We start from the raw sequence: 288,358 nt of genomic DNA, 5'->3' as shown, positions 1-288,358 counted from the left end.
CCACACACAGTATAGTATATATACACGTATATAATATACACACACAGTTTATATATATATATAATATATATATATATATATATATATATATATATATATATTAAACCACACACTATACATATATATAATATACACACACACAGTTTATATGTATATATATATATATATATGTGTGTATATATATATATATATATTAACACACACACACACAGTATAAATACATATACAGTGTTTATGTTTATATACTGTATATACACAGTGTGTGTGTGTGTATGTATATATATATATATATATATATATATATGCGCACAGGGGGTCATTCAGACCCACTCGCGAGCGCAGTACGCTCGCAAGCGGGTCGATGTTGCCCCACTGCGCATGCGCACGTCGGAGGGAGCTCCGTCGTGCGCATGCGTGAGACCCGGATAGCGACGGGCTCTCAGTCGCTCCGGGTCTCGCACCAAAGGGGGCGTGCTGTCCATGTTGATTGACAGCACGCCCCCTTTGGTGGGCGTGCCGGGGCGTGGCTGCCAGACGGAGGCGTTCCCATGGGAACGCCTACCGTCTGAAGCCGGCCCCACTGACATCACTAGTGATGTCAGTGGGAGTGATTTTGGCTCTGATAGAGCCAAAATCACTCCAGGGCTTGCGGCAGCGAGACCCTACCGCAGGGTCTCCGTCGCAAGATTTGACCATCGCGACCATCTTCATGGACGCTCACATAAGCTGTGGGTGGTCACCCACAGCTATGCGAGCGTCCAAGAGGCTGCTCCATTTTCAGGCCCACAGTTTGTATACATGGTCTCACATTATATATATATATATATATATATATATATAATATATATATAAAGTTGTACACATGTATATTTTTTTATATTTATTATGTATATGATTGATATGCATACATATCAATACATATACTACTACACCAGCAGCAGCCTGGCCAGAAGAAATGAAAAGCAGGCAGCTCACCTTTTGGGGGACTCAAAAGATCACACTTAGTGCTGCTGCTGTCACGAACTCACCAGCCGCCCTAAACGGAGGAGCTGAGTGAGAGCATGTGACGGAGCTGGTGCCGGGGGTCAGTGCACAGCCTGGGACGGGAGCGTGAGGACGCGGTAGCTGTTACTAGCGCTGGGAGGGCATTAGAAGCACAGCCCTCCATAGCGCTCCATTATGGTTATTCACCGGCGGTCCGGTGTTACGGCGCTGGTGTAGGGGGAGAGGGGGGTGGCTTGCATTATGTGCGACCGAAGAGGGGGCGTGGTCGGCCCTCAGGCTGCTGCAGAAGGGAAGGAAAATTTCTTTCTGCAGCAGCGCACACAAACATCAGAATGCTGTGGGCCTATTCTGATGGTGGGCCTGGAGCTGGAGCTCCATCAGCCCCATTATTAATCCGGCCCTGCATAGGGGGGACCACTACATGGGGCACTGCATAAGGGGGACCACTACTGGGGGCACTGAATAAGGGGAACTAATGAGGGGCTGCATAAAGGGGACCACTACTGGGGGTACTGTATAAGGGGCATTACTATGGGCCTGCATAAGAGGGACCACAACTGGGGACATTGCATACTGAGGGTACTGTTTAAGGGGCACTACTGTGGTTAAGATGCATATGGAAAGGAATGTTCAGAGTGACGATAAAGGGGGTGTGTGTCATGTTGACATGCCCCATTTTTAAGTGACAATGCCCATATTTCGCCGCACATAGGTGTAGGGGAGGGCTCCACTTTTAAATTTGCCCTGGCCTCCAAATTCCCTAGTTACACCACTGCAGCTACGTACTTAGGACCTGGTTCTGACCCGCTCGCTAGATGTGTACGCTCGTACCCAGAGTTTGCAAATCCGGCACAAACCCAACAAGGCAGGCGATCGCATGGCAAGGCATAAGCACGCCCACTATGTCTTGGCGTGCGATCACCTTGTGTATACAGACGCCCACCAGCCTGTCTTAAGACGCCCACTTGCGAACGTAATCTCCAGGAAGTGTATGCAACCAACGGTACATCGGGTACCATCGGAAGCAAACGCAGCACTTGAGGTTGACTATACACTACCGCAAGCACTGCGACCACTTCAGCGTAAGATTCAACCAGGTAACGTGTACTAAGACGCTGCCTGCTAATTATGCACACCTCTGAAACGGCGTTAAGACACTCAGGCACGCCTGCTTTCGCACTTCCACTCCCCCGTTTATAATGTCCAGCCCCTGTCACCACCCACAAATGGCTTCTCCTGTCATTCACTCTGCTGGGCTGTCTTTGGGTGGCGAGCGAACGCTTTCCGATCTCTCACACTGAAATGCATGCACATGAGCAGAATGCGAAAATCGTCCGGCTACGAATGAACGCATCCTAGTGAGCTGGCCTGAATCAGGTCCTTATTTCCCAGATTTGGGCTTGTTGCATGCTGTTCTATGCAAGTTGAGTTTCTTGGTGTTCTTCTGATATAGTGAGACAGACACTGATAGTGTAACTTCTGTGTGGGAGTCGTGAAAAAGGCAGGCATTAAGGCAGTGTGCATTGTGCTGTGTATAAAAGAAAAACATGCCATGTGGGATAGTTTTATTGTGCATTGCAAAATATAAATATTCTAAAATATCGGTTCTTTTCACGCAATAATCGGTTGTCATGAATCTGCAGGTGCCGACAGGGCATTGATGCAGAATTTCGATCAGGGAGCTTCAATTGTTCATCCATAACTCAAGAACATACTGGGTGTAGCGTGTGCTCCGGGCGACGATGGCGACAGGGGGCTCCACCTAGGACAGACTGCCAGTGATTTTGTTCTCAAATGTAGTGATTGACTGCAGGGATTGTCCACCTGGTCCACGATAATGGAACAGCACTGAGATGACGGCAGTCGCCAACTAGAGAGCCTCCTGTGCACATGCACAACCATATCATATGCTTCCTATTGCCATAATGACCCCTGAATGCCCATGTGCCTCACATCTCACTGTTTAAGCATGCTTTTAGCTACATGCATTCCATACCCCTCCCCCCTTTCCCAAGTATGTCTCCTCATTGTTACTTGTGTACCTGTTTATTTTCCATTACCCCTTTTTCTTGTCTCACCACTTACCTCTTCACCTTTACCCTTACCAACTTTTCCTCAGTGCCCCTCATCACCCAACATTCCTCTTGTCATGCACCTTCCTCAGTCACACCCGTTCTCCTTCACTTCTGCCCTTTTATCACCCCAACTTTTCCCTTCACTGCTGCTGAAGTCACTAGAATCCTACTGTCTGCCAATGAGGAAACTGAGGATGGAGGGTAAGCAACATTTCCTGATTTCAGAAATTTTACCCTATTGAGTCTATGAATCCTAGAGCATATTATATGTATTTCAAAACACAAGCCCTCCATTCGTATCCATAAAGTATTCTATAATCAATCATCAGTATTCATATTTTGTTAGAACATACGCAGCTATGATCTGGCTATAGAGTTTACCAGGACTTTTCTCGGTAGGCCGGGCTTTTCTTTACTTCTTGGGCTGCACAAAGTAGCTGGGACATACTTACCTACATCTGAGATTCCCTTCCCGGGAGAAGCCCGGGGAGGAGAAGCAGGTGGTCGGTGTTGGGGGTGGGGCAGACCAGGTTGAGTCATTAAGCCCTGCTCTCTTGCGGGAAGCAGCAAATAGTGCATATGTAATTAGGCGGTGCGGCTAAACGACGCAAGTCTCATAGAATCGCGTCATAAGAACCCGCTGCCTTCGCATGGACCCACAGATCCCCATTCACTAGGTGGGCAGAATGTGGGAGGAGTGCCTACACTTCTGGGGATGTGGGGGTTACCCAAAAAATCGTTAGACTCCCGCAGGTCCTGGGTGGGTAGGCAAGTATGAGCTTGGACCCATTAGGACTAACCCCAACAATGCACAGTACACAAGCTTAGCTTGCAACAACTAACTCCACGGTGGATTTCTCTAGCGTTTGTATGTCGAGACTGATTGGTAAAGGGCAGGAAAAGCACTGGAGCCATAAGCTGGGTACACATTGGAGCAATGTCGGGCCGATTTGCCATATCATAAAGACAGGTTGCCTACATTGTTCAGTGTGTATCGGTGATTGTGCACCGCCATGGTCAATAGCGACGGTTGGATGGTCGCTAGGTTTGAGGTGCCGCCCTGTGGTGTGCTAATGAAGGATGGAACAGTGATTCTCCTGTATAAATAGGGGAGATAGTAATCAGTCATGGACAGAGCATCTTCAATGTAGCAGCAAAATTTGTAGGTAACCCAAGCGACTTAACGCGTTTCTCCGGGACTTTTCTCCCAGGACTTGAAGGCATCATGGACTCTAACTTGTTTTTTAGTAGAGAGGATCCAGAGAGAAAAAAGAACAGTAGTCAAATGGAATTGGAAGGTGAGGGAACCAGAGAGTGGGGCATTCATAGGTTGCATTTAGAAGTTTCAGAGAGAACGGGTAGGGGGGGAAGCAGGTTTGAGGTTAAAAAGACAAATGGGGAAGGGGTGGGTTCTGGGTTTTCCATTAGCAAAAGTGTGCCCAAAGTAAGTGGATGCTATATAGCTCACCACATACCCCCACCTCCCATGATGAACTATGTACCTGATTCAGCAAGTATCACTATTGCGATCGCAGCTGCTAATATGCACGCAGTTCAACTGCAAGGACGCCCACTTTACCTTACACACATCCGTAATACTTAGCAGAACAGCGAAACCATCGGTAGAAGTCGAGTACCATCGCAGCCTCATGCACAGTTGCACAAGCTCTGACCTTACTCAGAAATTTCAAACAACCACACACACTATGAGACTGGCGCGCTGGCATTTCCCCAACCAACTCCCTGTCACCACCCACAAAGCTTTTAAAAGTTCCATCAAGCAGGTAAAGTAAACTGGTCAAGGTATAGCAGTGAAAAAGAGTATTCCTGTGTCACTGGCATCCCAGTGCATACAGGTGTATAACCGACTAGTACCACTTATGTTCAATTAGTAACCCCCTTAGGTAGTATCATAAATCCTCAATAGTCACCCGTCAGCTGGTAGATATCGGGATTCCCCGCAGTGTGACGGTGCTATCAAATGTTCCCATGCCTGGTGGGGAGGTCATCGAAGAAATAAGAGGGCGTACCCGTGAGAGACCACTTCTCTTACCCAAGCATCCGTGGTGGTTTGACACCAGCACTGGGCGAACTGAAGAAGTCGGCCTCCCACTCCTGGATCCCCCAGAAGGAGGCCGTCCCATTAGGTGTTCCAGGTCTGCTTGGTACTGGGTTTGGCGGCCCTAGTGGAGGCCGACTGCCTAGGAAAAGACTGACCTTTAGGCTTCCGCTGAGGATGAAAGGACTTAAAGGACGTAGTCCGAGGCATTGTAGCAGTAGTTACTGAAGGCAGAAATGCAGTTTTTTATGCTCCCAACATGGTTACAATCTTGTCAAGGTTTGGGATAAACAAGATCTCCCCATTGTAGGGTAACCCTGCTAGGCCTTTCTTGGAATCCACATCTGCCTTCCATTAGCGTAGCCACAGGGTTACGATGCAGACACAGCCGAGGCTGAGACTCTGGAGGTTAGGAGGCTGGCATCCAATGTCGCTTCTCCAATATAGGTGTCAGGACTTGCTGAAGTTCCATTGTGGTCGTTGGAGGATCTATCCTGGTTGCTGGCGTTCATCACATGCAGTGTGTAGAGAGTTAAAGTGATCATCTGTTTCTTAGGTGTCGTCAAGTTGTTGTATTCCTTGATTGCTTATTATTCCAAACCTGATTCTATTTGGGTTACATGTTCTGAACTTCCTTTGGATCACAGACCTCTAGTATAAATCCTGTTACTAACTATGCCTCATTGTCTGTGCAACATTACTTTCAGGTCTTCCTTGGACTCTTGCCAGATCCCCGCTGTGCCTGGTGTATGCTATGGACCTCGCTACATTCCTGCTCATGTTCCAATTCAAGTTCTGATACAGGTTATCAGCTGCACTAAAGAGCTCAGCATTGCCATTGTCTTTCCGTTGTTATCCTGCTCTAGTACTGCTATTCCATTCTACGCTACACTATTTGGTTTACTTGTTATAATTGACTCATATGGACACTGGGGTTACTTCTTCTACAGTTGTCAACTGCACCATTACAGTTTATCCTCATCGGAACCCCATGACATCGCAGGGCTCAACCCTGTTCCGGACCTTCATCCTGCCACAGGGCTCAACCCTGTTCCTGACCTTCATTACGCCGCAGGGCTCAAACCTGCTCCAGACCTTCATTACATCACAGGGCTCAACCCTGCTGTGGACCTTCATCCTGCCGCAGGGCTCAACCCTGCTCCGGACCTTCATTATGCAGCAGGGATCAACCCTGCTCAGGACCTTCATTACGCCGCATGGCTCAACCCTGCTTCAGACCTTCATCACTTTGCAGGGCTTAACCCTGTTCTGGACCCTCATCACATTTCAGGTCTCAACCGTGTTCCGGACCCTCATCACGTCTCAGGACTCAACCCCATTCCGGACCCTCATCACGTCTCAGGGCTCAACCTAGTGCCGGACCATCATCACGTCTCAGGGCTCAACCCTGTTCCGGATCTTGTTACATCTCAGGGCTCAACCCTATTCCAGACCTCCGCCATGATACAGGGCTCAACCCTGTTATTGACCTCCATTCCATTCTGAGGCCCTAGCCTCATGTCAGACTCGGGGTTTCACCCCACACCAGTTCAGTGTGTACTTCGAACTTTGTTTCTCACAGGGGCATACCCCTGCACCTCTTAGTGCATGTCATGAACTTTGTGTAATTGAGATTTAATGTGGAACTTTGCCATACAGTTTTTGTTCTTGAATAAATTCTATTCACTTTTATTTCGTGCCAGTGAAATTTCATGAAAAGGTCATTCCTAAAACCACCTCAGTTTATATTTCCTAATAAGCTTTACTCTTCCTAGGAGTCTCAAGTGGCTGTAGCCGTGACAATAGGAAGCTGCCTCTCGAATGTGAGCAACAAAAGACATCTGATCCCTAGAAGCATCTGAGGGAAAAGAATCTCTCTGAAAGAGAGTATATTGATTTCAGGCAAGATTCCACCTTTCTATCCCTAGGATCCTTCAAAGAGGTTACTGTAGGGATAGGCAATGTACCGCTTTTAATTAAATGCGTAACATGTGAATCCACCGCAGGAAGGGAGGGTCCAATTTTGAACAATGAGCCACAGGAAATGGGTAACAGGAGGTCAGACATTTTTGTGGCTGAAACCTCTTACCAGGCATCTGTCAGGCTGCAGCAATGTGTTCAGCTAGTTGATCCGATAGTGGGAATTCTGCTGAAGCCACCTTCTGTTGTTTAAACAGAGGGGCTCATCATCTTCTATTAGTAAGATGGTTCTGATGGCTTGAACCAAGGCAGGAATATTAATTTTAGACCGACTCTCATCCTCCGCCAAAGGGGAGTCAGTGTTAGAGAGGTCAGCATCTTCTGCCTCCTCAGATGATACTTCAGAATCTGAGAGTTGCGTGGACTGTGATGATAACACAGGACACTTAAAAGGCTTACTGGGTAGGGGCTTCTCACCTTGCAACATGGTTTGAAAGGCAGTAGATGTAGCCACCAGACTCTGTACTGAGTTAGAGAGTACGTCTACCCATGGAGGGAGTGCAGGAGATACCTGCATCGCCTGAATCTGTTGTAGCAACCCCAGAGGGGGAATTATGGCCTGCTGTGGTAACCCCATAAGGGGAATCACAGCCAGAACCGCTAGGCGGTCCACAATAGTAGCCAGCACCTGAGAAAAAGAAGCCCAGGTGGCTCTTGTACAGGCACTGGGGTGTCTGATGGGCTTGGTGGAGTATAACACTTAATACTGTACATAAACCATCTTGAATCAAATCCTCTTACTGAAGCTTGCAGCACATAAATTGCATGATAGCAGTATGGGTGCAGATGCTTGCTTGCTACTCTTGCCTTTGCTAGACATAGCTGCAGAGTAGTATAGAACACAATATGACACTGAGTATAATGCAACCACTGTGTATGTAAGATACTAGTAGGAATGTAATATACTGGTCCTGTCTTATGCTTGGGCGGCTGCAGGAGCACACAGCACAAAAATGGCCACCGGAGACCTCTGAGGGGGCGTGGTCGGAGGAGGAAAGCAGTTCAGGGAGGCGAGACCTCAGAGGAATGGCGCCCTGAGCTGAGGGGCTGCTTTATTGGGGAAAGCTGACCTCCCCATGCTTATTATTTAACCACAAGGACACTGGATTCCCGCTCCATATGTACCCTGGTGGTCTAGTGGATCACAATGGACAGAGCCTGTGTTCACACATAGCGCCTCCGGTCTGTCCCCTGAGACTGGAGATATGGCTGCCAATGCGCGGGTCACCACTAGCAATGACCTGCCTTACCTGTTCCCTTTCGTCTGGGTTGCAGTCTGGGTCTGTCTGCGGGGGTGGTTAGCGTGGACCCCAGGATGCTGGACGAAATCCCCAGCCGAAACTGGCGTTGCGGCGCCCTGAGGGGTGATGGAGCGGCAGTGCAGAGCTGAAAGCTTTAACTGCGTGGTGCCCGGTCCTCAACCACCACCTACACCCCAAGGTCTCCCTCTCGAGCCATATGGACCCCGAAGAAAAAATTGGATTCTTCCTAAGATTTAGAGCTTCTGTCTAATTATGCAAGTGATGAACTACCAAGTCGTTCTGTCCGGACGCTACACACGGTGGTTGTTCTAAAGCAGCTAAGATTGAGGGTAATAAAACCTTATATTTACCACCATAATCCAGAATTAGGGGGTTCCTATAGCAGCAAGAATCCTGCAAGGTGATAGTCCCTTGGTAGAGGTGGATCTTGTGAATAATATTTACTGGAAGATGGTATTTGACAAGTTGCCGCAGTCAGTCCTATCGATACTGGATTTAAACCTCTATACGATCCTGCCTATACCTTCTAAATCCTGCCTATACCTTCTAAAATTGTCGCTATTTAGCGTAATGAGTCATATAGTAAATAAATGCCTTCAGACTTTGAATGTGTTTCCAACGCACAAAAGGTTATTATTCAACATAAAAACAGTAAGTTACATGCTGTGATCTAAAGACAATTTAGCGCAAATAAATCATACAGACCCAAGGTACAGTTGTTACATATGCACGCGCTCTGGGACCAGATACCGGCATTAGCAAGAAACCTCCATCAACAGCATCAGCAAGAAGACTCCCGGTTGGGGTCAGAGATCGCACATTTATACTTTTACAGGGATAGGCAATACAATAGGCAAGTTTGGCATGATTCCTTTTGTTCTCCGTCACGGTGCTTCTGTTACAGGACATTTAACAGGTCACTTCAAATGGACACAGGTCAGCCTCTGACAGCCTTTTGTCTCCTTTTTCCCGCTGCATGCAAATCTAAGCTGCTAACATTACATAGTACATTTTAGTGTTTTAACTCTCTACAGTCCATAAGTTGCGGACGCATGTTGCGATCTTCTCATCGATGACACCAGAAAGCTGTTGAGACAGAGTAGATCAGTACAACACCAAACATGGTCCGCTTATCATGTACTAAGCCTTTGATACCAAATAGTCTTTATTTCACAACATTACTAATAAATTAATAAACCTTGAATATTACACTTTGAAGCTGTGGAACCTTTTATGTAAGTGTGCAGTGTGTAAGTATTAAGGGTTTGGGAAAGGACGCTAGTTAGAGTTCACCATGGTAAGTGACTATCTGTATTTATGTAGTAAGAACTTTTAACTTGGGGAAGATGCGTACGCATGAAACTAATAAACAGCTTTCGTACGAGGGGTATTATGCATTCGCAAATGTGCGTATTTAACGTGTATATGAGATATGCGATCGCACGATGCTATTAATAGCATCGCCATATGTACTTAAGTGTGAGTTTCGCTAAAATGGCGCTGGGCGGCCATTCGCAAAATGGCGTTGTGCAGATCTCATTTTCAAAATGGAGTCTTGTCGCCATTCACAAGATGGCATCGCTCCGATCCAATTTTTAACTGATCCTGTCTCACCCAATTATCCGGCTTCGGCAGTCCAGGTAAGGATTTCCGGGGCTTGGTCCAGGTGTCATAGGGTGCCGTCAAAATCCCAGTATAAAAGGATCCAGTACAGAAATACTTCTGATGCGTTTCCCTGTGTGTCCCACAGCTTTATCATATATTATTCACAAGATCCACCTCTACCAAGGGACTACTGCTGGCCATACACTAGCGCGATTTCGGGCCGATTGCACGATTTCAGACGAATCGGATAGGATACAGTCCGATGCGCGCGCCTGCCGCTCTTAATACGTATCTTGTGCTCGGATGTGCAGCCGAGATTATCTATCGTAATCGTATGCAGATAGTGTGTGAAAAAAGCACAAAATCGTGCAGTCAGGACTGCCAGGGAGCTGCCGGGGAGTTCAAGGGAAAACGTACGATGAATTGCATCGTACTTGTGTATGGCCAGAATATCACCTTGCAGGATTCTTGCTGCTAAAGGAACCCCCTAATTCTGGATTATGGTGGTAAATATACAAGGCTGTTTGATGTGTACTTTTGCATAGACTCTGTGTGACATCAGCCATATTATTCAATTATTCCAGGAGGCTGCAATAGGAACAGGTGCCTCAATCTACATTTTTGCCCTTCATTGGTCTATCCCAGCTGTTAAGACAAGGGTGAAACCCAATTATTGCATACAGTGATCACTGTTTGAATTCTACTGCTTATTATATATGTTTTTATTTATATCAAATATCATATTATATCATTCATTCCATCTTTTAGAAATGTATTTAAATTGTTACAGTAGTAGCGCTGTTTATTTCTTTGTGTATACATTTCTGCCTAATTATCTCCACCTCCTGCTGTTGACTATAGCCAGAGGCAGATTTAAAAAAAATATGTTTTATCATGGACAACTGCAGTACAAATACTACCGCTGTCCTGTAACGCCATCTCAGGAAGGCAATAGCTGAGTTGCCTACAAGAACAAATGCGTTATTATTAAAACAAAACATTTAAGTTTTTGGGGTGTTCTTAAGTCTTTTTTTCACGCAGTTTACCTTTGGGGAAGTGTTTTAAGGCTGCACGGGGGTTCCCGCAAAGTTGCACATCAAAACCCCAATTCTGCACTTTTTTCCGCCTGCTATTTATAGGCGAAACTTTTCCGCCAGGTACATTACATTGACTTTCCTCCTAGGTGAAAAGTCTCTGAAAATGAATTCAGCGAAAAGTTTCCGCCTGGCAAAATTACGTCACCCGCGATACTTTTTCACCGAAACTGACTTTTCGCCTCAAATTGAATACGGACCAAAGTCGTGAAGCAAAATTTTGGAGAAGACAAGGGGATTCCTTAACACAGTGTAGGTAAAGTGTTGCGCCTGTTTTTTGTAGCATTTTCTGTTATGGAATAAATTATTAAAATTAAATAAAAGTGTGGAGAGAAAGTGATTTGAGAGACATCCCTTGCTTTGCAGAAGGGTGCAAGCTTTTGGGGGGCCACTGGTGGCTATCTATACCAATGTTGAATACCTTCAATATGATTATATTAAAGACTAGCTGGAGTACCCGGCGTTGCCCGGGATTTTAAGAATGTTTGTTTACACATCATCCTCCAGCAAACCTCTCCTTAGGCAGGCCTCACAAAAAGTGTGACAAACTTCCCCATCAACAGTCCTAAGGTCTTCGAAGGAAGTAGGACCTGTAATGATGTAAAGCAAACTTTGAGAGATAGAAGCATTCAAAATTTGTCAGATGTACAGTATTAACATGGCCAAGAGCTACCATGTGTAATATTTTGGCAGCTCAAAGTACAGCAGGGTCCTTGCAAAGTCATCATTTTGACACAGTTCAAAGAAAGAAGCGAATGTTGTTGAATAATTTGGTATAGTCAGACAGCAAAGAATGCTGTGAAAGCCTGCTAAAGCTCTCTCTGATAATAAACATTAAGATCATGACTAAACATGACAACACAAAATGCTCACTCCGAGGCCCTCCCCATATGCCGTGAGGCCCCACAATGAGCGTACAGCAAAAATTGTGGTTTTAAATTAATAAAAAAAAAACAGTAATTAATTTTGATATAAAATGTTTTTAGTTGCCTCCGCCGTGTTTTAATACGCTCGTATGTAAAATGTCACGATCTTTGCTTGTAAACTGTGGATTTGTATAGAAAGATAGAAGTACAGAAGGACTAATTTTCGCTTTGATATAGTAGAGAAGATAGAAAAGAAAAAATAGTAGATAAGCTAAATCCTTTTATAATTCCGTACCTGACCTGTAGAGGGCGAATGCTATGCAAAAATTGTGTTTTTTAATTAATTAAAAATTAACAATAATTTATTTCGATTTCAAATTTTTTTAGTTGCCTCCGTCGTATTTGAATACGCTTGTATGTAAAATTTCACGATCGTGGTTTGTAAACTGTGGATTTGCATAAAAAGACAAATTTTTCGCTTTTATATAGTAGATATGCTATATTTTTATTATGAACATACCATATGACTTAGTGGAAAATCAAATGCCCGCTGTGTCTATGTAGTTTCACAGACTAACTAGTTGACACCGCACAGAAACATGGTCTGTGCGGTGAGGTCAATGGCTGGGGAGTAACACATGAAGATGGGTCTGTGTGCTGGGAGCCTGTCTTATCCCCTTCTCACTGTAACTCATCCCTCACTACACACATACCGATTTTTTATACGATCTGGCCGATTCCGACGCATCGGAACGACAGATCGTGTAAAAAATGCCCATATCATGAGTCCCCACTCACGATCACAATGCGATGCGTGTCCCCGCAGGTCGCACATCGTATCATCAGATCTCCCATGCTGTACGGCAGATCTGACAATCTAGGAGGCGATGCACTGTAAAAGTCTGGATGCAAGAGAGATCTATGAAGATTGGACACCAAAATCGTATGCAAATCGTGTGCAGAGCTGCCGGGGAGAGTTTCAAGGGAAATCATACACATCGGCTAATCATGAGCACATCGCTATGTGTGTAGGCACCTTAAGCTTCAGTGTCCATTGATTCTCCTACCTGCATCTTCTCTTGCTGCTGTTGACTAAACTCCGATCTCTAAACACTGCAGTGCACTTCCTGGTCACATGACACATCCAAGGTGTCCATCAGTAGTCAAGGCATGTCCCCCCATACTTAGAGGCATGCCTCTGTTAGCTCTCTTTCTGTGCATCTTACTGCTCGTGGTGTGGCCCCACTCCGAGCTCTGCAAGCAGTGTCTGACTATACAGAAGCGAGGCTGCGCTGTTGCTGCCTCATCTCTTGTCTGGTGAGTGTTAACTTTAAAAAATTATTACAATAAACAAAGAAGATGTTTATAAGTTATACATATCTTCTTTGTATTATTCTAATCATTTTATATCAAATCTCAAGAGTATGACAGGGTAGGCTCTGCCTCCCCTGCCGCCCCTGATTGCGTGTCCCTGGTACCTACACTACAAGCAACCCAGATACTCTAAGAGACTGATCTGGAATTTGACACACAGACTCAGCGTCACAAATCCCCTAATTCTCAGGTCATATCATTAAAGCTCGGCTATGGATCACATTTAGGATTAAATTGACCAGAAGCTTCCAGCGGGAGCAATTACCCAATAAAACAATTGAAAACAAATTGACAAAGCAGTGGTATTATCTGCAGAGCGACTCTCATCCGTCACTCATTCTCCAGCACAAGTTCTTAATGGGAAAACCAATTTCTCCCAACTAATAGGTCTCCTTGGAATTAATCTGAGAGACAATAGCGTAAAGGAGTGGTTCTGCTATTAGCAAATGATGCAGAGCCAGGTTCTCATTATTACAGGAGCTGCAGTCCCTGTATTCCTCTATTATGCTCTGAACGCAAATTACAACCCTCATTTGAAGTGATTAAGTGGATATAATTATTTTTCAATTAAAAGTTAGGTATTCCACTCCAGATCCATCATTTAAACTTGCTTCCCTCTCTTTCTATCTCTGTGTTATTTGAAATATGCCCGTGTGTCTGCAGATTAAAATAAGTCACAGGATCATTAAGCCAAAAATAGAGCTTGTAATTTATATTTCAGAGCCTGTGAGCTAAAGATTCGAGGAGTAATCGTGCCGGGGAAAGTTGGGGGGATTAGGAGTATTTCCAAGCACTGGTGTCATTTAATAGTCTGGTCCCGGCAAGGTGACCAAATGACACATTAGGTGCTAAAATCTATGACATTACATATGTTTTGTTGCGCTGATGACACCATATTAAAAGATCAAGTTTGAGCTATTTAAAAAGACATTATACTAAAATATTATCACTGACTGCATTTTAAAACCAATGCATGATTGAAGAGCTGTTTGCCTAAAACAGAAGCCACATATGGACATGTCTGACATACAGTATTCTTTTTCTGTAAGTGACTGTATGTATTTATTTATTCTCTCGCAATATCCTGGAGACTACTGAATATGTTTAGAGAACTAGCAATACACGTTAGGCATCTAGAATGTGGCTAGTACATTGTTAAAGGTTACAGTTTTCCCTAAGGGATAACGTGGGCTTTAAAAGTGGCGTCACTCTTACACATACAGTACCTATGGACACACACGCTGAAATCATTAGTGCTGAATACTGGTGACATATGTTGGGCTGCTAAGTGTACATTCTGAGGGGATCACTATGATTTACCGCCGGACCTAAGATCGGCGGTTCCAGGACCGGTGCAAGGTTTCAGTGCCCTAGACAAAGGTTCACAATGCGCGCCCCTGTTTTCCTCCAAACCCTCTGCCCAGCTCACAGACACATACACAGTGCCCTAAGAATATTCACATGACCTGAATTAAAGGGATAATTCCTCCTGCAGTGCCTCCAGTAGTAAGGGCCCCTGTAGTGCCCCCAGTTGTAATGCCCTTGTAGTGCCCCCAGTAGTAATGCTCCCTGCAGTGCCCCAATAGTAATGCTCCCTGCAGTGCCCCAGATGTAATGCCCTTGTAATGCCCCCAGTAGTAATGCTCCCTGCAGTGCACCCAGTAGTAATGCTCCCTGCAGTGCCCCCAATAGTAATGTTCCCTGCAGTGCCCCCAGTAATAATGCCCTTGTAGTGACCCCAGTAGTAATGCTCCCTACAGTGCACCCTGTAGTAATGCCCTTGTAGTGCCCCCCATAGTAATGCTCCCTGCAGTGCCCCCAGTAATAATGCCCTTGTAGTGACCCCAGTAGTAATGCTCCCTACAGTGCCCCCTGTAGTAATGCCCTTGTAGTGCCCCCATAGTAATACTCCCTGCAGTGCCCCCAGTAGTAATGCCCTTGTAGTGCCCCCAGCAGTAATGTCCCATGCAGTGCCCCCAGTAGTTATGCCCTTGTAGTGCCCCCAGTAGTAATGTTCTGTGCAGTGCCCCCAGTAGTAATGACCCTTGAAGTGCCCCCAGTAGTAAGGAGCCCTGTAGTGCCCCCAGTTGTAGTGCTCCCAATAGTGCCCCCATATGATGCCCCCCGTAGTAATGTTCCCTGCAGTGCCCCCAGTAGTAATGCCCCTTGAAGTACCCCCAGTAGTAAGGGCCCCTGTTGTGCCCCCAGTTGCAGTGCTCCCAATAGTGCCCCATATGATGCACCCAGTAGTAAGGCCCTTGTAGTGCCCCCAATAGTAAGGCCCCTGTAGTATCCCCATATGATGCTCCCAGTAGTGTCCCCTGTAGTAAGCCCCCCACGCACACATACACAAATACTTACTTTAAAACCCGTTCAAGTGCCATCTGCCGTCCGTCCCTGACACCCTCTCCTCGGAACTATGGGAGTGACGTCATGATGTCACTCCCATAGTGCAATGTGGGACCCGGAAGCCGGAGCTCTGGAGTGAGCTCTGTCCTCCGGCTGCCACTGCCGTTGGTGCTGGGAGGGGGAGAGGAGCCGGGCACCTGTTGGTAACACAATCTCAGCGGGCGCCCGGCAAGTGGAGGGTGTAGGGGGTATGATCGCACCATAGCAATCACACCCCCTGCACCCTCCGCAGTTATGGTGGACTCAGAAGCACCCTCCAGTGCCCAGCGCCCCTTGGAAGCTGCCTAAGCTTGCCTAGTGGAAGCGCCGGCCCTGGGCGGTTCAAATCCCGACGCCGGAAGATCCCAACAAGGTAAGTAAATTAACTATTTCTAACCCTCTCCCCCCACTAACCCTCCTTTAGGGGTTCCTAACCCTAACCTCTCCCCCAGTGCCTAATCCTAATCCCCCCTCCCTGCGGCCTAAACCTAACACGGGGGGGTGCCTAACCCTAACCTCCCCCCAGGGGTGCCTAACCCTAACCCCCCTTCCACTAGCCTAACCCTAACCCTCCTGGGGGGGGTGCCTAACCCTAAGTCCCCCCCGGGAGCCCCTAACCTAACCCTCCCCCCGTGGCTGTCCGCACCCACCGCCCTGCTTACCTTCGTTCGGTATGCCGGGTTTAGGGCTCCCGGCGTAGGGATAATGATAGGCGTCGGGATTTCAACGCCTATCATTAGACCCCTGCCGGGATTTGACAGTCGGGCAGCCAGCGGTCGGCATTTCGACCGTCGGCTTCCTAACTACATCCCCATGCTGAGCTCTAACTAAAGGGATCCATACATCTAGCTGCTTAAGCAGCAATTTTTTCATTCTGCTGAAGGCGGGGTAGGGGAATCTGTGATATTCAACATGTTGAAAAATCTTGATTTCCCAATACCGACCCAAATATGGTTGGAATTTGCAACTCAGGGATTTTTAACATGTTAAATTTTCCCAATCCGCAGACGGATTGCTTATCATCGATGCCCGCAGATTCGTGAATCTGGTCGGATCAACAGAACGAGCAATTGGGCCTTAGATGTATGGGCTCCTTTACACTCTAAAGTTGAATAAGATGAGGTATCAAAATATATGTTTGACATCAATGAGGGAGGGCATGTGGTTTCTGAGTGACATGGTTGGATGTTTTGGTGTACATGTGAGATATGAGGGCATGCGGACGAACTTAGTGGCAAGTGTGGGTCTGAGAGCATATGCAAACATATTTGGTATGTGGGGACACTTTGTGCTCATATGAGCACATGTGGGGGTATGATTGGCAAGTGGAGAAATTTTGTGGTGAATAGGGTCTGAGGGGGAATCAGTATGTAATACCGCCGGCCGCATGGTTCAAATCCCAACAGCAGAAGCCCAGCAGGGGTGAAGATCCCGACAGCTAGAAAGGTAAGTACAACTAACCCTATTCTACCCACTAATCCTCCTTTAGGGGTACCTAACCCTAACCTCCCCACTAGTGCCTAACCATAACCCCCCTCTAAGTGCCTAAGCCTAACCCCCCCCCCCCCAGCCTAAATCTAACCCTCCCGGGGCCGGTGCTTAACCCTATGTTCCCCCAGGAGCCCTAAAATCTAACCCTTCCCCCCCCCCCGCCGCTGTCCGCGCCCGGCTTACCTTCGTTCGGTATGCCAGGCATTGGGCTCCCGGCGTAGGTCTAATGACAGGCATCGGGATTTCAACGCCTGTCATTAGTACCTTGCCGGGATTAGACAGTTGGGAAGCTGGTGGTCGGCATTGCGACCGTCGGCTTCCTGACTGCATCCCCTGAGGGCATGTGGGGCTATGAGAGTCATATATGAGTGGGTTTAATTTTATTTAATTTTAGGTAAACCTATTACTTCTGTTGGTTTATTCAAATATAGTAGGTACAGCCATACTTACTGTTACATGCACAGTGGTGATGGAGCGGAACTTGAGTGAAGAGGGGTTTTATACAGCTCACCAGCCATTGAGTGTATGCTGCAAACAGGTAGTTGTGCAGGATGCTGGAAGAGTTAAATGCAGGTATTAACAAGGTCTCCCATAGGAGCTAAGCAGAAGACTTCTGTCTCCCACAATGCCACACTTTACAGTAAGGGCAAGATGACCTCTGCACATGCTCAGTAGTGATTATGGTTGGCCTTCATGGGACAGGGATGAAGCCGAAAATGGACAGCATGAAGACTGGAGTCTGTGCAACAATTTTGACTATCAAAGTCTAAAATTGTAATTGCGTGTGAGCCACTATGAATACTGTCACTATATAAGGACCATCCTGTTGAAGACTTAGTAGATAATATATGCAACAACCTCTTTTTTAGATGTAGTTATTCTGTAGTGGCAATGGAGTGTTGTTTTATTTTCTCTTTATGGGCTCGGGGTCTCATTCAGACCCGCTCGCGAACGCAGGACGCTCGCAAGCGGGTCGATTGTACCCAAATGCGCATGCGCACGATGGACGCTGCTCCATCGTGCGTATGCGCGAGACCCGGCGAGCGACGGGGAAGCCGTCGCTCGGGGTCTCGCACCAGAGGGAGTGTGCTGTCGATGGTGAGTGACAGCACGCCCCCTTTGGTGGGCGTGCCGGGGCATGGCTGCCCAGACGGAGGCATTCCCATGGGAACGCCTAACGTCTGTGTCCGGCCCCACTGACATCATGTCAGTGGGAATGATTTTGGCTCACAGCTATGCGAGTGTCCAGGAGGACGCACCAAAAAAAAACGCCCTAATTCAGAGCGGGCGCTCGTTCAGAGCGTCCGGCTCTGAATCAGGCCCTCTATTTACTACAATCCACATTTTGAATGCAGATTGTAGTGTGATATTAATATCACAGGGATTTACTAAAAATCCCTTGCAGGGACAGAGCTTGCGATAAAGCTCTGTCCCTGCAAATCCCTTCCGCACACTAATCACGGTATTTTTGCAAAAAATACGTGACAAGTGCCCGCACATGCGACGACCAGCCACCATTAAGCCCCTCCCTTATCGCTAAGCCCTGCACCCCACAATTGCGACTCCCCACATGACCCCCCCCCCACCCACACTTAATTGCACTTACCTGCAGTGATCAGGGCTCCGGTGATGTCCTCCATGGCTCCGGTCAGCTGACATCCCATCCTGCAGTGGGACCCGGTCACCTGATGACCAGGTCCCAGTGAATGATGGGAGACCAGCTGACCGGAGGGGGGACATCACCAGAGCTCCGGTCCCTGTACTCAGGTCTCAGATAAGTTGTTTTTTTTCACTATATATTTTTTTTTTTAGCAGAGATCAGCATGTGGTCTATTTAGACCACACAGCTGATCACTGGGGCTGGCTCCGGGCCCTGCTCTGCCTGTCAGAGTGGAGCAGGAGTCCGGTAATTGGGGGAGAAAAATGCAGCAGCTAATTTATGGACGCCCAGAAGACAGAGGCCCTCATTCAGAGGCGGTTGCAAGAAGCGATCTCTCTCTCTGAATGAGGGCAGGCGCTTCTTTTTCTTAGTGCGGCCTCCTGGTCGCTAGCTAAGCTGTGGGTTACCACCCACAGCTTAGCGACCGACCAGGTTGATGATCGCAATGGTCAAGACCATTGTGACCATCAGGGCTTGCGACGAGACCCTAAGGTTGGGTCTCGGCAACCGCAAGCCCCAGGGAGCTTCCTGCTCTGATCGAGCAGGAAACTCTCCACTGACATCACTGCTGATGTCAGTGCGGCCGCCCACAAAATGGCAAGCGTTCCGTTAGGAACGCCTCCGTTTGTGTAACCACCCCTCCGCCCCACCTACAAAACGGGGCGAGCTGTCGATCAACATCGACAGCCGTCCCTTTTGTAGTGAGCTCCGGAGTGAGAGAGTTTCTCTCTCGCTCCAAGGCTTGCGCAAGCGCAGTGCGGCCGCTGCGTGTGTGCAGGACCAAAACATCGACCCAGTTGTGAGCGCTCAGCGCTTGCGACCGACTCTGAATGAGGTCCAGTGTTTAAACGGTCCGACAAGCCTGCGTTTTCAAACCACCTCCCATTACTTTCCCAAACGCTGCGAATTAATCCTGTGTGAGTGTAATCGCAATTCAATTGCTGTGCATGCGCAGTGTGACTTACATGCATGCGCAACAGCAAATAGTCGTTCAATCTGTGTAAATACCGGCATTGCGTGCATCTCTGAATCAGGCTCAGTACCATAAAGGGCATAATGGGGAAATTGCGAACACATGCAGACAGGAAAATATGATACATATATGCCTGGGAAAGCAAATGGCGAGGGGCAAGTGTTATGAACCCGGCGCTCTGGATGCCCATGCTCAGAATGCTGGCGCCGGAATCCCGACACCAGTCAGAATCCTGGTGCCAGCATCCCAACCGCTGACATCCTGATGGTATGTACTGGGGATAGGGAGAGGGCTAGGAGTTAGGGTTAGGCACTAAGGGGAGGGTTAGGATCAGGCTGAACGTGGGAGGTTAGGGTTAGGCTAAGGGGGGAAGGGGGGTCAGGTCATATTTGCCGACATTCAGCCCCCTATGAATGTCTGCATACAGTGGGGGGCATGGCTGGGCAAAGAAAAAGTATTGGGTGCGGGGGTGTGACCGTGCAATCATATCATCGTGGCCCTGTCCCCTCTTCACAATGCCGAAATTAACAGCATTGTGAAGCAGGAGGCAGGGCCACGTTGATGCGATTCAACCCCCCTCCACCTGCTGCATGGGTTTCTATCAGTACTGCGAGTGAAGCCTGCCTTTCCGGGGGGCCGGGAGCATTAGACAAGCCTGGGTTACATTAGGGGTATGGTTAGGGTACTTACCAGTAGCTGTTGGCAGTGGCGTAACTAGGGTATTTGGAGCCCAGGGCAAATGTAAAAATGGAGCCACCCCCCGGCGAAAAATGGCCGTGGTCAAAAGCGGCGTGGCCACTTAAAAATGGGGCGTGTCAACATGATACCCATACCCCTTTCTCGTCGTTCTGAACATTCCTTTCCATTCCATATGCACTTTAACCCCAGTAGTGCCCCTTATATAGTCCCCCCTATGCAGTGCCCCCAGTAGTGGTCCCTCTTATGCAGGCCCCCAGTAGTGCCCCTTATACAGTACCCCCAGTATGCAATGTCCCAAGTAGTGGTCCCTCCTATGTAGGCCCCCAGTAGTGCCCCTTGTACAGTACCCCCAGTAGTGGACCCCTTATGCAGGCCCCCAGTAGTGTCCCTTATACAGTGCCCTCAGTAGTAATCCCCCTTATGCAGTGCCCCATGTAGTGGTCCGCCCTATGCAGTGCCCTCAGTAGGGCCCCTTATACAGTGCCCCCAGTAGTGGCCCTTATGCAGGCCTCCAGTAGTGGCCCTTATGCAGGCCTCCAGTAGTGGTCCCCCCTATCCAGTAACCCCTGTAGTGGTCCTCCCTATTCAGTTCCCCCAATGCAGTGACCCTTGTGCCTCCAGTAGTAATCCCCTTATATAGTGCCCCCAGTAGTAGACCCCTCTATGCAGTGCCCCAGTAGAGGTCTCTCTTATGCAGGCCCCCCAGTAGTGCCTCTTATACAGTACCCCCAGTAGTGGACCCCTTATGCAGGCCCACAGTAGTGCCCCTTATACAGTGCCCCAGTAGTAATCCTCCTTATGCAGTGCCCCATGTAGTGGTCCGCCCTATGCAGTGCCCTCAGTAGGGCCCCTTATACAGTGCCCCCTGTAGTGGTCCTCCCTATTCAGTGCCCCCAGTACAGTGTCTCTTGTGCCTCCAGTAGTAAAACCCTTATATAGTGCTCCCAGTAGCAGTCCCCGCTATGCAGTGCCCCCCAGTAGTAGCCCCTCTATGCAGTGCCCCCAGTAGTGGTCCCCGATGGAGTGTCCCCAGTGGTGGTTGCCCCAATTAGTGCCCCCAGTAGAGGTCCTCCCCATTAGTGACCCCAGTAGAGGTCCCCTCCATTAGTGCCCCCAGTATAGGTCCCCTCCATTAGAGCCCCCAGTATAGGTCATTTCCATTAGTGCCCCCAGTATAGGTCCCCTCCATTAGTGGCAGCTGTATAGGTCCCCTCCATTAGTGCCCCCCATATAAGTGCCCCCAGTATAGGTCCCCTCCATTTGTGCCCCCAGTATAAGTCCCCTCCATTAGTCCCCTCCATTAGTCCCCAGTATAAGTGCCCCCAGAATAAGTGCCCCCAGTATAAGTGCCCCATTAGTGCCCCCAGTATATTTGTCCCCATTAGTGTCCAAAGAATAAGTGCCCCAGTATAAGTGCCCCCACTATAAGTTCCCGATTAGTGCCCCCAGAATAAGTGCCCCAGTATAAGTGCTCCCACTATAAGTGCCCCCAGTATAAGTTCCCCATTAGTGCCCCCATTAGTGCCCCCAGTATAAGTGCCCCAAGTATAAGAGCCCCCAGGATAAGTAGCCTCCAGTATAAGTTCCCCATTAGTGCCTCTAGTATAAGTGCTCCCAGTATAAGTGCCCCCAGTATATGTCCCCTCCATTAGTGCCCCCAGTATAGGTCCCCTCCATTAGTGCCACCAGTATAAGTTCTCTCAGTATAAGTTCTCCCAGTATAGGTCCCCTCCATTAGTGCTCCCAGTATGTGCCCCCAGTATAGGTCCCCTCCATTAGTGCCCCCAGTATAGGTCCCCTCCATTAGTGCCCCCAGTATAAGTGCCCCCAGTATAGGTACCCTCCATTAGTGCCCCTAGTATAAGTGCCCCCAGTATAAGTGCCCCATTAGTGCCCCCAGTATAAGTATCCATTAGTCCCCTCCATTAGTCCCCTCCATTAGTGCCCCCAGTATAAGTGCCCCCAGTATAAGTTCCCCATTAGTGCCCCCAGTATAAGTGTCCCCATTAGTGTCCCCAGAATAAGTGCCCCAGTATAAGTGCCCCCACTATAACTACCCCCAGTATAAGTGCCCCATTAGTGCCCCCAGTATAAGTGCCCCGAGAATAAGTAGCCTCCAGTATAAGTTCACCATTAGCGCCTCCTGTATAAGTGCCCTCAGTATAGAACCCCCCTCGACAAATACACACTGAAAATAAAACAATAGATAAAAGAAAAATACTTACCTGAATCCACGCTCTGGCTCCCGCAGCCGCCCGCACGTCAGTCCTCCAGGGCTAGCGCGCTCTGCATTGTGGGAGAGACGTCATGACGTCTCTCCCATTACCCACTGAAGGAGCCAGAAGGGAGCCGGCTCTTGCAGTGGGCACTGCAGCAGTCAATGAGAATTATATATCTAAAAAGAAAGCGCTGAATCAGTGACTGAGGAAGCCGCTGAAAATATAGGCGGAGAAACGCGTTTTGCATCTTCCAGAGAAGCCGGCAATACGGATCCACATTCGTTTACATGCTGAGTACAATCTGCAAGGTTACCCGCAGAGACTAATTACTCTTACCGAGGAAGCCGCAGGAAGCATAATACCCGGAGGATTCCGTGGGAATACAGCCGTGGCCACCCGGATAATACACAGGTGCAACAGCACAATCAATAGAGGTGTGTAGCGGCAGTAAGCTGTCTGATCTGAAGGTCTTCAGACACGGCAGACGTACATCCCGGTAACAAGAATATATTCTCTATATAGTTTCATGTTACATCTTTTTATTTTTATTTTTACATGGCCATGTTGGACTTAAGATCTAAACTGCATTAATTTGCTGAGAGGAACCTCATAGCTTGAAACTAAGCTAAAGCCTCTTAGGAATGTGAACTAAATGTACCTATAACAGCAGGGGATAATATCGTTTAAAGGAACAAACAAACTGCCCAAATATGATGTTTCTTTTTCTACTTCAGGGTCCATAGGGTATCCACAGGATACCTTGGGGTATAGGTGTGACGTCAGTCACAGGGCACCAAAGAGTTAAGCTTTCAGCCTCCCAGGATGCACTAGGTCCCCCTCCTATACCCCGCCCCCGGGCCAAGGCACCTCAGTTTAGTTTGGTGCCCGGCCGGAGTCGGGTGCACCTGTTGGAGTGGGGGCTAGAAGAGCCCCTGAAGCTTATTCTTCATGCAGCTGTGGCTGCACAACTGGATGAACAGCATGGACAGTCAGTCCTGACGTCCATGCTGTCTTCCCTACACCCCGCCGGTACCAGAACGCCGGTACTGATCCGGGGATGCTGGTGGGCGTCTGGGGTCACAGCTAGCGGTGACCCCAGATGCTCCGGACCATGGCCGGATTCAAGGGGGACAGAGGTAAGCAGCGGGGTCCCGCGGTGGGTCCCCGCTGATCACATGGTCCTAAGTCCCCAGGCAGGGGGCTCCCTGGGGACTGGCTGCAGCGTGGAGCCAGGCGACCAACCTGCGCTTCCACTACCCCCTGGGACAGCGGACCGCAGCAGAGCGGTAGCGCTGCGGCGTCCCAGGGGTTAAATGCATGCCAGGGGAGCGCGCCTTCCCTGTCTCACAGCCGGCGCCTCCCCCGCTGCACACAGCCCTCTCTGCATGCTGCCGACTGGTCCTGTGGCAGCGCTCCTCCCCCAGGCCAGCCTCCTCTCTGCTCCTCGGCGGCCATCTTCTCCAGAACGCATGGTGAACGCTGCTGGAAGCGCTGGACGGGAGCATCGTGGTCTGGGTCCCCCCGCATACCTCTCCTCCGCTGTGGTCAGGTCTGTGTATGCAGCGCTGTGTCCTACCAGGCCCTGTGTCTGTGTAGTTGAGTGATCAGCGCTGTTAGTGCAGGAATTGTTATTTTTCTGCATTGTATGTGACTGTGCTAGCGCTGCTGCCTGTAATCTTTTCTTCATCTAAACTGTCAGCTTTATTACTGTCCCTGTTCTTTCTGCTAAAGCCCTTGCGGTGCGGTGCTGCAGGGTGGTCTCTCGCCTATTTAATACTTAATTGGTGAGAGAGGTCACATACGTGGTGCCATCATGTCTGAAAGTGATTTTCCCCTCCGGCTACAGTGTACCACGTGCAAAGTACCGTTAGCGGAGGGGGAGGGTAGCGCGGAGGGCCTTTGCCGGCAGTGTTTGTCCATGGCGCGGCCTATTACGGTTACAGCACCGGTACAGGAGCCGCCCTGGGCTTGTTTCGCTCAGGCGTTAACAGCTTTAGTGGGCCAGTTAGCTCCGCAGCCCGCGTTTACTCCGATGGGTTTGTCCCAGCAGTCTGTGGTGTCGTCACCCATGCAGGGGTTCCCACGACAATTGGTGGTACCCCACAGTCTCCCTATTTCCCCGCTCCCGGGTTCTCAGGAGCCAGCGTGGGTTAACTCCCTGACGAGTTCTGTACAGCACTTGTCGGATGTGTTGCAAGGGGAGTCTGTGATGCGGCCTCATAAAAGGCCGGTGGCGTCTCTGTCCGCTCCTTATGAGGATGACGAAGGGACATCTGATGATGGGGAGATTCTAGATCCTTACGATCAGGAACCTCTCCATACTAAGGACGCTGATGCTAAGTCCAAAGTATATATTCCTGGACTTATTCGGGCGGTCCGCACAGCCTTGGTGATTGAGGACGAAGTTCCCCCAGCGGCTAAATCTAAGTATGCCTTTTTCAAAGATGTGAAGGGCGATGCCACAGTCTTTCCTCTTTCGGGTCAGTTGGTGGACCATTTAGAGGAGGCGTGGAAACAACCTGGCAAAAGATACCAGCCGCAGAGACGCCTGGCGGTGGCTTATCCGTTCGCGGATAATTATTTTGCGAAGTGGGAATCCCCTCCACAGGTGGATTCTCACGTGACCCGTCTTGTCCGTAGTGCCACATTGCCGATGCCATCCAGGTCCTCCCTTAAGGATGCTACGGACCGCAAGGTAGAAATCTGCCTGAAGTCCGCTTATTCCCTTGCAGGGGGGGCAGCACGGCCGGCTATGGCCATTTGCTGGGTTGCCAGAGCGATGGAGCGCTGGGCGGATTCATTAGAGGCTTCTTTTGAATCCGACTGTCCGGCCGATCAGGCGGAGTTGATTGGCAATCTCCGTGATTCGGCCACCTACATCAACGAGGCGGCTCTAGACATTAGTACTCTGGTGTCTAGAATTTCTTCAGCAGCGGTAGCTGCTCGTCGCACCTTGTGGCTGCGATCCTGGAAGGCGGACGCAGATTCCAAGAAAGGTCTGGAAGCGTTGCCGTTTACCGGAGAAGTTCTCTTCGGTCCGGATCTGGATAAGATTGTGGCCACGCTGGCGGCAGCCAAATCTGCCTGTCTCCCGTCGGCCGCTGCTCCTTCTGGTTCGGGACCATCGTCCTTTCGGTCATCTAGGGCCCAGGGCAGGCCCAAACCACAGTCGTTTCCTCGACAGGCTGGCCCTAAGAAATCGGTCAAGCCCCGGAAGCAGGCATGGAGTACCAGACGTCCGGCCCCCAAGCCAGATGACAAGCCTGCGGCCTGACGGTCCGGGCCTCCCTTTGGGGGATCCCAGGGTGGGAGGCCGCCTGCTACAGTTCGCCCAGTGTTGGTCGACCACTACGACAGACACTTGGGTTCTGGAGGTGGTTTCTCACGGATACGCCCTCTCCTTCCGGCACAGACCCCCGGCTCGCTTCTTCACCACGGGTCTCCCATCAGACCGGAACAAGGCTACGGAGCTGCGGAAGGTATTGCACACTATGCTCCAGGCTGGAGTTATAGTGGCGGTTCCATTCTCCCAGAGGGGCCAGGGTTTCTATTCAAATCTATTTTTGGTACAGAAACCCAATGGGTCATATCGTCCGATTCTCAACCTCAAAGCACTCAACAAGTCTTTGCGGGTCCCGAAGTTTCGGATGGAGACCCTACGGTCCATCATTCTGGCGCTGGAACCTGGGGACTACTTGGTGTCATTGGACATACAGGACGCTTACCTGCATGTCCCTATTCTTTGGCGCCATCAACAGTTCCTCAGGTTTGCAATCAGCAGCGACCACTTACAGTTTCGGGCGTTACCTTTTGGCCTGGTAACAGCACCACGTGTTTTCACCAAGGTGATGGCGGTCATGGCGGCTTCTCTGCGGCTGCAGGGAGTCCGCATGTTGCCGTATTTGGATGACCTGTTATTGGTGGCAGGTTCTCCAGAGCTCCTGTTACGCCACTTGGACCTGACCATTGCACTGCTGCAACGGCACGGCTGGCTAATCAACTGGCAGAAGTCCACTCTAATCCCGTCTCGGAGGATTCTGCATCTTGGAGCCTTATTGGACTCGGGACAGCAAAGGATCTTCGTGACGGAGGACAAGATCTCTGCTTTACAGTCAAGGGTGCGCAGTTGTCTGCACAGCCGCCGGGTGTCCTTACACTCGGCGATGAGGTTACTGGGCTCCATGGTGTCGGTGTTCGACATGGTGGAATACGCCCAGTTTCACTCCAGACCTCTGCAGCACCTGATCCTGTCCAAGTGGAACGGGCTGACTCAGTCTCTGAAGTCCCAGACGATTGTGCTCACCCAGGAGGTTCACCTGTCCCTTACGTGGTGGTTACAGACGACCCACCTCAACAAGGGACGTCCGTTCTGGGTTCCAAATTGGGTCCTGTTGACAACGGACGCCAGTCTTCGGGGCTGGGGAGCAGTTTCGGGTCCACACTTGTTCCAGGGCAGGTGGACGCCGACAGAAGCGGAGCTTCCAATAAATATCTTGGAACTCCGTGCGGTCTTCAATGCTCTCCAGCAGGCACAGCGGTTTCTCCAGGGTCGCCCGGTGCAGGTCCAGTCGGACAACGCTACCACCGTGGCCTACATAAACAGGCAAGGAGGAACTCGCAGTCGGGCGGCTCTCGTAGAGGTCTCTCGGATCCTGGTTTGGGCGGAGCGCAATCTTCCGGCCATATCAGCGGTCTTCATCCCGGGAGTGCTCAATTGGGAGGCGGACTTTCTAAGTCGCCAGGACGTTCATCCGGGGGAATGGTCCCTGCACCCGGACGTTTTTCAACTACTGGTGGACAGGTGGGGTCTTCCAGAAATCGACCTCATGGCGTCCCGGCACAACAACAAGTTGCCGGTGTACGGGTCTCGCACAAGAGACGAAGGGGCGTCTCTGGTGGATGCTCTGTCCGTCCGGTGGACGTTCCGGTTCGCATACCTGTTCCCTCCGGTCTCCCTTCTTCCACGGGTAATCCGGAAATTCAAACAGGAAGGAGGGACGCTCCTGTTGATAGCTCCCGCGTGGCCCAGACGGCACTGGTTCTCAGACCTTCAGGGTCTGTCCGTGGACATTCCTCTGCGGTTGCCGCTACGACCGGACCTTCTGTCTCAGGGTCCTTGCCTTCACCCGGACCTGACTCGGCTGTCTTTGACGGCGTGGCTGTTGAGACGGCCATGCTGAGGTCCCGGGGGTTTTCCAGCTCTGTGGTGCGTACCATGTTGCGAGCTCGGAAACCGTCTTCCTCGAGGATATACCATCGCGTGTGGCATACGTTCTTCCAGTGGTGTCGACCGAGAGGTTATGCACTGCGGGAGTTTCGTCTGTCTCGGATTCTCGCCTTCCTGCAAGCGGGACTAGATCATGGGCTTCGCCTTGCTTCTTTGAAGGTACAGGTTTCGGCCCTATCTGTCTGGTTTCACCGTAGGATTGCTACAATCCCGGATGTGCGCACCTTTATGCAGGGTGTTCTCCGCATTCAGCCGCCCTTTGTTCCACCTGTGGCACCTTGGGATTTGGCTGTGGTCCTGAGGGCTCTCCAAGGACCGCCGTTTGAACCACTGGACTCAGTGGATCTTAAATGGCTAACAGCTAAGACTGTTTTCCTTCTGGCCATTGCTTCGGCCAGACGTGTTTCTGAGTTAGGGGCTCTTTCTTGTAGACCCCCTTTCTTGGTTTTTTATGGGAACAGGGCAGTGCTCCGCACTCGGCCCGAGTTTCTTCCCAAAGTTGTTTCCCAGTTTCATATTAACGAGGAAATAGTTGTTCCGGCCTTTAACTCACCGGGTCTTTCCGTGGGTGAGGCCTCTTTGGATGTTGTGCGGGCCTTAAGGACTTATGTTGACCGCACTTCTTCGTTTAGGAAGTCGGACGCTTTGTTTGTCCTCTTTGGCTTCCGTAAAAAGGGTTGGCCTGCTTCAAAGCAAACTTTGGCAGCCTGGATCCGTATGGCTATTTCTGAAGCTTATCTTCATGAAGGCCTACCGGTCCCTCCTTCTCTGAAGGCTCATTCCACTAGGTCTGTGGGTCCTTCGTGGGCAGCTCGACGTGGTGCCTCGGCAGTTCAGATCTGCAAGGCTGCTACGTGGTCTTCTGTCCATACCTTCGTGAGGTATTGCAGGTTTGACACCTTCGCCTCTCAGGATGCTTCCTTCGGGTGGCGGATTCTCCTTTCTGCACAGGAGCGTCCCCACCCTTAAAGGATACTGCTTTGGGACATCCCCAAGGTATCCTGTGGATACCCTATGGACCCTGAAGTAGAAAATATGAGATATGGTAAGAACTTACCCTTGTTATCTCTATTTCTACGAAGTCCATAGGGTTCCACAGGACTCCCGCCCTGTCGCACCTGTGCTGCAGATGGGCTTTGCTCTGGTCACCGGTTTTCCGTCTCCCTCTGGTGAGAATGTGATTCTTGTATGTGTCCAGATCTTTGTTCTCTCTCTTCCTTCTCCTCCTCCGGCCTATGGCTTGGTAACTAACTGAGGTGCCTTGGCCCGGGGGCGGGGTATAGGAGGGGGACCTAGTGCATCCTGGGAGGCTGAAAGCTTAACTCTTTGGTGCCCTGCGACTGACGTCACACCTATACCCCAAGGTATCCTGTGGAACCCTATGGACTTCGTAGAAATAGAGATAACAAGGGTAAGTTCTTACCATATCTCATATTTTTACATCTAAGGAATATACCTGAAAGGACTGTTGGGAGTTTGAAATAGCACATTACCCAGAAATAGATCTTGCTAGCAAAGTTATATGCTGTGTATCAATTTGGATTCTAATGCATGATTGATACAGTTGTATCTGTATTACTACACAAAAGTGCATACCTCTGAAGTTATATGCTGTGTATCAATTTGGATTCTAATGCATGATTGATACAGTTGTATCTGTATTACTACACAAAAGTGCATACCTCTGAAGTTATATGCTGTGTATCAATTTGGATTCCAATGTATGATTGCTACAGCTATATCTGTATAACTACATAAAGCAGAGGTCTCTCTATTAAATGAATACTCACGGTTTTTATGCTAGATAGTTTTAAATGATATGTGCATATTGCCACGTAATACAGGTTAGACTAATATTTACTTATTTTAAAATATATGTGTTGTGGGCCCATTATTTGTGATGTATGTTGGAATAATTTATATATAATTGTCGGCTTATATCTGGTATATGGTTCTATGCCATTATATATTTTTATCTTATTAATAGGGATATATTAAAACATATTTAATCTACAGCTGATTCAGCGCTTTCTTTTTATATATATAATTCTTTTCTTATGTCTGAAGGGCAGTTTGAGTAGACTGTCTATATAGAGAGCTGCAGTTTCAGCATATATTGGTAATTAGATCAGCGCCAGGTTAAACTATTTAGCAGTCAATGAGAGTCTATCTGACTCTCATTGGCTGCTGGTCAACACACACATCACTGCCGCACTGGCGGCGATGTGTGTGTTAGAATGCACAGCATGAGCCCACCTGCCACCCTCCTCCTGGCGCTATTGGGCAAGGGGCTCGACTGTGCAGCACAGGACCGGCGCTGGGAAGCCTATCCTATGGGTCCTGTGTAAATATGTAGTGCTGACCACACTCACTGCAGTCGGCACTACACTGGCTAACTAGGACGGGCCGGTACCATGGTCGGCGGAGCCCCCCGCACTGCCGGTCCCACGGCGACCAGGGCATGTGCCCCGCTCACCCTGCCCTAGGTATGCCACTGGCTGTCAGCATTCTAACCCAGTCAGTATGCCAGTGTCGGGATTCTGAGTGCCAGGATCCAGAAAGCCGACGTCCCATACCCAACCCTTTACAACAAATTATGTAAGTGTCTGTGATCTTAAGGATGTAAGTGTACCTTAAGGTAAAATACATGCAATTTTATAAATTATAGAATGTTTATTAAATATAGTCATCTTATACTTGTTCTGTTATCTATCCAAATTATAGAGTCAAACCTATATATAACTAGACATGATTGCTTTCTTATCACTGGATATCATATCTTTTGTTATTGTTTACAGAATCTTTGTGTTATTATTGTATGTGTTTTAGTGGCCTATTTATCATTGCTGGCAGTGGGTAGCAGAGGGCAGCAGTATAAAGTAAATGATAACAGCTTTTGTTATTACTTTACTGCTGGGTTCAGACTTAGGTACTGAGCATGTACTCGTGAGCTAGACATCCGTCTCTAGCCAAAAGATGACCAGTCCAATATATGTCATGTTCTATGATTTTCTTTATGCTTTATGTTATTATGTTCAATTATTTGTCACATGTTCTAGTTTAAAGTATTGTACATGAAAGTGTAAAATTAACTTCTTATGGTAAAAACAAATCATTACCACCTTCAAATAATTAAGAAAGAAACTGAATTGAAAAATAAAATATTGTATAGCGGGTAAAGGGAGGATGTAATGTAGCTGTTTATATGTGTACATTGGTCAAAGCCAGGTTGTGTCTGTTCACATCCAGATATAACGCTGGCATGACAGATATGACAGATTGAGACTAATCATTCTGCTGCCTGAGATGGCAACTAAAGTAGGTAAAACTGTTATGTGCCCTGTCCTGGCTATGCCCAGTCCTGGTTCTTCTCTGTGTCCACAGCTCAACTTGCTTGATCATTGCACTGCTACATTGGCGCTTCCCCCCCCTGGTGCCTTCTCTCGGAGACAATCTCCCTGTTACTCATACGTTCCCCTGGTTCTCTAAGCCCACTTCTGTCTTTGCATGCTTCTGCACCAACTACTTGCCTCTTATTTTGGGCTCTCTATCACAGTACTTGACTTTTCATACACTCCTTTTCACCCTCCATGCCCACACATGGGCAATGCAGAGTTGAATGTAAGTACATTTGCAGCGGGTATCGTGCAACTTATCATACCTACAAAGAACTGGTAGGTGGGGAGTCAGGAGTTGTGCACCACTTCGTGGGCATGACGGCGTAGGATGCCCCCGTTGCTTGGCACGACAGGTGCCTTCCAGAGCTGCTGGGCTGCCCCCAGCCCTTTTCTACACTGTTTATTCAGAACAGCAGGTGAGAGAGACCTCCCAAACTTCCCATACAGCGCCAAAGTCAGGATGGTTGGGATCCATGATCATATGCTTTTCAGACATATCACCACTTACATTTTGTTTATATGCTGCCTGGGACAACTTTCCTGCTTGTAACTCTGATTCTGTAGTGAACACCGCCTGCCCTAACTTCTGCCTGGTGGCATCGACGCTGCATATACACTGCCTGGGCTGATCTTTGGTTTGAAACTCTGAACCTGTTTATTTCTCTACATGTTCTGTTTCAGTAGCCGACAGTACTCCGCTAGGACCCTGCTCTGCTTTTCCAGTTGTTTGCGTTAAATGGCAGTACTAACTGTTGTATACATCACATGTGTATTCTGAGCTCTACTGCAGAGCAATAATGCCGAATTCTACATGCAACTCATCCCTATAGTAAAGGAGTAGGATGGAATGGATGCGAGAGCAAGCACAGCAAAGAGCAGAGTGGATGGCCCAGTATTGCCGGGTCCCCCTTACGAACAGGTCCCATAGTAGCAACCCCAGACCAAACTGAGTTTGAGTACGTGAGAGACCTATTCATGAAAAGCAGCTGTCCCCAAAAGTAGTAGTGCTGCTACAGAAGTAGCTGTGTTACTTACCTGTCCCCACGTCCGGCTTCTACGCATATGTGACCTACATAAGGTTATACAAGTTTTCTTATATTGCCCAGTAAACATTTGAGAAAAGAGTTTAAGGGGCCCATTTATCAATAAATATCTGTGTTCTATCCCCTGAAAACAACCGTTTTTGTGGGGTTAACCGCAAATATTTAGTATCCCCTGCATGTTTAACAGTGGGACAATAGCAGATATCTCTGGTGCCTGCTGGAATCCCTCCATTCCCGTTGGCATCCACAACCCCCATATGTTTCTATGGGGGATGCGATGCTGCCATATTTACCAACTTCTGGAATGTGATGCATTCCGGAGATTGTCCCCCGCAGCTACCACCATCTGAAGATTGTGGTAGCCTGCTGTAGCCTATGGGTTACACATTGCATAACTATCCAGGACAGGGTTTCCAATCGAGCCCTCCCCCAGCAATGGCTACTGGGCATGCGTGGGAGAGGGGGTTAGGGGCAGGCAGTGCTGTGGGTAGGGAGGGGAAAGGTTAGGTAGCAGCTGGGGCAGTATTGGGGATAAGGTGGGGGCTTTGGTAGATAGAATCTTGGGCGGTACTGGGTGCAAAGAGCAGGCTAGGGGCCAGCAGTACTGGTCACAGTACTTACCTCTTTCTTCCTGCTGGCCATGTCTCTAGAGCTGTCTCATCCAGCATGAGCTGCAACCTCAGCTTGTTCCTCAGCACTTGGGTGTAGAGCTCCAACTACCTCCTGGCCCTTGGCTGAAGGAGTTGGGGATAAAATGCAGGCTGCTGGAGGGGCCCGGCACCACCAACATGATGGGAACAACAACTCTGCTGCTACAGCTGGGAAATTCACAGGGTGGCCTGTGGAGAAGGTGTGCAGAGCCCTAGGAGGAAGATGTAAAGGTGCCACTGGAGAGAGCTGGATTCAAATAGCAGAGCGCTGTGCTGGCAGGTAGGGTGGGAGGGCAACACTGCAGCTGGCATGGCGATTGGCTGGGGAGACACTGCAGGTGGCGATTGTCTGGGGAGTCCGGTCATCTGGGGTTGTTGAAGTAGCGTTTCTCCATCCCCACCTCACAAGTCCAGGCCCAGCTGCAGTCTCAGCTCAGGGGCCAGGGCTGCCGGAGACACCCAGTAAGTGCAAAAGCCTCTGAACAGAGACACCTGTCAGAGGAGTCTATTAGGGGTCTATTCATAAAGCAGTGAATAATCATGTTTAGCTGAAAACAGGGCTTTTCACTGCATTTGGCGATTCACAGAGGGTATCTCCGTCTCCAGCTGCATCCCCGCTTCGTGTATGAATCGCATCACCCTACTTTTGTATGGTGAGTGCAATTCATAAAGGAACGGAAAGCTGAGCTTTGTGTTCCTCTCCTGCGGTACAGATTCGCCATCTATGGATGGCATAGTCCATACCGCAAGCCAAACAGAGAAGGGAAGTTGCATACTTCGCCCCTTTTTCCCGGCGTCCATTGCAACAGGTCTGACATGACCTGCTGGTCTTGGACGTCGGCGCATGCGTAGTAAGTAGGGATATGCGCCGACCTCTGTGTTTTGGTTTTGGATCTGTATCTCCTTCAAGCTTTTGGATCTGGATTTGGTTTTGCAAACCACCCTCAAGTGTTTTGGTTTTGGATCTGGATTTTTTAAATAAAAAATAAATAAAAAGTTTTAAAAACAGCTAAAATCGTGTAATTTATGCAATCCAAAACCCGAAATTCGGATTTATAATCCAAATTCCGAACTGCAAAAAGATCAGAACCGCATCCCGGATTTACCCGAATCTCCTCAGGAGATTAGAACCGCGACTCGGATTTACCCGGATTCACGAAATTTGGGTGGATTTGGATTTCTGGAGAACCGAACCGCACCGCACATCTCTAGTAGTAAGAATACAGATATATCAGGCTCCCAATATGTCTGTATTCTCACTGCGTCCAGGGATGGCAGAGGGGCCGGACAGCGCCCGAAGACATCGGGCAGGTAAGTGTACATGAATGGCTACTAAACATCACTATATATCGCATCGATGTTATGTTATATATAGTGATGTTTATCGTGAGCCACTTCATGTTCTTTATGAATAGACCCCACACTTACCGACATTCTGGCGGCCCCTTCTGGGAGGGGGCTGCCAGCTAGGTGCAGCAGGAAGGGTCGGGGTGGATTAAGTGGGCGGAGCGGGGGTGTGCCAGTGAGATCGCATCATCGTGGTCACGCCCCCTGCTTTATAATGATCACGTGATTCATCACGAATCGCATACTTGCCCCCCCGAACCGCCCACTTTCAAGTGCGGGAGCAGGGGGGTCGCGGAGGGCCGGCGGAAAATCGGGGGGACTTCCCTAGTCTTGCAGTCCCGATCGCAGTGGGTAGTTTGCACACGCATACGCATGCGCAGAATGCAACAATCGGCCAATTGCATGTATAATCGCAGTTGCGATTGGTAGTGAATCAGGCCCCAAGTTAGTAACGGTGACTCATTGTCAGTGACAGCTAGTGGCACCCTGCCTGTTATTACCAGATATTTCCATTGATTGTGTCTATGTGTGAGTGATACTGTCAGCAGATACACTATATAGGAGGAGCAGGAAGTATAATAAAACAGGAACTCTTTATTTATATGTAAACAGGATCGAACACATACTGCAAGCTTTAACATACCGCTTGCAACATGGAGGAAGGTAATTAAGGAACACCTTCTTCTATAACAGTCTGGATAATCGCAACCCCGGCTACTTTCTTTTTTTATCTAGCTTTACCTACCAGCAGCTGAACACTGATGACATCTGCATGTATACTGAGTACAGTGGTTGTTGCAATATCAATGACACGTCTATCAAATACAAGTTGTATCTGTTAGACAACAGGGATGTGCGCCGACCCCCATGTTTTGGTTTTGGATCTGTATCTCCTTTGTGTTTTGGATCTGGATTTGGTTTTGCCAAAACCACCCTTGCATGTTTTGGTTTTGGATCTGTATTTTTTTTTAAAAATTGATAAAAACTGCTAAAATCACATAATTTGAACTTTTTGTTCCTACAGTATTAATAACATTAATTTCCATTTGTTTCCAGTCAATTTTGATCACCTCACACAATATTGTACGCCAACATAGACCAAACCAACTCACAAGTACAGTATGTTCAATAGAAAACACTACCACACAGAAATTTACTAAAAATCATACGTGGAATATCCTTGCTCAAAACAATTAGTGGTAATTAAGAAAAAGCAAACAAAAGAACCCTAAGCCATGGGTAAATAGTAACAGCAGACATGAATGCCCCCTACACAAGTGCCCATGCCCCCAGCACATACCTATTCTCAGTGCCCAATATGTATTTTCCTCTTGGGGGCGCTGGGCCACCGATGAACTGGCACATGTAAAGCCCCGATCAATCAGCCTTTTTGTTGAGCAGTTCCCCAAAATCTCCCCAACCATTAAAAACAGTGCTCCGTATATGTGAATCAGAAACAGTGCAGGTCGGATACAGTGCAGGGTACAGTGCAGGTCGGATACAGTGCAGGTCAGATACAGTGTGGGATACATAGTGGGTTGGATGCAGTGCAGGTCAGATACAGTGTTAGATACAGTGTGGGTTGGATACAGTGCAGGATACATAGTGGGTTGGATGGAGTGCAGGTCAGATATAGCTTTGGATGCAGTGTGGGTTGGATACAGTGTGAGTCGGTTACAGTGCAGATCGGATACAGTGTGGCATATAGGGCCTCATTCAGAGGCGGTCGGAGGATGCAAGCTGTCGCTCAGAAACTGGGCGGCCACTTGCATCCTGACCACCCGCCTCTGTTGCGGTCGTTAGGCTGTGGGTTAACACCCACAGCTCTAACGACCGCTGAGGTGATGGTCGCGATGATCAGAGACCATCGTGACCATCGGGGCTTACGACGAGACCCTAAGGTAGGGTCTCACTTGTCGTAAGCCCCGGAGAGCTTCTGGCTCTGTCAGAGCCGGAAGCTCTCCACTGACATCACTAGTGATGTCAGTGGGGCCTCCCCCAAATGGCAGGCATTTCCATGGGAACACCTCCGTTTGGGCTGCCATCCCCCCGGCCCGCCTTCCAAACGGGGCGAGCTGTCAATCAACATCGACAGCTCGCCCCCTTTGGAAAGAGACCCGCTACAACCGGCGCTGTTTGGTCGTAGCGGGTCTCACGCATACGCACGAGGGAGCTGGCTCCCTCGTGCGCATGCGCTATGGCAAAACATCGAGGCGGCCGTGCGGTTGTAGACCGTAAGGCCGCCTATGAATAAGGTCCATAGTGTGGGTCTGATATAGAGTAGATTGAATACAGTGCAGGGTACAGTGTGAGCCGGTTACAGTGCGGGTCGGATACAGTACGGGTCGGATACTGTGCAGTTTATAGTGCAGGTCAGATACAGTGTGGGTCTGATATAGCGTAGGTCCGATACAGTATGGGTTGAATACAGTGCGGGTCGGATACAGTGTGTAAAACAGTGAGGGTTGGATACATTAATAGTGCACTTACTGTGACAGCAGTGTTGGCAGTGCGGGGTGCTGGCGTTGACCTCAATGCGAGAGTGCCAGTGGAGTCCTCAATGCGGGGGTGCCGGTGGTGTTGGCAGTGTTGGCAGAGTGTCCTCAGTGCCGGGTGTCGGCAGAGCGGGGGTGCCAGTGGTGTCCTCAGTGTGTGAGTGCTGACGGTGTCCTCAGTTCGCGGGGACTGCGGGGGTGCTGGCAGTGTCCTCAGTGCAGGGTGCCAGCGGTGTTGGCAGAGCGGGGGGTGCCAGCGGTGTCCTCAGTACACGTGTGCTGAGAGTGTCGGCAGTGTGGGAGTGTCGGCAGTGTGGGTTTGCATCTTCCTACCTTCCGGTGCCCATTGAATTTAATGGGCTTAACGCTCTTTCAGCCACTCGAGTCAAAACCTCGATATCCGACAGCGGGATCGCAAGGTTTTGCCTCAATTAGGGATCCGGGGCCGGCAGTGTCTCGGATCTCCCTGCGGAGAACCGGACCCACTCATCTCTATTAGACAAGTATCTGGGAGAAACGGGTGTTGTTCCAATTGGTTTTTAGTTTAACACAGGCAGCTAAGATTGCGCACTAGACAAGTACCAATTTTTCATAGAAGTATCTGGGAGAAGTCCATAGAGGAGATGCAGCTGGCAAGTTTGGGGGGGGGGGGGGGGGGCGGCTCTAATGCAGCTCTCACTTCGGGGGGGGGGCTTAGTTTTAGCCCTGCCTCCTCCATATGGACCGTGATTCCTGTTTTTATCTCCCCCATTCTGCCCATTTCCCTATAAACGCTCTATGGTTCGATCACTCCGCGCACTCAAGCCACAGAAAACACACCATGCCTTATCTACAAAAGACAGAGACATAGCGTTGGGTGAAAATGGGTCAGCTTTTTATTAATATCAAAACTAGAAACCTATTTAATATTTTATGCACAATTTAACTATTTAGCATAATTTCTAACTTAAAAAATTTCTAAAGCAAAATGGAGGCGGGGACTTGAATGGCCTAACAGAAGCAACATGCTTATCAATATAATAAGAAAGATAACAAAAACTACGGGCCTGAACAGCCTACCACAAAATGGAACATCGGGACCAACTGCCCCCTTTCCCCCTGCAACTCGCAAGGTGTCTAGGCCTCCTGCCATACCTTACGGGGATTACAACTTGGGGAGCCCCCGTGCATCCAAGGGGGACCGTAGCCACCTGGACCTGTGGTGCCCACTGCGCCCTCAAGTCCGTCTCAGCCGCACAGGCAACCCCCCAGGAATCAATGAAAGACCAACACTGCTAAACTTAACGAAAAGGCCATACAAGACCGGCCAAACGAGGACAAGGTCCGCCGCCGCCACCATTACTAACTCTCAAACTCAAACTAACCCTAAGCATCCAAATACCTTAGGGCACTAAACAAGTTCCTAGAGAAAATCTCTAACCCGCCCCTAGACAGGTGCACGCCATCGGGCCTATAAAGGTGCCTGTCCACAACTGAGATGTTCAAGTGCCTCACTATGGCACTGCCACTACCTGTGATGGCTCTACCCACCACAGAGTTAATTCTCTATCTGGAGAGCTCGATAGCCCCCGGGCACTCAGCCCCTCTCCAAAAAAGTCTCGCGACTGTCTCCGACCAAATGACCCAACAGAAAGGCCACTCCCAGATCAGCACCAGCAACTCCCTCCGGATGGACATGTGCAAATCCAAGCATGTCCTGTCCGTCAGATCATTCCCTCCCAGATGGATGACCAGGAAACGGGGGTACCCGAACCTGGCCACTGCGTCCCTAAGGACCTCTTCTAGCTGTGCCCATCGCATGCCCCGGTGCCCCATCCACTGGACATGTGCTAACTCTTGGAGCTCCCCAGCAGACAGAACCGCCTCTGACCTAGAGAGCCAAAATATAAAGGAATGCCCTAGTATCCAAATAAAGGACTCATCTAGACGACATCCTGGCAGGGAAATAATTAAGGGAAAACAGATTAATATATCGTGTAAAATGCGGTTCATATGCAAAACTGGTAAAATTTAGTATATAAGGGATGTGTATCATGCTAAGACTAGGCCTAATTGCCCCTTTCCTAACACCTGGCATTTGGGATGTTTGGGCAGAGAAGGGATCCCAACTTGGCTTGAGGCAAAAACACAAACACTCCACCGGCTGGCAGAAGCCAAAGTTAAATCCAGTGGTCAAATAAAAATTCCTCAAGACCCCCACCTAGGGCAAGTAGCTAGTCCCCAAGTTGGGATGAGCAAAGGCCCGAAGCCATGCATAACATAAGGTAACAACACCCAGCTCCAAACCCCCACAGCGCCTGCCGTCGACCATGTCCCTCGTCATAACACTGGTTCTTCTGACATCCTTTCATGACTAGACTTTCCGACCATAACAGGCGACGACACATCAAGCAGGTGCAACACCTCATTACCCCCGCCAGTGGGCGAAGGAGGACGCCAAGGACCATCCCCAAGAGGCCACCGTAACTTGTCTGTGACCTCCCCCGGGTAGAACGCCCAGCGCACCCGCCCTGGGCAAAAAGGGGGGGGCTTTGCTGCATTGCACCTGCCCACAGCGTCCTAATACCAAAAGTCTAACAAGGCGGTGTAGGGCCGGCCTCCGACGGAAACCAAGCTCCCACCTTACCATCCTTTCCGTAATGGAAACAACGCAGGCCGAGCCTCATGGCCCATGTTGCCTGTTCCCGAGTAAGAATCATAAAACCAGATATTACTTCGAGAACTCTCCCTCAAAAGGAATTCGCTCCACGGCTCCCATGAAGCGAGGTACGCCCTGTAGGTCCCAGGGGTCAGGGACCGGTGTGCTAGTGCCTCCACGCTGGATGAATCACCTGCCACACATTATCGGGACATGAGTCACCGACATTGTTCGCCCAAGGGGCAAGTCTCTTAAACCTCGCCCACTCAAAGCGCGAAAGCGCATTGGCAACCTGATTATTAATCCCAGGAACATGCCTAGCGCTAAATCCAATATTAAATTGCAGGCACCGCGATATAATTTGTGCAATCACTCGAATGGCGGACAAACCAGCAGCTTTCTGTCGATTAAGCGCCTCCACCACACCCATGTTATTGCACCAGAATATGATCGCCCTATCCTGCAACTGCCCACCACAAAGTTCCAGCGCAGCCATGATAGGAAAGAGCTCTAATAAAAGCATGTTCATGGTCAGTCCCTCCTTCACCCAGCTGGAGGGACAATGAGCAGCGCACCAACACCTCCCGAGCAAGGCGCCAAAACCTACTGACCCTGCCGTGTCCGTGAATAGCTGTAAGGTCACGTTAGAGACCGGTGGGGCTGGCCAAATACGAACTCCATTGAAATTAATCAAAAAGGAATCCCAAATACCCAGGTCCCGCCGAATCTCCCCAGATAATCGCAAGAAATGCATCGGTTAATCTGCGTACCATCGGCCGGCTGGGGTGACCCATAGGGTCCCGCAGCAGGCCACCGCAGTTTACAGGAAGAGGCCAGTAAATCTCTGTCACCCAACGGAGATCCTGGCCTCTTCCCCCCCCCCCCTTCAATGGCAGCAACATGCCTCCGTTTCGGGTAACGGAGGCTGTCGCCGCACCCTCCCCATCCCCAAACAGCAGCAGACTGCCAATCACTGACAGTCGGCACATGCGTATAACGGGTCTGGCGCCTGTGCAGATTCCCAAACATCGGAATCTGCATTCAGCAGTGCACTAGCGTACACTGCTGAATCAGGCCCATAGTCTTACTACATGCAATCAACACGTTAGCCCAATCCCTGCCTAATTAATATTTAGCACCTTGGCTGCCAGAGAACTACAGCAACTAGGATAGCTTTGCTTATCAACGTAAATAGGTCAAGTAGCTACCCCAGTCCACTAACTGGACAATGAGTAATTTTTACTAGTCACTTGTTTTATGTGGAGAAACAACACTATCAAAATCAGTCTTCTATAAAAATGCACAAAAGTGATTACAGTGACACCTTAAGGCCAAATATTACATAACCAAGTAAAACTAGCCAATGTTTTTCAGGTTACTATCTATCATGAGGTTTCAGTTCAACTTTCTAAAAACACAGCATTTTTGAAGCACTAGTGCATGGGTTTTCAACCCATGGCCCGCAGTGATTAGTGTAGTGTGGACCGCAGTGAGTGTACACAGAAATTGATTTGCTCCATGCCTTCGACCAGTGGAAAACAAGACTACAGCAATGTATTAGTGCAAACTGGGAGTATATTGAAGGGGACAAACATTAAATTTGTAATACCAATAAATAAAGATGAGTTATTTAACCAGTCACGTTATGTAATAGACATACCTCATACACGGCGTCTCCACGCGCCTTTCTCCCTGGAATTTATGCCAACTAGAGGTGACTTCAAGTCTTTCCAATATACTAGCCGTACAGAGACTATACAAACACTGTAAGTACACTTTATCATCACCACTATTGTGTGTGGGCATATTGCTAACATCCGCCGGTGCATTTACCACTCAGGGCAGCCGGCGCACTACAAAGATCAACAATACCCTAAAGCTCCAGGTTGCTTCTGTATGCTACAGTTATACCTGTCATATCCCTGTGCACACCAAGTCTCATCACTGCTCTGCAGAGCAGCAGGTGAAGAGAAGCCGTGCCCTTTCCCTCCAGGACACACCCCATTTTTGGCTGTTGAGTCTGGAATTCAGGCTCTGGAATATTGGGAGGTAGGGATGAGTAGGGCCGTAGAGAGCCCGGCTAGGCCCGGGTAAAGGAGGGGGCGTGACCTAATCGTGGGAGGCTTGGCCACGCCCCCTTAAAAATATATAACCTTTACAGCGCCACTCTGGGAGGGGAGGGCGCGATCAGTGTCCCACAGCCATAGGAGACTGCTCCGGCTGCTGCAGCAGCCGCGAGCAGTCTCGCACTGTAGAACAGCACAAGCTCTCGCACTGTAGAACAGCACAAGCTGTGTGTGTGCTGAGCTGCTGTGAGGGAGGGGGGGGGCGACGCCGGACACGGGCCACACCAGGCCCCTCTAGCATGCCCGTGCCCGGGTAAACTGTACCCGCCCCCCCCTCTCCGCGCCCATGGGGATGATCATCAGTGGTGTTACCATCGATGGCAAAATAGCAAGTAGCCATCGATGGCTACAAACTATTCAATGGATGACTATTGATGGTTTCACCAACCGATGGTCAACCCTATTTTGTGATTGACTGGCCGTAGACCCATCAAAACCTGGGGGCGGGTCTTCTCGGGTGTCGGGGGTGGAGCTGTGCTCCGAGTCCTGGCACCTTTAAAAAAAAGAAAAGAAACATTCAGTTATGTTTAGACATCGATGGAGGGAAACCATCTGGTTCTCCCCCATCGTTGGCAAAAGCATTCGACATCGGCCATAAACCATCGATGATTATGATTATGGTTGATGGCCATCCCTATTGGCTGATATGTAATGCACCTATCTTGCTCTCACTTCTATTTGGCCCACAGTTTCTATGGGCTGGTTTAAGCATTCAGTTTGGTTGTGAGTTATTCTGCTGGTTGTTAGAAGCCACAAATGATCATCTGAATCCTTCCAGCATTATAGGCACATGGACTTCTTCACTATAACACTAATAGCTGCTCTGTACAGGTAACCTAACTATTAGCACTTTTGCTGCCAGTTACACCTCTTTAGCCTTTTTTGCCCTTCTTCCTTTCCATTGCTGACTTGTTTCTTTCTTTTGGATAAAATAGTCTTTTCATTACTAAGAACAACACAGAATAAACGTGGAGGCAGCGATATTGCTGACTCCATAACTCACCACAGATACACACAGTACACCCAAGTTCATAGGCTGGGAATGGGCTGATACAAGTTGCTTTATTTCATTGCAACATTTCTTCCAATGTATTTTATAAACAGGGGGAAAAAATCACAGAAAGTTACATGCAATGAATTGTACAGCTGGGCATGTTATTTATGGCCATGCTTTTTATTGGCCTAAAATGAATACTCAGTGATAAAGACAGTATAGAATATGCCCATAATGTGCATTGTACAAGTGTATTACTTTACACTATCACATTCCCTTATTATTTCCCTTACAGGATTCTATGGGGCTGATGCAGAGTTGAATGCATGATGATTGGAATAGACAAGCACTGCGCCGGCAGCAGAACTACACGTACACAAGTACTGCATACCTGCCGACATTGCTGCCCCCTATACAGTGCCTAGGAAAAAGCCATTGTAAAAAATTCCTCAAAATTGAGGAACGGCATTTTAACGCAACTGCAGGCTATGCAGAGTTGGGAATAACCTGTTTGCAGCCATATCTTTTGTACCTATAATAGGGAGGTGGAAGTACAAACAAAGCCGACAGTAATGCAAGATATGCGCAACTCCTCATTATCATATTTAAATATATAATTATTTCCCCTGCCTGTAGTTTGGCAACAAGAAACATCAGATTAATTTCTAACTCTGCATCATTTGGCTCCAATTTAAGACAGGGCCTGATTCAGAGATGGACGCAAAGGCGATTTACACACACAGATCGAGCGATTGTTTGCCATCACGCATTAATATAAGCCGCACTGTGCGTATGCAGCGATCGCATTGCGGCTATAGACGCACAGAGGAAACCATTGCAGTGTGAGTGACAGGTTGTCAGCGTTTGGGGGTTGTGAGGGAGGGTGGTCTGAGAAACACAGGCGTGTCTGTCCGTTGGAACGCCGTTTCATGGGCGTGCATAAAATAGCCATTGCGATTGCATACGCAGCTCTGCATGTCAGAAGAGCTCCCAAGGCTGTGGCAGGTCAGATCTTCCAGAAGGACAAGATGTCCGCACGATGTGCTGTGATGTTACCGATATTTACGCAGGTAAGTGACATCATACTCATGTACGAAGGCAGCATTGGGCGTCCTTATGCTTCCACAAGGGCAAGATGGCCGATCGATGTGCTTCGATGTTACCAATATTTACGCAGGTAAGTGACATCATACGCATGTACGAAGGCAGCAGTGGGCGTCCTTATGCTTGGGTGATCTTTAGAACCATTAGCATATTTATGCAGCTGCATTGCATATGGAATCGCAACTGCGATCGCATTAGCATACAGCTGTGAATCAGGCCCTTATTTGTGTGCGGATCTGCTTATATTTTAAAAAAACTTTGGCTTCAACAAAATGGCCCCCATTCTTTTTCTTATGTATTTTTGGCTCTAATGTAGGGTTCTTACATTTTGGGGTCAGTTAATCCTAACCTCCCTGGTGCCTAAACCTAACCCTCCTCCGCTTAGTGCCTAACCTTTACCCTCCCCCAAATGCTTAACCCTAACCCACCCCCTAACCCTGCTACTTACCTTCGGGATGCCGGCGGTCGGGATGACAGTTGTCGGGATTCCCGTGCTGGTATTCTAAGCACCGGTATACCCTTTTTTGGGATACTGAACGTATGCCGTTCCGTATATCTACATTTAATATGTTGACACTCACAAAGTCAACACTGACATAATCGACAATGGTATTTTAAGCTAAACTTTAGCCTACCTCTAACCCAACCCTAATTGAAGTTTAACCCTAACACTAAAATCATTTGTCAACATCATTTTGAATATCAACATTCAGACCATGGTGTTGCCATTCATAATGTTGACATAACGACTACATACCATGTATAAGTACCTGTAATACTAAGTGAATTTAATTAAATTTGTTATTTAATTGTATGTGAGGGAAGATTAGTATTCATTTCTGAGTTATTATATTACTTTGGCCAAAATGTATTTAATTAAAGGATGTTAACAGTAATGTGTGTTTTTAACATTTATATACAGTTTATCGTATGCCTCATATTTTATTTTTATTTATTATTAACATACATTATTATATTTATATACAATGGGCACAATTCTATTGTTTTGGCCCCTCCACACGCCAATGGAGCTTTTCAATTGCTGCTCCTGTCAGGCACGAACAGCTTCCAGTGACCAGTTTGGCATTTTTCGTAATCGTGCCCAGCACTTTGGCCATTTTACGTGGATAAACCAGACCTATTTGGGCGCGATCGATGCGAAGATCGAATAGTGCCCCGCGATCTCCCGTCACTTTAGACGGGAGATCGGGCGCATTAAAACAATTGAATTGTGCCCAATGTATTTTTCTAATACTATTATTACCGTTTCTGATTGCCAGGTTTGAGAATTAATATAGCTAAATAAACTCTGCTACATTGATTGTAATGATACCAATTACCACTAGATGGCAGCCATATGTCACATTTTGTTTCCTGGGAGACTATAATATTAGCTATTTCGCCCAAATAACAGAGAATTATATAAAGGGCCTGATTTAGTGGTGGCTGCAGGTCCATGTGCTCCAGCTGTTAAAAATGAGACTTGTGGAAGAATTTTCACACTACACATGCAGAAAACTTGTCCTGTAGACCTGGTGAACGTTTCTGAACTAATAATGACAGTCATAGCAGCACTAGCTTTAAATTCCATCGCAGAATACAGCCACAGAAACATTAAGTGTATGTACACATCTTTGTGTGTACATGTATGTCACAATTCTACTTTTAGCTGTGACTTAGACCCAGAAATATACAGCATTTATCCTAGGTACTAAAACAGCCGGAGTCAAGGGTGAAATTATTACATATATATTTTGTACTTACTTTGTGGAATTCATTTGTACTGTCTAACACAATTTATATAAACTACAGAATGTAATTTACAATATGGCAGAGATAACACAATAGGAAAGCATCCAATGTAAAAGTGTTTTCTATATTTTTATTAATTGTGCAATAAAAAAGGAATAAAGAAACATTTTGTATCCTTTTATACAAAATGCAGTTCACTTCGTAAAGGGTTAAAACTTCAAAACTGTTTTTACCCCAGAGATTTATTGTTGCCCCAGAAACATTATTTAAGAGTTTTGTGGTCTTGTTTATAAGCTTTACCGCTATACTGTTGTTAAATGATATTTTGTTGCACTATTCCTGTGTTAGCTGGAGAGAAAGTACATCGCACACACATTTCAGTTGAATAATCAAAACTAAGCTAAAGCTTTATTTTGCAAATGTAACCCCTACCCTGAATCTATTTATTTGCTGTTTATACTATCCAGCAGTCATCTATCTACAGCCAGGTGTACACAGCTGTGTCACAAATCCCATATTATCAGGCTCTAACTGAGCGGAGCAAATAGGTTCTGCAGTTACTCGTTCAAACTGCTGACATCGGCTCAGATAACAGGACAGTGGGGGCCGGGACAGAGGTCTGCATAGGCCTGGCCCCCTGAAGATTCAGTCTGCAGCAAAGACAAACAATATGAAGTAATAAGCCTAGAAAACAATTCTGATATATGTTATATTTGCAAATTAGACACTTAGGGGGTAATTTAATTTAACAGTTTTGCACATGATACTTTTTCACATGTGAGAAAGTAAATTTTTAGCGTCACAACATTCTATTATTCACACTTTGTGGCATTCTGAATAAAAAATCTCCAAATCCATCACTAGCACCAATACTATAATGCAGGGGTTCCCAAGGCACACTAACAGTAACAGGCTGGCACAGGGTGCTCAGACCCCTGGATCCGGCCTTGCCCTAAATCCGTCACTATCGGTTGATGCTAGAAAATACCACTTCCCACCCTCTGCTGGTGTTATTGGGTGTACGCTCAGGGGGAGGGAGCAGGTGATTAAAGGGGCACATCGGTATAGCACAGGGTGGCACTGAGCACAAAGAAGCCTAATGCTGGCCCTACTCACAGCATGGTGCCAACCAGGTGCGCCAAGAGCTGCACTGGGCCATGGTAAAAAGGGAGCGTGGCCTAATTGCGCCATGTGTGGCCATGTCCCCTTAGGGGGGAAAATAGTAGGTATTTAGTATCCGCTCTCCCAGGTATTTAGTATCCGCTCTCCCCCTCCCCCCCCCTCACGGCGTCCCTGGTGCCAACCTGTTATGGTGTAAAAGAGAATCAGGCTGGTCAGCACTGGAATGCGGTGGATGCGTCGGGCACGAAGGGGAGAGAGCTGCCGGTGCCAATCGAATACCGACCTGAGGGTCTATTTTGCCCATTCAATGATTGAAAATGGTCTGTAACTCTTCTATTTATAAATAAGCTGAATATATGAGCTTTATGTTATATTGTGGTGCATTTCATTACTATTATTGCTTATTTGTCTAGCTCCACTATACATATATTCCATAATATATATAATTCATATACATCTGTAGTGCCCCCCTTGGAGCTTACAGTCCCTAAACAACACACTTTTTTTTGTTTGAAACCAAATAACCTACCAGTATGTGTTGGTAGAAAACTATGGCACCTGGAGAAAACTCAGGCTAACTCAGGGTCAACATACAATCTGTGCACAGAAAAAGGGCCTTGGGCAGAAATCAAACCCAAACCCAAAGCCCCAGTGCTGTTAGTCAGCAATGCTACCCACTGTGCCACCATGTCACCCAATCTTTTCACATAGCAATTGGTGGTGGTAACTGCTCATCCCACTATTTAGCACTTATGCTGGACACATATTCTGCGATTTCGTGGGTGAAAGGGCATTGCTCCAATATTGCCTTGTGCATTGCCTCAGAATGTCAGAGATGCCAGATAATAACTCAGGACCCACTCTGCCCATATGTTCAACAGATGGATTTCATACAATCTGCATAGCCAAGTTGGACAACCATTGTCTTGCCTAACATCTGTTACGTATCTCCGCAATTCCCTGTTCTGTTGGCATCTTAGCTGGGGATTCGGGAATATTCAATATGTTGAAAAATCTCCATTCCCCAATCCTGACCCAAAAATGGTCTGAATAGGAAAGTTGACACCGACAGGTCGATGATCGTTGATGTCCGCAGATCTGCGGTTTTGGTCGCCAATCAGCAGATGGGGTCAGCGTTGGCAGAACAGTGAATCCTAGATCAGGTGTATGGGGCCCTTTACTCCTGGGATGAGAAGCAGGCTCACCGTGTGAGGAGCCATTTTAAGTATATCCTCTCTTTTTTGCCTCTATTTTTCTTCCTCATATCATGACCCTTTCCCTGTCATATACAGCCTTGTCCAGTGATCAGCGTACTAATATCCTGAAATGATCTGTGCTGCTGCAACATTCTGAGGATTGGCTTTGGGGCTATTTTACTTGTACTCAGCTTAAAGCTGGACACACATGAGGAGTAGTAGTTTTAGATGATACTTTTCCTATTCTCGCAGAAGCAGTCACCACGGAATCTCTGGAGAGCAGGTCACTCTCCCACATCCAGTCCATCCAGTGAAATGGGTGCGGTGAGGTGCGTGATGACACAATTATCAGTCCCCACACTGGCTACATGCATCTCCCTTTCGGGAACTCCTGGAGGACCCAAGCAATAGTGGATAAGTGTGATGCAGAATATTAACTGAAAAGTGATGCTTGTTTATCTCTGCATACCTGTATTCTTGGCCTTGACTTCTATATGACTTTGCCCTGACATTGGCCTGCCTCTCATAAGCTCTATTTTTGTCACTTACCACCCAGTTTTCTTGTGGGACTCAGTCTGAGAGGCAAAACTGTCCATGTGTTGCCGGCAAAAAATTCTCATTAAGATGGAAAGCTTGTCTCCAAATAAACAAAGAAAAGCATGTACATTCTCTACTGTTATTGTTTAAGCCTCCTGCTGAAATCGCTATACTGGAGTTTTAAAACCTTAAAGTCCGCTACATAAAACATTCTGCACCTTCACCGAATAGGGCACTGTGTTGCGATTATCTTATCTGGCGGTATTGTCAGGTTAAACTCTATGAACATCTAATAGGAATCTGGAGTTTATCTAATCCTAGGAACCATTGTTCCTCACTGAAAACTATGTTTCTTTATCCTCCTATGGAAGATAGCAGGATCCCAGGCAGCCAGTTAATTAACCTCAGCTAACCTTCGGTGCACTAAATCACACCTTGACCTCACTGTGTTCTAGGTGACCTAACAAGCTAAGCATCATGGGAAATAAAACAGACTGATTTAATAAAAGAAGCAACATTATTTTACTAATGAATGGTGAGCATCACAAAAGTTTGAAAAGAAAACAGATAATGTCATAAAGAAAAGAAATGCAAATATAAAAAGTATCTTGAGCTTAAGCGCAAAACGGTATTCATGTTATTATGATATGTAGGCATTTTAAGCATTCACTATAGACGTGATAAAGAATGTATTCTAGTATTTTTTATGCAGTAGTTGTTTAAAGATTAAGGGGCCTATTCATCAACACTAAAATAACGGTTTTAAGGACATTTTCCTTAATTACCATTTTTTTTGTATTCATTAACACACTTAACACAGGAGATATCACTGATATCTCCTGGCTAAGTGCGTCTGCGTTAATTTCCACACTTCCCATACATTAGTACATTAGTATGGGGATATGGAAATTAGGCTATTCATCAAATTCCGAAAATTATGTATTTTTGGAATTTGAAGGTGTTACTATACGCCACTCTCAGGTGACGTACAGCGGGTTATACTTACCTGCTTTCAGCGTGAGCAGGTCCTCCCAGGTAGGTGGGACAGGGGAGTGGAGGGGAGGTTGGGGATGGCAGACGAACACAGAATTACCGCAGCTGTTATCAGTGCTACGCATGCACCGCTTTTATGAATGTAACGACACATGCGCAGCACTGATTACAGCTGCGGTAAGTTAGAGCAGGCAGGGAAAAGTATCTATTTTCCAAAGAGCTGTCATCGCAAAAATGACAGCTTTTCGGAATAGATACTGATGGAGAAGAGGAATGATGAATTCCTCCGGTAATTAGGTAGAACTCCACGCGAGTTCTAAACCTAATTACCTCCATCGATTTTTAAGTAATGATGAATAGGCCCCTCATTCTTTATATCAAGGGATATTCACTGTAAGATGGGTTGATGCTTAGTTTTCCAATTTTAACTTCATATTGACTAAGTAGAAGAAAGTGAATTTGCAATGAAACATAAGGTAATGTTCTATTACTGTGTGGGCAACTTCAGTCAGTCTCGGATGGTAATATCAGTTGATCAGAAGATATGGTGCAGATTCTAAGCTACAGATAATGTTATTCACTAATTAGTTACAAAAAAGCTAATTCTTTTGAATTACAGTGAAAAATGATATGCCACTACGACTAAAGGCCCCCAAACATCTGCTGGCTGGTTTCCAGAGTCCTCAATCGGACCGGTACTGCCGATCCACCGGGAAATGCTGCCCATCGATGTTCACTAATCCGTCGGGGAAGTGGTGAAATTCTTCATGTTAAAAATCCCCAATTTGCTGATCCCGATCATATTTTAGTCGGGATCGGTAAATAAAGAAAATTCAGCATGTTAAATTTCACCGATGCCCCGACCCGAGAGCTTGGAGATTGGGTAATTGCTTCAATTCATGGCAATGCATGGGAACCTTTAGATAGAAGACCTACAGTGCTTCAGCACATGGTGACGATTATTCCTAAGGTAAAACAGTATAAAAAATGTAGACTTTGGTGCAAATTGTACCTGTAGAAAATACTTGATAACTGCGTCCTCTTTAAGTGATACCTTTTCTACTACAGCGGAGACCGATATAGACAGATAATTGTGTGTGCTATTAATGTAATCTGGTTTGGTGAGGGGGCTATTAATGTATTGTAAGGGCTATTCATATATGATGGGGTCTCTATCAAATGTGGTGTTTTGTTCATTTCGAAATGTCATTAATTTAATGTTTTGGCTGGTTGGGGGAAATTATTATATGTGAATACTATTATTTTAGTGTTGAGGCTAGTTGGGGGTAATTTTGTCTATTTATTTAAATGTAAATGCTTAGGGATAGGAGACCCATTTATTAAATGTGCATATTATTCCTATAGTCACAGCTGGTTGTGAGAAAGGAGGCCTAGAACATTAACTTGTTGCTCGGATGTCTATGTGAATAGTACCTATCTCTTTTCAAAACAGGACTCCAAAATTCCAGGATCCAGCCAAGCAGTAACTAAGCTTAATACACCAGCAACACGTAGTGAAAGTTAAAAGAACAGGTAGGAGAGAGACCGTCTGCTAACATGAGACTCTCCTAAGCTTTGTCCTAACTGCAGGGATAATAGGAAGTTATGTCTCCTTTCACTCTGGTTTGCTCACAAATAGTGAGCACTGGACACCTTACGGTAGTGTGCACAACATTGGCAATGTATTTAAAGTAAAAAAGGTTGGAGAGAAACGGGCCTAAAGCAGTAGACATATATACTCATTGCAAAATAGGCCTACTCTCCCGGGAGTCGCGGGAGGCTCTTGATTTTTCGGGTAACCCCCCGCAACCCTGAAAGAGTAGGCATATCTCCTGCATCCTGCCCACTTCCTAGTGAAGTGGGCAGGATGGGGGAGATTTTTGGACAAATTTGCGAATCGCGTCATGTAGCCCTGCACCCTCCTCGCGGACCCACGAATCACGGGCTTTCTAGCAAAGGGGGCGGGGCCTAATGACTGCTGAAGCCTGGCCCTGCCCCCCGAAACTGAGATGACTGGGCTGCTCCCGGAAAAGAAGTAAGAAAAGTCGGTAAGTATTCACCAACACTGACAGTGCCCATGCATCACTTATTGTGGGTACACACCTAGCAGATATATCTGTAGATGACGGTCATTCATATACACAGAACGACCATCATCTTCCGCCCCCCTACCCGCGGCTGCCGCTGCATGTGTGCTGGCGATCGGCTGATCGCCCACACATACTTGCCGATGGACAGATATGTCTGCAGATATATCTGTCCATTGACTGTGCAGCACAGCCAATGCGATATGTTTGTGAACGATGTCGTTCACAGACATATCGCTGGTGCACACTGATAGTTTGTGCCCCTGTAAAATATCAGGTCCATCTTCACAATTTCTAATCTGGGACAAATAGATAGATAGATAGATCGGTCTGAACAAAGCTGATCTCTCTCTCTATACAGTATAATATATACTTATATATATAGTTGAATGAGGCTAGATGGCATTGGTGAGTCACTGAATCTTTGCTGTGATGGTAATATGCATCCAAACAGGTTTAAGAAGGGGTGTGACCACAACTATTTGCTGCCCAGAGGATACAGCCCAAGTGGGGCTGTGTCAGCCAACCCAGGCCAGTGGAGGCCAGGCCAGTGGACCGTACCTGTAAGAAGCAGGCAGGACTCTGTGACTTTGCTTTAAGTTTTGTGCAGACTTGCTGCCCTTAATGGCTATGGCTGAAGAAGTGAGGTAGTGCCATGTATGTGGGCTAGGTTGCTTTATATTATCTGATGCTGTATGCTGACAACTTAAAGCACCATTTTTTTTAACCCAGGCAAGCTGTATAATGATCCTTATTTAAGCACCCAACAAAGTGTGAATTAGAGAGTGATTGTGCAACCAGGAAGCTCCATGAATGCTCTGGGGAAAAAGAGGAACATTTCCATATGCTGCAGAATCACACTCAGTGGAAAAGAGACAGGGATGCAAAAGACATGGAAACTGTTTGGCTTCAAGTAAGTTTTGAGGAGCAAACACAGACATTCCAGTAAAACTTGGCTACTTCATGTGCAATGTCAGAGTGTCTTGCTGAAAGAAATGTATTTCTAGAGGAAATTCTACATGAAACAACAAAACAAAGTGAAGTTTTGGAGAAAGAACTATACCATATACATACCGTGATTGAGGAGCTGCATGTAGAAAATTTGAAGCTTGAAAAATGTCTGTAAAGTGCCCAGAAACAGTGGCACAAGCTCCAGGGGGAAAAAACTGCCAGAGAACAAAAGCTTGAGAGTAAAATAAAAGTTGCAGAATCTGAAATAGCTGAACACAAGTTGGGGCTTATTAAACTTGAAGATATGGAGAGCAATCTTCTGCAGACTCAGAACAAGTTGGAATGAGCAATGGAAAAAATTACTTAGCTTGAAGAACAGATATCTGCAACTGAGGAAAAGTGCCATTTGCAAGTGGGAAAAACAGAAAAGGAAAATAAGTTGGACTACACTCTAGAATTTTGTTGATCTGCTTGATCCCTTTGTTATTAGTGAATCAAAGCTTAAAAACTCCCTCAAAGAACATGTTACAGAAATTGAAGTACTTTTCAGTGACCTTCAAGTCCTCGTTATATCCAAAGGTGTGCAGTCCTCAAAGAAGGTTACAGTTTCCAATGATAAAGCTGTATTTAAAGTTGGTGATATTGGGTTGACAAATACAAATGGTGATATTTTGGCCCTTGAAGCAATGGTACAAGACATACAGAATAAAGAGAAATAGTAAAGTCTTGACCTCCTGGGGGACATTTACGGTCTCGGATGTTGCTTTTTTGAATCCAGACACAGCAAAAAGTGTGCAGTCTGAAGACTCTAACCTCTTGCCTTCTAATATGGGGGATATTGTTGAAGTTTATTTTATTTATTTATTAACAGTTGCTTATATAGCGCAGCATATTCCGTTGTGCTTTACAATTGGAAACATTTATAGAACAAAACAGGGTAATAACAGACAGACATAGAGGTAAAAGGGCCCTGCTTGCAAGCTTACAATCTATAGGGAAATAGGCATTGATACACAAGGATAGGTGCTATATATATTGCAATTTGGTCTGGCCAGAATGCAGAGTTTCTTGGTGGGCTGCATGATCCAGTCCAGGGCCGGTTCCAGGGGTCAGAGCACCCTGTATCAGCCCATCATATGGCGCCCTCTCATCGCGTGCGGTGAAGCCGCGCCTGACTGAATTTGGGGGTGTGGCCTAATTACCATAGGCCACACCACCTATGTGATATTATTTGGAGGCGTGCCCGCATGGTACGCCTCCAAATAACGTCAGGCTGGGGGTAAAGCCCTGCAATCCGTCACTGGCTGGGCTTCCCCCAGCCCTCTTCCATCAGTTAATGGATGCCGCGCGCATGCACGCGGCATCCATTCACACTTCGGGGGTCCGGCACCGCCGCACAGCTGCGGCGGTGGGGGTCCCCAACCTCCCAATTAGACCACCCGCGGGCCTGAAGATGGAGCAGCGGGACAGTACTGTCCCGCTGAAATCGGGATGCTGGGGAAGGGTGCCGCCCTCTAGGGGTGGCGCCCTTGTGCGACCGCACTGGTCGAACACCCCTAGAGCCGGCCCTGATCCAGTCACACAGGAATGTTGGCCAAATGTCAGGAGTATGTGAAAGAAAGACAATATGTGAGGTTATGTGAGGTTATGTGTGGACTGTGAGAGGGGATGTAATAAGACATGGAAGCTATGAAGGCTATGAAGTTCTTAAGTACAGTCAAAAAGATATGGATGCGGCTATAGAGAATGTTCAGCTAGAGGATCAAGAAAAAGAATTGAAAGTTTTGAAATGGAGGAAGAATACAAAAGGCTTTATCTATGTGTTCAAATGTAGAAAATTGTTGCATAATTTTATAGCATTGTCAAACAACTGCTGTACGATTCACATAAGCATATAAAGTTCCATATGGTCAGGAAAAAAAAGAAGAGACACACAAACTTGGAAGATAAGACCACCAGATGACAGAGGTGTCGGGATGGTGTTCCTGAATGTGGTGAAAGACCCTTATGAGGAAAGCGAAGAGGGACTTTGCCATGCAAATACCTTGTCCCAAGTTGCTCACCCCAGGGGTTGTGAGCTGGGGAGGTGGACATGTAGCTGTGATGGTGGGATCTGCCCACACAGGTTTAAAAAAGGGTGTGACCATACATATCTGCTGCCCAGAGGATACAGCCCAGGTGGGGCTGTAGCAACCAAGCCAGGCCAGTGGGCCAGGAGGCCCTAGTGGAGGCCAGGATGCCTGTGGAAGCCAGGCCATACCTGCAAGAATCAGGCAGGACTTTGTGACTTTGCATGAGGTTGCCCTTGATAGTTATGGCTGAAGATGTAAGATAGAGCGCTGATTGGGGGCTAGGTTATTTCTTATATTATGTTGCTGTATGCTGAGCATATGAAAGCATAATTTTGTTTGTTTTACTTTTAACCTGGGCAAGCTATAAGGTGACCCTTATTTGAGCACCCTAATACTGCACCACTCTACCGAGCAAAATACACCAGAATTTATGTGTGTATATATATATATATATATATATATATACACAGTATATACACAAAAATATACACATTGTATCTGATATATATACAGACAGTAGACTAGTGACTGACATACAATACAAAGAGCAGAATAGTGACCACTATACAATACAGAGAGCAAACTAGTGACTGCCATTTAAATATCTGCAAATCAGAGTTTTAAGTTATATACTGTATTCTTGTAACTCCCATGTCAGGTTTCAAGGACATCAGTGCTTTTTGTTGATGATCTTATGAAATTATATGTCTGAAATTATATTTCATTTTTTATAATTTCATTTTTATTTTGTTCTGTGAAAATATTTGATAAACAATTGGTCACTGGAATTTTATTTGCAGGAGTCTTATTTGTCAGGAATATTCCTCACACATGTTGTCAGGTTACATACACAGATGTTCCTTACGGAAGATATACATAGTGCTATTTACTAATCATACTGTATGTAGCCTTTAGTGAATACTAATATATTCAAACAAATCAGTCAAAATAGTGTACATTATGAAAAAAAGAATCTGAAAAGATGGTTAAAATAGATAAAACACACCTATACATAAATGATTGTAAAATGCAGCTGCAAACATAAGACATGCCTTACTGTAGAGACAGAGAGAGAAGCACCTATTATTTATTCATATCTGTCTATCTATCGTATAACATAAACACACATGTGTAAATAAATTGTAGCCCACCACTTCCTGAATCTTGCGGGGTACTCAATGATTAGGATCAGCAATATTCAAATGTGATTTATAGCACTCTACATTATAATGCTAAGGAAAATGTATGTAGAAACTAAACAATGAAATAAACAGACCATATTTTCAACCTTACAGTATAATGTTTTACATAGTTTAATTATACATAAAAGGTCAATTATATTTGTACGTTACAGAATAGTGACAACCACACAATACAGATTGCAGACTAATAACAGCCATACAATACAGAGAGCAGAATAGTGACCACCATACAATACAGAGCAGAAAAGTGACCTCCATACAATACAGAGAGCAGACTAGTGAATGCTATAAAATACAGAGTGTGACTAGTGACCACCTTACAATACAGAGAGCAGACTAGTGACAACCTTACAATACAGAGAGCAGACTAGTGACAACCTTACAATACAGAGAGCAGACTAGTGACTGCTATACAATACAGAAAGCAGACTAGTGACCACTATAAATTGCAGAGAGCAGACTAATGACTGCCATACAATACAGAGAGTAGAATAGTGATTGCTATACAATACAGATAATAGACTAGTGACTGACATACAATACAGAAAGCAGACTAGCAACTTCTATACAATACAGAGAGCAGTATAGTGACTGCCATAAAATAGAGAGAGCAGACTAGTGACCACCTTATAATACAGAGAGCAGACTAGTGACCACCTTACAATATAGAGAGCAGACTAGTGACCGCTATACAATACAGAAAGCAGACTAGTGACCACTACAAAATGCAGAGAGCAGACTAATGAATGCCATACAATACAGAGAGCAGACTAGTGTCTGCTATATAATACATATAATAGACTACTTACTGCCATACAATACAGAGAGCAGTCTAGTGACCACAATACAATACAGAGAGCAGACTAGTGACTGCTATTCAATACAGATAATAGACTAGTGACTGCCATACAGTACATAGAGCAGTATAGTGACTGCCATAAAATACAGAGAGCAGACTAGTGACCACCGTACAATACAGAGAGCAGACTAGTGACCACTATACAATACAGAAATCAGACTAGTGACCACTACAAAATATAGAAAGCAGACTAATGAATGCCATACAATACAGAGAGCAGACTAGTGTCTGCTATATAATACATATAATAGACTACTTACTGCCATACAATACAGAGAGCGGCTCAGTGACCACAATACAATACAGAGAGCAGACTAATGACTGCCATACAATACAGAGAGCAGGCTAGTGACTACCATACAATACAGAGAGCAGACTAGGAACTGCTATACAATACAGAGAGTAGGCTAGTGAATGCTAGAAAATACAGTGTGACTAGTGACCACCTTACAATACAGAGAGCAGACTAGTGACTGCTATACAATATAGAAAGCAGACTAGTGACCACTGCAAAATGCAGAGAGCAGACTAATGACTGCCATACAATACAGAGAGCAGAATAGTGACTGCTCTACAATACAGATAATAGGCTAGTGACTGCCATACAATACAGAGAGCAGACTAGCAACTGCTATACAATACATAGAGCAGTATAGTGACTGTCATAAAATTCAGAGAGCAGAATAGTGACCACCTTATAATACAGAGAGAAGTCTAGTGACCGCCGTACAATACAGAGAGCAGACTAGTGACCACTTTACAATACAGAAAGCAGACTAGTGACCACTACAAAATACAGAGAGCAGACTAATGACTGCCATACAATACAGAGAGTAGTATAGTGACTGCTATACAATACAGATAATAGACTAGTAACTGCCATACAATACATAGAGCAGACTAGTGACCACAATACAATACAGAGAGCAGACTAGTGACTGCCATAAAATACAAAGATCAGACTAGTGACTGCTATAAAATACAGAGAGCAGACTAGTGACTGCCATACAATACAGAGAGCAGGCCAGTGACCACCATACATTTCAGAGAGTTGATTAGTGACTGCCATAAAATACAGGAGGCAGACTAGTGACCACCATAGAATTCAAAGAGCAGACTAGTGACTGCCATAAAATACAGAGAGCAGACTAGTGAATGCTATAAAATACAGAGTGTGACTAGTGACCACCTTACAATACAGAGAGCAGACTAGTGACAACGTTACAATACAGAGGGCAGACTGGAGAAAATCTACATAATAAAGGACTAAAAACTTTTTTTGTGACAGCCACCCAATATCATCCCCCTCTTCAAAATCAATAACTCCTTCAGCTTCATCAAGACAACCGAATCAGCAACATTAACCCCACTATAATTATAATTATAATGAACTAACCCCCGCATCATCAATTAATTCCATTCATATTTGTTAACCCTTATAGTATTTCCCTCTGTCTCATTAAAAGACTGTAAATGTGTGCCCACTGAATCTGTCCCTATAAAATGTGTGCCCACTTTAACTGTCAATATAAATGTGTGCCCACTGTATCTGTCCCTGTAAATGTGTGCCCAGTGTGTATGACCCTATAAATATGTGCCCACTTTATCTGTCCCTATAAATGTGTGCCCACTGTATCTGTCCCTATAAATGTGTGCCCACTGTATCTGTCCCTATAAATGTGTGCCCAGTGTGTATGGCCCTATAAATATGTGCCTAGTGAGTCTGTACCTGTAAATGTGTGCCTTGGGCATTTGTTCCTGTTACTGTGTGCCCAGTGTATCTTACCCTTTAAATGTGTGCCCAGTGAGTCTGTACTAGGGATGAGCGGGTTCGGTTCCCTGAGAACCGAACCCACCCGAACTTCGGGGATCCGGGGCGATCCGAGCCCAAGCTCGGATCTCCCTGTCTGCCCCGGATCCCTCTCCCGAGGCAAAACCTCGAGATCTGCTGTCGGATCTCGAGGTTTTGCCTCGAGCGGCCATTTAAAAAAAAATGCCTTTGCCTTTAATGGGCAAAGTGCTGATTGGCTGACAGAGCCGTCTGTCACGGCTCTCAGCCAATCAGCATTATGGTGCTCATTTGCATGTAGCACGGACTCGTGAGATCCGTGCTACATGCATCTGTGTGATTGACAGTGACACAGAGCACAGATGGGTCAGTGAGACCCGTCTGTGCTGCTGTGTATTTCAATGACACAGATGCACGCACGGACCAGGAGATCCGTGCTACTTGCATCTGTGTCATTGACACAGAGCACTAACGGGTCCGTGAGACCCGTCTGTGCTGCTGTGGTAAATAAAAAAAAAAAAACCTGTGTAAAAAGAGAAAAAAATGGCGTGCCCCCCCCCACCAAAAAAAGAGCAACCAGCCCCGGGCATTAGTGACCCAGTGCTGGGTGTGCTTAAATACAGGGGACAAACGACATAGGGGTCCCCTGTACTTAAACACAACCAGCACCGGGCTAGTCAGAACCAGAGCTGGTTGCCAAAATACGGGGGACAAACGACGTAGGGGTCCCCCGTATTCTGCGCAACCAGCTCTGGGCTCTGATCCGGTCCTGGTTCTGGAAATACAGGGGAAAAAAATGAGTAGGGTTCCCCTGTATGTTCCAGAACCAGCACTGGACTTTTTCTAGCGGGGGGCTGATGCCACAGCCAGGGGAGCCCTTTCACCGGGCCCCCCAGCCGCAGCATCAGCCCTGACCGCTAGTCAGCCCAGGCCGGGGATCCCTGGAGAGCTGGGGACCCCCCCAATAAAGGGGTCACCCTCTCCAGGGCACCCCAGGCCCAGGCTGATAGCCCGGGGCTATCCCCGCCACCCCTGGTGGCGGTGGGTGGCGGGTTGATTGTGTGGTGTGGTGTAAATAAAGAATATCAAACATTGTCTTTACAAGTAGAACTGCAAGTCCCAGCAAGCCTGCCCCGCATGCTGGTACTTGGAGAACCACAAGTACCAGCATGCAGGGCATTAAGGGCCCACTAGTACCTGTAGTTCACCTGTAAAAAAATGTTTAAAAAAAACACAGGACACACACACCGTGACAGTATAAGTTTATTAAACATACATACACACACACACACACATGTACACATACTCACCTATGTAACCCTGTAGCATCGGTCCACTTGTCCGGTAAAGTATCCATAGGGGACCTGTGAAAAAAAACATACTCACCATCTCCTATGCGAGGTTCTGTCCTCTTCGTTCCAAAGTAGGCATCCCCGGACTTGGCAAAAAAAAAAAAACGAAAACGCGATCCACGAACTTAGTACCGTTCTATAGAACGGTACTTCCCGAATGAGAGCTTAGCGGCGGGGTATCACCATGGAAACCCCGCTGCTAAGCGTTCATTGGCTGAGAGAGGCCATCTCCCGTCTCTCTCAGCCAATGAACGGCTCCCTCCATTGTAGTCAATGCTGGGAGCCGCAAGGTTATTAAAGTTTACCCTGCGGTTCCCACCATTGACTACAATGGAGGGAGCCGTTCATTGGCTGAGAGACGGGAGATGACCTCTCTCAGCCAATGAACGCTTAGCAGCGGGGTTTCCATGGTGATACCCCGCCGCTAAGCTCTCATTCGGGAAGTACCGTTCTATAGAACGGTACTAAGTTCGTGGATCGCGTTTTCGTTTTTTTTTTTTGCCAAGTCCGGGGATGCCTACTTTGGAACGAAGAGGACAGAACCTCGCATAGGAGATGGTGAGTATGTTTTTTTTCACAGGTCCCCTAGGGATACTTTACCGGACAAGTGGACCGATGCTACAGGTTACATAGGTGAGTATGTGTACATGTGTGTGTGTGTATGTATGTTTAATAAACTTATACTGTCACGGTGTGTGTGTCCTGTGTTTTTTTAAACATTTTTTTTACAGGTGAACTACAGGTACTAGTGGGCCCTTAATGCCCTGCATGCTGGTACTTGTGGTTCTCCAAGTACCAGCATGCGGGGCAGGCTAGCTGGGACTTGCAGTTCTACTTGTAAAGACAATGTTTGATATTCTTTATTTACACCACACCACACAATCAACCCGCCACCCACCGCCACCAGGGGTGGCGGGGATAGCCCCGGGCTATCAGCCTGGGCCTGGGGTGCCCTGGAGAGGGTGACCCCTTTATTGGGGGGGTCCCCAGCTCTCCAGGGATCCCCGGCCTGGGCTGACTAGCGGTCAGGGTTGATGCTGCGGCTGGGGGGCCCGGTGAAAGGGCTCCCCTGGCTGTGGCATCAGCCCCCCGCTAGAAAAAGTCCAGTGCTGGTTCTGGAACATACAGGGGAACCCTACTCATTTTTTGTCCCCTATATTTCCAGAACCAGGACCGGATCAGAGCCCAGAGCTGGTTGCGCAGAATACAGGGGACCCCTACGTCGTTTGTCCCCCGTATTTTGGCAACCAGCGCTGGTTCTGACTAGCCCGGTGCTGGTTGTGCTTAAGTACAGGGGACCCCTACGTCGTTTGTCCCCTGTATTTAAGCACACCCAGCACTGGGTTACTAATGCCCGGGGCTGGTTGCTCTTTTTTGGGGGGGTGCACGCCATTTTTTTCTTTTTTTACACAGGTTTTTTTTTTTTTTTTTTACCACAGCAGCACAGACGGGTCTCACGGACCTGTCATTGCTCTGTGCCAATCACACAGATGCATGTAGCACGGATCTCCCGGGTTCGTGCTACATGCAAATGGGCACCATAACGCTGATTGGCTTCCTGTCTGCCACTGCAGTGCCACTCCTAGATGGGCCACGTGTTTGTGCCGCCCCCTTGTGTCGCTTAGCATAGTCATCCAGCTTCCTCGGTACAACCTTTTGGCCTAAAAACAATATTGTGAGGTGTGAGGTGTTCAGAATAGAGTGGAAATGAGTGGAAATTAATGTTATTGGGGTTATTAATAGCGTAGGAACAAAAAAAGGCCCATTTATGTGATTTTAGCGGGTTTTTTTTATTTTTTAAGAAAAAATCCAGATCCAAAACACAAAACCCAGAACCCAAAACACGGAAGGGTGGTTTTGGCAAAACCAATCCAGATCCAAAACACGAAGAAAGATCCAGATCCAAAACCAAAACACAAAACACGAAAAGTGTCCGGTGCACACCCCTAGTCTGTACCTGTAAATATGTGCCCAGTGCATCTGTCCCTGTAAATGTGTGCCAAGTGCATCTGACACTGTAAATGTTTGCCCAGTGCATGTGTCCCTGTTTATGTTTGCCCCGTATATCTGTCCCTGTAAATGTATGCCCAGTATGTCTGTCCATGTCAATGTGTGCCCACTGTATCTATCTGTGTAACTGTGTGCCCAGTGCATCTGTCCCTATAAATGTGTGCCCAGTGCATATGTCCCTGTAAATGTGTGTCCAGTGTATGTGTCCCTGTAAATGTGTGTCCAGTGTATGTGTCCCTGTATGTTTGAACAATTTCTGACTGCAATAAAATGAATGGAATCGTCCAAGTCTGACTGCAAACACATCAGATGTCAGATATCGTTATCTGACCATCGAGAACGCGAATCGTTCATCGTTCAAACATGTCAGATTTTCCTTCAGATATGAACAATTGAACGATTTTTTAAATCGTTATCGTTCAGATCTGAAGAAAAATCTGACCGTGTGTATGCACCATAAGATTTAAATAATTTATCCTAAGCACATAAAAACAGAACAACAGCAATACAGAACAATTGTGGAAATATCAACAGATCAATTACATATTGAAATACTACAGAATAGTTACTTGCACCTTGCACCCCAGTCCTGGGATTGGCGAGTGCAGGTCTGCACCCCAGATCTAGAAGTGGCGAGTGCAGTGGATTTCTGACTTTGTTTATGCGGTTAATTTTTATTAACCTTTTGTGATCATAGCTTTCTCATGCACCCCATGTGCATACTCGTTTATATTAACCTGTGTCAGCTGTCTTTTTGGTAGTGTGATAGAAGCTATGTCAGGTGACTGCCTTACCTTTAAAAGCCATTAGCTGGCAGGTGAGCTTTAAACCAGGTAACATTTTTTCAGTCTAAACTATGTGATAGCAGCTACCAGGTTTCCATCAGTGTGACGGATAGTGTAGGACCTGCAGAAAGTGGGGTCCCGTGATGTGGGCTGCGGGCTTAAATGCATTGATCAATCCATGAACTAAATCCCCATTATTTATTTACTTATTTATACATCATTGTGAGTGTTTAAACATGGTGAGTGCTGAGTTGTCTGTTTTTATATATATATATATATATATATATATACATATATATACAGTACATACATTTTACTTATCCATTTTGATCATGGTAGTCTTGGCTGTTTCTGTAACATAATTTATTACAGTTGTTTATGAATATCTAGCCAGTGGTGCTGTATCTCTTGTTCTGTATGCTGGATTTATTTCAATTACTTCTGCTTGCTGTTTAGTAATGTATAGTAGGTTAGGACAACATAGTATATTGCTCAGATGCTGCTGTAAAAGTTCCTGTCCCAGCAGGCACTGCCAACCTACAATTATCAACATCAATGTTTTGTACAGCACCACAAAATGTAGCTGCAGCATAATCATACAAATACAATCAGACATAAAATGAAACAAGTACGGACATTATGTACAGACAAGGTGGACAAAAGGATCTGCAGACGTGAGACAAAGGGTAGAGACTAGAGTGCCCTGCTGGTGAGTGTTTACAGTCTATAGGGAGACGGCAATGCCGTGACCTTAGGAGCTACTGCAACTTCAATTGGACATGGGACTAGAGCTGGTAGAACATAAAGATAGAGTGGTATCACATGGGCAAAAGACAAACAATAATAAACAAGTGAATTTTGAAAGAGTGCTTGAAGGATTGAAAGTTGGTGGAGGTAGGGTATGGAGTTCCACTAGTGGACAGCAATACAGGAGAAATCTTGGAGACTGGGGTGAGATATGGTTACCAAAGAGGAGGCATAGGTTAGACATAAATGGCAGAGGGCGAGAGTGAGTGTCTACATTGAAATACAAGTGGACTCTCTGGCACTGGGAGGGTACAAACATAAAACGTGTCTATGACACAGAACTGTAACTAGGCATTACCTAAAGCTGGGTACACACTGACAGACACATTGGCCGATCAATTGATCGGCCAATGTATCTGCTGCCCGTCGCTCAGTGTGTACCAGCGATATGTCTGCAGATCGCCCGTACACACAGAGCTGCAGCCGCGAGGAGGGGGGCGGGACACGCCCGCCGGGACAAGCCCCCTGGTCGCCGGGACACGCAGATGATGGCCGTTCATGTGTACAAAAAACCATCATCTGCATATATATCTGTCAGGTGTGTACCCACCTTTACTGACCCATCTGGAGTGATCACATCCCCCTGGAGGAGCCACAACCATATCACAGATTAATAAAGTAGAACTGTTAACCTCAAAATTAATAACCAGCTGTTTATAACGTAGGAATAATCCAAACAGGTTTAAAAAGGAATTATTTAATTATCTGTAGATGGCAATTTTATAATACATTACTGTTCTGTCCTGGACAAACACGTTGATATGAATAAAACAGTTTTCACTAAAACAGTCAGTATGCAGTCTAAAATGTATAAAAAGAAAAAATCATTCCTCATCAAAATATAATATATAGGCATAAAATTGTATAGATCAATAAATAAAATCAAACATAAGAATAAGATTAAATATTTTTCACTGATAGGTAAAACTGGATGTATTTCACAGCTCCTGGCCACTTCCTCAAGCAGTAAAAGAGTGAAAAAAAAGATTTTATGTAGAGATGTGTGCCGACCCCCGTGTTTTGGTTTTGGTTCCAATTCATTGTCGTGTTTTTGTCTTAGTTTTGTCAAAACCACCCTCAGGTGTTTTAGTTATAGATTTATATTTATTTTAAAAAATTATAAAAACAGCTAAAATCACAACATTTGGGATACTATTTATCCCTACAATTTTATTAACCTCAATAATAATTCATTTCCAGTCAATTTTGACCATCTCACAGCTCACAATATTATTTTTGTCAATATAGGCCAAAGGCTGCAGCGAGCTGGCTTGCTGAACTAAGTCACAGAGCAGCAGCACAAACGAACGGCAGTTTAAAAGAATATAGGACATCTATGAAACATTGCCACACAGCAGTGACAGACAGGATGACAGTTTAATAAACTGTAAAACTGCTTGTTGTCTATGCAAAAAGACAGTAACCAATGCCTCAAATAGTGCATAATCCAAAGAAAAGAGGTGCAAGACGGAATTGTACTTTGGTCCTGCCACCCACTCTTATGTTGTATATTAAAAGAGACATGCACAGGTTAATATACCAAGCACTTCAGCGACAGGAACTTACTCTTTTAAGTGCTTGGTTTGTTAGGGCCCTCACAAAACAAGGTAAGAAATTTCAATCACATACACCTGGCATGTCAAACTCAAAATACCAACCGGGCCGAATATTCAAAGTCTAAGAGTGTGTGGGCCGCAACAAAAAAAAGTCTTATATTCAATTTTGAAAGGCTTATTATTAATAAAAACCAATGCAGTGACCCCTGTAGTAGTGCCCCTTATGCAATTTCCCTCTGTATTAGAGCCCCATTTGCAATGCCCTCTTAAATTGTGCCCATTATGCAATGCCCCTTATGCAGTGCCCTAGTAGTGCCCATTATGCAGTGCCCCAGTAATGCCCCTTATGTTGTGCCCCCAGTAATGCCCCTAGTAGTGCCTCTTATTCAGAGCCCCCAGTAATGCCCCTTATGCAGAGCCCCCTGTAATGCCCTTAGCAGTGCCCCTTATGTTGTGCCCCCAGTAATGCCCCTTATACAGAGCCCTCAGTAATGCCCCTTATGTTGTGCCCCCACTAATGCAACTTTATGCAGAGCCCCCAGTAATGTCCTTAGTAGTGCCCCTTATGCAGAGCCCCCAGTATTTGAGGTGATGTTTTTTCTTTAACAATGTAAAATATTGTTTTGATTTCAGATGACCTGACTTAAACCCTCTATGGTCCTGATTCAGAGGCGCTCTCTATTTGCGAGCACTCGCTCTGAATAAGGGCGGAATTATCTTTTTTTAAATTCCGCCTCCAGGCCACTCGCATAGCTGTAGGTGACCAACCACAGCTTGTGCGGGTGGCCTGGCGATGGTCGCGATAATCGCGACCATCAGGCTTGCGACGAGACCCTTGTGGTAGGGTCTCGTCCACCACAAGCCCCAGTGAACTTCCTGCTCTAATAGAGCAGGAAGTTCACTACTGACATCACGTGTTATGTCAGTAGGGCCGCCCACAAACGGCAGGCACCCCCCATGACCCGCCTACAAAACGAGGCGAGCTGTTGATCAGCATTGACAGCCACCCCAGTTTGCTGTGAGCCCTGAGCGAGTTAAGTTATCACTCGCTCCGGGGATCGCGCACGCGCAGTGCGCATGCCTTGCATGCGCACTGCCCGACCATCGACCCGCTTGCGAGCACTATGTGCTCACCAGAGGGTCTGAATCAGGCCCTATGCCCTTGAGCACCAGCTTTAGTAGATGTTGAAGGACTAGTATCGTCATGACTGGTGGCAGCAGCTGAAGCGTTAGTACTTGGCTGCTGCTTCTGCTCTTCTATTGACTGATTGTGGTCCATATCAAATCACAGAGATGATATTAATGGTGGTTTGCACCCACTATACATTATTTTATAATGTTTACAACACACTGCCCAGTGAATACATACATGTTTTATAAAAGAAAAAAAATCTATGGTTTCTTTAAAACTTTGGCAAGAATTGACAACTACACACAGTGCTGATATTAACAGTGGATTGCACACACTGGCCCTGATTCAGACTGGCTCACTGCCGCAGGCAGCTCGCAGGGTCTGCGGACGTTTTTTTTGTGCCTTCAGGCTGCTCTCAAAGCTTTGGGTGCACAGCTTGAGCGAGCGGGCTGGAGACCGTCGTGATTATCGCGACCATTGGGCTTGCGACGAGACCCTGGAGACTGTGTGAACCAATAATAAAATATATTGCTGGCTGCCCTGTATTATTTATTAGAAGGAGCTCTGGGATTCAGTATGAATTACCGCCGGCCGCATGGTTCAAATCCCGACAGCGACTGCCTGACAAGGATGAAAATCCCAATCGTCCCCAGGTAAGTACTTACCTATTCTATCCCTTAGGGGTGCCTAACCCTAACCTCCCCCCTAAGTGCCTAATCCTAATCCCCCCTCTAAGTGCCAAAACCTAACCCCCCCTTCCCCGCCGCCTAAACCTAAGTCCCCCGGGGGATGCCTATCCCTAACCTCCCCCCGGGGGTGCCTAACCCTAACCCCCCCTTCCCCTAGCCTAAACCTAACCTCCAGGGGGTGTACCTAACTCTAAGTCCCCCCCGGGAACCCTAAACATAACCCTCCCTCCCCCCGTGGCTGTCTGCACCCGTCACCCGGCTTACCTTCGATCGGTAAGCCGGATTTTGGTCTCCTGGTGTAGGGAAAATAACAGTCGTCGGGATTTTGATGCCTGTCATTTAACCCTTGCTGGGATTATACAGTCAGGAAGCCGGTGGTCGGGATTCCATCCAACGGCTTCCCGACTGTTTCCCAGAGCTCTGGGCGCTGTGCACCAATAAAAGAATATAATGCTGGCTGCCCTGTATGGAGGAGCTTTGTGCATACACTGTGCTCTCCCGCTGTAAAATGGTACCTGAAATCACTGTGGGAGGGACTTATATCAAATCCAAAACACGCGAGAAGATGATTTTTTGCCTCGTTTTGGAATCTGAGCCTGGTGGGGAAACCAGAGTCAAGGCTCGGATCCATTCATATTCCAGTGGATCCTAGTAAAACAGAACCCGCTCATCTCTAATTTTATATCTAGATTTTATATTAATTGTACCTTAAGGCTTGGGGAAACCCTCATACCATATCTGCTTAGGCTGCAGGTACAGGAACCTTTTGGTGCTGGCTGTATTCCCTGAATCTCACAAGATTGAGTATAAACCATACTATGTATGTAGATGTATGAAGGGGAGGAGTTGGTGAAGGCTATGAAGGTGAGGGTGAGCATCTTGACTTGAATTCTGGAGGACTTTGGGAGCCAGTGTAAGGATTTCCAAAGTGGTGCAGACAACAAGTCTTGTTGTAACATCGCAGCAAACTTGGGTAAGAGGAGAGAGTGAGGGTGTGAGGAGGGATAGGAACACAAGGAAATGACAAGAAAATTAGGTGTATTTTGGACAGGTTGGGTATGAAATCTAGGCTGTTGGGATGCCGCTGGCCAGAATACCAAAAGTGGCATCCCGACAGCCAGAATCCCGATACCCATAGTAACAAAGGGTAAGTATTTTCCCTGCCCCAACCCTAACCCCTACCCTAACACTCCCTCCCTGGTGCCTAACACTAACCTCCCCCCTGTAGTGCCTAAGCCGAACCTCCCCCTCCCTGCACCCTAAACCCAATATCCCCTCCACGGGGCCTAAACCTAACCTCCCCCTTAGTGCCTAAACCTAACTTCCCCCTCCCTGCACCCTAATCCTAACCCTCCCTCCCCGGTGCCTAACCCTAAATTCACCCTAACACCCTGATATCCCTTTGGCATACCGACGGTCGGGATACTGGTGCTGGTATTTAGACCGCCGGCATCCAATATGCCAGGATGCAGACTATATCCCATTTTGGACATATTAAGCTTCATGTAGCATTGGGACTTCCACATGAAGTCAGTGAAGCAGTTGAAGACCCTCTATAAAAAATAAGTAAAGCGGACCAAGGAATAGTGGTAGGTTTGTGTGTCATCGGTGTACAGATGGTAGAAAGAGCAAATTAGTTCATCAAGAGAAGAGAAAAGCAGAGAGTATCACTGTTCTGAGATGCATGGATGGGATCAGTAGTTAGAGGGTATGCTGATCCTTGTAGTGCCATACTGGAGGATCTTGGGGTGCCTCTTAATTTAGAATATATAAATGTATGACCCAATGTAGGTGCTATTATCATGTACAGTAGCGTGGAACCACCACAGCAGAAATCCCTTGCTGTAACTGATAGCTTTCCATAAGTTTGAGAATGTATGACAATAATGGAGATCTCTGCATTACAATTATCATGTAGGATGTATGTCTCTTTTGTTGGTCCATTATAGTGTGCTGGGGGAATTTGTTTGTTTTTTCTATTCTAGATGAACCCCTCCCTCAAGGTGGGTACACACCTAGCAGATATATTTACAGATCGGGTGATCTGAACAACTACCATCCTCCAAGCAGCTGCAGGCCAGGTCCGCCCCCTCCACACATCTTGAGATCGCCCCTTCCACACTTGCCGATGGACAGATATGTCTGCAGATATATCTGTCCATCAGCTGTGCAGCACAGCCAATGCGATATATCTGTGAACGACGTCATTCACAGACATATCACTGGTACACACTGGCCAATGGGCATCAGATACATTGGCCGATCAATAGCATTAAGGAACCCTAACAGATATTGGGGTCTATTTACTAAGCAGTGTTAGGAGACATAGTGAAATGAGATAAGGTACCAGCCAATCAGCTCCCAACTGTCATTTTAAAAACACAGCCCGTGACATGGCAGTTGGGAGCTGCTTGGCTGGTACCTTATCTCATTTCACTATGGCCCTGATTCAGAGCCGGACGCTCTGACCAGAGCGCTTGCTCTGAATCAGGGCCCACCTCCATTAATATGGAGCGTCCTCCTGGACGCTCGTATAGCTGTGGGTCACCACCCACAGCATATACGAGCGTGCAAAATGATGGTCGTGATGGTCTTGACCATCGCGACCATCGAAACTGCGAGCAAAAGCCTGCGGTTGGGTTTTTCAACCGCAAGGCCAGGAGTGATTTTGGCTCTATCAGAGCCAAAATCACTCCCACTGACATCACTAGTGATGTCAGTGGGGCCGGCTTCAGACGGTAGGCGTTCCCTTGGGAATGCCTCCGTCTGGCAGGCACGCCCCCGACATGCCCACCAAAGGGGGCGTGCTGTCAGTCACCATCGACAGCACGCCCCCTTTGATGAGACACTCTGAGCGAAGGAAAGTCCTTCGCTCGTCGGGTCTCGCGCATGCGCACGACGGAGCTCCCTCCGTCGTGCGCATGCGCAGTGGCGACCATCGACCCACTTGCGAGCGGACAGCCACTCGCGAGTGGGTCTGAATGACCCCCTATGTCTCCTAACACTGCTTAGTAAATAGACCCTATAGTGAGTGGAAGAGAGTATGTGTTGTAGAGACACTAAAGAAAAGTTCAGAAAGGTTGGAGGGGAACCAGGAGAGAACAGTGCTGCAAAATACAAGAGAATGAAGGTTGTTGAGAAGAGGAGGGTGGTCAACTATATTGAAAGTAGCAGACGAGTAGGTCAAACTGAGCCTTTGACATACAGTAGTCCTAAGTAGATCATTAGTCACTGCAATATTGCAGAGTGAAGATTACAGAAGCCCAATTGCAGAGGGTCAAGTGAGTTGAGAGAAAGTAGGTAAGGTGGTTGTACATAAGCTGTTCAAACAGTTTGAAAACAAAATGTCATAGATAAATAGGGTGATAGCTGGAGAGTGAGTAGTGTCAAAAGATAGTTCATGGAAGATAGCAGAGATGAGCACATGTGTGAAGAGAAAGGGGTTGATCTATCAAGCAGTGAAAAGTGGAGAAGTGGGCCAGTAGAGAAGATGCCTATAACAATCAATCAGCTTTGAAGTAGCATTTATCGAGTACAGTCTATATAATAATAGGTAGAAGCTGATTGGTTGCTGTGGACAACTTCTCCAGTTTTCCATTTCTCCATGCTTTTCACTGCTTGATACATAAACCACAAAGTGTCAGTAGAGATGGACAGGTTGAAGATGTGAGCATGGTGTAGGCAAGAATTATGATGGAGGTTGTTGAGGAAGTGGAAAGGAACATGATCAGGCAAATAATTTGAGGGGCAATGGAAGACATTGTAACAGGAAAGAAAGGATGGGAAAGTGAGTGTAGGAGAAGTTGGGTGTAGGTTGATGACTCTGCAAGAGGAGATTTCATGACACATGATTTGCCTTTGGAATAGGTGGCTCATAATGAGGAAAGCAGGGAGGGTGTTGGGGACACAGAGAGCAAAGTTCCCAGCGCAAAGAAATAATGAGAGATGGTGGACTAAGTGCATATACAGCATCAAAGGTAGGTTTTCTTGGCACGGTACTAGAGAGTATAGCAAGAGGAAAAGATAATTACGTAAAGAAGGAATTATTTGTCGGATCATTATTTTCTCCACTGAACCCCACAGGTGACAACATCAGGGAAATCTTACATTGTGTCATTTAAAAGTAGCCTGAGAGTCAAAGCTCACCCACTTGTGATGTATAGGATGAGGTTTTGTAGGGTAGAATATTTAAAATACAACAGAACTATTCAATGAACATTGAATTCAAATGGTGTCAACAGTAAATACAGTACACATAACAATATAACATTCAATATATTATAATGTCTATATATATATATATACAGTATATATATATATATTTATATATATATATATATATACTGTGTATATATATATATATATATATAAATATAATGTATTAGATTATTCCCATTAGATTAAAGACCCACTTTAAAAGTTTATTTCTCCAACAGAAGACCTACAGATGAGGCAGGCATTGACAGCAAGATGGAACGATACCTGCAGCCATTGTGGAACGGTTGCTTTTGTTACCATATAAGCATCTTTAATCTATAACTACAATGGATGTGTGGGCAAACATTGGTACAGGTAAAAATCCTTCACACCACTAGAATGACAATGAGCGAGATGTTTCTTTATGTGATGGCAAAGGCTTTGCATTGCGTGCTCACAATGCCTTTTGATTTCACCTTCCAACGAGCCCCAAGCCCCATGCTTTCATCCTTGTAGGGCAAACACTACACCTGCTTTTCAATGAAAATAGAAAGAGAACTAAATCTTCTGTCTATGCAGACCAATCCTTTGAACATTTCTGTTTTATCCCCTCTTTCTTTCTCTTTACTTTCTATTCTTATTTCAATAACATAACAAAGCATTGTTGTTGTGAAAAGATTCTCAGCTAAATAACCTTGATTCATGACAAGAAGTCAGCCTTCTGTGCGATTTTCTAGTGTTGACTCCCCGCATAAAAGGAGGCACTAAGAATTGTAAAGAAGAGAGAGGTAAGATTAATTCTCACTTATTCTCACTGTTCTGCATACAGTATTTGTCTTCGCTTTCAGGGAGGGTTATTGTTATTGAAGGTTGGCCATATGGACTATATACTTTTAAGTTAGGGCAAATCAAAACTGGTTTACGGTGGTATTAGGCTATTTTTTTTAAAGGATTAATGGCAAAATATGTACACTAGTTATGAAATGAATAATAGTGCAGGCAATCAGTCATTCACCATTTTTTTTGTTACACATAAGAAGGAAATGCTTGTCTTGCATTGCAAACTAAAACTCCAATGTATTGAAAACCTTTCTTCTGTTTCTTTTACACTGTATATTTGTTTCATTGTAACAAACTTGTACCCTAAACAGCTGCATTAGTAAAACCAATAAATACATCAAACTCTTTATATATAGAGAAAAACAACTGTACGCTTTTGTTACCAGTGATAAGGTCCTGGGTGTACTTTAGAAATAACCCAAAAAGAAAGAACACATTGACAAGAGATATTTATTGTACATATAAAATTTGTAGTTTAATGAATGTTTTGGAATTCTCATGACTCAAGGGCGTGCCTTCTGCAGTGCCCTACTCCTTCCTTATATACAGTAAGCTGTCATAAGCCTTTATATAGGAGTGATGTGCTTTTCAGGGGCAAATATTGTAATTGTCAAGCATTATTAGATATGCCATCAAGATATGTACTGTATCACAAATTTATACTTTTACATAAAAAAAGTTTTTTTAAAAATGGATTAATGTTTATTATGCCCATGCCTGGTCACAGGAGTAATTACTTCCACTCAATGCAATAGTCAAATATTTGTTATTTTCAATTTAATTTTGCAGATGCCCTTTTGTCTTAGTAAGTGCATAATGTGAAATTTGAAACAACTAGCTGGTTTCTACTGTGTCGATTAGAATCAGAGGGATAGAACTCGTATCTTCAACCATTATATACTGTTTATGGTTATTATACTTAAAATTGATTCCTAGTCAAGTCAGACGTAATAATGTTGTCTATCGTCTTCTCCCATATTCCTTTTCTCTCTTAAGTACTTCTAATTCCACCCCTCCCCCCTCAATCATATCATATTTTGTTTAATATAATTCTTCATTTTATTTTTAATTTTATAGATATTATCAATGTATATTGTATTGTACAATTGTATTGTTTATGATTTTTTGTATATAAAAAAGAAAATAATTTCTTGATCAGATTTGTAAATTGTCTTTCTGTTTTCCATTATTGTGTCATTATTGTATAATTTTGTACATTTATGATATCACTGCTGGTGATACTTCTTGTTTTTGTACTTTCTGTATTTGTGAAAAACTTCAATAAATTGTTTGAAAAAAAAAAAGTGCATAATGTGAAGGCAGTCTAAATGCTTGAAAAATGCTTCCAAAAAATAATCCAATGTGGTCAGTAACAAATGACTTGAACTATTTTTATATTTATATATTTTAGACTTTCCCATCATTTTACAATTTCCCAGGTTTTACTTCAATGTTTCCTGGTCCCTTAACAAAAAATATAATTGGTTGTTTTACTGTGCAGATCACAGGTTTAAAGGGAATCATAGAGATCACATCTGCTCATCCTCCTGTGTGTGAATATGATTCATAGTCCCAAGGTCATTTTGGTGGCAGAAGAGGCTGGTAGGAGGACTGTGTGATGACTTGTGCGTGTCGTTTCTGGTACGGGCCTGATCTGATGTAGTATTATTGGGTGCGATATCGGTATAGGAGTATCTGTTGCACTAAGGGGGTCCGACCTTCCTGTGTTACCACGCCATGGAACCACGCAGTTCAACCTTTCACATGTAGAATGACTTGAAGACAGGACATACAGTATTTCCTAACTGTCCTTCTAGTCGGACCAAAGTCCTGACTAAGCAGGGAAGTCATCTAAATTTTGGACTGCAATAGGAATAGTTAGCAGAATGTTCTGCTTCCTCCTACCTGATCTTGAAGCTTTATTACTGTACCGGCTGCTCCTCTTATCCAATATTCAGTTGGCAATTGTCTGGGTCCAGGTATATTGGAGTCCTGTTTTGAAAACACGGATATGTACGTGAAACATGAACAACCTAATAATGAGTGAATATTCTTGACCTCAACAATCCCTGACTGTTAATAATTTAATAATTAGGTCTCACTACCTGCAACGAGCCCTAGGGTTTATAATTAATGAACAGAATTATCCCCCCCATATAAAGAAAACCCTGACATTACATAACTAGTACTTAAAGCTAACGCAGAAAGCTATTTCCAACCAAACAGCCTGGACATAAGGAGTATTTACATACCTTCCTTCTCCCCAAATTCAGTCTTTTATGAATTAATTCCTCCCAAAGCAACCACAAATAAATAGAAAGTCCCATCCACCCCACCTTAATTTAACAGCCCCCCATGACCTTGCTATTAAAGTACTATATCTTCCTGTCCCTCCTCAGCAATTCCTCATACGCCCTCCATCCCACATATATCTTCTTTCTTTGGTACTCTGCCACTCTTCCAGCTGCCTCTCTTGCTCCCAGGAGTCTCAGCGTGTACCACCTGACCTGCAGGTGCTGCCCCATCATGCTGATGGGGCAGCACCTGCAGGTTAGGTGGTACACGCCACCCCACAGATGTTCTGTCCAGCGTATTGGCGGAGAGAAGGGCGGGCACATTCAGACTGAGGGCAGAGGTGATGAGGGACGCAGTGAAGCAATTTTTTTTGTCTGCACACAGAAATGTTGCATCTCATGGAAGTGTTGCAGGAGTATCACTGATGGTGGTTTGCATTCATAGATGCAGAGCCCTTCACATAGGAGACGTATAATTTGGACCTGCCATAGGGCTGGTGCAAGTTTCCATGGTGCACCCGATGGTGCATCTAAAGTAGAGATGTGTGGTTCAGTTCTCCAAAAATCTGAATCCACCTGAATAAATCTGAGTTACGATTCTGATCTCCTGAGAAGAACCGGAAGAACCAGATAAATCTAATTCGTGGTTCTGATCTTTTCACGGTTCGGAATTCGGATTTTAAATCTAAATTTCGGGTTTTGGATTGCATAAATCACATGACTTTAGCTGTTTTTATTATTTATTTATTTTTATTTTTTTTAAAACCCACATCCAAAACCAAAACACTTGAGGGTGGTTTTGCAAAACCAAACCACGAAGATTAATCCAGATCCAAAACCAAAACCCAGGGATCAGCGCACATCTCTAGTCTAAAGACATACCAAACAGTATACCAGCATCTAGGGACGTTGAAAGTGAACATCTCAATCCTTTGCATAATCGGACGCACAGATGTACACTAGAGAAGGGCTTTGTAGCGGCATTTACATAAAGTTGCAGATGCAACTGCGTCCATCTTAGATTCAGGCGGAGTCTGTAATTTATGTTAGGGCCAGGAAAGGAACTGAAAGATCTGTTCCTCGCCTTGCATTTGGCATCCGGCAATATAAGTGGCTGGCCCCAAATGGAGGTCCTTCTGGATGCCAGCTGAAACAGCCAGGGCTATTATTCTGGAAAAATAGGTCCAGGAACTGTGGGTGGAGCTACTGGGGGGTGGAGCTAAAGAAAACACATATATATATTAGGGGTGTGCACCGGCCACTTTTCGTGTTTTGTGTTTTGGTTTTGGATCTGGATCTTTCTTCGTGTTTTGGATCTGAATTGGTTTTGCCAAAACCACCCTTCCGTGTTTTGGGTTCTGGGTTTTGTGTTTTGGATCTGTATTTTTTTTTTAAAAAGCATAAAAACAGCTAAAATCACAGAATTTGTGGGTTTTTCTGCTCCTATGCTATTATTAACCTCAATAACCTTAATTTCCACAAATTTCCAGTCTATTCTGAACACCTCACACCTACCAATAGTGTTTTTATGTCCAAAAGGTTGCACCGAGGTAGCTGGATGACTATGCTAAGCGACACGAGTGGGCGGCACAAACGCGTGGCCCATCTAGTGGCAGACAGGATGGCAGTTTGAAAAACTAGGCCCCAAACAGTACATAATGCAAAGAAAAAAAAGAGGTGCAAGATGGAATTGTCCTTGGGCCCTCCCACCCACCATTATGTTGTATAAACAGGACATGCACACTTTAACAAACCAATCATTTCAGCGCCAGGGTCTGCCACACGACTGTGGCTGAAATGATTGGTTCGTTTGGGCCCCCACAAAACAAGCTGGCAATTAATCTGTCCCTGCACAAACTGGCTCTACGGAGGCAAGATGTCGTCCTCATCCTCCTCATTCACCGATTCCTCACCCTCTTCAGTGTTGTGTACATCCTCATCCTCACAGAGTATTAATTTGTCCCCGCTGGAATCCACCACCACAGGTCCCTCTGTATGTTATGGAGGCTGGTCTCCCTGGAAGAGTTGATAATTCATTTTTATGAAAATCATCTTCTCCACATTTTGTGGAAGCAACCTCCTACGCTTTTCGCTGACAAGATTCCCGGCTGCACTAAACATTCTTTCGGAGTACACACTGGAGGGGGGGCAACTCAGGTAAAATAGAGCCAGTTTGTACAGGGGCCTCCAAACTGCCTCTTTTTCCTGCCAGTACATGTACGGACTGTCTGACATGCCTACTTGGATGCTGTCACCGATGTAATCCTTTAACAGACAAACGCACGCTTGTCGCTGCTGCTTTGAGGATGCAGGTGCGGCTACAGCCCACACAATTCACAAAGACAGAAAAAAAAGAAGAATTTTTTTATTGTTTGTGGAGCGCACTTTGAGGGTTACACCACCCTTTAACAGACAGACGCACGCTTGTCGCTGCTGCTTTGAGGATGCAGGTGCGGCTACAGCCCACACATTTCACAAAGACAGAAATAAAAGAAGAATTTTTTTACTGTTTGTGGAGCGCACTTTGAGGGTTACACCACCCTTTAACAGACAGACGCACGCTTGTCGCTGCTGCTTTGAGGACAGTATCATATGCAGTGACAGTAGTCTTGTCAGAAATTGTTGGCACGTCCTTCAGTCCGGACCAGACTTCCAAACCGGCCCTTGACTTATGACACAGGAGCACGCTTGGCGCTGCTACTGTGTTGATGCACGTGCGGCTACATCGCACACAAGTCACAAACACAGAAAAAATTTTTGGAGCACTTTGGGGGTTACACCACCCTTTAACAGACTTATGGGACACAGGCGCACGGTTGGCGCTGCTCCTTTGTTGATGCACGTGCAGCTACAGTGCACACAATTCACAAAGAATTTTTTTGTTTGTGGAGCGCACTTTGAGGGTTACACCACCCTTTAACAGACAGACGCACGCTTGTTGCTTCTGCTTTGAGGATGCAGGTGTGGCTACAGCCCACACAATTCCCAAAGACAGAAAAAAAGAAGAATTTTTTTATTGTTTGTGGAGCGCACTTTGAGGGTTACACCACCCTTTAACAGACAGACGCACGCTTGTCGCTGCTGCTTTGAGGATGCAGGTGAAATCTAGACGGGATTTGGAACTGGGGACACACTACCTCCATCAATTGTCTAAATCCCACTGCACTAATGGTGGATACCGGATGCACGTCTAACAACAACATAGCAGTTAAGGCCTCAGTTATACATTTTGCTTCAGGATGACTGCTGTCGTACTTCGTCCTCCTCGCTAAGGACTGTTGGAGGATCAATTGTTTAGTAAAAGTAGTGGTGTTCCTACTTCCTCTCTGGGATGATGATCAACTCCCAGCAGCAACAGCACTAGGAGGAAGTGGTTCTTGATCTTTCCCTATTTTATTTTTATCGGAGAAAGTTTGGTCCTCCATTTATGTTATATTGATATATACATGCGGCTAAGGCGCACACAAACACAGAAAATAATTTTTTATTTTTGTTGGAGACTAGTGCACTTTGTGGGTTACACCACCCTTTAAGAACTGAGCCAGGCATTCCTTTACTTGTGGGACACAGGCGCACGCTTGGCGCTGCTCCTTTGTTGATGCACGTGCAGCCACAGTGCACACAATTCACAAACACAGAAAATATTTTTTTATTTTGTTTGGAGTGCCCTTTGGGGTTTACAGCACCCTTTAATGGTCAAGCCAGACGGCCCTTTACTTATGACACAGGCGCACGCTTGGCACTACTTTGTTGATGCACGTGCTGCTACAGTGCACACAATTCACAAACACAGAAAATATATATTTTTTTTGTTTGGAATGTACTTTGGGGGTTACAGCACCCTTTAACGGACAAGCCAGCCGGCCCTTTACTAATGGGACACAGGCACACGCTTGGCGCTGCTCCTTTGTTGATGCACGTGTAGCCACAGTGCACACAATTCACAAACACAGAAAATATTTTTTATTTTGTTTGGAGTGCACTTTGGGGTTTACAGCACCCTTTAATGGTCAAGCCAGACGGCCCTTTACTTATGACACAGGCGCACGCTTGGCACTACTTTGTTGATGCACGTGCGGCTACAGTGCACACAATTCACAAACACAGAAAATATATATATTTTTTGTTTGGAATGTACTTTGGGGGTTACAGCACCCTTTAACGGACAAGCCAGCCGGCCCTTTACTAATGGGACACAGGCGCACACTTGGCGCTGCTCCTTTGTTGATGCACATGCAGCCACAGTGCACACAATTCACAAACACAGAAAATATTTTTTTATTTAGTTTGGAGTATACTTTGGGGGTTACAGCACCCTTTAACGGACAAGCCAGCCGGCCCTTTACTTATGGGACACAGGCGCATGCTTGGCGCTGCTCCTTTGTTGATGCATGTGCAGCTACAGTGCACACAATTCACAAACACAGAAAATATTTTTTTATTTTGTTTGGAGTGTACTTTGGGGGTTACAGCACCCTTTATCGGTCGAGCCAGCCTGCCCTTTACTTATGACACAGGCGCACGCTTGGCACTACTTTGTTGATGCACGTGCGGCTACTGTGCACACAATTCACAAACACAGAAAAAATATATTTTTTTTTTGCACTTGGGGGGAGCACCCCTGATGGACAGAGCACCCCCTGGACAACACTACAGCACCCCTTTAGGACTGGGACACTGCACAGGACTTTGGAGTGGATACAGCCCCTATGGACAACTGACTGCACAACACAGTCCAGTCAGCCCCTATGGACTTTGGAGGAGTGGACACAGCCCCTATGGACAACAGCAGCACAGCGCAGCACAGCACAACACTACACTGCACTACACTACACTACACAGCCCAGCCAGCTCTAACTCCCACCCTCCCTCTCCACTGTCCACAGCCGAGTGAGAAAATGGCGCCGACGCGGGTACCTTATATAGGATCCAAAACCCGCAAGACCTGGAAGGCGGGATGATGAAGTTTTGCCTCGATTTCAGATCCGAGTCAGGCGGGAAAAGTCAAGCCTGACTCGGATCGGCCTCGGATCGGGAGGGCTCGGGGGGGCGGATTTCAGAAATCTGAACCCGCTCACCCCTAATGTATATATATATATATATATATATATATATATATACATATATATACTTTAAACAAGATAAGCATTCGGCACTTTGCTATTTATTTGCACACCTTGCACTAGAAATGTCTATTATGTTTACTATGAGATCCCTCTTTTAAACATTGATTTCTTGTTATATGTGTTTTCATGTTCTCTCCCTTTATAAATAATTTTTTTTATTAGTTTAAAAAATATTGGTAATATTTTTAATTTGTATATATAAAGCACTTGTCTCTCTAAATAAGACATCATCAGGTTTATTACATACATAGAGGTGTATGCTTTATAGTATTACTTTGCACATTTGCACGGACACTTTATTAATATTGGTTATATTTTCTAAGTTCATATATTTATCCATTAGGGATACATTTTTAAAGGTAAAACACACTCACAGTTGCATCATTTATTTTGGAATATTTAGAATTTTACATAATCTACTAATTGCACTGACATTATTAATATTAATATTTCTTAACTCTATTATATTAGGACACTGTATATTTACTAATTTATTTAATATTGTCATACAAAAAAACCCACTAATCTGTCATATTATTTACATTCAAGCACTGCTGTCGCTATATACCAAGTTCACTTAAAAAAATAATATATATATATGTGTGTGTGTGTATATATATAGTATTTAGAAAAGAAGGCTCTCAAAAAGGACTTTAAAATTAATCTTATGTTATGGAAAATACAGTTTGGCCCAGGACATTACATCACACTTAATAAGAGGTTCAGGAACTGAGTTTCTGTTTGTTCATGCTGAAACATAGCACTGGAAACAGCCTAGTGTGCCACCACATTGCACGCGTGGGAGAGGTTGCCTACCCCTGCCATAGCACATCATGTACAGACCGCTCCAGACAAAACCGCCATGGGACATACAAACATCTACTTACTGTATGACCCTGGTATTGGGGCATCACAACTGAACAAATGCAGCCAGAGACTGACAGCAGAGCCTTTTCAGGACCAGTTCATTTGTGCTAATGAATGGTTACTCGAGCATTGCATCCGAGAAAGTTTGAAACCCCAAACACACAGGAGTCATAAACAGAAAGCTGGAGTATGCATAAAAGCTGAAAGAGAATGAAGACTGAAATATGTGTTAGCTCATTACGTGAGCAGGGGCTGAAGAGGACTAATTTATTGGAAGAAAACACTTCACATTTAATGGCACTGTAATCTGTGAGCAATAATTTAGCAAGAAAATATATGAACCCACCAATTATGGCAGCCTATCTCATGAGAGATTTTAATACCTAAACCCCCTTCAAGCCAAGCCACAGATAACAAGATATATTTCGTGCATGAGAAACGTTTAACGACCAATCCATCTCTCATTATTACACTCAGAGAGATTAAACTTCCCATGGACACCACGCTATGTTTTGTTGATGAGCACATAGCTACAGACTTGTTAATGGTGTAATCATACTTAACAATGTATACAGGTGGCAGGGGGAGGAAACAATGGCTGATGCTCAGCCATAAAGTGCTCGGGTCAGGAGGGAACCAGCAATGTTATCATAGGTGCTACAACAGTTAGAACCTTTACAGAAAGAGAGTTGATACGAATAACAGGAAATTATTTGTAAATGTTAAATATAAAGTATATGTTTATTTTATTTCTGCTCTTGGTTTGTCTATGTATGTGCACAGAAAAAAAGGTGATAGCTAGCCCATATGCAATATGTATACATGGGTCTGATCCCTAGTAGATTACAGGCTTGCCTACCCACCCGATTTGGTCGGGAGCCTCCCGAATATCAGGTGCCGCTCCCGACCCCCAGAAAGGTAGGCAAGCCTCCCAGCGGGGGGGGCAGATGATGCGATTCGCGCTAAAACGAGTCATCGTGGCTCCGCCCCCTGCTTCACAATCCCTTTTTTCCGGCATTGTGAAGAGGGGGCGGGGCCACGATGATGTGATCGCATGGTCATGCCCCTGGCCCCACCCCCATGTGGAGTCAGTGCCCGGCCACGCCCCCCGCTGTGTGCAGGCATTCAGCTCCCTCCCGGAAGGAGGGAGCTGAATGTCGGCAACTATCAGGGGTATTCAATATAAAAACGTAAACTTCACCGTTTTGACGGGTGAAGTTAACGCCGCACGTTGCAGTTTTAAATTGCGTTAAAGTTACGCGCGCACCGTCGCTTATCCCCGTATTCAATTTGAAAAAGTCGAAATGCCCAAAGATGCGGAAACTAGCCAATGCGGTGAATCGGGAGGTGGAGACTTTTCGACGGGGACTTGTACGTCAGGCGGGATTTGCAAGTGGGTGGGTAACTGAGGGCTGGCCTGGCGCCCTTTTCCCCAGGGACTATATAAGGCTCTGATTGGCTGTTGGTGAGCCACCATTTTGATCAGCCTGCAGTGTGGAGAGTGCAGTGTACCTGATCAATTTGGCTTGCTGACAAGGGCACCTGTTGGTGAACAAAGTTGGCAAGAGAGACAGCAGCAGCAGTGACCAGCAATCCAGGACCCAGAGGAGAGAAGACAGCGACTCGGAGCAGAGGAGCCAGCCCGTGGAGGAAGAGATCTGTCCTATTTCTGTTTGTTTTAGGTAAGTGCAATCTGTCCCTATACCCTATACTGCTTTCCTTAGCCACACCTTGCCCCTTTTTTTAATATTTTTCAGTTTTAGACAATCGCCCCCTCTCTTCTCCCTCCCCCCCCTCCAGCCAGCACCCCCCCCCTTCCCCCACACGCGCTAGATGGCAGGGATCTTTAAGCTATGGCCCTCCAGTTTTTGTAGGACTCCTGATCCCAGGATGTCCTGCCATAATGTTAGCATGGTGTTATGTTAAAAATGTTTGCAGGGCATGCTGTGATGTGTAGTTCTACAGTAGCTGGAGGGCCATAAGTGTTTTGTATTGTAAAGCCATGCACACTAAAAGCACCCTGACCCTGGCACTGTTATAATAAACGTTAATAAATACTAACATGTTGCCTGTAAGTCCATCCTGACCCATTAACTGTAATATTTTATATTGAACAGCAGTGCCCTAGTCACTTTTAAGCACATGTACACTTACATCAACTTTGGGCCTGATTCAGACCCACTCGCGAGCGGCTGTCCGCTCGCAAGTGGGTCGATGGTCTGCACTGAGCATGCGCACGACGGAGGGAGCTCCGTCGTGCGCATGCGCCAGACACGACGAGCGAAGGACTTTCCTTCGCTCGTTGTGTCCGATCAAAGGGGGCGTGCTGTCAATGTTGATTGACAGCACGCCCCCTTTGGTGGGCGTGCCGGGGGCTTGCCTCCCTGACGGGGGCGTTCCCACGGGAACGCCTCCCGTCAGAAGCCGGCCCACTGACATCACTAGTGATGTCAGTGGGAGTGATTTTGGCTCTGATAGAGCCAAAATCACTCCGGAGCTTGCGGTTGAAAACCTCAACCGCAGGCTCCGGCTCGCAATTTCGATGGTCGCGATGGTCACGACCATCGCGGCCATCAAAATGCACGCTCGTATAGCCTGTGGGTGGTGACCCACAGCTATACGAGCGTCCAGGAGGACGCTCCATGAAAATGGAGCCCGGCCCTCATGCAGAGCGTGCGCTCTGCTCAGAGCGTACGGCTCTGAATGAGGGCCTTTGATCCATGTACTCAAGCCATATTATTAAGCGTATAGTGCCTTGTCCCCTGTAAGCACATGTACTGCAATACCAAACTGTCACCTGGCCCATGCACTCATCCAGTGATGTACATCTATAATGCCCTTTTCCCTCCAAACATATGTACACTTTCAGTATTTAAAATGTTTATAATGCTTTGTAAATTTTTTTTTAAATGGTATTAAATGTTATAATGTTTTTTTTGTGCTTGTAAATGTGGCCTGCCATTCATGTACTTACTGCGGTTTGTTACTGTCAGGGCTGTAGCTAGGGTAGTGCGGCCGGTGCCATCGAACAGGGCACCACAGGTAAGGGGGTGCTGTTTGGGCCTGTCAAATTTCTGATTATTATCATTCTCTCTTATAGCTTTCACTTATTTGAGCTTCTGCATCTCTTGGCCTCCTATATGTCTTCCCTGACCCTTCCCCATGAGGCCATTCTCCTTTGTACTTTGTGCATTAAGTCCATTTAAAAATTGTGGGGTGCGTCTATGTTTTTATCTGGCACAGGCTAAGAGAGAATGATAATAATCAGACATTTCACAGGCCCAAACAGCACCCCCTTACCTGTGGTGCCCTGTCCCATGGCACCGGCCGCACTACCCTAGCAACAGCCCTGATGGTAACAAACCGCAGTAAGTACATGAATGGCAGGGCCGCATTTACCACAACAAATAAATTTGCCTAATTTAACTATACATGATAACATTTAATACCATTTAAAAAATTGGAGGGGTGTATTTTTAGCCTCTATTTTTTAATGTCTTACATTTGTGTCCATAGTTCACTGACTTATTATTTGACAAATTTCGGTGTACACCCTTATAGTTTTTTTAAATAGTTTTTTATGCGTTAGGCTAAGAGCAACAGTTGCAAATGTATTTGCATATAATATCCTTGACCACCATAAATATATTAATAATTGTTTTTCATTTCAGGTACCGAAAAGAAGAAATGTCAAGGGAGAAGAGAGGCCGAGTACCCCTCTCGTCCTCATCCTCTGATCAGACTCCGGACACCGGTGACGAGTGGCAGGCGTCACAGGAAGACAGAGGGAGAGTGGTACGGTGGAGATCAGCCTTCGGAGGTAATTTTTCTTTTTTCACACATGTAGGGGTATTCAATATGAAACGTAAACTTCGGTGTCGAAGTTTACATTCTATTTTGGGGTTTTTTCTGGGATAAAGTATCGGGCGCGTGCCCGCTGTATCCCAGTATTCAGATTTCAAATGTAGGAAAAGGGGAAGGTGCGTATTGGGATTTGTGTTAAAAATTAAAATGTTTTCCTTGTCAAAATGGTAGGTCCCCCCTAATGTTGTAATAACATGGGGGATCACTATGGGTACCCCCTGTTTTAGCCTGCAAATGAAATTTGGGAATTTAAAAAACCACAGCAGGTTTTTTTTCCCCCGACATTGATGAAGTGTTGCAGAAGAGCACTTTGTTTTTTTTCCCCCTTTTTGTAAGTGCTCCCATCAAATTTGGGGTACATGAAAATGGGTACTAGCATATTTTTATGTCCCAAAGTACTTTATTAATAATTTTGCATCTATGCACCTTGCGCAAATATGCGACAGATTAGACAAGGAAGACTGGAGAAAAAACAGTGAAAAGAAGAAAAATCTGATTCAGTGAGGTGGAAAAGAACACCCTCATTGAAGGCGTGCACCATAACTACACGAAGATCTTCGGCGACCGAGCCGAGTGAACCACTGGAAGGGCGAAGAAGGCAATCTGGGATGAGATTGCCTCCAGGGTAACAGCAACATCTGGCCGTACACGTGATGGAGCCGTGTGCAAGAAGAGGTAAACTTAAAACATAATTATTTTTTATAATTTATTGTCCGATTGTAGCATTGGACAAAATGTGATGTACACACATCACTGGTCTTTCTCTGATTCTAAAGTATTATGTGTAATACATTTGTTAACAATGTTAAATGTTTTTTTTACACTATTTTTTACATGATGCATGGGAATTTTTTTGAGGTTACAGTTTTTGGTCTAAAATGTTTTACAACAAATTTTTTTATTTTATAGATATGGAGACTGCAAATGCCAAACAAAGGAGAAGATGAAGAAGCAGAGACAGCACCAGAGAGGAACCGGCGGTGGACCAGAACTCACCATGCATTGGCTGCCATGGGAGGAAGAGATCCGGGAACAGATGAATCCGATAATGGTTTCTGGAGTTGGAGGCTTAATAGATAGCCGTGACTGCGCTACTCCTCGTGTGGACGGTAATTTTTCTGTTAATATTTTTAATGAATTACAGTATACATTTATAGTATTTTCAAGATTATTTAAACTCCCAAAAAAATAGAGACAAGACCTCAAAGAAGACAAGAGAACGCTGGAGGTAGAACAGAAGACACAGAAGCAGGAACCACAGTTCGGAGGCCAAGTATGATTGCTCCAGATGTGCCCAGAGGGACAACAGTTGAAAAAAGTAATGTTTAATGGTGGTTTTTTTTTTCTCAAATTAAAATGTTTTGGGTTATAATGTAAATTTTTATACTAAACTACAGCTCAAAAACCATCAAAGAAGATTCATCGCACCGCAGCAGACAAGACCGCCAGGATCAGAGGTCCAGAAGAAGAAAGAACAGACGTCAGCATCACACAATCTGTGGAGCAAAGACCCCAAAGTGTCACAAGGATTGAGGGTAACATTTTAACATTATCAAAAAAAAGTTGATTGCTTACTAATAGTGAGTAGTTTGTTTAGGTTTAGAAATATAAATTTTTTTTTGTAGTCTTTGGCCCTCATTCAGAGCCGTACGCTCTGAGCAGAGCGCACGCTCTGAATGAGGGCCGCCCTCCATAATTATGGAACGTCCTCCTGGACGCTCGTATAGCTGTGGGTCACCACCCACAGCCTATACAAGCGTGCAGTTTGATGGCCGCGATGGTCGTGACCATTGCGACCATCGAAACTGCGAGCCGGAGCCTGCGGTTGAGGTTTTCAACCGCAAGGCCCGGAGTGATTTTGGCTCTATCAGAGCCAAAATCACTCCCACTGACATCACTAGTGATGTCAGTGGGCCGGCTTCTGACGGTACGCCCCCTTTGATCAGACACAACGAGCGAAGGAAAGTCCTTCGCTCGTCGCGTCTGGCACATGCGCACGACGGAGCTCCCGCCATCGTGCGCATGCTCAGTGCAGACCATCGACCCACTTGCGAGCGGACAGCCGCTCGCGAGTGGGTCTGAATCAGGGCCTTTATTTTTTGTATGCATGAGCAAATGTATGATTAATAAATAAAATGTGCGATCTGCTCAAGGTTTACGGTCTCCCTGGAGGATCCTGCAAAGTTAATCGTAAACCATATTATAAATACTGATTTGTGTTGAATGTTTATCTGTATTTTATTATATACCCTTACAACCCCAAGTTATGTTTAATTGTAACCCTTGTTGAAATTAGCAGAGTCGACTATTGAAGAAAATACAAGAGGACCTGGATTGGAAGATACCCCGGAAGATCGTGAACAACAAGAAGATTTGGGCATAGGTGTGAAAGACTCCTCGGAACCATTAGGTAAGATGTTTTTTGTGTAAAATGTATGTAATTGTAAATATTTTTCAATTTTATAACTAGTAGGTGAATTTTTTTTTTTGAGATTTTTTTTTAAATCATTGTGCATAATTTTTATTTTAATCAATCTTCTAAATATTTGTGTTTAAAAAAAAGTAAGTGCAAACTCTTTTCTACAGAAGACGTTGGACCATCAACAAGTGGAGGACTAGCATCAAATATTGGAGCATACTTCAGACCGGATCTACTGGAACCACAGGATGAAGAGCATGTGGATGTTGAACAAATTACGCCTTTGAGACCTACAGCAGTTGGTAAGTTCCAAACATATCTTGAATTGTAAATTAGTTTGTTCTTTTTGTTTTGATTTTTTTAATATGGGTGTTAAAAATTCAAGACTATAGTTTTTTGGGTTACAAATCAAGCACACAAAATACCTATGTCAGGGTCATTGAATTTTTTTTTTGATTAAGTTAAAATTGCCTTAAAAAATTGCACAGGATGGACCTTATTGTCACCCGCTTGCGACCGCATAGCACTCACAAGCGGTTCCAAAGATGGTCACTGAGCATGTCTAGCCTCCTGATTGTGTGTGGAAGCAGTTTAGCTAATGGTTTTAAAACTTTCAGTGGGACTAACTGCAAGATGGGGGACATGTTTGCCTTTGAGTGTTCACCACCTGCTTTTAAGTCGTCTAGGGAGGTGGCTGTTGTTTCTTTAGAAAGTCCTGTTTTTTGGGTGTCCCTACTGACATCACCAGAGATGTCAGGAGTGAAGTCCCAGCTCTATTACAACAGGAAGTTCACTCGGTGTTGCGGGCAACAATTCCCTACCACAAGGGTTTTTTTTGTTTGCAAAATCTTTTTGATAGTGATAAACGTGACTATGAACAAGCTGGCCGCTAATGTTCTGGGATGTAACCAACATGTTTCCGTACAGGGCTCATGGCCATAGGCATATCAGATTGATCCACCTTCACTTACAGTGACCGTTTGCATATTGTATTTTTTTATAAAAACAGGTGATAATTATGGGGTTTTTTTTATTGTTGTTGTAATGTTTTTTTTCTGCCTTTTTCTAACAATTTTTCTATTTTATTTTTTATTCCTGGTTCAACAATTTCAAGTAGTGGCTGAGGTTCAACAGACCCTTCCACCCGCACAAGTGGACAAGATTGTTGAACTGGCTCAAGACATGGAAGATTGCCAGAACTGCTTCAGGGATGTCGTGGACCGAAGACTGGAACAAATGGATGCAAGCATTCAAAGACTTTTGGAAGCATATCAAGAAGATCAAAGACAGCGAAGACAGGAACATCTGGAAAGCCTGGAGCGATTTCGCGGAATTGAACATCAGCTGTCTGTCATGACCACCGCACTCAATAGGATGACTGAAAACGCAGAATGCCAAGCAACATCACAGAGAGACATTACCACCAGCAACAGCCTCATCGCCACATCTCTTCAGGAAATCACACAGAACATGATGATGTACCTTGGAACACACAGGACAACAACGTTTCATGGATCTCCACGAGCCTATGCCCTTTCAACGCAACAGCCATGGCATGGTCAGGAGGCCCAGCAGTTTCATCCACCAGCATATCTCTACCAACGGGTAGCACCGACACGGTCGTCACGACCACGTCGTCCACCAACGCCAGACCCCCCAGGAGCTATTGTCCGAAGAGCAGAAGAGGAGGATGAAGGACCCTCATGAAGATATTACATTTCCTAACAAATATCAGGTTGTATCAATCTTTTTTTTTGAATGTATAATTATTTTAATTAACATGTAATTTCCTTCCATACCCCCCTCAAAACAGGATAAGTAATGGGAGTTTTGGGCATTTCGAATACATACATGGGATTGTATGTGAAGTGGGTAAATGATGACAGCTCCCAAAATATTGACTTATTTTCAATATGGTCATATACTTGCTTTCTGAGCCCACTTTTTTATTTTTTTTTATTTATTTTTTTATCCTATGATTGTATGTTAATAATGTTTGTGTGTATTTTTGTAAACAAATCATTTAAGGTTTTTTTTCTTTTTCTTGTCTTTTTTTTTCCCTCGGGAGCCATATTATGTGAACCATCTTTCAAGTACGTTATTTGGTGAGAACTTCATGATAACACCCATTTAGAATATTTATACATTGGTGAGTATTAATGTACATATTCATTATATTTTAGTCGTTCATCCAGATGTTTATTTGTAAAATAATGTTTTAAAAGTTAATCTTCTGATCTAATATTTGTGGGGTTTTTTTTTTTAGAGATTACTGGCTGTTCAGGAAAAAAACAGACCCCCAAGAAAGAAAACATCTTCAATAAAGTCTTTAGAAATAAAATTAATAAATATGATCTTTAAACGTCTCTAAAATTAATTTCATATTGCTCAATTAACAATCTTTTTAGAAATAAAAATCTTTTTTTTCATTACTGTTTCTGTTTCATTTTATTCCAATAGATTTCTAGAATTAATTTATGGGTTTTTTGTAAGTATTGATATATTACATTAGGTTACTGTACTCTGTGGTTGATTTGGGCTTGTGTGCCTCCAAACGTTAAAGGGATGTATGCAAAATCAGCCACAAACTACAGTGTTGTATTAAGGTGCTTTAGTTGTGGTAGACAAGACATAGGGGCCCACTTATTAACATATCTTTAATGTAATGTTCCCGAAAGCACCTGTTGTCCAGTGTTTAGGTAAATTTCTAAGTATCCCCCCGCATGTATGAAAGAGGGACCGCAGCAGGTATCTCCGAAACCTACTATGATCCCTCCATTGCTGTCCGCAGCCGCATCCCCCATAGGTTTCTATGGGGGATGCGATGCTGGAAAATGTATCAATATTGGGAATGCAAAGCATTCCCGATATTGTCCCCAGCATCTAACGCCATCTGAAGATAGCATTAGCCGCTGTAGTCCATGGGTACCTACCGCATTTTTGTCGGCAATGGGGGCCGCTCATGTGCAGCCCGCAGGACTGCACATGCCCAGCAGTCCCGCATGCACACCGGACACATCGCAGGGATGGGCTCCGTTCGGAGCCCGTATCCCTGAATGTGCCGGAAAGTACATTCAGCCTGTATGATCACATTTGGCAATGCGAACATGGGCGGTACTGGATGCCCTGATCCCATTGCAAAATGAAATCATTATTAAATGTTGGTTTTTTAGTCCGTTAACTATATTAAAAAATGTGAAATTTGGTAATAACCAGAGTGTACATGGTGCTAATGTGTGTGTGTGTGTGTGTGTGTGTGTGTGTGTGTGTGTGTGTGTGTGTGTGTATAATATATATATATATACACACACACAGCTTTGTAAGAAACGTAATATTTTTTGAGGCCTATTAGGGAAAAAGTGGATTTGATAGAAAATAAATTTGAAAAAAAGCCTGACCGTACTTGCTTTTAACGTGTGATTATTTTTATATCTATATATATATATATACATATATATATATATATATTATATATATATATATATATATATATATTGGCATCGGCTCGGCACTCATTAGTAAACAACTAATAGCAAATGAACTAGGCGGCACTAGAGGACTTTATCCTTGTTTAATCGTAATCGGTTACGATTAAACATGGATAAAGTCCTCTAGTGCCACCTCGTTCATTTGCTATATATATGTATATATATATATATATATATATACATACATAAAGATATATATATATATTTATATATATCTCTATCTATCACAGGTTAATAGCAAGTATGCTCAGGATAATGTCAACATTATTTTTAACTCAAAATGTACACATTCCCTAAATTTTTGTTAAAAATGTGGGTTTATTACAAAACTGTTATTGGGTGTGTGTATATATATATATATGTATATATATATATATATATATGTAGAAATAACGCCGGCACTCCACAGTATAGTCAGTACCTGCCTGGGTGCCTTCTAATGGTGTATGAACCAAGTATATAGGGAAAAACAGCGGCACTCTCAGGACTTTGAAAAATAAATGAGACTCACGACTCCAGGGAATTAGCGTCCAACGTTTCAGTCGGTGTGACTTTTATCAAGAACAGCCAATATATATATATCACGTGTTAAAAGCAAATACGCTAAGTTTTTTTTTCAAAATTCTTTTCCTTTAAAAATCTATCGTTTCCTAATAGACCTCAACAAATATTAATTTTCTTACAGAGCTGTTAGATAGTGTCTGTGTGTATATATGTGTGTGTGTGTATATATGTATATGTATATATATATATATATATATATATATATTAGTGTAAATACTTGGCACTAACACCTATATATTAGTAATTGGAGCTGCCTTCCCACTATTCAATAAACAGACAAGCAGCAAGAGCGGGTGGCACTCAAATCAGTGCCTGAAGTGTGCTGGTATGCAACGGAATAACATACCACCACTTCCAGCACTAGTTTTTTTTTTTTTCAAATGTCAGTATTGCACAGCTGAGTGCCGAGGCGTGCCTTGAGTGCAGAGTGACAGACTCAGTTTCACTCAGGCATGCTCCGGAGCCCTGCTGTGCCGGCCCTCCCCGCCACCCTGACAGCATCTGTTAGTGGCCGCTGCGGCATAGTCTGGATACGGCTACCTTTGCCGTTATTCACTAACTCTTACCATGTTGCAGGGCCTGTAGCATACTGCTGCTGGCCTTTGTGTGTGTGTATCCAGCAGTGTTCCGTGGTCCGCCTGTTTGCGCATCTTCCCCTGCCGGACGGGTGTGCCTCACTCAACCACGCTGCAAATCCCTCCAGAGTGCCGCCTCTGTTGCCTTTCCACAGCTGGTGACAGGAGAGCTGGTCAATACAGGTCCGCCGTTTAGCCTGTTGGTGCGGATGGATGAGACCTGGAGTTATTCCTGATGCAGCAGCCTCTAAGTATAGTATTTGCTGCCACCCACTGTCACCTGCACTGCTCCCTGCTTCCCTCCAAATCCTGCACAATCTTCCGGATGGATACCTCTCCACTCCACACCATTACAGGCCTCAATCATAGTCAGACAGTCTCCTCCTTAGCTCACACAGTATCCTCCATAGGTCTGTACCAAATTAACTGCTGGCTAATCCCACAATCCACACTTGTGTAGAGTGTACCCTACTATCCCATGTGTACCCTGCCACCCATGTCCCAGGCCTCCTCTGAGTCCCTTGCCACCCCTGTGTATCCCATTACTCCTGTGTGCCTTATTACCTCTGTCTACCCCCACTACATTTTCCTATCCATCAGTGGTGGTGTATGTATTTTTATATTTTCCTATCAGTGCCAATGTGTACATTTCTTTTATGGAAAGTCTGTAGGGGGAAATTCACTTCTTCTGGGTGTGTAAAGTACCAGGCGACCAAGAGATCAATTCAACATTTTGGTGACCCATTATTTTTGAAGCACACAGAAGCAAAATATGCACGACTAAACTTATCTAAAGTAATTGTTTCAACACCCAAACTATCGTTTTGCCAAATAAACCACACAGTTTTCTTCTTGCTACGTCAGGATACTGCGAGAACAAATGTGTCTTCGAGAGCTAATGGGAGCCCGACAGAGCAGCAATTGAATTGCTCCATTGGACAACCATTAGCATAGACGCCACCCTGAACAATTGAATTCACCCCATTTGTGTTTTATTTGTGGTTGTTTTATTTCCTATGGGTGCAAAGGGTAAGAGATGGATGCTGATACCCCCATTTTCAGTAGCCACTCTCCACAAAACACCCAAACTCATTTTTGGCGTATGCCTTCCCGGCGCACATGCAGACTACCTCCATACCCCCACTTCATAATTCCCACTTTGACCACTGACTCAAATGGTTAATGAAAAACCACATGGACACACCGTTAGTCTAGTGTAGACTCACGGTGTGTCCGTGTTGGTGTTCATTGGAGTGGCACCCACTACTGCTGCCTTTAAACATTGTTGGCGTATTCCACTGCAAAACATAATTGTGAAAAACACATAGATAAATGCTAAAACATTCCTTTAAAGCAGTTATTCAACATTTAAGTAATAGATGCATACAATAACTGATAAATTGCAACCCTACATATGTTTTTCATATAATAAAACACCAACAAAATTTTCCCCAAAAAAACTGAAGGTTTATTTTCACAAAGTTACACACAGCGGAAAATGAGCTAAACTTGTAGTTTCGTATGTAAATTACAAAAAAAAGTTCACTTTATTGAAGAGGAAATTTGTTTTATACTTTTTAAAATAACACCTGTACAGATGTGACTTCATCCAATTCTTCAATACAGTTGTTTAAGGTGGTCTAGGGAACATTTTTTTTTTGAAATTCTACATCGTTGGCATGGTGAATAGGCAACAATTTTACAAGCATTAATTCAACTTCAGCTATGTATATTGAAATTACTATAAATGTAGTAAACAATATAATATGTAAGCAAAATCAATTATTTTACATATCTTAAGTAGATGAAAACATAGACCACATTGTTTATTTTGATAAAAATATGATATCGATGCCATTTACTGCATAGGTTTAAAAATTTACAAACCAAAAAAAAATCCCCATATTTAAATTAATAACCTGTTTATGCTGCTAAACTTTATTATAAAATAAAACCTGACATACTTTGTTGGATGTCAAAAATTACAGCTTTCTGCACATGTAGACGGCCAGGAACGTAAGATGGAAAAAAACCTTAGAACACAAATTTCGGGATAAACCTACGTTGGTGTGATAAAAATGGAAATATCCAATGTCTACAGTGGGTAACATTACGTTCAAAAGCTGCAAACTACAGTGGCCAAAATGGACATTACTTAGATCATATGTACATACTACTTAGCCATTTAGTACAATGTACAGACACAATTATCCATGTTTGCTGCTAATATCAGCCATACATGTTGTGCCTTGAAAAATCTATTATTATTTGGAAAATAATAACGCCACTACTACCAACAGTGACGACTATCTACTTTACATAAAAATTATTCTATTTGTTTTTTCTAAAAAAAAATTGTTTAACATTTCTCCAAAAAAAAAACCCCAAAGACAGCTATATTGGCGCGTGCACTATGTTAACACATAAGATTTCCACAAAAAATGTTACAAAAATACCTTTAGTTGCATCTAAGAAATCCTATTTTCCAAGGGTCACAACCAGGCAGTGTCTCTTCCTTGAGGATGACACATGAAATGGATTTGTTTTTGAAAGTAGTAATTTGATGGTCAATATGTTCACAAGGTATTTGTTCCATTCTGAGTTTAAAAAATTAAAAAATAAACAACAAAATTATTAACACTGTAATGATAGTGTAAAATACCATAATAAGATTAATTGACAATTCCTTCAATTTAGACCAAAAACAAATGGTGCATACAAATATTGAAGGTCCACATTTACATACTGAGAGGAGAATTCATCATAGAAGCGATATGGCATAGATATTTTTACGGTACTACACAAGAATGAGGATACTTACTGGCAATAATTGAAAAGGCAAATTTATAATTCAAGAAATCCAATAACTTTCTTTGTCCAAAGGGCGATGGCCAGGAAAACAGCAAGCACAAAGGAAAAAAATCCCATAGGACATCAGGCAAAACTCCACCATAAGAAACAAAAAAACACATACATCAAATTAGAGTTTAAAATTGGTCATTTACTGAAAACCAACAGTTCCATGCCTCTATTTCACTTCAGCTCCCCAACATTATTCTGCAGCGACTTACGTCCTATCAGCGTCGAGCCTGGAAACATAGAAGCAGGGTGCAAGCTCTTATTTGATTGGTGTAGCAAGAAATACTTACGGTATCAGAGTTAGTAAAGTGGATTTTCCAACTGCATAGGCTTAAACATGCATTCACCAAATGCAACAACGGCTGCCATGAGAATCTTCAAAAGTCCTGAGTGTGACTTTCACAGGGTGGGTTTTCAAAGGAAGAGGTGTATTCTGGAATACATTTGTATAGGTTAAAAATAAAGGGCAAAGATTAAACAAATTAAGATTAAACATATCACAAATTGCTTTACAACATCTAACCTATTTGACACTATAGCATATCTGTATAAGACTGCTGCCTCTTAGTTCTTCTTAGAACCGAGCCTTGGAAACAAGCGTGCAGGCTGAAGACCTTCATTTGGGAGGATCAGACCAGAGGATGTCACGGAAGCCGAGTGGATAATGGTTAGCTTGGGGGACTGCAGAGGGCTCAGGATACTTTCTCCAAACGCACTCAAGCCAGGCAGGGCATTGTTGGACTCAGGTCCCATGCACTTTCCATGGATAGGTCCTCGAATGACAGCACGATTAACTGAAATAGATGAACATAGGAGTAGCAGGGAAAACAAAAACACAACATAACAAAGGCTGATAAATGTAAAAAAGAAAAACAAACATTTACATTTGCGCAAACTGAAATAAAAAAAACAAATTCAAAACACTGCAACTCACCATGTTGAAAGTGCTGCGTCTTTGTTCTACTTAGCACCGAGCCTTGGAAACAATCGTGCAGGCTGAAGACCTTCATTTGGGAGGATCAGACCAGAGGATGTCACGGAAGCCGAGTGGATAATGGTTAGCTTGGGGGACTGCAGAGGGCTCAGGATACTTTCTCCAAACCAGGGCCGCAACTAGGGGGGGGCTAGAGGTGCACGTGCACCTGGTGCCGGAATGCAGGGGGTGAAAAAAAGCATACTCACGTGGCTTGGGGGCTGCAGATTCAGAAAATGGCCATCCAAAAATGGTCGCTGCCAAGGAAGAGACAGATGCTAGAGATCCTTACTGGTCCTCTAGTGTCTGTCTCCTCCTTGGCGGCGGCCATTTTTGGATGGCCATTTTCAGCAGTCCATGCTGGACCTCTAGTGTCTGTTAGGCCAGCACAAGTGTCGGGAGAAGATGCTGAAAGCTGCATCTTCTCCCGTGAAACACCCTGGCAATGAGCATAAACCCCACGGCAACAAGCATGTAACCCCTGGCAATGAGCATGTAACCCCTGGCAATGAGCATGTAACCCCTGGCAACAAGCATAAACCCCATGGCAACGAGCATAAACCCCATGGCAACGAGCATGTAACCCCTGGCAACGAGCATAAACCCCGTGGCAATGAGCATGTAACCCCTGGCAACGAGCATGTAGCCCCTGGCAATGAGCATGTAACCCCTGGCAACGAGCATGTAACCCCTGGCAATGAGCATAAACCCCAGAGCAACAAGCGTGAAACCCCCTGGTAATGAGCATGAAACCCCCTGGCAACGAGCATGAAACCCCTTGGCAACGAGCATGGAACCAATGGGCAATGAGTATAAAACCCCTGACAACGAGCAGGTAATTTTAAAGTAATTAGAAGCCTTACTGTGGGGCACAAAATGGTGCCGGGCAAATATGTAAGTGGCACTTTGGTAATAGGCATTACAGTGTGTGGCATGTGTAATGGGCATTATGGTATGTGGAATAATGTAAGTCGCTATACCAAAGACGTTTGACTAGTGTACTGCCTTATGGAGGAGCAAGGACAAAATCCAGGTACAGGAAGGGAGGGGGCGCAAAATTGCTGTCTTGCACCGGGTGACAGATATCCTAGTTTCGGCCCTGTCCAAACGCACTCAAGCCAGGCAGGGCATTGTTGGACTCAGGTGCCATGCACTCTCCATGGGTAGGTCCTCGAACGACAGCACGATTAACTGAAATAGATGAACATAGGAGTAGCAGAGAAAAACAAAATGCCAAATAACAAAGGCTGATAAATGTAAAAAACAAAAGCAAACATTTACATTTGCGCAAACTGAAAACAAAAAAACAAATTCAAAACACTGCAACTCACCATGTTGAAAGTGCTGCGTCTTTGTTCTACTTAGCACCGAGCCTTGGAAACAACCGTGCAGGCTGAAGACCTTCATTTGGGATGGTCAGACAAGAGGATGTCACGGAAGCCAAGTGGATAATGGTTAGCTTGGGGGACTGCAGAGGCCTCAGGATACTTTCTCCAAACGCACTCAAGCCAGGCAGGGCATTGTTGGACTCAGGTGCCATGCACTCTCCATGGGTAGGTCCTCGAACGACAGCACGATTAACTGAAATAGATGAACATAGGAGTAGCAGGGAAAAACAAACCACAAAATAAAAAGGCAGGAAAACTTTATTAGCCAACAAATTTACATTTGCACCAAGTAAAAAATAAAAAAAATGCAACTCACCATGTTCAAAGTGCTGTGTGTTTGTTCTTCTTAGCAACGAGCCACGGAAACACACATGCAGCATGAAGACCCACATTTTGGAGGCATTCACAAGTAGTCATGGAAGCCGAGTGGATAAGGTTGCTTGGGGGACTGTAGAGGCCTCTGGATACTTTCTCCAATCGCACAAAGACATCAACCAACCATCCCATAATAAAAATTTGAAACAGGAATAGAACTACAAAATAGAAAAAATTTGAAAAATTTGAAAATAAGACACATTGTACATGACATTTCATATTTTGTTAGTTTTTCAACATCAAAACGTACCTTAAAAAAACAGAACTTCCACAACAGGCGGAAAAAAACCAACTCTTCCACATGAACAAAAAAATGAGCGGCAACAAATCAAAACGAAAAAAACCCAAAGGACCATCTAGCTAAACAGCAAGCAAAACAAAATTTAAACAACAATATTAGTTTTTGAAATTAACCCTTTTTGGAAAATAGACTTAATTTAAAAATAAATTCATACTTACAATTAAAATAATCCTCGATCAGGCCCTGGCACGAAAAGACTCCGTCGTCCATACCTTCCGGTGGTGCTGAGGAAATGTCAGCATCCTGGCAAACCTCAGGATCAATATGCACCGGAAAATGGTTTGCAACACAAATGTTGTGTAAAATGCAACATGCATTAACAATGCTGCAAACCTTTTCCGGTGAATAAAGCAACACACCGCCACTGCGGTCTAAGCACCGAAAGCGGCTTTTAAGTACACCGAAGGTCCTTTCTATTACACCCCTCGATACTATGTGTGCTGCCTGATACCTTTTCTCAGCATCACTTTGGGGATTGGATAATGGGGTCAACAACCAGCTTTAATTGGGGTAACCCGCATCACCTAAAAAAAAAAAAAGAATTCAGAGTAATCAATGACATAACATGATTAGAAAATTAAACCGAAAAAAAAAAAACAACATCAAATTATTTGGTGCCAAATTCACATCAGAAACATCAGTTTTTTATTATTTTCTGACACAATGAAAGAAATTTTTCAAAAAAAATTAAATAAATGCTACTCACCCAACAGCCAGCCGTTCTGGAATTTGCCGCTCTCAAAGTCCCGAACTAATGTCGACTGGCTTAAGACGAAGGAGTCGTGGGCCGACCCAGGAAAGCCCACCAAAAGATCGGTTATTCTTAAGTTGGCATCGCATACCATTTGGACATTGAGGGAATGGAAATGTTTTCGGTTTCGAAAACATTCCTCCGAATGTCTGCGTGGTTGGACAGCCACATGGGTGCAGTCTATCGTGCCCAGAATGTTGGGGAACTGAGCAATTTGAAAAAAACCAAATTTGGTCTCCCTCCATTCACTATTGAGATCAGGAAATTTAATGTACTGGGTCGCCAATTTGAGGAATGCCTTGAGGGCCTGCGTTAAAATTCGCAAATATGTTGGTTGGGAAAAACCGGCGACTTGGGACAGGGTCGGCTGGAAAGTGCCTGACGCAAAAAAATGCAAGGCAGCCAGGAGCTTTGACATGCCACTGACTGCCTTGTTTGAGCGCTTCCGTGGTTGCAGGTCCGGCTCCATTTGATCATACAGTGCATAGATTAATGAGCTAGATAAGCGATAAATCCTTATCACTTCTACCTCGGGGAGACTGTCCAGCTCACGTCTAGTGCGAAACTGACACGGGCGTGGAATTGACTCACGGACCAACTCACCCGATGGAGCTGCCTCCTGATCACCACCTTTGTCCATGGCCAGACGAGACCCCACTGATGCACGGACCATGAACATCCAGGTGGTATCAGTATACTGCTCCATCTTTGTAGTTGGTGTAAAAAAATTTACTTTTCGTAAGTAAAATACCTCAAAAGTGTTGGAAAACACAAAGTTGATACAGCTGATTACACAGATGCTGCTTCTCCCTGAATGTTCCTACCCAGGAGTGATTGACTTCCTGTCAGTGACAGGAAATACTCCTGAGGTAAAACCAGGAAGTGTGGTGAGGTAATATTAAAAACGCAGAGTCCCAAAAACTCGTTTTGTAAAAAAAAAAATACACCCATTACTGAAATCCCTCTACCACCTCAATACCACAGGTGAAAATCACCCCAAAAATTTTTTTCACATTTCTCACCACCCTCCGATTGACGTAAAAAAAAGGCGATGAGTCACTTCAAAACTCAGATACTTTTACGCATTTTTCATATTGAATATGGAAACGGCGTTAAGCAATTAATTTCAATACTAGATGTATCGGCCGCCGAAAAGCCAAAGCACCGAAAAGTTTATGCATTTTTTGTTTGCGTAAACTCGAAATTGAATATGGTGTAAAAGTCACATTGCCGAAAATGACGTCATTTCTGCGTTAACCTGAGAAACTGACTTATCGCTCCCATATTGAATACCCCTGTATGTAGTAGAATGGATGAGAAACAATGGGGATACTAGTGGGAGCGACCCCAATTGTGATGGGGAGGCGATGGGGATGCTAGCGGCCGGATCACCCCCTATTAGCAGAACTGTGCATTAGTTTAATAGATAGAGTACTTGCTTTAGCATAAAGTAGTAAAGCATACTTCCGCGGCTGCCCGCAACTACAGCCACTTTATGTGTGACTCAGAATCGACTCTCGAAGATGTGGCAAGCGCCATGCATGCCCCTACTTACAACCACCTGTACACCCCCCTTTGCCAATACATAGCTGACTGTGTGCTGCCTATTGTCCTATAGAGGCATGCAGCCTCTACCTATTTCATGGAGGGTGCAGCCTGTACAAAGGCTGCACCCTCCTTACCTCTGCTCCTAACCCCAGTGACTGATCACTTATACTTCCTGCTCCTACTCCCCAAGTGGGTGCTCCGTGCTGCTCAGTACTGACACTTCTGCTCCTCCCCCTGCTTCCACCATTCATTAACTCAGCCCATTCATTAACTGGGTGCATTCTCCCACCCCCTCCCCGTGTGTATGTGTCACCCCACTGTGTTGCTTTCTTATCATTGTGTCTTATCCTTTCTTTGTCCCCACTCTATGAGTACCCATTTACTCCTCTTTTTATATCAATATATCCCCCCACCAAAATGACTCCCCAGCATTATTCATCATGGAAGAAAACAAAACATGTGTAACTGGTTTAAACAAGTTGTATTTATATAAAATGGTTACAATGAATGATCCACAAAAACCTTGGCATGAATCTCCTGTCCTAACATTGGGTAGTCCTCAGGGGACCCCTTATTTTACAGGTGGCTCCTCTCTTCTTGAATAAGGGGGGTATGAGGCTGTTTCCCCTCCTCTAAATATCCCTTTGGTTCATTGTTTATAGACACTCACCCCCTCCCAGGACACCAGGATACTGTGGGCACTTCTCGCTCCCATCCCACGGCCCCCGCATAAAATGGCCTACCACCACTGATGTGGGAAACTTGAGTTTATATAGACTCGGGTCCACACGTCATTGGCTGTAGATGCAATTGCGTCCACCACCAGGCCATGCCTCCTTGCAGAGATGCGGCCACTCCAGGATAGGGCAGGCAGGTTGGCATGATACGGCATAGGTGGGTGGCGCAAGGGGCATGATGACTAGGGCCAGATTAAGGGCCACAAGGGCCTGGGGCTGAAAATGTTCAAGTGCCTAGACTAAGAAGCGGAAGAGGTGTAACCACTGTTGTGTGGTTGGGGGTCAATGTTACGTGGGCGTGTACAACCCCTACACTGTCTCCCTAAATGTATAAAAACAGAAATTCCAGAATTTTGTGAAAAAATCTATAAATACATTTTAATACTTATGATTTACAGCTGGGCAGCTCTTCATCATCATGCTGCCAGTGTGATTGACCTATTTTTATGTGGTGGCCTGGAGCTGCAGCTCATTCTGCCCAGTTGTTAATCTGGCCATGATGATGATGCTTTGTAAAGTGATTGACGTGGCTTTGAGCTGAATCGCGTCATCGGTCACTCAGACTGTCCACATCGGGGTGGATGGTGGGCAGCTGCGGGAGACTTGAATGCTCTTCCGGGTGGCAGGGAGCGCCACCTGAGATTCTGGAGCCATCCGGCCATTCCAGTAGAGTAGGCAAGTAGGTTCTAACATATCTATTGGAGGTCCAAGTGCAGATACATATAATTATTATCGGTAGTTGTATTGGCTTCCAGAGCCTATTAACTTAAGACTGCTGGACCCATACCTATGAGCAGAGTATTGGTAGGTGTATGGTGGATCCAGAGCCTATTAACTTGAGACTGCTGGGCCCATAACCTATTAGCAGAACTGTGCATTAGTTTAATAGATACAGTACTTGCTTTAGCATAAAGTAGTAAATCATGCTTCCACAGCTACAGCCACTTTATGTGGGAATCAGAATTAGCCCCAAGATGTGGCCAGTGGCATGCATGCCCCTACTTGCAACCACATGTGCACGCCATATTTTGTGATTCCGACGCATGCGCAATTGGCTAGAAAATGGGAGATGCGTCCGTCTCAGAATCTGGCCCAGTATGAGCATTTATGAGTGTGAGGCTCTATATCTCACTTGCTTCTGAGCTATCATGTCCACCAAGACTATTTCCTAGTCCTTCGTTTTGGCAGCTTTATTACAGTTACTTATTAGAATCTTTGGGGGAGATGTACTATAGCGGCAGTTATCGTGCCATTATAGCCCTTATCAAGGCAAAGCAGGAAGCAATAACGGCACGATATATTAACATCTCAGCCGCTGGGATGAGGGAGAGAAAACTGCCCCCCTCCTGAGATCCCTGCAAGACTTGCAGCACATGAGCCTAGTGTTGACGCGCTGTGTCTTAGCTCCTATGCATGCGCGAGATCTCGCAAACATTGCAAGATCTGATGCACAGCCTTAGACCTTTGAGGATGCTGCCCAGCCGCCACAGGTACGTACATATAGTATAGCGATAGTTATTCCTGTTGATACGTGAAAAAACGATAAGCCACAAAAGTGCGCTTATCAGGTAATCATGTTGATATGTAAAAATCGATAAGCCACAAAAGTACACTTTTTGTTGTTTTTCAAATAACTTTGGGTTGATTTTCTAAAATCATTACAGGTTTGCAGATAACGTAGAGAAAAGTGATTTTTCTCTACGTTATCTGCTTTTATACATACTGTACCAAGGTTTGTTGTAACTGAGGGGCCTATTCATCAACACTAAAATAACGTTTTTAAGGACATTTTCCTTAAATAACGTTATTTTGGTATTCATGAACAGACTTAGCACAGGAGATATCACAGATATCCCCTTGCTAAGTTCCCCTGCGTTAATTTCCACACTCCCCATACATTAGTATGGGGATGTGGAAATTTTGGTATTCATCAAATTCTGAAAATTATGAATTTTCGGAATTGGATGCAGTTACTATTCGCCACTGTGAGGTGGCGAATAGCAGAATCGACTTACCTGTATCCGCATGTGCAGGTCCCCCGACGAGTCCCTCCGGCGCTCTGCTCCGTCCTCAGGCTCCGGAGGCTGGTCTGTCATGTGTGCTCCCCAGCAGAGCACAAGAAAGTTTACAAAAGAAAAAACATTTTTTTTTTCTAATCTGTCATGTGGTCTGCTGGGAAACCACATGACAGACCAGCAGGACGGAGCCGGAGGCTGCTGCGCGGACAGGTAAGTCTGGGGGGGGGGTGAGCAGAGGGGGGTGGGGATGGATCAGGGGGGGGTACAAAACTTAACGCATCTGTAGGCAGTGCTGCGCATGCGCTGGTTTTACAGATGTAACAGCGCATGCGCAGCACTGTTTCCAGATGCGATAAGGTAGTGTAGGCAGGGAAAAGTATCTATTTCCCGAAAAGCTGTCATCGCAAAAATTACAGCTTTTAGGAATAGATACTTATGGAGAGGTGGAATGATGAATTCCACCTATAATTAGCTAGAACTCCATGAGAGTTCTAGCTAATTATCTCCAGAGAATTTTAATGTTTAATGAATAGGCCCCTGAGTGTCAAAAAGCGTTGGCTATAGTGCATATGACATGTACTACCTCTTCTTACATATCCCCCTTTGTTACAGTCATTTTGTGGCTGATGCTGCTATTTAGATAGTATTCTGCATTCATTTATACTACATCCAGTAACTTCACTTTCGTTAGAGATTCTAGTTTCAAATTCAATCAATATAAGTTTTTTTTTTTGTAATCTGTCATGTGGTCTGCTGGGAAACCACATGACAGACCAGCAGGACGGAGCCGGAGGCTGCTGCGCGGACAGGTAAGTCGGGGGGGGAGGTGAGAAGAGAGGGGAGGGAGGTGGGGGGGTCGGGGGGTACACAAACTTAACGCATCTGTAGGCAGTGCTACGCATGCGCTGGTTTTACAGATGTAACAGCGCATGCGCAGCACTGATTCCAGATGCGATAAGGTAGTGTAGGCAGGGAAAAGTATCTATTTCCCGAAAAGCTGTCATCGCAAAAATGACAGCTTTTCGGAATAGATACTTATGGAGAGGTGGAATGATGAATTCCACCTATAATTAGGTAGAACTCCATGCGAGTTCTAAACCTAATTATCTCTAGAAAATGTTTAGGTTTAATTAATAGGCCCCATAGACTGGCATGTTAAGCATACTAAATCATTCTTATCTGGTTTTTGGATCAGGACTCTCTCTCAGATGTTGGCACACCATGCTTTATAAATGAGTTATCAAATAAAGAGAAGAGTTTACAGGAAAGACAATTTTAGGCTAAGCATGGCATGATGAGATAATAAAATATTATTTTTACATTATTTTTAACACATTACCCAACAAGGACTGCCCAGGGTGTTCTGCAGAGCCCAGTACTTTTCAGCATGGGATTTTTTTGGGGGGGGGCATACCTAAATTCCCAAATGGATTTAATCCCAATGCTGAAAAGGCTTGGGCAGAGGGAATGGGTATGTAATACCGCCGGACGTAAGCCCGGCAGATGAAATCCCGATGACGGACGGCCGACAGATGAAGATCCCGACTAGAGTAGGCAAGTACCCTAACCCTCCTCTCTCTCAACCTAACCCTAACCTCCCCCACTAGTGCCTAACCCTAACGTCCCACCAGGGGTTCCTAAACCTAATCCCCCCTCCCTGCACCCTAAACCTAACCGTCCCGGGGGGGTGCCTATCCCTAACCTCACCCCGTGGATGCCTAACCCTAACCCCCCTTCCCCTAGCCTAACCCTCCCGGGGGGCTGCCTAACCCTAAGTCCCCCCGGGAGTCCATTAACCTAACCCCCCTCCCCCCCGCGCGGCTAAGATTCTCCTGACGCCCGGATGAGCTCCTGACGCCCGGATTACCTACGTTCGGTATGCCGGGCATCGGGATTTCAGCGTGGGGATAATGATAGGTGTTGGTATTTAGACGCCTATCTTTAGTCCAATGCTGGGCTTTCAGTGTTGGGATGTCAGCGGTCAACATGACTACATCCGGGGCAGGGTTCCACTGAGTTGGTTGACCCCACGCTGTGGATTTCCCAGTCATAGGGTGGCAAACACAAGCCTATCATAGTCTGTGCTGTTTTTTTATTTATTTACTTTCTGTTTAATGCACATTTAAAATGGCAGCCAATATCATCAAGTTTGCGTAGTGTGTATCCAGATGTTCTTTAAGATTATATTTATGCATCACATTTTACCATCCTATTTTCAGTTGCATGTTTCTATTTAGTTCATCTGTAAATGCGGCCCTATGTCTCATACTGCCCAATGTGTTTGCAAAATATGTCAGAATTCACGTCACCACTTTCTAAAGAACATATAATGTGGCCATAATTAAAGTTTCCCTATTCAGAGATGTCTGCAGCTCTAACTAATCAGTGAAATGCCACTAAATATAGTAAGTTTGCTAATCAAGGCATTTGGAGGAGGATACAGTGAAACAAGAATTAGTTGTAAAAGCTGCTGATAGGAGAAAATATGGCACTGTACAAGATAAAACTTCATACTTCAGCAATCAGGCAGAGTGAGACCCATTTTTAGTACTAAACTTACAGACTATGTAAGCAATGTGTGCACTGTGCTTTTTGCTGGTGGGGAAAATATGAAATGTAGACTTTTTTAGCTCTCTTAAGAGCAGTGAATATGTTTTTCGATTTTGGGACTAAAATTTCAGGTCAGTTTCCGTTTCATTTTCAGCTTTTACAAAGAGGAAACAATTTTTTTTTATTTTCATTTTTAGGCTTCGCTTAGTTATTCATTTGTTGTTACCTTTTCATGTATTTTACTTTGTACGCAGACATATTTTTCCATATCGGCAGATTTTAGGATTTCATTTTTGTTCAGTGAATCTTTCTCTCCATGCTTTCATTAGTATACTTACTAAATGTGGTGGCATTAATCCTAGTTTTAGCTTTAGAGGTCTGAAGAATAGGGAAAAGTTATGGCCACGTACTTTGGCAGATTTAGCTATAGGTTATTGTGCACCTATATAACCAATTCCGATTTTTTTATTTTGTTTTAATCAGGTTTGTTTATATTTTGGTGTACTGTGAAAAATGAGTTATAAAATGATGTCTGTCTGTATTCATAGATAATGTCTGAACCATTACAGTCATCTTCCCATTTGAATACAGAATAATGAGTGGGAGGAATATAGATACACGTATGAGTGCACATGTTTGCAGTGCAGGAGAAGGAAGCTTTTGATCTCTAAGAAAAGTACAGTTAAAGTGTTTAACACTCTTCCTTTGAATGTATCCACCGTGGTCTTTCAAAAGATCTTTTTGAATTCTGGCACTGGTCCCATCATTTTAATTTGCTGGCTAATTAATTTACAGACCCCTCTTTGGAGTGAGATGAATTGACATAAATTAGGTCCCTTTTCAACCGCAGCTCGCACCTTTAATCTGTAATATGCCCTTTGCCTATAAAGACGTCACTTACATGGCTTTCTCTCTCTTGTGGGTATCTAACTTTGAGAACAGAATAATGAATTTAATAGGTGAATAAAAGGTTTTGCAAGTTTTCCATGTGCACACAAAAAGGGATAATGAGAAACCATTTTAGCATGCTACCTTTAATCTAGTCCATTCTACTGCTAATAAGTATAAATTATCTTGTCCTATCTTCTAGGCCCTTTAGACTGCATAATGTCCCTGCTTTAATCTGCCTGTACCTGCTGCTTTGACTTTTTAGCGGGTGCTGGTGAAACCGACAGAGAACTTAATTTTTACACCAATCTGTAGTAATATATAGGATGCAGGTTTGTTTTGCTTAGATTTTCTCTTTAGTATACACGTACAGTACACAATTAATAAAACTATTACAGTAAACAAACTAAACGCTGTGTACAGTACTTCCTCTAGCCAGATCAATAAAATATAGTGTTCCCTCTTTATAGTTATACCACCGCTCCTTACCTTTTTATAATGCTACACAAAAGTGGATTCAAAAGTAATTCAACTGAAAATTATTATTAGGTAAAATATCCTAATTTAAACCCAGACGGCATCCGGAAAAACAGCCAAACCTCCCCTGCTCCAGTGCACTGGGTGACATTATGGGACTGATTTTGAGTTGCATGTAATGTGATTGCACCTCCTCTAGCCCTCCAGCCACGAGAGCAGCTGTCATCACCATTAACAGCATCTACACCTACCTGATGCTAGGTGCAAGAGATGTGACTGAACTTGGCGTGCTCTGTACATACATATGACTCAGAACAGGAAGTAGCTCTGACTCACAACATGACCACTGAACATTTCTCTTACATGTGTATTCATTTTATAGAGGCCCCCAGAGCAAGGTTGACATTTAAAAGTAGTCACTAGTATACTTGGTTTTCGTGACTAGTGGTCATGAGAATGATCTCTGTATTGTATAGAAATCATTAAAATATTCTCTGTATTTATATTGTTTAAGATGCTATCTGTATTATATATCAGCTATAAGGACGTTACCTGTATTGTATAGAGATCACTAGAACAATCTCTATATTGCATATTGTTTATTAATATGTTCTTTGTATGGTATATTGGCCATGAAGATGCTTTTAAAATTGTATTCACTTGAAGGTATCAAGTGACAAGGATGTGCTCTGTGTTGTATATACTGTAGATCACATGTCATCATGTTTGTGACCCGACAAGGCTGGGTCGCCGAAAAATTTTCTACATATACTTTCGAGTAAAGATAGGATTTTATAAGCAAAGAAAACCTTTATGTCATTTAGAGTTGTATGCATTTGCTCACTAATCATAAGTTGAAAAATATATGTGCATGTCGAATCATATGTATCCTCGACAGGGGCAATTTAAGAGAGGAGGGGGCACATGTGCAGTCAGACAGAGTCTACTGCGCATAAGCTAATCTTCAGGAAAATGGCCGCCACTCCATTTTCTCAGTGATTTCTGCAGCACCAAACCAGGATTTCGGATAGTTGAGTATAAAATATGGGTGCTGGTTGTGAACTCAGGGGCCATGTGCACAGCACACCCTGACCCCATTATAGATATGCTACTGATCCTCAATAGTATTATATGCCCGTCAGACATACTTATTTCTAACGATAAAATAGAGAAGTGGCATTATATTACATTACCCTATTTGTACACAATCTAATAATGTTATGAGGTGTCGTATACACAAGAGAGAATAATTTCTTGGCTGTTAATAATAAATGCAAAAGTTAAATCTCCAAATAAAATTTAATAAAATCCAAACACAGCCTCATCCATTGTTTACCCCATTATATACTCAATGGGGAATTTCTTTCCTTTAGTAGTCATGGATATGACAAGTAATATGAAATATCAGACATAATATAGCCTCAACCCTAATGAATAAAAATCATATGATAATTAAATACATCATCAACCAATTAGAAGTGATTAGATAGTCATTATCCTCATTGACTATCTCTGTATCTGCCCTCCATTGCCAGAAAAAGGAATTCTGTTTTCTTGTGATCTCTCCATATATGTCTTTGTCTTCCTGAGGTTTATCTCTCTCTCTGGAAACGTAATTACATTTTGAAGAATAGGTTACTAAGGGAACACTTGCTGAGTTTTTATCTACCTCTCCCCAGGAAATGCTGAAGGGGTGACCCAGTTGGGAGGTGTGGGAGACTGCGCTGTAAATGACATCATCACGGCCCCACAACCTGCTCTATGATTCATATTCTGCAGCGAGCGGCTAGGCCACGATGAGGCGATTCAATGTGAGTAATGTCATCTTTTCTGGTGAAGTTGGCAACTCTGGAGAGTAGACAAGTATGACTAAAGCTGAGTACACACTGGAAAGATATATCTGCAGATCGACTGATCTGCAGATTTCTCTGTAGATGATGGTTGTTCATACACACTGAACAGCTACCATCTGTCATCTGGCCACGACTCCCGCTGGCCGGGGAACGCGTCGCACCCCCCTTCCCCTGGCCTCTGCAGCAAGTGTATGGGTGGTCAGCTAATCGCCCGTAAACACAGCACAATAAGCAGATATAGCTGCAGTTATATCTGCCATCGGCTGTGCTGTACAGCTGATGCAATATGTCTGTGAACGACGTTGTTCACAGACATATCGCTGGCACACACCGGCCGACACACACACGATATATTGGCCAATAAAATGATCAGTCAATATATCTGCCTGTGTGTCCCCAACATAAGGGTTAATCATTTTAAATAATAAAAAAAAAAACATCACAATACCTGGTTGTCATGTGCTATGTGGTACTTTGCAACCCTGACCAGACAATCGAGACACATATGACAATAAAGAGATAGAACAAATTATCTATGTTTAAATCTGCAGAAAGCATAACAAAAACAAGGGGCCAGAAATATTTGGAATGCACGATAACCTCTACTGCACCTCGGAAAGGTAATGACAATACCTAGGAAAAATGTGTCTTCATTGCTTTTCTATGTGGCTACATCTGCAGATCAAGGACATATTGACAGGTTACAAACTCCTCCTGCTTTGTAGCCATTTGCTTCAAAATAAAAATGTGCAAAAAAAATTTGACGATAGGAAATTAAAATGAATGTGAGGGTACTAGGGCATATTTTAGTGTGCAAGGAACATACAAAAAACCAGTTGCTGTATGCCAACACGATGGCTTGTTTAAATGATGCAAAGTGAATCTTACATTTAAAAAATATTCAGGATGAGTCAATGGAATGTTAGTATGATGAAATATAAAATAACAGATCACTTTCAGGGAAGCTCAGGTATGATAGAAGAGGTGGCTGTTCATTGATTACACCATTTGTGTCATCATGTGGGTGTGTATGATAATACTAATTTCATCACCACACTGCTATGCGGCTAAGATGTGATTAGTGACATAATTGTCTTGTCCTCACAACACTTCCTGTCCACCTTCAGGACTCTTCCATGCTCACTAATCTCCCAGACATTCCAGAAGGGTAAAAATTAGGAAAGTGTGCCGATCCCTGTGTTTTGGTTTTGGATTTGTATCTCCTTCAAGGTTTTGGATCTGTATTTGGTATTACAAAACCACCCTTGCGTGTTTTGGTTTTCGATCTGTATTTTTTGTTAAAAATCATAAAAACAGCTGAAATCCCATCATTTGAGCCTGTCTTTGTTCCTATGGTATTATTAACCTCAATAACATTTATTTCCAGTAATTTCCAGTCAATTTTGACCACCTGACAGCTCAAAATATTGATTCCATCCAGTTTAGGCCAAAAGGTTCCATCGAGCTAGCTGGCTGACTAAGCTAAGCAACAGCAGTGGGAGGCACTAACATGTGGCAGTTCATCTTCCAACATGGCGCAGAGTGGCACAGCAGTGGTAGACAGGATGGCAGTTTAATAAACTATAGAATTAAAAATGTCAGCAGCAATGCCCCAAACAGTACATAATTCAAAGAAAAGAGGTGCAAGATGGAATTATCCTTGGGCCGTTCCACCCACCCTTATGTTATATATTATAAACAGGACATGCACAGTTTAACACACCACTCACTTCAGGGACTGCCATTTCTGGATGATGCGATTGGTTTGTTTGGGCCCCCACAAAACAAACTACAAACAGGCAGCTTACATTGCTGGCAATGATCTCTCCGTACACAGGCCCTGATTCAGAGCTGGACGCTCTGACAGAGCGCTCGCTCTGAATCAGGGCGTCTTTTTTTTTTATGGTGCAGCCTCCTGGCCACTCACATTGCTGTGGGTTGCCATCCACAGCTAATGCGAGTGGCCAGGATGATGGTCAAGACGGGCTTGCAATGAGACCCTTGTGGCAGGGTCTCGTGGCCGCAAGCCCCAGAGAGCTTTCGGCTCTAACAGAGCTGAAAGCTCTCCCACTGACATCACTTGTGATGTCAGTGGGGCCGCCCCCAGATGGTAGGTGTTCTCATGGGAACGGGTCCATCTGGGCAGCCACCCCCCCGGCCCGCCCACCAAAGGGGGTGTGCTGTCACTCAACATCGACAACACGCCCCCTTTGGTGTGAGACCCGGAGCAACGGATTGCCCGTCGCTATCCGGGTATCGCGCATGCGCATGACGGAGCCGGCTCCATCGTGCGCATGCGCTCTGGGCCACCATCGACCCGGTTGCAAGCGCTCAGCGCCGATCGCTGACAAGGTTCCCAGCTGTGCTAAATACTCTTTCTTAGTACACACTGGAGGGTGGGCAGCTCAAGTAAAGCAAAGCCAGTTTGTGCAAATGCCTCCAAATTGCCTTTTTTTCCTGCCTGTAGCCAAAGGGACTGTCTGACATGCCTATTTGGATGCTATCATTAAAATAGTCCTCAACCATTCTTTGAATGGTTACCGTATCAGATGGAGTCACGGTAGAGGTCTCATTAACTGTAGGCAATTCTTTTAGACCCAACCAGATGTCAAAACTTGGTTGTGTTGACTCACCTGCATCACCAGTGGGTCTTTTTTTTTGGGAAAGATTATTTTTTTCTTGGCAGCCGCACTTCAGAAATTGAAAGAGAAGCCATCGCTGCATCACGTGCTGCTGGAGCTGACAATTTTCTTACCAACAGCTCTTTGCATCTCTCCAGATCAGTGTCCGTTGAGAAGAAAGACACAACATATGACTTAAACCTAGGATCCAGCATGGTCACCAAAATGTATTGATCAGATTGGAAGAGCATGACAACCCTTGGATCCTGGTGAAGCGAATAAAGGACTGATCTACAAGTCTGACATACTTAGCGGAATTGCTTCGTTTCAGCTCCTCCTTTCAGTTTCTCAAGCTGCTTTTCAAACAGTCTAATTAGGGGAATTACCTGACTCAAGCTGGCAGTGTCTGAACTGACTTCACAGGGTTTCAGCACCTTGCACAACAGGGAAAGTATTTTCCACTGGGGCCCTGGACAGAGACTGCACATGGGACCCCTCCTCTCTTGAAATGCCCCTGTCAGCACAGCACACCCCTGGATTAGCAATGATCATAACACTGGACAGAGCACAGCACACCCTGCCCGAATTGGACAGCACAGCCCAGTACAGCAAACCCCTTGTTGGGCAACACAGAACACCCCTTGCCACCCCTGTATTGGACAACACAGCCCTCCCTAAATGGAGCACAGCACCACACAGCCCTGGATTCAGCAAGCAAATGGCGCCGATCACTGCTGGGAGGGACTTATATACAATCCAAAGTCAGATCCGAGCCAGGTGGGAAAACCCAAGCTGGACTCGGACACCGGCCCAGAACGTGAATTTCGGGCGGGTCCGGATCTCTGAGAACTGGACCCGCTCATTTATAGTAAAAATAACATTAAATAGAAGGGTTCAAGAAGGGTAATCAGTAGATACTGTATGTAAAATGTTCGTATTGAACTTTTGGACCAAAGCAGCTTTTTCAGTGATGTCTTGCTAAAAGCTAAAAACAAATCATCTACTAGTCCAAACTCAATGGCCCAATGTAGACTTGGTCAGAAATTGGGAGTAGTTTACTCTCAGAAGAAGTAAACGCAGATATGGGATATAGTTTCAAAGTCGTTGGCACAGATTTGGGAGTGGGCCTCACTGCCAATGGACTTCATTTACCATCTGCAAGAGATAACAATTGCTTGAAGACATACCTGGGGGCTAGCCGCTGTACATGGCTAGCTATTGAGCACACTCTGATAGGAAGAAACGCAAACCATGCTAAAGACACCATCATAAGAATTAGCAGTATCCATCATTATACTCTGGTGCTTGTCTTTATTGAATGTAAGTGCAATTTAAGAATAAAAAATATACTTTTTTTAAGGGCTAAGTCCAAGGTTGTTTCTTGCTCCTTGTTTTCCCTTTACATGTACATTTGACGTGATAGTCATCTGCAAATCCGAATAATAGAAATTTCCTTAAGATGATTCAGACAATGCCATGTCTTTTACTAGGAAGCAATCTTCCTCATGTATTTGGGAGTAAGCGCAAAAGTCACAAATGCATGAATGGTGGATGGTGTTAGAAAAATCTATTCACACTATATTAATTAGATAATTGGAATGAGGAATATTTATTTGCAATAGGGGTGAGCGGGTTCGGATTTCTGTAATCCAAACCCCCCGAGCCCTCCCGATCCGAGGCCGATCCGAGTCAGGCTCGACTTTTCCCGCCTGACTCGGATCTGAAATCGAGGCAAAACGTCATCATCCCGCCTTCCGGGTCTCGCGGGTTTTGGATCCTATATAAGGTGCACACGTCTGCGCCATTTTCTCAATCGGCTGTGGACAGTGAAGAGGGAGGGTGGAAGTTAGGGCTGGCTGGGCTGTGTAGTGTAGTGTAGTGCAGTGTAGCGCTGTGCTGTGCTGTGCTGCGCTGTGCTGCTGTTGTCCATAGGGGCTGTGTCCACTACTTCAAAGTCCATAGGGGCTGGCTGTGTTGTGCTGTGCTGCTGTTGTTAATAGGGGCTGTGTCTACTACTTCAAAGACCATAGGGGCTGGCTGGACTGTGTTGTGCAGTCAGTTGTCCATAGGGGCTGTGTCCACTCCAAAGTCCTGTGCAGTGTCCCAGTCCTAAAGGGGTGCAGTAGTGTTGTCCATGGGGTGCTCTGTCCGTCAGGGGTGCTCCCCCCAAGTGCTAAAAAAAAAATATTTTTTCTGTGTTTGTGAATTTTGTGCGCAGTAGCCGCACGTGCATCAACAAAGTAGTGCCAAGCGTGCGCCTGTGTCATAAGTAAAGGGCCGGCTGGCTTGACCGTTAAAGGGTGCTGTAACCCCCAAAGTACACTCCAAACCAAATAAAAATTTTTTTTCTGTGTTTGTGAATTGTGTGCGCAGTAGCCACACGTGCATCAACAAAGGAGCAGCGCCAAGCGTGCGCCTGTGTCCCATAAGTAAAGAGCCGGCTGGCTCATTTCTTAAAGGGTGGTGTAACCCACAAAGTGCACTACTCTCCAGCAAAAATAAAAAAATATTTTCTGTGTTTGTGTGCGCCTTAGCCGCACGTATATATCAAATCGATATAACATAAATGGAGGACCAAACTTTCTCCGATAAAAATAAAATAGAGAAAGATCAAGAACCACTTCCTCCTAGTGCTGAAGCTGCTGCCACTAGTCATGACATAGACGATAACATGCCATCAACGTCGTCTGCCAAGGCCGATGCCCAATGTCAAAGTAGAGGGCACATACAATCCCAAATGGCACAGTTCAGGAAAATGACCTTGAAAAAAACATTTAAATCATCTGAAGAGAAACGTAAACTTGCCAATATGCCATTTACGACACGGAGTAGCAAGGAATGGCTAAGGTCTTTCCCTATGTTCATGACTAGTGGTTCAGCTTCACATGACGATGGAAGCCCTCCTCCCACTAAAAAAATCAAAAGAGTTAAGCTGGCAAAAGCACAGCGAAGAACTGTGCGTTCTAAGAAGATATCACAAATCCCCAAGGAGAGTCCAAGTGTGGTGGCGGTTGCGATGCCTGACCTTCCCAGCACTGGACGGGAAGAGGTGGCTCTTTCCACCATTTGCATGCCCCCTGCAAGTGCTGAAAGGAGCACCCACAGTCCACTTGCTGATATGCAAATTGAAGATGTCACTGTTGAAGTACAACAGAATGAGGATACTGGTGTAGCTGGCGCTGAGGAGGAAGTTGGCGAGGAGGATTCTGATGGTGATGTGGTTTGTTTAAATCAGGCTCCGGGGGAGACAGTTGTTGTCCGTGGGATGAAAAAGCCCATCACGGTCATGCCTGGGCAGAAGACCAAACATTCCACCTCTTTGGTCTGGCAATATTTCTATCCAAATCCGGACAACAACTGTCTTGCCATATGTACCATATGTAAAGGTGAAATAAGTAGGGGTAGGGATGTTAACCACCTAGGAACATCCTCCCTTATACGGCACCTGCAGCGCGTTCATAAAAAGTTACTGTCAAGTTCAGAAACTTTGGCTAAGACCGTAAGCAGTCCAGGGACACCTAAATCCCGTTGTCCTGTTGTATCCAAGCGCCTGCAAACCACACCGTCAACTCCCTCCTCGTCAATTTCCTCCTTAGTCAGGATCGGAAGTAGTCCTGCAGGCCATGTCACTGGCATGACTGACTCTCCTATCCGGGATTCCTCCGGAGGATCCTGCATTGCTACGCCTACTGCTGCCGCTGCTGCTGTTGCTGGGAGTCGTTCATCATCCCAGAGAGGAAGTAGGAACACCACTACTTTTACTAAACAATTGACCCTCCAACAGTCCTTAGCGAGTAGGATGAAGTACGACAGCAGTCATCCTGAATCAAAACGTATAACTGAAGCCTTGACTGCTATGTTGGTGTTAGACGTGCGTCCGGTATCCGCCATTAGTGCAGTGGGATTTAGACAATTGATGGAGGTAGTGTGTCCCCGGTTCCAAATCCCGTCTAGATTCCACTTCACTAGGCAGGTGATACCGAGACTGTACAGAAACGTCAGAAAAAGTGTCCTCAGTGTCCTGAAAAATGCCGTTGTACCCAATGTCCACTTAACCACGGACATGTGGACAAGTGGAACAGGGCAGACTAAGGACTATATGACTGTGACAGCCCACTGGGTAGATGTATCACCTTACGCAGCAACAGCAGCAGCGTCACCAGTAGCAGCATCTCAGAAACGCCAGCTCGTTCCAAGGCAGGCTACGCTGTGTATCACCGGTTTCAGTAAGAGGCACATCGCCGACAACCTCTTAGAGAAACTGAGGGAAATCATCGCCCAGTGGCTTACCCCACTTAGACTCTCCTGGGGATTTGTGATATCTGACAACGCCACCAATATTGTGCGGGCATTACATCTGGGCAAATTCCAGCACGTCCCATGTTTTGCTCACACAATAAACTTGGTGGTGCAGAATTTTCTGAAAAGCGACAGGGGCGTGCAGGAGACGCTTTGGGTGGCCCGAAAAATTTCTGGCCACTTTCGCCATTCAGCGACTGCATGCCGAAGACTGGAGCACCAGCAAACACTCTTGAACCTGCCCCACCATCACCTGTAGCAAGAGGTTGTGACGCGGTGGAACTCAACCCTCTATATGCTTCAGAGGATGGAGGAGCAGCAAAAGGCCATACAAGCCTATACATCCACCTATGACATAGGCAAAGGAGGGGGTATGCACCTGACTCAAGTGCAGTGGAAAATGATTTCCGTGTTGTGCAAGGTTCTACAGCCCTTCGAACTTGCCACACGTGAAGTCAGTTCAGACACTGCCAGCTTGAGTCAGGTCATTCCCCTCATCAGGCATTTGCAGAAGCAGCTGGAGAAAGTGAAGGAGGAGCTAAGACGGAGCGATTCCGCTCGGCATGTGGGACTTGTGGATGAAGCCCTTCATTCGCTTTGCCAGGATTCCAGGGTGGTCAATCTGTTGAAATCAGACCACTCCTTTTTAACCACCGTGCTCGATCCTAGGTTTAAAGCCTATGTGGTGTCTCTCTTTCCGGCCGACACAAGCCTGCAGAGGTGCAAAGACCTGCTGGTGAACACACTGTCATTTTCTCCCGCAACTGGGGCTGCCAGGAAAAAACTTAGCTATCCTAAGCAACCCGCTGGCGGTGATGCAGGGCAGGCAGGACCAAGTTTGGAAATCTGGTCCGGACTGAAGGACCTGGCAACAATTTCTGACATGTCTACTGTCACTACATATGATACTGTCACCATTGACAGAATGGTGGAGGATTACATCGGTGACAGCATCCAAGTAGGCATGTCAGACAGTCCATACCTGTACTGGCAGGAAAAAGAGGCAATTTGGAGGCCCCTGTACAAACTGGCTCTATTTTACCTGAGTTGCCCTCCCTCCAGTGTGTACTCCGAAAGAGTGTTTAGTGCAGCCGGGAACCTTGTCAGCGAAAGGCGTAGGAGGTTGCTTCCACAAAATGTGGAGAAGATGATGTTCATCAAAATTAATTATCAACTCTTCCAGGGAGACCAGCCTCCAGAACGTACAGAGGGACCTGTGGTGGTGGATTCCAGTGGGGACGAGTTAATACTCTGTGAGGATGAGGATGTACACAACACTGAAGAGGGTGAGGAATCGGTGGATGAGGAGGATGAGGACGACATCTTGCCTCCGTAGAGCCAGTTTGTGCAGGGACAGATTAATTGCCAGCTTGTTTTGTGGGGGCCCAAACGAACCAATCATTTCAGCCACAGTCGTGTGGCAGACCCTGGCGCTGAAATGATTGCTTTGTTAAAGTGTGCATGTCCTGTTTATACAACATAAGGGTGGGTGGGAGGGCCCAAGGACAATTCCATCTTGCACCTCTTTTTTTTCTTTGTATTATGTACAGTTTGGGGCCTAGTTTTTCAAACTGCCATCCTGTCTGCCACTGCAGTGTCACTCCTAGATGGGTCACGTGTTTGTGCCGCCCACTCGTGTCGCTTAGCATAGTCATCCAGCTACCTCGGTGCAACCTTTTGGACATAAAAACACTATTGTGAGGTGTGAGGTGTGAGGTGTTCAGAATAGACTGGAAATTTGTGGAAATTAAGGTTATTAAGGTTAATAATAGCATAGGAGGAGAATAACCAACACATTCTGTGATTTTAGCTGTTTTTATGCTTTTTTTTAAAAAAATACAGATCCAAAACACAAAACCCAGAACCCAAAACACGGAAGGGTGGTTTTGGCAAAACCAATCCAGATCCAAAACACGAAGAAAGATCCAGATCCAAAACCAAAACACAAAACACGAAAAGGGGCCGGTGCACACCCCTAATTTGCAACACAAAATATTCACATTTTGATTGTTGCAAGTAGGTGTTTACCATTGTTATAAAATATTAGACTATATATGGTTTATTTTTTATGCACTGACTGGGAAACACAACACAAGAAAATGTATGTCACAAAGGAAAATAAAAAGATTGCTAATGGGTTTAAGCCACTGGGCTCTATTTATTAACATTATTTTTACTAAAATAAAGTGAAAAAGGGTGTTTTCACACCCTTTTCACAATATTTTCGTTTCACCTGTAGTTATTACAGGGCAATTGGAGTAGAATTAGTAAAATTCTACTCCAACCCCTAGTATCACTTATTTTTAGTAAAGCAGATCGCATTTCCCATAATTGCAATGGGAAATGTGATCCGACCAGAGTTACTAAAAATAAATTGTAAAAAAATACCGGGGGAAGCCCTGTGATAATAACGCCACCTGGAGGTGGCATTATCCAGGGTCTCCCCGGTTACCGGGCTCCCACTCTGCTCTAACGGGGAGAGCAGAGGCGGGAGCCGGTACCAGTAATCAGCTATGTGGTCTAAGCAGACAGCAAGCTGATTGCTGTAAAAAAAAGAAGAAAAAAAAATTGAAAATTTTTTTTTTTACTTACCTGAATCCTCCGGTGATGGCTCCTCTCCGGTCAGCTGGTCTCCCATAGTGCCCTGCTGCCCGGTCATCAGGTGATCGGGTCCCAGTGCAGTATGGGAGATCACCTGATCGGGAAGCCCGGAGAAGATCACGGGAGGCCAGGAGGATGCAGGTAAGTGTAATGAAGGGAGGGGGGGTCGCGGGGGTCCGCGATCACGGGGGGCGGGGCTTAGCGTCGGTGAGGGGTAGCAGCGACGGTGGGTCGGCGCATGCACGGGCTCTTAGTCGTGGTAATTTTTCTGAAAATACCGCGACTAGAGTGCGGATGGGATCCGCAGAGACAGAGCTTTATCACAAGCTCTGTCCCTGCAAGGGATTTATAGTAAATCCCTGTGATATTGCCTGAATTCGCAATGCAAATTCACTCGGTAATATCATACTACAATCCGCATTCAATATGCGGATTGTAGTAAATAGAGCCCATAGTGTGATAACTTGTAATAGTGCCTGGTATTCACTGCTTATTATTGTTGTTCTAGTCATTTTGGGTTAAAACTGTAACATCACCAGTGTATAACCATCAGTTATAGAAGCACTTTATTGATTCAAATTGTTTTCTGTCATACATACTACAGAATGTTATTGTTCCCAACTCAGCTCAACTAACAAACCTACTACAGAGTGTTATTGTTCCCAACTCACCTCAGCTAACAAACCTACTACAGAGTGTTATTGTTCCCAACTCAGCTGAGCTAACAAACCTACTACAGAGTGTTATTGTTTCCAACTCAGCTCAGCTAACACACCTACTACAGAGTGTTATTGTTCCCAACTCAGCTCATCTAACAAACTTACCACAGAGTGTTATTGTTCCCAACTCAGCTCAGCTAACAAACCTACTACAGAGTGTTATTGTTCACAACTCAGCTCAGCTAACAAACCTACTACAGAGTGTTATTGTTTCCAACTCAGCTCAGCTAACAAATTTACTACAGAGTGTTATTGTTTCCAACTCAGCTCAGCTAACAAACCTATTACAGAGTGTTATTGTTCCCAACTCAGCTCAGCTAACAAACCTACTACAGAGTGTTATTGTTCCCAACTCAGCTCAGCTAACAAACCTACTACAGAGTGTTATTGTTTCCAACTCAGCTCAGCTAACAAATTTACTACAGAGTGTTATTGTTTCCAAAAACAGCTCAGCTAACAAACCTACTACAGAGTGTTATTGTTCCCAACTCAGCTCAGCTAACAAACCTATTTGTTCCGACATGGCGGAGTCTGACACCATCCAATGGCTGGTCCAGTACCCGGGTGCTGCAAACCATTGCATGGTTCCTCGCATTCCCCACTAATCCTAATCCTGCCACCATCTCATCTTCAATACTCTCTACCTGCTGCCCATATGGTAACAAAGACCAAATACAAATGCTTTATGTTGCTCGCCTTTTTCAACCAGATCTATCTGATTTACTCCTGGCCAATGCTCACCTACTGTACAGTATGTTGTCAATAACCTTTATTCAGATTTATCATTACTAAGCTCAAGCATGTGAACTTGTCTGGCTAACCTGGGCTCATAGTCATGCCATGTGATGCAGCACTAACATATACACTGATTTACTATCTTAGTAGGATTCCTACATAATGTTGGCACACACTGTATAAAGCAAGTCTCTTCCCGTGGGCTGGGGGCGACATAAAAGTACTACTGGATCCAGTAGTGCTGCCTTCTGGTGTTTTGGTAATGAATTGACAAGTACAAATCTAATGCAAAGACTTTGGGGCTGACGCATAATTGAACGTACCCCCGTTTGCACAGAGTAATTTGCGTGAATTTGCACTTCACATGCTCAGATAAAGATCCCACACAAACACTGCCATGCAGAGTCGTACACGTCGGATGCACCGACATGTATGACCAAAGAGGCAGAACAAGGGGTGAGAAGAGGTGTTCTCACCTAGGTCATTGAGGGTGTATTCATACAAATGTCGATGATAACTAGTAGTAACCATATATTAGCTACACAGTGTCAGCTGCATCTTGAGAAGCATACAGCTCTGTATATGTGCAGTAATGTACAGACAATATACTTCCAATTCTGTATCAGCCCCTTTGGGCCTGATTCAGAGCCGCATGCAATCTGCGAGCAATGCTAATGTTTAAATAGTTAAGCGAATATTTGCAACTGCATATGCATGAAAAATTCTGACATCTCCTACAGTGCATGCAGTATATTGAGAAACAGAAAGGTGCTGTTGTGGTTTCATAAGTGTGGCAGAAAAGTGATGGGCGTTCCTGGGCGGTGACAGGGAGGTGCCTAGAAATGCATGCAAAAGTGGTCCGTTCTGTGAGCGTATTATGGGAATGTCGCAGGGGTGTCATTGCAAGAGCCACACTGTCACAGGCATAGGAGGCCATGGTCAAATGGAGACACTGCCATAGGGCTGGTACGACTGAAGGTGACATTTAAGGATGCACCGATCTGTGTCACAGTATGCAAAGGCACTAAAAGATGAGGTCTCAGTCCTTGCACATTCCGCCGCACCAATGTACATAAGGGAATGGGTATGTATGCCATTTGTATAGACTTTCTTACGGGCGACCACCAATAGACACTGCTATATTCGCTTTTGCTTGCAATTCAGAATCAGGCCCTTTATCTCTACACATAACATTTAGCTCAGTGGCCTCCAACCTGTAGCTCGCAGTCTTACATTTGGTAGCTCACCTAGCTGCAATACTGCAGAGTCAACTAGGGGGAAGTGACCTCTGACACGTGCTCCCCCGTAGTGTCAATGCCATGGGTTGAGCTACAGGGAAGCACGTTAGGAGATTGCCACAGCCTCCTCGTGGTTCTATTCATGGCATCTGCACTACAGCAAAGTGAATGACTCCCGCTCAGCCATGCCGGAAAATCACACAGCAGCCCTGCCTATACAGTATCTTTTGCTCCTCTACTGCACATACTTCCTTGGATCCGGTAATTAACAGTGAAATGTGCCTGTGCTTAAATTTTATTTACAAACAACAACAATATCACTGCATTAATTAAATGCATTGTTATTTTCTATAAAACATTTTTTTTTATTTTGATTAAAAGACCTTCAATTGTTTGGTTATTAGCCAGATTTTTTTTTTCTACAATTTTAGTAGCTCTTCAGGAGGTTTCATTTTACTAAAGTAGCTCACACCTCAATTAAAGTTGGCAACCACTGATTTAGCTGCTAAAGCAAAAAGCCTCTACATGACACATGTGCTGGTTACTGGAAAAGAGGTAGGGTCTCATGCCGTTTTTTTCCCCTGATTGTCCTATACCAGACTAAGCTCAGAGATCTGGGGCTGGTTATTTATGCTTCTGGGGGGAAGGGGAACCCTACGCAATTTTTATTTACACTTTTAGAGGTCTATTCAGTATGTTAATTATCTGGTCTGAACTCAACAAGATCAATGGATCAATTAATCATTGCTCCGGCGCGGAGACAGCTGATCCGAAAATCAGCTCTCTCGCCGAAGCGCTGCACTGCTTCTTTCAGACCTACAGGTCATGCATGCACACAAATGCCCTGGCATTTGGCGGAAGGAGCCGGAATGTGGCGGCGTGATCCAAAAGAACTCCTCTTCGCAACCTGGGATTGTGGGAGCAAATGCCAACTGAATATTGTATTTTCGGAGCTTGATGAATTCTAGTCCCCATACTAGTGTATGGGGAGAGCTGGCCATTCCAGGAGGCAGGCCCGGCGACAGGGAGGTACTAAGGGTACACCCGTCCCAGGCCTTGATGTTCAGAAGGGCTGAGGTTCAGGGGCACAAACTGGGCCCCTGGCACTAAATGTTTTGGCTGCCCGTCCAGCGCATTCCGCAAATGGGCAAAAAATAAATTGATTAACCAGTCCCTACACCTCCCCCTTACCAGCGCTGTCACATGGTCCGGTCCTCTGGACATATGAATGACATTGCTGCGTGCGATGTCATCGCACATGATGCTGTCTAGGCGCCGGCTCTTCCATATCACTACGTGACTGCGGCACCTCATTGTAAATGTAGAGTGTAGACCTAACCGTAACTACAGCTGGGGAGCGGGCAGTAACACACTCTCCCTGGATGTCAGTCTCCCCCAGAAGCCTTCACCATGTATATATACTGTATGCACAAAAGATATTATATATATAAATATATACTGTATAGATGTAAAAAAAAAAAATATATATATATATATATATATATATAAAATGTGTGCATGTATATATATATATATATGTGTGTGTATATATATAATATATATATATACACACATACAGTATAAATATGTATATACACACATTATATATATATATATATATATATATATATACATATATATGTCACCCTCTGGGATGGGGTTGAGGTATGGGAGAAGGGGGGCCCAGAGATATTCAATGTACCAGGCCCCAAGATTTCTGTTGCCGGCCCTGCCAGGAGGGAAAGGTAAGCAGGAGATATCTGTGATGTCTTCTGCATTACCTTTTGAATGAATGGCCCGGATACTTCATTTCTACAATTGCAGGTGAAAATGTTAATTTTCACCTGCTTTTATAGAAATGAAGTGATGATGAATGAACCCCTTACACACCAGAGCCTTCAGTCAGACACACTGCTCACAGGCAGGTCTATTTATTTTGTGCATCTTGCTGCGATTTTGATCGTGCTTCACAACATGATTCTTAGTAAATCCATGATGTGATCTGTATTTGAGTCAGTGTTAATGATACCATGTTTGGTTCATATTAGACTAGTATGGCTAAAACATGCATTTTACCTCTGAGCAATGCACGACCCACATTTTATGTTTTCTTTCTTACAAGTTGCAAGGTTTTACCATGAAAAATCCATCTGATTTATTGTGGGCCAAATGTAATAGGGTGAGATGTTAGAAAATGTTAGAGTTTAGCAGTAACTCTCAAAACTTTTTAAAACTCAGCCAATGTAACAGAATCCGAGAACATGCAAACTCGCATTGTATTTAGACTCAAAAAACTCTCATGATTTAAACTCTCACGAGTTTGCTGCTAAACTCATCATTTTCTAAACTCTTAAGCTGTGTACACACGTAAAGATTTTCTGTCCAACCATCCAGCTAGTTGATTGGTTGGAATGAAAATCTGGTAACGTATGGGAGTAACTGATGATCAGCAATTTGCTCCTAAATGCCAGAAAACAGATGAAAATGGTCGTCAGACAAGTTTGTTAAATGTTTGATGATGATCTAAACAATTTGTTCTCACAAGTTTTTGTCCATTTTCCGGCGTTTTGGAGCAAATTACTGATTGTCATTTGCTTTCATACCTTACCAGGTTTTCATTCCAACCAATCAATTAGTTGGCTGGTTGGACAGAAAATCTTTACGTGTGTATGCAGCTTTACCCTATTACATTTAGCCCTATATGTTTATTCTGTCTCTGAGTCCTTGTCTCTCTCTCTGTCTGTCTCTCTGTCTCTTTATCTCCATATATATTCAACCTTTCCAAAAATATTTTGAGCATGACACCTAGGGGATTAAAAATCGTAGCCTACGACTTCACAAGTGAGTGCAATGTATTTATTTTTTTATTTGAAAATGTTTTTGTTTGCAGACACATCAGTTGTATAGTGTTTTGTATTTCTGTAGTTATTTTAGTGCACATGGTCCTCTCATTCTCTTTTAGCTCTTATTAAAGAGCGCTGTACTCATGAGTCCAATGACATCTATTCGTTGCTGTTCATGTTCATGTTGCTGTTCATGCTGTTCATAAACTGTTTCCATAGTATATTTACAGAAATGTTATAGTCAAAATTCTTCCTTTTGGCACGTAAGTTGACATCCGCTTTGAACAGTAGCATCAGGTCCATCCATGAGAGGTGCTGATGAAACACTGTACAGTAAATGCCAGTATGTGTGCCAGAGAAACTGCTGTAACCTGAGCTACCCAATGCCAGCTTCTACCATCCTTATCCACAACCAGCTCCATTAATAAACATCATCATAGTCATCTGACAAGAGAACGTAATGCACAGCATAAAATAAAAACACTCCCTTTCTGTCTAACAACATGCACCTAACCATTCAAGAGATGTCATCATAAAACATGTCCATTTAAAAACCAACCTGATCCTCATTGGATTGACATTTAAAGCCTTTGGGCCAATAGTCTTAATAGTTCAACATAACAAAGCATTGGGAGTTCACCAATTCCTCCTCGCTACTATCTCATTCAGTTAACCTGAAAAACAGTTGTTCTGCTGCTCTCCCCACAGAAGCTGCCATGGTTTGACACAACTCCCAGAAGATTTGAGTCCTCAGCAAATGAGCCTGAGGGAGAGCAAACAGTTCAGGGAAACAGAGCCGAGCATAAGGCAGTTTGCAGAATTTGTTTGAACACTGCAAGGATATGTTTACCCTCTAACCACATCACTTCAAACTGCTAACTCTCCAGACAACACATCGGCCTTTATGCCATTCATTAGAGCCTTTCATTAGTTTAACCTCTATTTATAATTCATTTGCACTTCATTGTGTGGTGAATATTGTACTGAACAAAAGGTTATTGCAGAATTAGAATGACTAGCAGCTGATTTCAGGGAACATCTCATTGTGTCCTTGTTGCCTTAGCACACTCATTATCAACCCTGCTGTTATGTCTCTAAATGTTTTCATTCACCCACTTTAGTCTGCAAATGTTTACTATGGTTTTTGTACATAATGTGTTTTATAATGTAATAATAAAATAAATTGTTACTGGAGTTACAATTAATAGGTCCCTTCGACAAGGACAAAACTAGAACTTACTAGGCCAGTTAGTAAAAAAAAAGTTAAACCCTCCCTGATTCCAAATATCAAAATAAAGACACTTTAAGCCACACTTCCTGATCTGCCCAAGCCACGTCCACAAACCACCCAGTCATACTTATTAAAGAGTGATAGAAAATCTTCAGACCACATAAAAATATAGTATAACACCCCCTTACCCCAGGGGTCTGGCAGCAGACTTTAAACATGAAGAGTTGGCTGCAACTTAGCAAGAGTAGGGGGGTATAGGCAGCAAGCCTCCTGATGATCCACTGCTAGCGGTTAAAGTGAAACTTCTGAATCATCTACCTGCTGACTCAACAGCAAAGAATCTGAGCTTGACAGGGCCATGCAGTCATGGGAGGTCATACTCCTAAGATTTGATATAAAAATGATTAGAATAATACAAAGAAGATATTTATAACTTATAAACATCTTCTTTGTTTATTGTAATAATTTTTATAGTTAACACTCACCAGCTTTGTGGAGCTCCCTGAGACTGCAGGGAGATGAAAGATGAGGCAGCAACAGCTCAGCCTCGCTTCTGTATAGTCATACACTGCTTGCAGAGCTGGGGGTGAGGCCACACCACTGGCAGTAAGCTGCACACAAAGAGAGCTAATAGAGGCATGCCTCTGCATATGGGGGGCATGCTTTTAGCACTGATGAACAACTGCACTGCAGTGTTTAGAGATCGGTGGTCATTCTGCAGCAGCAAGTGAAGACACAGTGATACAGGTAGGAGAATCAATGGACACTTAAGCTTAGTGTAGTGAGGAGAGAGTTACAGTGAGTAGCGGGTGAGACAGGCTCCCAGCACTGAGACCCATCTCCATGTGTGCCTCCCCAGCCATTGACCTCACCACACATCACTGGAGCTTCAGTGTGTATGTGACCGCTGTGCACACTCAAGCTCAGATGCTTTGCTGAGCAGATTTCTTTTCAGTGCAAACGAGATGGAGGACACTGTGTTAGTTGCTGTGACCGACTCTCCTATTAAAGTGACAATGGACACTTAATCCTTCCTGAAAAGTACAGTGGAAGTATCCTCTTCTTCTTCCTCAGAGTAGTTGATTATTAAAACGAAAAAATCATCTAAAATGTCTGCGGCTCAGCGGCAGATTTTTACCTCAGGTTATGAGGTGGAACGTGATTTAGATAACTGTGACTCAGTGTCTCAGGTAGGGAGATCAATATTTGGGATTTCTTCTGGTGAGAATAAATCCCAAAATAAAAAATTTCTTTAGAGTCATGCTGTCTCTCACAGGGAAGCCTGTTCAGGCTATTGGTATAGACTATTGGTGTAACCTGCATGGTCACAATAGGTGCCAGCAGAATGTACTTAACCAGGATGTTGGGTTTATTATAGGGGTGTGCACCGGCCACTTTTCGTGTTTTGTGTTTTGGTTTTGGATCTGGATCTTTCTTCGTGTTTTGGATCTGGATTGGTTTTGCCAAAATCACCCTTCCGTGGTTTGGGTTCTGGGTTTTGTGTTTTGGATCTGTATTTTTTTTTAAAAAAGCATAAAAACAGCTAAAATCACAGAATTTGTAGGTTTTTCTGCTCCTATGCTATTATTAACCTCAATAACCTTAATTTCCACTCATTTCCAGTCTATTCTGAACACCTCACACCTCACAATAGTGTTTTTATGTCCAAAAGGTTGCACCGAGGTAGCTGGATGACTATGCTAAGCGACACGAGTGAGCGGCACAAACACGTGACCCATCTAGGCGTGATACTGCAGTGGCAGACAGGATGGCAGTTTGAAAAACTAGGCCCCAAACTGTACATAATGCAAAGAAAAAAAAGAGGTGCAAGATGGAATTGTCCTTGGGCCCTCCCACCCACCCTTATGTTGTATAAACAGGACATGCACACTTTAACAAAGCAATCATTTCAGCGCCAGGGTCTGCCACACAACTGTGGCTGAAATGATTGGTTCGTTTGGGCCCCCACAAAACAAGCTGGCAATTAATCTGTCCCTGCACAAACTGGCTCTACGGAGGCAAGATGTCATCCTCATCCTCCTCATCCACCGATTTCTCACCCTCTTCAGTGTGTACATCCTCATCCTCACAAAGTATTAACTCGTCCCCACTTGAATCCACCACCACAGGTCCCTCTGTACGTTCTGGAGGCTGGTCTCCCTGGAAGAGCTGATAATTCATTTTGATGAACATCATCTTCTCCACATTCTGTGGAAGCAACCTACTACGCCTTTCGCTGACAAGGTTCCCGGCTGCACTAAACACTCTTTCGGAGTACACACTGGAGGGGGGGGCAACTCAGGTAAAATAGAGCCAGTTTGTACAGGGGCCTCCAAATCGCCTCTTTTTCCTGCCAGTACAGGTATGGACTGTCGGACATGCCTACTTGGATGCTGTCACCGATATAATCCTCCACCATTCTGTCAATGGTGACAGTATCATATGCAGTGACAGTAGACATGTCAGAAATTGTTGCCAAGTCCTTCAGTCCGGACCAGATGTCCAAACTTGGTCCTGCCTGCCCTGCATCACCGCCAGCGGGTTGCTTAGGATACCTAAGTTTTTTCCTGGCAGCCCCAGTTGCGGGAGAAAATGAAGAAGGAGCTGTTGACGTGTCACGTTCCGCTTCAGCTGACAGTGTGTTCACCAGCAGGTCTTTGCACCTCTGCAGGCTTGTGTCGGCCAGAAAGAGAGACACCACATAGGCTTTAAACCTAGGATCGAGCACTGTGGCCAAAATGTAGTGGTCTGATTTCAACAGATTGACCACCCTGGAATCCTGGCAAAGCGAATGAAGGGCTTCATCCACAAGTCCCACATGCCGAGCTCCGTCTTAGCTCCTCCTTCACTTTCTCCAGCTGCTTCTGCAAAAGCCTGATGAGGGGAATGACCTGACTCAAGCTGGCAGTGTCTGAACTGACTTCACGTGTGGCAAGTTCGAAGGGCTGGAGAACCTTGCACAACACGGAAATCATTCTCCACTGCGCTTGAGTCAGGTGCATACCCCCTCCTTTGCCTATGTCATAGGTGGATGTATAGGCTTGAATGGCCTTTTGCTGCTCCTCCATCCTCTGAAGCATATAGAGGGTTGAGTTCCACCGCGTTACAACCTCTTGCTTCAGGTGATGGTGGGGCAAGTTCAAGAGTGTTTGCTGGCGCTCCAGTCTTCGGCACGCAGTCGCTGAATGGCGAAAGTGGCCAGAAATTTTTCGGGCCACCCAAAGCGTCTCCTGCACGCCCCTGTCGCTTTTCAGAAAATTCTGCACCACCAAGTTTATTGTGTGAGCAAAACATGGGACGTGCTGGAATTTGCCCAGATGTAATGCCCGCACAATATTGGTGGCGTTGTCAGATATCACAAATCCCCAGGAGAGTCTAAGTGGGGTAAGCCACTGGGCGATGATTTCCCTCAGTTTCTCTAAGAGGTTGTCGGCGGTGTGCCTCTTACTGAAACCGGTGATACACAGCGTAGCCTGCCTTGGAACGAGCTGGCGTTTCTGAGATGCTGCTACTGGTGACGCTGCTGCTGTTGCTGCGTAAGGTGATACATCTACCCAGTGGGCTGTCACAGTCATATAGTCCTTAGTCTGCCCTGTTCCACTTGTCCACATGTCCGTGGTTAAGTGGACATTGTGTACAACAGTATTTTTCAGGACACTGAGGACACTTTTTCTGACGTTTCTGTACAGTCCCGGTATCGCCTGCCTCGTGAAGTGGAATCTAGACGGGATTTGGAACCGGGGACACACTACCTCCATCAATTGTCTAAATCCCACTGCACTAATGGCGGATACCGGACGCACATCTAACACCAACATAGCAGTCAAGGCCTCAGTTATACGATTTGCTTCAGGATGACTGCTGTCGTACTTCATCCTCCTCGCTAAGGACTGTTGGAGGGTCAATTGTTTAGTAAAAGTAGTGGTGTTCCTACTTCCTCTCTGGGATGATGAACGACTGCCAGCAGCAGCAACAGCAGCAGCGGCAGCAGTAGGCGTAGCAATGCAGGATCCTCCGGAGGAATCCCGGATAGGAGAGTCAGTCATGCCAGTGACATGGCCTGCAGGACTACTTCCGATCCTGACTAAGGAGGAAATTGACGAGGAGGGAGTTGACGGTGTGGTTTGCAGGCGCTTGGATACAACAGGACAACGGGATTTAGGTGTCCCTGGAATGCTTACGGTCTTAGCCAAAGTTTCTGAACTTGACAGTAACTTTTTATGAACGCGCTGCAGGTGCCGTATAAGGGAGGATGTTCCTAGGTGGTTGACGTCCCTACCCCTACTTATTTCACCTTTACATATGGTACATATGGCAAGACAGTTGTTGTCCGGATTTGGATAGAAATATTGCCAGACCAAAGAGGTGGAATGTTTGGTCTTCTGCCCAGGCATGACCGTGATGGGCTTTTTCATCCCACGGACAACAACTGTCTCCCCCGGAGCCTGATTTAAACAAACCACATCATCATCAGAATCCTCCTCGCCAACTTCCTCCTCAGCGCCAGCTACACCAGTATCCTCATCCTGTTGTACTTCAACAGTGACATCTTCAATTGGCATATCAGCAAGTGGACTGTGGGTGCTCCTTTCAGCACTTGCAGGGGGCGTGCAAATGGTGGAAAGAGCCACCTCTTCCCGTCCAGTGCTGGGAAGGTCAGGCATCGCAACCACCACCACACTTGGACTCTCCTTGGGGATTTGTGATATCTTCTTAGAATGCACAGTTCTTCGCTGTGCTTTTGCCAGCTTAACTCTTTTGATTTTTTTAGTGGGAGGAGGGCTTCCATCGTCATGTGAAGCTGAACCACTAGTCATGAACATACTAGGGATCGACCTTAAGCGTTCCTTGCCACTCCGTGTCATAAATGGCATATTGGCAAGTTTACGTTTCTCTTCAGCTGATTTAAATGTTTTTTTTCAAGGTCATTTTCATGAACTTTGTCATTTGGGATTGTATGTGCCCTCTATTATGACATTGGGCATCGGCCTTGGCAGACGACGTTGATGGCATGTTATCGTCTATGTCATGACTAGTGGCAGCAGCTTCAGCACTAGGAGGAAGTGGTTCTTGATCTTTCTCTATTTTATTTTTATCGGAGAAAGTTTGGTCCTCCATTTATGTTATATCGATTTGATATATACGTGCGGCTAAACATAGAAAATATTTTTTTATTTTTGCTGGAGAGTAGTGCACTTTGTGGGTTACACCAGCCTTTAAGAAATGAGCCAGCCAGCTCTTTACTTATGGGACACAGGCGCACGCTTGGCGCTGCTCCTTTGTTGATGCACGTGCGGCTACTGCGCACACAATTCACAAACACAGAAATTTATTTTTTTTTTGGTTTGGACTGTAGTGTACTTTGGGGGTTACAGCACCCTTTAACGGTCAAGCCAGCCGGCCCTTTACTTATGACACAGGTGCACGCTTGGCACTACTTTGTTGATGCACGTGCGGCTACTGCGCACACAATTCACAAACACAGAAAATAATTTTTTTTTGGTTTGGACTGGAGTGTACTTTGGGGGTTACAGCACCCTTTAATGGTCAAGCCAGCTGGCCCTTTACTTATGACACAGGCGCACGCTTGGCACTACTTTGTTGATGCACGTGCGGCTACTGCGCACACAATTCACAAACACAGAAAATAATTTTTTTTTTGGTTTGGACTGGAGTGTACTTTGGGGGTTACAGCACCCTTTAATGGTCAAGCCAGCCGGCCCTTTACTTATGACACAGGCGCACGCTTGGCACTACTTTGTTGATGCACGTGCGGCTACTGCGCACACAATTCACAAACACAGAAAATAATTTTTTTTTTGGTTTGGACTGGAGTGTACTTTGGGGGTTACAGCACCCTTTAACGGTCAAGCCAGCCGGCCCTTTACTTATGACACAGGCGCACGCTTGGCACTACTTTGTTGATGCACGTGTGGCTACTGCGCACACAATTCACAAACACAGAAAATAATTTTTTTTTGGTTTGGACTGGAGTGTACTTTGGGGGTTTCAGCACCCTTTAACGGTCAAGCCAGCCGGCCCTTTACTTATGACACAGGCGCACGCTTGGCACTATTTTGTTGATGCACGTGCGGCTACTGCGCACACAATTCACAAACACAGAAAATAATTTTTTTTTGGTTTGGACTGGAGTGTACTTTGGGGGTTACAGCACCCTTTAACGGTCAAGCCAGCCGGCCCTTTACTTATGACACAGGCGCACGCTTGGCACTACTTTGTTGATGCACGTGCGGCTACTGCGCACACAATTAACAAACACAGAAATAATTTTTTTTTTGGTTTGGACTGGAGTGTACTTTGGGGGTTACAGCACCCTTTAACGGTCAAGCCAGCCGGCCTTTTACTTATGACACAGGCGCACGCTTGGCACTACTTTGTTGATGCACGTGCGGCTACTGCGCACACAATTCACAAACACAGAAAATATATATTTTTTTTGGTTTGGACTGGAGTGTACTTTGGGGGTTACAGCACCCTTTAACGGTCAAGCCAGTCGGCCCTTTACTTATGACACAGGCGCACGCTTGGCACTACTTTGTTGATGCACGTGCGGCTACTGCGCACACAATTCACAAACACAGAAAATAATTTTTTTTTTGGTTTGGACTGGAGTGTACTTTGGGGGTTACAGCACCCTTTAACGGTCAAGCCAGTCGGCCCTTTACTTATGACACAGGCGCACGCTTGGCACTACTTTGTTGATGCACGTGCGGCTACTGCGCACACAATTCACAAACACAGAAAATAATTTTTTTTTTGGTTTGGACTGGAGTGTACTTTGGGGGTTACAGCACCCTTTAACGGTCAAGCCAGCCGGCCCTTTACTTATGACACAGGCGCACGCTTGGCACTACTTTGTTGATGCATGTGCGGCTACTGCGCACACAATTCACAAACACAGAAAATAATTTTTTTTTTGGTTTGGACTGGAGTGTACTTTGGGGGTTACAGCACCCTTTAACGGTCAAGCCTGCCGGCCCTTTACTTATGACACAGGCGCACGCTTGGCACTACTTTGTTGATGCACGTGCGGCTACTGCGCACACAATTCACAAACACAAAAAAAATATTATTTTTTTAGCACTTGGGGGGAGCACCCCTGATGGACAGAGCACCCCCTGGACAACACTACAGCACCCCTTTAGGACTGGGACACTGCACAGGACTTTGGAGTGGACACAGCCCCTATGGACAACTGACTGCACAACACAGTCCAGCCAGCCCCTATGGACTTTGAAGTAGTGGACACAGCCCCTATTAACAACAGCAGCACAGCACAACACAGCCAGCCCCTATGGACTTTGAAGTAGTGGACACAGCCCCTATGGACAACAGCAGCACAGCACAGCGCAGCACAGCACAGCACAGCACAGCACAGCGCTACACTGCACTACACTACACTACACAGCCAAGCCAGCCCTAACTCCCACCCTCCCTCTTCACTGTCCACAGCCGAGTGAGAAAATGGCACCGACGCGGGTACCTTATATAGGATCCAAAACCCGCGAGACTCGGAAGGCGGGAAGATGACGTTTTGCCTCGATTTCAGAATCCGAGTCAGGCGGGAAAAGTCGAGCCTGACTCGGATCGGACTTGGATCGGGGGGCTCGGGGGGGTTCGGATTTCAGAAATCCGAACCCGCTCAGCCCTAGTTTATTATGGTAACAGTGGTGTACACAGAGTTAAACAGCGGTGTGCACAGTAACATAATGCACAGGGTTAATAGGGGTAGCAGCAATGGATATTACAGCGGTAATCACAGATCTCACTAGAGGAGCTAAGTGTTGCTCGTCCATGGAGTACTGCAGCACTCTACACAGTGGTTTGAACAGGGTTTGCGCATGTTCACAAGTCCAGCAGTGATGTCATCCTGCCATTGCATCACTACAGATAGGAGACTGTTGATATGTGTGTGCTATGGGTGGTAGAATGCATAACACACATATCAAAACTTCAAATATATTCCAGTCCACGCTTTTTCAGGAACACATTTAGCAAATGTGACATCAGTCACTTTGTTAGCAAATCAGCAGCATTATCTTCACTTGCTACATAGGTTACGCTTATAGATTTTCAATCCACTAATTCATGGATAAAGTGATGTCCAATAGCAATGTCCTTAGATCATTCATAGTGCTTTGTGCTATATGACAAGTAAATTGCACCCTTGTTGTTACACTCAATGCTGATAATCTCATCTTCACTAAGAAAACTTAGGGCCTGATTCAGAGCCGTTCGCTATTTGTGGTCGTTCGTTCAAAAACAAGGGGTGGCTATTCAAATGATCCGTTCGCAAATTGCAGTCTGTTCCCACCTCTAAGTCTGAACGAGCGAGCAAAACATACGCTCGTTTTTTGATAAAAACGCCCCCTGGCCGCACGCACCATACGTCATGTCCGCTATTTATTAGATTAATCGAGTACATCGTACAGCGTATGAACTGCTCGCTATTCTTGTGGTTGGTGTTTTCAACCGCTATTTTGCGAGCAGTTCTGAGGTAAAAAAAACCAAGTGACGTGGTCAATGACGCTGCTGTATTAATTATGCACTCCCTTAAAACGCCCGTTTTGACCTTTAAGCACGCCTGCGTTCTGATCTCCACTCCCCGTTTTCAAGCACCTTCCCCTGTTACCACCCACATACGCCTCATTCTGTCACTCAAAATAGCAGGCCCTCGCTATATTGCGTACCAACGATTTTCGGCCGCACTGACTGGTTCGCGCATGCGTACTAAAAACCGTACGCATGCGCAGATGTGCGAACATCGCTCGGAACGAGCGTACTGCCGCTAGCGAGTGGCTCTGAATGAGGGCCTTAATTCTCACAGTCTCTTTTAAGAATAAGGCTTTCTTGCAAGTTTCTTTAAGTGCCATGTACTCCTCCTCAGTGGTGGATAGGGCATTAGTGAGTTGCTTTCTGCTTTCCCAGCTGATGGCAGAGCCTGCTAGTGCAAACAGGTATCCCGTGTATGAATGATGGTCATCTTCATCTGATCCCCGTTGACATCACAGAAAAATGTCAATATAGAATTGAACAATTTTTACTCTATTGTCTTGTAGTGTAGACAGTTATTAGTCTCTGAACACACAAAGTCCATCTCTGATAGTACAGCATAGTAATAGTACCACCTTGTTTTAGAACATACAATGCTGTTTTCAACAGACAAACTTTTCCTTCTAGGAGCATGTTCTCATTGTAATGCTAAGGAGGTTTCATATAAATTAAGTCTAATTGGTGCAGCTGTAAATCATACATGGCAGATATGGCAAGAACTAAACATAATGTACTCAACAAATGAGAAGATTTTCCTGTAGTCACATTTTTGTGTATATCCTTTAGCAACAAGACAGGCTTTGTAATGTGCAATAGTTCTGTATGTATTTAGCTTTTTACAAAAAAAGTCACTTGGTCTTGTGGTGACTCTGCCTAGTTGTTGCTTGACATTGTGAGGTAAAGTTACTACAGGTCGATTTGGCATTTTGAGTGATTTGAAGTGCGATTTTCATTCGATTTGTATTCGATTTTGCTTTTGGGTATTTACTAAAGGCCAAAACGAATGTAAAATTTAATTTCAAATTGAATTTACAGTATATCAAATCGAACATCGAAAAAACATTGGTACTTTTACATAGTCCAACACACAAAACCCTTATTTACTATCATTTGATTTGAAATCAGCCTCAAAATTGGACTTCAAATCGAACTTCAAATCACCAAATGAATAGACCTGCTTCATGCTTTTGATTTGAGCATGAGAAGGTTGGATTGACACAGATACATGCAGACATCAGTGAGATGTCTACATGTATCTAACTAAAAAACAAATAAAGAGTTAAAAGTAAAAAAAAAATGACGTGAGGTCCCCCCCCCCCAAAACAGAACTAGCCCCGGACTGTTCAAACCCAGTTCTGGTTACCTAAGTACAGGGAAAAAATTGTGTAGGGCCTCACTGTACTCAGGGCCGGATTAACAATGTGGCGGGTGGAGCTCCGGCTCCAGGCCCTCCCATGAAAATAGGCCCACACCACCAAGGAGGATCCGGTGGAGACAGGAACAATTTTTTTTTTCCTGTTGGAACAAGCTGCCGTCCGATGTCCTGCCCTTTCAAACCCCACCCCCAACAGTGCTGGAATAAGGAGGAGATGGACCTGACACCGACAGCACCTGACTTTTCTGTCAGTGCAGTGCCAGTGGGTAGAAGACCCGTGGAGGCCGATGGTGCAAGATTGGTAGAGGGGCCAAGGCAGAGGAACAGACAAGAGAGAAGGTAAGTGAACTTGGGGGGGGGGGTTGCAGAGAGAGAGGAGAGGGGAGAGAGGGGAGGAAGCAGAGGGGTGCAAAGAGAGTAAGAGAGGGGAGGGGAAGAAGCAGAGGGGTGCAGAGAGGTGGAGGGAATAAACACCATAATGGACGCAAAGAGGGGTTCATACTAATGGATACAGAAGGACGAAGGACATAGTGCAGACAGATGGGGGAGACAACATAATGATAAACACAGAAGGGGGCATAATAATGGAAACGGGGACGCACACGAAAATGAACACAGGGGGGTGGCACATGCTAAAGGACAGAGGTGGGGCTTGGTAAAGAACGAAGAGGGGGAACATAATAATGGACATGGGGAATAGTAGTTGACACAGAGGGGGATGGCACATGCTAATGGACACAGAGGGGGGGAATAACAAAACAGAGGGGGAACATAATAATGAACACGGGGGTATAATAATAAAGACAGAGGTGGGTATGGCACACACTTATGGACACATAAACGGACACAGGGGGGTGGTGGCAAATATTAGTGGACAGAGAGGGGGCCATAATAATGGACAAAGGATGGGGGACACAGTAATGGACACAGAGGGGGCATAATAATAGACATAGAGGGTGGACATAATAATGTACACATAGAGGGCGGGCAAATAATGGACACAGAGGAGAGGGATATAATACTGGACACAGAGGAGTGGGGAGAACATAATAATGGACAGAGGAGGGGAAAGGGGATGCAACAAACAACATAAGGATGAGGGGGTAGCACAACACAGAAAATACAGATGAGGGGGTAGTACAACACAGGACATACAGATGAAGGGGTAGCACAACACAGGACATAGAGATGAGGGGGTAACACAACACAGAACATACAGATGAGGGGGTAACACAACACAGAACATACAGATGAAGGGGTAGCACAACACAGGACATACAGATGAGGGGGTAGCACAACACGGACATATTCAGTAGATGAGGGGTAGCACAACACAGAAAAAACAGATGAGGGGGTAGTACAACACAGGACATATATATGAGGGGGTAGCACAACACAGGACATAGAGATGAGGGGGTAACACAACACAGAACATACAGATGAGGGGGTAACACAACACAGAACATATAGATGATGGGGTAGCACAACACAGGACATACAGATGAAAGGGGTAGCACAACACAGGACATACAGATGAAAGGGGTAGCACAACACAGGACATACAGATAAGGAGGTAGCATAACACAGAACATACAGATGAGGGGGTAGCACAACAACATGAACATCTTCAGTAGAAGAGGGGGTAGCACATTACACAACATATAGATGAGGGGGTAGCACAACACAGGACATAAAGATGAGGAGGTAGCGCAACACAAACATATTCAGTAGATGACGGAGTAGCACATTACAGAACATATATAGAAGAGGGGGTAGCACAACACAGGACATACATATGAGGAGGTAGCACAACACAGAACATTCAGATGAGGAGATAGCACAACACAGAACGTATAGATGAGGGGGTAGCACAACAAAGAACATACAGATGAGGTGGTAGCACAACACAGAACATACAGATGAGGTGGTAGCAAAACACAGAACATACAGATGAGGGGGTAGCACAACACAGAACATACAGATGTGGGGGTAGTACAACACAGAACATACAGATGAGGTGGTAGCACAACACAGAACATACAGATGAGGTGGTAGCACAACACAGAACATACAGATGAGGAGGTAGCACAACACAGGACATACAGATGAGGGGGTAGCACAACAAAGAACATACAGATGAGGGGGTAGCACAACACAGAACATATAGATGATGGGGTAGCACAACACAGGACATACAGATGAAAGGGGTAGCACAACACAGGACATACAGATGAAAGGGGTAGCACAACACAGGACATAGAGATAAGGAGGTAGCATAACACAGAACATACAGATGAGGGGGTAGCACAACAACATGAACATATTCAGTAGAAGAGGGGGTAGCACATTACACAACATATAGATGAGGGGGTAGCACAACACAGGACATAAAGATGAGGAGGTAGCGCAACACGAACATATTCAGTAGATGACGGAGTAGCACATTACAGAACATATAGATGAGGGGGTAGCACAACAGAGGACATACATATGAGGAGGTAGCACAACACAGAACATTCAGATGAGGAGATAGAACAACACAGAACATACAGATGAGGGGGTAGCACAACAAAGAACATACAGATGAGGTGGTAGCACAACACAGAACATACAGATGAGGTGGTAGCAAAACACAGAACATACAGATGAGGGGGTAGCACAACACAGAACATACAGATGTGGGGGTAGCACAACACAGAACATACAGATGAGGTGGTAGAACAACACAGAACATACAGATGAGGAGGTAGCACAACACAGGACATACAGATGAGGGGGTAGCACAACAAAGAACTTACAGATGAGGGGGTAGCACAACAACATGAACATATTCAGTAGATGAGGGGGTAGCACATTACACAACATATAGATGAGGGGGTAGCACAACACAGAACATATAGATGAGGAGGTAGTACAACACAAAAATATTCAGCAGATTAGAGGGGGTAGCACATTACAGAACATATAGATGAGGGGGCAGCACAACATAGCATATACAGATGAAGGGGTAGCACAATACGGAACATACAGATGAGGGGGTAGCACAACACAGAACATACAGATGAGGAGGTAGCACAACACGGAACATACAGATGAGGGGGTAGCACAACATTGACTTATTCAGTAGATGAGGGGGTAGCACAACACAGGACATAGAGATGAGGGGGTAACACAACACAGAACATACAGATGAGGGGGTAACACAACACAGAACATATAGATGATGGGGTAGCACAACACAGGACATACAGATGAAAGGGGTAGCACAACACAGGACATACAGATGAAAGGGGTAGCACAACACAGGACATACAGATAAGGAGGTAGCATAACACAGAACATACAGATGAGGGGGTAGCACAACAACATGAACATATTCAGTAGAAGAGGGGGGTAGCACATTACACAACATATAGATGAGGGGGTAGCACAACACAGGACATAAAGATGAGGAGGTAGCGCAACACGAACATATTCAGTAGATGACGGAGTAGCACATTACAGAACATATAGATGAGGGGGTAGCACAACAGAGGACATACATATGAGGAGGTAGCACAACACAGAACATTCAGATGAGGAGATAGAACAACACAGAACATACAGATGAGGGGGTAGCACAACAAAGAACATACAGATGAGGTGGTAGCACAACACAGAACATACAGATGAGGTGGTAGCAAAACACAGAACATACAGATGAGGGGGTAGCACAACACAGAACATACAGATGTGGGGGTAGCACAACACAGAACATACAGATGAGGTGGTAGAACAACACAGAACATACAGATGAGGAGGTAGCACAACACAGGACATACAGATGAGGGGGTAGCACAACAAAGAACATACAGATGAGGGGGTAGCACAACAACATGAACATATTCAGTAGATGAGGGGGTAGCACATTACACAACATATAGATGAGGGGGTAGCACAACACAGAACATGTAGATGAGGGGGTAGCACAACACAGGACATACATATGAGGAGGTAGCACAACACAGAACATTCAGATGAGGAGATAGCACAACACAGAACATACAGATGAGGGGGTAGCACAACACAGAACATAATGATGAGGTGGTAGCACAACACAGAACATAATGATGAGGTGGTAGCACAACACAGAACATACAGATGAGGGGGTAGCACAACACAGAACATACAGATGTGGGGGTAGCACAACACAGAACAAACAGAGGAGGTGGTAGCACAACACAGAACATACAGATGAGGAGGTAGCACAACACAGGACATACAGATGAGGGGGTAGCACAACACAGAACATACAGATGAGGTGGTAGCACAACGCAGGACATACAGATGAGGGGATAGCACAACGCAGAACATACAGATGAGGGGGTAGCACAACACAGAACATATAGATGAGGGGGTAGCACAACACAGATCACATAGCTGAGGGGGTAGCACAACACAGAACATACAGATGAGGGGGTAGCACAACACAGGACATAGAGATGAGGGGGTAGCACAACACGGACATTTTCAGTAGATGAGGAGGTAGTACAACACAACATACAGATGAGGAGGTAGCACAACACAGAACATACAGATGAGGGGGTAGCACAACACGGACTTATTCAGTAAATGAGGGGGTAGCACAACACAAACATATTCAGTAGATGAGGGGGTAGCACATTACAGAACATATAGATGAAGGGGTAGCACAACACAGAACATATAGATGAAGGGGTAGCACAACACAGAACATACAGATGAGGGGATAGCACAACGCAGGACATATAGATGAGGGGGTAGCACAACACAGAACATACAGATGAGGGGGTAGCACAACACAGAACATATAGATGAGGGGGTAGTACAACACAGAACACATAGCTGAGGGGGTAGCACAACACAGAACATACAGATGAGGGGGTAGCACAACACAGGACACAGAGATGAGGGGGTAGTACAACACAGAACATATAGATGAGGGGGTAGCACAACAGAGAACATACAGATGAGGGGGCACCCAACACAGGACATACAGATGAGGAGGTAGCACAACACAGAACATATAGATGAGGAGGTAGTACAACACAAAAATATTCAGCAGATTAGAGGGGGTAGCACATTACAGAACATATAGATGAGGGGGCAGCACAACATAGCATATACAGATGAAGGGGTAGCACAATACGGAACATACAGATGAGGGGGTAGCACAACACAGAACATACAGATGAGGGGGTAGCACAACACAGGACATAGAGATGAGGGGGTAGCACAACACGGACATATTCAGTAGATGAGGAGGTAGTACAACACAACATACAGATGAGGAGGTAGCACAACACAGAACATACAGATGAGGGGGTAGCACAACACGGACTTATTCAGTAGATGAGGTGGTAGCACAACACAACATACAGATGAGGAGGTAGCACAACACAGAACATACAGATGAGAGGAGAGCACAACACAGAACATATAGATGAGGGGTAGCACAACACAGAACATACAGATGAGGGGAGAGCACAACACAGAACATACAGATGAGGGGGTAGCACAATACGAACATATTCAGTAGATGAGGGGGTAGCAGATTATAGAACATATAGATGAGGGGGTAGCACAACACAGAACATATAGATGAGGGGGTAGCACAACACAGAACATACAGATGAGGAGCACAGCACAGGACATATAGATGAGGGGGTAGCACAACAAAGGACATACAGATGAGTGGTAACACAACACAGAACATACAGATGAGGGGGTAGCACAACACAGGACATACAGATGAGGGGGTACCACAACACAGGACATACAGATGAGGGGGTAGCACAACACAGAACATATAGATGAGGGGGTAGCACAACACAGGACATACAGATGAGGGGGTAGCATAACACAGAACATACAGATGAGGGGGTAACACAACACAGGACATACAGATGAGGGGGTAGCACAACAGAGAACATATAGATGAGGGGGTAGAACAACACAGGACATACAGATGAGGAGGTAGCACAACACAAATATATTCAGTAGATGAGGGGGTAGCACATTATAGAAAATATAGATGAGGGGGTAGCACAACAGAGAACATACAGATGAGGGGGTAGCACAACACAGAACATATAGATGAGGAGGTAGCACAACACGAACATATTCAGTAGATGAGGCGGGTAGCACATTACAGAACATATAGATGAGGGGGTAGCACAACACAGAACATACAGATGAGGAGGTAGCACAACACAGAACATACAGATGAGGGGGTAGCACAACACAGAACATATAGATGAGGGGGTAGCTCAACACAGAACATACAAATGAGCGGTAAGACAACACAGGACATACAGATGAGGGGGTAGCACAACACAGAACAAACAGGTGAGGAGGTAGCACAACACATAACATAGAGATGAGGGGGTAGCACAACACAGGACATACAGATGAGGGGATAGCACAACACAAAAATATTCAGTAGATGAGGGGGTAGCACATTACAGAACATATAGTTGATGGGCTAGCACAACACAGAACATACAGATGAGGGGATAGCACAACACAGGACATACAGATGAGGGGGTAGCAAAACACAGGACATACAGATGAGGGGGTAGCACAACACAGGACATACAGATGAGGCGGTAGCACAACAAGAACATATTCAGTAGATGAGGGGGTAGCACAACACAGAACATACAGATGAGGTGGTGGCACAACACAGGACATACAGATGAGGAGGTAGCACAACACAGAACATACAGATGAGGGGATAGCACAACACAGGACATACAGATGAGGGGGTAGCAAAACACAGGACATACAGATGAGGGGGTAGCACAACACAGGACATACAGGTGAGGGGGTAGCACAATACAGAACAAACAGATGAGGGGGTAGCACAACACAGAACATACAGATGAGGGGGTAGCACAACACAGGACATACAGATGAGGGGTAGCACAACACAGGACATACAGATGAGGCGGTAGCACAACAAGAACATATTCAGTAGATGAGGGGGTAGCACAACACAGAACATACAGATGAGGTGGTGGCACAACACAGGACATACAGATGAGGAGGTAGCACAACACAGAACATACAAGTGAGTAGGTAGCACAACATAGAACATACAGATGAGGGGGTAGCACAACACAGAACATACAGATGAGGCGGTAGTACAACACAGAACGTATAGATGAGCGGTAACACAACACAGGACATACAGATGAGGGGGTAGCACAACACAGAACATACAGGTGAGGAGGTAGCACAACAAAGAACATACAGATGAGGGGGTAGCACAACACAGGACATACAGATGAGGGGGTAGCACAACACAAACAAATTCAGTAGATGAGGGGGTAGCACATTACAGAACATATAGATGATGGGGTAGCACAACACAGAACATACAGATGAGGGGGTAGCACAACAAAGGACATACAGATGAGGGGGTAGCACAACACAGGACATACAGATGAGGGGGTAGCACAACACAGGACATACAGATGAGGGGGTAGCACAACACAGAACTTACAGATGAGAGGGTAGTACAACACAGGACATACAGATGAGGGGTAGCACAACACAGGACATACAGATGAGGCGGTAGCACAACACAGGACATACAGACGAGGGGGTAGCACAACACAGGACATACAGATGAGGGGGTAGCACAACACAGGACATACAGATGAGTGGGAAGAAAAACACAGAACATACAGATGAGGGGGTAGCACAACACAGGACATACAGATGAGGGGGTAGCACAACACAGTACATACAGATGAGGGGGTAGCACAACACAGGACATACAGATGAGGGGGTAGCACAACACAGAACATACAGATGAGGGGGTAGCACAACACAGAACATACAGATGAGGGGGTAGCACAACACAGGACATACAGATGAGGGGGTAGCACAACACAGGACATACAGATGAGGGGGTAGCACAGCACAGAACATAAAGATGAGGCGTAGCACAACACAGAACATACAGATGAGGGGGTAGCACAACACAGGACATACAGACGAGGGGGTAGCACAACACAGGACATACAGATGAGGAGGTAGCACAACACAGAATATACAGAGGAGGCGGTAGCAAAACACAGGACATACCGACGAGGGGGGTAGCACAACACAGGACATACAGACGAGGGGGTAGCACAACACAGGACATACAGATGAGGGGGTAGAACAACACAGGACATACAGACAATGGGGTAGCACAACACAGAACATACAGATGAGGGGGTAGCACAACACAGGACATACAGACGAGGGGGTAGCACAACACAGGACATACAGACGAGCCGGTAGCACAACACGGAACATACAGGTGAGGTGGTAGCACAACACAGAACATACAGATGAGGGGGTAGCACAACACAGGACATACAGATGAGGGGGTAGTACAACACAGGACATACAGATGAGGGGGTAGCACAACACAGGACATACAGAAGAGGCGGTAGCACAACACAGGACATACAGACGAGGGGGTAGCACAACACAGGACATACAGATGAGGGCGTAGCACAACACAGGACATACAGATAAGCGGGTAGCACAACACAGAACATACAGATGAGGGGGTAGCACAACACAGGACATACAGACGAGGGGGTAGCACAACACAGGACATACAGATGAGGGGGTAGCACAAAACAGGACATACAGATGAGGGGGTAGCACAACACAGAACTTACAGATGAGGGTTTAGCACAATACAGAACATACAGATGAGGGGGGTAGCACAACACAGAACATACAGATGAGCGGTAACACAACACAGAACATACAGATGAGGGGGTCACACAACACAGAATATACAGATTAGGGTGTAGCACAACACAGAACATAAAGATGAGGGGTAGCACAACACAGGACATACAGATGAGGGGTAGCACAACACAGAACATACAGATGAGGGGGTAGCACAACACGAACATATTCAATAGATGAGGGGATAGCACATTACAGAATATATAGATGAGGTGGTATCACAACACAGGACATACAGATGAGGGGGTAGCACAACACAAGACATACTAATGAGGGGGTATCACAACACAGGACATACAGATGAGGGGGTAGAACAACACAGAACTTACAGATGATAGGGTAGTACAACACAGGACATACAGATGAGGGGGTTGCCCAACACAGGACATACAGATGAGGGGGTAGCACAACACAGGTCATACAGATGAGCGGATAGCACAACACTGAACATACAGACGAGGGGGTAGCACAACACAGAACATACAGATGAGGGGGTAGCACAAAACTGGACATACAGATGAGGGGGTAGCACAACACAGAACTTACAGATGAGAGAGTAGCACAACACAGGACATACAGATGAGGGGGTAGAACAACACAGGACATACAGACGAGGGGGTAGCACAACACAGGACATACAGATGAGGGGGTAGAACAACACAGGACATACAGATGAGGGGGTAGCACAAAACTGGACATTCAGATGAGGGGGTAGCACAACACGGAACTTACAGATGAGAAGGTAGCACAACACAGGACATACAGATGAGGGGGTAGAACAACACAGGACATACAGACGAGGGGGTAGCACAACACAGGACATACAGATGAGGGGGTAGAACAACACAGGACATACAGATGAGGGGGTAGCACAAAACTGGACATACAGATTAGGGGGTAGCACAACACAGAACTTACAGATGAGAGGGTAGCACAACACAGGACATGCAGATGAGGGGGTAGCACAACACAGGACATACAGATGAGGGGGTAGCAAAACACAGAACATACAAATGAGGGGGTAGCACAACACAGAACATACAGATGTGGGGGTAGCACAACACAGAACATACAGATGAGGTGGTAGCACAACACAGAACATACAGATGAGGAGGTAGCACAACACAGGACATACAGATGAGGGGGTAGCACAACAAAGAACATACAGATGAGGGGGTAGCACAACAACATGAACATATTCAGTAGATGAGGGGGTAGCACATTACACAACATATAGATGAGGGGGTAGCACAACACAGAACATGTAGATGAGGGGGTAGCACAACACAGAACATACAGATGAGGGGGTAGCACAACACGAACATATTCAATAGATGAGGGGATAGCACATTACAGAATATATAGATGAGGTGGTATCACAACACAGGACATACAGATGAGGGGGTAGCACAACACAGGACATACTGATGAGGGGGTATTACAACACAGGACATACAGATGAGGGGGTAGAACAACACAGAACTTACAGATGATAAGGTAGTACAGCACAGGACATACAGATGAGGGGGTAGCACAACACAGGACATACAGATGAGGGGGTAGCACATCACAGGACATACAGATGAGCGGATAGCACAACACTGAACATACAGACGAGGGGGTAGCACAACACAGGACATACAGATGAGGGGGTAGCACAAAACTGGACATACAGATGAGGGGGTAGCACAACACAGAACTTACAGATGAGAGGGTAGCACAACACAGGACATACAGATGAGGGGGTAGAACAACACAGGACATACAGACGAGGGGGTAGCACAACACAGGACATACAGATGAGGGGGTAGAACAATACAGGACATACAGATGAGGGGGTAGCACAAAACTGGACATACAGATGAGGGGGTAGCACAACACAGAACTTACAGATGAGAGGGTAGCACAACACAGGACATGCAGATGAGGGGGTAGCACAACACAGGACATACAGATGAGGGGGTAGCACAACACAGGACATACAGATGAGGGGGCAGCACAACACAGGACATACAGACGAGGGGGTAGCACAACACAGGACATACAGATGAGGGGGTAGCACAACACAAGACATACAGATGAGGGGGTAGCACAACACAGGACATACAGATGAGCGGGTAGCACAACACAGAACATACAGATGAGGGGGTAGCACAACACAGGACATACAGATGAGGGGGTAGCACAACACAGGACATACAGATGAGGGGGTAGCACAACACAGGACATACAGATGAGGGGGTAGCACAACACAGGACATACAGATGAGGCGGTAGCACAACACAGGACATACAGACGAGGGGGGTAGCACAACACAGGACATACAGATGAGGGGGTAGCACAACACAGGACATACAGATGAGGGTCTAGCACAACACAGGACTTACAGATGAGGGGGTAGCACAACACAGGACATACAGATGAGGGGGTAGCACAACACAGAACATAAAGATGAGGGGGTAACACAACACAGAATATACAGATGAGGCGGTAGCACAACACAGGACATACAGACGAGGGGGTCGCTCAACACAGGACATACAGAAGAGGGGGTAGCACAACACAGAACATATAGATGAGTAGTAACACAACACAGGACATACAGATGAGGGGGTAGCACAACACAGAACATACAGGTGAGGAGGTAGCACAACACAGAACGTACAGATGAGGGGGTAGCACAACGCAGAACATATTCAGTAGATGAGGGGATAGCACATTACAGAACATATAGATGATGGGATAACACAACACAGAATATACAGATTAGGGTGTAGCTCAACACAGAACATAAAGATGAGGGGGTAGCACAACACAGGACATACAGATGAGGGGGTAGCACAACACAGGACATACAGATGAGGGGTAGCACAACACAGAACATACAGATGAGGGGGTAGCACAACACGAACATATTCAGTAGATGAGGGGATAGCACATTACAGAATATATAGATGAGGGGGTATCACAACACAGAACATAACGATGAGGGGGTAGCACAACACAGGACATACAGATGAGGGGGTAGAACAACACAGAACTTACAGATGATAGGGTAGTACAACACAGGACATACAGATGAGGGGGTAGCACAACACAGGACATACAGATGAGGGGGTAGCACAACACAGGACATACAGATGAGCGGGTAGCACAACACAGAACATACAGACGAGGGGGTAGCACAACACAGGACATACAGATGAGGGGGTAGCACAAAACTGGACATACAGATGAGGGGGTAGCACAACACAGAACTTACAGATGAGAGGGTAGCACAACACAGGACATACAAATGAGGGGGTAGAACAACAGAGGACATACAGACAAGGGGGTAGCACAACACAGGACATACAGATGAGGGGGTAGAACAACACAGGACATACAGACGAGGGGGTAGCACAACACAGGACATACAGATGAGGAGTTGGACAACACAGAACATACAGATGAGGAGGTAGCACAACACAGAACATACAGATGAGGGGGTAGCACAACACAGAACATATAGATGAGGGGGTAGCACAACACAGAACGTATAGATGAGCGGTAACACAACACAGGACATAGAGATGAGGGGGTAGCACAACACGGAACATACAGGTGAGGAGGTAGCACAACATAGAACATACAGATGAGGGGGTAGCACAACACAGGACATACAGATGAGGTGGTAGCACAACACAAACAAATTCAGTAGATGAGGGGGTAGCACATTACAAAACATATAGATGATGGGGTAGCACAACACAGAACATACAGATGAGCGGGTAGCACAACACAGAACATACAGATGAGGGGGTAGCACAACACAGGACATACAGATGAGGGTGTAGCACAACACAGAACTTACAGATGAAAGGGTAGTACAGCACAGGACATACAGATGAGGGGGTAGCACAACACTGGACATACAGATGAGGCGGTAGCACAACACAGGACATACAAACGAGGGGGTAGTACTACACAGGACATACAGATGTGGGCGTAGCACAACACAGGACATACAGATGAGCGGGTAGCACAACACAGAACATACAGATGAGGGGGTAGCACAACACAGGACATACAGACGAGGGGGTAGCACAACACAGGACATACAGATGAGGGGGTAGCACAACACAGAACATATAGATGAGCGGTAACACAACACAGGACATACAGATGAGGGGGTAGCACAACACAGAACATACAGGTGAGGAGGTAGCACAACACAGAACATACAGATGAGGGGGTAGCACAACACAGAACATACAGATGAGGGGGTAGCACAACACAGGACATACAGATGAGGGGGTAGCACAACACAAACAAATTTAGTAGATGAGGGGGTAGCACATTACAGAACATATAGATGATGGGATAGCACAACACAGAATATACAGATTAGGGTGTAGCTCAACACAGAACATAAAGATGAGGGGGTAGCACAACACAGGACATACAGATGAGGGGTAGCACAACACAGAACATACAGATGAGGGGGTAGCACAACACGAACATATTCAGTAGATGAGGGGATAGCACATTACAGAATATATAGATGAGGGGGTATCACAACACAGAACATAGCGATGAGGGGGTAGCACAACACAGGACATACAGATGAGGGGGTAGCACAACACAGGACATACAGATGAGGGGGTAGCACAACACAGGACATACAGATGAGGGGGTAGAACAACACAGAACTTACAGATGATAGGGTAGTACAACACAGGACATACAGATGAGGGGGTAGCACAACACAGGACATACAGATGAGGGGGTAGCACAACACAGGACATACAGATGAGCGGGTAGCACAACACAGAACATACAGACGAGGGGGTAGCACAACACAGGACATACAGATGAGGGGGTAGCACAAAATTGGACATACAGATGAGGGGGTAGCACAACACAGAACTTACAGATGAGAGGGTAGCACAACACAGGACATACAGATGAGGGGGTAGAACAACAGAGGACATACAGACGAGGGGGTAGCACAACACAGGACATACAGATGAGGGGGTAGAACAACACAGGACATACAGACGAGGGGGTAGCACAACACAGGACATACAGATGAGGAGGTAGGACAACACAGGACATACAGATGAGGGGGTAGCACAGCACAGAACATAAAGATGAGGCGTAGCACAACACAGAACATACAGATGAGGGGGTAGCACAACACAGGACATACAGACGAGGGGGTAGCACAACACAGGACATACAGATGAGGAGGTAGCACAACACAGAATATACAGAGGAGGCGGTAGCACAACACAGGACATACCGACGAGGGGGGTAGCACAACACAGGACATACAGACGAGGGGGTAGCACAACACAGGACATACAGATGAGGGGGTAGAACAACACAGGACATACAGACAATGGGGTAGCACAACACAGAACATACAGATGAGGGGGTAGCACAACACAGGACATACAGACGAGGGGGTAGCACAACACAGGACATACAGACGAGCGGGTAGCACAACACGGAACATACAGGTGAGGTGGTAGCACAACACAGAACATACAGATGAGGGGGTAGCACAACACAGGACATACAGATGAGGGGGTAGTACAACACAGGACATACAGATGAGGGGGTAGCACAACACAGGACATACAGAAGAGGCGGTAGCACAACACAGGACATACAGACGAGGGGGTAGCACAACACAGGACATACAGATGAGGGCGTAGCACAACACAGGACATACAGATAAGCGGGTAGCACAACACAGAACATACAGATGAGGGGGTAGCACAACACAGGACATACAGACGAGGGGGTAGCACAACACAGGACATACAGATGAGGGGGTAGCACAACACAGAACTTACAGATGAGGGTTTAGCACAATACAGAACATACAGATGAGGGGGGTAGCACAACACAGAACATACAGATGAGCGGTAACACAACACAGAACATACAGATGAGGGGGTCACACAACACAGAATATACAGATTAGGGTGTAGCACAACACAGAACATAAAGATGAGGGGTAGCACAACACAGGACATACAGATGAGGGGTAGCACAACACAGAACATACAGATGAGGGGGTAGCACAACACGAACATATTCAATAGATGAGGGGATAGCACATTACAGAATATATAGATGAGGTGGTATCACAACACAGGACATACAGATGAGGGGGTAGCACAACACAGGACATACTGATGAGGGGGTATCACAACACAGGACATACAGATGAGGGGGTAGAACAACACAGAACTTACAGATGATAGGGTAGTACAACACAGGACATACAGATGAGCGGGTAGCCCAACACAGGACATACAGATGAGGGGGTAGCACAACACAGGACATACAGATGAGCGGATAGCACAACACTGAACATACAGACGAGGGGGTAGCACAACACAGAACATACAGATGAGGGGGTAGCACAAAACTGGACATACAGATGAGGGGGTAGCACAACACAGAACTTACAGATGAGAGGGTAGCACAACACAGGACATACAGATGAGGGGGTAGAACAACACAGGACATACAGACGAGGGGGTAGCACAACACAGGACATACAGATGAGGGGGTAGAACAACACAGGACATACAGATGAGGGGGTAGCACAAAACTGGACATTCAGATGAGGGGGTAGCACAACACGGAACTTACAGATGAGAAGGTAGCACAACACAGGACATACAGATGAGGGGGTAGAACAACACAGGACATACAGACGAGGGGGTAGCACAACACAGGACATACAGATGAGGGGGTAGAACAACACAGGACATACAGATGAGGGGGTAGCACAAAACTGGACATACAGATTAGGGGGTAGCACAACACAGAACTTACAGATGAGAGGGTAGCACAACACAGGACATGCAGATGAGGGGGTAGCACAACACAGGACATACAGATGAGGGGGTAGCAAAACACAGAACATACAAATGAGGGGGTAGCACAACACAGAACATACAGATGTGGGGGTAGCACAACACAGAACATACAGATGAGGTGGTAGCACAACACAGAACATACAGATGAGGAGGTAGCACAACACAGGACATACAGATGAGGGGGTAGCACAACAAAGAACATACAGATGAGGGGGTAGCACAACAACATGAACATATTCAGTAGATGAGGGGGTAGCACATTACACAACATATAGATGAGGGGGTAGCACAACACAGAACATGTAGATGAGGGGGTAGCACAACACAGAACATACAGATGAGGGGGTAGCACAACACGAACATATTCAATAGATGAGGGGATAGCACATTACAGAATATATAGATGAGGTGGTATCACAACACAGGACATACAGATGAGGGGGTAGCACAACACAGGACATACTGATGAGGGGGTATCACAACACAGGACATACAGATGAGGGGGTAGAACAACACAGAACTTACAGATGATAAGGTAGTACAGCACAGGACATACAGATGAGGGGGTAGCACAACACAGGACATACAGATGAGGGGGTAGCACATCACAGGACATACAGATGAGCGGATAGCACAACACTGAACATACAGACGAGGGGGTAGCACAACACAGGACATACAGATGAGGGGGTAGCACAAAACTGGACATACAGATGAGGGGGTAGCACAACACAGAACTTACAGATGAGAGGGTAGCACAACACAGGACATACAGATGAGGGGGTAGAACAACACAGGACATACAGACGAGGGGGTAGCACAACACAGGACATACAGATGAGGGGGTAGAACAATACAGGACATACAGATGAGGGGGTAGCACAAAACTGGACATACAGATGAGGGGGTAGCACAACACAGAACTTACAGATGAGAGGGTAGCACAACACAGGACTTGCAGATGAGGGGGTAGCACAACACAGGACATACAGATGAGGGGGTAGCACAACACAGGACATACAGATGAGGGGGCAGCACAACACAGGACATACAGACGAGGGGGTAGCACAACACAGGACATACAGATGAGGGGGTAGCACAACACAGGACATACAGATGAGGGGGTAGCACAACACAGGACATACAGATGAGCGGCTAGCACAACACAGAACATACAGATGAGGGGGTAGCACAACACAGGACATACAGATGAGGGGGTAGCACAACACAGGACATACAGATGAGGGGGTAGCACAACACAGGACATACAGATGAGGGGGTAGCACAACACAGGACATACAGATGAGGCGGTAGCACAACACAGGACATACAGACGAGGGGGTAGCACAACACAGGACATACAGATGAGGGGGTAGCACAACACAGGACATACAGATGAGGGTCTAGCACAACACAGGACTTACAGATGAGGGGGTAGCACAACACAGGACATACAGATGAGGGGGTAGCACAACACAGAACATAAAGATGAGGGGGTAACACAACACAGAATATACAGATGAGGCGGTAGCACAACACAGGACATACAGACGAGGGGGTAGCTCAACACAGGACATACAGAAGAGGGGGTAGCACAACACAGAACATATAGATGAGCGGTAACACAACACAGGACATACAGATGAGGGGGTAGCACAACACAGAACATACAGGTGAGGAGGTAGCACAACACAGAACGTACAGATGAGGGGGTAGCACAACGCAGAACATATTCAGTAGATGAGGGGATAGCACATTACAGAACATATAGATGATGGGATAACACAACACAGAATATATAGATTAGGGTGTAGCTCAACACAGAACATAAAGATGAGGGGGTAGCACAACACAGGACATACAGATGAGGGGGTAGCACAACACAGGACATACAGATGAGGGGTAGCACAACACAGAACATACAGATGAGGGGGTAGCACAACACGAACATATTCAGTAGATGAGGGGATAGCACATTACAGAATATATAGATGAGGGGGTATCACAACACAGAACATAGCGATGAGGGGATAGCACAACACAGGACATACAGATGAGGGGGTAGCACAACACAGGACATACAGATGAGGGGGTAGCACAACACAGGACATACAGATGAGGGGGTAGAACAACACAGAACTTACAGATGATAGGGTAGTACAACACAGGACATACAGATGAGGGGGTAGCACAACACAGGACATACAGATGAGGGGGTAGCACAACACAGGACATACAGATGAGCGGGTAGCACAACACAGAACATACAGACGAGGGGGTAGCACAACACAGGACATACAGATGAGGGGGTAGCACAAAACTGGACATACAGATGAGGGGGTAGCACAACACAGAACTTACAGATGAGAGGGTAGCACAACACAGGACATACAGATGAGGGGGTAGAACAACAGAGGACATACAGACGAGGGGGTAGCACAACACAGGACATACAGATGAGGGGGTAGAACAACACAGGACATACAGACGAGGGGGTAGCACAACACAGGACATACAGATGAGGAGGTAGGACAACACAGAACATACAGATGAGGAGGTAGCACAATACATAACATACAGATGAGGGGGTAGCACAACACAGAACATATAGATGAGGAGGTAGCACAACACAGAACGTATAGAAGAGCGGTAACACAACACAGGACATAGAGATGAGAGGGTAGCACAACACGGAACATACAGGTGAGGAGGTAGCACAACATAGAACATACAGATGAGGGGGTAGCACAACACAGAACATACAGATGAGGGGGTAGCACAACACAAACAAATTCAGTAGATGAGGGGGTAGCACATTACAAAACATATAGATGATGGGGTAGCACAACACAGAACATACAGATGAGGGGGTAGCACAACACAGGACATACAGACGAGGGGGTAGCACAACACAGGACATACAGATGAGCGGGTAGCACAACACAGAACATACAGATGAGGGGGTAGCACAACACAGGACATACAGATGAGGGTGTAGCACAACACAGAACTTACAGATGAGAGGGTAGTACAGCACAGGACATACAGATGAGGGGGCAGCCCAACACAGGACATACAGATGAGGCGGTAGCACAACACAGGACATACAAACGAGGGGGTAGTACAACACAGGACATACAGATGAGGGCGTAGCACAACACAGGACATACATATGAGGGGGTAGCACAAAACAGGACATACAGACGAGGGGGTAGCACAACACAGAACTTACAGATGAGGGGGTGGCACAACACAGAACATACAGATGAGGGGGTCACACAACACAGAATATACAGATTAGGGTGTAGCACAACACAGAACATACAGATGAGGGGGTAGCACAACACGAACATATTCAGTAGATGAGGGGATAGCACATTACAGAATATATAGATGAGGGGGTATCACAACACAGAACATAACGATGAGGGGGTAGCACAGCACAGGACATACAGATGAGGGGGTAGCACAACACAGGACATACAGATGAGGGGGTAGCACAACACAAGGAACATACAGATGAGGGGGTAGAACACAGAATTTACAGATGATAGGGTAGTACAACACAGGACATACAGATGAGGGGGTAGCACAACACAGGACATACAGATGAGGGGGTAGCACAACACAGGACATACAGATGAGCGGATAGCACAACACTGAACATACAGACGAGGGGGTAGCACAACACAGGACATACAGATGAGGGGGTAGCACAAAACTGGACATACAGATGAGGGGGTAGCACAACACAGAACTTACAGATGAGAGTGTAGCACAACACAGGACATACAGACGAGGGGGTAGAACTACACTGGACATACAGATGAGGGGGTAGCACAACACAGGACATACAGATGAGGGGGTAGAACAACACAGGACATACAGATGACGGGGTAGCACAAAACTGGACATACAGATGAGGGGGTAGCACAACACAGAACTTACAGATGAGAGGGTAGCACAACACAGGACATACAGACGAGGGGGTAGAACAACACAGGACATACAGACGAGGGGGTAGCACAACACAGGACATACAGATGAGGGGGTAGAACAACACAGGACATACAGATGAGGGGGTAGCACAAAACTGGACATACAGATGAGGGGGTAGCACAACACAGAACTTACAGATGAGAGGGTAGCACAACACAGGACATACAGATGAGGGGGTAGAAAAACACAGGACATACAGACGAGGGGGTAGCACAACACAGGAAATACAGTTGAGGGAGTAGCACAACACAGGACATACAGAAGAGGGGGTAGCACAACACAGGACATACAGACGAGGGGGTAGCACAACACAGGACATACAGACGAGGGGGTAGCACAACACAGGACATACAGACGAGGGGGTAGCACAACACAGGACATACAGATGAGGGGGTAGCACAACACAGGACATACAGATGAGGGGGTAGCACAACACAGGACATACAGATGAGCGGGTGGCACAACACAGAACATACAGATGAGGGTGTAGCACAACACAGGACATACAGATGAGGGGGTAGCACAACACAGGACATACAGATGAGGGGGTAGCACAACACAGGACATACAGATGAGGGGGTAGCACAACACAGGACATACAGATGAGGCGGTAGCACAACACAGGACATACAGATGAGGGGGTAGCACAACACAGGACATACAGATGAGGGGGTAGCACAACACAGGACATACAGATGAGGGGGTAGAACAACACAGGACATACAGAAGAGGGGGTAGCACAAAACTGGACATACAGATGAGGGGGTAGCACAACACAGGACATACAGATGAGGGGGTAGCACAACACAGAACTTAAAGATGAGGCGTAGCACAACACAGAACGTACAGATGAGAGGGTAACACAACACAGAATATACAGATGAGGCGGTAGCACAACACAGGACATACAGACGAGGGGGTAGCACAACACAGGACATACAGATGAGGGGGTAGCACAACACAGGACATACAGATGAGGGGGTAGCACAACACAGAACATATAGATGAGGGTGTAGCACAACACAGGACATACAGATGAGGGGTAGCACAACACGAACATATTCAGTAGATGAGGGGATAGCACATTACAGAATATATAGATGAGGGGGTAGCACAACACAGAACATAACAATGAGGGGGTAGCACAACACAGGACATACAGATGAGGGGATAGCAGAACACAGGACATACAGATGAGGGGGTAGCACAACACAGGACATACAGATGTTGGGGTTACACAACACAGAACATATAGATGAGGGGGTAGCACAACACAGAACATACAGAGGAGGGGGTTACAGAACACAGAACATCAACAACAGAGCAACAGCAACAGAGAAGCTTCTGCGTCAGGCAGCCAGCTGGAGGTGAAGCGAATAACAACGTGCCCACTGAGAGGTTGGACAATTTCATTTAAGAAATTAAAATGTTATAAAAATTTTTATGTCAGATTTTGAAAACATTGTGTGTCTGTGGTGAGGGAATGATGTGAGTGAGGGGTATTTGTGTAACTGTTATGTGGTGAGGGAATGATGTGAGTGAGGGGTATTTGTGTGTCTGTTATGCGGTGAGGGAATGATGTGAGTGAGGGGTATTTGTGTAACTGTTATGTGGACATGGAATGATGTGAGTGATGGGTATTTGTGTGTCTGTTATGCGGTGAGGGAATGATGTGAGTGAGGGATATTTGTGTGTCTGTTATGCGGTGAGGGAATGATGTGAGTGAGGGGTATTTGTGTGTCTGTTATGTGGTGAGGGAATGATGTGAGTGAGGCGTATTTGTGTGTCTGTTATGCGGTGAGGGAATGATGTGAGTGAGGGGTATTTGTGTGTCTGTTATGCGGTGAGGGAATGATGTGAATGAGGGGTATTTGTGTGTCTGTTATGTGGTGAGGGAATGATGAGAGTGGAGGGGTATTTGTGTGTCTGTTATGTGGTGAGGGAATGATGTGAGTGAGGGGTATTTGTGTGTCTGTTATGTGGTGAGGGAATGATGTGAGTGAGGGGTATTTGAGTGTCTGTTATGTGGTGAGGGAATGATGTGAGTGAGGGGTATTTGTGTGTCTGTTATGCGGTGAGGGAATGATGTGAGTGAGGGGTATTTGTGTGTCTGTTATGTGGTGAGGGAATGATGTGAGTGGAGGGGTATTTGTGTGTCTGTTATGTGGTGAGGGAATGATGTGAGTGAGAGGTATTTGTGTGTCTGTTATGTGGTGAGGGAATGATGTGAGTGAGGGGTATTTGTGTGTCTGTTATGTGGTGAGGGAATGATGTGAGTGAGGGGTATTTGTGTGTCTGTTATGCGGTGAGGGAATGATGTGAGTGAGGGGTATTTGTGTGTCTGTTATTTGGTGAGGGATTTATGTGAGTGGAGGGGTATTTGTGTGTCTGTTATGTGGTGAGGGAATGATGTGAGTGAGGGGTATTTGTGTCTGTTATGTGGTGAGGGAATGAAGTGAGTGAGGTGTATTTGTGTCTGTTATGTGGTGAGGGAATGATTTAAGTGGAGGGGTATTAATGTGTCTGTTATGTGGTGAGGGAATGATGTGAGTGGAGGGGTGTTTGTGTGTCTATTATGTGGTGAGGACATTTTGTGAGTGAGGGGCATTTGTGTCTCTGTTATGTGGTGAGGGAATAATGTGATTGAGGGGTATTTGTGTGTCTAATATTTGGTGAGGGAATGATGTGAGTGAGGGGCATTTGTGTGTCTGTTAAGTGGTGAGGGAATGATGTGAGTGATGGGTATTTGTGTCTGTTATGTGGTGAGGGAATGATGTGAGTGAGGGGTATGTGTGTCTGTTGTGTGGTGAGGGAATGATGTGAGTGAGGGGTATTTGTGTGTCTATTATGTGGTGAGGGAATGATGTGAATGAGGGGTATTTGTGTGTCTGTTAAGTGGTGAGGGAATGATGTGAGTGAGGGGTAATTGTGTGTCTGTTATGTGGTGAGGGAATGATGTGAGTGAGGGGTATTTGTGTGTCTGTTATGTGGTGAGGGAATGATGTGAGTGGAGGGGTATTTGTGTGTCTGTTATGTGGTGAGGGAATGATGTGAGTGAGGGGTATTTGTGTGTCTGTTATGTGGTGAGGTAATGATGTGAGTGAGGTGTATTTGTGTCTGTTATGTGGTGAGGGAATGATGTGAGTGAGGGGTATTTGTGTGTCTGTTATGTGGTCATGGAATGATGTGAGTGAGGGGTATTAATGTGTCTGTTATGTGGTGAGGGAATGATTTAAGTGGAGGGGTATTAATGTGTCTGTTTTGTGGTGAGGGAATGATGTGAGTGGAGGGGCGTTTGTGTGTCTATTATGTGTGAGGACATTTTGTGGGTGAGGGGCATTTGTGTGTCTGTTATGTGGTGAGGGAATAATGTGATTGAGGGGTATTTGTGTGTCTATTATTTGGTGTGGGAATGATGTGAGTGTGGGGCATTTGTGTGTCTGTTATGTGGTGAGGGAATGATGTGAGTGATGGGTATTTGTGTCTGTTATGTGGTGAGGGAATGATGTGAGTGAAGGGTATGTGTGTCTGTTGTGTGGTGAGGGAGTGATGTGAGTGAGGGGTATTTGTGTGTCTATTATGTGGTCAGGGCATGATGAGGGGTATTTGTGAGTCTGTTATGTGGTGAGGGAGTGATGTGAGTGAGGGGCATTTGTGTGTCTGTTATGTGGTGAGGGAATGATGTGAGTGAGGGGTATTAATGTGTCTGTTATGTGGTGAGGGAATGATGTGAGTGAGGGGTATTTGTGTGTCTGTTATGTGGTGAGGGAATGATGTGAGTGAGGTGTATTAATGTATCTGTTATGCGGTGAGGGAATGTGAGTGAGGGGTATTTGTGTGTCTGTTATGTGGTGAGGGATTGATGTGAGTGAGGTGTATTTGTGTGTCTGTTATGTTGTCAGGGAATGATGTGAGTGAGGGGTATTAATGTGTCTGTTATGTGGTGAGGGAATGTGAGTGAGGGGTATTTGTGTGTCTGTTATGTGGTGATGGAATTATGTGAGTGATGGGTATTAATGTGTCTGTTATGTGGTGAGGGAATGTGAGTGAGGGGTAGTAATGTGTCTGTTATGTGGTGAGGGAATGATGTGAGTGAGAGGTATGTGTGTCTGTTATGTGGTGAGGGAATGATGTGAGTGAGGGGTATTTGTGTGTCGGTTATGTGGTGAGGGAATGATGTGAATGAGGGTTATTTGTGTGTCTATTATGTGGTCAGGGCATGATGAGGGGTATTTGTGTGTCTGCTATGTAGTCAGGGAATGATGTGAGTGAGGGGTATTTGTGTGTCTGTTATGTGGTGAGGGAATGATGTGAGTGGAGGGGTATTTGTGTTTCTGTTATGTGGTGAGGGAATGATGTGAGTGAGGGGTATTTGTGTGTCTGTTATGTGGTGAGGGAATGATGTGAGTGAGGGGTATTTGTGTGTCTGTTATGTGGTGAGGGAATGATGTGAGTGAGGGGTATTTGTGTGTCTGTTATGCGGTGAGGGAATGATGTGAGTGAGGGGTATTTGTGTGTCTGTTATTTGGTGAGGGAATGATGTGAGTGGAGGGGTATTTGTGTGTCTGTTATGTGGTGAGGGAATGATGTGAGTGAGGGGTATTTGTGTGTCTGTTATGTGGTGAGGGCATGAAGTGAGTGAGGTGTATTTGTGTCTGTTTTGTGGTGAGGGAATGATTTAAGTGGAGGGGTATTAATGTGTCTGTTATGTGGTGAGGGAATGATGTGAGTGGAGGGGTGTTTGTGTGTCTATTATGTGGTGAGGACATTTTGTGAGTGAGGGGCATTTGTGTCTCTGTTATGTGGTGAGGGAATAATGTGATTGAGGGGTATTTGTGTGTCTAATATTTGGTGAGGGAATGATGTGAGTGAGGGGCATTTGTGTGTCTGTTAAGTGGTGAGGGAATGATGTGAGTGATGGGTATTTGTGTCTGTTATGTGGTGAGGGAATGATGTGAGTGAGGGGTATGTGTGTCTGTTGTGTGGTGAGGGAATGATGTGAGTGAGGGGTATTTGTGTGTCTATTATGTGGTCAGGGAATGATGTGAATGAGGGGTATTTGTGTGTCTGTTAAGTGGTGAGGGAATGATGTAAGTGAGGGGTATTTGTGTGTCTGCTATGTGGTGAGGGAATGATGTGAGTGAGGGGTATTTGTGTGTCTGTTATGTGGTGAGGGAAAGATGTGAGTGGAGGGGTATTTGTGTGTCTGTTATGTGGTGAGGGAATGATGTTAGTGAGGGGTATTTGTGTGTCTGTTATGTGGTGAGGTAATGATGTGAGTGAGGTGTATTTGTGTCTGTTATGTGGTGAGGGAATGATGTGAGTGAGGGGTATTTGTGTGTCTGTTATGTGGTCATGGAATGATGTGAGTAAGGGTTATTAATGTGTCTGTTATGTGGTGAGGGAATGATTTAAGTGGAGGGGTATTAATGTGTCTGTTTTGTGGTGAGGGAATGATGTAAGTGGAGGGGCGTTTGTGTGTCTATTATGTGGTGAGGACATTTTGTGAGTGAGGGGCATTTGTGTGTCTGTTATGTGGTGAGGGAATAATGTGATTGAGGGGTATTTGTGTGTCTATTATTTGGTGAGGGAATGATGTGAGTGTGGGGCATTTGTGTGTCTGTTATGTGGTGAGGGAATGATGTGAGTGATGGGTATTTGTGTCTGTTATGTGGTGAGGGAATGATGTGAGTGAGGGGTATGTGTGTCTGTTGTGTGGTGAGGGAGTGATGTGAGTGAGGAGTATTTGTGTGTCTATTATGTGGTCAGGGCATGATGAGGGGTATTTGTGTGTCTGTTATGTGGTGAGGGAGTGATGTGAGTGAGGGGCATTTGTGTGTCTGTTATGTGGTGAGGGAATGATGTGAGTGAGGGGTATTAATGTGTCTGTTATGTGGTGAGGGAATGATGTGAGTGAGGGGTATTTGTGTGTCTGTTATGTGGTGAGGGAATGATGTGAGTGAGGTGTATTAATGTATCTGTTATGCGGTGAGGGAATGTGAGTGAGGGGTATTTGTGTGTCTGTTATGTGGTGAGGGAATGATGTGAGTGAGGTGTATTTGTGTGTCTGTTATGTTGTCAGGGAATGATGTGAGTGAGGGGTATTAATGTGTCTGTTATGTGGTGAGGGAATGTGAGTGAGGGGTATTTGTGTGTCTGTTATGTGGTGATGGAATTATGTGAGTGATGGGTATTAATGTGTCTGTTATGTGGTGAGGGAATGTGAGTGAGGGGTATTAATGTGTCTGTTATGTGGTGAGGGAATGATGTGAGTGAGGGGTATGTGTGTCTGTTATGTGGTGAGGGAATGATGTGAGTGAGGGGTATTTGTGTGTCTGTTATGTGGTAAGGGAATGATGTGAATGAGGGTTATTTGTGTGTCTATTATGTGTTCAGGGCATGATGAGGGGTATTTGTGTGTCTGCTATGTAGTCAGGGAATGATGTGAGTGGAGGGGTATTTGTGTGTCTGTTATGTGGTGAGGGAATGATGTGAGTGAGGGGTATTTGTGTGTCTGTTATGTGGTGAGGGAATGATGTGAGTGAGGGGTATTTGTGTTTCTGTTATGTGGTGAGGGAATGATGTGAGTGAGGGGTATTTGTGTGTCTGTTATGTGGTGAGGGAATGATGTGAGTGAGGGGTATTTGTGTGTCTGTTATGCGGTGAGGGAATGATGTGAGTGAGGGGTATTTGTGTGTCTGTTATTTGGTGAGGGAATGATGTGAGTGGAGGGGTATTTGTGTGTCTGTTATGTGGTGAGGGAATGATGTGAGTGAGGGGTATTTGTGTGTCTGTTATGTGGTGAGGGAATGAAGTGAGTGAGGTGTATTTGTGTCTGTTATGTGGTGAGGGAATGATTTAAGTGGAGGGGTATTAATGTGTCTGTTATGTGGTGAGGGAATGATGTGAGTGGAGGGGTGTTTCTGTGTCTATTATGTGGTGAGGACATTTTGTGAGTGAGGGGCATTTGTGTCTCTGTTATGTGGTGAGGGAATAATGTGATTGAGGGGTATTTGTGTGTCTAATATTTGGTGAGGGAATGATGTGAGTGAGGGGCATTTGTGTGTCTGTTAAGTGGTGAGGGAATGATGTGAGTGATGGGTATTTGTGTCTGTTATGTGGTGAGGGAATGATGTGAGTGAGGGGTATGTGTGTCTGTTGTGTGGTGAGGGAATGATGTGAGTGAGGGGTATTTGTGTGTCTATTATGTGGTCAGGGAATGATGTGAATGAGGGGTATTTGTGTCTCTGTTAAGTGGTGAGGGAATGATGTGAGTGAGGGGTATTTGTGTGTCTGTTATGTGGTGAGGGAATGATGTGAGTGAGGGGTATTTGTGTGTCTGTTATGTGGTGAGGGAATGATGTGAGTGGAGGGGTATTTGTGTGTCTGTTATGTGGTGAGGGAATGATGTGAGTGAGGGGTATTTGTGTGTCTGTTATGTGGTGAGGTAATGATGTGAGTGAGGTGTATTTGTGTCTGTTATGTGGTGAGGGAATGATGTGAGTGAGGGGTATTTGTGTGTCTGTTATGTGGTCAGGGAATGATGTGAGTGAGGGGTATTAATATGTCTGTTATGTGGTGAGGGAATGATTTAAGTGGAGGGGTATTAATGTGTCTGTTTTGTGGAGAGGGAATGATGTGAGTGGAGGGGCGTTTGTGTGTCTATTATGTGGTGAGGACATTTTGTGAGTGAGGGGCATTTGTGTGTCTGTTATGTGGTGAGGGAATAATGTGATTGAGGGTTATTTGTGTGTCTATTATTTGGTGAGGGAATGATGTGAGTGTGGGGCATTTGTGTGTCTGTTATGTGGTGAGGGAATGATGTGAGTGATGGGTATTTGTGTCTGTTATGTGGTGAGGGAATGATGTGAGTGAGGGGTATGTGTGTCTGTTGTGTGGTGAGGGAGTGATGTGAGTGAGGGGTCTTTGTGTGTCTATTATGTGGTCAGGGCATGATGAGGGGTATTTGTGTGTCTGTTATGTGGTGAGGGAGTGATGTGAGTGAGGGGCATTTGTGTGTCTGTTATGTGGTGAGGGAATGATGTGAGTGAGGGGTATTAATGTGTCTGTTATGTGGTGAGGGAATGATGTGAGTGAGGGGTATTTGTGTGTCTGTTATGTGGTGAGGGAATGATGTGAGTGAGGTGTATTAATGTATCTGTTATGTGGTGAGGGAATGTGAGTGAGGGGTATTTGTGTGTCTGTTATGTGGTGAGGGAATGATGTGAGTGAGGTGTATTTGTGTGTCTGTTATGTTGTCAGGGAATGATGTGAGTGAGGGGTATTAATGTGTCTGTTATGTGGTGAGGGAATGTGAGTGAGGGGTATTTGTGTGTCTGTTATGTGGTGAGGGAATTATGTGAGTGATGGGTATTAATGTGTCTGTTATGTGGTGAGGGAATGTGAGTGAGGGGTATTAATGTGTCTGTTATGTGGTGAGGGAATGATGTGAGTGAGGGGTATGTGTGTCTGTTATGTGGTGAGGGAATGATGTGAGTGAGGGGTATTTGTGTGTCTGTTATGTGGTGAGGGAATGATGTGAATGAGGGTTATTTGTGTGTCTATTATGTGGTCAGGGCATGATGAGGGGTATTTGTGTGTCTGCTATGTAGTCAGGGAATGATGTGAGTGAGGGGTATTTGTGTGTCTGTTATGTGGTGAGGGAATGATGTGAGTGAGTGGTATTTGTGTCTGTTATGTAGTCAGGGAATGATGTGAGTGAGGGGTATTTGTGTGTCTGTTATGTGGTTAGGGAATGATGTGAGTGAGTGGTATTTGTGTGTCTATTATGTGGTGAGGGAATGATGTGAGTGAGTGGTATTTGTGTGTCTGTTATGTGGTGAGGGAATGATGTGAGTGAGGGGTATTAATGTGTCTGTTATGTGGTGAGGGAATGTGAGTGAGGGGTATTTGTGTGTCTGTTATGTGGTGAGGGAATGATGTGAGTGAGGGGTATTTGTGTGTCTGTTATGTGGTGAGGGAATGATGTGAGTGAGTGGTATTTGTGTGTCTGTTATGTAATCAGGGAATGATGTGAGTGAGGAGTATTTGTGTGTCTGTTATGTGGTGAGGGAATGAGGTGAGTGATGGGTATTTGTGTCTGTTATGTAGTGAGGGAATGATGTGAGTGAGGGGTATTTGTGTGTCTGTTATGTGGTGAGGGAGTGATGTGAGTGAGGGGTATTGATGTGTCTGTTATGTGGTGAGGGAATGATGTGAGTGAGGGGTATTTGCGTTTCAGTTATGTTGTCTGGGAATGATGTGAGTGATGGGTATTTGTGTCTGTTATGTGGTGAGGGAATGATGTGAGTGAAGGGTATGTGTGTCTGTTATGTGGTGAGGGAGTGATGTGAGTGAGGGTTATTTGTGTGTCTGTTATGTGGTGAGGGAGTGATGTGAGTGAGGGGTATTTGTGTGTCTGTTATGTGGTCATGGAATGATGTGAGTGAGGGGTATTAATGTGTCTGTTATGTGGTGAGGGAATGATGTGAGTGAGGTGTATTAGTGTGTCTGTTATGTGGTGAGGGAATGATGTGAGTGAGGGGTATTTGTGTGACTATTATGTGGTCAGGGAATGTTGTGAATGTGGGGTATTTGTGTGTCTGTTATGTGGTCATGGAATGATGTGAGTGAGGGGTATTAATGTGTCTTATGTGGTGAGGGAATGATGTGAGTGAGGGGTATTTGTGTGTCTGTTATGTGGTGAGGGAATGATGTGAGTGAGGGGTATTAATGTGTCTGTTATGTGGTGAGGGAATGATGTGAGTGAGGGATATGTGTGTCTGTTATGTGGTGAGGGATTGATGTGAGTGGAGGGGCGTTTGTGTGTCTATTATGTGGTGAGGACATGATGTGAGTGCGGCGCATTTGTGTGTCTGTTATGTGGTGAGGGAATGATGTGAGTGAGGGGTATTTGTATGCCTGTTATGTGGTGAGGGAATGATGTGAGTGAGGGGTATTTGTTTCTGTTATGTAGTGAGGGAATGATGTGAGTGAGGGGTATTAATGTGTCTGTTATGTTGTGATTGAATGATGTGAGTGAGGGGTATTTGTGTGTCAGTTATGTTGTCAGGGAATGATGTGAGTGATGGGTATTTGTGTCTGTTATGTGGTGAGGGAATGATGTGAGTGAGGGGTATGTGTGTCTGTTATGTGGTGAGGGAGTGATGTGAGTGAGGGCTATTTGTGTGTCTGTTATGTGGTGAGGGAGTGATGTGAGTGAGGGGTATTTGTATGTCTGTTATGTGGTCATGGAATGATTTGAGTAAGGGGTATTAATGTGTCTGTTATGTGGTGAGGGAATGATGTGAGTGAGGTGTATTAATGTGTCTGTTATGTGGTGAGGGAATGATGTAAGTGAGGGGTATTAATGTGTCTGTTATGTGGTGAGGGAATGATGTGAGTGAGGGGTATTTGTGTGACTATTATGTGGTCAGGGAATGATGTGAGTGAGGGGTATTTGTGTGTCTGTTATGTGGTCATGGAATGATGTGAGTGAGGGGTATTAATGTGTCTGTTATGTGGTGAGGGAATTATGTGAGTGAGGGGTATTTGTGTGTCTATTATGTGGTCAGGGAATGATGTGAATGAGGGGTATTTGTATCTGTTATGTGGTCATGGAATGATGTGAGTGAGGGGTATTAATGTGTCTGTTATGTGGTGAGGGAATTATGTGAGTGAGGTGTATTAATGTGTCTGTTATGTGGTGAGGGAATGATGTAAGTGAGGGGTATTAATGTGTCTGTTATGTGGTGAGGGAATGATGTGAGTGAGGGGTATTTGTGTGTCTGTTATGTGGTCATGGAATGATGTGAGTGAGGGGTATTAATGTGTCTTATGTGGTGAGGGAATGATGTGAGTGAGGGGTATTTGTGCATCTGTTATGAAGGGTATATCTGTGTGTCACCATGAGGGTCAGGGAGTGGTGGTGAGTGGTATCACAGGTGGTGAAATATGGGGTCGGTGAGCGATAGTGAATGATGGGTACTTCAGTGTTTGCACGATGGTCTCCATGAGTGGTAGTGGGTAAGAGGTTCGGTATATAGCATTGATTGATGGGTCAAAGGTATTTCAGTGGGTGGTGGGTAAGGTTGTGTAGTACAGGTAGCAATACTTACACCTGTGCCTACACAAAGGTAGTGTGATAGGTGACTACTATTGGCCTACCAAAATGTATGTTGGGGGGTGGCACAAATATATACATGCGAAGTGGGGAGGGTCATTGCAGTGGTTGAAGGTACGTGCTAGACCACGCCCCAACATACTGGCCACGCCCCCACATCGTTAATCACACTCCTGTTACACTGCTTACACCTCTGATGCAGCATACAATAGGCCCTTCAAAAATTTCAGCTGCAGGCCCATTTGGACCTTAATCTGGCACTGCCTGTACTTAGTACAACCAGCACTGGGATATCGGTATCAGTGCTGGTTCTAGAATTACAGGGAAAAATTTGCATAAGGACTCCCTGTATTTCACAGAACCAGAAAGGTGCAGAATCTGGTTCAGAAGGACAAGTAGAGTTAATTCATATCCATTGTTGAAAGTCCTGCCATAATACAGAATGGATTTCAGGTACAAACTTCTACTGTTACAATTAACAGTTCTTATACATTTAATTTTCTGGGTTTATACCATCAATGGTTTATAGTATCTTCCCAGTTTATTTTCTAAGCGTTATATAGTTAATGCTTTATCATATCATAAATGTCAACATCTGCAAAATGTCGACTTTCTAATATCTACACTGTCAAAGTGTCACCATTAGCATTAGGGTTAGGCTTAGGTGTAGGAGTTAGATTATTGTTAACTTTAGGGGTTAGATTAGCATTAATGTTAGGTTTAGAGGTTAGGTTAACGTAAAGGTTAAGGGTTAGGATTAGGGATAGATTTACCTGAAAACCACATTGTCAACATTCTGACCATGTCAACATTTCATCAGTCTCGATGATGAATGTCAACTTGATGAACATGTTCACTGTCTACATTAATATACCAACCCAATAATGATCTACACTACAGTATAGATTAATAAAACAATTCCCATGGCATGGTTTGTTGGTAGAAGGAGATACAGTACTGTGTATCAATGCCAGTCTTACAGCATTGGCTGGACCAAGAGTACTAATATAGTATTACACACATCAACCTAGGCCAGTGCTCAGGTGAGGGACTGTTATCACTTACTGTACATCATCTCCACATAAAGCAGATTAGCAAAAGTGATCAACACTATTCATTTCCATATGCTGTTTAAAAAGAAAGACTGTGTATTGGGGAAAATTTGGTTTTGTACAATATACAGCACTTGAGTAAAAAGACATCTAAACTGTCCAGAGGAAAATTATTCACATTTCCATTCATAACCTTGCAAGCAAAGCGATCGGTAAATAACTCTTATTTACTAAACATTCTAATGCAGATTTGCAGTTGCATCGAATAGCAGTTTGGAGGATTTTTCACGCATTTAACCAGCACATTGTGAGCAAGTTCTTCCTTCTAGGACCTAAAGAATTTCAGAGGTAATGTAGGGTTAATTTAAAAGTGGTTTGTAATTCACATAAACAGGCAAACTTGCTGATCCCTGAAACACCAAAGCTTTAAGTACTTTCAATTATTCATAAAGACTCTCACATTCCACTTGGAAAGTTCAGGAGGTCACAACTATTAGAATATTCCACAATTCTCTTCTCCATAGGTCAGAAATTGGACGTTACATGCTTGAATGGTTTCCATTCATACTTTTTGATTTGCCATTAATATTGATTTATTATTATATATCTTTTTCACTTGTAAATTGAAATATTTTTGTGTTCTTTGCTGTCGATTTTATTTTTCCATAATTTGTTTTTTTATGTACAGTTAAATCATGGCCATGACTGATGCTGAACTGCAAATTCATATTTTCAGAGTAATGAAGCTGGTTTGAGGCATTTAGGAATTTCTATATAATATTTTTATAAACAAATAAAATCTTAATCTGTAACTAGAATGAAAACTGTTATGACAGAGCGGTTATGCATAGTTGTAGTTTTTGTACAAACTGACAACATACCAAGTTACATTATTTTAATGCATTTTTCCAGTGTTTGAAATCACAGTAGAACACTATGGGGTATATTTACTAAAGGTTGATTTTGGCATTTTGGACGTTTTCCCATCAGATTTGCAAACCGATGACAAAACAACCAAAATACAAAGGGCCTGATTCAGACCCACTCGCGAGCGGCTGTCCGCTCGCAAGTGGGTCGATGGTGTGCACTGCGCATGCGCACGACGGAGGGAGCTCTGTCGTGCGCATGCGTGAGACGCGACGAGCGAAGGACTTTCCTTCGCTCGTTGTGTCTGATCAAAGGGGGCGTGCTGTCGATGTTGATTGACAGCATGCCCCCTTTGGTGGGCGTGCCGGGGGCGTGCCTGCCAGACGGAGGCGTTCCCAAGGGAACGCCTACCGTCAGAAGCCGGACCCACTGACATCACTAGTGATGTCAGTGGGAGTGATTTTGGCTCTGATAGAGCCAAAATCACTCCTGGCCTTGCGGTTGAAAAACTCAACCGCAGGCTTCTATTCGCACTGGCGATGGTCGCGATGGTCAAGACCATTGCGACCATCATCCTGCACGCTCGTATAGGCTGTGGGTGGTGACCCACAGCTATACGAGCGTACAGGAGGACGCTCCATAGTTATGGAGGTGGGCCCTGATTCAGAGCGAGCGCTCTGGTCAGAGCGTCCGGCTCTGAATCAGGGCCAAAGTTTGGAACACTTTAGAACATCGGAGCAACTATCAGTTATTTTACATAGACCGGTATACAGGGGCGTATCTATAATGGGTGCAAGGTGTGTGGGGCATACTTACCTCTCCGGAGTCCCACGTCGAAGTGGGGGTCCGGCACTCTAAAAAGACTGGAAATTGGCCGCCACGGCCATTTTCCCATCGTTTGCGCATGCACAGTACAGGGAAAATGCCCGCCGCAGCCATTTTCCCGGTAATCTGTGCATACTCTATAGACTCTTTGGCGCACTCTAGTGCCCAGAGTCTATAACTCTGGAGCTGGCTGCGCACAGCTCAGTGCGCTGCCAGCCACCAGACAGCGAGGAGGGGGCACATGTCGGAGACTGCACACGTGTCCCCTCCTCTCTAGAAACGCCCCTGCCGGTATAGAAACCGGAGATTTACTAAGCATTGTTTTTCTTAGTACTGACCATAAAGTGATAGCAAGAACTTGCACAAACAATACACTTGCCTGTGACAGGCAAATTTGGGTGAAGCCCTGCATAGATTACTATGACATGTGCAGGTTTTGTTAGCTTAAATTGTGCAAAAAGGGTTAAAATTGGAAAACAACTAGCATAGCATCATAACCAACCCCAGACATGTGAGCCTATGCTGGTGTTGGATGACGCTATTTTGCATACGCAGTCATACAGTAAATAAAGACTCCAGACCTAGAACCTGTGGCTCCAAAGCACAAAGTATTATTCAAGTAAAAAGTACAGCAGTTACATGCTATGATCCTCATATAATCTTAGCGCAAAGAAATTATACAGACATTGTACAGTTATACATATGCAGCGCTCTCTGGTCCAGATGTAGGCATCAGCAAGTAACCCCTCGTCAATCAGCATTCAGCACGAAGACCAGGAACCCCAGGGTCAGAGCACACATATTTATACCCCCCAGAAATAAATAACACAATAGAGAAGTTTGTTGCTAATACCATTGGTCCTAAAGGAGAGGGCATATGTTACAGGTTGGTTCAAATAGACACAATCCAGCCTCTAACAACTGGTGGTCTCTGGTTTCCCGCCTCATGCAAATCCTAACAGTTGTTCATATAATGTACATTTTGTTGCTTGAAGTCTCTGCGGTCCATAAGTTGAGAATGCATGTTGCGATCTTTCCATCGATATTACCGGAATACTGTTGAGAGAGTACGCATCAGTACAATACCAAACATGGCTTACTTATCACGTATAAAACCTTAGTTACGAAATAATCTTTATTTCCTAACAATTATAATAAATGTGCATACTTGAATCTTATACCTTAAAGCTTATGGAACCTTGTATGTGAATATGTAATGTGTGAGTATGTGGGGTTTGATGTAAAGACGCTAGTTGGGGCAGATGCGTGTGCATGAAGCTAATATTTGGCGTTTTCATACAGAATCTTATATGCGACTAGTTAACAGTGCTATTGTGCATATTAATGTGTGTATGAGAAATGGTGTAAGATGCAATCGCATGATGCTAATAGTAATATCGCCACATGCAGGGCTGCCGTCAGAAATTGTGGGGCCCGGGACTGTCATTATAAGCAGGGCCCCTCAACCTTCACAAACCCCCACCACTTCCCACAACCCCCCTTCCCCCGCTACCATATCTATACACAATAATATATATATATATATATATATATATACTGTGCATGTTTTAGTTAAGTCAGAGTCCACACACACTTTACCTTACCTTGCTCGCTCCATACTTCCTCTGCCAGTATCAAGCTCCGGGCGGCTCCTCAGTCCTCGCATCACTCGCTCTCTGCAGCTCCTCTGTCATTAGCGTTGCGCAGCGTGATGTCACGCACGCCGACTTCAGGGAAATTTTAAAAACTTTATTGACTGCTGTTTGGGCAATCAAGTAAGGTGGGAGGCGGAGCGAGAGGACGGCTGCTGGGCCCGGCTGGTTGAGGTGACTGACAAGTCACTTAACTCTGACTAATGTGCTGCGGCGGGGCCAGGTGTATTGTAGAGGATGCCCCCAGGCCTGTCACTGTGCCACTTGCGGCCAGGGGGTTAGTAGCGGTGGGCAGTATGTAGCAGGTGCTGGGCGGGCCCCCCGAGTGTCTGGGCCCGGTACTCCAGTACCGGCAGTCCCCCCCTGATGGTGGCCCTGGCCACATGTACTAAAGTGTGTGAGTTTATCTAAAATGGCACTTAGGCGGCCATTCGCAAAATGGCATCTTGCGATCTCATTTCCAAGATGGCGTCTTGCGGCCAGTCGCAAGATGGCATCGCTGCGATCCAATTTTAAACTGATCTTGTCTCAGCCAATTATCCAGCTTCGACAGGGGTCCACCTATTTTCCAATAATCAGTGCCAGGTTGTACCAGCCAGGGGGATGATGCTAAAGCATGGGGTCCCCCTGCCATAAAGTCAACCAGACCCAAACTAGTCAGCCTAGGGCTGTAATCTTTAGGGAAGTGGGGACCTCCAATAAATGCAGTCTCCCCTCCCCAAGGACAACGCTAAGCTTTCAGCCAATGGCTCTTCTCCACACCCCTGGTGGCAGTGGGTGCATAAGTAATAGGTAATGTAATAGTTATATAATATTGTTTTTTATAGGTGACCTACAAGTCCCAGCAAGCCTACCCTGGCACAGTGGCACCACAAGTGTCCTCTTCGTTCTATGTGAAAGGTCACTAACAGTCACCTTAGAAATTAATGGGGACATACTGATTGGTCAGAGAGTGACAATTCCCATGCATTATTTTCAACTGTTCCTCTGGGTTTGCTCCAGATTTGCAGCTATAGTCAGTTGGCTTATAACTAAATTAGAAATAGTGTGGAGGTGCGTAAATATATTTGACTATGTACAGTAGGACTGATGCAGCTTTGGGTTCTCCGTATCTTTAGATCATTTTCTATAATGTTTCAGTAGAAGCTTTCCTTGGACCTCTCCCTTTCTCAATCTACATTGCTTCTCTTGAAAACCCATATACCCCTTTGAGTTTTTCGGTATAACCTATATTCTTATTATGACAACCAAATTTACTTTCCATGACATGATCTCTCTCAATCTGTCTAGATGAAAATAAAAGATGTTTTATTTATTATTATTTATTGTATAAAACCATAAAATCAGTTATTATTTCGTATTATAAAATCAGTAGCTGTTTTCCTTCTAATGTAATTAGGCCAATCCCCTCCCTTTCCACCACTTTCCTTCAATGCCTTAGTGCCATCCTTTGATTCTGCTTTATCTTTCAATACTCAATTTCTGTTACTTGCACAATCCTGCCAAGCGGGTGTTTAAAATATTTCACACATACGTCCATTTCTCACCTATGAGGTCACTAAAAATGTTAATTTACTCAATTATAATTGTCTTAATTGTCTGCATGGGCCAATGCAATATTTTTCCAAATGACTGTCCAATTCTCTGTAATCAATTCAAATGGTCCTTTCAGATTTATGCACTTTATCCTACCTGACATTCCCCTCCTTGTCTTTATAAGATCCTATCCTGGCTCTCAATTTATTCTAACATATATTTAAAACTTCTAGCACTAACCTACAAAGAGCTCCTCCTTTATCTCAGATACTCTCCAAACTTCCCCCTCATCCTTCCATTAACCTCCACACTGGTAATTTCATCCCGTTCATGCCTCCACGCCTCACAGGTCACCTGGTTAGAATTCCAAACCACATGATGACAGACTTTTTCCTATCCTATCCAAATCCCAGCAAATTATACTATCAAGCTCTTTAAAGCTTAACCTTGCTGTGTCAGCTGTATTCCATTGTGCTCTCTTAAAGTAAAAGCTCTTACTGGCAGTGTCACATCTGGCTGTGTTTCCACAAAGGCATCACTGCCATCACTCTCCAATGGGCAAGGCAGCATAAAAAATCCTGTGACAAAGAGCTTACCTCTGTGCTCCCACAGTTTGGCTACACATTGATTTAGTTAATGAGTTTTTGAATATAAAGGGGCTAATGCAAACCTCCACCTGTTTTCGAGCTGCACATGCTCTGGAACTGTGCATTCGCAAGTACAGGCGATGCAGAGTGTGTGCATTCCAGTGGCATCTACACTTACCATTAAAGAGGCATAACAGGGCACTCCCATGTAAGCTCAGTGAGGGCATGACGACGAGTTAGATGTAAGCGTAAATACGCCAACTTACAGGTGTATGTCTGTGATCTAATATAGGGATGATGCAAGTGTGCTCTGTTAATGATGTGTAGTACCAAAGATAGGTGGTAGGTGTAGTGCAGAAGCATACCACTCTGTATACAGGCAAACAGAAACATTTTTATTTTCAGTGCAGGAGCAAGTACATCCAATTTCCATCTATCTCTGCATTGTGCCCAAAGTGATTGTAAACAGATGTGTCCACATACAGTACATCTTACCTCCGTGCGCTACAAGTCATGTTAAACATAACGTGGGTGCTCCATCTGACTAGGTAGCACCTAGTGTCTTTCATGTGACTTTATACCTTTATATGCATCTTATTGCAAAGCGCATCAAGTCACACCATAGCGCGACTAGAAGGGCTGTTTAACACGCAAGGAAGTAAGATATATGTGGACACATCTGTATGAGTTCAGACACCTGGGTGTTATTCACCCTGAACCCCAACAGTTCAGTTTTACACAGAACAATCTCAATTTCCAGTCACCAAAAAAGCATGCCTGATGAGTATGAAGGCATGGTAACATTGCCTGTAGTTTAGGCTGATATTGGTAAGGCTTGCTTGGTGTAGATTGGGCTGATCTTGGTAGGGCTCCCATGGTGTAGTTTGGGCTGATCTTGGTAGGGCTTTCAAGGTGTAGTTTGGGCTGATCTTGGTAGGGCTTTCATGGTGTAGTTTGGGCTGATCTTGGTAGGGCTTTCAAGGTGTAGTTTGGGCTGATCTTGGTAGGGCTTTCAAGGTGTAGTTTGGGCTGATCTTGGTAGGGCTCCCATGGTGTAGTTTAGGCTGATATTGGTAAGGCTTGCTTGGTGTAGATTGGGCTGATCTTGGTAGGGCTTTCAAGGTGTAGTTTAGGCTGATTTCGGTAGGGTTTTCATGGTGTAGTTTGGGCTGATCTTGGTAGGGCTTTCAAGGTGTAGTTTGGGCTGATCTTGGTAGGGCTTTCATGGTGTAGTTTGGGCTGGTCTTGGTAGGGCTTTCAAGGTGTAGTTTGGGCTGATCTTGGTAGGGCTTTCATGGTGTAGTTTGGGCTGAGCTTGGTAGGGCTTTCAATGTATAGTTTGGGCTGATCTTGGTAGGGCTCCCATGGTGTAGTTTAGGCTGATCTTGGTAAGGCTTGCTTGGTGAAGATTGCGCTGATCTTGGTAGGGCTCCCATGGTGTAGTTTGGGCTGATCTTGGTAGGGCTTTCAAGGTGTAGTTTGGGCTGATCTTGGTAGGGCTTTCATGGTGTAGTTTGGGCTGATCTTGGTAGGGCTTTCATTGTGTAGTTTGGGCTGATCTTGGTAGGGCTTTCATGGTGTAGGTTGGGCTTATTTTGGTAGGGCTTTCATGGTGTAGTTTGGGCTGAATTTGATAGGGCTTTCATGGTGTAGTTTGGGCTGATCTTGGTAGGGCTTGCATGGTGTAGTTTGGGCTGATCATGGTAGGGCTTGCATGTAGTGTTCACTCTAGGTCTGGCGACCAAAAAAGGGTGTGTGGCCAAGTAAAAAGGGGTGTGTCTTTAAGATGTGCCCCCTTTTCGTCACTTTTGGGGAAGTGCCCGGCACTTACGGAAATGCCGGACTGCCCCCAAGCACTGCTATCAGTGTGAATGGATGCTAAGCGCATGTGCCCGTCATCCATTCACCGGCGGTGTCCGGTGAATGGTGTCCCAAATCCTGGGGTTTAAATACCTTAGACTGTATGTTCAGTAGGTCCGTGTCCCGTTACGTCCGGGTTCGCGATCCTGATCAATCGCTAGAGTGTGCTCCGTCTTTCTGTTATGTTACTGTCGTGCACATGCTCCATGTGCTTAGCGCGGACATCCTTGTCCATTATACCATATCAATTTTGTTTACTTCCGGTGATGGTTTGTTCAATGCTATAAGAGATGTTTCTCTGTGGATGTAGTCTCAGCTCTGTGGGCGGCCATTTTGGGTGTGATTTTCTGCAGCGCTTGTGATCCTCTGGGTTGCGATATGTTGCAGCTTTGTTTACATAATAGGAGATAGTGTTTTCTCTAATATTATTTAATAGGTCTCCTCACTTATGTGGTCTAACATAATTAGGGGTAATTATATGCTGATACTGATGATTTTGCTTGAGGGATCATATCCAGTTCCTGAATAGTGATGTATCCCCTATATGTATATATTAGTGCCAAAGTGGTTTTTGTTATCACATTGGACTTATAAGGGGGTAAGTGAGAGTGAAAAATGCATTTATATACATCTATAGAGAACTATGTATACATGTAAACAAAAGCTTGAAACAAAGGAGCAATGCAGAATTCATTGTTATATGGTATATAATATATGATAAGGTATAGTCTAATATAAGTAATCGCCTTTTAGGTGGTTCACACCAAAATTAGATTGACACAACAGATATATCTTAACGACACGTATATTACATATATTGCCTACTACCAGTTTAAGGACATTTTTTGAGTAATAGAATAGAACCTTAGAGCGCTGACACTATATTCTATCCTTTGTAATATTCATCTTTTTATACTACCTATACCGCTGTAGCGTGAGCATTAAACGTAAAACTATGTGTAGTAGTGTACAGTTCAGTGTCACATACAGGTTATCGTGACACAATATTACTGGCTCTGAGTGGCGAGCAATGCTGATATTCACGCAAATGGTGAATGTGTTTTAACTGCATTCGTCTAAGTCACACAGAGCATCCAGTTCATTGTGTGAGCATACACAGTCTCAGGACCGATTGAGACACACAGGTTTGAAAATGCCTTGGAAACGTATTGGGCATTTCAGGGTAGTAACTGAGGGGTGGCTATTCAGATGCCCGGAAATGTACTGTCTTTTGGGCGTGTTATGGGATAGTTGTGGGTGTGTCGCAGAACTGGCTGCGACACAGGCGCTTAATCGCCTACATTGGAAGCCATTCTCTAACTGAGAATCTGAACCTCGCATGTGGCTGATGCAAGTTTCAATGGTTCGTCTGATGGTTTTGGCAAAAGACGCACCAAGCAGGCCTCTTAGTCCTTGCAAATTCTGGCGCAAGGATGTTCAACAGGGAAGGGCTTATACTAGTATTTAGCATAAAGTCGCAGACAAGACTGCGACAAAAGATGCACATATGGACGCCACTGCATCCGATTGATTATCAACCCGTATCTATGCTTCATTGTCACTGAATTGCATCAACTGTATACTCCATTGGAAAGCAAGGTGTTGCCTTATTACGTTATTTGGAACACAGCAGTTGTTAGTGGGGTAGGTGTGACTTCAATATAGACGTTAAAGGGGACCCTTCAAATTTTTCACATGGGACGTAATCATTTAAAAGGACACTTACTTTTACAAGTCTTCCAGTTTTATGCCACCTTATGATATATGGGTCATGATTTGATTAACAAAATAGTTTCTGCTTACCTTTCTTTATCCAGCAACTTGCAGTGCTAATGTATATGGGTTTCTATTTCTGAAACAAAGGCGCTCACATTTCAAGTTGCCATGTGGTGTCATGAAATTTATTACTTGCAGACAACAGTCAATAAGGCACTGCTGTATGCAAACTAACATCAACATGAGTTATCAGTCTGTAGCTTATGGCCCAAGGCTGTTCTTACATGTCACTAGAAGTGTAATGAATTTCAGTTGAATCTCATTTAAGAATAACAATATATTTGAATGTTGTTTCAGTTAAAGGTTGTTTTTGTACTTGTTACAACACAAAAAGGAGACTTTGGCCCTCATTCAGAGCCGCTCGTTAGCGGCAGTACGCTCGTAGCGTTCCGATGTTGTGCAACCACGCATGCGCCGGTGTTACACAGCGCATGTGCGTATGGCTGATTACGATCTTTTTTTAAGTCGTTCGTCAAATAGCGAACAGGAAGTGACATGTCAAATGTGATTGACAGAACAGGCCGTTTTTGGGCGGTGACGGGAGTGGAGATGGGAAAACGCAGGCGTGTCGAGGCATTTTGTGGGCGTCCCTAAATTATCTCATGCGAATGGCAAATGTGATCGGAACAAGTCATACGTCACTGTCTGATCCACTTTCCGTTCAAACGGCTCGCACAGCTTGGGGTCTGGTATACTCTACCACAATGTCGATGGTCTCGTCCCCCTCCGCGTGCCTCTTCGATGGATCATCGATGTTTCATTTTTAACCAGAAAAGCAATCAACTTTGATTACAAAACTTGCTTGTAATGTGTTTAACAACTAGTTTTTTTTTGGAAGCACAAAACCGTACGCAGGTGAAATACTCAGCTGCTAATTTCAGGATTACACAATCAATTAGCGTACCATTTTTGGACCCAAATTTTTTTTCTGTTTTCTGGTTTTGGGTTTATGTTATTGCAACAATATTGTCATCATGTTTGTGTTTTATCTCCATTTTTAATGTTCCCGGAAATTTCACAAACATTTTTTTAATGGAAAAGTGTTCCTTTAAACTCCGAAATAGTTTTTAACCCTTTAGAATCTTTTTTTTTTTTTTTTTGTGCCGGGATTACCTAAAAACCATTTTTAGAATAATGTCACAATACAATGTTGAAGATTTAGAATGTTTTTATTTTTTGAAACACATTTTTGTTTTTCAAGGCCATTTGCCAGTTTGCAGGTCTGGATAACGTCACAAAAAATGACATAATGAAATAAAAAACAAGAATGGCATTTGGCCAAAATAAAATAACACACATTAAAAACAATTCACAAGAAAGGAGAGGGAAGTTTTGGCCCTTAAGGAATATGGGTCAAGCACAGAAGGATTGTGGGAAAATTAGCCAGTGCTGTCATCGCTTTCTGCCCCGTTTGGCTGGGGTAGGGTGGGAGCCTGACCGTGTCCGGGATGTCTTTTGGCTGGCCTCTCCAGAGGCAGATGTTGTGGCCTCTGGACTAGGCAGAGGGCTAGGCACATTTTGAGGGATGGCTGTTGTTGTGCCAGAGGTGGAGGATCCTGATGTTCCGGCAGGAAGGGAGGCCGGCTCCACCATGTGCTGGCGAACGAGCTGCTCCAGGGCATTGGCAATTCGGATGTTGGCCCTGGTATTTTCTGCCAGGGCCTGACCAATGGTCACGTTGGCCGCAGCATTTTGCTCCATGGCCTCCGCCACCCGTAGCAGACTGGCGTCCATCCTCAGCAGAATCTCCATGTGGTGATCCGATTTAAAATTGAGATCCGTGAGGAGGGCCACTGCCTGCGAGGGGGATTGCCCTGGACTGGCTTCTGCAGGGTCCCCAGCTGGATCTACTGCTTCCTCCCCTGCAGAGCCAGCAGAAATTCTGCGGCCAAGGCTCCCTTCTGGAGCAGACTCATCCGTCTGTGTCTCTGTGAGAAAAATGAGAAAAGAGGAACATTACAATCTACATATTGTCACAAACACATTTCTGAGTTGGTAACATAACAACATTTACCTGGGACAACATGAGGAGCTGCAAAGTCTGGCATGTCCGTATCCATGTTGGACACGCCAAACACCTCCTCATACTGCACACACCCCTGTGCCAGCTCTTCCAAGTCATTCAGCTCCAATGACACAGGAGTGGGACCCCCACCTGTCCCCCTTGCATGCCTAGCCCTCTCTGCCAGTTTTTGTTTTAGCCGATATTTATAATTGGTCCATCTGTGGGTGATAAAAAATGCATTATTCCTGCAGTATTTGGGCCTGTAACCACTTATATTAAAAATTTAGTTTTTACGTACCGGCGTTTGACATCCTGGGCTAGACGTTCAAACTCACCCACCCTATTGACAGCACTGGCTATCTCCTCCCACATTTTCCACTTCTGGCTTGAACCCATATTCCGATCTGTCTGTGGCAGGGTGTCAACACACATTTGTACCAAAACCTCCATCTTCTTTCTTGAATTGTGGCTGCCTTTTTTTTCTGTTTCTTTGGTTGGCATACTCGGCCCAGCAGCCTCTTCCATGGCATCCTCCACACCTTTTATACCAAAAATTAGAGTCATTTACATGTCCAACTGTCTCTAAATTCGGGGGCTAATTAATCCTTTAATCAGAAAGAGAGAAGTTTTTTTCTCTCATCAGTCTGCTTCCAACCCTCTGCTTCTTTCCCCCACCTCTCCTATACCTCCACTCTCAACCACCTCCCTCCATGGTCTTGTTACCCCACTACTAAGCCCCATTCCCTCCTCATTCTGTCTGTCACCTCCAAGGCTGCCAAGAGAAATTCTGGGTCCGGGTACTGCAACATCCTGTGGGACCACATCATGTATGGCTGCACCCATTTGTGAGTGGGTCTAGCATGTGAGATGCACCCACTCACAGGAGCATGGCATAGCACCCAGCAGCTGGGACTAAAGTAGTCACTACTGTATTAGGATGGCGGGACAGTCCCATAATAGCTGCATTTCTTGTCAGGCTGTATATAGATGCTAAAATGTAACACACAACAATTAAAGTGCTTCTACTTTACTTTGTACATCTCTCATGTAAATAACACAAACAATCTATTTTCTGTCATAGAGATAGATGTATGAAGGACTTCATTTTTACATAACATCAGGTCTCTTATACACACACATTCTGCAGCACATATCCTAACCCACTGCTCCATGCTCCTTCCTCACTATCTACCCCTCTGTGTCGCCCCTGTCTGTCTGCCCTTCCCCTTTAGAATGTAAGCTCTCACGAGCAGGGCCCTCATCCTCACGTGCTTTTCCTCCCCCTACTTATAGTATAATTTACTCCTAACTCCCCACAATGGCACCTAACACCTGGTTGCTCATGTCCTGCTGCTTGTGTTTTGCAGCTGAGTTTATAACCTTGTCCTTGTCCTGCATTGTTTTGTATTACTATTAACTGTTTTCTTGTGTGCTCATTTATGTACTGTGTAAGGCGCTGCGGAACCTTTGTGGCACCATATAAATAAAGGATAATAATAATAATAATAAGTACTTACCGGGTGCCTCTTGGCCATCGTTTTGCTGGTCTGTAGCCATTTTGATCCAAACAACTTGAACTACACCAGACCGTTTTTGCTTTTCCGTGACGTATTTATACATGCGTCCTTATTTTTGGTACGCATCATTGATTGTGCGCTCCTATGTTCCGTCCTTAATTTGAACGGGAAAATAAAGACTATTTATGGCTATGGGCGACTCGAGTCGAGGTGGCGTGTGTTGATTGTTGGAGGTATCGTGTGTAGTCGTGGATTGTTGGCGGGATTAGTGGTTGTGAGGTGGATTTTTGGAGGTGGAGTTTTTTTATTCTTTTTTCGGCTATTTTCCTTTTTTTTTATTTCGAAAGGATATTTTGATTTGTTTATTTTTTTGGAGTAAGTATTTTTTTCATGTCCTTTTAAAAACAAGGTATATACAAACTGAATTTGTTCATGTTTATATTTTTTTAAATTAATTTCAGTTATTTTGGCTGGGCCCCAGAGAAGTTTTTGGACTGTGACTTATTGTTCGACTTTTGGTAAGATTGTATTTTAACATTATTTAAAGAATTTGATGTGTTGGTTTCGCATATATTTGGCACATTAATTTTTTTTTTTTTAAATCATGTTTTAACACTAAATATAGCATCAGTTATTGGCAAATATATTTCCTTGGTTTTTCAATGGTAAAATGCAAACTATTTAGCGCACTAATGTTTCTTTATTCTCCTTCGCCAAATGCGAACTATTTAACGCACTAATGTTTCCTTATTCTCCTTCGCCAAATGTGAACTATTTAGCGCACTAATGTTTCCTTATTCTCCTTCGCCAAATGCGAACTATTTAGCGCACTAATGTTTCCTTATTCTCCTTCACCAAATGCGAACTATTTAGCGCAATAATGTTTCCTTATTCTCCTTCACCAAATGCAAACTATTTAGCGCACTAATGTTTCCTTATTCTCCTTCGCCAAATGCGAACTATTTAGCGCAATAATGTTTGTTTGGGTATAAATTTGCCCATTCTTTTTTGTCCTCTCAATGTAGGGTTAATTTTCTAAATAATGTGTGCTCCCCCCTATCTTTTAACGCATTTTTGTTGTTTGTAAAGAATCAAATATGGCCCACAAAAAATCTAACCTGAATTTAAATTTTGGAAATGTAGGTTGTTGCACTCATGACAATACCCCGGCATGTAAGCATCTTTGGATTTTTAAAGATAAGAATATTTTTGGCTTTACATTTTATTAAAAAAATAACTACCTGGCTTCCCATTTCAGGTTGATGTTGGTCGTATTGTTATAGCCATGCTTCCAGAACCCGACCAACCTCAATCTCGTCCCAGGCATAGGCATCGTAGGTGTGCAAGGCCCAAGATATTTCAAACACATGTCACCCTTTTTGGAATGCCCGATGATGAGGTTTTACGACGATACTGTCTTCCTCCACAAATCATCATAGACACTCTCTCATTAATAGAGAGTGATCTTGAGCGGCAAATTGACAATCCTACAGCAATACCACCACTTACGCAATTAATAGCGGTGTTACTTTTCTGTGCCTCAGGATCCTTTCAAACCACGGTGGGAATAGTGGCCGGAATCTCACAATCCTCATTTTCAAGGATCCTGAGGGCATTGATGGAGGCCCTTTTCAAGCACCTCCATCATTTTATTAACATGCCATTGGATATGGGTTCCCTTAGTGTGGCGAAGGCCAATTTTTACCAAATAGCTGGCTTCCCACACATCATAGGGGTTGTGGATGGTACTCACATACCACTTCAGCCTCCAGCACGGCTGGAGGCAATTTTTAGGAACCGAAAGCACTATCACTCACTTAATGTAATGGTGGTATGTGATGCCTCCCTCCAGATCCTGTCCCTGAATGCAAAATTACCCGGGAGTGCACATGACTCATTCGTCATCCGGCAATCAGGGATTTGGCATAAATTAAACAACCTACAAGCTGGTGATGCATGGCTTCTGGGTAAGTGGAGACCTTTAGTTGTAACCAATGCAAAGCTTGATACACAGTGATCCTGATTGTTTGTTTTGTTTTTTCACAGGAGACAGTGGCTACCCTTGCACGCCCTGGCTGCTCACTCCTTATTTGGCTCCCACACCAGGGCCACAAAGTGAGTATAATTCCACACTTACAGCCACCAGGCAGGTGGTGGAGCACTGTATCGGCCTTTTAAAAGGCAGATTCAGATGCCTCCACCGCTCTGGTGGCGAACTCATGTATTTGCCGGCTATGGTTTCGAAAATTGTGGTCCTGTGTGGGATCTTTCACAACATCGCCATAAGGAGTGGTGTCCCAATGCAGCCAGAGGATGCCTTACCTGAGGATGGCCCCCATGAGGTTGGTCAGAGGTCAGTATGTGGGGGGGCCATGCGCGATGATGTGGTGGCCCGATTTTTCAGGTAATTATTGACAAACATTTACTTAATTGTCCCAATGTCTACATGTACGATTGTAATGTGCCTTTTTAATCTTGTTTTTCATTTATTTTTCTTGTCTTCCTTTTCAAACCATGTAAAAACGATGCCTACTACCTGATCCACTAAATTGTCTACATGTGGCCACATTGGAACTAACTTGTTGAAAAATTATTTCATCGCCTCATTTGTGGATTCATGTTGGCCTGCTTCTTATTTCAACAGTTCTTGAGTGTTGTTTGTTTTTTTTGCGTTTGGTGTAAGTTGTTTTATGTAGTGTGTTTTCACTGTGTGAATTGCTTGTCACAATTCACTTTCTGTTTGTGTTTGCTGTGTATTAAAGTTTTCTTTTCCGTTAAAAAGACTGTTTATTTACACATTACAAGCACGTGTAACCTGTCTCAAAAAATGCCACCTTTCATAATGCCGAATCCTGTAATGTGTGAAATTGTTAAGTCTTTGAACATGCTTTGTGGCTTAGAAAACACAACAAAGGTATTAGGGTGAATCAGTAGTTTGTTAAAAAAGAGGCCTAAGCAGGTTTCAGTTTCTATTTACATTACCCACCACAAGAAAAACAACAAACTGTTGGTTTAGCCACAAACCTATTGGTATGGTGAGGTGTTTAATGTGGCAGCTTACATACTTTTAGCGCTTTGTACAATCTAATTTACCTTACTTTAAAGAACATGACCAAATAGTGGACTTATGGAAGGTTAAACAATGTAATATTTTCAGTCAAGAAATGAGACTCGTTAACATACAACGCTATTTTATTTTGACAAAAAAACATAACTAAATTACAAACAAACAAAAAATCAGCTCCGAAGGAGCACCGCCATGTGGTCGAGGACCACGAGCATTGAAATGATGTGGCCACGCAAGGCGGCCAAGCCCTCCTGCATACCATGCATCCGCCTCTGGTCCGCTGTTGGTATAAATAAAAAAGGGATCCTTAATGAAATGACACCTTACATTATAAGTTGAATAAACAAACTAAACAAATAAATCTAGTTGCAAACAAGATCCAGTTTTGTGTTAAAAAAACTGGCAAATGCTAAGGTGGTATCAATACTAAATTATAAATGAACACACAAAAAGGCGACCCAAAAAGGACAAAGTACCCTTGTTAGGGTAAAGCACAAAACCCCAAGAATGAGTGTTTTCACATGTGTGATATGTATCAGTGAAAAATATCCAAGACATTGTATATCCAATTCAAAATGAATTTTTACAACAAAAGAAAGGTAAACATACCGGTCATTGGGCTGGATGGTCTGGGAGGACCTCCATCCTCCTCCTCCTCAGAGATGGGCCAGTGCTGGTGGGTTGAGGGAGGGGAGAGGTTGGAAATTGTTGACGGGCCGGAAAATCTAGGTGGTGGTGGAGGGGAGGGTGAAGAAAAGAGAGGGGGGGTTGGAGGGGAGGGTGAATTTTGGGAGTGGGGCAAATTGGGAGAGGGAGGGGCCTCAGCTATTGACCGGGCAGGGGTGGAGGGGGAATTGGGGGAAGTTTGGGGAGATGGGCTCGGACTGGTCATCGGCGGCAGGGGCCGAGCCCGGCGCCGAACTCTGCGGAGAGTCCGCATTCTGCGTTCAGCCCCTAAATGATTAAGGAAAAATGTTTTAATTTTTTTAGGGAAGGGGGGGTGTGGAAGCCAAATTTACAACCCCAAAAAAATAACAAACATTCTAAAAAAGGCAAACATGCACACACAGACATGTGTTAAAAAAAAAAACAGGGCTACACTGAAAACAAACATGCACACACAGACATGTCAAAAAACAAAAAACAGGGCTAGACTGAAAACAAACATGCACACACAGACATGTCAAAAAACAAAAAACAGGGCTAGACTGAAAACAAACATGCACACACAGACATGTCAAAAATCAACAAACAGGGCTATACTGAAAACAAACAAGCACACACAGACATGTCAAAAAACAACAAACAGGGCTATACTAAACACAAACATGCACACGCAGATAGGGCCGCAACAAACAGGGCTATACTGAAAATAAACATGCACACGCAGATAGGGCCGCAACAAACAGGGCGATACTGAAAACAAACATGCACACGCAGATAGGGCCGCAAAAAACAAACAGGGCTATACTTGAAACAAGCACACACAGATAGGGCCGAAAACAAATCCTACAAACAAAAAAAAACACTTACTTGCAGCGATCCGCTGCCGAAAACATGCCAGCAAGCAGGGGGATACGGCACCGCAGATCCGACCATCTGCGCTCTAATTGGCCTATATTACGGCGTGAGCCCAAGGAGCGCAGGTGGTGTCGAACGTCCGCATAGGCCGATCGCTTGGCCCGGTTGGTGATGGGGGGAGGCAGGCTGGTGATCCTCCGGTCCATGACCTCTGTGAGGACCAACAGCTCACGTGTTGTAAATGCGGAGGCTCTCATGATGGCAATGATTTTTTTAACAACAAACAGTTTTAATAAAGGCCAGAGAAAACATTTGATTGGCTAATGTACTTTGTAAATTAACAGGAACCATTGTATTGGTTATTGTATGAGTCATGTGTCCTACAGGCTCAAAAATATAATTTGAAAAAAGCTAATTTAAATAAAGAAATTTAAATCTGAAACTCGGAAGATCCTAAACACAGGAAAACAATAGGATAATTGGTTAAAACATGTTTTTTTGCTAAAGTAAACCATTGTTGAAACCGTACGTATTCTGCGGGAAAAATGACACACGGACAACAATAAAGTTTATTGAAAAAGGAAAAAAAAATGGATGGCAAACATGTGAAGAGCAATTAAGCTAATTAATATATTGATTGGCATGATACGATTAAAGTATGTATGCAGAATGAACGAGCAGGTAATCGAAATCTGACAGGCCAACTTCCGGTTTGGACTTGTGCGAGCATTCCCTGCAACCAAATTGGGAGATGGCTGGTCGCAATTTTGCTCACTCGTTAGCTAGAGGAGGGGTTGGGAGACTTTTGGGCGGAAGAATAGCTACGAGCGAACTTTCGAGCGAGCGCTGGAATTTACATTTTCTCGCTCGTTCGGTGAACGAGCGTACTGCCGCTAACGAGCGGCTCTGAATCAGGCCCTTTGTTATCACATGTAACTTCAGGAAGAAACTGCATATAGAGAGATGGGGTACACAAAAGAAAGTATGGCTTTTAGCAATGGGATTTCATAAAAAAAAAAGATTACAGACGGTATGTGGTCATTTGCAAATGGAGAAGTGAGCAAGTGTCCCACAAGTTGCAGCATAAAGTTATGAATCAGAACAAAAGGTTGTTCGCACCGAGGTCTTCACCAGGAAAGATGGATAAAGTTATGAGTCTTTCAACTGGACTCCTCAAAGTCAATGTGAACTAGAAAAAGGTATATCTTCTCACATATACCTGATTTCCTCAATCCATACACCCTATAAGGACATTTACTATCAGATGATTTTAGTAATACCGGAACCAACTTTTTCTATTTCATAAAGTTATGAATATCTGTTTGCTTTTATGCTGTGGAAAGAATGCAGTGCTATTTTTTGTTTTGCTTTTATTATCAGTTATTATATAGAGCCAGCATATTCCTTTGCACTTTACAATTGGGAACAAAGTAATATAACAAAACTGGGTAATAACAGAAAGACATAGAGGCATGAGGGCCCTGCTTCCAAACCTACAATCTATAGGGAATAGGCATTGATACACAAGGATAGTTGCCACCTATTGTATCCTTGCCCAGCCAGATTGCAGAGGTTCTTGTTGGGCTGTATGATCCAGACACACAGGAATGTTGGCCTTGAGTCACTAAGATGTGAAAGAGAAGAAAGAGACAATATGTAGAGTTACTTATGTGTGGACTGTATGGAGGGAATGTAATTGGGTAGGATAGCTTATGGAGGTTATGTGGGTGGTTCTGGTATCTGAGAAGCTTGTCTAAAGAGGTGAGTTTTCATGGAATTCTTGAAGGTTTGGAGACTAGAGGAAAGTATTATTGTGTGTGAGAGGGCATTCCACAGAGAGGGTGCAGCCCAAAAAAATCCCTGTAACCATGAATGGGAGCAGGTGATGCGGGAGATATTTTGAGATAAGTAAAGAAATGTACAATATGTCAGTGTAGTTTGGTTTATAGCCTTATGTGTACGTAAAAGTATTTTAGATTGAATTCGTTAGAATACAGGTAACCAATGGAGGGACTGACAGAGCAGTGTAGCAAACAAACATTTAGCAAGGAAGATTAGTCTTGTAGCTGCATTCAAAATGGATTGTAGTGGTGAGAGTCTGTTTGAGGAAGACCAGTAAGGAGACAATTGTCCAAGCTACAGTAGCTGGCTGACTAAGCTAAGCAGCAGCAGTGGGTAGCACAAACATGTGGCAGTTCAACCCCCAACATGGTACATAAGGAAACATGTTTTCATTAATCAAAAAGCCTGAGGGAGATGGAGTATGTATGTAGTTAAAGGCAGGGAAAGGAAGGGTTGATTCACAGTAAATGTAATAAATTTTTTTTATTCCAAAGCAAATTTATGAGGGAGGAGGGGAGAGCATGGGTGAACAATATGTCCCATGTTTTGCCCACAAAATCAACTTGGTGGTTCAGAATATATTTTAAACTTAAAGGGGCATACAGAAAATGCTGTCTGTGGCCATAAACATTTCTGGACATTTTTGGCATTCAGCAACTGCATGTCAAAGATTGCAGCACCTGTGGCAGTTCAACTTCCAACATGGCATATCAAGAAACAAACATTTTTATCATTCAAGAGACCTGAGGGAGGTGGAGTATGTATGTAGTTGAAGGCAGAAAAAGGAGGGGTTGATTAGTAGTAAATTTAATAAAAATTTTTTATTCCAAAGCAAATATATGAGGGAGAAAGAGAGGCATTTCCAAAAAATATTTTACTCATTCACATCAGTCCTTGCCCCAGTGGAGCTTCTCGGTGGTTCCAAATTGTTTTAAAAGAATCAAAGAGGCATGCAGGATATGATGACTGTGGCAGCACACAAAACAGAAGTTCTGAACAGGAAGGGGGCAGAGAGATTTTAAAGTCTGGTACTAAACATCTCTTATCATTGTGCTTCTGGGATTATGTATGGGAAGGCTGGGAGGGGAGGAGGGAGAACATCTCCAGATACCATCACAAAATAGCCTCTCCATTTGGTGTTTGAGTTGCATCTGACCAAACATGGCTGTTATGAGCAAGGAAAGCCAAGCCCACCAGGTTTGTATTAGAAAATCAAGGTTGAAAAATGGCATGAGTATTTTGCAAGTATACCTCTTTGTGATTTTAGTTGAAATAAATATAATATGAAACAAAAAAAAAGTAAGCATCAGAGCAGCGTCACAAAAGCACTATAATTTAAAAAATATAGAACATCTATGAAACATTTGCCACACAGCAGTGGCAGACTGGATGGCAGTATAATAGACAATAAAATAAAAAATGTCAGGCAGCAATACCCCAAACAGCACAAAATGCAAAGAAAAGAGGTGCAAGATGTAATTGTCCTTGGGCCTTTCCACCCACCCTTATGTTGTATATATTAAACAGGACATGCACAGTTTAACAAACCAATCACTTCAATGGCAGGGACTGCCAATTGTGGCTGAAGCGATTGGTTTATTTGGGCCCCCAAAAAACATGCTACCAACAAGCAGTTGACATTGCTGGCAATGATCTCTCCATGCACAAACTGGCTTTACAGAGGCAAGATTTTGTTGCCATCATCATCTGATTCCTCACTATCATCAGTGTGTACATCATCTTCACACAGTATTAATATGTCCCCGCTGGATCCCACCATTACAGGCTCAGGTGCCTCTGTAATTTTTGGATATAATTGGTGCTAAAGGTCTTCCTCGTGAAATATGTAGTTAATTCCACATTTTTGAGGATGTAGCCTCCTATGACAAGGTTCCCGGCTGTGCTAAAAACTCTTTCTGAGTACACACTGGAGGGTGGGCAGCTCAAGTAAAGCAAAGCAAGTTTGTGCAAGGGCCTCAAAATTGCCTTTTTTTTCCTGAAATGGACATGCCTATTTGGACGCTATATTAAAATAGTCCTCAACCATTCATGGAATGGTGACCATATCAGATGGAGTCACGGTAGAGGTCTCATTAATTGTAGGCAATTCTTTTAGACCCAACCAGATATCAAAACTTGGTTGTGTTGACTCATCTGCATCACCAGTGGATTTTTTGGGGGAAAGTTTTGTTTTTTCCTGGCAGCTACACTTGCTGGAGAAACTGAAGGAGGAGCCATCGCTGCATCAAGTGTCGCTTGAGCTGACAATTTCTTTACCAACAGCTCTTTGCATCTCTGTGTCCACTGGGAAGAAAGACACAATGTATGACTTAACATTAGGATCCAGCACAGTCACCAAAATGTATTGATCCAATTGTAAGATCCTGACAACCCTTGGATCCTGGCAAAGCGAATTAAGGACTTGATCTACAAGTCTGACATGCTTAGCAGAATTGCTTCGTTTCAGCTCCTCCTTCAGTTTCTCAAGCTGCTTTTCCAACAGTCTAATTAGGGGAATTACCTGACTCCAGCTGGCAGTGTCTGCACTCACTTCACAGGTGACTACTTCAAAGGGTTTCATCACTTTGCACAACACGGAAAGTATTTTCCACTGAGCTTGAGTAAGGTACATAACCCTCCTCTCCCTAAGTCATAGTTTGTTGTGTAGCTTTGGATGGCTTTTTGCTGTTCCTCCATCCGCTGAAGCATATAAAGGGTGGAGTTCCACATTGTAACTACCTCTTGCCTCAGCTGGTGATAGGGCAAATTAACATTTCTTGCAGGTACTGCAGTCTTCTACATGCATCTGCTGAATGGCGAAAATGTCCAGAGACTTTGTGGGTCACAGAGAGCGTCTCCTGCATGGCCCTGTTATTTTTTAAAAAAAATTGCCCCACCAAGTTGATTGTGTGAGCAAAACATGGGACATGTTGGAATTCACCCTGCTGTAATGCTCTAACAATTTTGGTGGTGTTGTAAAAAAAATCACATTTCCCGAGGAGAGTCCAAGCTGGGTAAACCATTTTGCAATGACTTCCCTGAGATTTTCTAAAAGGTTGTCAGCGGTATGCCTCCTAGTGAAATCAGTGAAACCTTTGCATGAGCTGCTGCATGAGCCTTTGCATGAGCTGCTGTTTCTTAGATTCTGCTGCTGCTGTTGGTGGCGCTGACGGCAATACACCCATTGAGCGGGATGTTACAGTCATGTAATCTTGTGCTTGTCCTGTTCCACTTGTCCACATATCTGTGGTTAAATGGATAGTGGGTACAACGGTATTTTGGAGGACACTAATTAAGTTCTTTTTAACGTCCCTGTGCAGGCATGGAATTGCTTTTCTAGCGAAGTGGAACCTAGATGGAATTTGGTAGCAGGGACACAGGACCTCAATTAACTGTCTAAAACCCACTGCACTAATGGCGGATATTGGACGCACATCTTATACCAGCATAGATGTTATATCGTCAGTGATCCACTGTACAACTGGGTGACTGCTGTCATACTTGCTCCCCCTTGCAAAAGATTGTTTAACAGTCATTTGTTTTTAGAACTACTACTAGTAGTCTTCTTGGTCCCCTTCTGGGATGAAGATTCATTCCCAGCATCAGCAGGCATAGCGCTCAATAATTATTCTGAGGAATCCAGGATAGGGGAGGACTGAGTGCCTGATTCAGCAAGCAACGCACAGGAGAGAATACACACATCTGGCCACTGCAAGGATATGCTAATCAATGCATATGCACGGAGACCGCAGTACAACATGCAGACGCCCAGCCCTATATGTAGCCACCCATCTCCCTTTACTCAAAGCCTGATCAGTATGCAAGCTAGCATAAATATCGGTAACATCAAGAACCATTGACCACATTTGCATAATAGTGGTTGACCAGACCTTGCACAGGATCTTGGCAACTTCCTGTGTGCACGTGGTCTCATCACTGCATCCATCGCTGCACTGGTTTAATTATGGATGCCCCTAAATGGCATCCCAATGCACAGGCACTCCTGCGTTTGCCCGACCCCCCATTATCACTCACAAACAGCACTTCCTGTCAATCATTATCTGGTGCACTCTGCATGTAGTCTGCATACAGTTACCCCATTGCACTGGCTAGTTTGCTCATGCACAGTGCAATGCATACGCATGCGCAGTGCAAAAACATCAGCCAAGTGCATGCGTTCTCTCCTTTGTGTTGCTCAATCAGGCCCTAAGTTAGCCTTATCAAATTGAATGCAGGACTACTTCCAATCATGATTGAGGATATTGCTGATGAAGGTGTTGGTGGTGATGATTTCAGGTGCTTGGATCTAGCAGAGAGAAGGGAGCTAGCTGATGCTGGACTGCTTGTTGTTACTTTTTTAGCCAAAGTTTCTGAATTTTGCAAACACGTTGGATGGATGCACTGTAGATGATGTAACAAGGAGGAAATTCCTACATGGTTAGGATCCCTACTTCTACTTACTCTGGCATGACAATATGCACAGATGGCTTAACAATTGTTGTCTGGATTTGGGAAGAAATTATTCCACGCATAAGAAGAAGATTTTTATGTGCAATGACCTTTTCCTTATCATGGGCAACAACTGTTTTCACTGGGGCCTGATTTATACCAACAACATCCTCATCATCAGCATCCTCATCATCAACATCCTTATTAGCGTCAGCTACAAATATCCTCCTCATCTTGGTGCATTTCCACAGAAGCACCCTCAATTTCTATGTCAGGATGTTGACTTGTGCTGCTCATTCTCACATTTGCAGAGGATGCACAAGTGGTGGAAGGAGGCTCCTTCTCTTCAAATATAGTATTGGAAAGGTCAGGCTCACACATGGCACCTGCCAACACACTTAGACTCTCCTCAGGGATTTGTGACATTTCTGAGAACACAGTTGGTTCCTGTGCCTTAATGATTTTCATTTTTTTGAAGAGTCTACAGGGAGAAGGGCTTACATCATCATAAGAGGCAGAACCACCAGTCATAAATAAAGACCAAGGCCTTTGCCTTTCCTTGCCACTTCGTGTGGTGAAATGCATATTGCCAATTTTATGTCTTTCTGCAGCTAACTTTCCCTTTGATGTTTTTTCCTTTACCAGTGATGCCCTGATTTAATCCCTGTATGCCCTTGGGCATCGGCTTTAGTAGATGATGTAGACAGACTAGTATTGTTATGACTTGTGGCACTGGCAGCAGCTCCAGCACTAGTATGTGGTTCCTGCTCTCCTCTCAACTGATCGTTCTACATATCAACAAACACAAATGAAGTGGGGTACAGCACACACGTCAATTTGTACCAATTTTAAATATTATACTGTGGTATCAATGACCTACAGTGTCACAATATCTTTTATGAATAATAAAAGGATAGCAAACTGCGCTACCACTTACAGTGTCACAATATTTTTTATTAATAAGAAAATAATAACACACTGCGCTACCACTTAGCGTCACAAGATTTTTTAAGAGTATAACACTGCGCTACCACTTACAGTGTCACAATATTTTTTATTAATAAGAAAATAATAACACTGCGCTACCACTTAGCATCACAAGATTTTTTAAGAGTATAACACTGCACTACCACTTACAGTGTCACAATATTTTTTATTAATAAGAAAATAATAACACACTGCGCTACCACTTACAGTGTCACAAGATATTTTATGAATAAGAAAAGAATAATACACTGTGCTACCACTTACAGTGTCACAATATTTTTTTATGAGTAAAACACTGCGCTACCACTTAGCGTCACAAGATTTTTTAAGAGTATAACACTGCGCTACCACTTACAGTGTCGCAAGATTTTTTATGAATAACAAAATAATAAAACACTGTGCTACCACTTAGTGTCACAAGATTTTTTATGAGTAAAACACTGCGCTACCAGTTACAGTGTCATAAGATTTTTTTATGCGTAAAACACTGCGCTACCACTTACAGTGTCACAAGATTTTTTATGAGTAAAACACTGCGATACCACTTACAGTGTCACAAGATTTTTTATGCGTATAACACTGCACTACCACTTACAGTCACAAGATTTTTTATGCGTAAAACACTGCGCTACCACTTACAGTGTCACAAGATTTTTTTATGAGTAAAACACTGCGCTACCACTTACAGTGTCACAAAAATTTTTATGAATACATTGTGCTACCACTTACAGTGTCACAACATGATTTAAATATTACACTACATTTCCACTTAGTGTCAAAATATATTTTTTATTAATATACTGCTCTACCACTTACAGTGTCAAAATACGTGTTGAACATTACACTGCATTTCCACTAACAGTGTCTCAATAATTTTTATGAATATACTGCGCTACCCCTTACAGTGTCACAATACGTGTTGAATATTACACTGCATTTCCACTCAGTGTCACAATACTGTATGTGTATTTTACACTTCTGTTACACTTACAGTGTCATAATATGTGTATGAATATCACAATGTGCTACAACTTATAGTGTCACAATACTTGTATGATTATTACACTGAGATCTGAATGGCAGCGACACAGTAAAAAAATAAAATAATATAGTACACTGGGGTACAGCACAAAAAAAATTATATTGTTTAGCTTTTATTAGCTTTTATTTATTTTTTGACACTGGGCACCCTTGGATGACAGAGGAGCCCTGGATGGATACAGCAGGCACAGGATGGACACAGCAACCACTGCCCATGGATGGACACAGCAGGGATTGACACAGCACCCACTGCCCCTGGATGGACACAGCAGCCCCTGGATGGACACAGCAGCCCCTGCCCTGGATGGACACAGCTGCCCCTGGATGTGCACAGCAGCCACTGCCCCTGTATGGACACAGAAACCCCTGGATGGACACAGCAGCCCCTGCCCTGTATGGACACAGCAGTCCCTGGATGGTCACAGCGGCCCCTGTCCTGGATGGACACAGCAGCCACTGACCCTGGAAGGATGCAGCAGCCCCTGGATGAACAGAGCAGACACTGCCCCAGCATGGACACAGCAACCCTTGCCCTGACAGACACAGCATCCCTGGACAGACACAGCACCCCTGGACAGACAAAGCACGTCTGCTCACTTCACTCTCCACAGCCACAGTGAAATGGCACTGATGACTGGGTACCTTTTTAGTATCCAAAAACCGCAAGACTCCGACATCAGGATGATGACGTTTTGCCTCGTTTTGGGATCCAAGTCTGGCGGGAAAACTTGAGCCAGACTCAGATCCCGGTCCGGATTGCAAAGTTTGGGTGGGTCCAGTTCTCTGAAAACTGAACCTGCTTATCTCTAATTTAAATATATAAAAAAATTGCTTGGGGTTAGAAGCTTGAATAGAGATGAGAGGTGACAGGTTGAGGTTGCAATAGTCAATGTATGAAGGAAAGAATAAAGCTCACGTGTTAATATCAGGGCTGCCGACAGCTCTGCCAGGCCCAGGTACAGGGAGGGGGTGTGGCCAACCGGAGAGGTGTGACTGGACCCCGTCCTTCCAGAAAAAAAAAATGACTGTGCTCTGCATAGGGGGTGCAGGTGTCAGGGGGTGGAGACGCAATCGCTCTCCCCACCCGCATATAACGCAGGGAGAGAGGTCTAACTACTGCTGCTGCAGCAGCCGCTCTCCCTAGCCTGGCACACAGCGTGACAGCAGTGAGTGTGCTGAACTGGGGAGAGAGGCTGCCTCTGCAGCAGTCAGTCCTCTCTCCCTGCTGCTCGAACTTGACGGCGGCGGCTGGGACGGTGTGGTGGTGGGCTGCAGGACCTGGGCCCCCACCGGGCCCCTTCAACAGGCCCGGGTAAATAGTACCCTCTACCCCTCCCTCTCAACGCCCCTGGTTGATATGAGGGGAGTGGATCAATGAGGCTGCAATGAGCAGAGAGGGGTGATGCAGGGAGAGTGAAGAATGCTATTGTCATAGAGAAAATACAAAGCAGTGTTATCAAGAAAATAAATTTGTGGTACATAATGAGTTATAAAAGGCAATGATAATGGGTTGTGCTTTTGTGCTGGGCGGATCATGAAAGTTCCTTACTTCTGTTGAGAGAGGCACAATCACATCCACAAGATCCACAAAAATTATATTTTAATCTTAAAATCTTTTACTGAAGGATGGAAGGTAATCTGTATATATATGAGGGTGCTCTTGCTTTTACATATTTCGTTAGGGCTCTTAAACCACATAAAATGACCACAAGCTTGCACTCTCTCAGATATTTTGTTTCCTCTACTGTAACTGAGTCACCTACAAGATTAAAGCAACATAAAATCTAACATTTAGATAGAACAATCATTATGATCGACTTGAAAACTGTGACACATCACATGTAGGCAATGGTTTGGCAATGCAAATCCACTTAAGGTCGACTCAACTCCTAATATGGAATCCCGACAGCGGCTGCCCGACATGGGTGAAAATCCCGATCGTCCCCAGGTAAGTATTTACTAACCTAACCTCCCCCCTAACCCTAACCCTCCTTAGGGGTGCCCACCCCTAACCTTCCCCCCAGTGTCTAACCCTAATCGCCCCTCTAAGTGCCTAAACCTAACCCCCCCTTCCCCGTCGCCTAAACCTAAGTCCCTCGGGGGGTGCCTAACACAAAGTCCCCCCCGGGGTGCCTAACTCTCCCTCCCCCTAGCCTAACCCTAACCTCCCGGGGAGATGCCTAACCCTAATTCCCCCACGGGAGCCAAAAACCTAACCCTCCCCTCCCCCGCGGCTATCCACAGAGGCGCCCGGCATCACTTCGATCGGGATGCCGGACGCCGGTCTCCCAGCATCGGTAAAATGACAGGTGTCTAGATTTAGACACCTGTCATTTAACCCTTGCTGGCATAAAGCAGTCGGGAAGCCGGCTGTCGGGATTACGTCCGCCGGCTTCCCGACTGCATACCCCTAATACCACCCTATTTGTATAGATACAGTATGGAGACATACACCAATGTATTTCAGTATCTGTTGCTTGGAATTAAGGTAGTTCTGAACACGTATAATGTTTCTATAGCATAATTTTTCTATCAAACAAGGTCACAGCCATTTAGATATAACTACATATGACAAACGCCAGTAGAACGCTTGTACAGCATTGAGCTAGATTGTCATTGGACAAAAGGGGTCAGATTAAAGTAAATGAGTGAAATTAATTAGGTGTTTATGCCATATGACATATGTGTATGGGATACTGGTAACAGGATATCAGAATCTGACTTTTACATAAGTTACTCATACAGTAGTCCTTAGCCGGAAATAATATCCAATTATAAGCATTTAAATGAACCAGCTACACGCAGTCTGAGCATTGTACTTCCTTAATTAGTTTTCTTCTTATAGATAGGCTGTATTCTGGTCTCAAATACTAGTAGTATCACCGATCTAAAACAAATTAAGTGAGGGAAGCCATCCTTACACAATGTTTTAAATAGAAACATATGATAATTACTTGGATCATTTCACAGTTACATAGTTTAGGCATTACATAAGCTTACTTGACTTGACTTCATAAAAGAAATATAGTATCACATATTCCATAAGACATTTTGTGCAAATATTATAATGCAAAATAAACATGCCAAGATATAATCTAGAAGAAACATAAAAGTTGCCCATGTTTTTATAAAACAAATAATAACATCTGTTAGTTTATTCTAGTAAAGGTGATTTTGTACGAACGTCTGTAATATTGATCCCAGTAAGTAAGGTACAGTATGTTGAGTATTGCCTGTGATAAGACACTTGGGTGTACAGGACATAAATGCATTTCCATTATACAGTAGCACATGAAATATTTGCATTTATGAGTCCTACAAGTGAAAATCTGATATAGAATTTTATTTTATTTTTAAACCATAGTGTCTGATACAAAAGCCACAATAAGGACTGAAGATTAAACAGGGTCCATCCATCAACAGGAATATTTACATACATTCTCAAATTGTCTGTTTTATACAGGGGTGTTTTAAACACCCCAGTCATCTTTTATCAGTCTGACAGTTACCTCAGGCCACATGCTACTGGAGCATACTGCTCATTCCCCTACCTCCAAGTCTGTGACTTGCAGCTTGTTTACATACCTCCTTGCCCCTATTACATGCAGCCACACCTACTTTTTGGACCTGGGGGTGGGCAAGACTCAGAAGCGTGATGAAACACTTCACGTCATAATGGCCTGTAAGGTTGCCAGGGTAATGTCTAGCTATTCTTCTATTGCCAGCTGACTGATCTACCCGTAGGTAAGACCTTAGGCTTTTTCTCTGATTTTCCTGATTCTTCCATGTGGGTTAAATAAATCACCTAGGCAATTATAAAGTTAAAGGTGCACCCTTTTATGATATATAAAAACACCACAAAATAAGACCTTGAAAATACCAAGGTGGGTTCATCATGCTACAAATACAAACATTACTATCTCACTGGTATCCTTTCTAAGATACCACAATTTGATATCCTGGCTGCTGAACCACTCTCTGCAGTCCCCTACCCATGATATCTTGCCATCCTACAACTGACTGGAGTAATGACTCTGCGTCAGCGCTGACAAAGTTTCATCCAAGAACGAACACCCTCCTGCACGGCGAATGCATGCAGTTCTCATGGTTACTCACTTCCCATGGGCTCCTCCTGAGTCCTCAACTAACCTTTATGTCAGCATGGTTCCCACATGTGACCGGAGGGTTCGGGTTAGGTTGCGGGAAAGGTGGGTTAGTGGTAGAAATAATAAACACACATCACATTGTTTTATAAGTTGCTCCAATTTTATTTATCTATATAATAAGTGAGAAAGTGTCTGTCTGTCTGTCTGTCTGTCTGTCTGTCTGCTTCTCCTTCATGATGACACATTATGCCACGAAGTAGTAATGCCCCTTATACATTATGCCTTCCCCCAACAACTCACCTCCTCGTGTCCCTCCAGCAGCCTCTCGCCCCACCGTGTGTGTCATCAGTAGCCAGCAAGTGTGGATTTGGGGCTGGGCCACCAGCTAATTACAGCTAGTACAACGGCAGGCAGTGGCAGACATGGACAGACAGCGCCAGCGCAATTTTAATCTGGTGCCGGTCACGAGCCAAATGGAGCTTGAGGAACGGAAGCCAATCAGGAGCCACCACTGCAGATTGGCTGCCAGTCCATGAGCCCTGATTGCCTCGCGACCGGCAGCACTGTCTCTCCATGTCTGCCTGCTGGTGCCCCAGCTGTAATCAGCCAGAGGACCGGCACCAAATCAACACCACTGCCACCCGAGCCCTCCTTGGCGGCCCTGACTGGCCTGGCCCACCTAGTGTGCGTGACTGGGTGCAGGGGGAGCAGCGCGCCACAGAGGCAGCTCGGGCACCATAGCAGCTGCACGCCTTGCACCAACTGTAGTTACGCCAGTGTTTGCATGCATGTTAGCAAACTGTGGGGTCCTTTTCAGGATCAATGGAATCGGCATATAGGAGATGACAATGTAAACAAATAAAGGCTGCAGGTGTACTTCAGGGTCCAGTCTTCAACCTGGGAAATGCCCGATATCCCAGATAGTGTAAAATAAAAGTTATAATTTAAATAGATATATTACTTATTTAATTCAAATGTGCCTCATAATAGAACTTTTTTCTCTTGACTACTGTGATAATGCATTTTCTTGGGAGCAATACCCAGTACAATAATGGAAAGAGGGTAAGCACCCAAGATACTGAACACTATCTGGATTCGTAGTGATATGAATGAATTTCAAATTTGATTATGTGCGGAGATTTTATTTCACAAAACATTTCAGAATAATAAACTAAATTGTAATCTACAATACAAATACATAAATATCAGCATAACAGCAAGTAGGTACATATAATAATATCTGTGCAAGAAGGGGATGTTCAGCAGGCTAAACCTTTATTCACAATATCTGACACCCCTGATTTCCCCATATGTCCCTGCTGCTCAGTACCAGGGGCGTATCTACCCATTGGCCAGGATGGCACTCACCAGGGGCGCCGACCAAAGGGGGGGCGCCATCCGGCAGTGCCACCAGTAGCCAAGGGGTGGACAAGTCCCCCAGCCGCACAAGTGTAGGGCAGACCGCAGTGATAGCAGTCTGCCCTACACCGTTTACAAACACACAGCCGCTAGCGGCGGCTGTGTGTTTGTAATAGCAGCCAGCCAATGAGAGTCAGACAGACTCTCATTTGCTGCTGCGTCAACTGCGGAGGGAGTCGGCTGGAGCTCACTAATGAGCTCCGTGTGCCGGCTCCCCCCGCAGCATGTGATGGGAGAGACGTCATACGTCATGACATCTCTCCCATGCAGGAGAAGAGTGGGCCGAGACTCAGAGCGGACAGCTCTGAGAGCTGACAGCGGCGGTCGCGTCAGGAGCGGGGATCAGGTAAGTTGAATTTGTTTTTTGTTCTTTGTGTGTGTGTAAGCCCGGCACTACAGGGGGGGCACTGAAATAGGGGGTGGCAGCTACTGGGGGCACTTTATGGGGGGGTGCCCGTTACTGGGGGGCACTGTATAGGAGTGGCCACTACTGGGGACAATTTATGGGGGGGCCACTACTGGGAGCATTGTATAGGGGAGACCACTACTGGGGGCAATTTAGGGGGTGGGTGGCCACTACTGGGGGCACTGTATAGGGGTGGCCAATACTGGGGGCAATTTAGGGGGGTGGCCACTACTGGGGGCACTATATAGGGGAGACTACTACTGGGGGCACTGTATAGGGGGGGCTACTACTGGGGACAATGCAGCATAGGGGGATTTCTACTGGGAGATTACTATTGGGGGCACTGCATAGGGGGGGCGGGGGGCGCCAGTCTATTACATTGCCAGGGGCGCTTGGATCACTAGATACACCCCTGCTCAGTACTGCGATTCACACTGTCATGCAATGGGGCATTTTATCATTATTATTATTATTATCATTATTATTATTATTATTAGCATTTATTTATATGGCACCACAAGTGTTCCGCAGTGCCTTGCAATGTATGTAAAACAAATAGGTGACCAATGACTTACAGTACAATACAATACAATACAGGACAAGGACATGGATAATGTACATTGCCACATTAACATCCATAACACCCACATAAGCAGCAGAGTTTAAGCAACCAAGTGTTAGGTGCCCTAGTGGGGAGTAAGAAGTAGATGAAAGTAAACTAAGGAGAAGCACAAGAGGGTAGAGGGCCCTGCTCGTAAGAGCTTACATTCTAAAAGGGAGGGGCAGACAAACAGGTATGACACAGATGGGGCAGACAGGGAGGATTTTACAGCAAATCACATTATCAAGGTCATGTCCACTTCACTAAGCATAAAGGTAGGTTCCAAGAGAGTGACAGAGTCTACTGGGCATCCCACGAGAGTAGGTAAGTATACATGCGGCCTTGTACACATTCAGGGCCTGATTCAGACCAGCTCACGAGCGCTGAGCGCTCGCAAGCGGGTCGATGTTGGCCCAGTGCACATGCGCACGACGGACCCGGCTCCGTCGTGCTCATGCGCGAGACCCGGATAGCAATGGGCAAGCCATTGCTATGGGTCTCGCTACAAAGGGGGAGTGCTGTCGATGGTGAGTGACAGCACGCCCCCTTTGGTGGGCATGCCGGGGGCATGGCTGGCCAGACTGAGGCGTTCCCATGGGAACGCCTACCGTCTGGGGCCGGCCCCACTGACATCACAAGTGATGTCAGTGGGAGTGCTTTCGGCTCTGATAGAGCCAAAAGCACTCCAGGGCTTGCGGCAATGAGACCCTACCACAAGGGTCTCGTCGCAAGCCCGATGGTCGCGATGGTCTTGACCATCGCGACCATCTTCCTGGCCACTCGCTATTGCTGTGGGTGGCCACCCACAGCAAAACGAGCGGCCAGGAGGCCACTCTAAAAATTCAGAAGGACGGCTCTGAATCAGGGCCCCAGTTACACAAGTGGTCAGATCATCACTATAATATCCTGAAATAATATGTGCTGCTGTGAGCATTGGGCCTGATTCAGACCCAGACGCTGTTTGCATCCGCTCGCTGGCTAAAAGGGGCCGGCTATTTAAATCATGTGCTCGCACTGCGTCGCGTAAAGCCACCCACTAAGTAATAGCGAGCTGCCGCACTATGCGAGCACCTGTATAAAGACGCCCCTTTGCCACTTGCAACACACGTCATCTCCGGCAGTTGTAGGATTAATCGGGAACATCGAGAGCCATCGGAGCTGCTCGCAGTGCTTGCGGTAGCCTTTTCCCACCACAACATTGCGAGCAGTTCTGGCTAAAATACAACCTAGTCACACCCATTAAACTCCGTTCTGGCGGTCGGGCACACCTGCGTTCGCACATCCACACTCCCTGTTTTCAAGCACCTTCCCCTGTTACCACCCACAAACGGCACTATCTGTCACTCAAAATAGCGGCCCGACTGCGGGCTACGGGTGAGCACTTTCCCATCACAATGATGGTTCATGCACGCGCATTGCGACTCATACGCATGCGCAGATTGCGGAAAATCGCTCAATGCGAGAGAGCATAGCATAGCGTCTGGGTCTGAATCAGGCCCATTGTTATGATCTGTTTGGCTATAGGCTATTCTGGCCTCACCCACTTCGAAGCTGTGAACTTACAGTACATGCAGAAGAGGAAGCGTGATAACAAAAAGGTGCTCTAACTGTAGTCAAATACACCTTAACATATTTGCTTACTTTGCTGGGTCTTTTATATTCTTCCATCAAACTGTTTCTTCTATTCTTGAAAGTATTGTCACTTCACTTTATCAGTATCAGCAACAACAACCCCAAGCAAGTTCTTACAATGATTACACTTATGTCCTGTCTGTTACTGCTCTTATCTGTACTGTACTTTATTATTTGCAGTATAAACCAGCATTCTGAAAATGGTGGCTTATAATCTAGATGTTGCCTATTAGGAGCAGTAAAATTTGCAAGATCAAGGGTTAATCAAATATACTGTACTTCCCTAACTTCTGACTTTTTTGAGACACTGCATTGCCAATCAAGAAAGTAAGCTCTAGATTAGGGACTGTCAAGGCGTGCTCGGGACAGTTGGAAGATATGGCTTACTTATTTGAAACTTCTGGGGCGATGGTACATCTCTGTATCAGGTCCATAGATAGAAAAGCAGCTGTAGAGCGTAAAAACTAATGAAGAATATGAAAATGACAGTGATGTAACAAAACAACTGCATTTGTGGCTATGGGATACCCCATAGAAAGGACATGTGTAAATATGACTATTGTGGTGTCCACTTATGTCGAAGAAACATATGTACCCCTATCTCCTATGTTGGTGTGAGGGAAGGTTCTGGATGGCCACGCGCCAGCTGTGCGGTGTCTCACGGCCCCAGTGTGAAGGAAAGGGGCTCGCACTGCAGGAGCTGGCCGTTAGAAGTCGTTTGGAAAGGGCAGTGAGTAAAGCCGGAAGCCAGTGCTGGTGCAGCTTCCTGAGAGAGAGAGCTGCACTGCTGGAACCAGGCTGAGCTGAAGTAGCCTTCTGCAGGCAGTGACTGGGTATTGCAAACCCCACAATGTGACAGGATCTGGCAGCTGAGTGACTGAGACCTGTAGGTAGACCCAGGCTGGTGATAGCAGGTGCGGGTTGGAGCCAGCTATATTGAAGTGAATCGGATCTCTGGCTCTGGAACCTACCTCAGGAGCAGCATAGGAGTGGTGAGCACAACTTTGTATCCTGAAGCCTGCAAGTCTATTTTATAGGTAGACTTCAAGTTGCCACCCTATACTCCTCTCAGCAGATACAGCCTTATCAGGAGGTGGTAGGATAGAGAAAGGGCTGTCATTCTTACAGATAGGAGAGAAAGCTATAATATAAGCACCTGTGTCTTCATCAGGCACCCCCTTACCATAAAGGACAAATTGAACTTTACACGGAGCTGATTTCTGAAAGGATACCCAGATTTAGAAGTTAAAGTGTAACTTTCGTTCAATAACAAACACTTGGCAACAGTTGCACCCGTTTAAGTAAGAAACTGACAAATTCTCCGAAAGAGCCTCAGCAATACCATAATATGCAATAGAAGTTCCTTTTAGTATCATTAAATCTTAAACCAGCTACTGCTAAGTACTTCAGCTAAATATCACCCCGAAAATATTACAGGACTAAAAAGGAAACATTGTGCACCAACAAGCTCACAAATAGTCTAGGCTCCAGAGACAATTATCTGTTTTATCTGCAGTATTAAAATATTTATTGTTTAGTTCCCCAATAAATAAGTAATATTGGCCCTCATTCAGACCCACTCGCAAGCGGGCGCACGTACGTTAGGCGTACGTACAAAAATATTTAAATTCAATGGCTCGCTCGTATTTTCGTTCGCATCTAAAATTCCTCCCAAAACTCTGACGACCCCTCCTCTAACTAACGAGCGTACGAAATAGCGAGCGTACATCCCCGAAATGGCTTGAAAGGAACGCACTCACAAGTATAAACAGGAAGTGGCCTTGTCAGATGTCGATTACCTGCTCCTTTATTCTGCCTACCTCCATCAATCGTATCATGCCAATCAATGTATCAATTAGCTTAATTGTTTGTTTTTTTCAACACAATGCAAGAAACTTTACTCTTGTCCGTGTTTGTGTTTACCCGCAGAATACGTACGGATGAAACATTCGCTTTTATTGTTCAAAAAACATGTGAACCACAATTAAACAATTGTTCTATTGCTGTGGATCCCCGCATATTTCCCTGGGTTCATTTCTTTATTTAAATTTGCTTACGCATGTCACTGCATCAAGCCTATCATAACTCTCCAGAGATTTCTGGCCCTGTCGAACACATGACTCATACACTAACCAATAAAATTGCTCCTGTTAATTTCCAAAATACATTAGCCAATCAGAAAATTTTTACACACTTTATCAAAAATGATTTTTAAGAAAAACACCATTGCCATCATGAGAGCCTCCGCATTCACCAGGCGCGAGCTGCTGGTGCTTACGGAGGTCATGGATCGCCGGATCACCAGCCAACCTCAACCCATGACCAACCGGCAGAAGCGCTCCGCGTATGCGGAGGCACGGTCCCGCCTGCGGTCCTTCGGCTCACGCTGCAACATCGGGCAGCTGGAGCGCAGGTGGTCCGACCTGCAACGGCGAACGCCCCGCTTGCTGGCATGCTTTCGCATGCAGATCCTGGCAAGTAAGTGTTATGTATTGTGGTTTTAATGTTTGTGTTTGTGGGGCAAACTGCGTGTGCATGTTTTCCTGTCTGTTCTATTTATTATTTGTACTCATATCTGCGTGTGCATGTTTTCCTGTCTGTTCTATTTATTATTTGTACTCATATCTGTGTGTGCATGTTTTCCTGTCTGTTCTATTTATTATTTGTACTCATATCTGCGTGTGCATGTTTTCCTGTCTGTTCTATTTATTATTTGTACTCATATCTGCGTGTGCATGTTTTCCTGTCTGTTCTATTTATTATTTGTACTCATATCTGCGTGTGCATGTTTTCCTGTCTGTTCTATTTATTATTTGTACTCATATCTGCGTGTGCATGTTTTCCTGTCTGTTCTATTTATTATTTGTACTCATATCTGCGTGTGCATGTTTTCCTGTCTGTTCTATTTATTATTTGTACTCATATCTGCGTGTGCATGTTTCCCCTCTATTTCTGATTTATTCATTCTACTGCTATTTGGCTTATTTGTTGTTTTTTTTTTTTTTTTTTTAGTTTGGTTGCCCGGATTTGTCCATAAACTAACCGCAATTTCTTTGACATATTTTAGGGGGACAGCCAAGACTCCGCCGTCACCATCCGTCCAGACGGCGTTCCCGGCCACTATCCCCAACCCCCAGCCAACACTCCACCCCAAATCTTTCCCCTATTCCCCACTCCTCCCCATCCTTCCCAGACCCTCTCCCGGAAATGTCGGGCCTCCTTCCCCTCCGTCCCACTTCCCCCTCTCCTCCACCCACCCCTCTTCCAATTACCCCCTCCCCGGAGTCCATCATAACTCCTCCCCATTCTTTGGGTAATGACGGATCCTCCGAGGAGGATCATGGAGGTTTTTCCGGAGCTCCCGTTTTGTCTCCCGGTATGTTTTTTTTTTTTTTTTTTTTAAAGCACAAACTGTTTGTATGTAATCATGTGTCGTGCCTTTCTTCGTGTTTTTGTGGCTTGACTTTTGGTGATTGTGAAGGTTTGCCTTTACCTCTTCCTGGTGATTTAAACATACACATATCATACCTGTGGGAATTTGTACCTAGGCCTTGTATTTTTGCCAGCCCCCCCTTTTTTTTTTGTTGGTTTGGGTTTAGGAGTGATTTGGTTGTGTTTTTTTTTTTTAATGTGGATTCCCTATTGTTGTATTAACCCACACACTTTTCTCACCCACAGAGGAACAGAGGCGTCGGCAAGAGGTGGCGGATTGTGTGGGGCAGATGCGCCAACATGTCATCGGCATTCTGGTGGCCCTCGACCGGCTGTCTGGCCTCCTTCGGCAGTAGTTTTTTTATTTTTGTTATATTTTCAAATTAAATTTATTAAGACAAATATACGTTGTGGCTCATTTTTAAAAACCAAAACCAAGATAGTTTAGCATGACATAAGTAGACTGTTCCTGCAAGGATTTCCCTTTTTTAAAAGTTAGATTGTGTTTTGTCTTTGTATGTCAAACAGACACAAGAAACACATAACAGTAACAATGTCATTTCCCTTTTTGGTTGTAGTGTCAATTACATATTTCTACATTTTCCAGGTTCCTACTTGGTGCGCAAGCTGTTTAGGCCAATCTTACAAATCCCAAGGTTGGGCCAGGCTTCCTTTTGGTGTGGATTGGGAAGCTGAAAACATATTTCAGTTTAGCTCAACTGGCGTCAGTACTGGTTTACCCCTTAGTCAAATGCAACTTGTGTTAACCTGGTTACACTTGCTGTTAACGTCCCAAAAAAGGAAGACCATTTCACTCTCCAAACATTTATTCACAACATAACAGAGAAAACAAAGTGGTCACTCCCAAAAAAAGAACACAGTGATAAATTCAAATACAACACATACCAAGAAATAGTTAAATAAAAACAAAAAATCAAGAACTGGTTGACGAAGGACCATGCCAACATGATTCCACAAACATGGCGTTGCGATATGGGTTCCAGAATATATGCCCAAAAGGACCAGATCCAGGTTTGGTAAGGGTAGCAGGAAGTAGTGAGCGTTGGAGTGCCAAAGATTATGTGAACAAACAGAAGATGGTGAGAAAAAAAAAAAAAAATTAGATGTTCGCAAACAAACACAAACACATTAGGTATAAACACTGGAGTTTTGTTCAAACTTACCTAAAAAATCTGGCCACCACATCATCGCGTATGGCCCCCCCACATACTGACCTTCGACCAACCTCGGGGGGGCCATCCTCAGGTAAGGCATCCTCTGGCTGCATTGGGACACCACTCCTTATGGCAATGTTGTGAAATATCCCACACAGGACCACAATTTTAGACACCATATCCGGCACATACATGAGCTCGCCACCAGAGCGGTGGAGGCATCTGAATCGGCCTTTTAAAAGGCCGATACAGCGCTCCACCACTTGCCTGGTGGCTGTAAGTGCGGAATTATACGCACTTTGTGGCCCTGGTGTGGGAGCCAAATAAGGAGTGAGCAGCCAGGACATGCAAGGGTATCCACTGTCTCCTGTGAACAAAAATAGACCACATCAGGAACACTGTGTATCAAGCTTAACATTGTTATGTACTAAAGGTCTCCACTTACCCAGAAGCGACGCATCACCAGCTTGTAGGTTGGTTAATTTCTGCCATATCCCTGATTGCCGGATGACGAAGGAGTCATGAGCACTTCCGGGTAATTTAGCATTCAGGGACAGGATCTGGAGGTAGGCATCACATACCACCATTACATTCAGGGAGTGATAGTGTTTACGGTTTCTAAATATTGCCTCCAGCCGTGCTGGAGGCTGAAGTGGTATGTGAGTACCATCCACAACCCCTATGATGTGTGGGAAGCCAGCTATTTGGTAAAAATTGGCCTTGGCCACACTAAGGGCACCCATATCCAAAGGCATTTTAATAAAATGATGGAGGTGCTTGAAAAGTGCCTCCATCACTGCCCTCAGGATCTGGGAAAAGGAGGATTGGGAGATGCCCGCCACTATTCCCACCGTTGTTTGAAACGATCCTGAGGCACAGAAATGTAACACCGCCATAAATTGCGTCAGTGGTGGTATTGCTGTTGGACTGTCAATTTGCCGCTCAAGATCACTTTCTATTAATGAGAGAGTGTCTATGATGATTTTGGGAGGTAGACGGTAGCGTCTTAAAACCTCATCATCGGGCATTCCAAAAATGGTGACACATGTTCGAAATATCTGGGGCCTTGCATGCCTACGATGCCTACGCCTGGGACGAGTTTGAGGTTGGTCGTCTTCCGGGAGCAGGGCCAGAACAATTCGCCCCAGATCTACCTGAAATTCAAAGTTTACAATGTAAGGCTTATGAGCCACCCCAAAAGTAACAAAAAACAACTTAGCTTTCTGATACCATCCATAGCTGCTTACATGCCGGGGTATTGTCATGATACGTATAAACTGTAAAAAAGCCAAAAATGAGACATCAAAAATTTAGAGGGTGAATTTTTGTTTTTCAAATTGTTGCAAGCCAACACATAAAATAGGCGAAACACACATTTGGCCATCGATGAAAACGACATTGCACACCGTACGTCAAATAGGGTTCAAATGGACCCCAAAAATGGAAAAGGGAAAAGCAAAACTGGTTTACATGATGAATAAGCCGCCAAAAATGCGTTAATTAGTTCGCAAATGCAAGTCACTACACCAACAGTCAAAAATGCGTTAATTAGTTCGCAAATGCAAGTCACTACACCAACAGTCAAAAATGCGGTAATTAATTCGCAAATGCAAGTCACTACACCAACAGTCAAAAATGCGGTAATTAATTCGCAAATGCAAGTCACTACACCAACAGTCAAAAATGCGGTAATTAATTCTCAAATGCAAGTCACTACACCAACAGTCAAAAATGCGTTAATTAGTTCGCAAATGCAAGTCACTACACCAACAGTCAAAAATGCGGTAATTAGTTCGCAAATGCAAGTCACTACACCAACAGTCAAAAATGCGGTAATTAATTCGCAAATGCAAGTCACTATACCAACAGTCAAAAATGCGTTAATTAGTTCGCAAATGCAAGAAAAAAAATGGACTTACCCAACTCGAATATATAAGATTTCCAAAAAAAAGGTCTTTGGGTCCGAAAGCCAAAACAAACTAAAAAAGATGAAATTAGTGTTAAAAAAAATTAGCTAACCAAAAAACAGAAGTAGACACCAATTGGCCACAAATTAGACTGCACAAAACTTACCAAATCAGGAAAGGATGTGGAACAAAGCAAAAAAATGCGAACGGAAAACCAAAACAACTGTAGCAAAACCAAACAAAAAACCAACTCTGCCAAATCCTCCAACCGCAAACAACCAAATCCAAACAACTTAACCGCCAACAATCCAACAACCCAACCTCGACTCCACACACACCAAGCCATAAATAGTGTTTATTTTCCCGCACAAATTAAGGATGAATCATAGGGACGCACAATCAATGATGCGGCCGCAAACAAAGGACGCATGTATAAATACGTCACGAAATCACATTGAATTTCTGGTTGATTTCATTCTGGAAGCAGAGACATGGCTTCAGACCAGGGAAACAATGGCCAAAAATCCGACGGTAAGGCCTTCATGCATTTTGTCTCAATGATTATTTTAAAACAAATATATTGGTCAAGTTGTGAAGTGGCTAAATCTGCATATTTACCCAAATAGGTGAGGAGGATGTTTGGCGTGTCCAACATGGATACGGACATGCCAGACTTTGCGGCTCCTCATGTTGGCCAAGGTAAGTCTTGTGATGTCACCAACTCTGAAATGCTATTGTGCCAATATGTAGATTCTAATGTGAGTCTTTTCGCAATTTTCCTAACAGAGACAGAGGCGGATGAGTCTGCTCCAGAGGGGAGCCTTGGCCGCAGAATTTCTGCTAGCTCTGCAGGGGAGGAACCAGTACATCCGGCTGAGGACCCTGCAGAAGCCAGTCCAGGGCGTGCCCCCTCGCAGGCAGTGGGCCTCCTCACAGAACTCAATTTTAAATCGGATTGCCATACGGAGATTCTGCAGAGGATGGACGCCAGTCTGATACGGGTGGCTGAGGCCCTGGAGCAAAATGCTGCGGCCAACGTGACCATTGGTCAGGCCCTGGCGGAAAATACCAGGGCCAACATCCGCATCGCCGATGCCCTGGAGCAGCTCGTTCGCCAGCACATGGTGGAGCCGACCTCCCTTCCTGCCGGAACATCCGGATCCTACACCTCTGGCACAACATCAGCCAATCCTCCAAATGTGCCTAGCCCTGTGCCTAGTCCAGAGGCCACAACATCTGCCTCTGGACAGGCCAGCCCGATGGCATCCCGGACCCGGTCTGGCGCCCACCCTCACCCAGCCAAACGGGCGAGAAAACGGTGACAGCAATGGCGACTTTTCCCACACTCCTTCTGTGCTTGGCTCATATTCCTTTCTGGTCAAAACTTCCCTCTCCTTTCTTGTGAAATGTTTTTAAATTTTGTATTTACGCTTATGTTAGCAGTTATGGTTTTTTTTTTTTTTTTAACAAATATCTTTGCCACAAAAAAAGGCAACAAAATATTAGGCCAATTTGTTTGTGTTTAAACAATAAATTTAAAACAAAAAAATGAGATTGTATTGTGACATTATTGTACAAATGGGTTACATTTAATCCTGGCCCTAAAGGCAAAAACTGACCCTCTTAAAAAAAAAAAAAGGCCTCTTTAAGGAACGTTTAAAAAATCACATAGCGATGCAAATTCCACAGTAAACCAAAAAAAATGGGAGCTAATTAAAACATGATGACATTATTGTTACAATAGGCCATAACCAACAAATTGTGGCCAAAATAAAACACCAAAAATGTACGCTAATTGATTGTGTAATCATGACATTAGCAGCTCTGATTTCCACCTGCGTACGCTTTTGTGCTATCCCAATAAACTGCTTTCCAAACACATACCAAGCCGGTTTTCAATCCAACACTAATTACTTTACTGACCAGCCGCGATTAATCGCAGCACCATCGTTGAGTCCCGGGACGGAGGAGAAGGCCATCGCCAATGTGGTCGAGTAATCCTGACCCTAAGCTGTGCGAGCATTTTGAAGGGAAAGCGGATGTTCCAGTGACGTATGAGACGGTCCGAACACATTTGACGTTCGCATCTGCTAATGTATGTACGCCCCAAAAACGCCTCGCCACGCCTGCGTTTTTTCATCTCCACCCCCGTCAACACCCAAAAACGCCCTGTTCTGTCAATCACATTTGACATGTCACTTCCTGTACGCTATTTTAGGAACGAGAGAAAAAAAACTCGCAATCTGCCGTACGCACATGCGCAGTGTAACACCGACGCATGCGCGGTTAGTCAACATCGGAACGCAACGAGCGTACTGTTGTTAACGTGCGGCTCTGAATGAGGGCCATTGTTCAATATAGAAATTTCTTTAATATCACTATTATGCATGCTATGTTATATGCTATTATATGATTGGTATATCCTAAATTCTGATATGTATAGTGCATTAATTTACTACTCCTTGCCAGAAATTGTGGTTACAAGAAGACATCTTTCATCCTGTTCCTGTGAAATAAAGCAAAGCTGTTTGTAATGTTTGTAATTATTTTCCATGTCTAATGAGCCCCATACATTAGTGACGGATTACTGCGATCCCGCGATGCTGCAACCAGGCATCGAAGGATCGCAGAAATCCAACATGGTGGATTTTCGACAATTTGACGATCGCGATCAAAAAATTATCGCAATTGTCAAATCGCCAACATTTAACATGTGAAATGTCTGTGATCCGGTGACGGATCGTAGAACATCGATGGTGGGAGGTCGGCGTTTCCACCCGGAAATGCCGGCATTTGCCATCGCATCGCCGGATCGTGACAAACAGTCGCTGATGTATGGGCACCTTAAGTATTCCTAGGAGCTCAGAACAGTAGGGGTACTTGCCTCTCTGAAAGGCTTGGGTAAATAAGGAAACTGTTAAGCACCAGGTATTGTGGGTTCTGGTTATCACAGGTACATTGAGTAGATAGAAGAGAATACAAATGCCTTAGGAATTTGATTGAGGGTCCAAGTAAGTCGGGTACAAATAAGAAAGACAAATAAAAAGGATTTAAAGAAAAACAGAACTCAAAGGACAAATTGGATAAAACATGGAGAAAAGGAGAGTGAAACTGAAATGAAAAAAAAAGATACTCTCAGAAATACAGTACACTGTAATGCTAAAAACATCGAAAGTAAAAAAATAGACATATTCAAAAGTGGAGTGCAGGGATTTGCTCTGAATGTGCTTTCACCTTCACAATGAAGCCCCCGGGGCCGATTCTGAGTCACACGTAAAGGGGCTGTATTTGCAGGTAGCAGCAGAAGCCTAGTTCACTACTTTATGATAATGGTAAAATCCATCGGTCTAATGGGGGGTTTGTGCTGCTGCATGCAGGAAACTGTGTCGTCCAGTAATTTTAGCCATCGCAAAAGTCATCATCAGTATCTGCACTTGCACCAGCCCCATGATAGAAGCAAGAGATCCATTAGAAATGGGCTTCCCTTCCGAATTGCACTGTCACAACCCAGGTCTGTTTTCCTTGCTGCCCAGTCAGTTACCTATTCTGCCAGCGCTCTCTGTCACATCCTGGTCATACAGGCTGCAGTATTTCCAGGCCTGCTAGGCCTCAGACAACATCAAAGCCTGTCCTAAAGTTCTGTGATGACAAGTCCCGATCAGCTGACTACAGCGTCCAATTGAGTGACAGCCTGAGCCTCCCTGTACCACCTGACTCGGTTCAGCCTGTCCTAGGGAACCCAGGGGTATATATCCCAGCTGCTGACTCTATCTAATTGCCAATACAATGTCTATACTCAGTCCTTGTTGAGTAAGCTATAAGCTGCATACACACGTAAAGATTTTCTGTCCAACCATCCAACTAGTTGATTGGTTGGAATAAAAATCTGGTAAAGTATGGGAGTAATTGATGATCTGTAAATTGCTCCTAAATGCCAGGAAACAGATGAAAATGATTGTTCAGACAAGTTTGTTAAATGTTTGATCTAAACAATTTGTTCAAACAACAGTTTTTGTGCATTTTCCGGCATTTGGGAGCAAATTGGTGATTGTCATTTCCTTTCATACCTTACCAGATTTTCATTTCAACCAATCAACTAGTTGGATGTTTGGACAGAAAATCTTTACCTGTGTACCCTGCTATACTGTGCTCCTATTGCATTCCTGTTTGAGCAGTATTATTCCAGACTGCTGCATGGATCTCTGCGTGTTCTACACCTGTCTCAGCTATCCCACTGATTGCATGGGTAATCTCTGCCGGTTCCAGTTACCCCAACCAGTATCCTGTCTGCTGCCAGTGAGCCTGCTGATTCCTCTCCATCTGTTCTATTCCCGGTACCAGTTTCCACTACCCTTTCCAGTGTTGGTCTGTTTCCGGTCCTGCTACCGTCTTAGCACTCCTGGATCCTGGACTACAGCGACAACCCAGCCTGGTTAATCCGTTGCCAGGATCTACTACTCCAGCATCTCTGGTTACAGTAGTCTCAAGTAAAAAGAGTGTCATGATAATATCTTCAGTAATAATCCAGTACCAGTCTGGTTAAACTACTGTTCCACTCTTCCCTGCAACACATACCAATCTGTCTCCAACACCAAAGTCCCTGGTGGTCTAGTATTTACGATCCGGCATCTCTCTCTGCCGAGACCAGGGTTGGATTCCTGGTCAGGGAGGTATTCTCTATCTCATGTCAGGAGGTCTCCTTAGACCTGCCAGCTTCCTATACACACCTCAAGACACCCATACAGACTTTCTTTAGACACCAGGTTCACAAACTAAAACAAGTCTGGCACGCACATCACTCCCATGACAGCAAAGGTGCAACTAGGGTTGATGGATGGCACCCGGGGCAAATCCAAAAATGCTGCTCCTTGAAAACTGTTCTTTAAAAATCTGATATTGGCACTCAACTAAATACACACTGGAAAAAGTAGATTAATGAAGCATGAGTGCAAGGAAACACATCAATAGAACAATGATGAATACTACATGCTCATACACACTGATGCAGAATGGAAATTTTAAATAGCCTAGTCTGATTGGCAGTGGAAAATACAGAAATAAATGTCAGGGGTCACCATAATTGGTTGTGGTGGGGGTAGGTAAGTTTGTGAGGGGCAACATGCTTGCTGTGTATACAGGCTCAGGACCTCATTCAGAGCCGCTCGCAAAATGCGAGCGCTCGCTCTGAATGAGCACGGCCGCATCTCTAAAATGAGCCAGCCTCCTAGCTGCTCGATAAGCTGTGGGTGACCACCTACAGCTTTTGCCAGTGGCCAGATTGATGGTCGCGATGGTCAAGACCATCGCGACCATTGGGGCTTGCGAGAAGACCCATGTGGTAGGGTCTCGTCTGCCGCAAGCCCCAGTGAGCTTTCGGGTCTATTAGAGCCGGAAGCTTGCCATTGACATCACGAGTGATGTCAGTGGGGCCGCCCCCAAACGGCAGCCGTTCTGTCAGGAACGCCTCCGATTGGCAAGCCACCACCCCGCCCCACCTACAAAATGGGGCGAGCTGTCGATCACCATCGACAGCCGGCCCTTTTGTAGTAAGCCCCAGAGCGAGAGAATTTCTGCGTGCGCAGGGCCTCAACATTGACCCGCTTGCACACGCATCGCCGCTTGCGAGCAGGTCTGAATGAGACCCTCAGTCAACAGGCTCTGTGTGGCTGATTACCCCCCCATACACACACACAAAGACACCCCAAAAGTGCCCCTTCCCGGTGCTGTGCGATGTAAAATATAAACAAGCCGGCACTGGACACTTATTCAGAGGCATTATTAAATGCTGGTATGCCTACACAATACATAAAAGGGGCAATCCAATTATTCTTGATGGCGTTGAACTGCTAGACAAACAGTCGGAATGCTGGCACATAATAGCCGTCACAATTCTCGGTTATGTGTGCAGCAGCTACACCCTGAGAATTGAATTGCCCCTAAAGTGTACTTTGTCAATCAAAGAAACAAAATAATGAAGACATGAAAATCTTCACCATATTTTCCCTCACATGCCCTTCGGGCCACTAGCTTTCCTTCACATGATCCTCTGCCCACTAACTTTTCCCTTATATGCCCCTCTGTCCATCAGCTTTTTGCTTGCATGCACATCTGCCCATCAGTATTTTCCTCAAATTTCTCTCTACCCATCATCTTCTTTCTCATATACCCCCAGGTCCACCAAAATTTTCTCACACCTCTGCTCACCTGGCTTTCCACTTATCACCATATACTTGTCTGCCTGCCAGATTTTCAGTAAGATGCCACTCTACCCAACAGCTTTCTCACATGCCCCTCTGCCCACCAACATTTCCCTTAATGCCCACCAGGTTTTTCTTTACATGCCCCTGCCAACCACGTTTTCCTCATATGCCCCCTGCCTTACTAGCTTTTCCCTCTTATGCTCCTCTGCCCTACAGTACTCCCACTACCCCTTATACTTACCGGATTCAATCTCCATCATGGCTTCAAAGGAACCACCAGCCTGTAGTGTTTGCCCCAGAAACAGAAGAGGATGCTGCTGGAACGACTGCCGCTGTGTCACAGGCAAACGCAGGGGGTGCTCCGGTGCCTGGAAACCCCCCTCTCCAGCCTACACAATGACCACAATAGAAATAGCAATATAATAGAATTTTACTAATGCAACATGTTCGTCTCAGTATCACATATGAAATAATTAGCAACACCTGTGGATCTTTTAACATGTGTCAGCTTGTAATAAATACACCTGTGCACCAACTAGGAGATCTGGAAAACACGTACTTAGGGTGCATTGCAATAGACCATCAATAGGATTCATTATTAATACCCTATTGTAAAACACTATCCAGTGCATAATGAGACCAATATGTATATATACGTCCAGGGCAGTGTAATACCCGGCAGAGCCGGGCTTAAGCTCTGCCCCCACAATTAAGCCCTGCCTCCAAGCGCTGCCTCGATTAAGCCCCGCCTCCCAGTGACATCATCTGTCAATCACTGGGAGGGCAGGAGGAAGCAGGCTGCACAGGGGGCATGTCCTCGTGAAGAAGGAGTGTGGCCCGTGAAGGAGGGAGGACCCGCAGTACCCTGGTGTCCTAGGGGAGGTGCATGGCATGCTGCTATGAGCCACAGTTTACATGTACAGGGGAATGCCCCTGTAATACAGTAGAGAAGCCCAGCAGTGAAGGGGTTAACGGTATGCATTAAGTTGCTAGCATGTCAGATGAAAGGTCCTTGGATAGTCGGACTTTTACTAGAGGCAGAGTCCTGGGAAACACAGGACATCAGTATGCCTGAAGAAAGTGTATGCGGGGTGATAGAAGGAGAGAGGGTCCCTGTGTAATGGGATGTGCCGCACGTTAGCAGTCTAAATTATATTGCCAGGAAGGCAAATTACTTTACAGGCCGTACTTAGAATGCGGTTGTGTTATGATATTTGAAGTACACAATTTATACTTGCTATATGCATTTTCATAAAAACAAATGTGCAGTCTGAACAAATAAAGAAATATTTGTAAAAATTACATTATGATGTAGATGATGATGTTCCCTCATTTTAATTTTTGGTTTTGAGAGAAGGAACTCAATATCCGCTTTGACAGGTCTAAAAAAAAACTGGTCACCTTCTCGGAAGCTAAAGAAGCCTGAGCTGCAAGTTTGTGTTTCTTTGATATATTATGGACCCTAATCTCAGACTCCCACCATGTAATATGGACTGTAATGTCAGACTCCCACCATGTAATATGGACCTTAATGTCAGACTCCCACCATGTAATATGGACTGTAATGTCAGACTCTCACCATGTAATATGGACTGTAATGTCAGACTCCCATCATGTAATATGGACCATAATGTCAGACTCCCACCATGTAATATGGACTGTAATGTCAGACTCCCACCATGTAATATGGACTGTAATGTCAGACTCCCATCATGTAATATGGACCATAATGTCAGACTCCCACCATGTAATATGGACTGTAATGTCAGACTCTCACCATGTAATGTGGACTGTAATGTCAGACTCCCACTAAGTAATATGGACTGTAATGTCAGACTCCCACCATGGCCAATTGCAAACACAACACGGCACACTGAGCATAACATAGTTTCATTGTCATTCTCTTTAAATTTCTTAATAAACGGAATATCATTACGCAATTTATCAGTTACCTGACATTCTCTCTTTGGAGGTGGCATTATAGAATAATTATCAATTAGAGCTATAAGCTTAAACGTAAAACAGGATTTTATATAAATAATGAGAGACAGTCTTTTGAGTCTTTTTTTATCTCTTAAATTTCAGGGTTAAAGTGTAGTTTAATATATAATACTCTATGGAGTCTTTTGCACAGCACTTTGAAGTGTAAAATAATTTGGCAGTCTCAGCGTAATAATCCGTAGAGCCAAATACAACTTGAAATACAAACAATCAATTTTTTTTAACTACAATATACATATTAAGGGCCAGACTCCAGAAAATAGACTACATATATATATATAATTATGTATTCTGTATAGTTTATGTTGAATTGAGTTGTATTTGTATAGTGTATGTGTGTGTGTGTCACTGTCACAGCCTTCTGTGCACAGTCAGTCAGCAGCCTCAGCAGTGCAGTATATCTATGGCTCTTTGTATGGGTTGTGTACGGGATCCCGGCGGTCAGAATACCGACAGCAGCATCTGGACAGTCAGAATCCATACACCTGGAAGGTAAGTATGCTAACCCTAACCCTCCCACAGCCTAATCCTAACCCCCCCAGCAGGTTTACCTTAACCCTCCCCTCCCGCAGCCCAACTCCATATGGCAGCATGGTATTCAGACAGTAAATCCAGTAAGCCTCCATATGGCACAATTTACTAAATCTAAATCTATCACCCCCACGTATAGTGGATTTAATATGTTCAATACCTCTACCTACACATTATCCATTGATCCTTTTTGACACAAGGAAATATGCTTAGACAAAGGATGTTTTTTAACACCCTTAATAATGTTTCTTTTATGTTACATATCTGATGTTTAACATCCTCATGGTTTGGCTCACATACTGTCTTCCGCAACCACATTGGATCAGATATACAATATATGTGGATTTGCAACTAATATATATTATTATATTTATTGCAAGAAACGAATAAGTCAGATACATTAAGGGAATTTGTGTCACAGTCAATCAAACTTATTTTACATAACAATTCATTTTTGTTTAACAATTATTTTTATTTACAGACATGGGGGACTGCCATGGGGACCTGGTTTGCCCCGAGCTTCACCAACCTATACATGGGGAGATTTGAGGAGGAACATATGTGGGGGTGGGGCTCGGGAGGGAACCTGGTCCTCTATGGCAGATTTATTGATGATTTGTTTTTTATTTGGAATGGGGACCTCATTTCAGTTATGGAATTCATTAATAGTTTAAATGACAATTCTTATGGTTTAAAATTCAGATGCACTTTTGATAAGTTTCACATAATTTTTTGGACATAGCGCTCTTGGTGATTGAAGGAAAATTGGTCACAGAAACATTTATTAAACCTGTAGACCAAAACAGATATCTTAACTATAAAAGCTTGCATGCCAAAGGCTGGAAAGAAACTATTCTGAAAGGACAATTAACCAGAATTAGGTGAAATTGCTCCAATGAAGAGGCATTTCAGAGACAATCACAATTATTGGTAGAGTCATTTGTAGAACAGGGATACCCTAAAGATCTGCTAGAGAAATCACATAAAGAGGTCAGTGATATGGATAAAGGCCAATTACTAAGAAAGGAAAAAGAAAAATTGAGAATAAAGAAGATAGATTAGTAATGTTTACCACTCAATATAACAACAGTGCACATATGATAAAGAAAATTATATAAACCAACTCATTATTATTAAGATTGGACAAAGTATTGTCTAAAGAAATAAAGATTACAGGGAATGTCATTTTTAGGAAATCAAAAAAGCTACAATCCTATTTAGTACAAAGTAATTTTCAGAGGAATACTGATAATGACACAGAAAAAGGGTTACAAGTAAAAATATATATGCATGTAAGGCACCACAATCCCAAAAAGATATCCAATACAGAGAATAAAATATATGAATTTATTCACAATATACAACATAAATAAATAAAATTACTTTCCATGAAAATGCAGTGTGTCTTGGACAAAGTACAGAGGAAAAACTGCCCAAAACTTCAAAGTCTATCACCCTCTGATGTTGTTACGGTGGGCTTATGCGCAAGCAATGCTGGTCCTGGGTAAAGCACCTCGGCACCACTGCAATGAGTAAACCAGACTGATGAGGATGAATACTTCAAATGGCGTCCTCTTTATATGAAATCATGCCATCTAAACAACGCGTTTCGGAGCGATGCTCTTTCCTCAGGCTTGGATCCAAGAAAAATGAAAAGGGTTAAAAAATTGGTTACCACAAAAACCCATAGGATTTCACAAATGCGGGAGAATTTCCTGTATCACATGTATGAACAATCCGAGAAAATTGGTACATTTTTGATCTCATAGTACAGATGAGGAATATGGAATTAAAGAATATAATTGTTGCAAATCCACATATGTTGTATATCTGATCCAATGTGGTTGCGGAAAACAGTATGTGGGTTAAACTACGAGGATGCTAAATACCGGATATCTGGAACATAAAAGAAACATTATTAAGGGTGTTAAAACACATCCATTGTCTAAGCATATTTCTGTGTGTCAGAGAGGATCAATGGATAATGTGTCAGTCAGAGGTATTGAACATATTAAATCCACTATACATTGAGGTGACAGATTTAGTAAATTGTGCCATAGGGACGCACACTGGACTTACTGTCTGAATACCATGCTGCCATATTGGCACAATTGAACTGAATAACATATAGAAACACAAATAGTAATTGTTATCGTATCATATGGGGATTAATTGGAAGATATGTATCTGTATTATGAGATGTAGAATTTGATGCCTGCAGTAGGAATATATATATATATATATATATATATAGAGTATATATATATATATGTATATATATATATATATATATATATATGTGTGTGTGTACTTTTGAAGTTTTCATCTAAAATACAGGTGGGGTACATGGATATACACATGCACGCGTATATTTATTTAGGTTTTGGACACTATGTACTGTGCCTTTAAGGCAGGGGGAGATATATATATATATATGTGGGGGCTCTTTGATACTATTTGTCTTTGATCGGATGGGTTGCATTTGAGTGATGACATTAGGGACACATCGTAATGATATAATATATATGTTTTATTTATTTTATGTTTTATTGTATGCAATGTATCGTATATATAGCTTTCAGAAATGTGTTTGTTTATGAAGTTAGACAACAATTAGATTGGTGGTATATATGGGCAATACACATGCCCATATAGGTAAATTAATGTCTGGAGTTTATTTTGTGAGTGCAGATTTTTGTGCTGGACACATGAGAATAAGTTTTGGAACAAAAACCTACTGGACATGTGCACACATCCATATGGGAGATAGAGGCATGAATTACAAATCTATTAGACAGGTGTGTCCTGCAAGTGAGAAGGATGAATTACAAATCTATTAGACAGGTGTGTCCTGCAAGTGAGAAGGATGATTACATATCTATTAGACAGGTGTGTCCTGCAAGTGAGAAGGATGAATTACAAATCTATTAGACAGGTGTGTCCTGCAAGTGAGAAGGATGAATTACAAATCTATTAGACAGGTGTGTCCTGCAAGTGAGAAGGATGAATTACAAATCTATTAGACAGGTGTGTCCTGCAAGTGAGAAGGATGATTACATATCTATTAGACAGGTGTGTCCTGCAAGTGAGAAGGATGAATTACAAATCTATTAGACAGGTGTGTCCTGCAAGGGAGAAGGATGATTACAAATCTATTAGACAGGTGTGTCCTGCAAGTGAGAAGGATGATTACAAATCTATTAGACAGGTGTGTCCTGCAAGTGAGAAGGATGATTACAAATCTATTAGACAGGTGTGTCCTGCAAGTGAGAAGGATGATTACAAATCTATTAGACAGGTGTGTCCTGCAAGTGAAAAGGATGATTACAAATCTATTAGATAGGTGTGTCCTGCAAGTGAGAAGGATGATTACAAATCTATTAGACAGGTGTGTCCTGCAAGTGAGAAGGATGATTACAAATCTATTAGACAGGTGTGTCCTGCAAGTGAGAAGGATGATTACAAATCTATTAGACAGGTGTGTCTTGCAAGTGAGAAGGATGATTACAAATCTATTAGACAAGTGTGTCCTGCAAGGGAGAAGGATGATTACAAATCTATTAGACAGGTGTGTCCTGCAAGTGAGAAAGATGATTACATATCTATTAGACAGGTGTGTCCTGCAAGTGAGAAGGATGAATTACAAATCTATTAGACAGGTGTGTCCTGCAAGTGAGAAGGATGATTACAAATCTATTAGACAGGTGTGTCCTGCAAGGGAGAAGGATGATTACAAATCTATTAGACAGGTGTGTCCTGCAAGTGAGAAGGATGATTACAAATCTATTAGACAGGTGTGTCCTGCAAGTGAGAAGGATGATTACAAATCTATTAGACAGGTGTGTCCTGCAAGTGAGAAGGATGATTACAAATCTATTAGACAGGTGTGTCCTGCAAGTGAAAAGGATGATTACAAATCTATTAGATAGGTGTGTCCTGCAAGTGAGAAGGATGATTACAAATCTATTAGACAGGTGTGTCCTGCAAGTGAGAAGGATGATTACAAATCTATTAGACAGGTGTGTCCTGCAAGTGAAAAGGATGATTACAAATCTATTAGATAGGTGTGTCCTGCAAGTGAGAAGGATGATTACAAATCTATTAGACAGGTGTGTCCTGCAAGTGAGAAGGATGATTACAAATCTATTAGACAGGTGTGTCCTGCAAGTGAGAAGGATGATTACAAATCTATTAGACAGGTGTGTCTTGCAAGTGAGAAGGATGATTACAAATCTATTAGACAAGTGTGTCCTGCAAGTGAGAAGGATGATTACAAATCGATTAGACAGGTGTGTCCTGCAAGTGAGAAGGATGATTACAAATCGATTAGACAGGTGTGTCCTGCAAGGGAGAAGGATGATTACAAATCTATTAGACAGGTGTGTCCTGCAAGTGAGAAGGATGATTACAAATCTATTAGACAGGTGTGTCCTGCAAGTGAGAAGGATGAATTACAAATCTATTAGACAGGTGTGCCCTGCAAGTGAGAAGGATAAAAGGGCAGGACGGAAAGGAGGCTGATACCTTCTGAGGAAGCCGCTGACGTGAGAATAGGTGGGGAAACGCGGTAAGGATACCAGCTTCAAACTACGAGTGCTGCTAGCCAGAACATTGTCCTACATCATGGTGGTCTGCATGTATATTCGTTTGGATACCCTCTGGATATAGCTGCATAGTGGGAGCACTGCCAGCAGCTGGGAGGAAAGGTTTGTAATTTTACACAGACACACGGAGGACTGGCTCATTGGATCCTAAAGTTCTTATTCAAATCTACATATCGAGGACGGATCACTAAAGGGCAGTAAGTTGCTTGGATATATACTAAACCGCAATTGAATATAACATAGTGGAACTTTGCTATCAAGACTTGCTACATTCTAATTAAGGAACTGATCAGCTGGGAGCTAACTGATGTTAGGCAAGTGCGGGAGCTACCTTTATTAATGGATGCATCAAAACATCTGATCACAATATTGTGGAACTTTTCTGCTACTACAGTACTTGCTACATATAACTAAGAACTGATCAGTTGGAAGTTAACTGCCAATGTGGAAGTTGCCTTCATAAAAGTCCATATAATAACAACATTAAACACTGTTGCCGCTGAATTTACTGCTGTTACTGGGGAGCCTGAATTCAATAAGGGGGCGTGACTTCACAGGTGGGCGTGGCCTTGCGTGTGGAGGTGTGGCCTCGCGGCCCAAACCCGTTTTTTGTAAAACCGGGGGTGCCGGAGGTGCAGGCTGTAATGCAGCACCCGGCTCCTGTCACTTAAAGGGAGCTAGCACTTTGGTGTCACCCCTCAGCTGGTGACACCCGGGTGTGGCCCGCACCCCCCACACCCTCCTTGTGACGCCAGTGAATATATGGTCCTAATATTACTGCTATTGGGCAAGTTTATATAGTTGAACCTGTTTCATATGTGATTTGGTTTCACTAGTACCGCTATTGAAAGAATTAGTCTATGAGTAGAGATTAATTAAATAATAAATGTGGGTTAAGCTATATATTTAAAGGGCGTACCATATATGTGATCATATATATTTTTTAATTGCATGTGAATTATATGATTTGAAATGTGCCGGCCGGCAATGATATTTCAATGATTGGAATCTAAAGTGTGTTTTATATAAATTTGTTTGGACAATCAGTGCCTCTCTTTCTATATATACTTGGACCCTGATTCAGAGCCGGACGCTCTGGCCAGAGCGCTCGCTCTGAATCAGGGCCCACCTCCATTAATATGGAGCGTCCTCCTGGACGCTCGTATAGCTGTGGGTCACCACCCACAGCATATACGAGCGTGCAGGATGATGGTCGCGATGGTCTTGACCATCGCGACCATCAAAACTGCGAGCAAAAGCCTGCGGTTGGGTTTTTCAACCGCAAGGCCAGGAGTGATTTTGGCTCTATCAGAGCCAAAATCACTCCCACTGACATCACTAGTGATGTCAGTGGGGCCGGCTTCAGACGGTAGGCGTTCCCTTGGGAACGTCTCCATCTGGCAGGCACGCCCCTGGCACGCCCACCAAAGGGGGCGTGCTGTCAGTCACCATTGACAGCACACCCCCTTTGATGAGACACTCCGAGCGAAGGGAAGTCCTTCGCTCGTCGGGTCTCGTGCATGCGCACGACGGAGCTCCCTCCGTAGTGCGCATGCGCAGTGGGGACCATCGACCCACTTGCGAGTGGACAGCCGCTCGTGAGTGGGTCTGAATGAGGGCCTTGGTCTTTTCTGTTTGGGCACTGGTAATTACCCCAATATAGAGGCTGCAGATTGTCAAGGGAAACTATTGTATATGTCCAGTGCCAGCTGCTTGTTTGTTTAACTCTAACCCTCCCCCTTACACAGTCTAACCCTAACCCTCCCTCTAGTGCCTAACCCCTAACTCTTCCCCTAACCCTAATACTTACCTCGGAATGCCAGCGGTCAATATTCTGGCACAAGGATTCCGACTGCTGGCAGGATTCTGGCACTGATATTCTGAGTGCCGGAATCCCAACCGCTGGGATGCCAACTACATTCCTTCTATATCTATATTCTCTCTGTCTCTCTATCTCTTTTTTCTCTGTATCTATCTTCTATTTACTCACTGACTGACACGGTCTCTCTCGATACTACTATTTAACTATGCTCTTTGGGGCTCGCTTGGCTGGCTCTGGCTGAATTTATGAACCTGGTCTGGGAAGGAATGATCATTCCAGACCGATGACTATATGCACACTGACATTGCCCGCCCACCACAGCTGGCGGGAAGAAAAAGAGGGTCGGCCACCGTTGACATCATGACATCACTGGGGGATTATCTCCACCCATGTCACCTGCCTTCTCTTCTGCTCTTCTGCCCTCCAGTGCCCTCACAACCAGCTTCTATTCCACCTTCCAGTGCCCAGCCCCAGCTTCACAGTAAACCGAGACATTTGGATATCCCGAACACAATAGCCCGGACGTATGCCTAAAAACCAGTACGATCCTGGGAAATCTGGGATTTGTAGCATCCCTAGGTGAAGTGAATAATTCAGCGGCACTAGAGGGGGTCCTGTGAAGACCACTCTGAAACAGTGCCAGGAGGTGGTTATAGGCTACAGCCCTGAGCCGTGTATCTGGTAACTGTCAGCGTCATCTCCTAGCCTAACCATGCCCCTGCACAGGCACCCTCCTCACGTCAGCGCCCAGTTACCTTGCCCTGCTTGACCCACCCTCATTACACCACTGCATGACACTCCCACAAGACATGCAGGTGCTCACATTGCTGCAACCTTGGAACGCCCAAATTTATGGTAAGACATATCAGGGTAAATTCCCTATAGCTCAGAATAGGATGGAGATCTGCAAGAAATGCGTAAATTCGGATCTGCTCATTCGCCGTATGAATAGACTCACAGGTTGTGTCCATGAACAGAGATCTGTCTGATTCAGAATCAGCCCCTTTGGTTAAAGGCTTCATCATGAATGCACTAAGTAACCATGGGACATCTCACAGAAAGGGTCAAATGTAATAGGGTGAGAGTTTAGAAAATGTGAGAGCTTAGCAGTAACCTCTGACCCTTTTTAAACACGGCCAATGTAATAGAATGCGAAAATATGCCAACTCGCATGTTTTTAGACTAAAAAAACTCACAATTTAAACTCTCATCCAGATGTTTTCCCATTTGGAAGATAAAACTCGACCAATGTGAGAGGTTACTGCTAAACTCTAACATTTTCTAAACTCTCAACCTATTACATTTGGCTCAATGTATCCAAAAATTTAGTCACTTCTATCATATACTGTACAATTTACAAGGGGGAGCTGATAAGTCCTCGGCCTAACCCACTTCCTGTAATCTTAGCATTATTTTGTCACTTCATCTAGAAAGAGGATCAAAAACAGCTAAAAATCATGTAGTCTGGACTTGTTTACATGCAATCCAATACCCAAGTTGGATTTTTAAAACCGAGTTCCAAGTTAGCTGTGAAACCGAGCCTAGACTCGGTTCGACTCGGAACTCCAAAGTGATTCCAAATTCTGACTTGGAACCCCTAAATTTGGTTGTTGTCGGTTCTCTGGGAACCGGACCCACACATCTCTACCTCATATAATTAAAGTATTTGTTTCTAATTGAAATGGGTGTAATATACGGAACAATATACCCCTTTACTGGAAAATAATAGGGATATTACAAGTCACCAGAAACAAGTACCATAATCTATACAAAACAGAGCATGTGTTTGTGTGTGTTGTTTGTACCCGTCCATATTTGTTGAAGAATAATGTATCTGTTTGTATGGAATGACAAATGCAAAATTATTGGTTTGGTTTTAGTAGCGTCCATGTGTTTTGAATCCAGATTTGCACATTATGATCCAGAAAATACTTCTCTATGTAGCTCTTGTTAGAAGGAGTATAGTTCAGATTGTTTTCAACTTGCTTTTACACAAAGTTAAATTAGGTAATTTTTATTGTGCTATTTACTTTGCATTAACTAATTTTTCGGTAACTCTGCATTATGTTTATTGAAATTAATAACATTTATTTAACTGCAATGCAAATGTGCTGTAAAGCAGATTTTCATACCAGCCGATGTCATATTGATATACATGGCAGTAAAAGCTCAGAATGAATAAATGTGCTTAGCTGAGGCTTGAATGGACCATAAGTTGCCTTGAGCCCCATTTAGATAAGCGAGCCCTATTTGGAATGTGAGGTTTTGCTGCTGAAATTTTAGTTAGTGAATATACTGCTCTGATCCATTTATCACCATAAAAACCCGAACTTTAGAATATGCATTTGGTTGTAAATTGCACTCGCAATAAACTTTTATTCCTAATGTACTCAGAGAAAAATAAATATTTCTGCAAACAAAATTTTTTTGCATACACTGGCAAAAAAGAATATATCATTTAATAGGTTTCTCAGACAAGCAAGACATAAATAAATACTGAAATTCTGTGCAGAGTAAAAGTATAAGTTACTATGTAGTTAATAGAACTTTTTAGTTATTGAGGATATTCAAACAAATGTTTCTATAACTTCATAAAATATGAAAGAAATCTGGACTACAGCACCTATACAGGGCTAGCTATAAGGCAATCTAGGTTAATGCCTAATGTGAGTTCAGGCACTAATTGGAAGACACATAAGCAGGACATATGAATGGAAAATGTAACAAAAGAAGTCCTATTAAAATAATTTCTGCCTGTTGTGTATATTGTGATTATAATAACCCTGTATATGGCAGTAGAGCACTTACAGTTCATATTTGACAGTGACTGAATTGTCCCGATTGCCAGCCAATTGGGAAGGTGTACCCATTCACCAGTGATGCGCGGTGAGGTCAACAGCTTGGGAGGCACACATGGTGATGGGTCTGGGTGTTGGGGAGCCTGTCTCACTCCCTACTCACTGTAGCTCTCCCCTCACTACACTAAGCTTCAGTGTCCATTGATTCTCCTACCTGCATCAGTGTTCTTTCTCTTGCAGCTGCTGAATGAGATCCGATCTCTAAACACTGCATTGCACATCCTGCTCACATGACATATCCAAGGTGTCCAAGGCACTCCCCCCCCCTTCATAGTCAGAGGTATGTCTCTTTTAGCTCTCTTTTGGTGCAGCTTTCTGTCCAAGGTGTGGCCCAGCCCCCAGCTCTGCAAGCAGTGTCTGACTATCCAGAAGAGAAGCTGAGCTGTTGCTGCCACACCTCTCATCTCCCTGCAGTCCAGGGAACTCCACAATGCTGGCGAGTGTTAACCATAAAAATAATTACAATAAAGAAATTGAACATATCCGGGACAGACCCCATTCATATTGTGGCTCCGGCCCTGGTTACTCCTAGTTTGGCCCATTTACACTGCACACGGGTGCAGTGTTAAGATTTCTTGCTGTGCTTGGAGATGCTGTAAACAGGACACAGGGTGGATTTCCCGGGTAACCATTTTACACTGCCCCATAAGCTGGGACTTTCCTGGAGGCAACCCTGCTCGCTACCCAGGTTGAATTGCTGGATCACTGGACCCAGCTTATTTTATACCATTTTACACTGAGCCGCGACCTGGGTTGACACAGCAATAACCTACGTTATTTGACCAGTGTAAATCTTTAAGTCTAAAAAATGGTAAAAGCTAATGCAGAATTAGTGTTTAATTTGAAGTTTTAGGGATGATGATAATGTGTAAATGAATTTGGATGCTTTTTAACCACTTGACTGGCAGATACGACCGTACCAGACTGGGCTTTCCCTGACATGGTCGTATCTGATACGACCAGTCAGAAAAGCTCTGTGGGCGGCTGCTAGAAAATCATATTCTAGTAGCCGCAAATCACAGAGGGACCTCCTGGTCCCTCTGCACACTGTCCCTCCCCGTGGGCCAGCCGATCACTGCTAGCAGTGATCGGACAGCCCAGCGCCGGCGCACCCAACCTTGGCGGCTGCCGAGGGCACAGAGCAGCCACCGTGTAAATAGAAACAGCAGCGCTGATGGCGCTAGCAGCAGCCCTGCGGCTTCTGACAGGGCAGAGAAGGCAGCGCTGACAGCGCTGTCCTTCTCTCCCTCCTCCTCTGGCTAGCAGCAGCTCAGCGGCTGCTGGCAGAGCAGAGCAGCAGATCAGCGGCTGCTGGCAGAGCAGAGCAGCAGCCGGGCAGAGAAGGACAGCGCTATCAGCGCTGTCCTTTTCTCTCTCTCCACCCCTGCTAGCAGCAGCCCGACGGCTGCAAACTAGACAGAGCAGCTGCCGGGCAAATAGAAGGTAGCGCTATCAGTGCTGACCTTTTCTCTGCCCCCCACTGCCCTGTTAGTGGCTCCCCAGTGGCTGCAAATAGTAGAGGGAGCAGCCGCTGGCCTAAGAGCAAACCCCTCCTCTCCCTCCCCCATTTTTGCAAGCACCATCCCCCATGAATAAACAGCAAAGCCCTACAGTATATATATATATATATATATATATATATATATATTGTGATAGAAGCACTGGTAAAGTGGTCAATGGCAGGTACATTTGTCCTAGGTTTTTGGCCTATGTGTTCTAAAAAAAACCAGGAGAAGTCTGTTTTGTAAGTAGACCAGAGTATCGGCTTTTGGAAAAGCCGGTTTGGGTCCTGGGGGTGTGGATGTGAGGAGAGGGAGAGCTCCATCATCAGGCCACTCCAGGTTTTGGGCCTTTCAGCCGGGTAACAGGCTCATTAGGGCTTGCAGCTGGAAATGGATAATATAAGCATGGTTTGTTTGTGGCTGAGAGCAGGCAGAACAGGCAGACTAGCCTGGGAGAGCAGGTAGACTAGCCTGTTCAGAGACACTTGGTGATAATCCTTGTAAGTACTGTGCACGTGTTATGTTGATGGTAAGGGCAATAGGCCCTACCATTATTATAGAGAGGGAATCTGCTGTGTAGTTAGTGCCTAGCCAGGCTAGGACTTATGTCTATATTTTGTTTATGTTTATATTCATTTGGCACAATAAAGACTGGCACCGACCAGTTTGTACGAGAACCCCAGACTTGTATCCTGTTTCTACGGCTGCTGTGTGTGTAAAGAGGGAGTCCATCTATCCCAGGAGTGGGACCCCTATCCCGACTGTGTCACATTTGGTGGAGAATGCGGGCAATCACACACTGATATTGCAGCAAAGAAAATTTTTAGTTTAAAATTTAAAGGGACAGACACCAATTCGTCAGTGTGGATATAAAGTTGTGCCTTTTGAAGTCCATAGAGGTGGCATCCGCAGATGCTTAGGGAAGCCAGATTCTGCTTCCAATCTACACCCCCAGACAAAATAAAGGACATTGTTAAAGCCTTGTTCCAAGCTATGGCAGCTCAGCAAGAAGCTACCAGGGCTCAGCAGGAAGCTACCAGGGCTCAGCAGGAATCCACCCAAGTGCAACTATTGGCCTTGGAGGCATCCCAGAGGCAACAACAAGTCACCATCAAGGAAACCCACCAGGCCTTAGCGGAAAACAGCCAGGCCATAAAAGAGGTGGTACAACAGCTTGTAGTCTGGTCTGGAGATGCTTCCCCTGCTCTTCTAACTAACACTCACACCATACGGTCACTTTCTGCAAAAGATGACCCAGAGTGATGATGTGGAGGCGTACTTTATGGCCTTTGAAAGAACCACTGAAAGAGAGAAGTGGCCTACAGAGCGGTGGGCAAGTCTTGTGGCACCCTTCCTGTCTGAAGAACCACAAAAGGCCTACTATGATTTATGCCTGGATGATGCAATGACTATGCAAAGTTAAAACGGGAGATCCTAACCCGCTTGGGAGTCACCTCATTTGTTCGGGCCCAACGAGTCTACCGCTGGAAGTTCCAGATGGAAAAACCTCCACGCTCACAGATGCATGACCTTGTCCATCTAACCACAAAATGGCTGCAGCCCGAGATGCTGACAGGACCACAGATTGTGGAAAGAGTTATGATAGACCGGTATCTACGATCGCTACCTGCGTCTCTGCGCAAGTGGGCGAGCCATGCATACCCTAAGTCCGCAGACCAGCTGGTCGAACTGGTGGAGAGGTACGTGGCAGCTGAGGAGCTGATGAGTGTGCCCCACCGAGCCCCGATGGTGCATCGACGAACTCCCATTGACACTGGTAAGACTGTTCCAGGGGAGAAGGGTGTTGGGCTGTGGAATGTACTCAAGACTGGGGGTGTGGAACCTGGAGATGAGCCAGCCAGGCCAGGAAGGTTGTTACCCTGTAAAAGACTAGATATTAATGTAATTCAATGTTTCCGATGTGGTGGTTTCGGCCATATTGCAGCTAATTGTTCACTTACCTCTGAACCTATGCAATGTGATACTGCTCATGTCAACCGCAGGATGTCTTTCTTTGCACAACCAGCCTGTACTGCTGACCAGCAGGTTGAGGTAGATAAGCACATGTGTATACTCACTGTAGAAGGCAGCCGAGTAGAGCGTGATGGTGGCTCGTCAAGTGGTGTGCCTCCCACTGAGGTGAGGAGGGTAACTGAGCCCGTGGCCCGCCTCCCTGATTTTGAGGTCAGGAGAGAGGTCTTTGTCATGGAGCAGTTGAATGACCCTACTCTGGTAAAAGCCAGGGAGATTGTCAAGCCAGGGAGATTGTAATGGTAATCCCATAGACCCTGATAGTCCTTTGTCATATCCTCACATGGCAGTATGTCAGGATTTGTTGTACCAGGTGACTAAGAAGGGAGAAGATATTGTGGAACAATTAATAGTTCCCAAAGCATACAGAAGAACAGTGTTAGATCTGGCCCATGGTCATATAACGGCAGGCCACCTAGGGGTAGAGAAAACTACTGAGCGAATTGCGCAGATGTTTTTTTGGCCCAGTGTCCATAAAGAGGTATCTGACTATTGTGCATCCTGCCCTGAATGTCAGTATCATGCTCCAAGGCCACATTTCAAAAGTCCCCTGGTACCGTTACCCATTATTGAGGTTCCGTTTGAAAGAATAGCTATGGATTTGGTTGGGCCATTAATGAAATCTGCCAGGGGCCGTCAATATATTCTGGTGATAATGGATTACGCTACCAGGTACCCGGAAGCGATACCATTACAGAATACGTCAACCAAGACCATTGCTAGAGAATTAGCACTGTAACAGCTGCGCCGTAATTATATCTCAGAATTAATTAATGAATATAATACCTTTTGTACAGAGATTGGACATAGCATTTATAGATCTCTTTTTTTCTGAGGTTTATGAATTTGATTATTTTTTGGTACTGTGGGAGCAACAATTCAATTTGAGAGGTGTTGTAACAATGTATTATGAATGAAGTGAAACACTATGAAAGGTATCAGATTTTTTAATGTTATGATATTCTTGTGTCAGAGGCTCACAATATCCATGAATATGGCGATCAAGATTGATTCTTAATCTAAACGCAACAGATAGGCGTAATTAACCTTTAATATGCTATTTAGTAGCAATATATGAGGAGTTTGCCTTATAGGTGCATCTGCGTGCTGTTAATAATATATATCTGTTGAATGAACTCTTAAAACGTCACAGAGGAGCCCTACACGAGGAGGTTTTGAAAGTCATGTCTACCTGTTCTCCCTGCATAGATGGTTATTAGCCTGTAATATGAGATCATGAGTATTATCAATTTTAGTAATGAATAATCCGAATATAAAGAGATTATTTGATTAAGGTGTAATATCATTACCTGCCAAACCCGCTACTATAGTCATTAGGAGTGACATATTCTTAGATATATATATATATATGTTCACCGCATATTAAATTTTACAGTTTCTATTATTCACTAATAACAAATGTTTGATTTAATTTTGTCTTACTTCAGTATATTTGCTATTGGGCGTATTTATTTAATCTGAGTCGGTACATCCCAACTTTGTTTTAAAGAGAGAACTAATTAAAAGTTATTTCTTCATTTATACGATTTTATATCTCTTTATCATATAAACTAACTAAAAGAGTGTCCTACAAAGGAATCACTTTCTGTAAATTGGCTTAATGCCAATCTATAATATTTGAGTACATAAGCCACAGCTTAATCAGCTTACTCAGACTGGCCGGCTTGCAAGCCCAGAAGACTGTGTACATCCACGCAGTCTCTGGGCTGGCCACTCCTAGAAAACGGGACGGACATGCCCCCGTTTCTGGGAACGATGGCTGCCCCCACCCTCGCACCGCCCCTTAAATGCCTCTTCTTGTCAATCAGGCAGAGGCATTCAAGGGCTTGCATGCGATTGAGCAGGACCCATTCTGCACACTCGCATGAATGGGTCTTGCGCACATGCAGATTCCCGATAATCGCTGAATCAAGTCCACTATCAGTAAGTACTAAAGCAAAAAGATAACCCCACATGCTGCCACATGCCACTCAGATCACCCCGCGCTCTTCCACATGCCAATCAGATGTCCACACTGGCCTCCACATGCCACTCAAGCCTCTTCATGTGCCAATTAGACCACCTTATATGCCTCCAAATGCAAATCAGACCTCCCCTTGTGCCTCCTCAAGCCATTTGGATGACCCAATTTGCCTCCACATGCCAAACAGACCACCCCACAAGCCAATCAGACCAACCCGTGGGCCTCCACATGTCAATCAGACCACCGCATGGGCTTCCACATTCCACTAATACATCCTCACATGCCTCTACATGGCACTCAACCCATCCCGTGTGCCTCCACATACCACTAAAACTAAAACCCACTTACATGCCTCCACATGCCACTGAAACCTCCCCACATGCCTCCACATAACACTCAAATCTCCCCATGCCAATCAGAACACCCAACATATTTCCATGTGCCACTCAGAACACTACATGCAACTATGACCTCCCCAAATACCACAACACATGCCACACTGACCTCCCCACATGCCTCCACATACCCCTATCAGTCTCCCTAATCACTCTTTTTGTTAAGACAAGCTGTTTTTGAAAGGAGATATGTACTCTGTTGGCAATGACCTCCCAGGAGCTCTCTGTAGAACATGTAGGTGCTGTGTCTGGGTGTCTGCTGCTGCTGTCTTGGCTGTCAGGACATCCTCTGCACTGCTCCCTCCTTCCTTCCTGCTTCCCTCCTTCCGGCTCTGCACGGCCGCTGCTACACACTGAACTTGTACAAGGAAGTCTGTTTTTGGGGTGGAGAGGGAAGAAGGGATCAGGGAACCATGGATGGACTCACTTCACTGGTGGTGATTTGCCCCACGTAGCATTGCAACCTTCACTGACCATGGGGGAGTAAGGCTGATCACAGACAGGCTGTGTCCCCCCATGATAGGGAGGTGGAGCAGATGCACTGTCCATCCACTCTTACTGCCCAACAACCCATGTCCCCAGGCCATGGCAAGCATGAATTACACAATTTAGCAAATTCAGCAAAAATACACAACTCTCCATAAGCTTTTAGCTATAGTACTAGTGAAGGTGGTAAACACAATATTGCAATATTTGTCCTATTTATAGGATACATGGTACGAGTTACATTGTTCAGTGGATATGAATTAAATCACAGACAAAGAGCTGACATGAATTAAGAACACAAGAAAAAAATTGGCAATTCTCTCTGTATTCCTCTAAGTTTCTTTTTCCTTTTCCCTTCAGGGTTTTGTTTAGAACAAAAACCATTGCAATGATTCAACAACCTTTGAAGATCACAGGAGAAGGAAGATACCTTTCTTATGTGTTTATAAACTGGCACTTCTCCGCATTTGTTGGCAGTGAGCATGCATCCTGCTTCCATTTCACTGTCCATTCTATGGCTGCCACGGTTTTTTGGAGAACTGAAAAAAGTTTCTTTTGTTTCACTGTCATGTATTAATCTAACATGCATTTAATGTGTCAAAGCTATACAAGTGTACTATATTTCATTACGCAATAATTAAGAAATAGGCTCCTCAACATCTAATCATATATGGTGACATAGGGTTAAGGCACCATTCCACCTAAATAAAATGTTCTAATTTATTATTATTTACAATAAACATAGGGATATATTTCTCATATGCCAGCGAAGATGTTTGCTGTGCCCATGTCAGGAGAAGCGCAGTCTCACGTGTGACTTGCAGAGATGGAGGTGGAACTATTACACATTTCAGCCACTAGAGCCACAACACCATGTAACCAAATAGGGGTTACCGTACGTCTCTGATGCAACCTGAGTTGTGGAGAACCAACCTCTCCTTAGCTGGCACATTACCAGGCTTTACCACCAGGAAAGACACCATATTGCCCTCATGGGTGGTGACAACCTGGCCTCACTTTAAATGTGCTCCACAACCAACTCTTGTGACATTAAAGACTGCTAAAGAGCAGTAAAAGTAGCTTTTCCACCAACAGCCAGATTCAACTGGTGCCGCAGGCTGCCACCGATGTGACCTCTTTATGCCAATCACGAGAAGGAAGAGCTGCCTTAAAAACAGATCCAACCCCTCAGCATGAAGATGTGCAGCCTCGTAATGGACAAAAGTGCCCAACCAGGAAACAAACTTTGCCATACTCTGTACAAGACCACACCTCCTTACGAACCCCTACAAACACTTCCAAGCACCATATCAGGCCAAACTATGGGCCTGATTCTGAGTTGTACACAACCAAGGAACAAGCAGTCGTGATAGTAGCCACTATAGTGCGTAAGCTACCAGATCCCCTAATCTTGGACTGTGAATTACCTCTCTTTGACAGAATCCTCCGTGAGCAAGTAATCAGAGAGACTCTGGAAGCGATGGCACTGGAAGAGAAGGCTGTTGATATAAATGTGCTGAGAGGGACCCTCTCCAAAATGACAAAAGAGAATGTTGGTCTGTTCTGAACTGCTCTTCTGGGACACTAACATGGGAATTGTGTACAACAAATTGTGGAAAACCTGTGGGGAAGAGCATGGCAGGAAGTGAAGAGAAGCACCACAGTGTCTTATTGGGAGAGACCACTGATGAAACACTGCCACCTGGGGCAAGAGATGAGAACTGTAATTTAAAACCTGCAAGGTTTCCCTACAGGATTTTTTCACAAGATCGGCTTAATGATGCTACCTTAAAAAAAATAATATAAAGCTATTATTATAGTTAATGAGGTAGAGAAGGCTGACCAAACTCATGGGGGTGCAGTTTATTTTATAGATAAAAATTACTTTTTGCACTGAGTTGTACAATACAAGGGGATAGAACAGCTACTGGTCCTACAGGTACATGTTTTGCTAGTAGCACATTGGCTCATATAAACAGGGATCATCTTGTAGAGAACAAGAGACTCCTGGTCTGGAGTCCATGTAGCAGCTAAGAGATAGTCATTTGTCCGATCTGTCAAGACCTGCCTTAGACTACATACAGGACCCCCCTTGATATCCATACCTATTGTGCAGATACATTTTGAGTGTATTGGCATAGACCTTGTTGTTGAAGTCCGCTCAGGGACATCACTATATTCTGTTAGTGATGTCATCTGCTATACAGAGAATGTGCCACTAAGAAAATATGTTCAAGTACCATACAGCTATAAGTTGGTACTGAAATGTATATCTAATTTAATGAAAGACATGCGTCAGCTTTTAAAGGCTGTTTGTACGTCAATCTGTTATCTTCAAAGTGATGGTCTGGTAGCACAGTTTAACCGCACCTTGAAGCATATGCTGAGGAAGGTGGGAGCTCAGGAGAAAAGGGGATTGGGATACAGTCCTGCATTACTGATTTTACTAATCTTTGCTGAGAAAGACACTGGAACACGGTTGGAACAGGGCTTCACAGCCCTGAGGTGATTAGTTCAATTCACAGTCATGGCCAATCTGTGAGGAGTTTGTATGTTCTTCAGTGTTTACGTGGGTTTCCTTCAGGTGCTCTGGCTTCCTCCCACAAAAACATAATGGTAGGTTAATTAGGTGTAGTAAAAAAACAAAACAAAAAGAACCTTTGTATGTGTCTCCTTGTGACTATAGATTCGAGAGACTGATGTGGATGAGAGAAATATTCTCTGGGCTTTGAGTCCATTGCCCATGTGTGACTGCGTCATCTGGATTCACGCATGTGGATTTGCCTCCACACTGACCTGTACATCTTTGAACATATGAACATTAAGAAATGTAAAATTACCTTTATGTATAGTTTGGGAGAATATTTTAATTCTTCACATTAATTATGTTTATTTTCTGACATGAAATGACACTACCTTGCTTAGAAGAGGGATGAGAGCTGCCTTCACCCACCTACAGTCAAGACAAATTGTTCAAAATGTACTAATAATATTTCAAATGTTACTGTACAGTGTACTTTACAGTGGGAGGCAATGGCTGTGCACACGGGCCCCTGGATCCAAAAGGGCCCACATCGTACCCCATGCACCCATATATAGTTATACTTACCTATCCGTAGTCTCCAGAGTGCTGCTTTGCAGCGATGGGTCAGCACCGCAGAGCAGCAAACATCATAAGGAAAATGGCATTGGATATTTTCCCGGTGACTTGCGCTTGTGTAGTAGAGTTGTCCCCGGGAATAAGGCACGGGTGTAATTTTCCTAGAGATCCGTGCATACACAGTAGATTCTGGCACCAAGAGAGAAGGGGTTTGCACTGTCTACACACAGGCTTTCTCCTCTCCCAAAATGCCCCCCTGGGAGACTATACATAGAGTAATGTGGTATTTTGAAAAAAAAAGTGAATATGCAAGGACTGAGGGGTCGATTCGAACTTCGCTAAGTTGCGCTTTCTCGCTGCTGTCAGGGGCCGGGTATGTAAATTCCGCAATCACACTGTCTGGCTTAAGGACGCCCCCTATGTTTTCAGAGAGCGACGACAGAGTGAGTGCACGCCGGTGTAATGACGCCCACTTTTCTTTCTTAGCACACATCATCTCTAGGAAGTGTATGATTAATCAGTAACATCGAGAGCCATCGGAGCTGCACGCAGCGCTTGAGGTAGACCCTATGCCGCCACAACCACTGCGATCACTGCAGGCTGAAATACAACCAAGTGACGTGTACAATGACGCCTCCATGCTAATTATGGACGCCCATTAAACTCCGTTCACAAGCACCTTCCCCTGTTACCACCCACAAACGGCACATTCTGTCACTCAAAGTAGCGTCCAGTCTGTGTACTACAAGCGCACGCTTCCCAGACGCAGTGCCTGGTTCATGCACGTGCACTGCGATGCATGCGCAGATGTGTGACAATCGCCCATAGCGTGCATCCGTGCCTTAGCGTCCGGGTCTGAATCGGGCCCTGAGATGGCCATTCGCAGCATCTATAGATTGTGCATTACCAGCTGGTGCATCCTTACACAGATGTGTCCTCCCTATTGCTCAGGTCATGTCATATAGAAGTCTTAGGGCCATATTCAATTAGCGGCGATATTACCACGGGTGTGATAATTTATTGCCGATTTTTCACGTAAAAATGGAGAAAACTTTTCTCCATTTTTAAAAAGGGGGAAAATGCGTTCGTTTAAACGCATTTTTCACGGAAAAAAAAATGTTGACCGAAATTTCAGTGTTTTTTTGCCAAAGTAGGCAACTTACAAATTTTTTTTCCGCTAAAGTATCATTAGGGGGGCTGTCCAAAGGGTTCTGTAAGAAATCCCCACATTTTTACCCAAAAATAGGGATTTTGAAAAACTGTCCTAGACTGGAGAAAATTTTCTCAGTTCTTAGGCGAAAAACTGTAGTTTTTTGCCATCATTGGCGTAATCGGCCGCATATCGGCCAATCGGATGGCCGCTTCGCAAACAACGGCAAAAACACCCGATTTCGTCTCTAATTGAATACGGGCCTTAGTCACGTTATGAAAATACAGTGGAAAGACGCAGTGAGACGCGACTGAATCCACTGCATGCAATACAAAGCTTAACCGCTGGGTGGCCAGTGCTCCACTGATGAAAACTACAGAACTAAATACAATAGCAGTGGATGGAGATGGCACTACAGTATAGCCTTCTGATGGCTCTGAATATTCTCACTGTTATTGCACAGGGGCTTGTGCAGTGAAGCTCGCGCTTTGAATAAGGTCGCTGTCTGCGCATTTACTGCAAGCAAAAAAATAATGAACTGTAAGCTGTTAGAGGATATGTCTGCATTTAAATACAAGTACTGCGCATGCCAAGTTTGTGATTTTTACGCAGGAAAACCTCCCTGTGCACTGCTGCTCCGGTGGTTTGCCATACTGCACACCTGTAAATGTATAGAGTCTTCTTCCAGAGGAACTGTTTACACTGTCCAGTAGGTGATAGGCCCGCCTGTCAGTGCTTACCATACGGTAGTGATTCTGGCATGCGCAATGACGTTTAGCAGAAGCGACATCTGGTGGACATAAACCAGTATTACACTCTTCGGCATCTCAGTACACTGTGCTGCGACTGAATATGTTACAATGCATCTTGATATGTGCATATGGATAGTAGACAAGCGAGGACAAATCTGTACGTACTATCGGCCGCACCATCGATACTTGCACCATTCAAAGTAGGTGCTGTTTCTCAGCAAGGGTATGGCTTCCTATGTGTGCAGCTATGCGTCCCTGTATGCCACTGCTTTCAGTGACACAACTGCAAAACTCCCACTAGACACAACATTTCCGTGCGTATTTTTAGCCGTACCCTAATATCTCTAGTATTCATTCTCGCACCCTGTACCTGTCACAACCCATGCAGTTCCGTTTTCTTGCCTGTGACCTCACTCTCTGTTCTGGGGTTTCTAACATGCTTAGCTGATGCAACAAACTGCTGCAATTCATCACTTTGTGTGCTAGAAGCACCAGAGCAGAGAGACACCCTAGGCAGGAAAGAGGAATTGCACAGGTTTGAACAGGTGCAGGGTGCTAGAATGAACACTGTCCCAGTCACTGCCCAGGAACGCCCTAAACATTTCTTCTAAATTTGTGCTGCGACTGTGTACAAACAAATTTGTGAAGCATGATCAGTGCAACTCAGAAGTATGCGCAGACGAAAAACATAGCTGAACTGCGTCCGACGTCGCCGATGCATCCAACTTTATTTTACATCAAACAAACACACAGGCAACCGCCCTAATAATATTCAATGCTGTCTTTTATGTTTCATTTTTTTTCCTTTTATTGATATCTTATATTTAGATTTACAACATTCCTTCAGATTCATGAAATACATTCTGGAATACTTTCAAAGGAATTTACAGGACAAAAGAATTTGACATACAGTACAGCCATGCGATTGGAAGACCATGAGAGTCTTTAACCTTTTTTTTTTTTTTTTATTTAAACAAAGAACTTCTTCAAGGTGAGCACATATTGTAATAAACCATGAAAACTTCCACTCAAACATAGGTAGTCTGGTCTACGTGGCCAGGGCTGGCTCTAGGGGTGTTCGACCAGTGCGGTCGCACAGGGGCGCCACCCATAGAAGGCGCACCCCTCCCCAACATCCCGATTTCAGCAGGACAGTACTGTCGAAGTGGCCCGTGGGTGGTCAAATCGGGAGGTTGGGGACCCCCACCGCCGCAGCTGTGCGGCGGTGCCGGGCCCCAGAGTCTGAATGGAAGCTGCGCACATGCACGCAGCATCCATTCAGTGATGGGAGAGGAGCTGGGGCAAGCCCAGCTAGTGAGGCTCCACCCAGCCTGATGTTATTTGGAGGCGTGTCAAATAATGTCACGTAGGGGGCGTGGCCTATGGTAATTAGGTAAAGCCCCATTTTTAGTACATCCTATTAAGAGCTGGCACAGGGTGCTTCGACCCCTGGAGCCGGCCCTGTACGTGGCCATTGAAGGAAATCTGATCTTATTCCATTTGCATTACCATGTGCATACAGTAAAAACATCACACTCTTTAATTAATATATATGTAATTAATATGTGTAATATTGAAGATTGACTTTGGGAACCTCTGATATAAAGTGTGACTGGATGACCGTAAAATTGTCCCATAGAGAATAATGATGACAGCCAACCTTGGTTTCTCTGAGGACATGTAAAAATAAAAGTTCAGTCAGCAATTCCTTCTCTTATAGACAGTCTCAACTAGTTATACCGCTTTTAAACCTATATTACGGGTCTGACCCAGAGTTTGGAACAGGGTTCCAAACCGGATCAGACACGGAATTTAGCTGGCGCCGACCCAGGATATTCCCGAGTCGGCGCCGTTCACACCGGAGCCGGATCTGCAGTGACCTGGATCTTACGGCATGGAAGTGGACGCTTGGAGATTATGTAATCTCCAAGCACCACTGAAGCTGGCCATTCGGCCGACATGCAGCGCGCTCCAGGTCATCGTGATCCGGATCGCGCCATTTACACTGCAGGGTTTCACGGGTCATTCCCGTGTTAAACCCTGCAAGTTACCAGGGATGGATTGCCGGATCACTCCACCCAGGAATCCAACCCTGTCCCCTTTTGCACCAAGGAGCTACCCTGGTTAACCCTGCAATAACCCGGGTTTGAGCTCTGGTGTAAAAGGGGTATTAGACATTTGCTAGCACAACAGAAAATTCTGTTTTGGAAAGTTGATGAAATGTTGGGGAAAATTACTGCGGGAAGATCAAATATTTGAATCCATTAGGATTCTGGTTTGCAGGTAAACTTGAGCACTATTGAGCACATACTGTATTAAAGTCACAAAAGAGAAATACAGATTTTATGTCTGTGCATCCACAGTTTTCCAGGATTTTAAATGACTCTTACAAACATACAATAACAGCCATTATGCTATACACCTTTGAGAGTAAATGTTGCCTTGAAAAAGATCAATGTAACACATGAAACAGCTGTGACTGGGAGCCCTTACATTGTTTATCAGTCGGCTTACTTGTTTAACCCTGTAAATACATACAGCAGCCACCACTACAGCTAGAATTTAACCGAGCCATCTCTTGTAGCCCCCTATTTTCATTAATTATGGAATACACAATTTTTGGAGTTTGTCTGGCTTTTTTCATCTTTTAGGCAGTTTAAAAAATAGAGGGAGATAGATTTTTTCAAATGTTTCAGATTATGGGGCATATTTATCAAAGGTTTTCACTAGATTTAGGGATTCTCTCTATTTAAGGGACATATAATGCAGGCACACACTCTAGGTACTAAGAATAATGATAGTCAAAATAATCCTGGTAAACTCTACAATTAACATGCAGTATAAGTGAGGTTCTTAGTACATGTTTGGCCAGTAATGTTTGCCTATCCACCACGCCATGGTGAACCCCATCCCTAGGATGTTAGGGACCCATCTTATGGGGTTCACCTTGACATGGAGGGTGGGCAAACATTTTTGGCCAAACATGTACTAAGAACCTCACTTATACTCCATGTTAATTGTAGAGTTTACCAGGATTATTTTGACTATCATTATTCTTAGTACCTAGAGTGTGGGCCTACATTCTATGTTCTTTGCATTGTACTACAAGTCTCAGCATGGCAGCACCTCTTATTATGTTTAAAATTAGGGTGTGCCGTCCAAGCCCCCTCCCCAATTTTCTCTATTTATCAATGCACGCAGCATGGGAAACATCATCAGACATCTCTGGGTCTTTGATGCAATTAGTTAGTTTCCACATATTTAAAAGGACAAAGGCGGTACCTGTCCAGTCAGCTGTCTTATGCAGCTGCCATTTCAGGATATTGAAATATATCATTCTTTTTAGTTAAAATTATATTTAAATATTTATTTTTCTATTTTATTTTAACATTTATGTTTATTGATATATATTTTTTAATTTTAAACAAATCTGCACCTGTAATACCAAGTCTGGACTCCTGGTGCAGGGGGCATGTGTGACTTGGCAATGCCATGATTGGTGACAGAAAATACTGTAGGACATTTCTGGGTCAAAATTTAGCCAACTTCAAATATGGGGGCAAATGTACTAGCCTGAGGACTGCAGGCATCAGCGAGTTCCATGTGAGACTGCCCAATGTTTTAAAGTAGCAGTCATTTAATAGGCAAAATCAACCTGGTTTTGCTTTTTAAATGACTGCTACTTTAAAACATCGGGCAGTCTCGCACGGAACTCACCGATGCCTGAAGTCCGCAGGCAATTACATTTACCCCATAGTCTGGCAGGATAGATATCCCTGGAGCTTGCTATGAATAAAACTTTTGTGCTGGACAACATGATTTTTTTCCAAGTTACCATAATACTTTGCAAACATACAAAACCTTCTTTGTAATTCCATGTGTAAGAAGACTCACCCGGAATCTCAGTGGCTCTCCCCCTGTAATCTAAATCCTTTCCTGGTGTCCCTCTTCCCTCCTTAGAGACTTATAGTCAATCTAACAAAGGAAGCTACTTACGGCTGGAGGGGCATAAACCTTGTCACTTATTGTGTGCCCCTGACACTCTAAGTGTAAAAGTTGAGAGCAGCCATATTGTGGGCATTCATAATGTTGACATCACAAAATAAGTCAACATTGTTAAAATGTCAACTTTAAACATGTAGACATGTGCAGAATGTGGGCAGTATTCAAAATGTCAACTTCGGAAATGTCAATATGTGAAATGTCGACATTTTGCATGGACCGGCAGCAGAGGGTTAGGGTTAGGCTGCGGGGGGGAGGGGCTAGGTTTAAGCTATAGAAGGGGAGGTTATGGTTAGGCACCATGGGAAGGCTTAGGCTATGGAAGGGGAGGTTAGGGTTAGGCACTAGGGGGAGGTTTAGCGGTTCGGAGACAGCAATACTTACTGCCAGAAGCGCCGCAGGATCAGCCAGTAGTCAACCTGACATCACCGCTGGACCCTGAAGACACCACTGGAGATGTGGGACCAGGTAAGTCACCACTAGACCACCAGGAACATTTTGTCGACATTCTAATCATGATGAATGTCGATGTGGTCAATGTCAACTATATATACCACACCCCCTATAGTCGACTAGTCCGTATCAATGTGTCTAATATTTAATGAAACTATGGGACAGATTCTCAATTCTCTCATACTATTGCTATCCGATTCCAAAATTACTCCACACTGTACTAATTGAAGTAATAGTACCCAACATTCCAAATTTGGACCTCAAAAACGAGGTTCAAGCTAGCATGTTGCAGCTATGGACCCGACGTTGCTGCATTCTGTATCTCAAAAGTTTGCTTAAAACATCTATCATAAATATATAACACAGAAAGTGCGCAGTAAACCTACAAAAGCAGCTGTATCCACTCCCCAGAAGATAAACACAAATCCTCATAACAAATCCAAACACATAATATAGGTGTGAATACCAGCGCTAAAATAGGAAGGATGTATGGCATAAAAGTGAATAAATTAGAAATTTTATTTGAAAAGACACAATCGAATAAAAATGGAAAAGGTCCTTTTTCACAAACAATTTAAAACAAAACTTCTTAAAATGGTTAAAATGACATATTGCAATGTATTCCCAGCTGGAATCTCAATGCAAAAAAGGTGACACAGTCCATATGAATAATGAACACAAATCCTGTAGAACTATATATTAAAGTGACGTGGTGCAATATATTCCCGGCTGGAATCTCAATGCAATAAAGTGACACAGTGCAATAGATATCCGTCACTGGATAATGTTTTCTCACCCCTCAGCGGTGCTGCGGTGGGCTAGCTGGAATGAAGCAAAAGGTCCCGGGCTGAAAAGCTCGGCACCACCGCAGGAGACGTTTTTCAACCACAAGTCCAGGGGGAGTAAAAGTCCGCTAGTATGTCCTCCATGCAACGCGTTTCAGTTCAAAACCTTTTTCAAGAACTTTCTTGAAAAAGGTTTTGAACCGAAACGCATTGCACGGAGGACATACTAGCATTGAGATTCCATCTATCATGAAAACTGGTCCTACTTGTGTGTATTTTAAGTAGCAAGTATCTCGGGATACATCAAAGTCAGAACACAGCAGTGTTTCTGCATCAGGCATACAAATGCACATACTTATGCCCATCGACAGTGTAAATGATTAGCATAATTGTTAGCATAAATATACTGCTTGACAATGTTACTAATAAATACAAAAGCATTGCCTTGATCATTAACAATAAAATGCAATAGAATGTGATATACACAAAAGTAAATAGTATTTTGATTAATATATTCCAAAGACGCATTTTCCATATAATATGTGATGAAATTCCATCACCGTAATATCCGTTATTTATCACTTTATATCCAATGGGCATTTTCATTCCTGTAGTTGTCCAAATGGAATAATTGCATACAATCTGTACTGTACTACTATACTATAACCCTGATGCTCCTGATTGATCAGCTGAATGGGACAACAAGTAAATAGAGAATCTGAGCTGGTTAGATAGTAATGATGGGGTCAGTATCAGTATCACCACCACATATATATATTTACACCAGACTTGTTGCATTCTACTATACAGCATATACCAAAGTATAATTGGTGCTTTTGGGCAGAAACATTTACATTTAGAAAGTAGAATCTAAAAGCCTATAATTCATACATACTTAATATAGGGCCTGATTCACTACAGATCACTGTTCTATTTATATGCCCGCACCGCAGATGCTAATATCAGTTGTGCTATTTAAATGTTTGCATTCACATTGCGATCGCATCCTGACATAAGGACGCCAACTTCCCCTTACTCACATCCGTATACTAGGGGAACATAGCAAAACCATCGGTAACATCGAGTAACATCGGACCCATATGCATACTTGCACAAGCCCTGACCTTACTCAGAAGTTGCTAACATCCACTCATGCTATCAGTGCTCTGGCTGCTTATTGCCACGTAGTGGATAATTTATGCACACCTCTGTAAAGGCGTTAAAACACACTGGTGCACCTGACCACCCCCCAGTCTTCACCCACACATGGCACTTCCTGTCAATCACTCTGCTATGGGACTGCGTAGCCTCTGCAAATGCAGTTCCCATCGCAACTGCTAGTTCGGGCACACGCACTGCAATGCATACGCATGCGCAGTGCAAATTAATCAACCGATTACGTGCATATTAGCAACTGCGTTTCTTGCTGAATCAGGCCCATAGTGTCAAAATGAAAGGAAATATGATAAATATGTATAAACACAATTTATCAACAATCATGGATGAAGTCTGCATTTAAGGCAAGTTAGAATTTAAGCAATAATATTTGGATATTGTCACACTTTAAAAATTAAAAAGTAATTTTTCAAAAGCTTCCCCTGAGAATGAGCCCATGGCAGTAGAGCTCCATAGAGACCTGTGCTTATAATGGAAGCTTTCCTCGTCACATGGGTGTCATTTGGTTTGCCCTGAGCCATATGGCAATGGAATATAGGCCCTGATTCAGAGCCGGACGCTCTGACAGAGCGCTTGCTCTGAATCAGGGCCGGGCTATTTTTTTTTAAGAACGGCCTCCTGGCCGCTCACATAGCTGTGGGTGACCACCCACAGCTATAGCGAGTGGCCAGGAAGATGGTCGCAATGGTCAAGACCATCGCGACCATCGGGCTTGTGACGAGACCCTTGTGGTAGGGCCTCATTGCCGCAAGCCCCAGAGAGATTTCGGCTCTAACAGAGCCGAAATCTCTCCCACTGACATCACTCGTGATGTCAGTGGGGCCGCCCCCAAACGGAGGAGTTCACATGGGAACGCCTCCGTTTGGGCAGCCACCCCCCCCGGCCCGCCCACCAAAGGGGGCGAGCTGTCACTCAACATCGACAGCACGTCCCCTTTGGTATGAGACCCGGAGCGACGGATTGCCCGTCGCTATCCGGGTCTCGCGCATGCGCTCGACGGAGCCGGCTCCGTCATGCGCATGAGCACTGGCCCACCATCGACCCAGTTGCGTGCGCACAGCGCTTGCGACCGGGTCAGAATCAGGCCCATATAGCGCTATTATGCAAAATTATTCAACATTGGTTGCCATCTTTTTTACTCAATTGGGACGTTAAATAGTTATTGTTAGAATAATTTGAATGATTGTAAAACCTGTTTCATCGCACATATATATTTGATTACTTTTAACCTAATCAACTGAATTAATGATTATATAGCTAAAAAAAAAAATTGTTTAGTTACCAAAGATATTTTAACAAATTTAGGGTATTTTGAGTTTGCTAAATTCAAACATGAAAGTACTCGTAGTTTCTTTCGAATTGGCTCTACTCCTCGAGATAATGGATACCCTCAAGTGAGAGGGAACTTAGCCATAACGCGTGTATATGGGAATCTACAGGAACATTCTAGAAGGTGAGACACGCGAATATGCTAGGTGTTCACTTCGCGATCATTCTAGAGTATTGACCCTCCTTGTGTAAATGATCGACCACCCAACCAGCAGTCAGTTAACAGTTGTCTATTGTATTTTTCGTGTTTTGCGATTGCGTATCTCAAAAAATAGAGACAATCTAGCAAAACTGATATCATATTTGGAATCAGCATCACAGTAATGGTGGGTACACACCTGACAGATATTTCTGCAGATGATGGTCGTTCAAAGACACTGATCAGCCATCATCTGCTTGTGCCCCTGGGTCCCGGCAGCCGGGTTGGGGGTGTGTCCCGCCCCCATCCCCGTGGCTGCCGCTATGTGTGTACGGGCGGTCTGTGAACACCTGTACACACTTGCTGAAGGACAGATGTGTCTGCAGACACATCTGTCCATCGTCTGTGAAGCACAGCCAATGCGATATGTCTGTGAACGATGCAGGTGACAGACATATCGTGTGTACACACTGGCCGATGGGCAGCAGATATATTGGCCAATCAATTGATCTGCCAATATATCTGTCAGTGTGTAGACAGCTTTAGTCTAGAATCACCCTAATATGATTGGCAATAAAATGTTGATAAGTGTTATTTATAATGTAAACATTGTAATTAATGCTATGTATTAATGATGAAGTTGCAGAATAAAAAAATGTTTTTACTATGGTGCATTCGCAGACAAATACACATGGATCTATGTAGGCATCCAGGATACTTGGCAAAAAAACCCCATCATATATGCAACTTGTCCCTTTTTGGGACCCCACCGGTAACTACTAGACCCTCTCCATAGAGTTGATTGATCAGAGTGCCATCTATGATATTTTTTGCCAAGTACTTTGTATGACTACATAGACCAAAGAGGCCCATTCCTATTGGATTGAGTAATACATGGGTACATTTAGGGTGTGGGGGAGTGCTACTGTAATAAAAGACTTATCTCTAAGGTGTGTTTACTGTCCTTATTTTAATATTTCTTTTACAGGTACATTGCAGGTGTCAGCAGGACCTTGATCCCAGGGCATTCTGGCACTTGTGGTTCTCCAAGTGTGGACCAGTAGTCCACCTGTAAAGAACAAAATTATTACTACTAATGATTAATTACCTCTGTACTCAAAGTCCTGGGGGCATAAAGAAGAAGCCCAGGCTGCTTGTCCTTAGGAGGGAACCCCAATTGTTGAGGGGTCCCCAGCTCCCTAGGGATTCCAGCCATGGGCTGACCAGTCTAGGACCTATTGACATTATGGCAGGAGGACCAGCTACAGCGTCACCATCCCTGACTGATTTAGCCTACTGCTGGCTAGTGAAAAATAGGGGGTTCTCATTCCATTTCCCCCCCTATTTTTCACTATCATTTTAGGATTAGAGATCTAGGGCTGGTTATCAATGTGGGGATGACCAACACACACCATTTTTTAATTATATTTTAGCATATTTAAAATCTTCCTTTAGATATAATACAAGCCAATTGATCTTTGCAGGCTTTTAAATGATTGTGGGTATGTGGCAGAGTTTCATCAGTTTTACAGTGGGATAGAGTTTTTGAAACTGACACAGATTGATGGAGGATTCTGTTTAGATATTTAAAGTAACCTTTAGTAAGTGCTGAATTTTAGGTTTAGGACCTGTCTTCAATCCACAGCCATTGGTTTTAAAAACCCTGCAAAACTTACACTGATGGGTAAATTTTCTAAGGTCAAATGACATCGAATGTGGCTAAATTGGACCTTAAATGCATATTCGGAATTTACTAAAGGCTGCCGACTTTGCACCATTCAATGTCTAAAACTCTGCCGACAATACCTCTAACTCGGCCGGTAACATGTTTTCGGACACATAGACCATCGGAACAACTCGGCAGCACTTTGCCATAGAAACCAATAGGACGGCAAATTTACTAAGGATTCGTATTCGTTTTAACGGCTGAAATTTAGTGCCAATCGGTCGCAAAACACACAAAAAAGAACCCAAAGAAAAACCTCAAATAGAACACTTTTTTTTATTTGAGTTTCACATCTGAACCTACATGCATGCATGGAGCAAGGAGATCCGTGATACATGCATCTGTGTGTAAATAAATAAACACAGAAGCACGGACGGGATCAGTGAGATCCGTCTGTGCTTCTGTGATAAAAAAATTAAAACCAGTGTAAAATTAGAATAAAAAACGGCGTGGCCCCCTCCCCAAAAGAACAACCAGCACCAGGCTTTACTGGAAATACAGGTGAAAAAAATGCATACAATTCCAGAACCAGTAACGGACTGTTTGTAGCGGGGGGAGGGGGTAATGCCACAGCCAGGGAAACCCTTTCATCGGGTCCCCCAGCCAAAGCATTACCCCTGACCACTAGTCAGCCCAGGCCAGTGATCCCTGGGGAGCAGGGGACCCCCCAATGCCGGGTTGATAGGGTAGTGTGATGTAAAAAAAATTGTTGAAATAATATTGTCTTTTGCTATGGAACTACAGGTCCCAGAAAGCCTCCCCCGCATGCTGGTACTTGGAGAACCACAAGTACCAGCATGCAGGGCATTATGGGCCCGCTGGTACCTGTAGTTCCACAGCAAAATAAATATTTAAAAAAACACAGAAGTCACACACCGTGACAGTACAAGTTTCATAACACATACATGCACACACACACCTATGTATCCCTGAAGCCATCATATCCACTTCTTCAAGTCGAATCCATAGGGTACCTGTAATAAGAAATCCATACTCACCTCCTCCTATGCATGGTTCACGTCCTCTTCTGTCCATGTAGGCATCCACAGGCTTGGCAAAGCAAAAACATGAAAAATTGCGGACTCATGAACTTAGGCATCATTCAGACCCGGTCGCAAGCACTGATGTGCTCGCAACCAGGTCGATAGTTAGCCCTGCGCATGCGCAGCGGCCGCACTGTGCGTGCGCAAGCCCCGGAGCGAGAGACTCTCTCGCTCCGGAGCTCTCTACAAAAGGGGCAAATGTCGATGTTGATCGACAGCTTGCCCCGTTTTGTAGGCGGGCCGGGGGGGTTGTTTCCAAAACGGAGGCGTTCCTTAAGGAACGCCTACCATTTTGTGGGCGGCCGCACAGACATCATCAGTGAAGTCAGTGGGGAGCTTGCTGCTCGAAAAGAGCAGGAAGCTCCCTGGGGCTTGCGGCTGCCGAGACCCAACCTTAGGGTGTCGTCGCAAGCCCCGATGGTCGCGATGGTGTTCACCATCGCGACCATCAACCTGGTCGGTCGTTAAGCTGTGGGTGGTAACTCACAGCTTAACTAGCGACCAGGAGGCTGCACTTCTAAAATGAAGCGGCCGCCCTCATTCAGAGAGAGCGGTCGCTTCTTGTGACCGCCTCTGAATGAGGGCCTTAGTACTGTATTCTAAGGACAGTACTACCCAAATGAGCGCACCGCCACAGGATTTCAGTAGAGAAATCCCGGTGCTGAGCTTTCATTGGCTGAGAATAGAAATAAAATAGAAATAACACGAATGACAACAAATTATTACACAGTGAACAATGATATAAAACTGTTTGAAAAATTCTCTATGATGTCCAGAATGGCATAATTAAAAAATATTATTTGGAATGTAATTTTATGAATTATATAAGGATGTCACCAGTAAGGTTTGCGAGCATACCATAATAGCCCAATTTCCTGTGTCATTTAGCTGTAGAAAGAACTATAACTGTTCTTTTTCAATTATTAATATTAATTATTAATATTGTTTAATTAAGTTGGTGAGTGAATGTGATAATAGTTTTGTATTGCATTCTACTTCATTATTCAGTATCAATCTACATAATCTGTGACCCCACAGGATGCCGGGAATTACTTTGATGTTAATCATTGCTTCCAGTACACAACTGTAATGCAATGCCAAGTCTACAGGGATTCACTCATATTATTATAGTACTTTTATATCACAAACTAAACAAGTATTGAAGGTTTGCTGTAGATGGTACAGTAAGTAACAAAGGCATTCTCCAAGGAGCAGCTATATAATGTATCTACACTGCGCAAGTGCCTACAGCGATGTATCAACCTACTGTAGTAATGTCTGTTCATCTAGTAATGTCTGTCTCCTTGAACCTGGGTCATCAATCCATACACAATTCAGCTGTGCATGATCAAAAAGCAGTAACAGGAAGGTTAGACAGTGCTGAAAAAGAATATACCTAGATTAGGAAGCTGAACTGATGGGATATATGCTTAAATGAATATAAATTAGCTGATAACGTCCCAGAAAAAATAAAATTTCTTTCTCCTTTGTTATTTTATTCTATTTTATAGATCATTGGTTTTTTGTATCTGTAATTCTCTCATATCAGGATATATGAAATCAGTCAGCATGGATATATCATTCTCTTACTATCTAGAATGATATTAAAACCATGCAGCATTTTTTTATCCTTTTTAAGCAAAAGCCTCCCCCCTCCTCTATTTGCTTATCAGTGTATCCACCATTACATTTTTAAATGAAATTGTAGGATTTCTTCTCTCTTTCTCTGGTTCTAACACCCACCTCCCCCTTCCAAATTCCGAGATGTGGAACAGAAGTGAGCAACGCCTTTTCTCGCCTGAAAAATAGTGACTTAGATTCAATTACAGATAGACACGGAGCTTCCATTTGCATATACTGCCCTCCATTAAGAAAACCCATTTGAAACCCAATATTAAGGTAAAGTCAATAATATATGTAGAACACTATTGTCTATTTATACATTTTTGTTTTTATTCCGGGTATTAGAAGATATATATATATACAGTCAGGTGCATAAATATTGGGACATTGACAGAATTTTCATATTTTGGCCTCTATTCACCACCACAATAGCTGTGAAATGAAACAAATAAGATGTGCTTTAACTGCAGACTTTCAGATTTAATTTGAGGGTAATTACATCCAAATCAGGTGAATGGTGTAGGAATTACAACGGTTTCTATATGTGCCTCCCACTTTTTAAGGGGCCAAAAGTAATGGGACAAACTAAACAATACAAAATCTAACTTTCACTTTTTAATACTTAGTTGCAAATCCTTTGCAGACAAATACAGCCTGAAGTCTGGAACGCATAGACATCACCAGACGCTGGGTTTCATCCCTGGTGATGCTCTGCCAGGCCTCTACTGCAAATGTCTTCAGTTCCTGCTTGTTCTTGGGGCATTTTCCCTTCAGTTTTGTCTTCATCAAGTGAAATGCATGCTCAATCGGATTCAGGTCAGGGGATTGACTTGGCCATTGCATAACATTCCACTTTTTAGCCTTAAAAAACTCTTTGGTTGCTTTTGCAGTATGCTTCGGGTCAGGGCCGGATTAACAATGGGCCGGATGGAGCTGCAGCTCCAGGCCTCCCATCAGAATAGGCCCACAGCAACTGCTGTGTTGTTTCTACTGCTGTACACAGGAAAAAAAACTTTCCTGCTGCAGCAGCCTGTCACTGTCAGTGGACATTTTAGGCCACGCCCCCCCGGCCGCAACTCGCGACCCCTTTTCCCTGCTCCCAACCGCGGACCCGACAGATCAAAGAACTGCTGGGGACATAAATTCAATAAACATGGTGGCGCGCACTGCACATGCAGTGACCCGGCGCCTCCTCTGTGTCACCACGTGATGTCAGGACGTGTGACATCACCAAGGTGCCACCCAGCCGTCAGCGCGCCGCCCTGAAGGAAGGAGCCGCAGCACAGGAGTCCTAGGAAGCCCCATGAAGAAGCCCTGAGCACGGTATGGTGACTGAGCCTCTTGAGGTGAGGTGTCAGTCCTGCTTATTGCCAGCCTGGCTGCTGCTGCTGAAACATTAGGTATATATATATATACTTTCTCTGTATTTTTAATATATACACACACACCTCAGGCTGCACTTGCACTGCAGGCTGAGGTGTGTGTGCATATATTAAAAATATAGAGAAAACATTTTTATATATATATATATATATATATATATATATATTTGTGTTTAAATATACAAGTGTGTGTATATATATATACATATATATATATATATACATACATACATATATATATCATAATCCTGTATATATTTAAAATATACAGAGCATGTATGATTTTTTCATATATATATACAGTATATATATATATATATATAATTACACAGACACACTGTATATAAAAATGGTCTGTAGCTTATTTGAATTTTGAACCAATGCTTCAATGTTTATAAAACATTTTCCTCAGGTTGAACACAAACCCAATAAGCTAAATACCAACACCAAGACTGTCCATGGTACCGCTTCGCAGCAAGATCCCAATCACAATCTTTGTTTACAGCTCACTTGTGACGCTCCGTGATGACGAATCGTGAGATCTGTGATGTCACCACGCAGTGTGGAATCCTGCGGTGAAGCAGCACCATGGACGGTCCGGTTGCTTGGTAAGGTATTAGGTCGTATATATATATATATATATGTATATATATATTATTATTTCACGGGTGGTATGTTTTCTAATTCTCTTTCCAGAATAGGGTTTATAGATGTAAGTTGTAAATTATACTGAAATTAATATCTCTTGAAATTATTGATTGTATGTTTTACTCTTTATATGTGCAATATGTGTTTTTTATTATTCTGTTCACAATCAGAATAATGTGCATTTATATATATTAATTAGGGATGTGCAGGCTCGGATAGGTTCGAGTTTGCACGTGGAGTTCGGATTTTTCCCTCCAAAAAAACGGAACTCAGAACGAGGCAAAACGTCATCTTACATGGACGAACATCATCATTCCTTGTCTTTTGTCCAGGAATGATGATGTTCGTCCATGTAAGATGACGTTTTGCCTCGTTCTGAGTTCCGTTTTTTTGGAGGGAAAAATCCGAACTCCACGTGCAAACTTGAACCTATCCGAGCCTGCACATCCCTAATATTAATAATGCTATTGGTGATTTATACGAGGACACTTCGGTCTTGGGGCCCCTCTAATATCAGATAAATACATACATTTATTTGCTATGTGAGAAAATTTTATTAAGCTAATTAAGTACGGAATTGTATTAGTGGTAATGCACCAGATGGGTGTGTATGTATTGCTTTTCTATAGTACCCATTGGAAACAATTCCTGGTTATCTGGCATTAATGGGTGGCTGGTAACGGCCATTAATAAGTGACCTATATCTTATCCCAAGTACGTTTACAATTGGCTGATAATTGTGTGTAATACACATGGATATAATATGGGCCTGATTCAGAGTCGCACGCAATGCCGATGTTCACATAGTTGAGTGATTTTCTGCTATAAGGCGTGCAGGAAAATTCCTATAATCTTATAAGGTGCATGTGATACATTGTGTGTACGCACAAAGGCGCTGTGTGATTGAGATGCTCGCTATCAGAAATCTCATTGAAAAGTTCTGAGCATTCCTGGGAGGTGGCTATGAATGAGGGCACAAATGATCCATCCCATGGGCGTATTATGGGAGTGTCACTAAAGTGTTTTCATGCTCATACGCTGCAGTGTGTATATATATATATATATATATATACGTACACTTTTTTTTTTTTCTATTCAGTAATCAATAATATATAGGGGTGTGCACCGGCCACTTTTCGTGTTTTGTGTTTTGGTTTTGGATCTGGATCTTTCTTCGAGTTTTGGATCTGGATTGGTTTTGCCAAAACCACCCTTCCGTGTTTTGGGTTCTGGGTTTTGTGTTTTGGATCTGTATTTTTTTGAAAAAAAGCATAAAAACAGCTAAAATCACAGAATTTGTAGGTTTTTCTGCTCCTATGCTATTATTAACCTCAATAACATTAATTTCCACTCATTTCCAGTCTATTCTGAATACCTCACACCTCACAATAGTGTTTTTATGTCCAAAAGGTTGCACCGAGGTAGCTGGATGACTATGCTAAGCGACACGAGTGGGCGGCACAAACACGTGACCCATCTAGGCGTGAAACTGCAGTGGCAGACAGGATGGCATTGAAAAACTAGGCCCCAAACTGTACATAATGCAAAGAAAAAAAAGAGGTGCAAGATGGAATTGTCCTTGGGCCCTCCCACCCACCCTTATGTTGTATAAACAGGACATGCACACTTTAACAAACCAATCATTTCAGCGCCAGGGTCTGCCACACAACTGTGGCTGAAATGATTGGTTCGTTTGGGCCCCCACAAAACAAGCTGGCAATTAATCTGTCCCTGCACAAACTGGCTCTACGGAGGCAAGAAGTCGTCCTCATCCTCCTCATCCACAGATTCCTCACCCTCTTCAGTGTTATGTACATCCTCATCCTCACAGAGTATTAATTCGTCCCTGCTGGAACCACAGGTCCCTCTGTACGTTCTGGAGGCTGGTCTCCCTGGAAGAGTTGATCATTCATTTTATGAACATCATCTTCTCCACATTTTGTGGAAGCAACCTCCTACGCCTTTCGCTAACAAGGTTCCCGGCTGCACTAAACACTCTTTCGGAGTACACACTGGAGGGGGGGCAACTCAGGTAAAATAGAGCCAGTTTGTACAGGGACCTCCAAATTGCTTCTTTTTCCTGCCAGTACAGGTACGGACTGTCTGACATGCCTACTTGGATGCTGTCACCGATGTAATCCTTTAACAGACAGACGCACGCTTGTCGCTGCTGCTTTGAGGATTCAAGTGCGGCTACAGCCCACACAATTCACAAAAACAGAAAAAAAAAAAGAATATTTTTATTGTTTGTGGAGCACACTTTGAGGGTTACACCACCCTCTAACAGACAGACGCACGCTTGTCGCTGCTGCTTTGAGGATGCAAGTGCAGCTACAGCCCACACAATTCACAAAGACAGAAAAAAGAAGAAGAATATTTTTATTCTTTGTGTAGCACACTTTGAGGGTGTCACCACCCTTTAACAGACAGACGCACGCTTGTCGCTGCTGCTTTAAGGATGCAGGTGCGGCTACAGCCCACACATTTCACAAAGACCGAAAAAAAAAGAACAATATTTTAATTGTTTGTGTAGCACACTTTGAGGGTGTCACCACCCTTTAACAGACAGACGCACGCTTGTCGCTGCTGCTTTAAGGATGCAGGTGCGGCTACAGCCCACACAATTCACAAAGACAGAAAAAAGAAGAATATTTTTATTGTTTGTGTAGCACACTTTGAGGGTGTCACCACCCTTTAACAGACAGACGCACGCTTGTCGCTGCTGCTTTAAGGATGCAGGTGCGGCTACAGCCCACACATTTCACAAAGACCGAAAAAAAAGAACAATATTTTAATTGTTTGTGTAGAACACTTTGAGGGTGTCACCACCCTTTAACAGACAGACGCACGCTTGTCGCTGCTGCTTTAAGGATGCAGGTGCGGCTACAGCCCACACAATTCACAAAGACAGAAAAAATAACAATATTTTAATTGTTTGTGTAGCACACTTTGAGGGTGTCACCACCCTTTAACAGACAGACGCACGCTTGTCGCTGCTGCTTTGAGGATGCAAGTGTGGCTACATCGCACACAAGTCACAAACACATTAAAAAAAATTTTTTGATTTTTTGGAGCACTTTGAGAGTTACAACACCCTTTAACAGACAGACGCACGCTTGTCGCTGCTGCTTTGAGGATGCAAGTGCGGCTACAGCCCACACAATTCACAAAGACAGAAAAAAAAGAACAATATTTTAATTGTTTGTGTAGCACACTTTGAGGGTGTCACCACCCTTTAACAGACAGACGCATGCTTGTCGCTGCTGCTTTAAGGATGCAGGTGCGGCTACAGCCCACACAATTCACAAAGACAGAAAAAAGAAGAATATTTTTATTGTTTGTGTAGCACACTTTGAGGGTGTCACCACCCTTTAACAGACAGACGCACGCTTGTCGCTGCTGCTTTGAGGATGCAAGTGCGGCTACATCGCACACAAGTCACAAACACATAAAAAAAATAGTTTTTTATTTTTTGGAGCACTTTGAGAGTTACACCACCCTTTAACAGACAGACGCACGCTTGTCGCTGCTGCTTTAAGGATGCAGGTGCGGCTACAGCCCACACATTTCACAAAGACCGAAAAAAAAGAACAATATTTTAATTGTTTGTGTAGAACACTTTGAGGGTGTCACCACCCTTTAACAGACAGACGCACGCTTGTCGCTGCTGCTTTAAGAATGCAGGTGCGGCTACAGCCCACACATTTCACAAAGACAGAAAAAAAAAGAACAATATTTTAATTGTTTGTGTAGCACACTTTGAGGGTGTCACCACCCTTTAACAGACAGACGCACGCTTGTCGCTGCTGCTTTGAGGATGCAGGTGGAATCTAGACGGGATTTGGAACCGAGGACACACTACCTCCATCAATTGTCTAAATCCCACTGCACTAATGTCGGATACCGGACGCACGTCTAACACCAACATAGCAGTCAAGGCCTCAGTTATACGTTTTGCTTCAGGATGACTGCTGTCGTACTTCATCCTCATCGCTAGGGACTGTTGGAGGGTCAATTGTTTAGTAAAAGTAGTGATGTTCCTACTTCCTCTCTGGGATGATGAACAACTCCCAGCAGCAGCAACAGCACTAGTAGGAAGTGGTTCTTGATCTTTCCCTATTTTATTTTTATCAGAGAAAGTTTGGTCCTCCATTTATGTTATATTGATATATATACGTGCGGCTAAAGCGCACACAAACACAGAAAATATTTTTTTATTTTTGCTGGAGAGTAGTGCACTTTGTGGGTTACACCACCCTTTAAGAAATGAGCCAGCCGGCTCTTTACTTATGGGACACAGGCGCACGCTTGGCGCTGCTCCTTTGTTGATGCACGTGCAGCCACAGTGCACACAAGTCACAAACACAGAAAATATATATTTTTTGGGTTTGGAGTGTACTTTGGGTTTTACAGAACCCTTTAACGGTCAAGCCAGCCGGCCCTTTACTTATGACACAGGCGCACGCTTGGCACTACTTTGTTGATGCACGTGCGGCTACTGCGCACACAATTCACAAACACAGAAAATAATTTTTTTTTTGGTTTGGACTGGAGTGTACTTTCGGGGGTTACAGCACCCTTTAACGGTCAAGCCAGCCGGCCCTTTACTTATGACACAGGCGCACACTTGGCACTACTTTGTTGATGCACGTGCGGCTACTGCGCACACAATTCACAAACACAGAAAATAATTTTTTTTCGGTTTGGACTGGAGTGTACTTTGGGGGTTACAGCACCCTTTAACGGTCAAGCCAGCCGGCCCTTTACTTATGACACAGGCGCACGCTTGGCACTACTTTGTTGATGCACGTGTGGCTACTGCGCACACAATTCACAAACACAGAAAATAAATTTTTTTTTGGTTTGGACTGGAGTGTACTTTGGGGGTTACAGCACCCTTTAACGGTCAAGCCAGCTGGCCCTTTACTTATGACACAGGCGCACGCTTGGCACTACTTTGTTGATGCACATGCGGCTACTGCGCACACAATTCACAAACACAGAAAATAATTATTTTTTTGGTTTGGACTGGAGTGTACTTTGGGGGTTACAGCACCCTTTAACGGTCAAGCCAGCCGGCCCTTTACTTATGACACAGGCGCACGTTTGGCACTACTTTGTTGATGCACGTGCGGCTACTGCGCACACAATTCACAAACACAGAAAATAATTTTTTTTTTGGTTTGGACTGGAGTGTACTTTCGGGGGTTACAGCACCCTTAACGGTCAAGCCAGCCGGCCCTTTACTTATGACACAGGCGCACGCTTGGCACTACTTTGTTGATGCACGTGCGGCTTACTGCGCACACAATTCACAAACACAGAAAATAATTTTTTTTTTGGTTTGGACTGGAGTGTACTTTCGGGGGTTACAGCACCCTTAACGGTCAAGCCAGCCGGCCCTTTACTTATGACACAGGCGCACGCTTGGCACTACTTTTGTTGATGCACGTGCGGCTACTGCGCACACAATTCACAACACAGAAAATAATTTTTTTTTTGGTTTGGACTGAGTGTACTTTCGGGGGTTACAGCACCCTTAACGGTCAAGCCAGCCGGCCCTTTACTTATGACACAGGCGCACGCTTGGCACTACTTTGTTGATGCACGTGCGGCTACTGCGCACACAATTCACAAACACAGAAAATAATTTTTTTTTGGTTTGGACTGGAGTGTACTTTCGGGGGTTACAGCACCCTTTAACGGTCAAGCCAGCCGGCCCTTTACTTATGACACAGGCGCACGCTTGGCACTACTTTGTTGATGCACGTGCGGCTACTGCGCACACAATTCACAAACACAGAAAATATATTATTTTTTTAGCACTTGGGTGGAGCACCCCTGATGGACAGAGCACCCCCTGGACAACACTACAGCACCTCTTTAGGACTGGGACACTGCACAGGACTTTGGAGTGGACACAGCCCCTATGGAGAACTGACTGCACAACACAGTCCAGCCAGCCCCTATGGACTTTGAAGTAGTGACACAGCCCCTATTAACAACAGCAGCACAGCACAACACAGCCAGCCCCTATGGACTTTGAAGTAGTGGACAACAGCAGCACTACACTACACTACACAGCCCTAACTCCCACCCTCCCTCTTCACTGTCCACAGCCGAGTGAGAAATGGCGCCGACGTGGGTACCTTATATAGGATCCAAAACCCGCGAGACTCGGAAGGCGGGATGATGACGTTTTGCCTCGATTTCAGATCCGAGTCAGGCGGGAAAAGTCGAGCCTGATTCGGGTCGGACTCGGATCGGGGGGGCTCGGGGGGTTCGGATTTCAGAAATCCGAACCCGCTCACCCCTAGTTATCACATACACAGTAATGGTGCTGGCAGGCTATGGACTATCACATACACAGTAATGGTGCTGGCAGGCTATGGGCTATCAATCACATACACAGTAATGGTGCTGGCAGGCTATGGGCTATCAATCACATACACAGTAATGGTGCTGGCAGGCTATGGGCTATCACATACACAGTAATGGTGCTGGCAGGCTATGGGCTATCACATACACAGTAATGGTGCTGGCAGGCTATGGGCTATCTATCACATGCACAGTAATGGTGCTGGCAGGCTATGGGCTATCACATACACAGTAATGGTGCTGGCAGGCTATGGGCTATCAATCACATACACTGTAATGGTGCTGGCAGGCTATGGTCTATCACATACACAGTAATGGTGCTGGCAGGCTATGGGCTATCAATCACATACACTGTAATGGTGCTGGCAGGCTATGGGCTATCACATACACAGTAATGGTGCTGGCAGGCTATGGGCTATCAATCACATACACTGTAATGGTGCTGGCAGGCTATGGTCTATCACATACACAGTAATGGTGCTGGCAGGCTATGGGCTATCAATCACATACACTGTAATGGTGCTGGCAGGGTATGGCGTATCACATACACAGTAATGGTGCTGGCAGGCTATGGGCTATCACATACACAGTAATTGTGCAGGCAGGCTATGGGCTATCACATACATATAACAGGTGGTGTATGCTTCATACAAGCAAAGGGGGGAGGGAGGTGTATGTGTCGAAAGTAGGCGGTAGCTATGCCCTCTCCATGGTGCTATCCATACCCCATGTCACAGACCACACTACCTGTGCAGACCACAACCCCATAGCGGGATGCCGACGCTTACATTCCAGCACCAGCATCCGGACCGCTGGGATGCCGAAGGTAAGTAGCAGGGTGGGGGGGAGGGTTAGGTTTAGGGGTTAGGGTAAGGCACTGTTGGGGGGTTAGGGTTAGGCACTAAGTGGGGAGGGTTAGGTTTAGGGGTTAGGGTAAGGCACTATTGGGGGGTTAGGGTTAGGCACTAGGGGGAGGGTTAGGTTTAGGGTGCGGGTAGGGGGAGGTTAGGTGCAGGCACTAGGGGGGAGGTTAGGGTTAGGAACCAAAGAGAGAGGGTTAGAGTAGGGAGAGGGGGAGGGTTAGTATACCGACAAACAAGTGTCGGTATGTTAACCCTGTCTTGATCCCAGCATCAGAATTCTGACCGCAGGATCCCGACTGTCGGTATTTCATACTGATCTCCCCCATAGCGTTGGCCCCCACATTACTAGTCACACCCCCGCCGAGCTGGTAACATCTTCTGCGGCAGCACACAATAGGCCCTTCTTAAATGTCAGCTCCAGGCCCATGTAGATCTTAATCTGGTACTGCTTTGGGTCATTGTCCATCTGCATTGTGAAGCGCCGTCCAATGAGTTCTGAGGCATTTGACTGAATATGAGTATATAATATTGCCCGAAACACTTCAGAATTCATTCTGCTGCTTTTGTCAGCAGTCACATCATCAATAAATACAAGGGAACCAGTTCCATTGGCAGTCATACATGCCCACACCATGACACTACCACCACCATGCTTCAATGATGAGGTGGTATGTTTTGGATGAGCAGTTCCTTTCCTTCTCCATACTCTTCTCTTCCCATCACTCTGGTACAAGTTGATCTTTGTCTCATCTGTCCATAGGATGTTGTTCCAGAACTGTAATGGCTTTTTTAGATGTTGTTTGGCAAACCCTAATATGGTCTTCCTGTATTTGTGGCTCACCAATGGTTTACATCTTGTGGTGAACCCTCTATATTCACTCTTGTGAAGTCTTCTCTTGATTGTTGACTTTGACACATATACATCTACCTCCTGGAGAGTGTTCTTGATTTGGCCAACTGTTGTGAAGGGGTTTTTCTTCTCCAGGGAAATAATTCTTCTATCATCCACCACAGTTGTTTTCCGTGGTCTTCCAGGTCTTTTGGTGTTGCTGAGCTCTCCGGTGTTCCAAACAGTTGATTTGGCCACACCTAATGTTTTTGCTATCTCTCTGATGGGTTTGTTTTGATTTTTCAGCCTAATGATGGCTTGCTTCACTGAAAGTGACAGCTCTTTGGATCTCATATTGAGAGTCGACAGCAACTGATTCCAAATGCAAATGTCACACCTAGAATCAACTCCAGACCTTTTACCTGCTTAATTTATAATGAAATAATGAGGGAATAGCCCACACCTGTCCATGAAATAGCTTTTGAGTTGATAGTCCCATAGAGGCCAAAATCTGAAAATTCTGTCAATGTCCCAATATTTATGACCTGACTGTATATATATTATATATATATACTTATATATATTATATATATATGTATATATATATAATATATATACAGTCAGGTCCATAAATATTGGGACATTGACAGAATTTTCAGATTTTGGCCTCTATTCACCACCACAATGGTTTTAAAATGAAACAAACAAGATGTGCTTTAACTGCAGACTTTCAGATTTAATTTGAGGGTAATTACATCCAAATCGGGTGAACGGTGTAGGAATTACAACAGTTTCAATATGTGCCTCCCACTTTTTAAACTGACCGGAGGAGAGAGCTCACCAGATCACTGAGGTAAGTGTCAGTTCTTAGTGAGGGAGGCCGCGGTAGGCGGCAGTGCATGCCATGAGAAGTGTGCGAAGAGGATTCTCAGGGACAGAGCTGTATCGCAAGCTCTGTCCCGGCATGCGGATGTTAGTACATCCAAGTAATACTTCCTATATTCGAAATGCAAATTTAGTCAAAAATATCACACTACAACTGCATTTTAAATGAGGTAGTAGGTGACAAAACCTAGCAACACCCTGAATTGGAATGTCTCTCAGTGTGCAGGGTCCTCAGGACTAGCCGAGACAGCAGCCCACCCCTGCAATCAGCCTCATACTGTATGATCACACTAGTGATACCTCAGGAAGTAGAGTCCCCCTGAACAGTATCAATTCATGGCCCTCTAAAATCAGTTCCCAAGCCTCTCCCAGATCAATCATGCTTTAAATGTAATTAATGCCCCACATGCAAATAATTTATCCCCAAGCACCATCCTGCCTAATTGCTGTGTAAATTAATTTCAACTCCAGCACAGGGATAGGGGATTCGAATTTACAATTTACATCTGACATTTCCATCACATGTATATCATTGCTTTAATAGTGCAGGACTGCTCTGTCACCTCTCCACATCATAATATTATACAAATACCTACCCGAATCTTCCAAAATACAATTCAATCTACTCACCATAACCTACAAAGATCTGGACAGCACCCTGTCATACATGTCAAAATAATATTTCACTGGCCCTGTTATGACACTGACTCTGGCCTATGACTCGGCTCTGGTAACCTCTCCCTACCCCATACAAGACTTCTCCCACTTGTGGCATTCCCACAGCTTTCCAACCTTTTATCGATCTCTAAAAACCCATCTCTTTATTACATTTTAGCAGACTCTCATCTCTACTAGCCACACCTTAGCACCTGTCCCAATCTCCACTCCTTTACACCGGTCCTAATCTCCACTCCTTCACACCGGTCCTAATCTCCACCCCTTCACACCGATCCCACTCTCCACACCAAGCCCACTCTCCATCCCTTCACACTGGTCTCACTCTCCACCCCTTCACACCGGTCCCACTCTCCACCCCTTCACAGTTTTGAGCTTAGTAAATTAGCAGTATTCAATCCTGCCTGGAAACCACACTACATACACCCAGGATTTCAAACTCCCTGCTTAGTAAATGTATCCCTTAAACTTAAACAAAGACTGTCAAATGAAGTTTGTCCTAAATGGATAACTTTTCTTGGTATTGTCAACCCCCCGATCCCCCCTTACCTCTATATCACATATTAACATATATTGGACTCTGAGCTAGTGTTAAGCTGGCCACACACTAGACCAACTTTCATCCAACCATCCAACTAGTTGATTGGTTGGAATGAAAATCTGGTAACGTATGGGAGTAAATGATGATCAGCAATTTGCTCCTAAATGCCAGAAAACAGATGAAAATGGTCGTCAGACAAGTTTGTTAAATGTTTAATCTAAACAATTTGTTCAAACAACAGTTTTTGTCCATTTTCCAGCATTTAGGAGCAAATTGCTGATTGTCATTTGCTTTCACACCTTACCAGATTTTCATTCCAACCAATCAACTAGTTGGATGGTAGGATGTAAGTTGGTCTAGTGTGTGGCCAGCTTTAGGTTCCAAGTTTGTTGTGGACCCGGGTGGAAATAGGAGCAGACACCTGAACAGATTTAAATTGAAAAGTGGGTTTTTTAATGGGTGAACTTGCAGACATGTACACGGATAAAATAAAGTCCAGAATATTAAAAGGAGGGTGATGAATAGAAACTGTAGTGAAGTATGTATAGGTAATGTCCAGGTAGTGGCAGAACTAATAAAAGTCTTTGTAATCCAAATGGTCACTGCAGGGCTGCAGACAGGAAAACAGTTACTGATTGATACTGGTGAGGTGAAATCCAGAGAGGTAATGTAGTAATTAGAATAGCAGCAGCTGATGAATTAAGTGGAGCGTTGTACTGAGATGGCTCAGTGTAGAGCTAGGTAAATGGAGGCAGTGTAGGTTCAGGGTAACTGTACACACAGGTCCTTTGGCAGGGAAAGGGTAAGTAGAAGGTGCAGGATGGTTCCAGCAGGAGACTGGGAGCAGGCAGAGCAGTGCAGGCTACTTGGAAGCTGGGATCCAGCAGGAGCACAGGAGAGCACTCAAACAGACAGGTTATTCAGAAGCACAGGAACTTTCTCACAGCATACACTGTGAAACACGTTGCACTGGCAACTATGGGAAGCTCTGAACTCCCTTAAGTACCCAGTGCAGAATCATGATAGGACAGGGAGAGCATGTGACATGCCAGGACTGGAGCAGCTAAGTCACATGACCAGAGGCAAGATGGTGGCGCCCATACCAGAGCAGAATAGAAACACCACCACGCTTCCCCCGGCCAGAATGACACAGTGCCCGCAGAACACTTTGCACAGCCAATGCCCGCCACCAGATATGTACGCAGTCTCATTGCGATCGTATGCTAATCCACTGCAATCGTTATGCCCCGTCAGTGCAAAACATAAGGACGCCTACTTTACCTTACACAAATCCGTAATACTTAGCCAGACTGTGAAACCATCGGTAACATTGAGTACCATCACAGCCTCATGCACACTTGCACAAGCTCTGACCTTACTCAGGAATTGCTAACCTCGTTGCATGCAGTGAGTACACAAGCTGCGTATGCCGTCGCAGTGACTAATTTACACACACCTCTGTAACAGCGTTTAAACGCACTGGCACACCTGCTTTTCACCCACCACCCCCCAGTCACCACCCCCAAACAGTACTTCCTGTCAATCACTCTGTGATGGGTCTGCGTAGTCACTGCAAATGCAGTCCAGATCGCAGTGAAGTGTTCGCGCACGTGCACTGTGACGCGTATGCATGCGCAGATCGTAACAATCAGACGATTGCGTGCGTAATCGCAGTTGTAATCCTTGCTGAATCAGGCCCTGTTGCTTAAATGTCTTCGTAGGGGAAAAAAAATTAAGTTTCTGGAGTAGAAGGAAATGAAGACAGCACGCCATTATGTTACTCACAGGACACAGCTATGTCAGTCTGCAGTCACAAGCACCCTTCAGTCACATATCAAATATAAATTCCTCTTGTGTGGATGACAGGTGTATGTATGCCCTTTACAAAAGATAGAAGGAAATACAAAGAAAAGTCTTATTTCGGTGACAGCATAAACAATTTGATGGGATTTCATTGACACTATAAATGATATAGACACTCTCCATAAAGCAGAGTTAAATCTATGCGTATAATACAGGCTGTCGCTAGTGTGGGCGGAGAACAGGTTGTGTAGTCTGAATGTCCCATTTTTTACTCCAAGACATATCTACTGATTTCCCTCACTCCTGGTTAATCTGAATAATCAAGATTAATAGGATTAAAATTCTGTGTTTTGTTGTAATTGGTCCCAAAAATAAATATGTGGCAGCTGTTTAGAAACAATTAGATATGAGCGTTTTGGATACGTAGAAATCCGTCAGAACCGAATTTTGGGGTACCAAGTCGAACTGAGGCATTGCTCAGTACCTCCGAGCAAATTTTTTTATCAAAACGTCATTCCTCCCTGAAGCAGTCGGGCTGAAAGGCGGACAGTATAATCCATGCAGGGTTCGTTAGGTGTTAAAATGGTAGACATGGATAAATAAATAAAAAAATTGCATGGGGTCCCCATCCAAAATTATACCCCTTTCACATCGAATTTGGCTGCGACCCGGGTCAGACCCTTTCTGACTGCACCTTCGACCTGAGTTATTGCCGGGTCGGCCCCATTTAGACTGTACCTGGGTCATTTTCACATCGCAAACCCGGCTCTGACCCAGCATTTTGAATCTGGGTCGGATTTGGCTGAGACCCCTTTCACACTACACCTTCGACCTGGATTATTGCCGGGCCGGCTCCATTCACACTGAACCTGGGTCTGCCCTGTAAAACCCTATGGATGTCACTAATAATATAATTTTTCAGGCTCACAAAGATAAGGTCTCAAAAGGGAACACAAGGGAGGGGTGGGGACTGTTCACAGCATTGCAGGAATCATGGCTGATGGATTACCACTGTGTAGCCTTGGGTTCATGAGTGTGCTTTTGCTTTGTTGCTGTTTGATTCACCCAGTGAGAGTATGATGCAGCTTCTGGTATAGTGTACAGTTCACTTCTTCATTACTCCAACTAGCCATCACTGTAATGACAGTAGTAGTACTAATAATCCCCTTCAGACTGGCAGAATGCTGTCTCTGCTGTTGTCTGCAGTGTGCTGCCTGTGTGTCTGGCTGCTGACATCATCAAGTGAGACCAAGGAACATCCAATCAGTGTTGTTTGCTGAGTCCAGTGTTGGATAACCCGGGTTGGGCCCGTTCACACTGCACATCAACCCAGCTTGTTCCCGAGTTCAACTCTGGTTTATTGAAGGGTTGAAATGCAGAGTCGCTGGACCTGGCAATTTTTCTGTTGGCGCATTCACACTGTACCTCGACCTGGGTCGACCCGGCAATATACCGGGTTACTTTTGCAATGTAAAAGGGGTATAAGTAACCATCCCAGGACCTATGAGCCTGGTCTGGTTTTGGAAAATAGGGGGAAAATAGTGTGGAGTTCCCCTTATTTCCCAATAACCAGCAGTAGACTGAAGCAACCGAATGGGTAACGTTACAGCAGGGAAACACACAGCGTGGGATCCCCCTGCCATAACGTTAAGCAGCCCCAAACTGGTCAGCCTGGGGCTAAATCCCTCAGGAAGTCATGACCCCTCCCTCCAAAATATGGGGTGACCACTCCCGAGGGTTAGCCAGCCCTGGGCTCTTCCCCACAAGCCCTGGGCTTTGGGTGCAGGTGTAATAGTGAATAAATAATAGTAAGTAATATTGTTTTTTAAAGGCAGACTACAGGTTCCAGCAAGTATGCTCCGGTATCATGGCACTTGTGGAACAGGTAACAGCATTCCCAGACATTAAGGGCCCCTGGCACCTGTAGTCCACCTGTAAAAAAAAAATAAAGTGACAAAGCCAGGTTCAAAACCAAACACAACGATGATTTACAACCAAAACAAATTGTTCTTTAATACACTGTCAGTAGGCACACACTAGGAAGCTCTTTGTGGTATATCTAGTTATATAGTAAACTGGTTTTGTTTATCAGCATATAGACATGACAGGTTTTAACATGAACAACTACATTACTTCACCATCTTCTTCCTCTTTTAGAACAGGGGTGGGAAATGTCTGGCCCGCGGGCCATATAAGGCCCTCAAAATCATTTGGATTGGCTCTGCAAGGCAACCGCAGACAGGACTCAAAATTAAAAAAATCTAGGAGCTTTTTTCTGCTAGCCTCATCTGGCCAGCAAGGTGCCTAGAATGGCACCCTGAAGCTAGAATCTCTGCAGCAGTACAGCCTGGAGCTTCCTTAGGATGCTTCAGATGGTCACACCACTGCCCTTACAGCTCCCTGGAGCATCCTGGGAAATGCTGTAATCACTGCAATTGTGGCCCCGCCCCTACATGTGATGTCACGCCAAGGAGGCATGGTCTGCATCGGGCCCAGAAATTATGTTATAAATATTCAAATGGCCCATGGCAGAAAAAAGGTTAAACACCCCTGTTTTAGAATATTCCAGTAACAGCAAAGTTCATAACTATAAGACAGAGTAATAACACCTAACACATTTGGCAATAGTGCCGCCTGATGTCCCTCCAGTGCAATCATTATAAAACAACACCTAGGGGTAAATTTACTAAGAATCGTATTTAGAGTTTAAACATGCTTAGCATCGCTGGGGCACGTGAGAGTTTTTCAAACTCAAACACTTGAATTTACAGTGCATCCGGAAAGTATGCACAGTGTTTCACTTTTTCCAAATATTGTTATGTTACAGCCTTGTTTCAAAACGGAATAAATTTATTTTTGTCCTCAAAATTCTACACACAATACCTCATAATGACAACGTGTAAAAAGTTTTTTTGAGATTTTTGCAAATTTAATAAAACAAAAAACACTAAGAAATCACATGTACATAAGTATTCACGGCCTTTGCCATGAAGCTCAAAATTGAGCTCAGGTGCATCCTATTTTCCACTGATCATCCTTGAGATGTTCCTACCGCTTAATTGGAGTCCACCTGTGGTAAATTCAGTTGATTGGACATGATTTTGAAAGGCATACACCTGTCTATATAAGGTCCCACACTTGACAGTGCATGTCAGAGCACAAACCAAGCATGACGTCCAAGTTATTGTCTGTAGACCTCCGAGACAGGATTGTCTCGAGGCACAAATCTGGGGAAGAGTACAGAAATATATCTGCTGTTTTGAAGGTCCCAATGAGCACAGTGGCCTCCATCATCCATAAATGGAGGAAGTTCGGAACCACCAGGACTCTTCCTAGAGTTGGCCGGCCATCTAAACTGAGTGATCAGGGAGAAGGGCCCTAGTCAGGGGGGTGATCAAGAATCCGATGGTCACTCTGTCAGAGCTACAGCATTCCTCTGTGGAGAGAGGAGAACCTTCCAGAAGGATAACCATCTCTGCAGCAATCCACCAATCAGGCCTGTAAATGTAGAATGGCCAGACGGAAGCTACTCCTTAGTAAAAAGCACACTCCGTCTGGAGTTTTCCAAAATGCACCTGAAGGACTCTCAGACCATGAGAGACAAAGATTGTACTCTTTGGCGTGAATGCCAGGCGTTATGTTTTGACTAAACCAGGCACCGCTCATCACCAGGCGAACACCATCCCTACAGTGAAGCATGGTGGTGGCAGCATCATGCTGTGGGGATGTTTCTCAGCAGCAGGAACTGGGAGACTAGTCAGGATAGAAGGAAAGATGAATGCAGCAATGTACAGAGACATCCTGGATGAAAACCTGCTCGAGAGCGCTCTTGACCTCAGACTGGGGCAACGGTTCATCTTTCAGCAGGACAATGACCCTAAGCACACAGCCAAGATATCTAAGGAGTGGCTTCAGGACAACTCTGTGAATGTCCTTGAGTGGCCCAGCCAGAGCCCAGACTAGAATCCAATTGAACATTCCTGAAGAGATCTGAAAATGGCTGTGCACCGACGCTTCCCATCCAACCTGATGGAGCTTGAGAGGTGCTGCAAAAAGGAATGGGCAAAACTGCCCAAAGAAATGTGTGCCAAGCATCATATTCAAAAAGACTTGAGGCTGTAATTGCTGCCAAAGGTGCATCAACAAAGTATTGAGCAAAAGTTGTGAATACTTATGTACATGTGATTTCTTAGTTTGTTTGTTTTTTTATGAATTTTGCAAAAATCTCAAAAAAACTTTTACATGTTGTCATTATAGGGTATTGTCTGTAGAATTTTGAGGACAAAAATTAATGTATTCCATTTTGGAATAAGGCTGTAACATAACAAAATGTGGAAAAAGTGAAGCGTTGTGAATACTTTCCAGAAGCACTGTACTAAGTTTCATTGTTCTTCAAGTGCCTTTAAGCATGGCAGACGTGCCGGGACCTGTAGTCCTACTGTAAAGGACAATATTACTTTAAATCTAATCTTGACAGCCATCAAACCCGCACCCACCACCCAGGGGTGTGAGGGATAGCCCCGGGCTTCAGCCCAGGCCTGCGGTATACTTGGGTGGGGGAGACCCACTTCCCGAGGAAGCCCTGCCTTGGGCTGCCAAATTAAGGGGGTTAATGCTTTGGCCAGGGTGACCTCTTCAAGTATGTCCCCTGGCTGTAACATTACTGCCCGCTAGTTGAGCCTGGTACTGATTCTTAAAATATGTGGGACCCTTACTCAAATTTTTCACTGTATTTTTAGGACTAGGGCAGGCTCAAAGAGCCCGGTGCTGATTTTGCTTTTGGGAGGGGACCCCACGCAATTTCTTTTCAAGATTTATAACTCTTTCTGTACATTTACACACAGTGAAGCACTGCAAAGATCACACTGATGTGTGACAGCTTCTGCAAACACGTTGCTTACAGGGTCTATTTGAAAAGTGTATTTTGGACCAAGGGCCTGATTCAGAGTCACTCGCTATTTGCGAGCTCACACTCTGAATCAGGGCGGGGAGTATTTTTTCCTGTCCGCTCGCTAAGCTGTGGGTGCCCACCCACAGCTAGTGTGAGCGGGCAGGAGATTATTGCGTCCATCAGCATTGTGTGGAGACCCTTCTGGTAGGGTCTCAGCACTCGCAATGCTGAGTGCACTTCCAGCCCTAATAGAGCCGGAAGTCCACTATGGAGGCGTTCCTTTGGGAATGCCTCCGTTTGTTCAGCCACCCCCCCTACCCACCAACAAAACGGGGCAAGCTGTCGTTCAACATCGACAGCCGGCCCGTTTTGCTGCGAGCTCCGGAGCGAGTGAAGGTCTCACTCGCTGCAGGGCTCGCATGCGCTCTGGGCCACCATCGACGCGCTTGCGAGTGGGTCTGAATCAGGCCCAAAGTTTGCTTCATGTTTCTAAACACGATTCTTAGTAAATTTCCATGTTGTATTGTTTTCTATGGAAAGTACTTACAACTACAAGTTGGTTCGATGGTGTAATGAAATCTATTTGCCTTTTCAGCTATATTATACAGTTCTAATCATGATTTTACTCCTGTGTTTGGCTATAGTAAATCTCCGAGTTTAAAAAAAAAGGCTAAACTCGTCCGTGAAAGCAAACTCACACCAACACAATTATTAGTATATTTACCCCTAAGTCTCAGGACCTCATTCAGAGTCGGTTGTTGCGGCCGCACGGTCGTAGGGGAAAGGGGCTGGATATGCAAATGAAGCGATCACAAGTTGCGGTCCTAAGATGAGATCATTAGCTGAATGACCGAGGGTAAGAAGCGGTCGTAAGACTAAATCACACCCCTTCTCGATCACAACACACGTCATCTCCTGGGATATAAGGATTCATCGCGACCATCGGGAACCATCGGAGCTGGTCGTAGAGCTTAAGGTTGACCATACTTTCTCTTAAGCACTACGATCAAGTCAGTGTACAAACCTCCCATGTCACATGTGCCATGACACTACTTTGTTAATTATGCACACCCATTAAACGCCGTTCGCATAATTAGGCACGCCTGCGTTCGGATCTCCACTCCCCCGTTTTCAAGCACCTTCCCCTGTTACCACCCACAAACGGTTCATTCTGTCACTCAAGAGAAATTTCTGATCGTAACAGCTAGTTTGCGCAAGCGCATTGCCAACTTTATGCATGCGCTGTTCAGCGAACATCGGCTGCGTACGACCGTGCGGCCGCAACGACCGACTCTGAATGAGGTCCTCAGTCTTTTGCAACATATCTCTACACCATACAGCATACATCTCCGTAAATTTGGACGATTTCATTCATTTTAATACATTTTAAATCGTTCATCGTTCATGAAATCGTTAGTCAAATCGTTCAAATCATTCATCGTTCATCGTTGATTTAGCACAGTGTTGGCTAACCTTGACACTCCAGCTGTTGTGGTACTATATATCCCAGCATGCCCTGCCACAGTTTTAGCATGCCCTAATAGTAAAACTGTAGCAGTGCATGCTGGGTTATGTAGTTCCATAACAGCTGGAGTGTCAAGGTTAGCCAATACTGATCTAGCAAGTCTGACTGTGTGTATGCACCATAAGTTTTCTGCATATAAAATCAAATTGTTTTTACTACCTGGTCTACCGATGAGGTCATTTTGACTTCTATATGGGGAAGTTGTTGCACTCAATGAATGATTTGCTTGTAGTTATATGCATTTATTTATTTTTATTTATTTATTAACAGTTTCTTATATAGCGCAGCATATTCCGTTGCGCTTTACAATTGGAAACATTTATAGAACAAAACAGGGTAATAACAGACAGACATAGAGGTAAGAGGGCCCTGCTCGCAAGCTTACAATCTATAGGGAAATAGGCATTGATACACAAGGATAGATGCTATATATTGCAATTTGGTCCGGCCAGAATGCAGAGTTTCTTAGTTGGCTGCATGATCCAGTCACACAGGAATGTCGGCCAAATGTCAGGAGTATGTGAAAGAAAGACAATATGTGAAGTTATGTGTGGACTGTGATAGGGGATGTAATAAGACATGGAAGCTATTAAGGTTATGTGGTCAGTTCTGGAATCTGATAAGCTTGTCTGAAGAGGTGAGTTTTCAGGGAACGCTTGAAGGATTGAAGACTAGAGGTAAGTCTTATTGTGCGTGGTAAGGCATTCCATAGAGTGGGTGCAGCCCGAGAAAGTCCTGTAATCGTAAATAGGAGCAAGTAATGCGCGGGGATGAGAGACGCAGATCTTGTACTGAGCGGAGAGGTCGGCTTGGGTGATATTTTGAGATGAGTGAAGAGATGTATGTTTGTGTAATTTGGTTAATGGCCTTATGTGTAAGTAACAGTATTTTGTATTGAATACGAATAGAAAACTGGCAACCAATGGAGGGACTGACAGAACGGGGCAGCAGACGATGAACGTTTGGCAAGGAAGATAAGCCTCGCAGCTGCATTCATAATGGATTGTAATGGCGATAGCCTGTTTTTGGGAAGACCAGTAAGGAGACTATTGCAATAGTCAATGCGGGAAATAATGAGTGCATGGATTAGAGTTTTTGCAGTGTCTTGTGTGAGATATGGTCGACTTTTGTATATGTTTTTTAGATGTATGTAACATGATTTGATTGAATGTGGGGAACAAAGGACAGTTCAGAATCAAGGATGACACCAAGGCAGCGAGCTTGTGGGGCAGGGTGGATTGTTGAGTTATCAACAGTGATAAAGAGATCAGATTGGTAACTGTTATTGGCCGGTGGAAATATAATTAATTCTGTTTTAGAAATATTACGTTTCAGGTGGCGAGATGACATCCAAGATGAAATGGCAGAAATACATTCAGTGACACGGACCAATACAGATGGTGATAAATCTGGAGAGGATAGGTAGATTTGATTATCATCTGCATACAGATGGTACTGAAATCCAAAAGAGCGGATTAGTTTGCCAAGAGAGGTGGTATAGATTGAGAATAGCAAAGGACCTAAGACAGAGCCTTGCGTTACTCCAACTGATAGAGGTAGCGAAGAGGAGGCAGAAATAGGGAAAACAAACAGAAAAAGAGCGATCAGATAGGTAGGAAGAGGACCAAGAAAGAGCTGTGTCCTTAAGACCTAGGGATTGTAATGTTTGTACGAGAAGAGAGTGGTCAACAGTGTCAAAAGCAGCAGAGAGATCTAGAAGAATGAGGGGTGAGTAATGGCCTTTAGCCTTGGCAGTGACCAGATCTTTTAATACCTTAGCCAGTGCTGTCTCTGTGGAGTGCTGGGAACGGAAGCCAGACTGAAGTGGATCCAATAAGTTGTGGGTGTTAAGAAAGTGTGTGAGGCAGGTGTAGACAAGTCTCTCCAGTAGCTTGGAGGGGCATGGGAGCTGGGAGATAGGACGGTAATTAGAGAGAGTGTTAGGGTCAGAATTTTGTTTTTTCAGAATGGGAGTAATCACTGCATGCTTAGAGAGAGTAGTTTGGAGGCATTACATTTTTGTAAACTGATTACACAGGAGATTTCAAGGGATAAAGTGGGTAGGTCTAGAAACTATAGCCAACAAGTTAATTGATAGCAGCAATGTGTTTTAACTCTGTATGCATCCATGTAATAAGTAAAGACCCCCATACAGCTACCAACAGGTCTTGCGATCTGAGAAATTCTCCATGTTAAATTTCACTGATTTGCAAATCACAATCATATTTTGATAGTGATTGGCAAATCAGTGCAATCTAACATATTGGATTTCACCGATCCAGAGATGTCAGGTTGCAGGATTGCAGGAACATGATGATTTGCTGCTAGTGTATGGGCCCCTTTAGTTAGAAGTGAGGGAACTATGCTACAGAGCAACCAATACAACCAATCACATCTTAAAAACAGCACAGTGCATTACCTATGCTATGTGCAGAGGCAAAAAACTATATCTAATGAATGCAGCATGTTAGATAAGGCAGATTATGCTCATTGTAGATAGACAGATAAAGAGGGTCAGGATAAGTGAACTAAAATATAAAATTATTGCTTTTTTTTATAAACCAGCAAAGCAAACTGGTAAACCTTAGTAAACTGTGATGCTGTGTACATTTTCTTAATGCTGCTGATGTATTTCCCTTTTAATAATCACATCTTGATCTGTTTTATCAGAAATGAACACCCGAGCTGTGCCTCACTTGGTGAAACTGTTCAATACTTGCAAACAGTTACAAAACATGTTGCTTGGGCGCTAGTCCATCGGGACTAGCTGTAATCGGGAGCAAGAACAATGCAAGCACTTATAGAGCAGTAATCGCAACAGAACAAGTGTGAGACTGGAGACTAGTAACAACAGAGCCCCTGAGATAGCATGCGCAATTGTAAACATAAATTTGCTAGGAGTCAATGGGGATATGAGGATAAGAGCAAAAGAGGGGAGATTTTTGGTTATTATTCTTGTGAGTTAGGCAAGGGCATAACTGTAACTTTGTGGGCCTCAAATCAAGGGAGCTCCCAATGCTCATTTTATGCCCCATATTAGTGCATTAGTTCACTTTATGACCAATAGTAGTGCCTAGTTCACAATATGCCACACAGTGCCACCAGTTCATATTATGCCACATTGTATTGCACCCAGTTTACATTATACCATACTGTAGTGTCCCTGGTTCAAATTATGCCACACAGTGCACCCACTTCACATTATGCCACATTGTAGTGCCCACAGTACACATTATGCCACATTATAGTGCTTCTAGTTCACATTATGCCACAATGTATTGCTCAAGTTCACATTGTGCCACATTGCAGTGCCACCAGTTCACATTATGCCTCACAGCGCTCCAGTTCACCTTATACCAAACAGTCCCCCAGTTCACATAATGCCACAGAGAACCCAGTTCACATTGAAGGGCTCCTGCTTACTGCTCTCCTCAATCTTGGCTGCTTTCATCTCCCCCTTGTGCTCTGTGCTCTAAGGGCCTGATTCAGAGCAACTCGTAAGCGGCCACTCGTTCGCTCCGAGCGATGTTTGCACATCTGCGCATGCGTATGGGTTGTAATGCGCATGCGCCAACCAGTCAGTGCGGTCGGAAATCGTGTGCTCGCAAAATAGCGAATGCCTGCTAATTTGAGTGACAGGATGAGGTGTTTGTGGGTGGTAACAGGGGAAGGTGCTTGAAAACGGGGAATGGAGATCCGAACGCAGGCGTGCCAAATGGTCAAAACAGGCGTTTTAAGGGTGTGCATAATTAACAAAGCAGCGTCATCGACCACGTCACTTGGTTGTCTTTTAGCCTGAACTGCTCGCATGATTGCGGTAGGAAAATGCTACCACAAGAATAGCGAGCAGTTCATACACCTTTCGATGTACTTGATTAATCAAATAAATATCGGAGATGACGTATGATGCGAGCGGCCAAGGGGCGTCTTTACAAAATAGCGAGCGCATGTTTCGGACGCTCGCTCAGACATAGAGGCGTCAACAGACCGCAAAGAGCGAGCGCTCAAATTAAATAGCCCTTTTTCTGAACGAGCATCCGCAAATAGTGTCCGGCTCTGAATCAGGCCCTAAATCTGCTGTACATGATCCATTGCATGGCTAGTAAAAAGAGACACTCTATAAACTACTCACCATGACCTAGTGTACTCAGTACAGTGTATTGAATACACTAATATCATGGTGAGCAGTTTGGTAGTTTTAGACTGTCCCTTTCTGTATTCAATACAGTGTCACCTGTGCTTACCATGCCATTCAGCACTGATGCCAAAATTACCTAGGTGCAAAGCAGGTGGGACCCCTAAGCCTCTGGGTTTTATAGCAATGGCCCACCCTCACTCACTATAATTATGACCCTAGAGTTAGGTATAACCTGGGACAGTTGGAAGGTACGTTATGGTCAGGAGTGTGGGCAGGATTAAAGTTATAGCCAGAAAGGTATACTCTACATCCCATAATACAGAAGCATATAATCACTAAACTGTGATGATCACTAATTGCCACAATTTTTTCAGTGATATTCAGGTGTCCTAGCTCTACTGGCCTGAGAGACAACGCTAAATTCACATCTCAATCGGGGAAGCCTCAGAATATATATTTCAATGTGTAACCCAGTTAGCTGATTTAAGCATGGGCAGATTTGGGCATTCAGTTCCAGTAATAGAAAATAAATAGATAAAAATATAAAAATAAAAATGAAAAAAATAAACTCTGAATGCTGAAAAATACTTCATTCAAATAATAAAAAAAATGTTTGCAATGAATTTTCATCCTGAGTTGGCAATAACAGAGGTATAATTGTTAAATAGAAAAGTCGGTTAAGTTTATGTCACTGTTTGATGTATAGGGTGAAATCCCTATTGCCAACAAAAAACTTTTTTTCACCAGATGTAGGGCTTTTTGCACAGGTTCCCTCTCTCCCCCCAAAACCTCCCTATCTCATGACCTATTTAGAATTGATCAAGCAACTTATTGTTCTGACAAAAGGCTACGGAGGAGGAACTATTAATCTGCTTCACCAGAAGGAGAAGTCTAAATTAAAAAGAGAGCCCTAAACATGTTTCCCTTGTATCCGGAGTGGTCACCTGTTCAGGCAGCATAGACGACTCCCCAGGACCAGACATTGGGAAACAAATAATGGGGACCAGATACCCCACCATGGGCCCCCATCTATCAGTAATGTGAACCCTGCAGTGAGAACACTGAACAAGAGTAAATTACTTCCAAGATTAATAGGACCAGTGCCTTTAGTCCCTATGAAGTTGAACAATAAGAATTGTATTGCATGACTGGATTGTGGATCACAACTTACCAGCATATTCATAGAAAAAGATAGATAAAGAAGACAGCTGTTGGGGCATCCTCCTGACTCTTAGTCTCAGCAAATGTTTTGAAGGGTCAAATGCTGGAAAAGAGGAGTTGAAACAGTTAGCCAAATGGATGCTCCTGAGGCTCAACGTATTCTCTATATGAGAGAGGGACTTAGCTAAAGACTTGGAACATCGAAAAAGATTGACAGATGAACATCCTTTCCGAGAACGGTCCCAGCGATTGGTTCCTGACGACTTGTTTGATTTAAGAAAGCATTTACAAGAAATGTTAGAGAATGACATCATAGAAAAATCTGAAAGTCCATACACATCACCTATAGTAGGTGCTAGAAAGAATACTGGACACATCCAGATGTTAGTGGATTATAGAACTCTTAACAAAAGCACTATAACTAACTAGTACACAGTGCCTAGAATTTCAGGGACTTTGGATTGCCTTCAAGGTAGTAGGTGGTTCTTGGTACTGGATTTGAGGAGAGTATACCATCAGATAGCAACGAGTTCTGAGGATGCCAAAAAGAGAGCTTTCGTCTGTCCTTAGGGAATTTACCAGTTTAAACAGATGCCCCAGGGAATGAAAGGCTCTCCAACTACATTCCAACGGGAAGCAGTCGGGAAGCCGACGGACGGAATCCCGACCATCGGCTTCCTGTCTAATCCCGGCAAGGGGTTAAATGACAGGTGTCAAAATCCCGACGGTTGTCATCTTACCCCCCGGAGGACTTAGGTTTAGGCGGCGGGGAAGGAGAGGTTAGGTTTAGGCACTTAGAGGGGGAATTAGGGCTAGGCACCCCTTAGAGAGGGTTAGGGTTAGAGGGTAGATTAGGGTAGGAAATACTTACCTTGGGACGATCAGGATTTTCACTGCTGCCGGGATGCCGCTGTCGGGCAACAATATGCCAAAGTCAAATAATTGATTATGATCGCACACAATTATTATCTGAAGATCTAATCGTCTATGGTCTGATGTTGCGTTTTTCCACGACGCTACTTTGCGGCGCACAATCAGATGTGCTAAACTGCGTATGTACAACACACACATACACTGATGCACATAATGCACACACATATAAATGTATATATACTTATATACTTATATACTTATTTGTATATAGTTGCTATTTCAACACACAGACGCATATGTGCAAGATGGTTCCCACACATTATAGTTAATAACCAGTGTTATTTAAGGTATTTTCAGCTACTTATTATGATGTAATATGTACTTAAGTGAGATCTAAAGTTTAGAACATAGTGGACATGTCATGTTTGGTATCATACTAAATCCTTGTTTATTTGCAGACTCCCGTTCCTATCGGCAAAGGAGTCGCATCTTGCGTCCACTAGTTATGGATGTTAGGGAGTTATTGTATTGAATGTTAGGTATCTATATGCAGTGTTCTAGCTAGTATTAACCAGTTCTTTGGTGGGAAACTACACAAAGAGACCATTGGAGAACTGAGACATGCCCCTGATGACACCGTATGAATCAACCAATGACCAGACAATCCAGAAGCAAAAACCAATGGAAACCCGTAAACTAGTTCCTTTGTTAACGTAGAACTATGTAAGGTATATAAACTGCGTCCCGATCCCAGTGTTCAAACATCCTCTTTGATGATCACAGACTTCTGGATTGATGGCTGTATACTGGGACCAGTGCGCATGCGTATGTATTTTACTCTAGTTGTTAAATCATTCACCGTGTTACTTTTTCTTTACATAAATAACTTTTTGTGCTTTGGAACCACACGATTGGACTGGAAAGCCATTCTTTCTTATGCGACTTGCAGCGCTAAATAGCGACTAGCGACTATTAGGAATCAATAGACGGGGGCTCAGCCTTGAGGTCACGCTACCGGACATTACTCAAAGTGATCAGATTTCGATTCCTCAACAAAGGGTGGATGCGTCATATACGTGTAAGAACGCAATTGTCACGGCCAGGGTATTTCAGCATGGCGCTAGGCGGGTGTTACCTGTGAGGTCGTTGTGGCGCGGGCTGTCTGGTGGCGGAGCTGGTGTCTGGCGGGGGGCTTTGGCTGCGCTCGTTGTTGTGCGGCCCTATTGTCACTCTGCGCTGGTGAGGCCTGGCGGTGTCTCCGTTCCATTTGGCATGGGCGCCGCCATCTTGCCTTCTGGCCATGTGATGCGGCTGGCCAATCCTGGTGAGTCACATGTTCCCTCCGGCCAGTAACAGCACGGCATGGGGTATTTAGGAAGGGTCAGTGCCTTCCTTCTTTGCCAGTGCAACGTGTATCTCAGCCTAGCTGAGAGGGAGTTCTCTGTGCTTTCCTGTTCCTGTGAATTCGCTGTCTGCCAGTCTGCCTGTCAGCTCCTAGCTCCCACTGGACTACCCCGCTTCCTCCATCACCCTTGCCCATACCTGAGTGCCTGAGCCTGCTGACATCCTGCGCTTCAGTTCACTACTTGTATACCTGGCTTGTTTATTTTCAGCTCACTACAAACCTGGCTTGATTATTTTCAGTTTCACTACCTGCACACCTGGACAGCTTTAATTGTATCTACTTGGACATTAACCCTTTTACTCCCACCACAGAACTGTTGTGCACATTATATATTCCTGGACTTTTATTTACTGCCATTATCTGTCTACTCAAGCACTTATTAAAAATTCTAGTTTTATTTTTAAATCTGCTTCTGTGATCACTCCTGCTACCACCCCGGGTCCACAAACAACCCAGAACATCACAGTTTGCACTGGCCCCATGGAGCCGGCCACGGATCAGGAGTCAGGAGTGGATTTGTTCAGGTGCATTTCTGGTCGTTTAGAAAATCTGGAAAACATGCAGCATCAGATGGCTCAATTTCTGCAAGAGATGTCCAAGCGACAGGATAGTTTGCAAACTTCCTTTTCTACCCCTGGAGTACCAGCATCTACATCCGCTTTAGCGTCTGGGAATACAGGAGGCAGATCATCTCCCCGCTTACATCTTCCTTTACCAAGTAAATTTGATGGCAACCCTAAACTCTGCCGAGGATTCCTAAATCAGTGTGACATACATTTTACCCTGCAGCCTGACAACATTTCTAACTGCAAGAACTAAAGTGGCTTATATAGTCTCTCTGTTATCCGGCCAGGCCTTGGAATGGGCTTCCCCACTCTGGGAGCGCTCAGATCCGCTGCTGGATAATTACGCAGGCTTTGTGTCATCCTTCAGGAGGATTTTCGATGAACCTGGGCGTACTGTATCAGCATCATCAAACATCATGACATTGAGACAAGGGGTCTGTCCTGTCAGTCAATATGCCGTGCAATTTTAAATTTTAGCATCAGAGCTCAAATGGAATGAGGAAGCCCTCACCTCGACCTTCTGGCATGGGTTGTCAGACTGACTAAAGGATGATCTAGTCACTCGAGAGCTTCCTACTAATCTGAACGACATGATTTCGTTGTGTATCAAAGTTGACCTACGCTTCAGGGAACGTCAGGCTGAAAAAAACAGAACTGACCGGCAAAGGTCATTTACCCCCTCCATTTCTACCTGTCCCATTCCTTCCCCTACTGAAGAGGAGCCTATGCAGGTGAATCATACACACCTCTCTAAAGAAGAACGTCAGAGAAGAATGCAAAAGAACCTCTGTCTGTACTGCGGAGAGTCTGGTCACCTGCTGATCTCCTGCCCCCGTAAACCGGGAAATGCCAAATCCTAACTGACCCTGGAGACATCAAGTTAGGAGTTATGAACCCGTCTCCAAAGATTAAAGATTTCACGATTACCCTAGCCTTGGATCTTAAACCCAAACCTGTCTTTGCTACTGCTCTACTCGACTCGGGAGCAGCCAGAAATTTCATAACGTCTAGTTTCATAGATAAATTTCAGATTCCTTGTTTGTCTCTCAACCATGCCATCTCTCTGACCTCTATAGACGGACGCCCTCTAACTAACGGGATAGTCACCAAAGAGACTCAACCAGTATTGGTCCGAATTGGGGCACTTCATTCTGAGTCCCTAAAATTCCTGGTGATATCAGAGGCCTCTCAAGAAATTGTTCTTGGTCTACCCTGGTTACATCAACATAATCCCAGGATTGATTGGAGTTCTATGCAGATTCTGTCATGGGGTATGGACTGTCAGAAATCCTGTCTTCCAAAAATTCGACCTGTGAGAAAGACAGTTCCATTAGTTTCTTCTGCCATTCCCAAGGAATATCAGATGTTCGCCGACGTTTTCTCTGAACAACAAGCAAATATCTTACCCCCTCATAGGGAATGGGACTGTCCAATTGAATTGATACCTGATAAGATACCACCTCGCGGTCGTACCTATCCGCTGTCCTTGCCTGAGACTCAAGCCATGACCGAATACATCCGGGACAACCTGGCAAAGGGGTTCATTCGCCCCTCTACTTCACCTGCCGGAGCTGGGTTTTTCTTCGTTGGCAAGAAGGACGGTGGTCTAAGACCATGTATCGATTATCGAGGCCTTAATGACATTACCGTAAAGAATCGATACCCTCTTCCCCTGATTACTGAGTTGTTTGATAGGGTCAAGGGCTCTGTAATTTTTTAGAAATTAGATCTAAGAGGGGCTTACAACCTCATTCGTATCCGAGCTGTCGATGAATGGAAGACCGCTTTTAATACCAGAGATGGACATTTTGAGTATTTAGTAATGCCTTTTGGATTGTGTAACGCCCCTGCTGTCTTTCAAAGTTTCGTTAATGAGATTTTCCGGGATCTGTTATATGTTTCTGTTGTTATCTATCTGGGTGACATACTGATTTTTTCACCCTCTGTGGCTAAACATCAAGAACATGTTAAAGAAGTTCTGACCCGTTTGAGAGAAAACCACCTTTACTGCAAACTGGAGAAATGCGTCTTTGGAGTGCCCAGTGTACCTTTTCTCGGCTATGTAATATCTGGCTCCAGTTTAGAAATGGACCCCAAGAAGGTACAGGCAATTCTGGATTGGACCCGACCTCAGACACTGAAGGCCATCCAGAGATTGTTGGGCTTCGCAAATTATTATAGATGCTTCATTAAGGGATTTTCTACACTGCTGGCTCCCATTACAGCCTTGACCCGCAAAGGTGCTAATCATGCCCAATGGTCACCTGAGGCAGAGTCTGCCTTTCATCTTCTAAAACAGGCCTTTATCTCAGCACCAGTTCTTCGACAACCCGATCTGGACAGGCCTTTTTTGTTGGAGGTAGACGCATCATCTGAAGCTGTGGGAGCAGTCTTGTCTCAACGTTATGAGGACAACCGAGTCCATCCGTGTGGGTTCTTTTCTAAAAAATTCTCTCCTGCCGAAAGGAACTACGCCATAGGTGAGCAAGAACTACTAGCTGTAAAGTTGGCATTGAAGGAATGGAGATATTTGCTAGATGGCGCCAAGTTTCCATTTACTGTATTTACGGACCATAGAAATCTCCTATTTCTCAAAAACCTCCAATGTGTGAGTCCTCGTTTGGCCCGCTGGGCAATATTCTTTGCCAGGTTTCAGTTCACCCTGACCTTCCGGTCTGGAGCACTTAATCAGAAGCCTGATGCCCTATCGAGATCTCTCCTCTGTGATGATCAATCTGAAAATCAAAGCAATACCCCTGTCTTGGAATCAAGAGTTTTTGCCGCATTACAACTTCAGCCTCCTTCGGGAAAATCATTTGTGGCCCCGGAATTAAGGAAGCAGCTTCTCACTTGGGCACATTCCTCTCGCTTCGCAGGGCACTCAGGCACTCGGAAGACCTTGGAGTTCCTGAGAAGACACTATTGGTGGCCTTCTATGAAGGCAGATGTAATGGAGTTTATCTCTTCCTGCTCCTCCTGTGCCCAGCATAAATCATCATGACAAGCTCCAGCTGGGGAATTGCTTCCATTACCTACCCCATCACGTCCATGGACGCATCTCTCCATGGATTTCGTCAAAGACCTGCCAGTCTCTCAAGGTTTCAACACTATCTGGGTTGTAATAGACCGATTTTCTAAGATGGTCCACTATATACCGTTGAAGAAGTTACCTTCTGCCCCTGACCTGGCACAGTTGTTTGTCCAACACATATTTCGTCTACATGGCCTTCCTGCTGAAATTGTCTCTGACCGTGGTGTGCAGTTTACTGCAAAATTCTGGAGGGCTTTGTGTTCTGTTCTTCAAGTGAAGTTAAACTTTTCCACGGCCTACCATCCGCAAAGCAACGGCTCCACCGAGAGAGTTAATCAAGATCTAGAGACTTTCTTAAGAATTTTTATGTCATCTTCCCAGGACAATTGGGCTGCCTTGCTGCCGTGGGCTGAGTTTGCACATAATGCTTCCTACCACTCGTCAACTAACCAAACGCCATTTCAGGTTGTATATGGCCTTCATCCTCGTGTTCCCGAATTCCGAAGCCTGCCTGTTTTCAATGTTCCGGCCGTGGAGGACACGCTGCGGAATTTTGCTGCCATCTGGACTCAAGTACGGTCTGATTTGTTGAAGGCATCCTCTCACTATAAGACCCAGGCCGATAAGAAGCGGAGAATAGGCCCACGCATGCAAGTAGGAAACCAGGTCTGGTTGTCTACTCGGAACCTTCGTCTAAGAGTTCCGTCTATGAAATTCGCACCCCGCTTCATCGGTCCCTTCACCATAACAGAAGTCATTAATCCAGTGGCCTACCGTTTACAGTTACCCCCATACCTAAAAATTCCCAATTCCTTCCATGTTTCCTTATTAAAGCCCCTAGTCCTGAATAAATTCCATAATGCTCTACCTGCTTCTCCTCGAGTCCAGACGGAGAGAGGAGTTGAGTTTGAAGTTGCCCAGATCTTGGACTCTCGTCTGCGCAGAGGTCATCTTCAGTATTTGTTGGACTGGAAAGGTTACGGTCCAGAGGAACATTGCTGGACCGATGCTCGTGATGTCCACGCTCCCACGCTCATCAGGAGATTCCATTCTGCCCATCCGGAGAAGCCTGGTAAGTGTCTTGAGGCGACCCCAAAAGGGGGGGTACTGTCACAGCCAGGGTATTTCAGCATGGCGCTAGGCGGGTGTTACCTGTGAGGTCGTTGTGGCGCTGGCTGTCTGGTGGCGGAGCTGGTGTCTGGCGGGGGGCTTTGGCTGCGCGCGTTGTTGTGCGGCCCTGTTGTCACTCTGCTGATTATTTTCAGTTTCACTACCTGCACACCTGGACAGCTTTAATTGTATCTACTTGGACATTAACCCTTTTACTCCCACCACAGAACTGTTGTGCACATTATATATTCCTGGACTTTTATTTACTGCCATTATCTGTCTACTCAAGCACTTATTAAAAATTCTAGTTTTATTTTTAAATCTGCTTCTGTGATCACTCCTGCTACCACCCCGGGTCCACAAACAACCCAGAACATCACAGCAATGTGCTTTATGCCTGTTTTGTACTCAGTGTTGTGAAATCGAATATCCGTTTTTGGGTGATCTAAGGAGCGCTGATTAGAATCCAGGGACAAGAGAGAAAAGTCAGTTTCTTTTATTGTCACTTTGCGCTGCAATAGGCAATTTGCAAATAGCGTATGCGTCTTCCCTGTATTGATGCCACATTTTTAAACAATCATTGTAATAGATAGTCTTGTATCACTTGTTAAAATCCTCTGAATTGGTATTGCCACTAGGGAAAGCATTTTTCAGGCCAGAAAACAAAGGTATATGAATGTGAACGTGTGCTTGTGATGTAAAAAATCTTATTGTTGAAAAGATACAGGGAAACTCGGTAGGTGTCTGACGAGGCAAATTGCTACTGGTTCAGTATACACAGCAGGTATATTGTGGTTTCGGAAAACTGGGAGTAGTTTTTTGACTTAACCCCAAATAGTAATCACAAAGTCCATTGATAAGAGGTAGTGTCTCTGGGCAATGTGATCAGACCGCATGGTAGTGTAAACCATGATTGTGGGGTCATGGGAGGAAATCCCTGGATAGGGTAGGTATTATTGGAATACTTAAATTCTACCAGTGGAGAGTAACTCAAAGTAGGAAGCTTGATAGCTTGGTAAGTTGAAGTTGCACGGAAAGCAGAACAATTGCGCACTAACAGTTGTGCACACTAACGGAAAAATGCTTAGCGGTGACCCAGATGGGTGCAAAGCAATCGTAAGGGATGGTCGAGGGAGAGCTGCTTATGAATGGGGCGATTGGATCGGCAAGGTATATAATGAATGAGAAGTATGGCGCGTATGCAACTGTGTACTGTGACATATGGGTCAAAATGACCAAAGGATGTGTGAAACCCTTTCCTAAAGTTGGCAGTTTCGATTTGGAGGTACTGAATACTGTTAGAGATAACATATGTTTAGTTAAATCTCTAAAAAAAAGAGTAAAGTATAATGATTGTTTAAAGTTGTGGCAACACGAGGGGAACACATGGCACGGTGGTGTATGGGCATTGCAAAGCAGCATACTCACACCGCTAGGCAACGTGCACACGCCGCAAAGTAGCGTGCTCACGCCGCTAAATGGCGCACACACATGGCATAGTAGTACGCCGCAAAACAGCGTACTCATGCCGCAAAGCAAGACGTCGCCCGGTAGCATACCCATGCTGCAAGGTAGCGTCATCGCGCATAAAGGAGACAGCACAAGCGCACCTCGGCTGCCATATGCGACCGCAGGTGAAAGTACAGCTGATACTAAAAATAATAAAAAAATCATAATAAGTAACTTGTATCCTGATTTAAGTCCCCTCCAGGAAAATGTTTTGGTAGAAGATGATGAACCTACTATAATTTCAGCTATTACACATGCTGTTAATATATTAGATGTTCCACAGAGAGGAAAGGCAGCGATCCAACCAGCACGGCCAGCAGCTGAAATGGGTGAGACTAGTGGAGACCATACTAGGAGAGGTAATACTGAACAAAGTGATGTGGTAGGTGCACATCCTATCCGTACAATTGCAGCTCCCAATAGGAAACCGGACAAAGATGGTATAGTTCCCATAAGAAATGTAGAAATGCATTGTCCATGGACTAGAGCAGAATTGCATTCAATTATGTCAGATTTTACAGACCCTAGGAAAGAGTTAGCCAAATGGCAGAAATTTATTAAAGATTTGGGTAATGCTCATGAGCCAACTAATAAGGATTGGCGAGTGGTGTTAAGGGCCTGTCTCCCCTCCAATACTGATGTGCAAAAGTTTGTAAAGGATTGTGTATTGGAGGAGGATGAATCCTTAACTGAAGAGGATAACCAGGAAAATATAAAACGTATAATAACACAATTGGCTATATATTTCCCAGTGGCAGTTAACTGGAGTAAAATCTTCACTATTAAACAAAAGGATAGTGAATCTGCATCAGATTATTTTGCCAAAGCACTGCTAACAATAACTCAGTACACTGGGATAGCAGATATTAAAGATGATGTACACCACAGGGAAGTAGCTGTTACGGTACTTATGGATGGTCTCAAAGACAATCTAAAAACCAGAGTGCAAACCTCTCTACCTAACTGGAGAGATTACTGTAGATGTAGAGAGTCAGCCATAGAACATGACAAGAACATTGGCAGGAGGTAAGAGGCACTGAATGAGAAATTAATGGCAGTGAGCATTCAGGCTCTAGAGGGATCACATACACAACCACAGTCTTACAACACATACCAGCAACGGGGCAATACAGTAAGGTGTTTTAATTGTAATAAAGAAGGACACATACAGAGGTACTGTAAATTGAGAAATCGGGGCCACCTAGGAAGGAAACACCCAGGTACACTCAGAAAGGGCACTCACAAGGTTCAAGGAATTATCAAAGGTCACCCGCTCACATAGTGACAGCCAATGCTCTGCTGGAAGATGATAGCTAGGGGTTAGGTCATACCTGTAGTCTACAGCCAGTCAGGTTAACTGAGAATATTAGGGAAGAACCTACAATGACAGTTGATATATCTTGTACTAAACACAATTTTCTTGTAGATACAGGGGTGACCAGATCCGTGAAAATTTCTCCATTTTAACTTACAGGTTACCAACAAGACCATAGCAGCAGTGGGAGTAATGGGGAGGGTACAGCATTACCCTCTAACCAGATCTGCAGATGTTACTATCGGGCCGCTGCAAACCAAGCATTCCTTTCTCCTGGCGGTGGCGGCTCCTACTAACCTGCTGGGAAGGGATTTGCTGTGTAAAATGGGATGTGTTATATACTGCATCCCTGATGGTATATACCTAGATATACCGGAAAAGGTTGTGCATGAAGTACAGGACATATTGGATACAACACAAAGGTTAATGTTGCACTCTGCCATTTTAGAACAAAGTCAATCTCAGGTAAAAGAAATGTTATTACAAATACCAGGTTCTCTCTGGACAAAAGATGGACAGGACACTGGATTGATGGCAAATGTATATCCTGTGATGGTAAATTTGAAGAGTGGTAGGCAGGCTACAAAAATCCCTCAGTACCCATTAAAGCCAGAGGTGGAGCTAGGGGTTTATCCCATAATAGAAAGGTTGTTGCAACAGGGGATTTTAATTCGTACAGCTAATCCAGCCAATAGTCCAATTTTTCCATTGAAGAAGGCTGGAGGGAGGGGCTATAGATTAGTACAGGATCTTAGGGGTGTTAACAAAGTTGTTGAGAGCCAATTCCCCTTAGTGCCCAATCCAGCTGTCATCCTCATGCAAATTCCACCGTCTGCAACCCACTTCACTGTCATTGATCTATGTTCTGTATTTTTCTCTGTTCCTCTTCACCCTGACTTGTCAATATCTGTTTGCATTTTCCTACAGAGGGGTACAATATACATGGACACGATTGCCCCAGGGTTTCATAGATAGCCAAAGTATTTTCTCACAGGCGTTACATGACTGTTTGCAATCTTTTCAACCAAACAATGGGTCTGTCCTCATCCAGTATGTAGATGATTTGTTGTTGTGCTCTGATTCATTTATGTCATATTTAAATGATACTAAACTGTTGTTGCTTCATCTCTCACAAACAGTGCACAAGGTTGCAAAGGACAAATTACAGCCATGCCAGACTAAGGTCTAACCCAGGGGCTACGACATTTGACAACTGACAGAATACAGGCCATACAGACTTACATACATACACTGCCACAAAACCAACAGCAAATCCGTACCTTCTTGGGCATGTGTGGATACTGCAGGATGTGGATCCCAGCTTTTTCTATTTTGGCTTTACCATTGCAGGAATTAGTTTCATCCTCAAAACCTGACCATGTCATACACACTGAGGACACAGAGCAGGCTTTCCTTAACCTTAAGGATAGCCTGACAAGAGCACCTGCCCTGGGAATACCAGATTATGTAAAACCCTTTGAGTTATTTTGTACGGAAGCTGATGGCTGCGCAGCAGGTGTCCTCACACAAAAACATGGTGATGCTAGCAGACCTGTAGCATACTACAGTGCACAACTAGACACTGTAGCAAGATCACTCCCAATGTGTTTAAGAAGTATAGCTGCAACTGCTCTTCTGGTAAATAAGAGCGAAGATGTAGTATTAGGGCATGATACAACTGTCTATACACCGCATGCAGTATCTGCTTTGTTGAATTCTGCCCAAACCAGACATGTCTCTTCAGCTAGGTTCACGAAAAGGGAACTAGCTCTAATGGCACCTGCAAATATTACCATTAAACGGTGCAATACGTTAAATCCAGCAACGTACTTACCATATGTGCCTCGAGATGCACAAAGGGTGGAGGAAGGTGAGTCTCTGGTTGAAGGTGAGTTTTGCAGATATACTGACACACATGATTGTATGGAATATTTGAATCAAACTTTTACTGCAAGACCAGACATACGTGATACACCATTAGAAAATGTAGATTTGACATTTTACATGGATGGGAGTTGTCATAGACAAACTGACACAGGAGAATTATGCACAGGTTATGCTGTTGTAAATGACGAGGATGTTGTAGAAGCTGAACCACTTGGTCCACCTCACTCGGCACAGGTGGCTGAACTGGTGGCATTAAGGAGAGTGTGTGAGCTGGCAGATGGTAAATCAGCTAATATCTACACTGATTCTAGGTATGCCTTCAGGGTAGTACACGATTTTGGGGCTCTTTGGAGTCTTAGAAATTTTATGACAGCAGCAGGCACACCAGTCGCACATTGACACCATATAAAAGGACTTCTGACAGCAATTCAGCTACCAAAGTCAGTAGCTGTCATCAAATGTAAAGCCCACACATGTGAAGAAGACCCGGTGTCAATGGGCAATAACAGAGCAGATGAAGCTGCCAAATGCGCAGCAGGGTTATGCATAAATTTAGCAACTGATAAAGTGATGGTCTTCCAGACAATAGACACGCAGAAATTGATTTTGATGCTAAATTTGTGTTCCCTACAGGAAAAGGCAGTCTGGAGATCGAAGGGATGTGTTCAGGAGTCCTCCAGACTCTGGAGAGATGGACAAGGTAGGCCTGTTGCTCCCAAGGCATATTACCCAACCATGGCTGAGGCAGCGCATGGTCTGACTCACCTAGGAAAAGAAGGTTTGTGCAATTTGGTCAGAGCATATTGGTGTGCACCAGGCTTTTCTTCTCAAGCAGGAAAGATAGCAATGTCCTGTCTGACTTGCTTGAGGAAGAATGTCGGAAAGACAATCCCCACTGAGCCATCCCACATCCCTCTGACAGATGGTCCTTTTCAGGTAATAAAAATTGACTTCATCCAATTACCACCCTGCAGGAATCTCAAGTATGTATTAGTTTGTACTGATGTATTTTCTAATTGGGTAGAAGCATATCCAGCTGCCACTAATACTGCTGTTTTGACTGCTTAAAAGATTGTTCAGGAATTTGTATGCAGATACGGTATCCCTAGAATCATAGAAAGTGACAGGGGTACTCATTTCACTGGTGATGTGTTCCAGAACATGTGTAAGCTTATGGGTATCAATAGTAGACTTCACACCCCCTACCGACCGCAAGTCAATGCGAAGGTGGAGAGAGTGAACGATACTATTAAAAATAAACTAAGTAAGATCATGGCTGAAACTGGATTTGGATGTCAGAAGCATTACCACTTGTCCTCCATAGCATCAGAACCACTCCTAGATCTCCTCTTAATCTGTCCCCCTTTGAGATATTGTTTGGGAGACAACCTCATTTGATTGTAAGTCCACAGGATGATTTGAAGTGTAATAATGAGGTTACTGTGAAATATCTTATAAAAATGAGTAAACAACTGAAACAGCAGCAACAGAAATTGAAAATGTTGTCACATGAAATGCGAGAAACAAACTGTCATGATGTTGAACCTGGAGAATATGTTATGATCCGAAATTTCTTATGCTCAGGTTGTTTGACAGATCGGTGGGAAGGTCCATATCAGGTGTTGATGACAAGTACCACATCATTGAAGGTAGTGGAAAGAGATACCTGCGTCCATTCCACTCACTGCAGAAAGGTCAACCACCTGAAGGAGATACAAGGCGGAGACAAGACAGATAACGTGGACCTGTTGATTGCGAGCCTGTTTCAGGAGAGCAAGAGACTGCAGTGGAACACCTGAGCTATAGAAATTTTGCAGACCACTATTCCAGCAATGGAGTGGTGGGCTGGGTTTGTGTTTTGCCTCCTTCCAGGGTTCTCCTCATCCTTATTTGTTTTGGGATTTCCTGTTTCTGTGACGGAGGACAGATGGCAGAGAGGGAGGCTGACCATTATGTCGATGGAGTGGGGTTAGGAGAGAGAGCGATAAAACAATTAGGGCGGTATATGGTCGAATTCAGTACAGAAATGGGTAAGAGATCTGTTAATCATGAAACTCAGAGACGGTGTGAGGGATTATTGTCTGATGAATATTGTACTTGCGAGTACTGTGGATCCCTAGTCAATGAGAAATGCATCCAACGATGCCAGTCTGAGAGTAATTTGTATGTGGGCGAGCATCCTTTAGAGGATTACCATTCCTTAGTGGGTAAGGTCTTAAACCAGACTGAATGTTGGGTGTGCTCACAAGTACCTCAAGGACATAGTAACTCGGGATTAGTGCCATACCCATTAAAATTAGCAGAGGTACTTGAATTACATGGGGGAAGAACGGTGGACAAGAAATTTTATATATCTAGACCCCCTAGTCTTAAGCTCCGCCAGTACCACGTAGATAGATCCCTGGTATGCTTAAATGTCACAAATTTTGAAAAACCAGGAAATTGGGAGGTGACCGGGAACAATCAGACAATGACCTTTTCACACCGAGTTGATAATGAGCCTATAGATTCTGAACTTGTACGCAGTATTATTGCAAGTGGGAGATACTTCCGGTATCGGTACACGCATAGTTACAACAAATTAATTGTTGGCAGAATAGCATTAAGCTACTGTGCAAATCAAATGAGAGAAATAGGAACAGGATCCTTTGTTAGAATAATGTGTTCTATGATATGATCCATTCTATTCCTTACATACTCCAAGATGATGTGTATTTTATATGTGGAAGGAAGGCGTACAAGTGGCTTTCTCCGAGTTCTGAAGGTTTATGTTACCATGGAAGGGTGGTACCAGAAATGATGACTCTTACACATGATGAAATGATTGGTATCCATAAAACCACACCACCTCCATACATACACACACAGTATGAACATCGTAACAAAATAAATATGATCCCTGGTGAAGAACATATAACCACAGAGTTGATTAGTGAAACAACTGGCTTCCAAATTTTGGTAGTATTAGATCCCACCAGGATCACTGGGGGAACTTTAACTTTTAGATATATCCAAGACCTGGCTAAATTAATAGACAACATCACTGAGATGTATGATGACAATTTCAAGTATACTTTTAAGGAGCTATAGGCTTATAAACAGGAATTGGTACAACATAGGCTACTGTTAAACTACCTGACAGCTGTTACTGGTAGATATTGTGTGACTTTGGCCACCCAATTTGGTGTCAAGTGTTGCACATACATCACCAATAATACTGATGACCCCAAAGAGGTGATAGACCGGAAAATTGATGAAATCCTACAACTGAAGTGGGAGTTTCGGAAGAACCATAATGCTTCGCTGTATGAGACAGAGGTAAAGGTAGAGAAATGGTTTTCATGATTAAACCCTGTAA

This window comes from Taudactylus pleione, unplaced genomic scaffold (genome assembly GCF_031769625.1).
Source record: "Taudactylus pleione unplaced genomic scaffold, aTauple2 ptg000142l, whole genome shotgun sequence".
Taxonomy (NCBI): domain Eukaryota; kingdom Metazoa; phylum Chordata; class Amphibia; order Anura; family Myobatrachidae; genus Taudactylus; species Taudactylus pleione.
The sequence above is the reverse complement of the archived record's forward strand: the minus strand, read 5'-3'. Positions refer to the sequence as shown.